Raw genomic sequence first — 288,358 nt, forward strand, 5'->3', positions numbered from 1 at the left:
TATTTTGTAAACATTAATTGTCTTTAAGACCATATCTCTCAAATAAAAAGCTAATGCAATTTCAGATTTACATTTTCTCATATGTACATTACCTTTATTATGGATAAGCATTATTAAATTAACATTCTAAAATACTCGATTCTCAGTTTCACATTCGTATGGCATAGCTCTCTCACTGGGTACTTCAGTTCTATCTAGTAAACAGAACATTATACTCATTCCATCATCAGTTTGGTATTTTCTGTCCAAGGTAGGTGAATGTTTGTACTTGATCAGTCTTGGTGTTGTTGATCATATGTGACAATTGCAATACAGCCATGTTTTTCGTTTACTTAGGATGGATCATCATACCATATTTCTTAGACATCAGTGATTGTTGCAAAGGACCTTGTTTGAGTAAGGTCAGTGCTTTCTGATCATCATACAAATCCCAGATTAATTTTATCAGCTGTTCTTCACTGCCTATCCTGCCAAAGACCAGAAATTTTATACCATAATACCCATTTGAGTGTCTCCTTACATCTGTGAAACAGACAGATATTTCATCCTCCTGACAATCACACGTTCAGGGATTTTGAATTAGCTGATAGTAATCTTGGGTGCCTACACCCTGGAGGAATCCAAACTGTGTTTCCATGAAGTATTCCTCCACTTTTTTTTGTTAGTCTCCTCTTTATAATGTATAATAAAATCTTGGATGCATGCACCATCAACCTGATTTTTCTGTAAGTTTGCATTTGTTGTGTTGGTCTTCTTCAGAACCAGTTTTATGACTGAATTACAGAATTCTTTTGACTGCATTATCTTGTAGAGGTTATCAAGGTATGTATCACAGGCATATCATAGGAGTTCTACTGATTGATTGTCAATGCCTAGAGCTTTCTCATTGGGTAATGTTATCATTGGCTCATTAAATTATTTTCTTGTTATTGGTAGAAGGTCATTTGTGACTTTGGTAGGCTAGTCGTATGAATTATTAAATTCTTCTTTATATAAGCTATTGATGTACATTTCCCAGTGCTCCTTGACATCTTCTTCATTAATGAGAGAATTGTTGAAAAAAGGGTATCATGTAGCACTGGGAAAGGTACATCACAAACTTATAATAATTATTAATAATAATAACCATTCCTGTGGGACAATTTACTATGTACACTTGCAGGAGATTTTCTTGCACTAGAACATCAGTGAGTTTTCCCAGCATCAGTGTGTTTCTGTTGACTCCACTAAGTGCTTCAGCGTAATCTACAGAGACAATCCTATCCTGTTTAAATATCTTCCACACCAAAATTAAGATGAATGTAAAAAATTAATAACATTTTATTGGAACGATTTACAGAATACTTCTACAAGATAAAATACTTGCATATTTGGAAAGTATTTTGATACTTTGACAGATTTTCAGTATTTCAAAAAAGCACCAATATTTACCAATAGTATCTTTCTAAGTAATGTAGGTACCTTATGGAGGTTAAGGTTCATAAAATATATATAAAGTCTAAAATATCACAGTTAATCTGAGCAAAACTCAGAAATAATCAAAGTATAAGTATATTAATAATTATATGTACTTAGTATTCTCTTCATTGTTGGTAGTCTTTAAAAACAGCATTTTACAACTGTTAGGTTTCTCAGTCTATCCAAAAACTAATTTATGAATTACTAAAATATAGAAATTACCTGAAAAAGAAAACATATAACAACAGATTGTACCTGGAAAATAAACAACTTATTTAAAACAGAATAAGTTATAACATTTCAACTATTTAGGAAGAATAGACACAGGTTTTAACGCAAATATTTTTACACTTCTCAACAATATTACTGTACCGTAACTTAAGTTTTATATATACAGTTGAGACTGATCTTTATGTATCTCAGTTCTGTATAATTTTTTCACACATAAATTTCAGTAGGTCCTGGCAAAATATAATTTAAAAACGTGTTAATTAAACCTCATTTGTCTGTAACCCATTTATACTTAATTTGGTGTTATACGTATTCATTTTTGTAAAATGCAATTCACTTATACGTAACAAAGTTAAAATAATATCGCCGACGTATGCATTTCCTCTGATCAAAACACAGGTGAGTTAGAAATGTGACACATTAGACTCGGCTTTGTTGGTGGCGGAACTTTAGCTGCTGATGCGGTGCGATAGTGTAATGTAGGTTGTTGGAAGTGACCATGCAACAATTAACTAAAAGAGAAAGATAACGAGCCAGAAACCTGTTTGTGGAATACAGTTGATTTGCACATAACAGAGTTCAAATGATCCCGTATACATATGAATTTCCTCATGTTACTGAAATGCAGCTGAGTAAGAAAACCATTGCAACCATTAAAATCAGCATTGTTGAAAGCGGTACTTCAGCTGCAGTTATCAGAGGGGTGCTGTGCAGTGATATAGTAAAGGTCATGGGAACTGAGTGCGCGGTACAAAGCTTAAAGTAGAAAGATTACAAGACACAAGTCTGGGACATACGACATGCTTCCATTTCAACTCTAAGCAGGTTATTTAAATGAGACATAATAAATTGATGCCAACAGCTGACATATGCCGTATTGAGTAATATAAACTGTGGTTTTATTAGCGGAAATTGTAGTTGCTGTCAGTCAGCCATGGGGAATAGTAAAAGGAAAAGTTACACTCTAAGCAAGAAAGTAAAATTTATGCAGAAAATAGCTGGAGATTTAGAAATTACCTATATCACACTTTGCACAGTTATTAGTAGAGAACAGATGTTATTGACCTAAAAAAAAACAACTGAAAATGATCAATAAAATGCCCTTAAATTAATGGAAAAATGCTATAAAGGAAGTCAAAAATGACTTTAAAATATTTGACTGAACTGAATTCTGGGGGCTGCCTTACAATGGTCTTACAAGTAATATAACCCTTTTGTATTCATTGCACAGCTCTTGTTTTTACAGAAATAGTTATCTCCTAATTTACTTGGAAGTGTATATAGGTAATATGGATATAGTGATTTGGTGGATGTAGACCACTTTGTCCCTGAAAAACCTGAGAAAACTTGTTGCTGGCACTCATTATAGATTTCAGATGTTTTTCTCATTTAATGTGCTGATTTACAATAAACTTCCTTTCTGCACTCCCTTTAACTCTGCATAATTTACCAAATAAAGCATGCCCATCAGTCACAAACATGTCTTTTCTAAATTCATTTAGAAATACATTTTGTGGTAGTTTCACTTCTGACATTTTTTTGCACAGAACTTAAAAATTTTAAACTTCTGAGGATAACTCTATACAGTTCTTGGCCTTGAGGTACGGTATGCAGGGATGAATGACTGGCTGAAGGGGCGAGTGTGAAGGTTGGTGCATGAGACACGTTAGGAAATACTTTCTCCTAATTGTTATAGTTCTGTATTGTATTTCTGCACAGATTTTGGATACACAAAATTCACATTTATAAATACCAGTACTTTTCTTATCCTTTCTTAGTCACCAACAACTGCTGGTCAGTTTGCTTAGCCATGAAAGATATTTGGTAAATTTAACTATATGTACGAACAATTTATATATATTTTTTTGCTAGTTGCTTTATGTCGCACCGACACGGATAGGTCTTATGGTGACGATGGGACAGGAAATGGCTAGGAGTGGGACGTAAGCGGCCGTGGCCTTAATTAAGGTACAGCCCCAGCATTTACCTGGTGTGAAAATGGAAAACCATGAAAAACCATTTTCAGGGCTGCCAACAGTGGGGTTCGAACCTACTATCTCCCGAATACTGGATACTGGCCGCACTTAAGCGACTGCAGCTATTGAGCTTGGTGGTGAACAATTTGTAATGTTTTTACATTGTCTCTTGTGGGACTCGTATCAGTATAAGAAAGAATGCATGCTTAAATAACGAATAAAATGATATAAAAATTCTTCAAAATATTATATATTTGACTTAAAACCTTTTTGAGAGATGAAATAATGACCAATCATCCCAAATCCTCAAAAGTTGCAAAAGAATGCAAAATAGAAACGCGTTATAATCCTTCATTATATCCCTGAATGAATTTCTACACTACTGAGCAATGTTCTAATGCAAAGGATAAAAATATGACACTTCAACAAAGTCCACCCCCTAATCATTAGTAAATGGAAAGCTATTTTAGGCATTTTACAAATTGGGTGCAAAATCAATAGTTGATTAATAATGTTGCAAACTTCAAGTATTAAAAGAATCATCCATACAAATTACATTGTTTACAAACATATCTCTAAAATAACCTGTCTTTCATCTTATTCCAAAATATATTATTTCAGTAATAATTATATGCCATAATATCTAAACGTGATTCGTAAGCAATTCTTAGTTGGAACATAAAATCTGCTCTTCTCCTACACCCTGGAGCCAAAACCGTTTATAGCTATATCACTTTTAACAATGTACTGGATATAACAGCAAAATGTAACGATCCTATCTAAACCCTACATAAACACTGTATTTAAAAATTCGCTTAGTGTGACATCACTTATTACGACGTATTTCAATCACATTTTCAGATAAATGTATCGGCTATAACGTCCAGTGATGATGATTGTTACATATTTGGGGATTGTTGACAATAATGTAATGCTTATTATTGATTTCAAATCAGTCTGTCTGTTAAATAGTCGAGGCAAGCAATGCTGTGAAGATGACTCAAAAGAAAAGGATAGTGTTTAATACTGAAGAAAAGTCACATATAGTATGGCAATTAGAAAATGGGGAAACTAATGTCAGCATCGGGAAGGAATTGGATGTATCACACAGAATGATTTCTACAATTTGGAAGGACAGAGAGAAAATAATTCTCTTTTTGAAGAAGAATCTTAAAAAATCAAGTGAGCGAGATCATCTGAGCATAAATAGATTAATAATAATAAATTATTAATCATCATAATTAATAAAGGTACAGCACACAAATTGTGTATGGTATAAAGAAAGTCTGTCATATGTACTGTCACCTCTCACTATTACAGAAGTTCACAATGGATAATCCCCGGTTTTTTGCATGTGATTACATGATATCGACTGCAATGCTCACTGCACAGCTTGCAAACACAGGTTTCATTAGGGTCATGGAAGTACTCAGTGTTGCACAGTTTATGGTGACACCCATGGACCGCCATCGAGTTAACGAAATGTCGCATGTCTTGATTAGTCTTTGTCCATGTTCTATTCATCATCACCTCCGTTGAGTAAAAATCGAGCCAGATTTCTTCCCTCTTCTTCACTCTGTCCTGCAGTAATTTTTCCCAAGCGTCTGTGGATGGAAGCCCTCGCTTCATTCGGAGGTCCTCGATGAAGAAGGTCTCCTTTGCAAGCTCATATGCAAGCCTTGATTTTGTGTATTTTGATATTCCCAGTGCAGCTTTCAGGAAGCGCAACTTGACTGCTTCAATTGTCTTCAGCTCAGCCAGACCCAGTTTATCCCATATAATATCCAGTCCATATGTAGCAATTGGCGCAATTTTCGTATCGAATAGTTTCATAGCAGTTTCTAGTGAAAGCTTGGTAATTGTTTTAATATCATATATTGCTTTGGTGGCTGCCGTTACTCTAGACTTTGTGTGAATTCTATAGGTTGTTGCTGTTGTTTGCATGGTCAGTCCTAGATACTTAAATGTATTGACAGTCTTAAGGACTGTAGATCTTAGGTATATCCTGTCACTTGCAGCCTCTCAGCCACCTTTCCAAAATGTCATTTTCACTGCTTTCTCTGTGTTAATTTTCATCTTGTTATCTTTTGCCCACCTTCTAGATTGTCTACAGCTTTTTGCACATCATGTAGCGAACTTGATCCAATGACCATGTCGTCTGCATATAAATATATTTTCAAATCCTCTATACCTTGCTGAGTAACCTTTACCACATCATAGGTCACAATGATAACAACAAGGGGCTTAGTGGGTCTCCTTGGAGTACGTTATTGGTCTGCATGATCAGTTTTGAAGTCGTGACTTGATCATCAATTTGTATGTAATTTGTTCTCAGTATGTTGTTTATCAGTCGTGAGCTTGTCTTTTCCCATTATGGCTTCCAGCTTCATGATTATTAGTGGTCTGCTTAACGTGTCGAAAGCGTTTGCATAATCAACAAATACTGCATGGAATTTGCCTCTTGGCTTCTTCAATGTCATTGATGAGGTTGTTAATGGCATTGAGGGTGCTCCTTCCTTTACGGAATCCAAACTGTTCCTGTGGGTGTTTGTGTTCTACTGCGTCTGTGACTCTTTTTGTGAGAAGCTTTGTCATTATTTTCAGCATGCATTTTTCTATAGCTATTCCTCTATATGAGTTAGGGTCTGACTGGTCGCCTTTTCCCTTGTACAACATTTTCATAGTTGAGGTTCTCGAAGATGTGGGGATGTTGCATACTTGTAGACAGAGGTTCATTAGGTTTGAAATTACCTGTAATAGTGTCTCTGATGAGTCTTTTATGTGTTCGATGTATGTGCCATCGGGTCCTATGGCCTTCTTATTTCTTATTGACATAATAGTTTCGTACACCTCTTCCTTTGTGAACGGGTCAGTAACGTCGTGGTATGATCCTGTTATCGCAGCCTCAGTATTGACGTCCTCATTAGCACAAATATATTGAAGAATGCTTACTTAGATTGTTTAAGCAGTAAAGAATAAATAATGTGCCAGTCAATGAACCTACAGTATTCTTCAAGCAAAAGACAATGAAATTCCTTGTAGTCCTACTCCACAAATATTGTACTGTACTATAAATCTATAGTACTTATTTCAGTTATGTTTTTGAAGTTTTAACTTAAATATTTTAATTAACTATGTAAGTGTGGAAATTGAAACTTACAGATATTACATTTTTAGCGCACACACACAAAAAAGGATTTGTGGCAACTATCGGCTGTACTGACCTTGATTGGCAGTCCCTTCGGGGTCATTATAACCAATTTCAACTGTATATATAAAAGAAAGTGTGTGATTTGTCAGAATCTGATTATGTTTTCAAGAACAAAACATATCATTCTGTTAATTAAGTTGTTTCTTTTTCAGGTGTATTTTCTAAATATTATTTATTCATAAATAAGTTTTGACAGACTGAAGAACCTAATAATTATAAATTAACTGAGTCAAAACTGAAAAGAAATGGCTTCCATAGTAACAAATTTGACAACAGCATACATGCTGACCGATTATGCCTTATTCAGTGCAAAATCTTATGACCGTTATTCTGGCCATGCCTGAAATGTCACTGTCATTTATTTTGTCCACATTTCACTTATTCACAGAGTGGTCTTCAGAATCTCCTGACTTTAGGTGACGTGAAACCAGAGCCTCCACGCCCCAGAGCAGCACACAGAAAAGAGACATAGCTGACGTGGTGTACAGTGCAACTATGTGTGAGCTACTTGCATCCCTTACAAAACCTGGAAATGTACAAATTTTATCAATTCAACATTTTGAGTACTGCTATTTCTTAATGAGAAGAAAGTTAGACTGATCAACTGATTGATCGATTGATTGACTGATTGATTGATTCTATGAAGCCAAATATGTTTCTTTAATTTTATGTATAAAACAAAATTGTTTCAAAGAAGAATTCTGATTAGAATTAGCTACAAATAATTGTCACTGCCTTCTAGCGTCCTTCTTTGTTAATGAAAGAGCTCAGTGAAGAATTAATGAAAGTTCTTTTAACACATTGAGATCAAAGGCCATATGCTGTATGGGCTGTATCATTTATTGCAGAGAACGAAGCCACACAATACACATTCTCTCGTTTTCATCGTTGTTACTACGAAACAAATGTACTATATGCATTGATCGGCACTGCAATATAAGATTTGGTTCATGTAGTTCTCGAAAAAATAAAAATACAGATGGCAGCAAAATACAGCTCTATACATTATATTATTTTTCCTTTCAAATCATGTCAGAGCTATGTCGACTCGACAGCAGTGTGCATATTAGACTGAACAACAGTGATTTACTGGAAGTGTTACATGGCAATTCAGGATTTGATATTGATGACAGTATTATTGATTTTATGTACCAATTATTATGCAGATGTACCTCTTGTACAAGTGGCCTAAAACAAAATAAACTCAATATCAGCCATATTTTATTAGTTAAAACTTTAAAAAATGAAAAACTACTGATGTTAAACCACTATTTCCATGGGAAGGGATCTATTAATTGTATTACAGTTTCTTCAGATAAGAAATAGGAACTATGAACTCAAAGATAGTGAAATTAAAAAATTAGGTAAGTTCAAAACTGGTATTAAATTTAAAAATCCAAAAATTGTAAAAAAAAATGGCCAGTTGAGAGGATTAATATGTATGAAAGTCAGCTAGACCTCAAAGTGTTAAATTTTTTTAACCATAATCACAACTTTAACCTCCAGATAATGTAGTTCATATCCTACCGATGAATGGTCCCAGGGATATTGACAGAATGCCATTGATGACCATCAGTAACCCACTGGCTGCAGGAAGCTTCTCCAGTGGAACATAGTTAGGTATAATAAGAGCTTGAAAGACAGCTTTAATTCCCTTGGCAATTCCTAAGAGTACAGCAAGGGCCAGTAGTAATGACAGGCTGCTATGGAAATGTGCCAAAACTGTGAACAACATCAAAGACATGCATCATTTAAAAAATTCATTAGAAATTCTTTCATACATAATGTTCCATTACAAATTTCCCTCCCTCTTTTCATGCTTATCAGCCATGAAGGAGAACATTTTACTCATAATACCGTACTAGAAATTATATCCCTATTAAAGGAAAACAATATTCTGTAACAATGAAAAATGATCAAAAACTTATTACAAAGTTGACACATCCTTAAGGGTACTCATTATAAAAATGATCTAACCCAATGAAATTTATATTAGGGAGTTTTAAACAGCCCACGTTCATTCCATAGCACAGTAAGTCTGAGTAATTCAATCATTTATGGATTTGAAAAGAAAAAAAAAAAGAAACCAGAACATTATTATGATCCTGTAATGATTAAGGGCGGGGCCTCGCAAGGCAGTATTATGTTTCCTGACATATATATAAATGATCTGAGTAAAGCACTGGAATCACAGATATGGCATTTTGCAGATGAAAATGGCATATGGCTTTTAGTGCTGGGAGTGTCCAAGGACATGTTGGCTTGCCAGGTGCAGGTCTTTTGATTTGACTCCCGTAGGTGACCTCCGCATTGTGATGCCCCTGTGCCAGTGAATTTAACCAATGGCAGTTAAAATTCCCGACCCTGCCAGGAATCAAACCCAGGACCCCTGGGACTAAAGGCCAGCACGCAAACCATTTAGCTATGGAGCTGGACATTTTGCAGATGATGTTATACTTTATAGAGGAGTAAGTAAATTACAGGACTTTGAGTGACTGCAAAAACAAATCAGCAACGTTGTGAGGTGGACAGAAGTCAATGGTTTGATGGCAAATGGGATGAAAAGTCAGGTTGTCAGTTTTTTTTTTTTTTTTTTTTGCTAGTGGCTTTACGTCGCACCAACACAGATAGGTCTTATGGCAATGATTGGATAGGGAAGGCCTAGGAGTTGGAAGGAAGTGGCCGTGGCCTTAATTAAGGTACAATCCCAGCATTTGCCTGGTGTGAAAATGGGAAACCACGGAAAACCATCTTCAGGGCTGCCGACAGTGGGATTCAAACCCACTATCTCCCGAATGCAAGCTCACAGCCGCGCGCCCCTAACCACATTGCCAACTCGCCCGGTCTTCTAAGTTTTAATTACTGTGTTGATGGGGGAAGATTACCTCATTAGGATCACTGTAAATGCTAGGTGGTAATATAAGGAATAATCTTCATTGGGTAATCACATTAACAAGGTTGTAAATAAAGGTTACAGATCTCTTCACAAGGTTATGAGGGTATATAGGGGCTGTAATGAGGATGTAAATGAGAGTATAAGACCCTAGTTAGAGTATGGTCTCATTGTATGGGTCCCACACGAGGCTTACTTGATTAGAGAACTGGAAAAGATCCAAAGGAAAGCAGCATGATTTGCTCTGGATGATTTCCAACACAAGAGTAGTGTTGCAAAAACATTTAAAACTTTGGGCTGGGAAGACTTGGGACAAGCTGTTTGACTAAGCAGTATGCACTGAATTGTCAATGGAGAGATGGCAAAGAATGACATTAATAGATGAATAAGCTTAAGTGGAGCTTTTAAAGCCAGGAAAGATAATAAAAGTTAAAATTCAAGACCACAAAATGGGGCATTTATAGGATGAGGAATTGGGGATTGGACTTATTTAACAAGGGAAATGTTCGATGTATTTCCAAGTCCTTTGAAATCATTTGCCACCTGGGCCACAGCCGTGAATGGAGATCACTTAATTTGATTTGAACCCCATGGCACTACAGCCCTAATGGGCCTTGGCCTATGAAGCAACAGCTACTCATCCTGAACTCCTGCAGATTGCAACGTGATGCCCGGTCAGGGGGACAGATCCCTTCGACCACTTTTCTTGGCTTTAAAGACCAAGGCTGTTATCTCACCATCAGATAGCTTCACAATAAAACTGTTCTCATGTAGGCTGAGTGGACCTTGAACCAGCCCTTAGATCCAGGCAAAAATCTCCGACCTGCCTGAGAATTGAACCTAGGGCCTCCAGGTAAGAAACAGAAAATCAGGCCAGCTTTCACAGATAAATGGATACCCAATTAATGGAGGAGCTTATTATTAGCATTTACAAACCAGAATTTCTAGTTTTTAAAGAAATACAATTTTAAATAAGAAAGGACTTTTAAAAAAAAATTGTGATCATAGCTACAAGAGCTCCAATTTTACATGTCCATCTCAATTATCCCACAAATACTGGATAGGATTCAAACCAAGGTCACTAAAAAGAAGTCAGTGACTTGACTATAAAATCCCAAAACAAAATTATTCTGTACCTGGTTTAATTTACTAGCCCTGCAGTGCCAGGCTAGCATGCCTGCTTCTTTCCCAGATGCCCCAGGTCTGTTACCAGCCAGTTCAGGGATTTAATCTCAACAGACAGCAGTCATCTTAGCAGACCAAGGCTCCTAATGGTTATATGTGCTGCAGGTTTGTTTCAAACACAGCTTATGGACTTGTCATTTTATGCAAGAGATGAAATAAAGTTTTAATAAAGTGTATTTACAAAATCACTGAAGCACTCTAGTTTGAAACAAGAAGGTAGCTTAAATATTTCCTTGATTTTTACTCCTGTTAAAAAAAAACTTAAGTTGTTACACATTCAGCACTGTGGTAGATTGTTACATCATTTTCTTTCCAAGTAAGTAAGAAATCAGGTCATATATAACAAGGTACGAACATGTAAAGGAACACATAATAGGATAAACATGATAGGTCAAAAGAGAAAGAGAAAGCAACAGAAAAATGGGACAAAGATATGTCAGGAAATAGGACAGGGATAGTCTCAACATCTCCAAGCACTGCCATCTTGAATTAGATGGATTCTCTCCTCAGCAATCCCAGTTATTCTATGTCTAAGAAGGCTATTTTCTTAACTAAGGACTGGTTGTCCATATCTTTTAAAATCTTGCACGTTAAGTCTTTTGTGCATGCACACTGACTCGTGGCATCCCCTGCACATAAATACATACTTGTTGCTATGTTGGTACTGTGTTGTTGCTTTGTAGTATGCAATGGAACTCATTAAGATGATTGAGTGGCCTGCCATGTCTCAGATACAGTTAGTTATCTGGTTCTTGACTGCAAGAAATGTGCCATCAGCAGAGATTCATCATCAGATCTGTGAAGTAAAAAGTCCATAAATGGGTAAGGTTATTTAGGGAAGGTCAGGAGAATGTCCATAATAACCCACACTCTGGATGGTCGTCTCTGGTCAGTGACGATACTGTACATGACAATGACACCATCCTTTGTGCAAATATACTGTTCATTTTCCCCCAATGTCACTTCATTTTCCATACATTTCAAGGTCATCCCTGTACAAAATTGTATCTGAAAAGTTGGACTAGCAGAAAGTTATGGTTTCTGAAAATGCTGTCCAGGGAACACAGAATGAGGAGATGTACCAGTGCTTTGACATTTTTGACCCGTTACTGTGAGGAAGGTAAAGCATTATTGTCACGACAGAGGACAAGACATGGGTGTCCCATATGACCACTGAATGCAAGCAGCAATCAACGGAGTGGCAACGTACATCATCTCCGATGAAAGTAAATGTCAAGTAGCCTTACATAACTTGCAAGATTATGGCAACTGTGTTTTGGAACGGATGCAGTGTTCTGCTAGTGAACTTCATTTTACCAGGGACAACAATCAATACATCTGTGTATTTTGTGACTTTGATGAAACTTTGCCACATAATCCAGAATAAATGCTGCAGCCTTCTGTTTGTCAGAACGCTGTTGTTTCTTGACAATGCAAGACCTTTTGCTGCAGCTCAAATACAAGCTCACATTCAATTGTATGGCTGGTAGCAATTATATATGTATATATATATATATCTCTCACACACACACACACACACACACACACATACACCCTATAGCCCTGACCTTGCACCTAGTGACTAAATACCAGCTCTCCCTTCATTTGAAAAGGTTCCTTGCGGGCAAGCATTTCCACACTGACAAGGAAGTGGAAACAGTGGTTCAGACACGGCTTTCACAGTAGGGCAAGCATTTCCACACTGACAAGGAAGTGGAAACAGTGGTTCAGACATGGCTTTCACAGCAGGTGACAGACTTCTATGACTAGGGTTACATACATACATACATTATCATTATAGACTGTTATGCCTTTCAGCGTTCAGTCTGCAAGCCTCTGAGAATTTACTAAATGTCGCCACAATCCTCGATTTGCAACTAGTGTTGTGGCCTCACTTAGTTCTATACCTCTTATCTTTCAATCGTTAGAAACCGAGTCTAACCATCGTCGTCTTGGTCTCCCTCTACTTCTCTTACCCTCCATAACAGAGTCCATTATTCTCCTAGGTAACCTATCCTCCTCCATTTGCCTCACATGACCCCACCACCGAAGCCTGTTTATGCGTACAGCTTCATCCATCGAGTTCATTCCTAAATGAGCCTTTATCTCCTCATTCCGAGTACCCTCCTGCCATTGTTCCCACCTGTTTGTACCAGCAATCATTCTCGCTACTTTCATGTCTGTTACTTCTAACTTATGAACAAGATATCCTGAGTCCACCCAGCTTTCGCTCCCATAAAGCAAAGTTGGTCTGAAAACAGACAGATGTAAAGATAGTTTCGTCTGGGAGCTGACTTCCTTCTTACAGAATACTGCTGATCGCAACTGTGAGCTCACTGCATTAGCTTTATTACACCTTGATTCAATCTCACTTACTATATTACCATCCTGGGAGAAAACACAACCTAAATACTTGAAATTATCGACCTGTTCTAGCTTTGTATCACCAATCTGACATTCGATTCTGTTGAATTTCTTACCTACTGACATCAATTTAGTCTTCGAGAGGCTAATTTTCATACCATACTCATTGCACTTATTTTCAAGTTCCAAGATATTAGACTGCAGGCTTTCGGCACAGTCTGCCATTAAGACCAAGTCATCAGCATAGGGCAAACTGCTTACTACATTTCCACCTAACTGAATCCCTCCCTGCCATTTTATACCTTTCAGCAGATGATCCATGTAAACTACGAACAGCAAAGGTGAAAGATTACAGCCTTGTCTAACTCCTGTAAGTACCCTGAACCAAGAACTCATTCTACCATCAATTCTCACTGAAGCCCAATTGTCAACATAAATGCCTTTGATTGATTTTAATAATCTACCTTTAATTCCATAGTCCCCCAGTATGGTGAACATCTTTTCCCTCGGTACCCTGTCATATGCTTTCTCTAGATCTACGAAACATAAACACAACTGCCTATTCCTCTCGTAGCATTTTTCAATTACCTGGCGCATACTGAAAATCTGATCCTGACAGCCTCTCTGTGGTCTGAAACCACACTGGTTTTCATCCAACTTCCTCTCAACGACTGATCGCACCCTCCCTTCCAGGATGCCAGTGAATACTTTGCCTGGTATACTAATCAATGAGATACCTCCATAGTTGTTGCAATCCTTCCTGTTCCCTTACTTATAGATAGGTGCAATTACTGCTTCTGTCCAATCTGAAGGTACCTTACCAACACTCCATGCTAATTTTACTACTCTATGAAGCCATTTGATCCCTGCCTTCCCACTATACTTCACTATTTCAGGTCTAATTTCATCTATTCCTGCTGCCTTATGACAATGGAGTTTATTTACTATCCTTTCCACTTCCTCAAGCATAATTTCACCAACATCCTTTTCCTCCTCCCCATGAGCTCGGCTGTTTGCAACACCACCATGATGATTTCCTTTTACATTGAGGAGATGTTCAAAATATTCCCTCCACCTCTCCAGTGATTCCCTGGGATCTATTATGAGTTCACCTGAATTACTCAAAACACTGTTCATTTCCTTTTTCCCTCCCTTCCTAAGATTCTTTATTACTGTCCAGAAAGGTTTCCCTGCCGCTTGACCTAGCCTTTCCAGGTTATTACCAAAATCTTCCCATGACTAGGGTTTACAACAAATATTTGAACAAAAGTGGAGACTATGTGGAAAAATAACTGAATATGTTCAGAATCAGAAGAATCATAAATTGTCCAAAGTTATTCAGAAGATTTTATTTTATTGTAAAATGGTGCTTACTTGAGAAAATGGTCCCAGTATTTCTTCTCAGGCCTTAACAAGCTTGTTTCTGCTTCCCATTTTCAACTGCATGGTGGATCTCAACACTCAATTAGGGACTATTTTGGCAGATCTTTATTCTTGATGTGAGAAGTTTAAGATAAGATGAAAGTTGGATAAAGACAGGAAAAAGAAGGAGACGAAATGATACGGATGAATGCAGTGATAAAAGATAAGGAATACAATATGACAAACACAAAGGGAGAAAAGGATTCCAACTGGTCGGTATAAGTAACTTAATGGAGAGGAAAAAATTAGCGATAAATCAAGTTCTTTTTTTAAAAATAACTGTGAGGTTCATCTGTCTGTCAAAACTGATTCATTATAACATAAATTTAGAAAATACCTGAAAAAGAAAACTGTTACACTATTAACAGATTATACCTGAAAGAGATTTGGTTAATTAAAAACAGAACTTTATCAGATTCTATCAAATTACATTTAATTTCTTTTAAATATGCATACCCTTCTAATATTTGAGAACTTATCTGAATAAAGTGTTCCAGTAGTGCTTTATTATTATTATTATTATTATTATTATTATTATTATTATTATTATCATTATCATTATTATTATTGTACCGGAAGGTACACCTCAACGCTGCAAATTCAAAATAAGCACCTTAATGAACTCCTCTATCGGTCAAAAGTTGAAATTGATACCACATGAAGTTGGAACTTTAATCAGAAGATGTCACTACTAAAATATTGAGGAATTGTGTTGTTGTGAAGTTTTCTAAACTGATTGAATTTCTCCTAGTTTTGTTTGCTATATATCAAGAAGTTTGGACATTTTTCCAAAGGTTTTCCATAACTGAATCCATGTTCATTTATTTTTGGCTTGGCAACACTTCCTTTTCTTTCTGCCAGTCTTGAATCTAGCCTGTAAATAATTTTCAACCTATCACAGGCTTTTTGTTCGATTTTGAGTGTAACTTTTAAACTTAACCAATAAAATTGAGAGGGTGTGTATGGATCAGCCCAGAATTCTCTCGAACCTTCCCTGAGAGTATATAAACTGCGGCCTTTCATATTTCCTTGTCAATTGATCACTGTATTTATAAGTGGGTGATGTAACTTTTCTATCGGCTAATGTAAAAACTTCATAAAATCTTTAATTGTAAATCGGGGATAGAGAGTGAGTTACCCTCTCGAGCTCCCCTTCATCTTGGTTTGCGGCGACTACATTTTCGTAACTGTGTTCTCGTGTAATGTGTTAAAGTAATTTCCATGCGAGCCACCTCAGTAGTTTGGGAATAGCCCCTGTTTCATTGGCCGAGAGCCCTGTAGGATTTTAACTTGTTCATTATCTCGGAGCGCAGTGTACGCCTCCATTCAGTTTGTGTTCGGACCGTTTATTTAACCTGTTCTTTTTCGCAAAGGCCCTGTAGGTTGGGTACTAGATATCCCTGTATAAAATTATTTTCAATTTGTAAGTTGTGCCTTAAGAGGCCAGAGATTGTAAGTTTTTGATGTTGCCTTGAGTAGGCTAGAAGAAACTGAGAGCCGGTTAGCTCTTTTTCAAAGTTTTTGTTAATAGTAAAGAGTGCCTCTGGAAGGCTAGATATTGTATTTAGGGAGCAAGTGCTCTTGAACTAGGGGATTTCTGCCCTTAACTAAATAATACCACTTCAATTGTAAATTTGTAACCAAGGGGCTTATACCCCATAATTGTCAAGGTCTGAAGCTTGAATTTTCCCATTTTTGAAATTTTCATTGTACCTGATGTTTCATTGTTATGTTCATTCAGTGAAAAATTGTTAAGTTTGAAATTCTAAAGAAATATAACCTTGTTAAAGTTTTAATTCAATCCTTGGTGTTGTAGTTAGAACCATTCACCCTGGCACCTTCTTTCACCTCTTTCTGCTCCACAGGTATCCCCGTAACAATTATTATTATTATTATATTTTTTTCTTTTACAAGTTGCTTTACGTTGCACCAGGTCACATAGGTCTTTATCAAAGGGTAGAGAAGGGTCCACCTATTCAATGGTACAGATAGGTCTTACGGCGATGATGTGACAGGAAACGGCTATGAGTGGGGAAGGAAGCGGTTGTGGTCTTAATTAAGGTACAGCCCCAGCAATTGCCTGGTGTGAAAACAGGAAACCATGGCAAACCATCTTAAGGGCTGCAGATAGTGGGGTTCGAACCCACTATGTCCCGAATACTGGATACTGGCCGCACTTAAGTGACTACACCTATCGAGCTCATTATCAACATCATCATCATCATCATCATCATCATCATCATCATCATCACCATCATCATATTTTAGTTTGTTTTTGAAAATTATTTAGGTTGTTTAATGAGCATTTAGCATTTAATTTAGCATCTAATACTCATTAAATAACCCCTAAATAATTTTCAAAAACAATTTAATATGTGGAAAATTCTAAATTCCCATGGAGGAAATTAGATATTTTCACCAATAAAGCATGTCAAAAATGTCAAAAACATATCAGATGTAAGGCTTTTCAGGCATTTGCTCTATTAACCAGTGTTTCGTCTTAGGTCTGACACTAGACTCATCAGAGTGGGATGTGTCAGACCCTACCCACTGACGCTGGGGTGTATGCAGGTGAACTTATAAGAAGCCCTTATAAGAGGCACAGTCTGATAACTGCATACAGAAGATAAATCTATTGGTGAAAAATATCTAATTCCCTCCATGGGAATTTAGAATTTTCCATTCGGAATTGCTAGGCGGGCAATAATTCCATTGTGGAGATTTATCTCCTGTATGCAGTTATCAGACTGTGCCTCTTATAAGGACTTCTGATAAGTTCACCTGTATAATGTTGTTCCTTACTTCGTTTCTTCCCCTGTTGAATTCTGTTTAGTTAAGAGTCTTTAATGGTGTTAACTACGTTTCTACTACATGTACTGATTTATTACTCATATTAGTTGTATTCTCTTCATTTCTATGTTCTTTTGTGGCTGTAAATGTTTACGCTGGGCGCTATGCCAGTTTACATTCTTTCTTGCAGGTATGCACAACGCATACTCCTGCACTTTAATATTTTACAAATTTTTCTCTCTATTTCTATGGCCCAAGAGCTGCCCGTTCGGCTGATGGCCCGCCTAACCCTCTTGGGTTAGGAGTTGAAATAACCTTTGAAATGAAAATGAAATTCACCTGCATACACCCCAGCATCAGTAGGTAGGGTCTGAGACATCCCACTCTGATGAGTCTAGTGTCAGACCTAAGATGAAACACTGGTTAATAGAGCAAGTACCTGAAAAGCCTTATATCTGATATGGTTTTGACATTTTTAACATGCTCTATTGGTGAAAAATATCTGATTACCTCCATGGGAATTTAGAATTTTCCATTCAGAATTGCTAGGCGGGCAATAACTCCACTTTGGAGATTTATCTCCTGTATGCAGTTATCAGACTGTGCCTCTTATAAGGGCTTCTGATAAGTTCACCTGCACCCCTCCTCCGTATGTCGCATGTCCACGATTTTTTCGGCTGGGTGGCCCTCATCTCAACAGCAACTCACTTGGCCCAAGAACAATCAAACGGCAGACGCCTATTTGGCTGTCGCCCCCCTCTCCAAGATGGTTTATTACTGCCTCATCAAGGATGTGGACATTACGCTTCAGGAATCCTACCTTCTCATGGAACTCCACAATTCCGGCTCTCCAGTCACCGACGTTATCCGACTCCGGGATTACTCCACCTCTGGGCCTGCACCGCAGATCCTCATCACCTTCCGGGATGCCACCACCCAAGTAGCCTGTCAAACCAGAGGCGTAACCATCAACGGCCGGCTCTATGAAGTGGTCTGCCCTCCTGAGTCCATCTTAGGTCAACTATTCCTTTGTCCTTCTCGTGTTCCCTCTGTTTCCACTCCTCCATCTCGTACATTCCCATCCACACTTATCACTTCTACCACTACCACCCCATCAACTTTTACTCTTACTCCTACGACTAGCCACTCCTCCCCTATCATGTCCATACCTGTAACCTCCCACTCTTCCACTTTACCCAGTCCCCAGCAGCCCCTGCCAACCTCATGGATGCCACCATCACAGCTCAGCCAATTTTCTCAGAACAAGAAGATGCTTCTACTGTCGCTCAACAGCCATCTCCATCCCGGAGTTGTGTCATCCGTGGCATTGACCCTGCCATCAGCGAACAGGACATACTGCAAGAACTACAAAGGGCAGGCATCCCAGCCAGTCTGGTGTACCGTATCTTCAATTCCAATGGCCCAACATTCATGGTTCGCCTACAACTCTCATCAGCTGCCGACGTAGACCATCCCATCACTACCGGCGTCCATTTCTGCAGGAGAACCTACCGCGTGGAGCACTCTCACTCCCCACCCCGTACTGACCACCCCCTCCTCTTGCCTCTTCTCATAGCCCACCACCCGCCCCGCCACTCTCCCTGCCACCGCAAGCCATCTACCAACCTGCCCCACAGCCACCCATTTTTCTACCGCCCCTCCCCATAATGGACCCACTTCGCCTTCTCGCCACCTCAATAACCAACATTACCACGACCCTCTATAACCTCATGTCGCAATACTATCCTACTCCTTACTCCACCTTAACGCCGAACCTCCCATTGTACCAGCTCAATATATGTGAACTGATTTGTAACTCTATGTAACAATGTGTCTTTCCCGATTTGCGCGCCCGAGATACGTCGATATGTAAATAAATTTCTCGTCCCTCTTCACCTGGTGTTTGTGGGGGTTTGCCTGCATGGGGTGCTTTGCGGGTCCTCCCTGGGTCCCGGCTTGTTGTCACGGTGTCCTTATGCCAATTCAATACTTGTCTTCCCCTTCTGGTATGTACAACACATAGCCCCCCTCCCCCCCCCACGATTTAATTATCTGTGATTCTCTCCTTTCACATGCGGCCGAAGAGCTCCTCGTTGAGCTGATGGCCCGCCCCTCCTCGTGTGAGGAGAGGGAATGAAATAACTAATAACTTACTTTAGCTTTTTTTTTCACCTGCATCACACATTCCAGCTACTTGTGTACTGTATGGCAACAGCTACGAATGGCAACAACTGTATATCAGCAGCAGATCAACAGAGGACACCAGCCGTTGACAATTTATCACCTGTGGGTAAAGCAACATTCATGGTGTCCGGAAGTACTACATCACCACGAGGACAACAAACCGTGATGGACGAGGAAACAATAAAACAAGCAAGGAGTCTTGAATCCAACGATTCTCCAAGTTCCACTCATCGTAAGAAGATCACCATTGCTCCTGAGGATGACAGGTCCCGTGCATCGACTGGCAGTCCCTATACAACACTGTCAGCCAATCCCGAAGCATCTCCAAGCGGCATATCACTTCTAAACATCAAAGAGAGTGATATTATAGCACCGTTTCATTTACCACCTGGGAACCAGTCTCCGGAATTTATGCCATCAAATATTAGAAGCTATGCAGAGGCAGCAAAAAATCCTGCACTGCCCTACCAAGTACGACAGCGCAGTGGCACAGCAAAAAACACCGGTCTACCTGCCCCATTCTACATAGTGAAGTTGAGACATCTGAACCCGGACATCAACCATCCGAAAGGAATCTACCATATTATCACCAAGTTTCTGCCCAACACCATACATGAATACAATCTAGAAATTCAATGGAGCAAAGACGGCTACAATATCAAAACTTCTAGACCATTCTACACAGTCCTAGTCAACTCCATAGGAATGGCGCACTTTGGAAAGCACACTGCAGCACAGAACCTGGCTCAACAACCACGGTGAAACCAACCACCTTTGCGTCCAGCTCCCAGATTGTCAGTGGTAGCATACGGGGTCGATCGCAGTTACACTGAGGACGAGTTCGCTGCCCAACTCCAGCAGCAGGGACATCAAATCTTCTGGGTCATTCATATCCTGAATGCCAACGGACCGACCTCGCTGATGCGTATCCTGTCCCGGGATACTGCAACATTGGACCAGCTACAGTCAGATGGTGTGCTGATCTATGCGAAGCGACATCGTGTGGAGGCCTCCCGCTCATCTCCACCACAGCGCAGGCACTGCGATCACTGTCAATCCTACGATCACCCTACTACTGCACCGTGCTTTCTCAATCAGGTATGTGCCATTTGTAGTGGTCAACATGCCTCACATGCTTGCATGAATAAGGGATCACCCAAATGCAGCAACTGCGGCGAAGCTCATCCAACATTTTCAGTCAAATGCAAGAGTAAACCTCAACCTTCCCCCACTCAACCAGAAACTGTGCTACCTATCACTCCCACTGACCTTCCTACCCCGCCTTCCTCTTCCAATCTTACCCCTCCCTCCACTGAGAGCATTCGGTGATTCATCACTATGGTGCTCCAGAATGTTCTCCCCTTTCAACGTCCTAATATTCTGTATCAGGTCCAGTTAGTGGTGCGATTGATCTTCCAGACTCACTTGGATGCAACGTTCTCTGGGACAAGAATGCACTGTGCATTCTTTCCCCTTGATCCTAGTCCACTATTGTAGTAAATGAAAATTTAATATGATAATGTATGTTCTTTGAGGACCAAGCGCCCGCTGCAGGATCTGCAGATAGATCAACACAAACCGGATATCATAATGAAACATTTTTAACAAGGAAACAAAGTCCAAAATTTAAAAACCATACTTTCTACCACTCCGATTGCCTCACCATATTTTAACATTACATCATATACGCAGCAACAACAAACCATCTACGACCAACTATTACATGATATCCGGGGTATTGACTTACCCTTCCCCTCCCCCACCCGCCCTATATCACAAACGACCCCTGACATTCTAATCCTCACCCCTAACCTAGCAACGATCTGTGACATCACTATGCTTCCTTCAATAGGCAGTGACAATGTTTCTAACCTATTAACCGTCACAAATGTCCTAACTAATCCATACCAATATACCCAACGTCCTCCACCAGTCAAACAGTATAACTGAACCGATTAGGTAGCATACAGGCAAACAACAACAGACATAATACACAATACTGACCCATCTACATCACTGCATGAATTACATGATGTAATTAAGACATTAGAATCCACACTAATTACTGCCGACAGACTCCATATTCCTCGCCACACCTCCCATCCCTCCAAACCTCCCCTCCCACCTAAAGCACTCCAGCTATTAAAATATTCCCATGTTTACAAGGCATACCTCCACACCCGTGACCCAAATACCCTCCGCAAACATAGAACTACCCTTAGACATGCTCCTTCATTCATCAAGGCTATGAAAAGAAAAGCCTGGGCAAATACTTGTACTGAATTATCCAACATAACTGATATAATACCAATATAAATGGTCTGTTATTGGACATTATAAATTTTCCAGCTAGCTCATTCTTGGTTGCCAGCGTTTCGCCCTCGTGTGCTAGGGTGGGCTCATCAGTTGGCACCTAGCACACCCACCAATACGCTGGCTAGTGCATACCGTGGAGGCCACCGCGTAGGCTAACTGGAGCCACCGGCAGTGCCATGGCCAAGCAGGCATCAATTTTTTGTGATGAAACAAGGTCTCTTAGTGCATTGGCACTGCCGGTGGCTCCAGTTAGCCTACGCGGTGGTCTCCACGGTATGCACTAGCCAGCGTATTGGTGGGTGTGCTAGGTGCCAACTGATGAGCCCACCCTAGCACACGAGGGCGAAACGCTGGCAACCAAGAATGAGCTAGCTGGAAAATTTATAATGTCCAATAACGGACCATTTATATTGGTATTATAAATTTGCTCATTCAGGACAAATATTTCAGATTCCCTGTGGGAATCAACATCTATAACACAACTGATACTCGCAAATATTGGACCAAATTAAAACAACTGACACACATAAAGAAATCCTACCCCTATTATCCAATAATTCATAACAAATCTGCACCCAGTCATCCTAAAGTAAAGGCTGACATTTTCGCAGATCATTATAGAGTAATTTTCTTGCTGTCTTCCGACCCCCATTTCTACCATCCTGACCATGCTGTAATAACCAAATATGCGGATATCACTCAACCTCCTCTTTGACCTAGCTTTGAACCTCCTTCCGCCCCTGATTCCCAACATCCCCTAAATGCTTCTATTACAGTACAAGACATAAAAGACGTACTCAGGACCAAAAAGAACACTGCCCCTGGTCTAGATCAGATTACTTACTAACATATCAAAGAAGCTCCACATCCCTTCCTACAACTCTTAAGTGCAGTATATATCATTCTCCATACTGGATTCTTTCCTGCCCATTGGGCACATGCTACTATTTTGTTATTTTTAAAACCTAAAAATCTACCATCCCTCCTAAATTCATATCATCCTATCAGCCTTCTAACAGTGTATTGTAAAATCTTAGAAACCATCCTTGCACGCCGTATATATTCCTATCTCAACTCCCTCCATCTCATACCTCAATCGCAAGCCGGTTTCCGTCCTCAGCACTCCACACATGACCACCTCTTTCATATCTCTGCATCCCCCACAAAATATTTACCTCCCAAAAACTGTGCACCCCTTATCAGTCTAGACGTTGAGAAAGTCACTACTTCGTCACCTCCCGCTACTTATGACGATCATCCGTTTCCTCGCCAACTTTCTTAAATCTCACACAGCCCAAATCAATATCCATAATACATTATCCTACACCTTTCCTATTAAAGCAGGAGTCCTACAAGGTAGTCCATTGTCACCGCTTTTGTATATCTTGTTTTGTATCGATATTCCCCAACCTCTTCCCCCACTCAGATTATATCAGTTTGCTGATGACATAGCAATACTGGCTCTAGAAACTAATAACTGATCCCTGCAATCCCGATTACAAACCTACTTAAATGAGCTCGAACAATGGCTGAATCTTTGGCACATCAAAGTCAATGTAAGCAAAACACAATTTATAATTTTCCGCAAACGTAAACGTAGATGCCGTCCTACTAACCAAGTTTACCTACCCTTACATGATCAACCCCTTACCGAAACCACCACTCTTACCTACCTAGGCATCACTTTCCAAAATAATTTAAAATGGAATACACATTTGGACCAGATTTACAAAAAGGCATCCCGCAGGTTTCACCTCCTCAGCTGGTTGTTAGGTCAAACCTGGGGATTAAAAGCAACACAGATTATTAATACGTACAAAGAGTGATGGTAATAGTAGTGACGGAGGTGGCAAGGAGGCGGAGAAGTTCCAATATCGAGAAAGGCGGTATGGAAGTTGGTTGTGGGAGAGCGACTTAATGAAGAGGCCTAATTTCTGCTATGCTGTGATAGATATTTTTGATGCCACAACATACTGTTGTATCACCCTGAAATACAAATAGGTAAAACTGAGGTAAGTCTTGAAGCTCCATTGGAAATTAATTTTAAACTTTCTGTTTATGAGTGCATGAGTAGCCTGCCATACATTTTTCATGATGTGAACCATTTTCAATTAATGCATGATCGAGGCTGCTAATTTCTCTCACCGAGCTCGATAGCTACAGTCGCTTAAGTGCGGTCAGAATCGAGTATTCAGGAGATAGTAGGTTCGAATTCCATTGTCAGCAGCCCTGAAGATGGTTTTCCGTGGTTTCCCATTTTCACACCAGGCAAATGCTGGGGCTGTACCTTAATTAAGGCCACGGCCGCTTCCTTCCCACTCCTGGCCCTTTCCTGTCCCATCGTCACCATAAGACCTATCTGTATCAGTGTGACGTAAAAGCAACTAGCAAAAAAAAAAAAAAAAAAAAACTAGCTAATTTCTATGATGTTGATGCTCACTAGTGTTCAATATATTATGTGTTACCTTATACAAAAGTAATATCAATTATCAAGTCTTTCACTTTTATAAAATGACATCTGTACTGCTCATAAAAATGCTGCGAAGCGAGCGACAATATACTCCCAGAAGGAGTGTGGTAACACTGTTTAAAACGTCACCCATCACCACTGACAAATTTATTCTGGCCCATACCAGAAGACATAATGCACTGTAAGCACTACATCTTGCCAGCAAAGGCAATTTTCAGGTATAATCTGTTAATAAATGTTTTATTTTATAGGTATTTTCAAATTTTATATTATACTGAATTAGTTTTGAAAGACTGAAGAACCTCACATTTGTAAATTAACTAAGTTAAAACTGAAGAAAATGCCTCCATTATAACAAAGCAGGTCATATACTGAAAGATAGGAACATGAAAAAGGTCACTTTAATATGATATGGTATATGTAGAGGATTGAAAACTTTAAAAAAAGATTAATACTCTCTACATAGCCATATCTGCAGCTTTTCATTAACATGGCATTAAACATAATACTGAACTCTAATTGTTACTGCACCTATGCATCATTATTCTCACAATTTTCACAGCCACCAAATTATTTTTATTGACATTAAAACTATAACTAAGAATCAAGAGTATACATACATTTAGTTTATCTTACTGACCTGAACGTCCTAGTATCGAGCCCAGTAAGGATAGAATGTAAAGAGTTCTAGCACTCCAGTGCCAAGTATCTGCTCCCAATGGCACTAATAACCTGGCAGAAATGTCTGCCACAGCCTGAACAGACATTATAGTTGCTACACTGGCTCTCGGCATCTTGGCCAGTTCAGCCAATATGAATGGTATTAGCAAGTTGAAGTTCAGTTCTGCTACAAAGGAAATACCCATGCCAGCCACTATACTGAGATAGATGGGATCTTTCAACAATGCTAGGTCCAAGGCTTGAGCCACATTATTACAGAGTCTCTTGAGAGCTAGCAGACATGGCTTCCCTGAAACAAATGTATATAATGACATTAAAGTATTCTGGGGTATTAGGTCATGTTACAACTATTGTAGGCTACCAAGATCATCTTCAGAGCAATAAGAATTCAGAATGAAACCAATCAATGGCAACTGTCACTCCATAGCAACTAGACTCAAGATAGAAAAACCCTATTAGAAAGTTTATTCTAGGACTGTGATGTGCCAGGTCACTTGCTCATTTCACTCTCCATAAACAATATCTCTTGGTCACCAGCCTTCAAACTTATGGCTTGAAGACAATAGTTGATAATTAATAGTAATAATTTATGAGATACTCCCAGAGGTGGGGTGACAGAACACTAACCATTAAGTACACTCAAGCTAGGAAAATAAGGATCATTAATAAGAATTTATGACAGTCCGACTCACTGGCTGAATGGTCAGCATTGAGACCTTCGGTTCAGAGGGTCGCGGGTTCGATTCCCGGCCGAGTCGGGGATTTTAATCACGTGTGATTACTCCTTCAGGCTCAGGGACTGGTTGTTTGTATCTGTCCCAACACTTTCATCGTCATATTCAGACAATACACTACACTACACTACCAACCACCACAGTAACACACAATAGTGATTACATCCCTCCATATAGGGTTGTGTCAGGAAGGGCAACCGGTTGTGAAACAGGACCAAATCCACATGTGCAACACGGTTTGAACCCGCAACCCCACAGATGTGGGAAAAGTGGTAGAAGAAGAAAGAATAAGTATTTATGACAGTACCAATTAAAATAATGATTTATTATGATGATAAATGTGGCAGCATATTTACGAAAACTGAACTTACGGAAACAAAAGAAAAACTGAATGAAATAAAATTCAATAAAATGAACTGTTACATGGAGACTTGCAGTATTTTATGCCATTAGTTTACCATTTGCAGATTCTGATATTTGGACTCATTTGATGTAAGAGCTGTTGTTTCCTGGTTCTCTCATACTACCTTTGTCATCTCTCATAGTAAGTACCAGTCCTATTTCCGATTCATGCATTGCCCACTAATTGGACAAAAACTTTCCTGACCTTAATACCTTCTATAACACTCATTACATAATGTAGTAATGAGCCCTAATTTCAATATCGAAACCAGCTTGGGTTGTGTTCGTGGAGAGAATACACTTGTATTCTTTTGTATTACAGAAATGTTGCAAAACTAAAGAGCTACTTGCTTTATGTCGCACCGACACAGAGAGGTCTTATGATGATGACAGGACAGTAAAGGCTAGGAATGGGAAGGAAATGGCCGTGGCCTTAATTAAGATACAGCCCCAGCATTTGCCTGGTGTGAAAATGGGAAACCACAGAAAACCATCTTCAGGGCTGCCGACAGTGGGGTTCGAATCTACTATCTCCTGCATACGAGCTTACGAGCCAAACTGCACGGCCAACTCGCCCGGTAAATAACTAAAGATATACAAAAATAACTAATGTATAAGCCAAGTCAAAATCGGTCTCTTGCTAACTTAATCTCTCCTCACTGAGATAGCCAGTTCTCAATGAGGGTACCGGTATCTTTGAGTAGTGCTCTACTCAGATGTGAAGTGAACTTGTAAACTAAATGGAGAACATCTTCTTGTTATCTGCCCTATCTTCTCTCGTATAATAAGAACGATGAGAAAGACCTTTTTTCTCTATTATCATGACCAGCAGATGCTAAGATTCTCTTGAGCTCTTGTTGTTGAAGTATATAGACTCTAAAATCTCCCTCCATCTTCCATATCACATGGTCCAGTAAGATCTGATGTTCTACCCCTTCTTCCTTCCATCACTGCATATCCATCATCTTGTTCCATAACGATCAATCACATAGGTTGAAAGTTTGCGGGCTTCGTAAGTGTCAGGTAACAAGTTTCAAAAAGTGGGAGTTGACAAATTCTAACTGCTTCACCCAAAATTGGTGGGTAGAGGGAAAATCTGTAATCTCAATGACGTCTTTTTAGTGGTAAAGGGCTAAAATTAGCATGGCGTGTCTAGTCGACTGACCTCGGGCTACTGGAAATTACTGTAAGCTATGCAAGATATTGTAATACATCACTCAAGACTTAACTCCTTCAGATTTTGTCGTTGCCGTTATACAAAGAAACGAGATGATAATGTGAAATAGATTACTAAAAACCCTATATACAGTGGTGGTCAAAATAATAGAGCCACCTGGCAATGGTTTGGAATTAAGTGCAAATTTATTACTAGACATGTCTGTACTATGATGGAAACAAAATTTTACATTGTACAGGAACCATTACAACAGAGTCACATTGAACCACAGTCAGTTATATAGATAACACAACTCAAACTAATCAATAATATTCAAAAGAATACCAGACCACAGGGTCAAAAAAAATAGAGCCAATTGACACAAATATTCTGTACTTGATCTCAGTCTTATGAAATTTACAGGAAGAGTCGTTTCCGCATAGGAGTGCATTAGTACTTCGTGGAGTAACCCTTATTTTTGAGGATTGCCCTGCACGTCTTACCCATAGAGTCGACTAAACACCTGCATTCGTCGCTGCTGATCGCATACCAGGCTCTCTGGATTTCTTCCCAAAGTTTATCTAAAGATGTAGCTTTTGAGCGGTCAATTCTCTTGTCTATGATCTCCCATAAGTTCTCAATGGGTGATGCGTCAGGGGATTGAGGTGGCCACTCTAATACTTCGATATGGTGATCTTGAAAAAACTGCCTTATGATCCTTGCAGTATGCTTTGGATCGTTATCGTGCTGAAATTTCCATTTCAGCGGCATTTCCTCTTCAGCATAAGGCAGCATCACATTTGCCAAGATGTCTTTGTACATTTCTGCGTTCATTATGCCGTTGATACGGTGTATTGGACGAATGCCGTACCATGAAAAACATCCCCATACCGTAACACTTCCGCCACCGTATTTCACAGTTTTTAAAGTGTACTTGGGATTAAATTCTTGGTTTGGTGGGCGGCGCACATAGACTTTTCCGTCTGAGGCAAACCTATTATACTTGGATTCATCCGACCAAAGGATGTTCCTCCACCAAATATTAGGTTTTTGTTCATTTCTCCGGGCGAAGTCCAACCTTTTCCGAACATTAGCTTTTGAAACATGTGGCTTCTGTCTCGCAATGGGCCCATTCAATTTTGCGGATCTCAGTCGTCTTTGAATCGTTGAGGTTGATGGTTGAACATCATTTTTGTCGCTAAACAAAATGGCTTTCAGTCGTGGTGTTGACAAAAATGGGTCTTTCTTTACTTCCCTAGTGATGAGTCTGTCTACGCGAGGAGTAGTTACACGACGTCGCCCCCTGTTCTCCACCTGTGGCTTTGTTTGTTTTGCCAGTCTAATGTGTTCTGAACTCGTTTTCGTGAAACGTGTAAATCTTTGGCTATTTGATTCATGGACATCCCACTTTTAAACATCCGGAACATTACTATACGCTCATCATCACTCGTATGCTTTGCTCTGCCCAACTAGAAGAATGTAAACAAAACCAAACGTCAATTTACATACAAAATAATATTGAGTGGAGGTTTTGTTGACAAATAGTATCGCTAGCCCCCAAAACAACTGCACAAAAATCGATTGGAACGGGAATTCTGTAAAACGGCTCTATTATTTTGACCCATAAGATTCTTACCTTTATGCCTCTTTTCGCATGTCTAGCTCAAACGCTTCCTTCCGCACGACTACAGATAGCAGCGACGTCTTCCCTGATGTTATCTAAAAGGGACTGACAACAGGGCACTCGTGGAGATTTTGCGAACTAATAGATATCCTAGTTCTTAATCCCGTCAATAGAGGTGGCTCTATTATTTTGACTGCCACTGTATATGCATAATGACCTTAAATGACCTACCACAAATTAAATATAAACATTTTACAAATTCATTGTACAGTTTGATAGTTTTATATACATTCTGTGATGTTTGAAACATCACAGGACCTCCAGAGTCAAGGAGAAATATACTCAAGTCTTAAATATAGAGGGCAGCCATAATCTACTCAGAAAATGTATATAACACTTAAAAGAGAGTCAAGGAGAAAAAACATACATTTAAAAAATTTTCTCTGCTACATGGAAAAGATGAAAGTTTTGGATATATTTTTCTGCATAGAAGATGAGAGAGCAAGTTCATATTAACAATTCTATGCCTTTCCATGTAGTGCATGTGTCTGGATTAGATTACAGGAATATAGATTTTCAATTAAGTATTTTTAGCAAAAAAAAAAAAAATGAGCTCAACGCAGAAACACCTGCTGGAAACAAGACCATACGGAGCCGAGGGAACATCCTCTCATTCAGTTCAACACTTGATATAAAATAGCTACAGTCCATTTTGGCAATTCCCTAAATTTGATAACAACTCTCAATTTCACCATCAGAGATCAACGAACTCAAAGCTGTTCCCACCGGGCGAGTGGGCCGTGCGCGTAGAGGCGCACGGCTGTGAGCTTGCATCCGGGAGATAGTAGGTTCGAATTCCACTATCGGCAGCCCTGAAGATGGTTTTCCGTGGTTTCCCATTTTCACACCAGGCAGATGCTAGGGCTGTACCTTAATTAAGGCCACGGCCGCTTCCTTCCAACTCCTAGGCCTTTCCTATCCCATCATCGCCATAAGACCTATCTGTGTCGGTGCGACATAAAGCCCCTAGCAAAAAAAAAAAAAAGCTGTTCCCTTGAACAGAACAGTGCAATGAACTACAATGGCAAATTCGAAGTTTCACAGCACTGCACAAAATATGTGCTAATATAACATTTTAATATTCATCGAGTGCAACAGTAAGTCCAAGCCCAATTCACCTATCATTAGAACACTTTATGGTCAGTGACAGAATTGTGATGTTTTCTATTTTCATTCTTCTATGACTATTTTAATTAGTGCTATTTTACAGTTTCTGAGTTTTATACATGTGTTTAGCTGAGGATGACCCAGATGATGGTCATAACTAGTACCAGTTATTTTTATGTATAAAATGTAAGATTCTAATTTTACAATTGTAAATCTTTGTGTATTGATCAGGTGGAACTATGTTAATTAAGAAATGAGCTTGCGTTCTTGTAGCAATGTACATAATATTATGTTACTGACCTAATACACATACACTATGTGTTCAAAAGTATCCGGACACCCCCAAAAACATATGTTTTTCATCTTAGGTGCATTGTGCTGCCACCTACTGCCAGGTACTCCATAGCAGCAAACTCGGTAGTCATAAGACATCATGAGAGAGTAGAAAGGGGCGCTCCGCAGAACTCACGGACTTCGAATGTGGTCAGGTGCTTGGGTGTCACTTGTCAGAAGTCTGAACGCCAGATTTCCAGACTCCTAAACAACCCTAGGTCCACTGTTTCTGATGTGATAATGAAGTGGAAACATGAAGGGACACGTACAGCATGAAAGCATACAGGCTGACCTCGTCTGTTGACTGACAGAGACCGCCGACAGTTGAAGAGTGTCGTAAAGTGTAATAGGCAGGTATCTATCCAGACCATCACACAGGAATTAGAATCTGCATCGAGATACACTCCAAGTCCTATGACAGTTCGGCGGTGAGAAAACTTGGATTTCATGGTCGAGCGGCTGCCCATAAGCCACACATCATGCAGGTCAATGCCAAAAGACGCCTCGCTTGGTGTAAGGAGCGTAAACATTCGATGATTGAACAGTGGAAAAACGTTGTGTGGAGTGACCAATCACGGTACACACTGTGGCAATCCGATGGCAGGGTGTGGGTATGGCGAATACCCGGTGAATGTCATCTGCCAGCATGTGTAGTGCCAACAGTAAAATTCAGAGGCGGTGGTGTTATGGTGTGGTCGTGCTTTTCATGGAGGGGGCTGCACCCCTTGTTGTTTTGCATGGCACTATCACAACACAGGCCTACGTTGATGTTTTAAGCACCTTCTTGCTTCCCACTGTTGAAGAGCACTTTGGGGATAGCGATTGCATCTTTTTACACGATCAAACACCTATTCATAATCCACGGCCTGTGGCGGAGTGGTTACATGACAATAACACCCCTGTAATGGACTGGCCTGCACAGAGTCCCAACCTGAATCCTATAGAACACCTTTGGGATGTTTTGGAACGCCGACTTTGTGCCAGTCCTCACCGACCGACATCGCTACCTATCCTCAGGGCAGCGTTCCATGAAGAATGGGCCGCCATTCTCCAAGCAACCTTCCAGCACCTAATTGAACGTATACCTGTGAGAATGGAAGCTGTCATCAAGGCTAAGGGTGGGCCAACACCATATTGAATTCCAGCATTACTGATGGAGGGTGCCACGAACTTGTATGTCATGTTCACCCAGGTGTCCGGATACTTTTGATCACATAGTGTAGATCACAAAGACTGATTGTCTTCAGTGACATTACTGTGTGCAAGGGGCTTTGTTGTGACCTAGAAAAAATGCCAGTCAAAGACAATGGGAACTTGTTTAAAACATCGTACTATTTACACCTACTGTACAGGGTCTCTCATATAAACTCGGATCAAACGCACGGATTTGTACTCTGCACTATGGCAGTTGCCTCAGCCAAACTTATGTCGCACGCGGCCGCCCTGCTTTAAGCATGTATACAATCTTATATGAAATCTTGCCATACAAAAGGTGCTGGAAGTGTCGTCCTTGCTGGGTTACACAGGCTTGTAGCTGGTAAAACCACATTCTGGTTGACGTGAGTGAGATCTGCCACTGTAATATTTCTGATTTCATTCATAATATCTCCTTTCAGTTCCTCCAATGTATGAGGATTTGTTCAATACACTTTTTGTTTCAGTTTACCCCACAAGTAAAAATTACACACTATTAGATCTGGAGAACAAGGGGAAAATAGACCGGCACTGATCACTCTGTCTGCAAACACTTCTGAGACTGTAAGAAGGGAATCTTCTGCTGTATGAGTAGGGACCGAATCTTGTTGAAACCATCCAGGCAATTGTACTTCTTCCGCTAACTGAAGGAAGAACAACATCAAAATGTCATCTTGGTACCTGTCTGCATTTACTGTTGTCTCGAAAATAAATAGATCCCATTATTCATCTTGCACTAACAGTACAACAAGCACAAATGCTACCATCATAATAAGGGACTTTATAAATACAATTAGGATTTTCTGCACACCAATAGTGAGAGTTACGACTGTTCACATGGCCATTAAGATGACGCCAAAACTTTTACATACGAAAATATGATGTTGCAATGATAACTGTCTCACCATGTTAACAGCTGAGATTCAGACTGGCAACTCATGCATGCCAGGTCGAACACGTGCAGGCTGCTTACAAGGTTAATAACTACGCACATGCCTCCCATACTGCAGCTGTCATAGCCCGAAGTACAAACACCAAGTGTTTAGTCAGGATTTATATGAGAGATCCCGTATATAGAAGGTATTGTTCTGGCACATGATAATAACATGAAGTTGATTATGTTTGGTTGTCATGGTTACTACGGTTTCAGGTTTCTGTCCACACTAATTCCAGATAAACCCCCAACTCAAAAATGTATCCATGTTAAAAAGAATTCTGGGAAGAACAATCATATTCCTCAATGTTATGATTCATTATCATCCTCACCATAATTTTTCCTTAAGCAGACACTTTATTCTGTACACCACTCCTTATCTATCATTATGTTCCAGTCTAGATTGCCTGATACTGTCACCACTTTTAATTGAAAATCCATGTCCGGCTCCATGGTTAAATGGTTAGCGTGCTGGCCTTTAGTCACAGGGTCCCGGGTTCGATTCCCGGCAGGGTCGGGAATTTTAAACATCATTGGTTAATTTTGCTGGCGTGAAGGCTGGGTGTGTGTGTCGTCTTCATTATCATTTCATCCTCATCATGATGTGCAGGTTGCCTACGGGTGTTGAATCAAAATACTTGCACCTGGCGAGCCGAACATGTCTTCAGACACTCCCAGCACTGAAAAAGCCATACACTTTTTTATTTTCATTGCAAATCCATAATTCGTTGTTGTTGAAATTTTCTTATAGCGGATAATGGATTTATTCCATACATCTTCTGGCATTGCGATACATCTTCGTCGAGTTGTTCTGCACTTGTCAGATGTGGTCTAATTTTGAATATTCTAGGAGGTGATCCTTGTCTACTGTAAAATTCTGCCCTTTGCATATTGTGTCCAAACTACTACATTAGAATTTGGTTCATTGGAACATGAAATGTGCAGAAAAAAATATATATCAAAATCAAAACAATTCCCTCATTTTCATTGGTTTCTTGAGTTGCAATGGCAATACAATCTTGTGAAACAATAACAGACCATAAAACTGTATATGGCATTTTATCATTTTAAAATTCCATGTGCAATCACTGATGAATAGTTTACCAAGTGTCTGCATACTCAACCTTTCAAGCCTTCAGTAGCCAGTAGAATGTCTCATTTAATCTGCTGAGAGCTGCCAATTAACTCTCAGTTTACAGTTCACGGGAAATGAGCAGAGATTCTTGATTACAAAAGCTGAAAATTTGGTACCTAGAAGACTATTCAAGGTACATACCCTCAGAAGGCCAAGAGCTTGAACCTTTTCTTAGCTTTGCAACAACTACAGTTCTATTTCTACCATGTTTTTCTTCCACCCAAACAGTGTTCCATCATCCATTAACATCGTCTTTGAACATGAGGGTTGTAATATGGTATTCTTACTTTGAATTAAACAACATAACATTCAAATTAAACATGAGTTTCTAACATTGTGTTGTATAGGAATGTTAAGACACCATGAGAAAAGTTTGATTTATTCAAAAATTCAAATTTAAAATGTTTGAATTAACCATGTTCTACTGTAGACATGATACTGTATAGGCTTTTGGGCTTATGCCGTGTCCACGAGAAAGGCTTCTTCTCATGGACAGTCGAGATTACTTCTGATGACGCAGAGCACAGTTCTCTGCGAGACGTAAAGAATTTCACCTTATTTTCTTGACATGTAATATTACAGTATTGAAAGGTGGACCATTACGATATTAATTTTAATAATTATATTGATGAAGATGTGCCCTGAGATGGTCATGACCAATATTAAGATAAAAATTTGCTACCAATTCATTCCTTGATTTACTTTTGTTGATTTCCCACACAGGCTTTAAATTTTTGTCATTGTTTATAGTCATGTAGTCATAGACATATTTTCGGGTGGCAAGAGATGACAGCCCCCACCCCCCACTCTCCATATTTTTCAAAAGAAAACAAATGTTCATAATATTACAAACTTAGAAATACAAATTTTACAAGCATGTTTCTTGCTGCTCTGCTTAACTTTGCTCAATGAAACAAAAAGTAAACCTTGTAAAATTGTACACATAATGTTGTTAGAAACTGTTCAATTTTATTTTCACTCACCTCAATTCTAATGAAAATGTCACTAAACATTTCTGAAAAAATGTGGACAGATGGGCACCAAAAATCACAGACTGGACGTTGTGTTCCTACTAGTGATGACTGTCTCAATGATCAGATGTTCAGAGTTACGTGAATTTACCGAGCGGTGTTGTGTTTGTCCTGTACATCTCTTGCAGTTATATTTAATGGCTGTTCTGTTTTGATGCATTTATCAATATTTTTAATAGCTGATTGGTAAGCAAACCCTTTGCTGTATTTATTTTCTTAGGTTTAATATGTACCAGTATGCATAATGTTTATTACAACACTTTAAGTCAAAATTTTATCTTTGTGCAGAAACATTTTTTATACTTGATTAACACTATTAATTTTATTACTTGTGAATAAATAGGTACACAATATTTCTTTAAGTGATTAATAAAATCTACGGTACAGCATTTTAGGACAAAAAGGCACATTAGTGACTAGATATGTAAACTAGGCTCTGCAGCGCTTTTGTATTGTTTTCTAATATAATGCAGGGTCCAGCTCATTGGCTGAATGGTCAGCATACTGGCCTTTGGTTCAGAAGGTCCCGGGTTCGATTCCCAGCCGAGTCGGGGATTTTAACCTCTATTGGTTAATTCCAATGGCTTGGGGGCTGGGTGTTTGTGGTGTCCCCAACATCCCTGCAATTCACACACCACACATAACACTATCCTCCGTCACAATAACACGCAGCTACCTACACATGGCAGATGCCGCCCACCATCATCGGAGGGTCTGCCTTACAAGGGCTGCACTTGGCTAGAAATAGCCACACAAAATTATTATATAATGCAGGAATATCACTGTGTTCTCTTGTGAGTCGGATGGGTTCTCTATTATATTGTTTGGTCACTTGCATGTGCATCCCTCGGGCAGAGCAGTGAGTCACCAGTTTACTGACCTCCCCTCCCTCCCTAATCTTGCTTGATAACATTGAGTTTATTTTGCTATTTTTATTTTATTTTTTATTTTTTCAGGCTCTGAGAATCAAAGAAGAGCAGAGTTTTTTGCTATCTTACTTCTGTGCAGGCCCACCAAGAAAAAAGCAATGGATTTTGGAAAATGAACCACCAGAAGGAGGCATTTTGGAAGATGATCCATCAGAAGGGCAGTTTATCTGACCCATCATCAATCAAAAAAATTAATAAACATGATCCTGGTCATGGTCTAACTCTGGCTATAGCCACATGTTAAAGAAGATTCATTTCAACCAAAATAGTATTCCATATTCTCAGATTCCCAGGTAATGCCTGCCCCCACCCTTCCCCCACCAATCAAAATGCTCAAATTATGTCCATGTCTATGGTTGAATAAGGCAATGGTGTTCTGGTTGAATTCCTCTCATGTTTTGAGCTTGACTAATTTGGCAACATTTGTACAGTCCAAAGTGTGCCCCTTTGCTTTGCCAGGAGGCCATGAAAGAGTACAGAGTGGAATATTATTGCTTTGTCTTATTTATTGAAAAGGTTTATCAACTCTCTTGCTCCTTTACTGTCTAGGTTCCAACTCATTGGCTGTATGGTCAGCGTACTGGCCTTCGGTTCAGAGGGTCCTGCGTTCAATTCCCGGCCAGATCGGGGATTTTAACCTTAATTGGTTACTTCCAATGGCTCAGGGGCTGGGTATGTGTGGTGTATTCAACATAAGAAATCATTCTAGGTAGGGCCCTCATCTTCATAGACATGTAGGTCACCTAATAGACCGTCTACTAGGAAAAGACCTGCACCAGACCTCTCCAGAGGCCATACGCCATTATTATTATTATACTGTCTAAGTTAATGACTGTTATGATTTCTCTTGTATATCACTCAACTATTCAACCTTCAATCTTTTCCATAGGTTTTATACTCTTCTTGTCTTCTGTAACAGACTTCTCAGAAACTTAATTTCCTGCTGCCTGTATTTGATTTTCACCCCTCTATGTCATTGTTCAAATCTCTCTCTGCATAAATTATTTCTTTATCCTTCATTGGTATATCTTTGTTCAACAGTGTATCTGTACTCTGTAACATTACAATTTAAGATTTTTGAATTATTTGTCAGTAAAATTCTCCAGAATCAGAAATATTCTCTGACATTACACATAGTCTAATGAAAACTTGAAGGGATAGAAACAATCTCAGTAATTTGAGTTACATGAACACAAGGCTACCTCAGATTATCAAAAGCTTTGAATAAATGAAAAGGAGGAAAATTTTCAAAAATTCATATAGTACCGGTACTCTATTTTCAAATTAAATTACACCTACATAGATTTATTTCCTAAATTAAATGAAAATTACAATCAAATCATAAGACTAAAACAATTTTTTTAAATCAAGCAGTGGTCTTACAAACAATCTGAGGTTGACTGAAATACTGTGGAGTTTTTAGGACAAATAAAGAGTGCTTTACCATTGCTTTTTAGTTTTCTGCCTCTAGCTCATTATGAATTATAAAAGATTCATGGCTTATGAACTGTTAGTTTATTGGTGTAAGAACATAACTGAATTCAAAGGTGTGCCAAGAATGGAATGTTGTCTGTTAGCAGTTCGTCACCTCTGTTATTATTATTCTCACAAAAGAGCCAAAAAAAGGCTCACATTGCATAGACATCAGATTATCAAGACTGAAATTATTGAGATACAATACTTTCCTTTATTTAACAGACAAATCAACAGAGAGAAATATAAGTTATATTAGATGGTACCTGTTGTTTGGTGGTTTACTGTTGGTGTTTTGGAGGCAGAAGAACTATTGATAAATGGCTGAACTTCTGGTTGAGTTTCATCAGCATTCTCTGGCTTAGGACAGTCAACAGGATTCACCTCCCCAACCTCTGGTTAACAGACATCAAAGTGTGGTAGAAGAGACAACAAGTTCAGCTACTAATCTTTAATTCAAAGTGTAAATTAAATATATTTATTAAAGGACAAATCCTATGTGGTGAAGATTAACTATGTTCTTCCTCATACACAGCACATATAATTTGAATGCCAACATACTATACCGTATCAATTTTTACTGTTATATATATATATATTCATTTAATAACTACATTTTATTCATTTAATACTGTACATCTGACATAATGCAAGGACAACCAATGCTAAAATATCATAATGTTGGGAATGAAAGGTTAAATGCTATTTGTTTTAAGTCACACTGACACAGGCATATCCTATAGCAATTTAATTTCGTGTGGCTATTTCTAGCCGAGTGCAGCCCTTGTAAGGCAGACCCTCCGATGAGGGTGGGCGGCATCTGCCATTGGTAGGTAACTGCGTGTTATTGTGGTGGAGGATTGTGTTATGTGTGGTGTGTGAGTTGTAGGGATGTTGGGGACAGCACAAACAACCAGCGCCCGGGCCATTGGAATTAACCAATGAAGGTTAAAATCCCCAACCCGGCCGGGAATCGAACCCGGGACCCTCTGAACCGAAGGCCAGTACGCTGATCATTCAACCAACGAGTCGGACTCCTATAGCAATGATGGTATAGGAAAGGGTTAGGATTGGGGAGGAATTGCCCATGGCCTTAATTAAGGTACTACCCCAGTACTTGCCTGGTGTGAAAATGGGAAACACAGAAAACCATTTTCAGGGCTGCTGACAATGCAATTCGAACCCACTATGTTCTGAATGCAAGCTGATCATTAAGTGACCCAAACTGTGTAACCAATTTGCTCAAGATTAAAATCTCTTCTCTTTCTTCAGCTTGTCTCAATTATTTCTTGGGTTGCTGGAGACACTCAGGCTCATTTTGCTTTTGGCCAGGGGCTTAAGGCCAGATGCCCTTCCTGATGACGTATGATTTTTGAGATGAAAATCTCCACCCAGGGGATTGACAGGGATTTGAATTTCAGCCCTCTGGGTGGAAAGCCAGCAGCTAAGCCACTGAGCAAATCATACCCTCCCGTGGTGAAAATTTCAGTACCGATTTTACCAAAGTATGGAAACTTCAGATTTTTGTAAGGATATTCATGAGGTATATTTTTGGGCTTCATCATCATCATCATCATTTCCCTTTATCCAGCTGTAGCCGGGTAGGGGCAAATATGGTTCCTCCCCACTTTCTTCGGTCTTTCCACCACTCCTCCTCCAACACTGTGTCCCAGTCCAGGTTTCTTTCTATAATGCTGCGTTGGATGGTATCCTTCCATCTCAATCGTGGCCGTCCATGGCCTCTCCTTCCTTGGATTTGCATTTCCATCACCTTTTTTGGCATTCTTTCGTCGCTCATTCGCTTTATGTGTCCAAACCATCTTAGTCGGCTCTTCTCTATTCTATCATTCATTTTTTCCACTCCAATTTCTTCCCGGATTTTCTCATTCCTTATTTTGTCTCTTCTACTCTTCTGTATCATATTCCTCAAGAATTTCATTTCGGCTGCCTGTATTCGACTCTCATCCTTCTTTGTCATTGTCCAAGTTTCTGCTCCGTAAGTTGTTATGGGTACGTAATACATCTTGTACATAGTATCCTTTGCTTCCATTGGCACATCTTTGTCCCATAACATATTTCTTACACTATGATAGAAACAACTTCCAGCTTGAATCCTTTTACTAATCTCAGCATCCAGTCGAGCATTCTCCATTAATTCACTCCCCAGGTATTTAAACGTTTCCACTACTTCCAGGGGCTTGTCTGCAAGTCTAATCTGACCTTTCCCTTCTTTCTCCCCTCTACTCATAACAAGAGTTTTACTCTTTTCTACACTTATTTTCAATCCACATTCTTCAATCTTCCCATTCACCACATTCAACTGTTCTTGAACCTTCCTGTCATCTTCTTCCCAAATCACAATATCATCTGCAAATAACATCATGTTCATTTCTCTTCCTCCATATGCTGCTTTTCCTGTTCTCATGATGTCATCCATTACTATTGTAAACAGGATTGGTGATAGAACACTTCCCTGTCTCAGCCCACTAGTTATTTTGAACCAAGTTGTCCTGCCAACTTGTGTTTGCATGCAACTACAACATTCCTTATACAATGCCATGATCATTTTTATTAATCCCTGTCCAATTCCTTTTTGCACCAGACTGTCCCAAACTTTCGTCTTAGGGACACTGTCATATGCCTTTTCAATATCAATGAATGTCATCACCATATCATTCCCGTACTCCCAATGCTTTTCCATTAGTTGTCTCATAATGAAAATGGGCTTCCACTTCTGAAACCAAACTGATTTTCCTGTATCTGCTTCTCAACCCTCAACCTTATTCTACTTTCCAGTATCCTTTCCATTATCTTAGCAACATGGGATATTAGAGTAATTCCCCTGTAGTTCTTCAAAACTTTCTTATCACCTTTCTTGAAAATTGGGATGATTATTCCTTTTTGCCAATCCTCGGGGACCTCCTTATTCTCCCAGACATTCCTGAGAACCCGATATGTCCACTGCAGGCCTACAGCTCCAGCTGCCTTTATCATCTCCACTGAAATTTCATCTATTCCAGCAGTTTTTCCATTCTTCATCTTTCTTACTTCCATTTAAATTTCATTCATTGTAATTTCTTTATCCATTTTAGCCATTTTAGCCCCAGATAGAGACAACGAATGGCAACAGCAAAGCTTTGCATCCCGTTTACATCTTAGGGCACCATTTCAAGTTCCTTGTTGCTTTCTCCTAGCAACATGTTATGCGTAGTTTCATTTTCTCTGTCTCCTGATTGAAGAAAGGCAAGGTTCCTTTCAAAACGCGTTGAGTGTGTTTTTATAATTAATTACACGGCATAAACCCAAAAATATACCTCATGAATAGTTACACGGGCCGTGAAAGTCTAAAGGATAATTTAAATTTGCTACAGAACTTTCACCCTCTGAGATTTTTACTGACAATGGTTGCTTTTACATTGAAGCACTTATTAACAAATCTTAGGAATAGTTGTATCAGGCATTATTAAACATAAAATCATCCATTTCTTGCAGGCTTATATAAATCTGACTAGTAGTTAATACCAAATTTATTTTATGAGAATTAACTCTTAATTTAATATTGACTTATGTGCCTGAGACCTGGACAGTGACAAGCAGGGAGGAGAGTAGAATTCAAGCCAGCAAAATGAAATACCTAAGAAGTATGACAGGAAAGACAAGGAAAGAACCAAAGTTGTTAGAAAGGAAGCTGGAATAGAAAACCTAAATGAGAGAATTGATAGGAATATACTACAATGGTCTGGACATGTAAAGAGGATGTAGAAGAAAAGAATACCAAAGCAGATGATGGAGATAAAGTTAATTCTTTTTTTTTTTTTTTACAGTTTGTTTTACTTGCACCAATACAGATGGGTCTTATGGCAATGATGGGATAGTAAAGGTCTAGAAGTGGGAAAGAAGTGGTCATAGTCTTAATTAACGTACAGCCTCAGCATTTTTTGGGTGTGAAAATGGGAAACAATGAAAAACCATCTTCAGGGCTGCCAACAGCAGGGTTCGAACCCACTATCTCCTGGATCCAAGCTCACAGATAAAGTTTGAGGGAAAGAGAGTGATAGGGAGGCCTAGAACAAGGTGGGTCAATCCAGTAAAGAGTAGTGCAATAAGAAGAAACCTGGACAGGGACAAAATGAAGGGAGAGGAATGGTAGAAGGAGAGAGGAAATTGGAGAAATGTCATAAATGCACTGACCCAACAGGAGCTGAATAATGATAAAGGATGGTGATGATGATGACACTTGATATGCTTAGTGGAGGTTTGCTTAGCTGAGTGGTATAGGCATGATTTGATCGTTTTGAAGGATATGGGTCTGATTCACTGCCTAGGAAACATTTAAGAAAAAAGGGCTTTCACTTCTGGACAGGATATGGTCCTTTGTATTCCAACTTACTGCCAAGGTTATACAGAGTGGAGCATTTATCATCATATACTGTAAAAAATATATTCATACACTAGCAGTTATCCGTGGCTTCCCTCGCGTGGATTTCGTAATTTGATAAAAGTAATCATTCCTCGGTACTCTACTGACATTATTTGAAAATCCCTAAAGTATAAAAACTTACCAAAAATTTGAGTTTCATTTACCCTAGAAACTCTCTGTAAACCACATTTGCGGTATTGCTATTGGGGCTAAGATGACCATGCGGACATAGAACTGTACGTATGTCTTCTCTCAAGTCGAAAAAGAAAAGTGTCTTTATTTTTAAAGGAGATTCCAAATACCTATATCAACATCTGTATCATCCTCAGTTTTTGAGATATAAGTATCCCCATAAAAATAATTCAATCCCTTCATCAGTCATTCCCCCACCCACACCCCTACCTAAGAGGATTTTTCAAAAACAAATATGTTTACTTTTAAAGGAGATTCCAAATACCAATTTTCACGTCTATAACATCTTCAATAATTTTTCAATTCATTCATCCCCCCTAGTGGATTTTGTGGGAGGAAAAAAGAACAAGAGTTTCTTTACATTGAAAGACGATACCAAATACACATTGACATGTCTGTAACACCTTCAGTTTCTGAGATATAAGTATCCTCATAGTAAGAATTAGACTACTTTTTCACCCCACCCTGTTAAGTGGATACCCAACCAAAAAATGCATGTTTCTTTATTTTTAAAGGAGATTCCAAATACCAATTTTGACTGTAACCTTCAGTTTTTGAGATATAAGTGTCTCCATGAAAAGAACTCAATTTTGTCACTTCCTTTCACCCTCCCCCCTTAAGTCAATTTTTCAAGAACAAAAAAAAGATATGTTTTTCCTTATTTATAAATGAGCTTCCAAATACCAATTATCATGACTGTAATGTCTTCAGTTTTGGAGATATATGTGTCCTCATAAAAAGAATTCAACTCCTCTTCACCCCCCACCCCCAAGTTGATTACCCCCTAAAATGTATTTTTCATTATTTTTAAAGGATACTCCAAATACCAATTTTCACGTCTGTAACAACTTTAGATATAAGTATCCACACAAATAATTCAATTAATTTTTCAATTCTTTCAGCCCCACTTAATTTGATTATTTGAAATCAAATGAATACTTAATTCCTTACTTTTAAAGGAGATTCCAAACAACAATTTTAACATCTGTAACATCTTCAGGAAATTGCGAGTGTGGCGCTGTAAGACAGACTGTTAGACACTTAGTTCAAGAATGCCCACAAACATCTTACAGTGGTGAATTAAGAGACTTCTTCCTAGGGACACCACATGCACTTCAATACATTTGTAATCTTGTTGTAGAATTATAAATAATTTTCATGTATGCCATACGATAAATAAATATCATCCCATGAGCTGCAAGTCATTATTCATGAGTCAAGTCACAATCAGTCCCAATTTTTACGTCTGTAAACTTTTAAGTCTTTGAAACATATTCATTTAAACAATTCACACACACACACACACACCCCTTTCACCCTCTTAGCGATGGATTATCCAAAAATCCTCCCTTAGTGAGCACCTACACTCTAATATGTCCAGTAGTTTTGGCTTGGCAATGATGAATCAGTCAGTCAGTCAGTCAGTCAGTCAGTCAGTCAGTCAGTCAGTCAGTCAGTCAGTCAGTCAGGACATGTTATTTTATATATACAGTATATAGATAGATTACACAGTGATGATAAAAATTCACGGAACTAAGCTCAGTTTCACTACTGGTATTTTAATAATGGTAAATAAATTAAAGAGTGCAACCCAGAATTCAGCTAAGTGCCATATTTTTGGATTTCCATTTATTGCCCTAAAATTCTGCAATGTGATCATGCCAAACCACCCTAAATGTGGCTATTTGCCAATCCCTTTTCCATAGCTGCAAAAGGTGCCATAAGGTAGCACTGCTAAGTACAAAGCTCTGTAACCCAGAATACATCTAAGTGCCTTGGATTATTGTTGTAAATATGTAGGAAATCAGCAGTGATCCACAAAGTGATGAAAAAATAGAGAAATGAGAAAGATAGAACAAGGTTATTATGTTGATGTCAAAAGGAAAAGATTGTATTAATAAGAAAGGTGTTGTTTGAGTCATCAGTCCACAGACTGGTTTGATGCAGCCCTCTATCCCACCCTATTCTGTGCTAACCTTTTCATTTCTACATAACTGCTGCATCCTGCATCTGCTCTAATCTGTTTGTCATATTCATAGTCTACCCCTACCATTCTTATCACCTACACTTCCATCAAAAACCAACTGCACAAGTCCTGGGTGTCTTAGGAAGGATATACATACCTACAAAAATTTTAAGAAACCAGCAAAACCATCAACACAGGTAAATGACACAATTTCAGTCAACATAGCATTGTTAAATTTACTATTTCCTATTTGTAAAATTAAGTCAGGTTATGCTCACAGATTATAATAATAGAAGAATAAGCTATTCACCAAATTTTATGCATGTGACTATGCAACACAAAATACATACTTGATGGGTTTATTGAATGTTATTTCTGTGCAACGATGAAGATATGGTACAAATTAAAAGCACCAAGAGAGCCAGTGGCATTCCTCCATTACCCACAAAATATTCACAATATGCAGGTTTATTGTAACACTTTTATGGATAGTTTTGCTGTCTCAAGACATACACTTCAAATGTTAGTTAGAAAGGAGGAGAGGAATACTTCAAAGAGAAACAAGGAAAGAACCCAAAATGAAGGAAATTACAGATCAGGATAAAAAACAAATAAAGCAGCACATTAATATCATCCCATAGATTTGTATGAGCTGTAATTGCCATAGCCATAAAACACATTCCAAGAGGTTTCAGGAGGGCATATGTTCTCGGTGGACTGACACAAGTGAAAAACTCTACAAAGAGTTCTTGGCCAGTGATGAACAAGAAATTGCAGAAGAATTACTTAGTAGACTTGATAATGCTCAGAAGGAAAAGTGGGGTGAAACTGTGGAATCTATTAACTTCATTAAATCCAGCAGAAAAGCTTGGTGACTCCTCAGACAACTCTGAGGAGGTACCCTAATCGCTCGTCAATTTTCCAAGAACAAAAAAAATATGTTTTTCTTATTTATAAAGGAGCATCCAAGTACCAATTATCACATCTGTAACCTTCAGTTTTTGAGATATAAGTGTCCCCATAAAAAGAACTCAATTTTTTCACTTTCTTTCACCCTCCCTTCCTTAAGTCAATTTTCCAAGGACAAAAAAAAAAGTTTTTCCTTACTTATAAAGGAGCTTCCAAATACCAATTATCATGACTGTAACATCTTCATTTTTTGAGATATATGTGTCCTCATAAAAAGAATTCAACTGCTCTTCACCCCCCCACCACCAAGTTGACTTACCCCTAAAATGCATGTTTCATTATTTTTAAAGGATACTCCAAATACCAATTTTCACGTCTGTAACAATTTTAGTTTTTATTAGATATAAGTATCCTCACAAATAATTCAATTAATTTTTCAATTCTTTCACCCCCCGCTTAATTTGATTTTCCGAAATCAAAGGAATACTTAATTCCTTATTTTTTCACATCTGTAACATCTTCAGTTTTTTTGAGATATCAGTATCCTAATGAAAAGAATTCAACACCCTTTTCTTTCTTTTTTAGCCTCCCCCTCTCCAGTGGATTTTCCAAAAACAAATTACCTATGTTTCTTTACTTTCAAAGGAGATTCCCAATACCAATTTTTACATCTGTAACATGTTAAATTTCTGAGATATACCATAGATATAGTCTTTCTAAAAATTCACCCCCTTTGTCACTCATGTTCACCCCTATTAATTGGATTTTCCAAAAATTAAAAAAATATGTTTTTCTTAAAAAAATATATTTTTCTTGTGCCTTTGCTGGCGGGACCTAGTGTATACAGTACACTACATCTTCTGGTATGGCGAGAGCAATTTTGTTACTTTCATTGATCTGGCCCAGCTTTATCCTTGGCTTTGACAAAATGAAAGTGACTGAGGTTTGAGTGATGCTAGTAATGCTATTACCGAGCTCGATAGCTGCAGTCGCTTAAGTGCGGCCAGTATCCAGTATTCGAGAGATAGTAGGTTCGAACCCCACTGTCGGCAGCCTTGAAAATGGTTTTCCGTGGTTTCCCATTTCCACACCAGGAAAATGCTGGGGCTGTACCTTAATTAAGGCCACGGCCGCTTCCTTCCCACTCCCAGCCCTTCCCTGTCCCATCGTCGCCATAAGACCTATCTGTGTCGGTGCGACGTAAAGCAACTAGCAAAAAAGTAATGCTATTTCTTCTGCAGCCAGTCCCTGCTATGAAAGGTGGGAAAATTTTGCTTATAGGGTCAGTTGGTGCATGCATTTCAGTGGGCTTGGCAGACTGATATGTAATAGCAAACAGGAAAGCAACAGGAAACTACCTCACTCCTCATTTCCCTAGTACGCCTCTTCAGTGATGCCTAGGCCATCTATGACAGCTGATGGTGGAGCTGAGGATCCAACCGGTCTTTGGGCTGAGGACTAAACATACACACATGTTTTTCTTTATTTTTAAATAATTAATAATGTTATTTGTTTTATGTCCCACTAACTACTCTTTTACGGTTTACAGAGACGCAGAGGTGCCGGAATTTAGTCCCGCAGGAGTTCTTTTACATGCCAGCAAATCTACCGACACGAGGCTGACGTATTTGAGCACCTTCAAATATCACCGGACTGAGCCAGGATCGAACCTGCCAAGTTGGGGTCAGAAGGCCAGCGCCTTAACCGTCTGAGCCACTCAGCCTGGCCTTTATTTTTAAAGGAGATTCCAAATACCAATTTTCATGTCTGTAACATCCTCAGCTTTTGAGATATAAGTATGCTCATAAAGGTATTCAACCCTTTTTTCACCTATTTTCTGCTCCCTTAGTGGGATTTTCAGAAAACAAAAAATTTTTAAAGGAAATTGCGAGTGTGGCACTGTAAGACAGGCTGTTAGACACTTAGTTCAAGAATGCCCACAAACATCTTACAGTGGGAAGGAGATTCTTCCTAGGGACACCACATGCACTTCAATACATTTGTAATCTTGATGTAGAATTATAAATAATTTTCATGTATGCCATACGATAAATAAATATCATCCCATGAGCTGCAAGTCATTATTCATGAGTCAAGTCACAATCAGTCCCAATTTTTACGTCTGTAAACTTTTAAGTCTTTGAAACATATTCATTTAAACAATTCACACACACACACACACCTTTCACCCTCTTAGCGATGGATTATCCAAAAATCCTCCCTTAGTGAGCACCTACACTCTAATATGTCCAGTAGTTTTGGCTCGGCAATGATGAATCAGTCAGTCAGTCAGTCAGGATATGTTATTTTATATATACAAACCAAACCCCACGGCACTTAACGCCCTTGAAAGGGCCTTGGACTGCCCAGAGACCGCTGCTCAGCCCAAAGGCCTGCAGATTACGAGGGGTCGTGTGGTCAGCATGACGCATCCTCTCGGCCATTATTCTGAGCTTTTGAGACCGGGGCCGCCATCTCACCGTCAGATAGCTCCTCAATTCTAATCACGTAGGCTGAGTGGACCATGAACCAGCCCTCAGATCGAGAGAAAAACCCTGACCTGGCCGGGAATCGAACCCGGGGCCTCCGGGCGAGAGGCAGGCATGCTACCCCTACACCACGGAGCCGGCGTTATTTTATATATACGGTATATAGATAGATTACACAGTGATGATAACAGTACACAGAACTAAGCTAATTTTCACTACTAGTACTTTAATAATGGTAAATAAATTAAAGAGTGGAACCCAGAATTCAGCTAAGTGCCATATTTTTTTGGATTCCCATTTATTGCCCTAAAATTCTGCAATGTGATCATGCCAAACCACCCTAAACGTGGCTATTTGCCAATCCCTTTTCCATAGCTGCAAAAGGTCCCATATATTACGAGCTCGATAGCTACAGTCGCTTAAGTGCGGCCAGTATCCAGTATTCGGAAGATAGTAGGTTCGAACCCCACTCTCGGCAGCCCTGAAAATGGTTTTCCGTGGTTTCCCATTTTCACACCAGGCAAATGCTGGGGCTGTACCTTAATTAAGGCCACGGCCGCTTCCTTCCCACTCCTAGCCCTTTCCTGTCCCATCGTCGCCATAAGACCTATCTGTGTCGGTGCGACGTAAAGCAAGTAGCAAAAAAAAGGTCCCATAAGGTAGCACTGCTAAGTACAAAGCTCTGTAACCCAGAATACATCTAAGTGCCTTGGATTATTGTTGTAAATATGTAGGAAATCAGCAGTGATCCACAAAGTGATGAAAAAATAGAAATGAGAAAGATAGAACAAGGTTATTATGTTGATGTCAAAAGGAAAAGATTGTATTAATAAGAAAGGTGTTGTTTGAGTCATCAGTCCACAGACTGGTTTGATGCAGCCCTCTATCCCACCCTATTCTGTGCTAACCTTTTCATTTCTACATAACTGCTGCATCCTGCATCTGCTCTAATCTGTTTGTCATATTCATAGTCTACCCCTACCATTCTTATCACCTACACTTCCATCAAAAACCAACTGCACAAGTCCTGGGTGTCTTAGGAAGGATATACATACCTACAAAAATTTTAAGAAACCAGCAAAACCATCAACACATGTAAATGGCACAATTTCAGTCAACATAGCAATGTAAAATTTACTATTTCCTGTTTTTTTTTTTTTTTTTTTTTTTTTTTTGCTAGTTGCTTTACGTCGCACCGACACAGATAGTTCTTATGGCGACGATGGGATAGGGAAGGGCTAGGAGTGGGAAGGAAGCATCCGTGGCCTTAATTAAGGTACAGCCCCATCGTTTGCCTGGTGTGAAAATGGGAAACCACGGAAAACCATTTTCAGGGCTTCCGACAGTGGGGTTCGAACCTACTGTCTCCCGAATACTGGATACTGGCCGCACTTAAGCGACTGCAGCTATCGAGCTCGGTGTTTCCTATTTGTAAAATTAAGTCAGATTATGCTCACAGATTATAATAATGGGAGAATAAGCTATTCACCAAATTTTATGCATTGACTACGCAACACAAAATACATACTTGATGGGTTTATTGAATGTTATTTCTGTGCAACGATGAAGATATGGTACAAATTAAAAGCACCAAGAGAACCAGTGGCATTCCTCCATTACTCACAAAATATTCACAATATGCAGGTTTATTGTAACACTTTTATGGATAGTTTTGCTGTTACAAGTGATTATTTTCATATTGACCATATTGAAGTCCGCCTCTGTGGTGTAGTGGTTAGCGTGATTAGCTGCCACCCCCGGAGGCCCGGGTTCGATTCCCGGCTCTGCCACGAAATTTGAAAAGTGGTACGAGGGCTGGAACGGGGTCCACTCAGCCTCGGGAGGTCAACTGAGTAGAGGTGGGTTCGATTCCCACCACAGCCATCCTGGAAGTGGTTTTCCGTCGTTTCCCACTTCACCTCCAGGCGAATGCCGGGATGGTACCTAACTTAAGGCCACGGACGCTTCCTTCCCTCTTCCTTGCCTATCCCTTCCAATCTTCCCATTCCTCTACAAGGCCCCTGTTCAGCATAGCAGGCGAGGCCGCCTGGGCGAGGTACTGGTCATACTCCCCAGTTGTATCCCCGACCAAGAGTCTGAAGCTCCAGGACACTGCCCTTGAGGCGGTAGAGGTGGGATCCCTCACTAAGTCCGAGGGAAAAACCGAACCTGGAGGGTAAACAGATGATGATGATGATGATGATGATGATGATGATGACCATATTGAAGTTCAATTATTAAATGTTAAATATTAATGTATTGAAACCACCTATTCAATACTGGTTGAACAGAGTCATTCACTGTACGGATGCAAGCAGACATGCAACAATATTGTTAGACATAGACAGCGATGGGGAAAATACAAGGAAAATGTAACTGGGCAGAATTACAGTTACCTGGGAAATACTTAACAAAATTACAATATTAGAAATTACCTTTTCAACAAGTAAACATTATAATTACAATTACTTTACAGAATCCACTCTTACAGAAATGGACTGTTTTTCCTTTCTCATGGAGCTGGAATGATACCAAAGTTTGCAAAAGAAAGGATTTTACTGTATCTCATTTTGTGTTTTTAGCATACCGGTACGCAATAAGTGGCTATTATCAATAATAATTTTTATTTTAATTAGTGACTTCTATTATTTCAAATAATTTGCCATTTACTTTATAATATAATTCTTCAAATTTGCTTCGCTAAGCCTCAACCCCTTGCGGGAAAGTACATGTTGAAATATGTTGAAAAGACGCTCCACAGGGCCATTTGAAAGAATGTCTGTCTGTGTTTAATTTTGGGAACATCCTCATCGGTGATGAATACTGTGGGATTAGTTTGATTTCATTTAAAGTATTGGAGAGGTAAGAAAGTGCCTCCTCCAGCACTGGTTCTGCTGTAGTAGAAATGAAACAGTTATCTTCATCATCACTTAATTTGATCCTGTTTCTGCTTCCAAGTGATGAATATCAATGACTGCAGTGTAATGATTACTAGAATGTAACACCTACAGTTTTATTGCAAGAAATAAATTATGGTAAAAATTACATATGCTCTGTATTGTTCTGATCTTTTACTAAATTAGATTGCTTACTATACTTTTCCCTAATTAGTACTGGTTTGCAGTGGCAGATTTGCCATACATGTGATTGATGTGTTACAACCCTTTTATTTTCAATGAAAAATAAATATTAATTGGTCATATTTTAACCAAAGTTATTTACATAAAATTCAAACTCACAGTTATCGATACTCAAAGATGGATGAAACCAGCGTCGCTGGCTAGTGACTGCTACTAATTGCCAAACTACTCCAGAGATGGCAGCACAAGCATTGGACCCTTGTTGGTTGTTGATCTCTTTCGTGGGGTTGGAATGTGGAACATCAGCCACATCTGTCAAGTGGGCGGTGCAATGTGGAATCCTGTAAGTTATCGCGTGTGGCTGGGATTTATTTGCTATTTTGTGAAATACTGGAGTTCTTGCTTGTGAGTGGTTCTTTTCTTGTGCTATAAATGATGATATATGTGTGTTGTAATATGAATGATTCAGTTTCATGTGCTTGTAGTGTAAATAAAAAACAAAGAAAGTGCAGGAATGATATGATTTTGAAATGACATCACACCGATCAGAAAATAGTTCATCAGGCATGGATTAGGAGTGCCAGGGTCACGTGTTTCTACCGCACAATCCTAATTTAAATCTAACCATTGTGTAATTGAATGATTATTAAGAGAACCATTTAGTATACTTTCTTTTACGGAGAAAAGCGGAATTGTATAATGAAGGAGAACCATGTCCAACTCTGTAACTACACAACTTCGTGCATTCGTCATTTCAACAGAAATATGTATGAAACGGACCATTGGATTTTGCCGTTTACTTAAATAAACTTTTCTGTTGGCCTTGTTTGTTGTTTTCTCTTGAAAAATCTGTTTGGAATGACGGTCTGTTTGCGGTGATGTTTGCAATTTATTTATTTCTTTCAATTACATCCCCTAAACCAGAAGTCACGAGTCGCCACTGCTGGTTTGTGGAATTTCTTATCTATTGTTTCCTGTTTTCCTTTTAGGATAATGAACAACGCAAACTCTCTCAAACTTTCCTAATTATTGAAAATACCAAATACACCTTTGTGGCATGCTGTGTCCTTACCCACCTTAACTCTGAATGATCTCACTGATATTGATACCTTCCTTCATTGTTTATGTGGCTCATTTTAAAACACTAGTACCCATGGTGGATGTTTGGTGGATCCAGTCAAAACTGAAATGGAATCAGTCAAGCAACTACAGTACCTACAGTGATACTGTCTGCCTACTTTCACTGTTTTTACACCATTCATTTTGCATGCACTTTTTGATTTTGAATCTGAGTGTGTATTGCTATAGCTTTCTTAAAAAACACATCATATACTTCCTTCAACCTGAAAATCAATAAAACAACTTTCACTCACCTCCGTGGGAAGTAAATTATTGTGATGAGGTGGCTGTGGTACAGGACGTAGTAATGCAGCTCCTATCAAGGAATGCAGAGCTCCTCCTCCAAACAGAAGCACAGTTCCAGAAGTTCCATATTTATCCAAAAGGAAGGTTGCTATCTGTGGAGTGACTATGGGCCCTAACCCTGTAGCTGCAATGGTTAAGCCCATTGCCATGCTGCGGCGTTGTTTGAAGTGTGAGTTAAGAGCTAGAGATGTTGCTGGATATAGGATCCCCTGGCCCAGTCCTGAAAAATAATTTTTATTTTTATTTCTTATTTGCACTGTGCAGCTTTTCAGATAATATCCAATAGGTGAGCTGAGAATCTCATTGTTTTTCCTTATAAGAAAAATCACTAATGTCATCAAATTGGTGCATATCATTTCTACAGATAACACTGCGTCTGACTAACCAAAGGGCTCATAAAACAGGCTAAGATGAAGTTAGATATTAAAGATAAATTATGTTACTCTTCCTATGTGTATGAGCAATATTAGAAACCATTTTAACCCCCTTTGTCCTTTGAATATTCTAACACCAATTAGCCCAGCATCGAACGTAACGCAATTGTAAAAATTATAATCCCAAATTTCAAGAAGGTATGCCCCATTGTTTTCACTGATACTCGAACATACATACATACATACATATATACAATATGGGCCATTGTGTTAACCCCATTGTTTCATAATAATTTACAACAATCTTAAAAATGCAAATAAGAGTTTCATGCATCATTTTGAATTAGAACACCTGTCTGTGATGGTCTTCAACAGAAGTTTGTATTCTGTTGAACAGCATTTGATTGCCACAGTATGGGTGCATGGGAGACCCAATACTGGTATGATGATGGCAGCTGTTATGAATCGCTTCTATGAAAGGTTTGGAGTTTGCCTCCCCCCCCCCCCCCAAATGAAATTATTACGATGCGAAAAGTGTACATTTGAAAAAGGGAATGGGAATGATCAAGCGCGAAGTGGAAGGTACGTGACAAGAAGGGAAATATGCAGCAATGTGCAGACATCTGTGAAGCCACTGCTGTTAAATAAACACTTCATTCTCAGTTGAACATGACATACCCTGGACAATAATGTAATGTCGTGTGTCAGAATACTCAGATCAATAATCGTTCTGACCACTGTCTATTAATGAACTAAGTGATGCTGATATCGATGCTCAGTGTGATACTTGTATTACCCTTATCCAAAGATTCCATTTGGAACATGATCACAATAACGTCATGTTTACAGATGAGTTTGCAATTTACCAAAGTTCAAAAAATTTAAACATTATATTTTGGGCTAAAGACAATTCCCATTTCTCACAGGGATTGAAGAAGAATCCTCCCACATTTTTTGATCTGGGCTGAAATGATTGCAAACCGCATCTTTGGACCATATATTTTAGTGATCCTGTTAATAGGCAGTCATATGAAAAGATACTCTGACAATAGCTCTGTCTGCACAGCACGGAAGTTGGAGTAGCAGATAACATAATCCTGAACAAGATGAAGCTCCTGTGCATTTGGCTATCAGTTTTAGAGAATGACTTAATGAACTGCTTTCAGACAGGTGGACTGCATGCAGATTGGAGGCAGCATGGACCCCACTGATCTGGCCACTTGTCCACTCCAGACAATGTTTTGTGGAGTTTCATTAAGGAAAAACATCAGGCAACGGCATTACCAAACTCTGGACGAACTGCAGGCTGTTATGAGAGAAGTGTTTTGATCTATCATGGAAGATATTCTCTACAAAACTTCTCATTAAACATGGTGTTGTATTCAGTTGTGTTATGATAATGGTGGTGCTCACACTGATATTTTGGACACATGGTGTTGAATACACCTCATGGCATAAATATTAAACGTTAAATAAAATAAAGAGGTATAGCTTAACATGACTTAGGGTCCACACTATAGGTATTACATATAATCCATACATAATATATATTTACATACCACCACCACCACCATCATCATCATCATCATCATCATCTTCTTCTTCTTCTTCTTCTTCTTCTTCTTCTTCTTCTTCTTCTTCTTCTTCTTCTTCTTCTTCTTCTTCTTCTAAAGACTAAGCCTTGTAACTGCAGCCATAGATGTCTATCTTGAACCAGTCTTTTCAACTCAACGTAGGTCTTGCAGTTCCATCCTTAGAAACAGGATCTTGAAGTAGGACCCTCTGGGTTATCCTTTTCATCTTTTCCTGACAATTCTTACTTCACTGATGTTACAAAGGAACTCCTCATGCTGCATAATGTGAGCTATAAATTGTATTTTCCTTTTTTTTTTTGAATTTCAGTGATCAGACTCCATTTCTCTCCTAACTTTCTAAGAACTTTTGCATTGCACTTCATTTCAGTCCAATTTAACATCTGTATTATCCTCCAGATCTACATTTCAACTGCTTCTAACCTTAAGCTCTAACAGTGATAAATAAATAAATAAATAAATAAATAAATAAATAAATAAATAAATAAATAAATAAATAAATAAATAAATAAGGGCAGAAGGCATCAAGGATGAGCTGCAGAATCCAGAAACTGAGGTTTTAGGACTAATAAAACCAGGGCCAAAACTGAAGACGTCCTTTCAAGTTGTGATCCTGTGTTAGAGAAGGACAATTATGTGGTAATTGTGAGTGGTACAAATGACATTGCTGCAAATGAAGGTGAGGAACTAATTACGACTCTCAGAGGTAAGATTTCCAAACTACCTGACTCAAAAGTAATTGTAGTTAATGTGCCACCTAGGTATGACCTTTTAGAGAACTCATGTGTGAACAAAGCTGTACATGATGTAAATATAAAAATCAAGATATTATGTAAGAGTTTTAGAAATGTCTATGTAGTAGATACTTTAGGTCTTGGCAGGCAAATGTTCACTAGGCATGGGTTACATCTGAATGGTAATGGAAAAGCAAATCTCTGTAGACAAATTGCTACAATTATCAACAGAGATTTGCAAACTAATCTGTACTTAAGAAAACCCATACCACTAAACTGGCACATACCAGGAAACTTGCCAGAAAACCCAGACCCTTAAATCAAGATCTATGTACAAGGATCTGGGTTCCAGGGACGTTCTCAACTCATGAGTCAAACGTTACCCAATTGCAACAGTCAAGTTTTAGGGAGGAAGGAGGTCTGAGATTGCTCTTGGTAAACTGTCAGAGTGTAGTAAATAAACAATTAAAATTTGGTACATTGATGGAATCTTATGAGACTGATGTGGTGATAGGAGTAGAATCATGGTTGAGAGAAGGGGTGGGTAATAGAGAAGTATTTCCAGAAGGGTACACAGTCTATCGTAGAGACCGAGGAGATAAAAAGGGAAGGAAACTTATTGTTCACATGAATGGTTTACTGATGAAAGGGATGAAATATTAGGGATAAAATTAGTTTGTCATAATATGAAGGAGGTGGGAATTATAGGAACATACAGGCCTGGAAGAGAGGAAAGAGACATGGAAATATTTGAGAAAATAATAGATTATACTCATAAAAACAATAATAATGATATGGTAATAATTGGGGGAGATCTAAACTTGCCTGAAGTTGAATGGAATGAAGCTGCAAGTGAAGCCCATGAACAGAAACTGGCAAATAAGTTAATTTGGGAGAGAGGATTTACACAAGTAGTAAAAGAACCGACTCATCTCAATAACTTACTAGATGTATTCTCGGTTAAACCGTGGGAAATTGTTGATAAAACTGAGGTAATTAAAGGAATAGGTGACCACAAGGCTGTAATAATGGATGTAGGACTGGTACCAAAAAGGCTTAATAAGAGGGTCACACAAGACAAGAAATTATACAGAAAAACTAAAGTTGATGAATTTGGGACTTACCTTAAATCACAATTCAGTTGTTGGATAAGTGAAGGGAGTAATGTGGATACACTTTGGGCTAAATGTAAAGGAATAATTTGGGAAGGAGAGAAGAGATTTGTACCTGTTAAGAAGGGTAAAATGACCTCAGACCCTGTTTATTATGCAAGGGAAATAAGAAAATTAAAAAGAAAATGTAGAATAGTAAACAGGAAAATCAAAGAGGGTAGGGAGAATAGAGAAACTAGAAAACAGCTAATAAGGGAACTGAATAGAGTGAAAAAGGAAGCAAAAGAGAATTATATGAATGGCATTCTTCAAGAGGGTAATGACCACAAAGGGAAATGGAAAAAGCTGTATTCATATATTAGGAATCAAAAAGGAAAAGGAATCCAAATTCGTACAATGGTGGGAGAAGGGGGTGAACAGTATTTAACAGATACTGAAAAAGCAAACGTATTTAGTAGTGAATTCAGAGATTCAGTAGATGATTCTCAGGATTTGGAAACCGAAACAGAAGATAGAGAGGGAGAGACACAGAGGGAAACAAGAAGCTTCTCATTCACAAATGAAGATATTTTCAGAGAAATCCAACTGCTTCAGCAAGGAAAAGCAGCAGGAAGTGATCAAATTACTGGGGAGGTATTAAAGACAATGGGGTGGTATATAGTGCCTTATTTAAAATTTCTCTTTGACTATGTCATAAATAATAGTGTAATACCAAAGGAATGGAAGGAATCTATAATAATACCAATTTATAAAGGAAAGGGTGATAAAAGAAAACCAGAGAACTACAGACCAATCAGCCTGACCAGTATAGTTTGTAAAATACTGGAGAGTTTAACAGCAAAGTACATCAGAGGGATATGTGATGATAAAAATTGGTTCATGAGGAGCCAGTATGGATTTAGAAAGAAATTTTCTTGCGAGGCACAACTGGTGGGATTTCAGCAGGACATATCACATCAGTTGGATTCAGGAGGCCAGTTAGATTGCATAGCCATAGATCTTTCCAAAGCCTTTGATAGAGTGGAACATGGAATATTATTAAAGAAATTGGAGGGAATAGGATTGGACGTAAGGGTTATACGTTGGATAAGAACATTTCTAAATTCAAGGGTTCAGAAAGTCAAAGTAGGAAATAATATATCACAGGAACAGAAAGTTTGGAAGGGAATTGCACAGGGTAGTATAATCAGTCCATTACTTTTCTTAATATACGCAAATGATTTAGGGAACAATATAACATCGAAAATAAGATTGTATGCAGATGACATAATTGTTTATAGGGAAATAAATAACATTGAGGATTGCTCAGAATTACAAAGGGACCTTGAGAGTATCCAAGAATGGGTTGAAGAAAATAATATGAAGATTAATGGAGGCAAATCAACTGTTACAACATTTACAAACAGGAGCTTTAAAACTGAATTTGAATATACTTTGGATGAGGTAGTTATCCCTAAAGATGGCAAGTGCAAATACTTAGGTGTGAGATTTAAAAGTAATTTGCACTGGAAGGGTCATGTTGATGACATTGTTGGGAAAGCATACAGATCGTTACATGTCATAATGAGGCTACTTAAAGGATGCAACAAAGAATTAAAAGAAAAAAGTTACTTAAGTATGGTTCGTCCATTATTGGAATATGCAAACAGTGTTTGGGATCCTCACCAAGAATACCTAATAAAAGAACTAGATGGTGTGCAGAGGAAACAAGCAAGATTTGTAACAGGGGATTTCAGGAGAAAGAGTAGTGTATCAGAAATGTTAGAGGAACTTGGTTGGAAAACTTTAAGTAAGAGAAGGGATAAAACTAGACTTATAGGATTACATAGAGCCTCTACAGGAGAAGAAGCATGGAGAGATATCCGTGAGAGGCTTCAGTTGGAAAATAATTATATTGGTAGAACTGACCACAAGTACAAAATTAGAAGGAATTTTAGCAGAAGCGATTGGGGTAAATTTTCATTCATTGGGAAGGGCGTGAAGGAGTGGAACAGTTTACCAGGGGTAGTGTTTGATCCTTTTCCAAAATCTGTACAGATATTCAAGAAGAGAATAAACAACAACAGAGAAAATGAATGAAATGTTAGAGGGCATTCGACCAGTGCAGGATATTGTAAATAAAAAATGTGTGTGATTAAATTAATTACATCCCCTGGTCTATGGAGTTTGGACAGCCCAAGTAGGGGACTGCCTGTAGGGGTGAAGTACAGTGGGGACTTCGAGGGCCCTGGGACCGCTACGGTAGCTGTGAAGGCCCTTCAGGAACTCTGAAAAGTGGTGGCAAAAGGGGCTCTGGTTAAGACGCAGCAGGTCGTTATGCTACTTAGGTTCCAAAATGGGTAAAATATAAATATGTAAATAAATTCAATGTTAATTTTAATCTTATACCAGTTGTATATTATTATAAGTAATTTCACATACTGTATATGAGTTGACTATGTTTGTAAGATATTATAAGTAGAATTTTGTAAACAATATAACTTTATTAAAGATGATGTGTGTGTTTAATAGAACAAATTATTAGCGTAAATTGTATAATACTGTATTCTAGGAAAATTTTCTTCGTCTCTTGTTAATTTAAAATTTAGTGCTTGACAATAATGTATTTTAGTGTACCATTTGCCACCGAGGTAGACACCTCATTTGCAAATAAAGAGATTTTGATTTGATTTGATTTGATTTGATTTGATTTGATTTGATTTGATTTGATTTGATTTGATTTGATTTGATTTGATTTGATTTGATTTGATTTGATTTGATTTGATTTGATTTGATTTGATTTTAAATAAATAAATAAATAAATAAATAAATAAATAAATAAATAAATAAATAAATAAATAAATCAATCAATCAATCAATCAATCAATCAATACCAAACTGCATTTAGGGCAGTCACCCAGGTGGCAGATTCCATATCTGTTGTTTTCCTAGCCTTTTCTTAAATGATTGAAAAAGAAATTGGAAATTTATTGACAATCTCCTTTGGTAAGTTATTCCAATCAGTAGCGCCGATTATGGGGGGTGAGGGGGGCAGTCGCCCCCCTACTTTCTGGAGAGAGGCGATGACCTTAGATGTTAGGCCCCTTTAAAAAATCATCATCAACTTCTTGGAGAAAATATTATTTTTTATTACATTTTAGCCGGCTGAAACTAAGAGTTATTAACAAAAGCCATTAGTACAAGCGCTGTTGTCTTATCAGCATTTTCTTTATTTTCTTTAATCATTACCAAAATTATTAGCAGAAATACACACAAAATGTCCTTCGTCCCGGCTAACCGATTTCTGTAGCGCCACAGCAGATAGTGAGGACATTGCCTGTGCTATAAGGAAGGGTATCAGGGCAATATTTTTTTTCTAAGGTCATAGACACTGAGGTACGATTCAGAACCTTGCTGCGTACATTCATCATTCTCGTGGTCTCTTTAGTGTCTGTCACGTTGTTAGTGTATAGTCAAATACTAAATGGTTTTAATTGTATAATCATGCCGTATTTCTTTTTAATCTAATAAATGTGTAATATTATTCCTGTGGCAAAAGTTATATTGTATAGTATTGAATCAAAATCTCAAAAGCTATTATTCCCGCATTTAAGTTGGTAAACTGTCAATCTTTACCTCTCTGTCAAAATTCGCTGACAGAGCATAATAAACTTACCATTTTGTGGCCTTTTTTTCATGTTTTGATGAATATACACCCCTCCCCCCATCCTCCGCTATACCCCGCAAACCTGGATACTGTTTGTTGTCTGTAAATCCTTTGCCCCCACAATTTTTATTCCCAATCGCCGCTACTGATTCCAATCCCTAACTCCCCTTCCTATAAATTAATATTTCCGCCAATTTGTCCTCTTGAATTCCAGCTTTATCCACATGTTGTTATCTCTCCTTTTAAAGACACCACTCAAACTAATTCATCTACTGATGTCATTCCATGCCGTCTCTCCAATGACAGCTCGGAACATATCATTTAGTTCACCAGCTTGTCTCCTTCCTCCCAAGTCTTCCCAGCCCAAACTTCGCAACATTTTTATAATGCTACTCTTTTGTCGGAAATCACCCAGAAAAAATTTGAGCCGCTTTTCTTTGGACTTTTTCAAGTTCTTGAATCAAGTAATCCTGGTGAGGGTCCCATACACAGGAACCATACTCTAGTTGGGGTCTTACCAGAGACATATGCCCTCTCCTTTACATCCTTACTACAACCCCTAAACACCCTCATAACCACGTGCAGAGATCTGTACCCTTTATTTACAATCCCATTTATGTGATTACCCCAATGAAAATCTTTCCTTATATTAACACCAAGGTACTTACAATGATTCCCATAAGGAATTTTCATTCCATCAACACAGTAAATAAAACTGAGAGAGCTTTTCCTATTTGTGAAAGTCACAACCTGACTTTTAACCCCGTTTATCATTGTACCATTGCATACTGTCCATCTCACCACATTGTCGAGGTCATTTTGCAGTTGCCCACAATCTTCTAGAAATAGATCTCTAAGGTCTTTACATGACCTGCAAAGGTAATTTCTTAGTCAAACAATATCATTTTCATAATATACAGGCCAAACATAAATTTTATTTGTAGAGTTTATGACTAAAATTAGTTGTAGCATTAAAGTACTGAATACTGAATGAATACTGATCTGCATTTAGGGCAGTCGCCCAGGTGGCAGATTCCCTATCTGTTGCTTTCCTAGCCTTTTCCTAAATGATTTCAAAGAAATTGGAAATTTATTGAACATCTCCTTTGGTAAGTTATTCCAATCCCTAACTCCCCTTCCTATAAATGAATATTTGCCCCAGTTTGTCCTCTTGAATTCCAACTTTATCTTCATATTGTGATCTTTCCTACTTTTATAAACGCCACTCAAACTTATTCGTCTACTAATGTAATTCCACGCCATCTCTCCGCTGACAGCTCGGAACATACCACTCAGTCGAGCAGCTCTTCTTCTTTCTTTCAATTCTTCCCAACCCAAACCTTGCAACATTTTTGTAACGCTACTCTTTTGTCGGAAATCACCCAGAACAAATTGAGCTGCTTTTCTTTGGATTTTTTCCAGTTCTTGAATCAGGTAATCCTGGTGAGGGTCCCATACACTGGAACCATACTCTAGTTGGGGTCTTACCAGAGACTTATATGCCCTCTCCTTTACATCCTTACTACAACCCCTAAACACCCTCATATCCATGTGCAGAGATCTGTACCCTTTATTTACAATCCCACTTATGTGATTACCCCAATTAAGATCTTTCCTTATATTAACACCTAAATACTTACAATGATCCCCAAAAGGAACTTTCACCCCATCAACGCAGTAATTAAAACTGAGAGGACTTTCCCTATTTGTGAAACTCACAACCTGACTTTTAACCCCGTTTATCAACATACCATTGCCTGCTGTCCATCTCACAACATTTTTGAGGTCACGTTGCAGTTGCTCACAATCTTGTAACTTATTTATCACTCTATAGAGAATAACATCATCCGCAAAAAGCCTTACCTCCGATTCCACTCCTTTACATATATCATTTATATATATAAGAAAACATAAAGGTCCGATAATACTGGGGTAGCAGCCTTTCGGTAGTTGCAAGGGCGGCAGTCTAGATGATTGACTGATACGGCCTTGTAATAATACTCAACATGGCTTAGCTGTGTTGATACTGCTACGCGGCTGAAAGCAACGGGAAACTACAGCCGTACCTAACTCCCGAGGACATGCAGCTCTCTCTGTATGAATGATGTACTGATGATGGCTTCCTCCCGGGTAAAATATTCCGGAGGTAAACTAGTCCCCCATTCGGATCTCCGGGTGGGGACTACACGAGAGGGGGCGATCATCAGGAAGATGGATACTGACATTCTGCGAGTCGGAGCGTGGAATGTTAGAAGTTTGAATCGTTGTGGTAGGTTAGAAAATCTGAAAAGGGAAATGGATAGGCTAAAGTTAGATGTAGTTGGTATAAGTGAAGTACGTTGGCAGGAAGAAAAAGATTTTTGGTCAGGCGACTACCGAATTATCAACACAAAATCAAACAGGGGAAATGCAGGAGTTGGTTTAATCATGAATAAGAAAATAGGGCAGCGGGTAAGCTACTATGACCAGCATAGTGAAAGAATTATTGTCGTCAAGATAGACACCAAACCAATGCCCACCACAATAGTGCAGGTCTATATGCCTACTAGTTCAGCGGATGATGAAGAAATCGAAAGAATATATGAGGAGATAGAAGATTTAATACAATATGTAAAAGGTGATGAGAATCTAATTGTGATGGGAGACTGGAATGCAGTGGTAGGCCAAGGAAGAGAAGGTAGTACAGTAGGAGAATTTGGATTGGGACAAAGGAACGAAAGAGGAAGTCGGGTGGTTGAATTCTGCACTGATCATAATTTAGTCCTTGCCAATACTTGGTTCAAACACCACAAACGACGGCTGTATACGTGGACGAGACCTGGAGACACTGGAAGGTATCAAATAGACTTCATTATGATTAGGCAGAGATTCAGAAACCAGGTGTTGGATTGCAAAACTTTCCCAGGAGCAGACGTGGACTCTGACCACAACTTGTTGGTCATGAAATGCCATCTGAAGTTGAAGAAATTGAAGAAAGGAAAGAATGCAAAAAGATGGGATCTAGACAAGTTGAAAGAAAAGTGTGTGAGGGATTGTTTCAAGGAACATGTTGCACAAGGACTAAATGAAAAGGCTGAAGGAAACACTATAGAAGATGAGTGGAGAGTCATGAAAAATGAAGTCAGTAGGGCTGCTGAAGAAATGTTAGGAAGGAAAAAAAGATCAACTAAGAATCAGTGGATAACTCAGGAGATACTAAACCTGATTGATGAACGACGAAAATACAAGAATGCTAGAAATGAAGAGGGCAGAAAAGAATACAGGCGATTAAAGAATCAAGTGGATAGAAAGTGCAAGGTAGCTAAGGAAGAATGGCTGAAGGAGAAGTGCAAGGATGTCGAAGGCTGTATGGTCCTGGGAAAGGTAGATGCTGCATACAGGAAAATCAAGGAAACCTTTGGAGAAAGGAAATCTAGGTGTATGAATATTAAGAGCTCAGATGGAAAGCCTCTTCTAGAGAAAGAAGACAAAGCAGAAAGATGGCAGGAGCATATCCAACAGTTGTATCAAGGTAAAGATGTAGATAATTTGGTTCTGGAACATGAGGATGCTGTTGATGCTGATGAAATGGGAGACCCAATTTTGAGGTCAGAGTTTGACAGAGTTGTGAGCGACCTCAATAGGAACAAGGCACCTGGAATTGATGGCATTCCCTCTGAATTACTGACTGTCTTAGGAGAAACCAGCATGGCAAGGTTATTTCATTTAGTGTGCAAGATGTATGAGACAGGAGAAGTCCCATCCGATTTTCGGCAGAATGTTGTTATACCTATTCCCAAGAAAGTCGGTGCTGACAGGTGTGAAAACTACCGCACTATTAGTTTAGTATGTCATGCCTGCAAAATTTTAACACGTATTATTTACAGAAGAATGGAAAAACAAGTTGAAGCTGAGTTGGGAGAAGATCAATTTGGTTTCAGAAGAAATGTAGGAACACGTGAAGCAATCCTGACTTTACGTTTGATCTTAGAGGATCGAATCAAGAAGGACAAGCCCACGTACATGGCATTCGTAGATCTAGAAAAGGCATTCGATAATGTTGATTGGACCAAGCTATTTATGATTCTGAAGATGATAGGGATCAGATACTGAGAACGAAGAATTATCTACAATCTGTATAAAAATCAGTCTGCAGTGATAAGAATCGAGGGCTTTGAAAAAAAGGCAGCAATCCAGAAGGGAGTGAGGCAAGGCTGCAGTTTGTCCCCCCTCCTTTTCAACGTTTACATAGAACAGGCAGTAAAGGAAATCAAAGAGAAATTTGGAAATGGAATCACAGTCCAAGGAGAGGAAATCAAAACCTTGAGATTTGCCGATGATATTGTTATTTTATCTGAGACTGCAGAAGATCTCGAGAAGTTGCTGAATGGTATGGATGAAGTCTTGGGTAAGGAGTACAAGATGAAAATAAATAAGTCCAAAACAAAAGTAATGGAGTGCAGTCGAACGAAGGCAGGTGATGCAGGAAATATTAGATTAGGAAATGAAGTCTTAAAGGAAGTAGATGAATATTGTTACTTAGGTAGTAAAATAACTAACGATGGCAGAAGTAAGGAGGACATAAAATGCAGACTAGCACAAGCAAGGAAGAGCTTTCTTAAGAAAAGAAATTTGCTCACTTCAAACATTGATATCGGAATTAGAAAGATGTTTTTGAAGACTTTCGTGTGGAGCGTGGCATTGTATGGAAGTGAAACATGGACGATAACTAGCTCAGAAAGAAAGAGAATAGAAGCTTTTGAAATGTGGTGTTACAGAAGAATGCTGAAGGTGAGATGGATAGATCGAATCACGAATGAAGAGATACTGAATCGAATTGGTGAGAGGAGATCGATTTGGCTAAATTTGACGAGAAGAAGAGATAGAATGATAGGACACATCTTAAGACACCCAGGACTTGTTCAGTTTGTTCTTGAAGGAAGTGTAGGTGGTAAGAACGGTAGGGGTAGACCAAGGTATGAATATGACAAGCAGATTAGAGCAGATGTAGGATGCAATAGTTACGTAGAAATGAAAAGGTTAGCTCAGGATAGGGTGGCATGGAGAGTTGCATCAAACCAGTCTATGGACTGATGACTCAAACAACAACAATACTGCCTTGAGGAATTTCCCTCTTAATTATTACAGGGTCAGATAAAGCTTCACCTACTCTAATTCTCTCAGATCTATTTTCTAAGAATATAGCAACCCATTTGGTCACTCTTTTGTCTAGTCCAATTGCACTCATTTTTGCCAGTAGTCTCCCATGATCCACCCTATCAAATGCTTTAGACAGGTCAATCGCGATACAGTCCATTTGACCTCCAGAATTCAAGATATCTGCTATGTCTTGCTGGAATCCTACAAGTTGAGCTTCAGTGGAATAACCTTTCCTAAAACCGAACTGCCTTTTATTGAACCAGTTATTAATTTCACAAACATGTCTAATATAATCAGAAAGAATGCCTTCCCAAAGCTTACATACAATGCATGTCAAACTTACTGGCCTGTAATTTTCAGCTTTGTGTCTATCACCCTTTCCTTTATACACAGGGGCTACAATAGCAACTTTCCATTCATCTGGTATAGCTCCTCCGACCAAACAATAATCAAATAAGTACTTCAGATACGGTACTATATCCCAACCCATTGTCTTTAGTATATCCCCAGAAATCTGATCAATTCCAGCCACTTTTCTAGTTTTCAACTTTTGTATCTTACTGTAAATGTCATTGTTATCATATGTAAATTTTATTACTTCTTTGGCCTTAGTTTCCTCCTCTATCTCGACATTATCCTTGTAACCAACAATCTTTACATACTGCTGACTGAATACTTCTGCCTTTTGAAGATCCTCACATACACACTCCCCCTGTTCATTAATTATTCCTGGAATGTCCTTCTTGGAACCTGTTTCTGCCTTAAAGTACGTATACATACCCTTCCATTTTTCACTAAAATTTGTATGACTGCCAATTATGCTTGCCATCATGTTATCATGTTATACAAGTGTCATAAGTTATTATACCATGTGAAACAGCTGCCTGTATCTATATTGTTTTATGCAGACCACAGTTATATAATCCATCCTGAAAACCTCTGTCCCTCCAGTACTCACAGTAAACATGGTAAAACGGGTATCTTCATACAGTTGAACCTCATTAATCTGGATCCCATTAATCCAGACATCCATTTAATAATGATACATAAATATAATTTCAATTTGAGATCTATGATTTTCAATATCTCATCTGTTGTCAATGATATAACAATCATAAGCTTTGATTAATTCATGGAAGAAACTTTTAATAACTGAAGGGGTTGAATCACATATAGCTGGACTGGAAACAGGATTTTTACAACACCCTCCACCAAGGTGGTGAAAATTCAGCAGCACTGGAAGACAATGAGTTATGGCTAGAAGCAGATGAAGAAGATCCAGGTTATCACATTTTAACAGAGGAGGAGATTGTTGAAAGTGTGAACGCTGCAGAAAGCTCTGACACGGATGAACATGACCAGGATGAAACAGGTGATATTTTCAACCCTAAGCCAAAACTTAGTGAAATTGAGACCATCTAAACATTGTTGTTAAATACATTGAAGATACCAACATTGAAAACATATCTGCATATTACGAACATTTGAGGCATCTGCGTGAGTTAATTATTAAAGATATTAATGTCAAAGGAAGACAACAAAGATTAGCAATTTCTTCAAATCAGTAAGCGTGTCAGGTGTGGTCAATGAAGGTGTGCCTCGATTGCCATGTTCTAATTCTGTACTGCACTAGTTATTCTATATTTTGTAGGACCTAATACTGTATTGCATTATATCTTGTATACTAAATAACCTTTGTTTTTTCTTAGATTTAAAATACTGTACTGTACACATTCTTTTCACTCAACAAAGTGTTTAAATATGTACCTTGCCTCATTTCATAAGTATTTTGTTTAATTCAGACTTTCATTAATTTGGACAACCTAGAACCTCAATTAGTCCAGATTAATGGTGTTCTACTGTATTTATGACTATGTAAAAATAGGAAGCCGTTATACTATAATATTAATAAATAGTTGAAACTATGAATAATTAATGCAGTATGGAATTAGAACATGGCAATCAAGGCACACCTTCACTGATCACACTGATATGCTTACTGGTTTGAAGAAATTGCTATCTTTTGTTGTCTTCCTTTGACATTAATATCTTTAATAATTAACTCACGCTGATGCCTCAAATGTTCGTAATATGCAGATATGTTTATGTATGTATTTATGTATCACTATTAAATGGATGTCTGGATTAAGCAAAGTATGGATTAATGGGATCCAGATTAATGAGGTTCAGCTGTATTAAGATACCCGTTTTACCATGTTTACTGTGAGTACTGGAGGGACAGAGGTTTTTCAGGATGGATTATATAACTGTGGTCTGCATAAAACAATATTGATACAGGCAGCTATTTCACATGGTATAATAACTTATGAGACCTGCATAAGTACTTGAATGCTACAACTAATTTTAGTCGTAGTAAGGTAAGGTAAGGGTTATTCTGCCCGAAGGCAGGTCCGATCCTCTGCAGAATTTTAGTTGTAAACTCCACAAATAAAATTTATGTTTTGCCTGTACATTACGAAAATGATAGTGTTGTTATTGTCGCTAAATGATCTGATATATATATTAAATGTCTGTGAAGTACAAATTCGACATTGCGACTGCGTTAAAAGTATCACATAAGCTGTAATTTACATGCATTGTGCTGCAGTGCAGTATAGTGTAGATGGTACGAACAAACCAAATGCTATGATGCACGAGTCTTGTATGTAATAGGTTCAAGTCTGGGACAGGGATACCCAACTATGTTTTATTTATTTAGCTTCTATCGTCTCTTAATATTCATGAAATATCCCCTTTTATGCAAATTTTCAGCGAATGAAAGTGTGTGCCCCTAAGAGGGCCCAATATGTCATCAGGGTCAGAAGAAGACAGGATAGGCAGTGGAAGGGAGGGCAGAGGAGGAGGAGGTAACTAAAATGCACTAACAACGGTCAGTTATCTTAGAAAGTACTGGAAGTAATGACCTGCATGGTTTATGTACTTCTGGGCATGCCACTGAATGGATATTATAGTGTGTTATAGAATAGCCGGTGTTACAGATCAGCAGGTTTCGGCAATGAGTTGACAAATATGCTGAAGATTTTCTAGCTCACTGGTGTAAACGTTTTGTTTGAAATGACCCCATAGGAAGAAGTCTAATGGCAATAAATCCAGTGACCTGGCAGGCCGAGAAGGTCTTCCTCTTTTCATCCATTTTCCTGGATGTGTCTTATTCAGATGGTTATGGATGGTTAACGTCTAATGTGGTGGAGCTCCATCCTGTTGAAATTACAATGTTCTTTAAGTGGCACATCCTCCAGCACAAATTGGAGTTCAAGTACAGAAAATGCAGGTAGTGTGAACCTGTTAAATGGCCCTCAAAGTAATATGGTCCAATAAGGTGATCTCCCAAGATTCCTTACCATACATTCTCTCCTCATTGTACTTGATAGGCTGCCTCTCATACCCAGTTGCAATTGCCAACACTCCAACAGAGCATGTTGCGGTGCTTGACGGTACCACTATTGTGGAATTGCAATTTATCTAACAACATGAATTTCAACAGGAATGCTGTATCATTTTCCAGATTTTCTAACAGCCACTGACAGAAAATGTATTTGAGTTTCAAAATCCTGCCGATGGAGCTACTGGTTTAGCTGTAGACAGTAAGGGTGATTTTTATGAGCATGCAGTATTTGTAGTACAGAGGCCTGGTTCACTTGTTATGCAAATGACCGTGTACCCATGTGTGGGTCTAGGACAGTCTCCTCATTCTCACCAGATGTTACAGTCTTCTGTCGGATACGTGCTAGTTTCTGAAGTATCCTTGTTGTTTATAAACATCTTTCAACATTGCAGAAAGTCTTTTTAGTCAGATGTTGCCTGTCTGGATACCTTTTCTGATACAGATATAGTGCCTGCAGTGAATTCTCTGTTCACACATGTTGCATTTAGAATAGTTTTTGCCCTGTTACAAAGGCAGCAAGAAATTAACATTTCCTCAACATAGCACATATGTTGACATATTTGCCCATGGCAAACATGGCAAATAACTGAATCGACTTCATTCCAACCATATGGCAGTACAGTGTGCGTAGCACATTAAAAATTAAAATAGCAGCATTGCACTGTTTGTAAGTGGCATGCACTGGCCTGTCTTTAAGCACTGGAGCTTCATATTGATGTTACAATGTTTGTACGATATAAGATTCAAACTATCAATACTACATTCTGTAAATTGGTAGGCTAGCTTTAGACCACAATATGCTCACAGCTATGAGTGAGAATAGTATTAAGAATGTCTTACAGTACTGTACATTACTCTTCCAATTCACTGTTTTCTCTACTCCCCACATCACCATATCGTAGTTTTAAGCATTATTTTGGCATTTTCTATATCAGGTCATTTGGCATGACATCATACTGTACTTACATGGAAAAGTGATGTACGATAAATGATGGAAAGGAAGTCATTTTCTCTAATGTTCTGTAGTCACATGATGGGAATGATAATAGTCATCAAAGTATGAAGGCTTTCACGGATGGTGTCAATATAATAAAAATCTTCCGGGCTATTATGCCGTGGTCCACTCCTCTCATTTAATGATAATAGTGTTCAGAATTGTTTGCATGATGTGCTTATAGTTCATTAATACCATACAGTATGCACACAGAAAAATATGAACCTCACAATGATTTCACACGTTTATTGGACTGCAGAACATAATATTGGTAGGGGCAACTGATTCACTTGGTACGCTATAAATGTCTTGGTAATATAGCATATTTGTAATATTCTGTGTTCTTAAAAAAAAAAAAAAGAACAATCTAAAGTCCTTGCTACTAGAGTATATCTGAGAACCATTCTCTGAAAATATGTTAAATATGCCACTGAAAATAGATAGTTTGACCATGATGTTAAAACTCAAGGAAAGAATAAAAGCTTGAAAATATTAGAATTAAAACTTAATGTGTTACACATAAATAACTTTCTAGAACCTTACTAACTATGCATACTCTGCATTTGGGATAATTTTTGCTCTGTTATAAAAGAAGCAAGAAATTAACATCTCCTCAACATAGCACATTGATAAATTCCTTGTAGGGCTAGAGACAGACTACAATATTTCACTGTAGAATGATAAATTATTTACTGGGACTTTTTTAACACTGCTAACAGTAAAACAAATCCTTCCTGAAGCTTATTGAGGTTATTCCTGGGGTCACTGGAGCCACCATGCCTCATTTTCAGTTTCATTATTAACAATCAGCTGTCTCAAGAAACACTTCTTCTCTATTCATGATTGGACATGTTGCAAAGACAAATCCAAACATATTAACCCTAGATTGCTTAGGGAGTCAAATAGATACTTACATTTTTATATTCACTTCATGATAAAGAGACAGAGAGTGAATAAATATGATGTGTGTTTCACATCTCAATTACTGTATATGTTCTTAAAAAAGAAGTACAGTAGTATTATATTCTACAAGCAAATCTCATAAATACACAAACTTATGATAAATTATTTTTACTTACCTAATAATGCACAGTATGTGAGAATAAAGCCTACCATAGAGTTGGCAAAACTGGTAAGACAGACTCCTGCACAGGCTATTCCACAAGCTAGCAGAGCAATTATTCTGTAACTGAACCTTCGTAGCAGAGGAGCACTTAGCAAACCTACAAAAGATGATTATTCTTTTTTAGTTTTCATCAACTAAATTATGGATTTGTACAAGATAAGAAAACATATGAAGGTTTAAGGAGTAAAAGAAAGTAAAGGCTTCCATTATTCTTAATATCAGCACTGCATGGGATAGAATAGTTGTACCAACCAACCAACCAACCAACCAACCACCCACCCACCCACCCATCAAAGATCTACATTTAGGCCTATCGTCCATATGGCAGATTCCCCATCAAATAATTACCTAGTCTTAAATGATTTCAAAGTTGGAAATTTATCAAACGTTTCCCTTGATAAATGATTTCAATTTCTAATTCCTGTTCCTATAAATGAATATTTGTCCCTATTTGCCCTCTTGAATTCCAATTTTATCTTCATATTATGCTCTTGCCCACCTTTAAAATTTACTCTAAAGCTTATTCATCAACTAATGTCATTTACATGCCATCTTTCCACCAACACCTTGGAACAAACCGCTTAATCAAGCAGCTCATCTCCTTACTCCCAAGTCTCCCCAGCTCAAGGTTTTCAACATTTCTGTAATACTGTTTTTTAGTCAGAAATCACCCAGAACAAATCATGCTGCTTTCCTTTGGATCTCTTCCAGTTCTCATATTCAGTAATCCTGGCATGGGTCCAATACAACCATACTCTAATTAGGGTCTTACCAGAGACTTATATGCTCTCTTTTTTACATCCTTACTACATAATCATATCAAGAAATCTGTAACCTTTATTTATAACCTCATTAATGTGATTACCTCAATAAGATCGTTCTTTATATTGACACCTAAATATTTACATTGATCCCCATGAGGTACTTTTGCCCCATCTACACAGTGATTAAATCTCAGAGGACTTTTCCTCTTAGTGAAACAAACAACCTGACTTTTCATCCCATTCAGCAGCATACCACTGTCTCCTGTCCATCTCACAACACTGTCAAGGTCTCTTTGCAGTCACTCACAATCCTGTAACTTATTTATCTATACAGTAAAACATCATCAACAAAAATCTTTATCTCTGATTCCTCTTCCTTAATCATATTATTTATTACATAAAACCACAGAATGTCAAGGTTATGTACAGTATACAGACCACTGAGACACATTCCTTGGTTATACATATCACAGAGTTCAGTGTCTATGCATTTTCAACAGACGGAGCAGTTCCAGGTGAAGTGCTGTTATGTCTAGAAATCTAGGATTCCAGAAAATAAGATTTCTGAAAGGTTATCTCTCTGAAACCTTTCAAAGAAGTTGGAAATTTATCAAACATCTCCCTTGACAAATTATTCCTATAAAAGAATATTTGCTCCAATTTGTCCTCTTGAATTCCAACATTATCTTCATTTTATGTTCTTTCCTACCTTTAAAAACTCCACTCAAGCTTATTTGTCTACTAATTTTATTTCAAACCATTTCTACATTGACAGCTTGAAATATTCTGTTTACTCGAGCAGCTCGTTCCCTTACTTCTAAGTCTTTCCAGTCCAAAATTTGTGACATTTCTTTAAAATGTAACATGAAACTTTCCAGTCTGTCAAACACACAAAATTTCAAATAAATTATAACACTATAAACATACCTGTAAAAAACACACACACATTCATTCTACAAGAACATCGTCAGATTCTATCAAACCACTTAAATCATGCATATATATGTACAGTATTATTTACGATGCATAAACTTGTCAATGATAGAGAGTTAGGTGATAATATGAACAAGTATTAACAAATAAATATTCAACATGGTAGGCTACTTACCTAGACTGCCGAAGTTAATCAGTTTTCTCCAAACACTATTTCAGGCCTTTCACTTACTTGTGTTAGGCTCCTCACTTTTATCTATCCTAACGGACTTCCCTTAGTCAACTCTTGTTGCTTTCCGACCCCGACAGTATTAGAGCATTCAAGACCTAGGGAGTCTTTCATTTTCATGCACTTCATGGTTTTTGTCTTTCTTTGGCCGATATCTTAATTTTTTGAAGTTTTGGATCCCTTCCATTTTTTCTCTCCGATTAGTGGTATGTAGATTATGGTTGCCTAGTTGTACCACCACTTTGTATTTCAGGAGTATATAGACTAAAATGTTCACAATGTAATTATTCATATGTTGGACAGACTGGAAGGAGCTTTATGACAAGATACATGGAACATGTTAACACGGAAAAGCATAGGAAGTACTCAGCGATGAGCTTGTATATAAGGGAGACTTGTCACTGATTTGAATCTTTAGAAAAGGATCTAGCAATAATTAGGAATATAGAAAAAAGGAAGAATGTTAAACGAGCTAGAAAGCCTATATATCTATTTAGATCAGACATCTAACAAAGATCAGAATCTTAAAGATATCACAGACATTAAAAGTATATTACATGAATTAACACCTAGATTATTAAATACAGTTAGTTCATATAAAGTTAGGATCCCTAATATATATATAATTCTTTACGCTCTAAAGCTCCTTCTGTCTCTCCAAATAGTAGGCCCGCTTACATCAAACTTGATAACTCTGCCCCTTCGTCAGCCTCGACGCAGATAGCTCCACCCATCCCTTCCTCCCTTCCATACTCCTCAACCCCTTCCCCCCTGAGTTCACTACTGCCTCTGCAGCACAGATACAATATGAGAAACAGAGCCAACAGAAGAGTGCTTACTGATATAACGGAAGGTAGTGGGTAACTGTTCATACAAACACGTAAGTCCCCATTCTAATACAGCCAAATAGAAGGACTCTCTCTCTTTTTGTTTACAACTTTTTAAAGACTTTCTTTTCTTCTCCTTACAGAGAACAATAATTATTCCAGTAGACTATTGTAAGTTCTTGGCATAGGTGCTCTACAAAATTATGTCTACATGACGTTCCACATTTCTCACGATCGTATACTGAGGCTTCAATTTCCATATTATTTACAACTACCCTTCGAGTGTTTTACTATCTTCACATTAATGACAAATGCACTGACCTTGACCATGTCTTTTGCAAGACATTTTTTACGATGTTGGTGATATTGCTTTTATTTTGTTAGAGAAAAAATGTATGTCCTATCGCATTAGGAGAAATAACAAAGTCAACTGAACCATTCTAATAGAACTTCAAAATTTATATAAGAAGAAGTTTTAGTCTCAGACCTAATGATTTTAGAATGACCATAGAGAGTGCTCCATTGATATTTTACCATGATTTTATCAAATGCTTTCCATCTTCACATTATGTGTACCAATATTTTAAGTAATAAGGTTACAAGACTAATTTTCTAGCTTCTTTTTTAAATATTATGTGTAATATTTTTAATGTTGTACTACAGCTGAAGATGCCCTAAAAAGGGTGAAACATGTCCCAAAAGTTTTAAGGGTTAGTATGTATTTGTAACCACATATAAGTGGACAAAAAGTATTGAATAGGTGGATTAATAAATACCTTCATTGGTTTTTAAGACATACCTCTTAGTCGAACATCTCTTCTCCTTACTCCCAAGTCTTCCCAGCCCAAAGTTTGCAACATTTTCATGACACTACTCCTTTATCAGAAATAACCTAGAACAAGTAGTGCTGCATTCCTTTGGATCTTTTCCATTCCTTGTATCAAGTAATCCTTGTATGAGTCCCATACACTGGAACCATACTCTAGCTGGTATCTTACCAGAAACTTATACATCCACTCCTTTACATCCTTACTACAACCCCAAATACAAATTTATTTAGGGGTTGTTGTAAGGAAGTAAAGGAGAAGTCACATTAACAGAAAGATCCCAATTAATTAGAGTATCGTTCCCTAATTGGGACCCTCATCAGGATTATTCATTTGACAACTGGAAAAGAACCTAATGAAAGCAGCATGATTTGTTCTGGGTGATTTCTGACAAGAGCATTTAAAATATGTTCCAAACTTTGGGCTGGAAAGACCCAGGAGTGAGAAAATGAACTGCTTGATTAAGCAGTATGTTCCAAGGAGTCAGTTGACAGATGGTGTGGAATGACATTAGTAGACGAATAAGCTAGAGTGGAGTTTTGAAAGGTAGGAAAGATCATACAAGCCTCCGTGGCTCAGACGAATAAGCTAGAATGGAGTTTTGAAAGGTAGGAAAGATCACTGAAGCCTCCATGGCTCAGGCGTCAGCGCATCGGCCTCTCTCCACTGGATACCGTGGTTCAAATCCCGGTCATTCCATGTGAGATTTGTGCTGGACAAAGCAGAGGTGGGACAGGTTTTCCTCCAGGTACTCCAGTTTTCCCTGTCATCTTTCATTCCAGCAACACTCTCAATTAACATTTCATCTGTCAGTCATTTATCATTGTCCCAGAGGCGTGCGACAGGCTTCCGCAGCTGGCCCATTTCCTATTCTCGCTGCTAGATGGGAGCTCCATTCATTCCATTCCTGACCCGGTCAAATGACTGGAAACAGGCTGTGGATTTTTCAGGAAAGATCATAATATGTAGATAAAGCTGGAATTCAAGAGGACAAAATGGAGGCAAATATCAGTATTTGTTTATATGAAGAGGAATTAGGGAGTAGAATAATTTATCAAGGGAACTGTTCAATAAATTTCCAACCTTCTTTTAAACCATTTAAGGAAAGCCTAGGTAAACAATTGATATGAAATCTGCTACCTGGATGACTGCCCTTTTCATTGATTTTGAACACAATGTTGCTGGTTTCATTTCACAAAAAGTCTTGTTTTCATGTACAATATTAGGTGCTAATGGGAAACCTTGTCCCCAAGAGAAATGGTGAAATGTTTACCTTCAGGTGGTGTGAAAATCATGTGATTTCTAATTATGAATGCATTAGAGGAAAAAAATTGCATTTTGCAAGGTGGTCATTATGAGAGTTTACATTTTCATCAAGGCAGACTTTCAACTTGCATCATGACCAGTGAATTTAAAATGACTCACTGCATTAATCATAAAAGTAGTAGTAAACCCTTCAGGATGACCATATTTATATAGTATGGAGCTTCAATCTGTCTTCTTCAAGAGTGGTTAAACAATGGATTGCACTGAATATTTTACAGCACTGAAGAAATTCAGTCAATCTTCATTCTCTGCTCATGGTACAAGTTAAAAGTCATCTTTGATCATTTCATGTACCCTGACAATAATTACTTCATGAAATGTAAATTATATTCCCAACAGATCACCTTCTTATTCAGATGCAGATGCTTCTAGCATCACTCAAACAACTTTCCATCATTCTACTGTGTACAATGTTTTCCTTTAGCAACTAACCCCATAACCCCATGGCACTACAACTCTGATTGGCTTTGGCCTATAAAGAGACTGCTACTCAACCCAAAGGTCTGCAGGTTACGAGGTGATGCGTGACCAGCATGAAGAATTCTTTCAGTCGTTATTCTAGGTATTCTAGACCAGAGCTGCTATCTCACCATCAGAATAATTAGTGGTTAACATGAAAATCTAAATAACAAAATTATAGTTAGTTCTTCAAAATTTTGATCATCGGATATGTAAGTGAATTATCTAGGACTCACAATAATCATGTAAAATATATTTTTCTAAGTAAAATGGTGTATTTAATGTCAAACGTTTCTCTCTCTAAGAGTGAACAATGTTTTTAAATCTGTAATATTAATAATGTATTTTTTTAAGTCCCACTGACTACTTTAATGGTTTTCTGAGACACTGAGGTGCTAGAATTTTGTTCCGCAGCAGTTCTTTTATATACCAGTAAATCTACCAACATGAGGCTAATATATTTGAGCATCTTTAAATACTACTGAGCCAGGATCGAACCTGCCAAGTTGGGGTCAGAAGGCCAGTGCCTACTGTCAGAGCTACTCAACCCAGCTTTCAAATCTGTGTGCAATGCCTCAGTAAATGGCCTGGGATTTTCAGAAAAACACTTGGCACTTGGAGAGTTACAGGTGTCCAGTTACCCTTGTGATAATTTATTTTTTCCTCTCATATACAAGCAAAATGCTATCATATGATCTAAAAGCTGAACAAATGTGTTTTACCAAAGATGTTGACTCAGCAACAATTCAAAAAATACAGTATATGACTTGGTTTGAACTAGATTTCTTTTCTCCTTTTGTGTTTGTCCTGTGCTCCTAGCCTTTTGTCTTTCCCCTTTTCAAATGCTTATCTTTCTGCTCATCCTACACTTCCCCCACCAAGATTGAAGATCTGTCAATATGGCCTCCCAATGTGTATGCAAACTTGCTATCTTGATGAAGCTGGGAAGCAGAAACATATTCATCAGGGACTGAGAATAAATAGATGTAGAAGAATTGGGATTGATGAGGAGAGAGCCAATCTCTTTGAAGATGGCAGTGTATGAAGATATGGAGATTGTTCTTATCCTTTTGTGCCTCTCCCAACCCCCCCCCACACACACACTGACTGTCATTGTGTTTATCCTTTTATGGGTTCCTCTTGATATTCATATCTTTATGTACATTTGTTCACACTGATATGATGAAAGGGCACACAAAGAAAAGTCAGCTAGTTACATATAGTACTCAAATATAAAAGAGAATTTTTAAATGTACAAGTAAATTATACAGTATTAATTTTAATGTCTTCCAAGATGCAAGTTACTTTATCTGCAGTTGACATTAGCTATGTATGCTGAAAAGTTACCTAGAGCACATGTGAATGAGCTGTTGAGATGAAGTAGGAAACTGGTCTCTGTAGTTGTAATGCCAAGCACTTGAAACTTGTCTTCAAACAGGAGCCCAAAACATTGCACCAAAGGTAACAGAGACAACTGAAAAGTTGATAAAAGAATCTATTAGTTGTTGCATATAAAATAGTCTCAGCAACTAAATTTAGTTTATATAAGGCTAGCAAGGGAAAGTATTAATGTGGGCATGTCAAGACCTCTCCTGGACCTTCACCCAATATAAAATATTAGAAGACCATATACAAAATATGAGCTACTCATACAAACAGCAAGGGTCTCATATCAGTGGAGCCCACAAAGGTTATACTCTGAGTGAATAGTTATGTAGGTGTCGTGACGATGGCCTCTCAATGTAAAGTGATCATACTGGCATTATCAACTGCAAAAGCACCGCATCAGGAACTACGCAAGTATTCATTCATAGTATTCACTTTACAGGTCCTATTGCAACATTTTACAGTACCTTTTGAGACCCTTGAAGTGTGCATGAGCAAGTCATATTTTATAAATGGCTTCCTAAGATTTTTATCTCACCATGGTTGAAATTTCAGGAGAGGTTTCAACATACCTAGGTTAATACTTTCCTTGTAAGTTAGGAATAAACTCGATGGATGAAGATGAATTTCTAAACCAGTTTTGGTGGTAGGATCGTATGAAATGAATGAAGGAGGATAAGTTGCTTAAGGGGACACGGAACGCCCTATGCTTACAATGTTAAATCATGCTTCACAAAGGTACATTTTTCTAAAAACATATTACAGCTATCAATTAGAAAATTACACAGCATGTACCTACATATCTTGGCTTGGTACTGAAATAACTGGTTTTGAGTAATATGAAATACTTTCTGATTTTTTAATTATTATTTCGAAGTTACAAATTTTGGCAATTTTTTGCCATGTTTTACTCTAACAGAATACTTAATATCAGACTTACAACAATAATAATTCTTTCAGCATGTGCACAACAACATTAGAAAGTAACTCTGAAAGTTTGAATTCTCTGTATCTCACACAACCTGAGAAAATGTTCCTTATGTATTAAAAAACAATGACTTTCAGGAAATGGACTTTAAAGTCACAGCTTTAGTGCATGCCTGCTCCATAGATTGAATTATCTTTATCCTCTTCCATTTCATCTTCTAGGCTTCTCTTACTAGCTCTTCTGACTTGTCTGGCCTTCTGGTGCAAGTTTTTAACAGCCATTTCAGCATATCTCAGTCTTTCCAAGTCGAGTTGCAGCATGGCGTCACGGGTATGAAAGCCAATGCCTAGCCCCAGTCTTTGCAGCACTTCACATTTTGTGATTATTTCCACGGTTAATGATGCCACATCATCATATACACCAAAATGAAGTATCTTTATTGACACAAACACAGCTTTTTGCAAACGGCTCCATATAATGCTATTTACACATTCATTAGTATAATGTGTGTGACCATGGAAGCATTTTTTCAAAAGGTTGATGTATGGCACATCCCTGAAAATAGATTGTATTTCCTCCATAATATCATATGGCAGACTGTGAGGATGACTGTAAGTTTCTCCTGTCTCTATTCCTCTGTTGAACTTACATCAGTTGTCTTCTCCCCGTGCACACAGTCCATGCTGGAGCTTGTCATCACTTGATGACATATCACAGAACATTACTAGTAGAAGGACTGGTTATTAAACGGTCAGCACAAAGTTCTCTCCAACTCTGGCCTTCTTCTTCGAATGAACATGCTTTTTGAACACTCTAGTATTAACACGAGGCATACTGGATCATCAAAACACAGTAAGAACACCGAAGTAAACAGAAACACATGTCATGTAATCATGTATGTATGTTTAGTCCTCAGCCCGAAGGCTGGTTGGATCCTCAACAGCTCCGCCATCAGCTGTCATAGATGGCCTAGGCATCACTGAAGAGGCGTACTAGGGAAATGAGGAGTGAGGTAGTTTCCCGTTGCTTTCCTCACTGAGCCAGAAGTTGCTATTACATATCAGTCTGCCAAGCCCACCGAAATGCATGCACCAACCGACCCTATGAGCAATATTTTCACACCATTCATAGCAGGGACTGGCTGCAGAAGAAATGGCATTACTAGCATCACTCATACCTCAGTCACTTTCATTTTGTCAAAGCCAAGGATAAAGCTGAGACAGATCAATGAAAGTAACAAGATTGCTCTAGCCCATACCAGAAGACATAGTGCACTGTAAACACTAGGTCCTGCCAGCATCAACCATAAACAAAGCAAACGAATGACAGTCAACAACCAAATCCATGACAATGCTGCCAACAGTGAAATTCCACAGCAATATATTTCCCTCATCTACTTAAATCTACCACTCTATTGGCATATATATAAAAAATACTGCTTCCATCAGTCTAAATGTTAAATTACCTGCTTTGCGGGAGCCTGAAACCTATGCATCATATTATAAAAGAATTAATTAAAAATACTTCCAGCAGGAGGATTATCAAAATTGATACACTATTGGAAAGGGAAATGGTCAGAGATACAAAATTCAAAATAATAAAATAAAAAGTTATTTTTCATTTTTTCGTTCCATGTCCCCTTAAGAGAATAACAGACGCAGTCATGGAGGGTATGAGAACTAGACAGACAATGATCACAATGAAGAAGATGATGATGGTTAAACTAGGTTTTTAAAGATTTAATGATAAGAGGTGTGGAACTAAACAAAGCCAGAGAGCTTGTTGCAAATAGAGGATTGTGTAGATGGTTAGTTAATCCACAGAGGCTTGCAGACTGAATGCAGAAAGGTATAACAGTCTATAAGGAAGATGTATGTCAGTATTTAAAAGGAGACCCATGCAAATTCTTTCAAAACAAGTAAGTAAATTAATTTCAACCTACAATAAAAGAATTCTTAACCCGACCATGCACAGTAACATTGAAAAGTAAGTCTAAAATCTCTTCTCAGAGAGTTAATGAAATCTTAAGCAGCTAAGACCGGTCACACCACTTGAAGGGCAGCTGTGAGAAATAAAAGCAGACTCCCAAATAGAATGCCGCATACTGCAACATTTTCCACAGCAATTTACAAGATCCCTATTATTTAATGTAACCTTCATTTCAGTCATGAAGAGGCCCTTCTTCCATACAATTTAAATTAATCACTACCAGAATTATCACTTTAAATTGTCTGAAAGATTATTGTGACTAATGGATGCAAAACTAGACCAATTTCACAAGAATGATTCTACCTCACACATTCTTTCAAAAAGGTGTATTTTTAAATAGGTATAGCAAGAACAAGTGTATGTGTGTTTTTCTGTTTTTTAAAGACTTCTAAACACTCTTTTATGCACTGTTTTTTCTGATCTTAATGGACATAAGAGCATGTTTGTTATTTATAGGAATCATGAGTGTATGACAACTCTTTACTGCCTTATACATGTCTATTTTTAATCTACTGTATGCTGAAAATAAGTGGCTGGTGATGTTCCAAAGAGATGAAACATGTCCTGCAAATATTTTTGACATTAATGTAATTTAATTTGTTTCTTCTTCTTCAATTGCCATGTCTTCTTAGAAGGTTGGCTACCATTATAGAGATATTGCTTTAGATCATGCAGCACGAAACAGCTCGCTAGTGGAACAGTTGAACTAAGTTTTCAGATTATCAATCCAAGAAAGGCGTCTTCTTCCTGGTCTTCTTTTCCCTTGTATGTTCCCTTGAATAACCAGCTGCAGTAGATGATATTTCTCTCCTAGCATCACATGACCAAGATATTGGAGCTTTCTGATTTTGACAGGATTTAATATTTCCTTTCTTTTTAAGATTCACCTCATTACCTCAACATTTGTGACCTTATCTGTCCAGCTCAACCGCAGTATCCTTCCATACATCCATAACTCAAATGCCCCTAATTTGTCCATTTCTCTTTTCTTTATAATACAGGTCTCAACTCCATACAACAAGGTGGAGAAGACTTAACATCTCAGATGTCTAATTTTAAGATGTAAACCAAGGTCTCTGCTACATAACACACTCCTCATTTTATTGAATGCATTTTTGGCTTGTCTGATCCTGGACTTTACTTCCTCAGTACAGTCAATGTTGTAGTTCACATTTGTTCCTAAATACTTGTATTTTGTCACTTGCTGTACTGTCTCTCAATTGATCATCAAGCTCTCTTGGTGTTGTATTCGGGATACTACCATAAAACGTGTCTTACTTACATTAAGTGTTAAGCCCCATTGGTCACTCAGTTGGTCAGATTCTCTAAGTCTTGTAGACTTTCTGCCAACAACAATGTGTCATCTGCAAATCTTAATTTGTTAATTGTTTTTCCATTAACTTTAATTTCTGCTGTTTCTTCCACTAAAGCTGCTTCTGTTATTTCTTCTGAGTATTGGTTAAACAGCATAGGAGACAGGACACAACCCTGTCTAACGCCACATTTTATTACCACCTTTTCAGAGAACTCCCTACCTTCTTTTATGAATGCAGTCTGATTGTAATAAATATTGCTGATGATTCGAATGTCCTCACATCCAAGTTCTTCTTCCTGAGCATTTGGATCAGGCAATCATGATAAACTTTGCTGAAAGCTTTATTAAAATCCAAAAAGCAGACATATGTTGGTTGATTGACTTCTAAACATCTCTGTGCCAGCATATTGAAGGTAAACAAGGCTTATCTTGTTCATAACGCATCTCTGAAACCAAATTGCGTTTCGCTGATATCCTGTTCTAATTTTCTGAAGATGCTTTGGTGGATAATTTTTAAGAATATTTTAAGAGTATGGCTCATGACGCTGATTGTTCAACGATTGCTGCATTGATGAGCATTTGCTTTTTTCATTTAATTGCTAATGTTATGTACGGTATTGAAAAGGTGGAAACCTCAAGTCTTTTTATTTTGAAGTATCTTACTGTCAAAACTGACCAACAATGATGGTTTCAACACTACATACCACTTACTCAAGCATCTCATCTCCTTACTCCAAAGTCTTTCCAGCCCAAAGTTTGCAAAATTTTTGTAACACTACTCTTTTGTCAGAAATCACCAGGAATAAATTGTGCTGCTATCCTTTGGAGCTTTTCCAGTTCTTATGTCAAGAAGTCTTTTTATGCATCCCACACACGGGAACCACACACTAATTGGAGTCTTACCAGAGACTTATATGCCCTCTCCCTTATATCCTTCCTACAACCCCTAAACACAATCTCATTAATGTGATTATCCCAATGAAGATCATTCCATATATTAACACCTAGATACTTACAGTGATCCCCATGAGGTATTATCACACCATCAACACAGTAATTAAAACTGAGAGTACAATTCCTCTTTGTAAAACTTACAACTTGACTTTTCATCCTATTTTATCATCATACCATTGTCTGCTGTCCATCTCACAACATTGTCTAGGTATTTTTGTAACCAGTCACAATCCTGTAACTTACTATATTTACTACTCTATATAGAGTATAACATCATCCACAAATAGCCTTATTTGTGACTCCAGTTCTTTACTCATAGCATTTACATAAGAAAAACTAAAGATCTAATAATACTGCCCTGTGGCTATTAATACTGCACTGTGGCTATTAACACTGCCCTGTGGGACCTTCCCCTTATTCATTACAGGATCAGGTAGTTCTTCACATACTCAATTCTCTTGAGTTCTGTTTTCTAGAAATTTAGACACTCATTCAACCACTCTTTTGTCTAGTCTGACAGACCTCATTTTCGTCAATAATCTCCCATGATCTACCCTATCAAAAGACTTGGATAGGTCAATTGTAATACAGTCCATTTGACCTTCTGAGTCTAAAATATCTGCTATATCTTGCTGGAATCCTACAAGTTGAACCTGACTGGAATAACCTTTCCAAAACCTGAAATTAAACCAGTTTGTAATTTTGCAAAAATATCTGATATAATCAGAAAGAATGCTTTCCCAGAGCTTACAAACTGACTGGCCTATAATTATCTGCTTTATGTTTATCATTATTTCCCTTGTACACTGGGGCTATTATTGCAACTTTCCATTCATTTGGCATTGCTCCTCCATTCAAACAGTAATCAAATAAGTATTTCAGATATGGCAACAAATCCCAACCCATTGCCTTTAATATATCCCCAGAAATCTTACCAATCTCAGCTGATTTTCTAGCTTTCAACTTTTGTATCCTTTTGTAAATGTCATTATCATAGGTAAATTTGCCAGTATTAGTCACCTCCTCTGTCTTGACATTATCCTTTTATCCAACTACCTTGACATACTGCTCACTGAATACCTCATTAAATTACCTGAAGCTGACTTTCAAAACTTCTACTGTATAACTACAATTAAAAATATTGCAGACTTACAGTATCTTTTCCAAACAGACATTCTTCTTACTCTATAAAACTGTGAATTTCCCATTAAATGTATGACATATAATCCTATCTATAACTCCCATACCATACCCTCCAGAGATATTACAGCATAATTTCACTCAGAGATCGCCTTTATTGCATACTGAATGATCAAGATGCAAATAATCCTAATTCATTTTTTCTGTAGACATGATGTAGGCTTTTGGGCTTATGCTGTGTCAAGAAGACAAGGTTTCTCTGAGTCATCCTATTCTGCAATGTACGAAGGATGTACTTTATTGTTTTACACGTTATTTTTTTATATGTCCAGGTATGGTTCACATTTCACTTTTGAAGGTGGTGACATGTTACTAGTATCTTGTTCCACCATTTGGTAGCAGCACATGCACAGAGGACAACGAATGCACTTGTCATAGCCATTTCATAACAACACTGTCACCACAGGAGCAGACAACATGGAAAGCAACCATCAGGGACAGCGCTATACGACTTGGTTCATATGGAAAGAAGGTGTGCAGAAATTCATCAGCGCTTGGTGGCAGTCTGTGGAGAACATGCGCCATCACAGAAAACAGTTTACAACTGGGTGGAAGGTTGGAAAACAGGGAGCACATTGGTGGACAAGAGAACCAGTTCTGGAAGGAATGTGACAATGTCAACGCTAGCCAACATTGCCCGGATCAAACAGGCCATCCAAGGAAACAAATGCATCACATTTACGGAGATTAAGGCAGCTACAGGAATTAGCCGAAACACCCTGCAGCAGATCGTGCATGGCCACTTACAGTTGGGGAAGGTGTCATCCACGTGGATGCCTACACTCTTGTCTGCAGACGAAAAGCAGAGGCATGTGGACATGTGCAGAGAACTTTTGAGATGCCATGATCAAGATCCAGCTGACTTCATGGCTAGGCTTGTGACTGGAGACATGGCTCCATTACCATGAGCCACAAACGAAACAACAATCGATGCAATGGAAGCATAGAGGCAGTCCACCACCAAAGAAATATTGAACATGAAGAAACCTCTGCGTGGTCGCCATTTTATGGATGTTGCAGAACTGGACACAACTGTCAAGGCATGGGTATGCAGCACTCCGAAATAATGATTTCAGGAAGGTCTGGAGAGACTGACACATCGATGGCAAATGTGCAAACAGTTACAAGGAGATTATGTTGAGAAGGTGGAAGTAACAACTGTTGTATAGTGTACTTCATTTGGGTAGAAAAAAATAAATTGTAAAACAATATTGTACACCCTTTATATGTACCCTTCATCATTCTCAATTCAGACCTATGACTGACACTAGTTTACTTAATACTTGTTTCAGCTATAGTACTATTTCATCAACAACAGCAGATTTCTTTTTTCTGTTATACAGTTTGCCTCACATAGCAACTGATGTAGGAATATAGGCCTATATAACATTAGCAAAAAAATTTATATCCTAGGGGGCACAACTGGTGCAGTGGATCAGCTACTGACTTTTGATCTAGGTGGCTGAGGTTCAAAAACTGGTGGATACGTGGTTGAAATTTCACCAAAAATCTCACATAATGTCAGGAAGGATGTCCAATTTTTCGTCCTACTTTCGATCCATGTGATCCCGTGAAGCTAGTTCACAAGTACAGTTCATCAAACAAGTTCTTTCCTAACTTAGCCTTTATCTCCTCACTCCATGCCCTTCTGCCACTGTCTGCACCTGTTTGTACCAGCAAATTGTTTTTGAAGATTTTGTTCATTTGAAATTTGATTTCCAATGTAGCTTTAGTTACTGTATTAAAACTACATTGCTGGGATGCTGTGAGTGGATGTGTTAAATCTTGTGGTGACTCAGCCCTAAGGGTACAAAAACTGACAACACACATCATGAAAACATACAGAGAAATACCACGGCAAGTCATCTGAACACTTGTTAAACAGCATGCAGTTCTAATGGTGGCCAAACTCCATTTGTAACATATACTAAAGAGTGTCAAATAAGTTCTGACTCATTTTGTCATGTTTTTCATCATTGTTGCTTGCAGTGGATTGTGTGCTTATAGTACACTGACCACTTCACCAATGAGGAAGTGTAACATGCTTAACTTACATGTCATTGTTGTTCACTGTTGACCCTAACTGGCTGGCCATGTTCCATACCTCATGTAGCCATGTTCTGGTCCCTCCATGAATCAAGAGCCAGATGGACCAAAGACCGACCATGGAACACCAGGCAGTGACCGTTCAATGACGACCTCAAACTTGTTGGTCTGTCATTGTACGAAACGGAAAGCTTTGTGATAAACCAACAGCAGTGGAGAGATCTTGTTGCCTGATGTGCGTGGCAGCGCGGAAGGATATGAAACTGAGATTGTTTCTTCTCAGATGATAAAAACTGGGTGAGTTGGCCATGTGGTTAGGGGCGCGCAGCTGTGAGCTTGCATCTGGGAGATAGTGGGTTTGAACTCCACTGTCAGCAGGCCTGAAGATGGTTTTCCATGGTTTCCCATTATCACACCAAGCAAATGCTGGGGCTGTACATTAATTAAGGTCATTGCCACATTCTCCCCACTCCTAGGCCTTTCCTATCCCATCGCTGCCATATGACCTACCTGTGTTGGTGCGATGTAAAGCAAATTGTTAAAAGTATGATACATATTTCATGAAATTCCCCTTCTGCAATACATCTAGCAATATCCATTACTGACAGTAATTTATTCTTTTAAGATGGAACTTTCATTGACTTACTTTTCTGTCTCAATGTGATATTCTCTGAACAAACCTTAAAATTTTAGATAAGATTAATTTGGGATAAACACCACTTTCATGATTTAATGTTGTTTCTAAAGGCGGAATAGTGATTGGAATAATAAAACTTTCACTTACATTAATTATAATGTTTCCGACAACTATGAGCCAACTCCAGCCACCATCTGGTTGTGGAGCTGCAGGTCTTGTGGGCATCATGCCAGAGATCTTCCAGAATAAGTAAAGAATAGGAACATCACTCTGAAATCACAAAATGCTGTGTTATTGTACAACGTCAGGATTAAGGATTTAGAAACAAGAGCATATATTTTCACTTAGATCAGGCCATTTCAGATCAGCATTTGAATGCTAGGGAACCATGACACTGGCTGAGTCTGTCCGGGGCTATCACCGCAGCTGTGGTGTTATCAGAATGCATGCGCTGGGTTGCTGACCTTGCCTTTTTAGCTCACATCACAAACCATTTTAGTGATTTTACTATTTCTTTGCAAGGCAAAATGTGTTGATTGGTGCTATGTGGGACAGAATTTGTTCTTTTAAGATGGAACTTTCATTGTTCAAGAAACAATTACAGGAGTAAGATTTTGAAGTATTTCCTTCTTTAAGTCCACGTGACTTGTTCAATTGTAACACAGTTACTGTGAAGCCCATATGCTGGGACAAATGCATTTGAAAAGCAGGAAACTATGTGGAAAAATAAATTGTAATTGCCTCGTGTTTTTGAATAAATGAATTTAAATAAAAAATCAAATCCTGTTTATATTTGATTCCCTCTCATACCAATGAGTGGGTATGAAAAACAGGGTGAAAGGTCAGGCTGTAAGTTTCACCAAGTGAATCTGAGTTTTAATTACAGCATGATGGGGATTGCTGTGTGTACCTAGACGGTAATATATGGAAAGATCTTCATTGGGGTAGTCACGTATTGGAATTTTAAATAAAAATCAGAAATCCCTTCATATGGTTATGAGCATGCTTTATAGTAAAGATGAAGGAGAGTGTATAAGTCACTAGTAAGACCTCAATTGCAGTTCCTGATATGAGAACTGGAAAAGCTCCAAAGGAAAGCAGCAAAATTCTTTCTGGGTGATTTCCAACATAAGAATAGTGTTACAAAAATATTGCAAACTTTGGGCTGAAAAGACTTGGGAGTAAGGAGGCAGACGAACTGTTCAACTAAGTGGTATATTCTGAGCAGTCATTGAAGAGATAGCATGGAATGACATTAGGAAATTAATAAGCTTAAATAGAGTCTTTAGGAAAGATCATAAAATAAAGGAAAAATTGGAATTCAGGTGGAAAAACTGGTGTAAATATTTGTTTATAGAAAAAAGGAATTAGAGATTGGAATAATTTACTAAGTCATTAATAGTTTTCTTTTGGTAGGATTGAAACTAAGGTCGTTACAATTGATATGTCTTTGCTATTTTATCTGCTCTTTACTCTAGAGAAGTAAATTATGGTAACAACCAACACACCACCAACCAAACTAATTGCAATCCAAATATAGTTATACCTCAATCCTAATGACACTATCATCGAATATACACACAACAACCCATGTCCCCCTAGCTTAAATAATACTCCTGCCAAAATCATTGATCCTGAAACAAGAGCTTCAACATGAGCCTTAGGTAATCATAAATGAACTAAAAACAATGGGATTTTTACTAAGAAGGCCAAAATTAAAACCAAATAAAACAAAACATTCAATTAACATTAGATAAATTTCCAATGTCTTTGAAATCATTTAAGAAAAGACTAGGTAAACAACTGATAGTGAATCTACTACCTAGGCAACAGCACTGAATGCAGATCAGTGGTGATTTGATTGATTGATTGATTGATTGATTGATTGATTGATTGATTGATTGATTGATTGATTGATTGATTGATTGATTGATTGATTGATTGATTGATTGATTGATTGATTCCATGTGGTCAGCATGGTGACCTCATCAGCTGTACTGCTTGGCTTCCTTGACTGAGTCCACTGCCTCTCGTATCAGGCAGCTTTTCAGTTTGTCCCACAAAGCTGAGTGAACCCCGTTCCAGCCCTCAGTTCTGAATAATAATCTTTGGACATGCCCTATGTCACAGCAATAGTTGAAGTTATCTTTACAAATTAATGTAAGCCATGCCTGGTACCTTGGCTGAGTGGTCAGAATACTGCTTTAGATTTTCCTAGATTAGATTCCCAGTTGAGTCAGAGATTTTAGCACAACATCCCTGTCACTCATACACCACACAAAACACTATTCCCCCCACAATAATACGCAGTTTCTCATACACAGCGGATGCCACCCAACCTTGTTCGAGAATTTACAAGAACTGCATGGGGTTCCTATTAAATATAGGGCTACCATATTTCTAAAAGAAAAATCAACAATTTTGATATTTTAGTAAAACATAAACTTACTTTTGAAATGTGACTATTAGGCGCTAGGTAAAGATGGTCCAGGTATAGAGTCCTTTCATTTATCAAGAGTATTTTTCTGAGATGCAGCTTTTTGGGTATCTTCATCAGATATCTTAATTAGATGAAATTACAAAGTGAAGATTACAAAGGGAAAAGTTATTCAAGCAATATCTAAGATTGCAGTCGACACGGCCGCCCCGTCCCCATCATGTAATCATGAGTGCAACCAAGGACGACATAGTAGCAGATGTACTTTCACACGTAGCATCAAGAACACTGCAGACAGGACATGTTCCACCCTGTCTTCAGATAGCCAGAACAGTACAAATACACAAAAATGGGGATCGCGCATGATGTTGTAAGGACTGTCTAGCACATTGCAACATCTCAGTCATAACAGATTTGTATGCCTTGGTAATGAGCTGTCTAAGGTGACCAGGATTGGCCTGCTCCTGTGCATACACCAGTTGTTTTATATGGCTTCACAGAAAAAAAATCCAGGGTCGTAAGATCAGGTGACCTCATGGGCCAGGGGACAGGTCTCTTCCTAATCATTTATTGGATACATTGCAGGGAGTTGGTTCCGGACGACCACCACCACATGCAGTGGAGCTTCATCACGTTGAAACCACATCCTACAGTGATTAAGGAATGGCACATGTTTCAAGAGGATAGCATTCAAGACAATCTCTTCACTGTAAGCAATGTGACAGGATGATCTCGAACAGGCCGTGTCCTTCCCAGGGACGCAGTAGCCTGCAGATGTCTTTTCACACTCCGAAATGTCATGCTTGTTGGTTGTCTTCTATCCAGATAGCATTCTTGATACAAGTGTTGTGCATGGTATGCATTCTGTCTAGCTTTTCCATAGATGAGTAATACATCCACATACTCATCGCTGCAAAACATCAGAAGGCAGCGAATAAGCTTTGTGTTGTGCTGTGACTTGCCTCGAAGGAGGGGAGTTCGCGCACCTACATACCTACCCGCCATCGCATGTTGTTATCGTTCCAATGGAGCAAACTTTGCCCTGCCTGCAGTCTAAGAAGCTTGTAGCATGTATGACATAGCTTACTGGTTTGCCTGTGTCCTAGCCACAGACCATCACCTCTTCATCCTCGTCCAACCCATCACCATACCCTATACCATTATACATACAGCCAATTGCAGGACCAAATAAACAAATCAGACTGTGCAAGCTATCAAGTATTCAACCTTACCACATCCCAGGCAATTGGTTGTAAAAAAAAATTCTTGCATGAGATTCAAACCTTTAAGCACTGTCCACTATCACATCTTCCACCACGCCCTTACCATATGTGCTACTGCGATGCTTGACATACAGCGCGCAGTTCCCAGCCTATAGAATACCTGCTCCTGGTCAGTGTGTGCACCTCCTGTTGTAAGGTACATGTTCTTTGTACACATTTAACGGGTTCACTCGAGGTACCAATAATGAATTAATAGTGGCACTCACAATTCCTGCTCTCTTCTAGCCCGTAACCACACATCTTATTATAGGCTACAGCATTACCCTGGTTTAGGGAGAGCAGTATTTCCCTGGTTTAGGGAGAGGGACTGATGTATTTCAGAACTGTAGTAAAAGCAACGCGATGTATTAAAACTAGATCATCAGGGACTGGTGGACCACCCGGTATATCAAAATATTATTTGTATGCTTCTCTCTTCTATATTATGTTCCAAATGTAAATGAATCTATTATAATTGGGCCTATGACCTAGATGTTAGGCCCCTCTAAACAACAAGCATCATCTATAATAATTATTCCCTTTCTAATGGTTTCACTCTTCACCCTTTTGTTTATATCCATTGTAGATTTTATTCTACTTGACTTATTGTTTTTGTGTACATACTGTTAGTTTTGTATTGGATTTGGTAAGCTTTGTCGAAAGGCAGCCTTAAATTCAAGGGAGTGATTAAAATTAAACTATTTCATAGAAGTCACTGCAGCCATAGTCATAATTTAATTTAAAATTAGGCAAAGATTTTACAATTTCCATCAAGATGGTGCCTCTTTCTCTTCTCCAAATGTTCTTCATAAGTGAGAAGACTCTTTATACATATGCTGATGTTCCAAACACAATATATTTTCTACAGTTTTGAGGATATTTGGAGAATTAATATCACATTCTTTGAGAAAACTGAAACTGAGCAAGTTGGCCATGTGGTTAGGGTTACGCAGCTGTGAGCTTGCATTTGAGAGATAGTGGATTTGAACCTCACTATCAGCAGACCTGAAGATGGTTTTCCGTGGTTTCCCATTTTAGGCCACAGCCGCTTTTTTCACACTCCTAGCCCTTTTCCATTCCATCATCGACATAAGACCTATCTGTGTTGGTGCAACATAAAGCAAATCTTAAATTGAGAAAACTGAAAATTCATATCCATTTCTGTTTGACAATTCCAAAGATTTCAATTCATCCAGTTTGTCAGAATTTTATATTAAGATTCTTATTTACCTATTGAACACACTTCATGAAATAATTAATTTATTTATATTTATTTATTTATTTCACTTTTCAAATATGAATTCACTTTTGAATCAATGTTATTGGCCAGATAACTAATTTATATCACTTTTTAAATTAGAATTCACTTTTGAATCAATGTTATTGGCCAGATTTTCAACCTTTGACCACAACAGAATGTTGTTTGAGGTGGTGGTGATGATGGTGGTCATTATTTTTTTAAGAGAAAATACAACAAGCAATCATCTACTAACATTAATCAGAGGGAAGCAATGGAAGTGATTCAAACTTCAAAAAATGAAGGCATTGGTCAAAAAAATACAAGGGCCACAAAGAGGGTTAAAATGAAAGATTCCCTGGGCCTCAAATCTCAAATGCTCTGATACCATCGGGGTTGGGAAAGAACAAGAGTTGACCAAGGGAAGTTGGATAGGATAGATAAAAATGAGAAGCCTGGCACAAGTAAGTGAAAGCAATGCCAGGACTAAAGTAAGGGCCCTGTGGTCGTCAACCCATGGTCCCAAATTAAGAGCACCTGGGGCCCCTTTTAGTCACCTCTTATTACAGCCAGGGGGTTAATGGGTGTTATTCTACTGACCCCACCCACAGGGGGAAGAACATTGTTTGACAATGTTATCCCACCGAATTGGATAGAGTGAGAAAAAACATTTCTAGCCAAAATTCTATGTATGAAATTGTAGTACAGTAGAAGAAAGTCCAAACACTTCACTTAGAAATACCCTCACTTTACAAATTGCAACAAAGGTGTTAATTACAGTTCCACAAGGGAAATCAAGGACACATGACAAGTATCTGCACCTGTGCCCTGACCCCTGGACACGGTGTAAAATTGCGGTAAAATCGTGTAATGATCCAGGATAAACGCGGACGTATGGTAGCACTAGTGAAATTTTCTAAATGCACTAGGCAAGATTCAAACCGTTGTTACCTTAGTGCGAAGCTGGAATGATGTCAGTGAGCTCTATTTGCCTAAAATATGACACGATTTTAATCTATTTACCAAAAATAGCAAACAATAAGCAGCCTGTATATTGCTTTGGTGCGGTCGTACCGACAGGTCTTATGGTGATGATGGGATAGGAAAGGACTAGAAGTGGGAAGGAAGCGGCCGTGGCCTTAATTAAGGTACAGCCTCAGCATTGGCTGCTGTGAAAATAGGCAACCACGGAAAACCATTTCAGGGCTGCCGACAGTGGGGTTTGAATCCACTATCTCCCAAATGCAAGCTTAGCTCTGCACGCCCCTAACCGCACGGCCAACTCACTCGGTCGGTTACAATAGACATCTTCAGGGGCTGGTGGACCACCCGGTATATTAAGAAATCATTTGTATACTTCTAACTTATCTCTTCTACATTATATTCCAAATGTAAGTGTATATTTTATAATTGGGCCTATGACCTAGATGTTAGGCCCCTCTAAACAACAAGCATCACCTATCATAATTACAGATTCCAAGTTAAGTTTGATTATGGATAATACTGACAGTACCGAAGCTTTAGATAACCTAAAAATTTAAAAATCAGTGCCCTCATAGTTCTCAAAGTATGTAGCGCGTTCTTTTTATCCACCGAGGAGGTTTTATTGCATAATCTTGGTCATATTCATTGTCGCTGTGATTTTCTCTCTCAGTTAAATATGTCAGACGTCTACGAGGTGCCATCTTGAAAGGTTTATTATCTTAGATATCCTGTTTTACCCGCCAACCTTTCTACGGTAAAATTTTCAACCGAGATATTACCCATTATCCGAGATAATGTTGTTGGTGAATAATGTTTTCTTAGCTTTAAACCAAGAAAAATGTTTTTACTCGCGTTGGTGAATACGGGCCTAGAGGAGTGGTTCCCCTGTGGGTGGGGGTGGTATCCCTTACCTGTTGTAATAGGCAACTAAAAGGGGCTCCAGAGGATCTAAAGTTGGGAGCGTGTGTTGGCGACCACAGGGCCCTTAGCTGAGTCCTGGCATTGCCTCCACTTACTTGTGCCAGGCTCCTCACATTCATCTATCCTCTCCGACTTCCCTTGGTCAACTCTTGTTCCTCTTGATTGTGTAAACACGCTAATACACATATTAAAAACTAGCTGGTGTACCAGTACCCATGCTTCGCTATGGAATTCCACATTGTATACAGAAATCTAGATGAAGTCATGTGCACGTTGTGAATAAGATTTTATTAAATTACATAATAACATAGGCATTTAAAAATTAAATGTTAAGCACCATCCCTCAAACTACCATTCAGTCCAGCATGAATAAAATTAAAGCCTAGATTGCAGTGCCTTATTTCATGACTTTATGTACCGATTTTCATTAAATTCTGTTCACCTATTTTCTCGTGTTTGCTTTGCTTTACGTCGCACCAACACAGATATGTCTTATAGCGACGATGGGACAGGAAAGGCCTAGGAATGGGAAGGAAGCGGCCGTGGCCTTAATTAAGGTACAGCCCCAGCATTTGACTGGTGTGAAAATGGGAAAACCATCTTCAGGGCTGCCGACAGTGGGGTTCGAACACACTATCTCCTGCATGTGAGCTTACAGCTGCGCGGCCCCATACTGCACGGCCAACTCGCCCGGTAAATAACTTTTTTTTTGCTAGGGGCTTTACATCGTACACAGATAGGTCTTATGGCGACGATGGGATATTAAAGGCCTAGGAGTTGGAAGGAAGCGGCCGTGGCCTTAATTAAGGTACAGCCCCAGAATTTGCCCGGTGTGAAAATGGGAAAACACGGAAAACCATCTTCAGGGCTGCCGACAATGGGGTTCGAATCCACTATCTCCCGATTACTGGATACTGGCCGCACTTAAGCGAGTGCGTGTTGATATGGACTTAGCAAAAAAAAATTTTAAAAATAAAAAAATTCATAAACATTTCTGTTATACCCGATACAGTAAAAATGTACCGGACTGAGCTCGATAGCTGCAGACACTTAAGTGCGGTCAGTATCCAGTAATTGTGAAATACGTAGTGGATTCGAGCCCCACTGTCGACAGCCCTGTAGATGGTTTTCTGTGGCTTCCCATTTTCACACCAGGCAAATGCCGGGGCTGTACTTTAATTAAGGCCACAGCCGTTTCCTTCCAATTCCTAGGCTTTTCCTATCCCATCATCACCATAAGACCTATCTGTGTTGGTGCAACGTAAAGCAAATAGCAAAAAAAAAAAAAAAAAAACACTACCGGTATAAGACATAAATGAGAATAAATTGAATTGTATATAACTTTAGTTACCGGTATGATTTTTTATATGCTCTATTGGTGGAAAAATATCTAATTCAATCCATGGGAATTTAGAATTTCCATTTGGAATTGCTAGGCGGGCATTAATTACATTGTAGAGTTTTATCTCCCATATGCAGTTATCAGACTGTGCCTCATAAATAGGCTTCTGATAAATTTCACCTGCATACACCCCAGCATCAGTGGGTAGGGTCTGACACATCCCACTCTGACAAGTCTAGTGTCAGACCTGAGACGAAATGCTGGTTAATAGAGCAAACGCCTGAAAAGCTATACATCTAATTCGATCTGATTTTTTATATGCTCTATTGGTGGAAAAATATCTAATACCCTCCATGGGAATTTAGAATTTCCATGTAGTACTTATCGATAGGAAGATATTTGAGAATTTAATTTTAGGCCTATGGTTCAGGTTTGTGGGTTACTGTAGTCACGTCCTAGTTCGTGAACCATGGGCAACGGCTGAGTGGCCTAGTAAGTGGTCCTGAGAGTCGGGATACCAGTTGCTATGGAATGGGAGTGGGCATCTCGGTCATATTCTGAGTCATGCCCCTCCTTGTGCTCAGGCGGCTAGGACTATACAATTCACCAGTGGTCTATAACCCGTTAGAGGAGAGATCCTCACTTGGACTATGTGCAAGTAGGGTAGCATCCTGCTTCATGAATTTACCGAGCTCAGAACATTTTAAGCAAGCCTCGGACCTGTGGGAGTAATGGAGTTTCACTCCCATTTGATAGGCAAGGGACTCCTTGGAAACAACTTGGCAAACGAAATGGAATTTCATGGGGAGCTATCAATATTAATGGGGCTTATGGAAGAAAGAAAGTAGAACTGGCTGAGTCAGCAAAGAGGATGCATCTGGATGTGCTAGGAGTAAGTGATATTCGGGTAAGGGGAGATAATGAGGAAGAGATAGGAGATTATAAAGTGTACTTGACGGGTGTTAGAAAGGGAAGGGCAGAGTCTGGGGTAGGGCTCTTTATCAGGAATACCATTGCACGCAACATAGTTTCTGTTAGGCACGTAAATGAGCGAATGTTGTGGGTAGATTTGTCAGTTGGAGGAATTAGGACAAGAATTGTGTCTGTGTATTCACCATGTGAGGGTGCAGATGAGGATGAAGTTGACAAGTTTTATGAAGAATTAAGTAACATCGTGGTCAGGGTCAACAGCAAGGATAGAATAGTACTAATGAGCGATTTCAATGCAAGATTTGGGAATAGAACTGAAGGATACAAAAGGGTGATTCGTAAATGTGGGGAAGATATGGAAGCTAATGGGAATGGGAAGCATTTGCTGGACTTCCGTGCTAGTATGGATTTACCTGTTACGAATACATTCTTCAAGCATAAGGCTATTCACCGCTACACATGGGAGGCTAGGGGTATCAGATCCATAATAGACTATATCTTAACCGACTTTGAATTCAGGAAATCTGTTAGGAATGTACGAATTTTTCATGGATTTTTCGATGATACAGACCACTATCTGATCTGTAGTGAACTAAGTATCTCTAGGCCTCGGGTAGAGAAAGTGAAATCTGTCTGCAAATGAATAAGGGTAGAAAATCTCCAGGACGAGGAAATTAGAGAGAAATACATAGATATAATTAGTGAGAAGTTTTGATCAGTAGACAGTAAGCGGGTTCAGGATATAGAAAGTGAATGGGTCACAAATAGGGATGCTGTAGTAGAAACAGCAAGGGAATGCCTAGGAACAACTGTGTGTAAAGATGGGAAAAGGCGAACATCTGGGTGGAATGATGAAGTGAGAGCAGCCTGTAAACGTAAAAAGAAGGCTTATCAGAAATGGCTCCAAACAAGGGCCGAGGCAGACAGGGATTTGTACATAGATGAAAGAAACAGAGCGAAACAAATAGTTGTTGAATCCAAAAAGAAGTCATGGGAAGTTTTTGGTAATAACCTTGAAAGGCTAGGTCAAGCAGCAGGAAAACCTTTCTGGACAGCCTAATAGAGAATCTTAGGAAGGGAGGGAAAAAAGAAATGAACAGTGTTTTGAGTAATTCAGGTGAACTCATAATAGATCCCAGGGAATCACTGGAGAGGTGGAGGGAATATTTTGAACATCTTCTCAATGTAAAAGGAAATCATCCTGGTCGTGTTGCAAACAGCCAAGCTCATGGGGAGGAGGAAAATGATGTTGATGAAATTATGCTTGAAGAAGTGGAAAGGATGGTAAAAAAAAAAAACTCCATTGTCATAAGGCAGCAGGAATAGATTAAATTAGACCTGAAATGGTGAAGTATAGTGGGAAGGCAGGAATGAAATTGCTTCATAGAGTAGTAAAATTAGCGTGGAGTGTTGGTAAGGTACCTTCAGATTGGACAAAAGCAGTAATTACACCTATCTATAAGCAAGGGAACAGGAAGGATTGCAACAACTATCAAGGTATCTCATTGATTAGTATACCAGGCAAAGTATTCTCTTTCATCTTGAAAGGGAGGGTGCGATCAGTCGTTGAGAGGAAGTTGGATGAAAACCAGTGTGATTTCAGACCACAGAGAGGCTATCAGGATCAGATTTTCAGTATGTGCCAGGTAATTGCAAAATGCTATGAGAGGAATAGGCAGTTATGGTGACAATTGAGCTTCAGTGAGAATTGATGGTAGAATGAGTTCTTGGTTCAGGGTACTTACAGGGGTTAGACAAGGCTGTAATCTTTCACTTTTGCTGTTCGTAGTTTACATGGATCATCTGCTGAAAGGTATAAAATGGCAGGGAGGGATTCAGTTAGGTGGAAATGTAGTAAGGAGTTTGGCCTATGCTGACGACTTGGTCTTAATGGCATACTGTGCCGAAAGCCTGCAGTCTAATATCTTGAAACTTGAAAATAGGTGCAATGAGTATGGTATGAAATTTAGCCTCTCGAAGACTAAATTGATGTCAGTAGGTAAGAAATTCAACAGAATTGAATGTCAGATTGGTGATACAAAGCTACAACAGGTCGACAATTTCAAGTATTTAGGTTGTGTGTTCTCCCAGGATGGTAATGTATTAAGTGAGATTGAATCAAGGTGCAGCAAAGCTAATGCAGTGAGCTCGCAGTTGCGATCAGCAGTATTCTGTAAGAAGGAAGTCAGCTCCCAGACAAAACTATCTTTACATCGGTCTGTTTTCAGACCAACTTTGCTTTACGGGAGCAAAAGCTGGGTGGACTCAGGATATCTTATTCATAAGTTAGAAGTAACAGACATGAAAGTAGCAAGAATGATTGCTGGTACAAACAGGTGGGAACAATGGCAGGAGGGTACTCAGAATGAGGAGATAAAGGCTAATTTAGGAATGAACTCGATGGATGAAACTGTACGCACAAACCGGCTTTGGTGGTGGGGACATGTGAGGCGAATGAAGGAGGATAGGTTACCTAGGAGAATAATGGACTCTGCTATGGAGGGTAAGAGAAGTAGAGGGACACCAAGACGATAATGTTTAGACTCGGTTACTAGCAATTTAAAGATAAGAGGTATAGAACTAAATGAGGCCACAACACTAGCTGCAAATCGAGGATTGTGGCGTCGTTTAGTAAATTCTCAGAGGCTTGCAGACTGAACGCTGAAAGGCATAACAGTCTATAATGATAATGTATGTATGTATGTATGTATGTATGTATGTATGTATTTTTAGGCCTTCCCCTAAACTACCATTTTACTCAGCATGATATGGGCTAGGTTGTAGTGCCTCATTCCGGACATTACATACGGTACCGATTTTCATTAAATTCTCTTCATACATTTTCTCGAGACGAGTGTACGTACAGACAGACAGACAGACAGACAGACAGACAGACAGACAGACAGACAGAGATGACGGAAAATTAAAAAATGAATTTCCTTTTTAATGTGAACACGACCGATACAGAAATACCGTTCTTTTTAAATTCTGAGCAATGAACAGACAGAACTTTTATTTTATGTAGATAGGTTTAGATGAACATTATATATATAGGTCTTATGGCGACGATGGGACAGGAAAGGGCTAGGAATGGTAAGGAAGCGGCCTTGGCCTTAAGTAGGGTACAACCTGGTGTGAAAATGGGAAACCACTGAAAACCATCTTCAGGGTTGCCGACAAGGGGGTTCGAACCCATTGTCTTCCGAATACTGGATACTGGCCACACTTAAGCGACTGCAGCTATCGAGCTCGGTATGAAACATTCTGTGGGGCGCGGGAATTATTGAGATGTATTGAACACTTCCACTCTGAAATTAGAACATTCTTTGGATTGTGAATTGTGTAATTTATTTTATTTCATACAGTGATATAACTGCCTTCTTTCCGTACCGGTACTCAAAATGAGTACGGCACGGTACTGTTTCATTAGCAATCGTCCCTGGTTGAACTCTGGTTAACAGTGATGTAAACGCGGATAGTCAGAGAGATTGTGAATCAGAGAACGCCTAATTAAACCTTGTTGAATTTAGTGGCTGACCCAGTCGAAGAACCACCGTACCCATCCTAGCTTACAGTCGATTTTTAGTTCTATGCAATACTAGCAATACAACCGTGCTGAAATTTATAATTGAATGCTTAACGTTTTATATATAACCCGCCCAAATTCGCGATCTGACACGTTTTCTGAGAGAATCCGCCAAACTTTGCGATCTGACTCGTTTTCTGAGAGATTACGGCAAAGTTCCTCCCATTTTTCAACCTTTCTTTCCAGCAATCGATTTCGTACTTTCCGGGCTAGATCCAGGTATTCCGCCCGGTCACTTGGGTCTCTAAATCTTTGCCATATTTTCCTATAAACATTTTTCTTATGGATCAAATCCTTCAGGAGATCCGGCGTGGTGTCGTCTTGGGTGCCTTGGCGGTACTGAACCCGCGGCCGGACTGCATTCGTAGTCTTTAGCCAGCCAGGACCCGTTTCCAGCGCGGTCCGCACATTTGGACGACGGTCCAGAACATTATTATTATTATTATTATTATTATTATTATTATTATTATTATTATTATTATTGATCCCGCACCAAGATGCAAGACCGCTACTCGGCGGTAAATTACATCTGCTGCCATAGTCATTGCGCGGGACTTCTGACGACACGAATGAAATACTTCCATGCATTATTGACCTTATTATAGAGGTGAACAATTGCACGGCCAATATCATTCCTATCGTTTATTTCAAATGTGTTAAAAATTTTATTTATATGCCAGGAGAATCGACTGTAATCTAACTTTAAGTTCTCCAAAGGAAAAGATGGCTCTTGCTAACGAACCCAGGAAAGATTAAAAATGATCAGTTTATGATCAGAATCAAGTATATTGTGAACAGTAAAATCAATTGGTCTCAACTCCTTTTTCACCCCACCACCGTTAAGTTGTTTCTTTATGTTTAAAGGAGATTCCAAATAACAAATTTCACATCTGTTACCTTCAGTTTTGAGATATAAGTATCTTCATAAAAGAAATTCACTTTTTTCATCCCCCCCCCCCTCGTTAAGTGAATTTTTCAAAAATAACTTGTTTATTAGTAAAGGATCTTCCAAATACCAATTATCATGACTGTAACATCTTCAGTTTTTGAGATATGTGTCATAAAATGAATTCAACTCCTTTTCAGCCCCGCCCCCCAAGTTGATTTTCCCCCCAAAATGAGATTTTCTTTGTTTTAAAAGGAGATACAAATACCAATTTCCACGTCTGTAATAAATTCAGTTTTTATCAGATGTAAGTATCCTCATACAATTAATTCAATTAATTTTTCAATTCATTCACCCCTACCCCCTTCATTAGATTTTCAGAAATCAAAGGAATACGCGTTTCTTTACCTTTAAAGCAGATTCCAAATACCATTTTCACGTCTGCAACATCTTTCGTTTTTGAGATACGGTAATAGTATCTTCATACAAATAATTCATACAAATTTTCAATTTCCCCCCTTTAAGTGGATTTCCGAAAACAAAAAATACGTATTTCTTTATTTTTAAAAGCTCGGTCTAGAAAGCCAAGAATAACGGCCGAGAGGATTCGTCGTGCTGACCACACGACACATCGTAATCTGCAGGCCTTCGGGCTGAGCAGTGGTCGCTTGGTAGGCCAACGCCCTTCAAGGGCTGTAGTGCCATGGGGGATTGGTTTGGTTTTATTTTAAAAAGAGATTCCAAGTACCAATTTTTACGTCTGTAACATCTTCAGTTTTTGAGATATCAGTATCCTAAGAATTCAACCCCATTTTCAGTCATTTTTCCGAAAACAAAAAATACATATTTCTTTACTTTTAATAGAGATTAAAAATATTATTTTTCACTTCTGTAACATGTTAAGTTTTGAAGATATACTGTAGACATGCTCATTTTAAAATTTCACCCCCTTTTTAGTTCTCCTTAAGTGGAGTTTACTTTTACAGGAGATTCCAAATACCAATTTTTAAGTCTGTAACATTTTACATTTCTGAGATATACTCTGGAGACAGTATTTCTAAAAATTCACCCCAATTTGTCACTCCTGTTCAACCCCCATTAATTGGATTTTCCAAAAAATTATTTTTAATGGAGATTCCAAATACCAATTTTCAGGTCTGTAATGTCGTCAGTTTCTGAGATATAAGTATCCTCATTAAAGGCGTTCAACCCCTTTTTCACTTTTTTAACCCATCCTAGGGGGATTTTCCGAAAACAAAAAAAATATGTTTTTCTTCATTTTTAAAGGAGATTCTAAATACCAATTTTTACATCTGTGAACTTTTAAAGTTTTGAGATATAGATACACTCATTTTAAAAATTCACCCCCCTTTTTACCCCCTTAGCGAAGGAATATTCATAAATCCTCCCTTAGCGAGCACCTACATCGTAATATAAATGCATCCTAGTTTTGGCTCGGCGATGATGAATCAGTCAGCCAGGACATGTTCTTTTGTTTATATAGATAAGATTCCTAGCACCATTTACTACCAAACGTCAATAGCATATATAGTTGTATTTTTACACATTACATGGTGGCAGCTGGTTTCTTTGACGGAGAATACAAATATTGTTGTGCTCAAATGGAAGAACTCCCCATACCCATTCCAGTCACATGACTGTCTATTGTCAGCTTGCTAAAGTGACGCAGCGCAAGGCCGACTTTGGTCTCAGAGAAACTTGAAAGGAAAACAAAAGTTGCTTACAGTGGCGAGGACTGAACCCCATCTACTCCAGCGCTGCTGGGGTAAAGAACTTTGTATTACCATTTTCTAATTATTCCTTACAACGCTTTTTATAATGTTTACAAAATTGCGAATATCTAAGCCAAGCCAAGTACAGCTATCTCAACAATCCGCTCGCATTACCGCTGTTCAGCTTCTCCAGCGAGCTGGGTTTCCTTGCCGGCGCGATAGAGAGCTACCCCCAGCGAAATTTAAGATCGCTTGGGTGACGCATGCACTTGAAGCTTCCTCGAGGCGGAGCTGTGCAGCTCCCCCGACAGCAATTTACGGCGACAGGCCAGCTAGCTGAGGTAAGGGGTGTTAGTTTTAATATTTGACACTCGAAGTCTTCAGCGCCACACACTAGAGACTGCAAGAAAAAAATACTAACATCTTAACATTATAGCCACTTGCACATCGTCTTGCTAATGAAAATAGAGCCAGCACCGTATATGAAATCAATTGTAATATAGAAGAATATATCTTAGTCTTGGGTTTAGGCATGTATACAGTTTTCTGAGCAATTCATTGATGGCATGTGTAGAGTACCGTATGTGTTCCGATAGCCGCAGAAAAAAAATTAGGTTGGCTAGCATGAACACAGAGTTAAGCGCGAATGGTTGTCTGTGATGGTGGTATATGGTGAATTTTTGTAGTGTTCCTTTTGGATTATAGGCCTAGGTGAAGTTTTCGCGAGTTCTGTGGCATTCTTCATTAATATAACGTGTGCTATACGTCGTGACAGCTATTTTCCCTCGTTTGTCGTTGATGCACGTACACTCAGTATGCGAGTGAAACTATAAAACTTCAACGACGGTAAAATACCAGTTAAATTTTGCTGACTAGTTTAGATTAGGCTTTTTAAGTAAAAAAAAAAAAACAAACAAACAGCTAGTCCCAGCGTCACCGGATGAAACCGTAAGTACATTGTTTAAAATCTGCTATAGATCAAGTTATGATGGTGTCGTCACTGCCGTGAATATCAATTTGGAAGTATGTGCAAGCTTGTGGTTGAAAATATTCTTAAAAGATCTTTCTCAGATAGACCTTTCCACGAGAAACGCAGCCTTATAAAATGGTAATGTTGACTTTAGAAAGTGTAGTGGGGCTACGATTGCTTATATTTTTTTAATCATTTGCAGCTGGGATAATGAATACGTTCACACTCCTGGGTTTACACTCCTGGACAGTAGGTTGATTTGGTGTGGAAGAGTCGTGTGAAGAAACCTTTCAACGTTATTGTCATGGAAACTGAAAATTTGAAGATCTCTCGAACTTAAATACGATGTTCATCTCGCTAAATATAACTGTAGAAAAGCGCAAAGTTGGTATAGATAAGGCATCTCAATTTTGATTCACGAAGGGCAATCTATAAGGTGCCTATGAAATACGCTTTCAGTGGCATAGCTGCAGAGTACGTGATAAACCTGCAGAGAGGGAAGAGGAAGGACCTGTCCTAGGTGATATAACGTTGCGTACAAAGTATTCTAATTGTAAGATGATAAAGAAGGCAAAATATTATGACTTTATAACTCTCGATGGAAACGTCAATTGGAAACGTATTTGCGAGTAAATCTGTTAGGACCGGGTCGCGGTTTCAAAGTTCATTCTCCATAGGATCGGAAGTGTTAAGAGGGGATAGTTGCATAGTTGTACTTCCCTTTAAAATAATAATAATAATAATAATAATCACCTTCACCACAATGCAGCGAAACATATAGCTCATCATCTTTATTGTTATTGGGTGTTATTTTTTATTGTATTCGTGTATGGTAGTAAAAGGAAGCAAGTTGGAGTTTTGACTGTCTATATATGAACCGTAAACCAGGGACATACAGTTTTATATGGGATCTGAACTAACAGGACATAACTTGTTTCGAAAATCTCATTTACACTGACCGGGATTTAAAACAGGGTCACAAAGTGGCAAAGCTATTCAGCTCATCACTTCCACAGTTCCTCTTGTTAACAGACTTGTAGAGTTCTGATAGGATGCGTAATGCATGTGCTGGGACATGCAGACGTATTGACTCCTCGTGTATAAATTAGAATTTTCCCTCGGCTAGAAGCAAGATAGATATAGCCTTCTGCGGACTCCCGACACTCAATACGACATAAACTGTCAAGCCTGGTCTTCGACTTCTCCTAAAAACAAGAGACGTTAACTAGTAGAACATTAACAGATTGACCAAGAGATACAGCACGTCAGCAGGACTGATATCTGGAGATAAATACAAGAAAGAATGAGGTTATGTCCACGGGCTCAAGATTTCCGAGTCACTCGGAGACTCACTTGTCAGAGCAGCCTTTCTCTATGCTAGGCATGGAACATCAGGCATCCTGCTCATCCCTCCAAACCGAATGACCCTGAGGATTCAAGATCATCGTCACTGGACCATGAATCAGTGGAACAGTGCGCAGTTTACAGACTACTTTCTGTCGCGTGACCGTCTGTAGAGAACAATCGGTTTCAGTCTAACGAACACTCCGGAAATGGACCAGTTTGATAGCAGTGCATCAGTATAATACAGCATCATGTACATTGGGTGGAGCTGCAAATGCATTTATAAAATGAACTGAAAACGTCCTCTGAGATATTTCAGTTATACACACTCTAAAGTTCATATTCATGGACGATAATGTACGTTCACAGGACTTCATCAAAGCCCTCCGACATCCGAAGGGGGAATACTGCGCATTGTCCATTGATCACAAAAAGGCTTTCAATATATTCGACAAAGAAATCCTAATAATGAAGATAAAGAGACTTGATCTGAAAAACACATCTACTAGTCAGGCCATTTTTAGCAGTCAATTTTGTGCAAATTGATGATAGCGTGGACACATTGGATACATACGAACATATTGTTCGACAATAAGTGACGTGCCGCGTCACCTTAATTTTAATATACATAAATACTCGCTCATTTACTTCTCTATGAATAATATCCCATGGGCGCCAACTTTCAAACTTATGGCTTGAAGACGATAGTTAATAATAATAATAATAATAATAATAATAATAATAATAATAATAATAATAATAATAATAATAATAATGGTTCATGTTTGTGGATTACTGTAGTCACGTCCTAGTTCCTGAACCATGGGCAACGGCTGAGTGGCCTAGTAAGTGGTCCTGAGAGTCGCGATACAAGTTGCTATGGAATGGGAGAGGGCATCTCGGACTTATTCTGAGTCGTGGCCCACCTTGTGCTCAGGCGGCTAGGACTATACAATTCACCGGTGGTCCATAACCCGTTAGAGGAGAGATCCTCACTTGGACTATGTGCAAGTAGGGTAGCATCCTGCTTCATGAATTTACCGAGCTCAGAACACTTTAAACAAGCCTCGGACCTATGGGAGTATCGGAGTCCCACTCCCATTTGACAGGCGAGGGACTCCTTGGAAACAACTTGGCGAACGAAATGGAATTCGATGGGGAGCTATCAATATTAATGGGGCTTGTGGAAGAAAGAAAGTAGAACTGGCTGAGTCAGCAAAGAGGACGCATTTGGATGTGCTAGGAGTAAGTGATATTCGTGTAAGGGGAGATAACGAGGAAGAGATAGGAGATTATAAAGTGTACTTGACGGGTGTTAGAAAGGGAAGGGCAGAGTCTGGGGTAGGGCTGGTTATCAGGAATACCATTGCACGCAACATACTTTCTGTTAGGCACGTAAATGAGCGAATGATGTGGGTAGATTTGTCAGTTGCAGGAATTAGGACCAGAATTGTGTCAGTGTATTCACCATGTGAGGGTGCAGATGAGGATGAAGTTGACAAGTTTTATGAAGCATTGAGTGACATCGTGGTCAGGGTCAACAGCAAGGATAGAATAGTGCTAATGGGCGATTTCAATGCAAGAGTTGGGAATAGAACTGAAGGATACGAAAGGGTGATTGGTAAATGTGGGGAAGATATGGAAGCTAATGGGAATGGGAAGCGTTTGCTGGACTTCTGTGCTAGTATTGGTTTAGCTGTTACAAATACATGCTTCAAGCATAAGGCTATTCACCGCTACACATGGGAGGCTAGGGGTACCAGATCCATAATAGACTATATCTTAACAGACTTCGAATTCAGGAAATCTGTTAGGAATGTACGAGTTTTCCGCGGATTTTTCGATGATACAGACCACTATCTGATCTGTAGTGAACTAAATATCTCTAGGCCTAGGGTAGAGAAAGTGAAATCTGTCTGCAAACGAATAAGGGTAGAAAATCTCCAGGATGAGGAAATTAGACAGAAGTACATGGATATGATTAGTGAGAAGTTTCGAACAGTAGACAGTAAGCAGGTTCAGGATATAGAAAGTGAATGGGTGGCATACAGGGATGCTATAGTAGAAACAGCAAGGGAATGCCTAGGAACAACTGTGTGTAAGGATGGGAAAAGGCGAACATCTTGGTGGAATGATGAAGTGAGAGCAGCTTGTAAACGTAAAAAGAAGGCTTATCAGAAATGGCTCCAAACAAGGGCCGAGGCAGACAGGGATTTGTTTGTAGATGAAAGAAACAGAGCGAAACAAATAGTTGTTGAATCCAAAAAGAAGTTATGGGAAGATTTTGGTAATAACCTGGAAAGGCTAGGTCAAGCAGCAGGGAAACCTTTCTGGACAGTAATAAAGAATCTTAGGAAGGGAGGGAAAAAGGAAATGAACAGTGTTTTGAGTAATTTAGGTGAGCTCATAATAGATCTCAGGGAATCACTGGAGAAGTGGAGGGAATATTTTGAACATCTTCTCAATGTAAAAGGAAATCTTCTTTGTGGTGTTGCAAACAGCCAAACTCATGAGGAGGAGGAAAATGATGTTGGTGAAATTATGCTAGAGGAAGTGGAAAGGATGGTAAATAAACTCCATTGTCATAAAGCAGCAGGAATAGATGAAATTAGACCTGAAATGGTGAAGTATAGTGGAAAGGCAGGGATGAAATGGCTTCATAGAGTAGTAAAATTAGCATGGATTGTTGGTAAGGTACCTTCAGATTGGACAAAAGCAGTAATTGCACCTATCTATAAGCAAGGGAACAGGAAGGATTGCAACAACTATCGAGGTATCTCATTGATTAGTATACCAGGCAAAGTATTCACTGGCATCTTGGAAGGGAGGGTGCGATCAGTCGTTGAGAGGAAGTTGGATGAAACCCAGTGTGGTTTCAGACCACAGAGAGGCTGTCAGTATCATATTTTCAGTATGCGCCAGGTAATTGAAAAATGCTACGAGAGGAATAGGCAGTTGTGTTTATGTTTCGTAGATCTAGAGAAAGCATACGACAGGGTACCGAGGGAGAAGGTGTTCGCTATACTGGGGGACTATGGAATTAAATGTAGATTATTAAAATCAATCAAAAGTATTTATGTTGACAATTGGGCTTCAGTGCGAATTGATGGTAAAATGAGTTCTTGGTTCAGGGTACTTACAGGGGTTAGACAAGGCTGTAATCTTTCACCTTTGCTGTTTGTAGTTTACATGGATCATCTGCTGAAAAAGTATAAAATGGCAGGGAGGGATTCAGTTAGGTGGAAATGTAATAAGCAGTCTGGCCTATGCTGACGACTTGGTCTTAATGGCAGATTGGCCGAAAGCCTGCAGTCTAATATCTTGGAACTTGAAAATTGGTGCAATGAGTATGGTATGAAAATTAGCCTCTCGAAAACTAAATTGATGTCTGTAGGTAAGAAATTCAACAGAATTGAATGTCAGATTGGTGATACAGAGCTAGAACAGGTTGATAATTTCAAGTATTTAGGTTGTGTGTTCTCCCAGGATGGTAATATAGTAAGTGTGATTGAATCAAGGTATAATTAAGCTAATGCAGTGAGCTCACAGTTGCGATCAACAGTATTCTGTAAGAAGGAAGCCAGCTCCCAGACGAAACTATCGTTACATCGGTCTGTTTTCAGACCAACTTTGCTTTACGGGAGCGAAAGCTGGGTGGACTCAGGATATCTTATTCATAAGTTAGAAGTAACAGACATGAAAGTAGCAAGAATGATTGCTGGTACAAATAGGTGGGAACAATGGCAGGATGGTACTCGGAATGAGGAGATAAAGGCTAATTTAGGAATGAACTCGATGGATGAAGCTGTACGCATAAACCGGCTTCGGTGGTGGGGTCATGTGAGGCGAATAGAGGAGGATAGGTTACCTAGGAGAATAATGGACTCTGCTATGGAGGGTAAGAGAAGTAGAGGTAGACCAAGACGACGATGGTTAGACTCGGTTTCTAACGATTTAAGGAAGAGGTATAGAACTAAATGAGGCCACAACACTAGTTGAAAATCGAGGATTGTGGCGACGTCTAGTAAATTCACAGAGGCTTGCAGACTGAACGCTGAAAGACATAACAGTCTATAATGATAATGTATGTATGTATAATAATAATAATAATAATAATAATAATAATAATAATAATAATAATAATAACAATAACAATAATAATAATAATGAAAAGAGGTAATGAGACTCTAAATGCTCCCAGAGGTGTGATGACAGAACACTAACCATTAAGTACACACTAACTTGGAAATTAACGAACATTAATAAGAGTTTATGATAGTACCAATTAAAATTTCTATTTATCAGGGTGAAAACGTGACGGCGTATTTACTAAACCTGAACTTACGGAAACAAAAGACTTGCAGTAATTTATGCCATTAGCTCACCATTTGTAGATTCTGTTATCTGGACACGCTCGATGTAGCAGCTGATGTTTGATAGACCTCTCGTACAGGCTTCGTCATCTCTCGTTGTAGGTACCAGTCCTATTCCTGATTCGTTCATAGCCCACTAATTGGACAATGACTTTCCTGACGTTAACACTTCCTATAATACTCCTTACATAATGTTGTAATAAGCCCTAATTTCAATATCATAACCACCTTGGGTTACGTTCATGGAGAGAATAAACTTGTATTCTTCCGTATTGCAGAATTGTAGCGTAACTAAATACATGACAAAGATATCTCCTGTTCTAGACAAGTCAAAAACCGGTCTCTCGTTGACTTTATCTCTCGTCATTGAAATAACCAGGTCTCAATGAGAGTAATTTTGAGTAGTGCTCTACTCAGATGCGAAGTGAACTACGCAGTTAAGACCTCCGATGTCAAGACGTTCTCCGATGTAAAAGAAAGACATACAGTCCTTCTCCGATGTTAAGCAAAGACCCATAGCCCAGACGGCCGGCCCGATAAATAGAACAGACGCTCTCCAGCTCTTGTCGTTGATGTATATAGGCTCCAAAATCTCCCTCCATGTTCCATATAACATAGTCCCGTAAGATCTGATGTGCTATCCCTTCTCCTATCCATCGCAGTATATCCATCATTCTTTGTTTCATAACGTTCAATCATATAGGTTGACCTTTCGCGGGCAGTCAATGCGTCATGTAGCGAACTTCGAAAATTAGGCGTTAACAAGTTTTAACTGTCCCCTCAGAATATGGAGTGGGATAAGCAATAATACAAGCTTGATAACATCTTTTTCCTGGTAAAGGGCTAATATTATCATGTCGTGTCCGGTCACCTGACCTCGGCTACTGGAAATTTACTGCAAGCTATTAATACGGGTGATGTTGTAACACCTTACTCAAGAATTAGCTCGTTCAGAGTTCGTTATTGCGGTGATAAAAAGAAATGAGATAATAATGTGAAATGTATAAAAACGCTATATATATAAAAATAATTTAAAATGACCTACCACAAGTTAAATATATACATCTTTCCAATTAATTACACAGTTTGATACTTTTATATACATTCCGTGATGTTCAAAACATCACATTGGTACTAGGTTCACCAAATAGAGATGATCTGCAAGCAGCTTTACTAGCACTAGACAAATGGGTGGAAAAGAAAACCCGTCTCACAATCAATTTAGAGAGGACCCTTCAACTGTCCTTTAGCAAAGAAGAGAAAAAAATGGTGAGGGATAGTCTCCATCTGAATGGTGAGCTCTTAACAACCGTCAGCAATTTCACATATCTAGCGATCATCCTACAAACTACAACAAAGTCGTTTAGATGTCACATTCAAGAAAGAACAGCAGCAGCCACAAGAGCAATTTTCTCCATAAAGAATCTGCCAACCGTATCTCTAACACCAGTAATGATGCTCTTCGACTCATTTCCTCATATAGTATTTCGAGAAAATCGAAGGTGTCGAGGCTCGCTTTCTTAAATAAGGTCTGAGAGAGGGACGTAACGAATGCGATACGGGCCCGCCTGTCAAACGAATTCGGACCCCCTCAAATAAAACGTAAACACTTAGGAATTACAAATATAACTTTAATTACAGCAAGCAGAAGTAATGTGATATATTGTCAAGTTATATGAACAGAGGGATTATTCGTTATCGTAAGGATTATTGAAAATAATGTGTTAATTGTTTTAATTTACTACCTCCGTGGTTTAAGTTGTTGAGCTGCGAACCACGAACCACTTATAAGTTCCTACTTAACTTTAATTGGTTTCATTTTTCAGTAACTACCTGTAATCGATAGCGAAGTATCGGTTGTAATAATTTATTCGATTACAAAAAAAAAAAAAAAAAAAAAAAAGAACAAAATTAAATCAGAAACTGTTCAAATAAAGTTTGAAAAACATCAAACCACACAACTGATAAGCCTAGTCTATTATTAACTTCGCGCAGAAAGAGCTCGGTCGAAACCGAGTTATCTGATTGCTACTACAACATATTATCGGAATTATTCATTGTTGTCGAATAAATGTGAATCGAAAGTTAAATGTGCATAATACGATCTCAGGTGCTGTGTTGCAGTCAGCACAATAAACTGCTGCTAGGTGCAACCTAGTAGCAATTCCTATACGCAAAAAAAAAAAAAAAATCGACTGATTCTACAAAACAACCCTGATCATTTCCGTGCAGAGTGACGTTTGGCGTGGAGTCTGTGGGGCCTAAAGTTACGTCCCTGCTCTGAGAGTTGGGAAAACAGCGCCGTCAAGGATGATCTACAAACTCGCTAAGGAGACCTCAGAATGTCCCTGCTCATCTACAGAGCAGAGAGAGAAGAGGGGCTAAGAGGAGAGAAGTAGAACTGGACTTCTACGCTACGAGTGCCCGGACTGAAATAAACTGGACGAAGGAAAATCAAGAATTCAGACACGTAGTGACACGATTCGCCATTCATGGGTTCTATCCCAAGATATGTATGGACAAATTGTACCACAGTCCCAGCGATAGTTTTGTGTGTGAGCTGTGTAACTAAAGATGTGACCGGTACCACCTAGCAGCGTGCCACGAAAACGCAATGATATACCCTATCAGGGTACGGAATTATAACAGTTTAGTATCAGTAGTAGTACGTTCTCACAGAACATATTGAATGGAGGACTTTCTTTAAGAGAAAGATATTCAATTATCGGAATGTGCAGCGAGGTTTTCGGATGTGAATACATAGAACATACGTGAGATGCTCGAAGGAGGTGGATTCCATTCCATCATCCTCCACCGAAAAATCTTTCAAAACCCCTGTGGGTGGGGGACGCAGATGAAGAATACACCCACGGTATCCGCTACCTGTCGTAAGAGGCGACTAAAAAGGGGCGACCAAGGGATGCTTGAATTAGAACCATGAAACTACTTGTGATTAGTATCATCACGCGGAGAAAACCATGGGTCGCCTTTACTTCCGAGTAGTAGGCCCTACCACTATGCTAGGTACACAATAGGTTTGTGATTAGTAGCAATAGTGGATGGGTCACTATGGGTTTACAGTACCCGTGATTAGTACCACTATATGCGGAACACCACGGCCTTACCGGTACTTTGTCTGTGATTAGTATCATTGTGAGAAACACCACGGGCCTGGGCGTTGCCTATGATTAATGGCACTATATGAGCGACACTGTGGGTCTGCGTTGCCTGTGATTAGAACCCACTGTGTGAGAAACACCACGAGACAGTATGAGTCCCTGTGATTAGTACACCTATATGAGGAACACCATAGGTTTGCGTTGCTTACGAGTGGCGCCATTATGTGAGAAACACCATAGGTCTGGGTTACCTGTGCGACGTACAATACTTGTGAGTAGCACCTTAACGTTTGGAATACCGTGAGTCTACGCTACTTTTGATTAGTACCGGTACCGGTACGGCAACTTGAGAAATACAATGGCTCTACTTTACTAGCGGTAAGTACCATTATGAAGAGCCGTTGACCTGGATTTTGGACCCCTTTGCACAACAAAACTCGTCGATTCAGAATTTTGGTTTGTAAGCAGTCCCTCGGTCAGTAATACTAATTTTCAATATAGTTTCTGGGAAGGTGAGGCATTGCGGGTCGGATGCACTGATTGTTTTACGTTCATAATCATTGTTCATCGTCAACTTTTTTAATTCTAGTCAGTGGATCGATTTTGGAATTATTTTTAACTTTCAGTATTGTGAGTTGGCTCCCCTCATTATCTTCAATTCATATTTAACCCTTCATTCATCATCATCATATTTTGAATTCTGGTCAGTGGATGAATTTTGGACTTTTAAATTATCGTTGCATTTCATCTCATTTCGTACCATTAGGGCCCGAATGACCTAGATGATAGGCCCCTTTAAACAATAAGCATCATCATCATCATCATAATCATCATCATCATCATCATCATCATCGAAATCTTTCAAACCTCTGTTGAATTTTCAGGTACCGGCAGTAGAATACCAGAACTGTTTTCTAGCTAGCATGCAAGGCTTGTGTGGCTGTCGGATGTACTCATACGCCATATAAATCAACCCTTCAGTTATTTCAGTTCAGCTCCAGGGCTCTGAAATTGAGAGCGTGGGTTGGTGATCACGGAGTCCTTAGCTGAGTCCTGACAATGCTTCCATTTACTTGTGCCAGGCTCTTCACTTTCATTTATCCTATCCGCCCTCACTTGATCAACTCTTTTTCTTTTCCTACCCCGACGGTATTAGAACATCTGAGGCCTAGGGAGGCTTAAATTTTCACGCCTTTCGTGGCCCTTGTCTTTCTTTGGCCGATACCTTCTAATTTCGAAGTGACGGATTCCTTCCATTTTTTCCTCTCTGATTAGTGCTGTATAGAGGATGGTTGCCTAGTTGTACTTTTTCTTAAAACAGTAATCAGCACCACCGACTGTCTCAATTAATTCCAATTTTGTTCATTTTTTGAGTTTTATTTTTAACCAAAATGTATGATTTGTGCTCGAATGTTTTGTGTGGATTGCTGCAGATTTGTGCTTATCAAATGTTATACTACTTTCACGTCTACTTAATAACAATTATTATTGTCAACTTTTGAACACCAGAATGCTACTGATATTACTGGTATCAACCAATAGGTTTATTGTACTCAGTTTGAAACAAGGTGTATGGCTCTATTATGTGTATTCAAATGAAAGCCGTAACGCAAAGAGCGCCCGCTGTCTTGGCTAATCGTAGAATGGTTTCGTCTAATGAAGGCTCGGGAGCTTGAACCAAAATTGACAATAATAGATGAAAGTAAGACTCAAACTACTACATCTGCTCTACTTGTTTGTGAAATATGAGGAACAATTCAGGGTTTTGCTTGACCTTGTTAACGGTTTCGCAGCTTCTGTAAGCTAGCCCATAACGTTACAATATATAGGCCTATATATATTTACGTCCCACCAACGTTCAACGGGCTCAATCGAGGTCCCAATAATGAATTAATAGTGGCACTCACAATTCCTGCTATCTTCTAGCCTCTAACCACACTTCTCGTTATATAGCATTACCCTGGTTTAGGGTAATCAGAATTGTAGTAAAAGCGACGGGATGCATAAAACTAGATCGTTCTTTTCTGACCCCGGCGGTATTAGGTATCGAGGCCTAGGGAGGCTTTCATTTTCACGCCCTTCGAAGCCCTTGCCTTTCTTTGACCGATAACTTCATTTTTCGAAGTGTCGGATCCCTTCAATTTTTCTCTCTGATTAGTGTTATATAGAGGATGGTTGCCTAGTTGTGTTTCCTTTAAAAACAATAATCACTACCATCACATAGTGGAGTGGAACTAAACGAAGCCATAGAGCTAGTTTCACACAGAGGACTTTGGAGACCATTTGTTAATTGAAAGAGGCTTGGAAAATGAACGCTGAAAAGCATAACAGTTCATAATGAAGATATACAGTATTATACTGTACGTATGTGTGTTTGTTTCATTTTCATGCTCGCGAGGAGTCTTCCAGGCCTCGTGAAAGCTAGAACCTTACTTGGCATCAATAAGCCAGCTACTACACCGAGCTTCCCTCTCCTTCGTAAACAGCAGCTGAACAAGTCAAGGTCACACGTGGTCACTAAAAATATTCGTACTCATTTAGAAGGGAGGGGGGGGACCTAAGACGCGGAGCGAGTAATTAGGTCAAGAGCGTAACGTTAGGGCCTGCAGGGACTGCAATGCAGGCGGGCCCGGGCCTTTAAGAGGCCGCGCAGACTCCTCACAAATAACAAGAGCGTAACGTTAGGGGCTGCAGGGACTGCAATGCAGGCGGGCCCAGGCCTTTAAGGGGCCACGGAGACTCCTCACAAATAACAAGAACGTAACGTAGGGCTGCAGGGACTGCAATGCAGGCGGGCCCAGGCCTTTGAAGAACCACGCAGACTCTTCACAAATAACAAGAACGTAACGTAGGGCCTGCACGGACTGCAATGCAGGCGGGCCTAGGCCTTTAAGGGGCCCCGCAGACTCCTCACAAATAACAAGAACGTTACGTTAGGGCCTGCAGGGACTGCAATGCAGGCGGGCCTAGGCCTTTAAGAGGCCCCGCAGACTCCTCACAAATAACAAGAACATAACGTAGGGCTTGCAAGGACTGCAATGCAGGCGGGCCCAGGCCTTTAAGGGACCCCGCAGACTCCTCACAAATAACAAGAACGTTACATTAGGGCCTGCAGGGACTGCAATGCAGGCGGGCTCAGGCCTTTAAGAGGCCCCGCAGACTCCTCACAAATAACAAGAACGTAACGTAGGGCTTGCAAGGACTGCAATGCAGGCGGGCCCAGGCCTTTAAGGGGCCCCGCAGACTCCTCACAAATAACAAGAGCGTAACGTTAGGGGCTGCAGGGACTGCAATGTAGGCGGGCCCAGGCCTTTAAGGGGCCACGGAGACTCCTCACAAATAACAAGAACGTAACGTACGGCTGCAGGGACTGCAATGCAGGCGGACCCAGGCCTTTGAGGAACCACGCAGACTCCTCACAAAAAACAAGAACGTAACGTAGGGCCTGCAGGGACTGCAATGCAGGCGGGCCTAGGCCTTTAAGGGGCCCCGCAGACTCCTCACAAATAACAAGAACGTTACATTAGGGCCTGCAGGGACTGCAATGCAGGCGGGCCCAGGCCTTTAAGAGGCCCCGCAGACTCCTCACAAATAACAAGAACGTAACGTAGGGCCTGCAAGGACTGCAATGCAGGCGGGCCCAGGCCTTTAAGGGGTCCCGCAGACTCCTCACAAATAACAAGAACGTAACGTAGGGCCTGCAAGGACTGCAATGCAGGCGGGCCCAGGCCTTTAAGGGGTCCCGCAGACTCCTCACAAATAACAAGAACGTAACGTAGGGCCTGCAAGGACTGCAATGCAGGCGGGCCCAGGCCTTTAAGGGGCCCCGCTGACTCCTCACAAATAACAAGAACGTTACGTTAGGGCCTGCAGGGATTGCAATGCAGGCGGGCCCAGGCCTTTAAGGGGCCCCGCAGACTCCTCACAAATAACAAGAACGTTACGTTAGGGCCTGCAGGGACTGCAATGCAGGCGGGCCCAGGCCTTTAAGGGGCCACGCAGACTCCTCACAAATAAATTTTATGTCACTCTGCATAGAAGCAGTTTTTGTAGAGCAGTTGAATTTTTTAAAATTTGTACGTTGAGGAATTCCCACTTTGTTGCATCTAACAGCAGTCTGTTGTAACACAGCACATCTGTAAATAGTGCTTGCCCTTACCAACTCTAACCCTTACCAAGAGACACGCCCCTCACTGAAGACCTGCACTGTAGTATTGAAAACTAATTACAGCAATGAAAACTGATACCAAAATATCATATTTCAGTTATCGTATTATGTATCATGCACAAATTTTGCTTAAAATACAACTTCTGTCACACATTCGTAGGACAGCAACATATACAGTAATACCAATAAGAAGTTGGTGTAAGAGTAATGCCAAGGTCAACTCCGTTTCGAACGAGCTCTCTCTGCACTTATTGAAATATTATGCTATAATAGTGCGGTTTGCCTGCTGCCATTTCTTGATGGATACAGTACTTTTGTGTCCATCTCTTGGCACAGGCCAGAGTAAAGTGTAGTTTCCACCGAAGTCCCAGTCTGGGTATGGGTGGTGCTGAGTAATTACATTCAGAGCACGACTAGTGCATCTGAGTGTTATGGGGTCAGTCATGCTGCAATAGCACTTTCTGACCCAGTGAGGAAAGCAATGGCAAACTATCTCACTCCTCGTCTTGCCTAGTACGCCTCATTTTGGTGCTGCCATTGGTTTTTGCGGTTTCCTTATAACCGCATAACCTTTGGTGGTGCTATTTGAGGATCCAACCAGCCTCTGGGCTGATGACCTAACAGACAGACAATAGTGCGGTTTGATATTTTTCAAAATTTATTTAAACAGTTTTGAATTTAATTTTGTTCTTTTTGTTTCCTTGTAGTCGAATAAATTATTATAACCGAGACTTCAGTAGCAGTTACAGAGTATAGTTTTGTAGTTACTGAAAAATGAAACCAATTTAAAGTTAAGTTCGAACATCTAAGTATTGCATGGTTGACAGTTCAGCAGGTCAGCCGTTAAACCACGGAGACACCAGACAGTCAAATAAAACCTATTAAACTATATTTTTAATAATCTTAAGATAACGAATAATCCCTTCGTTCATATAACATGACGATACTGTATATTGGATCACTTCTACTTGCATCTAGCAGCAGTTTACTGTACCGAATGTAAGAGAGCACAACTGTAAACAATGATTATTCATTGATTTTTACATTTTATTAGAGGAGGGGAGCGAATTGTATTTTGGCAGGCGGGCCCGTGTCGGATTCGTTACGACCCTGGCAAGTCCAGATACCTTGTAAACATAACAGTCATTGGTGCTTAGAACTCACCTAACTGACGAATCTACACCAGCGACGTTGAGCCTCACGGCTCCTGGACGAATAACACGCACGGTAGACAGGAACGGATCACTCTTGAGAACACACTGCGATCATGGCTGTAAACAAAGAAAGGTTATGTGATTATGAAGAGATCACAAAACAATAGTGTGATTACCAGGTTTATTTTTCATATATTTATACACCATTCCGATAACACACAACGATAAGCGAGAATAAAATGTCGCGCTAGCACTCTGCAACAAGATTATTATCCGAGTAGATTGTGAAACGAGAGCCAACAACTTTTCAGGAGAAGTGAACTTATCCCACACTGGTCAGATACACGGTCAATGCCCGTTCCATGTAGCGGCGTTAGTGAGTAATTACCACGGCAATTAACGCTGAAATGTATACTTTTAATGTATGCAATTTATGTATTTTGTCAACTAGCAACCTCTGATGAGAGGAAGTTGAATAAATTTCCATCCACCGAGCTCGATAGCTGCAGTCGCTTAAGTGCGGCCAGTATCCAGTATTCGGGAGATAGTAGGTTCGAATACCACTGTCGGCAGCCCTGAAAATGGTTTTCCGTGGTTTCCCATTTTCACACCAGGCAAATGCTGGGGCTGTAGGCCTACCACCACGGCCGCTTCCTTCCCACTCCTAGCCCTTTCCTGTCCCATCGTTGCCATAAGACCTATCTGTGTCGGTGCGACGTAAAACAACTAGCAAAAAAAAAATTCCATCCCCCGTGCGTAACAACTGACAGAGCTATCACCCGATCGGTCTAAGAACGGTACCCGGTTGAAATATAGTTGCCCGGAGACTGAAAGTCAAGGACACGTTCTGGGGCCCTCTTTAGTCACTTCTTACGACACGCATGGGATACCGTGGGTTTTATACCGCCCTAATCCACAGGCGGTTCCGAATGGAGTTGATATCAATTGCATCAAAATATACGACCATTACCAATTCTTGTATCCCCCCCCCCAATCACCCCATGGCACTACAGCCCTTGAAGGGCCTTGGCCTACCAAGCGACCGCTGCTCAGCCCGAAGGCCTTCAGATTGCGAGGTGTCGTGTGGTCAGCACGACGAATCCTCTCGGCCGTTTATCTTGGCTTTCGAGACCGGGGCCGGTATCTCACCGTCAGATAGCTCCTCAATTCTTATCACGTAGGCTGAGTGGACCTTGAGCCAGCCCTTAGGTCCAGATAATAATCCCTGACCTGGCCAGGAATCGAACCCGGGGCCTCCGGGTAAGAGGCAGGCACGCTACCCCTACACCACCGGGCCGGCAACAAACAACATATTAGCTTGCGACACATGATGTGAAATTTCAAGAGTTATATGGGTTTCTTTAAAAAATATATCGTCGTTGCACCTCGAAATACCGTTATGTAACCGTCCACAATGTGACCCTTGATCGTTACACCGAAATTCGTGTCATCATTCGGTTAGATCTCAGTCCAGCCCTTTGGCTGAACGGTCAGCGTAGTAGCCTTCGGCTCAATCGCGTTCGATTCCAGGTCGGGTGGAGGACTTTAACTTCATCTTGTTGATTCTCCTAGCTAGTGGACTGTGTGTTTGTTTTCGTCTTAACCATTTATACCATAGTGGCTCATACTGCAACCACCTACCGTAAGTGTCTAACTACCTACATGCTTAAGTTAACGCGAGATGCAGATGACCCTTACAGAAGCTTAGGCAACCATTCTGTATTAATACAAATCAGAAGTATGGAAGGGATCCGACACTTCAAAAAATGAAAGTATCGGCCAAAGAAAGATAAGGGCTACAACGGGCCTAAAAATGAAAGACTCCCTAGGCCTCGCAACCTAATGCCGTCGGGGTCGGTAAAGAACAAGAGTTGACCAAGGAAGGATAGATGAAACAGAGGAGCCTGGCACAAGCAAGTGGAAACAATGCCAGCACTTAGCTAAGTGCCCGTGGTCGGCAACCCACGCTCCCAAGTTTAGAGCCCCTGGGGCCCCCTTTAGTCGCTTCTTACGACAGACAGGGCATACCATGGGTTTTATTCCGCCCCCACCCATGGGCGGTTCCGAATGAAGTTAATATCAAATACATTAAATTATACGACCATTACCAATTCTTGTATTACAAACTATTAGCTTGCGATACATGATGTGAAGTTTCAAGAGTTATATGGGTTTCTTTATAACGCCATTGCGCCTCGAAACACCGTTATGTAACAATGTTGAAGAGGGAAATACTGACCCCCCGCAGCACATGTATCACTTAGAACGAAAATCTATATATATAAAATAGCTTGTCCTGACTGACTGACTGACTGACTGACTGACTGACTGACTGACTGACTGACTGACTGACTGACTGACTGACTGACTGACTGACTGACTGATTCATCATCGCAGAGCCAAAACTACTGGACATAAAGAAATGAAATTTTGAGGATATATTCATATTAAGATGTAGGTGCTCGCTAAGAGAGGGTTTCTGGATATTCCGTCGCTAAGGGGGTGAAAAGGGGGGGGGGTGACATTTTAAAATGAGTGAATCTATATCTCAAAACTTTAAAAGTTTACAGATGTAAAAATTGGTATTTAGAATCTTCATTGAAAATAAAGAAACACGTATTTTTTTGTATTCAGAAAATCCCAATAGGAGGGGTGAAAAAGGGTGAAAAATTGGTTGAATGCCTTTAATCAGGATTCCGGTTCTTATATCTCAGAAACTGAAGATATTACAGACCTGAAAATTGGTCCTTATGATCTCTTTAAAAAATAAAGAAACATGTATTTTTTGTTTTTGGAAAAACCAATTAATAGGAGGGTGAAAAGGGGGTGAAATTTTTAAAATGAGTGCATCTATATCTCAAAACTTTTAAAGTTTACAGATGTAGAAATTGGTATTTAGAATCTTCATTAAAAATTAAGAAACACGTATTTTTTTGTTTTCGGAAAATCCCAATAGGAGGGGTGAAAAATGGGTTGAATGCCTTTAATGAGGATACTTATATCTCAGAAACTGAAAATATTACAGACCTGAAAATTGGTGTTTGGGATCTCCTTTAAAAATAAAGAAACACGTATTTTTTTGTTTTTGGAAAATCCAATTAATGGGGGGTGAAAAGGGGGTGAATTTTTAAAATGAGTGTATCTATATCTCAAAACTTTTAAAGTTTATAGATGTAAAAATTGGTATTTAGAATCTCCTTTAAAAATAAAGAAATACGTATTTTTTGTTTTCGGAAAATCCCAATAGGAAGGGTGGAAAAGGGTGAAAGAAGGGTTGAATGCCTTTAATGAGGCTACTTATATTTCAGAACCTGAAGATGGCCTGAAAATTGGTGTTTGGGATCTCCTCTAAGAATAAAGAAACACGTACTTTTCGTTTTTGGAAAATCCAATTAATGGGGGGAGGGGATGAAAAGGGGGTGAATTTTTAAAATGAGTGTACCTATATCTCAACACTTTTAAAGATTATAGATGTAAAAATTAGTATTTAGAACCTCCTTTAAAAATAAATAAACACGTATTTTTTTGGTTTCAGGAAATCCCAATAGGAAGGGTTGAAAAGGGTGAAAATAGGTTGAATGCTTTTAATGAGACTACTTATATTTCAGAACCTGAAGATATTACAGACCTGAAAATTGGTATTTGGGATCTACTTTAAAAATAAAGAAACAGGTATTTTTTTCGTTTTCGGAAAATGCAAATAATGCGGGGTGAAAAGGGGGTGAATTTTTAAAATGAGTGTATCTATATCTCAAAACTTAAAAAGTTTACAGATGTAAAAAATTGGTATTTAGAATCTCCTTTAAAAATAAAGGAACACGTATTTTTTGTTTTTGGAAAATCCAATTAATGGCGGTTAAACAGGAGTGACAAATTGGGGTGAATTTTTTGAAAGACTATATCTACAGAATATCTGAGAAACGTAAAATGTTACAGACGTAAAAAGTGTGTATTTGGAATCTCCTGTAAATGTAAAGAAACATAGGTGATTTGTTTTGGAAACTCCATTTAAGGGGAACTAAAAAGTGGTGAAATTTTAAAATGAGAATTTCGACAGTATCTCAAAAAACTCAACACGTTACAGAAGTAAAGAATGGTATTTTTAAATCTCTATTAAAAATAAGGAAACGTGTGTTTTTAGTTTTCGGAAATACCACTTGGGTGGAAGGGGGGGGGTAAAAGTGACTGAAAATGGTGTTGAATTCTTTTAAGTAGGCTACTGATATCTCAAAAATGAAGATGTTACAGACGTGAAATTTGATATTTGGAATCTGCTTTAAAAGTAAAGAAACACGTATTCTCGGAAAATCCAATGAAGGGGCTGGGGGGGGGGGTGAAAGAATTGAAAAATTGACTTAATTGTATGAGAATACATACATCTAAAAAACTAAAGTTGTTACAGACGTGACCATTGGTATTTGGATCTCCTTTAAAAACAAAGAAAAACGCGTTTTGATGGGAACACATCTTAGGGGGCGGGAGTGAAAAAAAGTTGAATTCCTTTCATGAGGACACACAAATCAAAAACTGAAGAAGTTAGAGTCGTGATAATTGGTATTTAGAATATCCTTTACTATTAAGGAAACCGTATTTTTTGCCGGATAATTCACTTGGGGGGGGGGGGAGAAGTGTGGAAGGAAGTGAAAGAAAGTGAATTATCTTTATGGGGATACTTATATCCCAAAACTGAAGGTAAGAGACGTGAATTGGAATCTCCTTTAAACATAAAGAAACATGCCTCCGTTTATTTTTTTTTGGGGGGGGGGGGTGTTAATAACGGCGGTGGGGTGTAAAAGGAGGGGAGACCAATTGATTTTACTGTTCATAATGTACTTATGAGGAGCCTCCGTTGCTCAGACGGCAGCGCGCCGGCCCCTCACAGCTGGGTTCCGTGGTTCAAACCCCGGTCACTCCATGTGACATTCGTGCTGGACAAAGCGGAGGCGGGACAGGTTTTTCTCCATATACTCCGATTTTTCCTGTCATCATTCATTCCAGCAACACTGTCCAATATTTCATTTCATTTGTCATTCATCGATCATTGCCCCAGAGGAGTACTTCGGCAGCCGGTACAATTCCTATTGTCACCACTAGAGGGGGCTTTATTCATTCCATTCCTGACCCTGTCGAATGACTGGAAACAGGCTGTAGATTTTCGATGTACTTATTCTGATCATAAATCGATCATTTTTAATCTTTCCTGGGTTCGTTTTCAACAGCCATCTTTTCCTTCGCAGAACGTTCTTAGATTACAGTAGATTCTTCTGGCATATAAATAAAAATTTAAACACATTTGAAATAAACGACAGGAATGCGATTGACCGTCAAATTGTTCACCTCTATAATAAGGTCAATAATGCACGGAAGTCAGTCATTCGTATCGTCAGAAAACCCGCACACTTGCCTATCCGCGACAATGGTGCTGGTCGTATTGTCAACAATAACAATGGCAGCAGATGTAATTTACCGCCAAGTAGCGGTCTTGCATCTTGCTGTGGGGACCAGAACATCTATAATAATAATAATAATAATAATAATAATAATAATAATAATAATAATAATAATAATAATAATAATAATAATCATAATACCGGGCGAGTTGGCCGTGCGCGTAGAGGCGCACGGCTGTGAGCTTGCATCCGGGAGATAGTAGGTTCGAATCCCACTATCGGCAGCTCTGAAAATGGTTTTCCGTGGTTTCCCATTTTCATACCAGGCAAATGCTGGGGCTGTACCTTAATTAAGGCTACGGCCGCTTCCTTCCAACTCCTAGGCCTTTCCTATCCCATCGTCGCCATAAGACCTGTCTGTGTCGGTGCGACGTAAAGCCCCTGGCAAATAATAATAATAATAATAATAATAATAATAATAATAATAATAATAATAATACTGTTCTGGCCCGTCGTCAAATGTGCGGACCGCGCTGGAAACGGGTCCTGGACGGGTAATGACTAAGAATGCAGTCCGGCGGCGGGTTCAGTACCGCCAAGGCACCCAAGACGACACCACGCCGGATCTCCTGAAGGATTTGATCCATATTAAAAATGCCTATAGGAAAAGATGGCAAAAATTTAGGGACCCAGCTGACCGGGTGGAATACCTGGACCTACCCCGGGAAGTACGAAATCGATTGCTGGAAAGAAAGATTGAAAAATGGGAGGAGACTTGCCGTAATATATTAGAAAGCGAGTCAGATCGCGAATTTTGGCGGATTCTCGCAGAAAACGAGTCGGATCGCGAATTTCGGCGGATTATATATCTAAAACAATAAGCATTCAATTATAAATTTCAGTGTAATACCGTAGCGAAGCACGGGTATCTTGCTAGTTATTTCATATAGTTCATGCAATACTGAACCTTAGATGAAAGAACCTTTCTGGTCAGAGTTCTAAGCTGAAATATTATCACATACCGGTTGGCTTTCGAATTATGTGCAGTTTATCTTGATACCTTTGTTTTCCCAGTATGGGACATTGACATTTTTGTAGGAAATTAGAATCAATGACTCAGAATGAGTTCATCGAATTCTTTGATTCAATTATAGAGATGAATAGGGAACGGATTCAGAATGACTATGACCAGTTCAACGTCACCCCAAACGGATGGTGGTCCTGATGCTGACCACCTATTTTCTACATTTATTTTTTAAACTTGACTTTGCATTTCATGTCAGTGCTTCTTTACTCCAAGTTAGACCCATTTGCAGATATTAAAACAAAAAAGGGGGTTTTGAAAAGAAAAAAATGTCCTACGAATCTCCATTTACAACACATCACACAATAAACCACCACAGACACAAGCAATAGTGAATATCTCCGCATAGGGTTGGCGTAAGGAAAGACATTCAGCCGTAAAACTCACTATTTCCATACAAAGTGCCGACCCCAAGTATAGGGAAAAGCAGGGGTGTAACGTTAGAGCCTGCAGGGCCTGCAATGCAGGCGGGCCCGGGCCTTTAAAGGACCCCCCAGACTCCTCACAAGAAAAGAAAAATAATGTACAGTATATGTAGCCTTATGTCTCTCTGCACGGAAAAGGTCCGGGCAGTTTTGTAGAATCAGTCTAAACAGTTTGTTTTACAATTTGTACGTAAAGGAATTGCCATTTAGCAGCAGTTATTACACCACAGCTGTAAACAATGCTTGCCCTTGCCTACTCTCGCGACACTCGCTTCACAAAAGACCTACATCAAATTCTTTAAAAATTATTACAGCAATGAAGTGACATCAAAATATCAAATATTAGCTAGAAAATTATACTTTCTTGATGTTCAATGCATCTGAGATCGCATTAAGCACAAATGTAGCTGAATATTAAACTTTAATCACAACAATGTATAATGCTAATAAGAAGTAGGTGTGGTAACATTCAGTCAGTTCAATTTGGTATGAGCTCTCTTTGCGCGAAGGCTTATCAGTTGTGCTGTTTGATATTTTTCAAACTTTATTTGAACAGTTCTTGATTTAATTTTGTTTGTATGTTTTTCTGTGTTGTAATCGAATAAATTATTATAGCTGAGACTTTGGTTACAGAGTGTAGTTCCGTTTTTACTGTAAAATGAAACTAATTTAAAGTACGAACAGCTAAGTGGTGAATGGTTCGGCACCATGGAGGCAGTCAAATAAAAAATAAATAATCTTAAAAACCAAACCAAACCCCATGGCACTGCAGCCCTTGAAGGGTCTTGGCCTACCAAGCTACCTCTGTTCAGCCCGAAGGCCTGGAGATTACGAGGTGTGGTGTGGTCAGCACGACGAATCCTCTCGGGCGTTATTCTTGGCTTTCTAGACCGGGGCCGCCATTTCATCGTCAGATAGCTCCTCAGTTCTAATCAAGGAGGCTCAGTGGACCTCGAACAAGCCTTCAGGTCCAGGTTAAAATCCCTGAACTGGCCGGGAATCGAACCCGGGGCCTCCGGGTAAGAGGCAGGCATGCTACCCCTACACCACGGGGCCGGCTTTTAATAATCTTACAATAGTGAATAATCTTTTTGTTTATATAATTTGACAATATATTGCATATTATCTAGTCTACATGCTGTAATTAAATTTATATTAGTTATTCATAGATTTTACATTTTATTTGAGAGGGCCCTAGTATTTATTTTGGCAGGTGGGCCCGTCCGTATCACATTCGTTACGCCCCTGGGGAAATGGCCAGGAAGAAGATGATTGTTAGATCTCAGTGTGATAAACAGATATAACTTGAAAACAATATTCTCTCACCCATGGGTAACTAATGCAAATATCGAGCTCGAATTATTATTATTATTATTATTATTATTATTATTATTATTATTATTATTATTATTATTATTATTATTATTATTATTATTATTATTATTATTATTATTATTATTATTATACGATTATGGTTATTATTATTATTATTACTTCTAATGCATAATTATGAATTGTTTACAGTACATCCATTTAGTATTTTTACTATTATTACATCATATGTACATACGATATGATCGCGCTGTTTGTGAGGTTATATCCTGAAACATGTGCTGTACATAAATATTCATATGAGTTCAGTTAATGTAAATACCTGTGAATTCATGTTATAATTTGTTCTTACCTGTATATATAATTTGTAATCCATAACTGTGGAACACACTGTAACGTCCAGAATGGTAATAGGCACGAGAACGATGGAGAATATTCTGTACATTATCATCTATGTATTAGGCACTCTAGAATTTTCACGAAGGTATTTCTTGTAACGTATCTTTCTGGAAGCCTGGCCAGGAGATATATAAGGAGACGATCTTGACGGTGACAGGGAGTTATTGGTAAGGGAGTTGTTGTTTAGTAGAGTCATGGTTTAGCGAGGTTATACTTGTGAACACGTGTAACTGACATATCGAAGTAGGCAGTCGGTAGGCAACTCTTTCGTGTTTCAAGGTTCTAATCTCCATGTGCAGCGGTATGCATTTGTTTTTAAAACGGCAGCTTTGTGATCTGTGTTGTTTGTGACAGCTGTGATTAAGGCTATGTGTGTGTTTAATTTGTAAATAGATGTGAATAAAATAATTGTACCAACTGACAGCATCTCGTGTGCGTCTTTGTGGATACGTTAAGTCTTGAAAGAGGTCGCCGGCCTTAGTGCGAACGGCTCTACGCATCGTACGGACAAAATCACCTGCTCCAAAACTTCCATATTTGGTCTAATAAATCGAGCTTACAGTACTACTTGAATACGGCAATGGACAACTGGTGGCTGCCAGTGATAGGACGCAATAATCCCATACTTCAACGTTGTGCTTCACGGAGTACAAACAGATTCAGCTTCTTCCCACTCGACGGGCTGTCGGTGATCATCATGATCGTCTTTCCTCCGTTAATTTATAGGCTAGGCCACATTACTTGCTATTCAACAAGCACACAAGAAATCTAGCGGCACGAACATATTCAAATTCTACCAAACTGATCCGGAATCGAACTCACCAATTTGAACTATACCATCAGAGCAACTCAACCTGACGGCCAAATCATTATTGATGGAATCCCTATTTGGATAACATTGTCAGTTATTTATTTATTTATTTATTTATTTATTTATTTATTTATTTATTTATTTATTTATTTATTTAGCGTATGGCAATTTAGTGCCGGGAGTATCCGAGAACATGTTCAGCTTACCTGGTGCAGGTCTTTCTTGTTGAAGCCCGTGGGCAGCCTACACGTATCTAGGTTTGCTCTGGTGTTAATAATGAGGTAGGGAGAGGTTTAAACTCGGTATCGGCACATAGCCTACTCCTGTCGAGTAACACTAAAGGGTCGTTTTATGCCTTCACTCCATATGAGCATTGCGTAGAGGCTTTTGGCACGCAATCTAGTGATTAGAAATTGTGGATGGGACTCGAACCAGCTAACCATGGCAGACCATGAAGCCTCAACGGTCATGGACACCAGGCGGGCTTTGCATTGTCCGAGTGTCTTTTATATTGTGGTGGTGGTGGTGGTGGTGGTGGTGGTGGTGGTGGTGGTGTTTTAAGTGGAAGCACAACTAGACAGCCATACCTTTTTAACACTAATCAGAACTAGAAATGGTACAGTTCCGATTCTTCGATGAATGAAGACATCGGTAAAGAAAGAGAAGGGCCATGAAGGGCCTCGCAAATCAAATACCGTCGGGGTCGGAAGAGAACAAGAGTTGACCAAAGGAGGTCGGTTATGAAAGATTAAAGTAAGGAGACTGGCATAAATGAGTGGGAGACTCACCCCGACACCCCGAGTTCGCCAACCCGCGCTTCCAAATCGACAGCCCCTGTGCGTCCTTGATACTTTCTCTCTCATGAAGAAATCGTTCCTTCGCCTAGTCTTATTTTAGAACATCTCTCTAATGAATTGGGCTGCTAATTTAGGCCGATGCGTGTGCTAAATGCTTCTTTCGATTGATCCCGACCCTTCCAGTACATTCCACAGACGAATGACTACATTAGGTCGGCTGACAATCTGATCAGTAGTATCTCGAATGCTTCTATATAAGACTGTCGTATATCCAAATCTGAATAATTATGTTAATTGGTGTGATACCCGAGTGACTTGGTCTTTAAATTCTCACAAAAGTGTCCGTAGTTCGAATTCAGATCAATGCAATTTTCTGTGAATTTAAGCTCGTGAGTTTTGAGGCTCGTGAATTTTCTGAAGTAACCCATCACTGACATTGGAGAATGAGACGAGTGAACGGTGTGCGGTGAGGAGCAACAGGATAGTACGGCCATAACACCACAGGAAGAACCCTTCACGCTGGGTGATATTACCTTGTTCTCTGCAACCAGGAAGGACGATTGTGAGGGTTCAGCCGAAAGTACAACTGCAATCCCATCTATAGACTACTTACAATCCCGTAATACAGGGATGATCAGGTTGGATTCACTGAAACTACTAGTAGGCTCCGACGCTGAAGGAGACTATGTGCAGTGTTCAATAACAGTTGGCAACTAACATTCCATTATTATCAGCAGTGTTCAGTGAAAAAACTGTCAATTATGAAATGTTAACGCCAATGCACGACATAAACCTTTACATCCCACTAACTACGTTTTTCGGTTTTCGGGCCGTAAATGTCACAACTGTAACGAAAATTTATGTTAATGCATGTTGATAAGAATGTGTTAGATTAGAACACATGAAATGTCTCAATAAAAAGTGGAATAATAGTATTGCTTACTGGCCGAGATACAAATATCCCTTATTAACATATTATTTTTATTAGCGCGATATTAACCGTACTATAGCTCTGTTTTTGAGAACTGGAGTATGTCGTTGATGCTGGTGTTGTGAAAAATGGCGTGGTGTTGTCGTAGTAATGTAGGCAACGTTGTCATGTTTATGGCGCTAATCTGCGTGTTTATTTCTCATTGTCACTAGGTGTCCTTTCCCTGCAAATTCTGTTTTGTACCCGTTTTGTGTTATATATTTTATCATTGTGTGTGCGTACAATATTTGTACTGGCAGAGCGTTTATGTTTCATTATATCTGTGTACTTATACTTTTTACTATTGGTTTGTTCATAGTTATTAGTTGAAAGTTATTTTTACGTTAGTTTAGTTGCAGTTGGTAGTGTTTGTCACTGAGTTACGAACGGGTTATTTTGGTTGTTGGTTTTTTTAATTATGCACCGGGCGAGTTGGCCGTGCGGTTTAGGTCGTGCAACTGTAAGCTCGCATCCGGGAAATAGTCGGTTCGAACTCCACTGTCGGCAGCACTGAAGATGGTCTCTTCTTCGGTTTCCCATTTACATACCAGGCACGCGCTGGGGTTGTACCTTAAATCAGGCCACGGTCGCTTCCTTCCCACTCCTAGGCCTTTCCTGTCCCATCGTCGCCGTAAGACCCACCTGTGTCGATGCGACGTAAAGCAAATTGTAAAAAAAAAAGTAAATAATAATTATGCTTTGTAGTTCCCAGCATTTAATTATTCTGTTCCGCGTCAAATATCCCCGTCGTGATTTTGAGTTTTATATCTACGTAACCTGTTGAGTAGGTAGTTTTTGAGGAAAGGCAATACGAAATATTTGAACTCATAACAGAGTGTTTTCTCGCTGTAAGCTTACAAGCATTTTCTTCATGTTATCGTGTGCTCTCGAGTACTCTCATGTTCATAAAAATCAGAACACCTTGAAATACTAAAGATAGGAAGTTCATATTCACAGGACACGCGCAATAATATGTTCTGAAGAAATGATTAGCATTTGAAACATGTCGGCCCTCAGGTTCAAGGTCTACATCGATATCTCAGCGCACCACCACCGACTGGTGAAATGTGCCTGCGGCTCTCGTTGTCGCTGTAAACCGAAGGTAATGGCTCAGTGTGACTTGAGCAGAAGCGCAGGATGCCTCGCAGACGTGTGAGAGAACCGTACCGTCAAATGAATGAGTTTGAAAGAGGGCGCATTATTGGCATGAGAGAACGTGATGCATCCATCCGAGAAATTGCTGCTCGTGTGGGACGAAGTTTGTCGTCAGAGCAACGGGTGTGTACAGAATGGCTCACAGAAGACCATAGAACACGATGAGATGGGTCTGGTCGCACCCACCACCCAGATCACCCCGGGAGAAGATCGACACCTCATCCGAATGGCATTGCAGGACAGTTCTGCGTCCTCGACTCTGGCACAACATTGGAATTGTGTAACACATCGTACACTATCAGGAGTGACATTCGTTGCCGTTTATTACAGTCTGGGATACCGGCGCGTCGTGCACTTCTCCGCCTACCTTTTACTAATGTGCATAAACATGCTAGACTGCAATGGTGTACGGAACGACGTCAATGGGGGAAGGAATGGCAGCAGATAGTGTTTTCGGACGAATCCAGGTTCTGTTTATTTGAAAATAATGTCCACATTTTGGTTGGCCGCAGACAAGAGGAGAGGCGTCACATTGACTGAATTCGCACAAGACATACAGCACTAACTCAAGGCCTTATGGTGTGGGGTGCTATTGGGTACAACCACAAATCACAGTTGGTGCGTGTCCAGGGCACTGTAGCCAGTTTGACGTAAATCGACATCCTGCGACCCGTAGCCATGCCCTTTCTGCATGACACCACAGACACCATATGTCAGCAGGACAATGCGCGACCACATGTTGCTGCACGAGCAACCGGACTTGTCGCCAATCGATAATGTGTGGGATATGGTGAAACGACGGGTGCTGCGCTGTGACCCAGTGCCAACCACCAAATATGAACTGTGGAACCAGGTGAATGCAGCATGGATGGCTATACCCCAGGACGCCATTCGCGCCTTATACACGCCGATGCCATCACACATGGAACAAGTTATCAGTGTCCATGGAGGACCCAGTCCCTAGTAGGCAAGAGGACACATGCTAAACCTAGGTGACTGAAATGTTAATGGTTTATGCAGAACACACAAGTGAACATGTCCTGTGAATATGAACTTTCTCTAGTCTTTCAAGGTGTTCTGTTTTTTATGAACATGAGTGTATTATGAAAATATAATAGAATGAATCATAACTTTCAAAACAACGAACGTTCGTGAAAGGGGCGTGGCACTGCCTATTCTTGGCAAAACTGTTTGGTGGTGTTTGTTTACTTTCTGCTCAGACTCCAACTCGGAAAATAAAGAGTATAGATTTACTGAATATTGAGCTGCAGAATTCAAAACCACTATTGTCAATCTTAACTGGAATAAACAAGGGATGAATCAACACATTCTTGCGCCACTGGTGGAAATAGAAATGTGAGACTCCCTACCATATTTCCAAAAATACAGCAATAATAATAATAATAATAATAATAATAATAATAATAATAATAATAATAATAATAATAATAATAATAATATGAATAAAAACTGATCTGTTTCCTCGATCTAATTTAATTCAAGATAACCCAATTCGTATACACAAACACTCACTTGTATGCAACCATGAATGACCACACTCCGCTAATTGCTGTCTATTTGCAAAGTCTACGACCTCCTCACAACAGGCAGTCCGGGTTGTACGGTATTACCTGGAAGGTGGTAATCCTGATGAACAACCAACCTTTCACTTTCGCTCCTGCACGCTCAGTCACTTCACATTCAACAGCTGCACGCGGACAGGCTAGAACACAGGGCTACTGGCCACCACAACACATGGCGACTGTTCCTTGTCTCGACTCCAGAGAAAGTCCGCCACTCACACAGTACTCCACTCAGTACACGACGACAGGTACTCAGACTCTGGTGGGATATTGACGACAGCCAGCATTACTGCCATTCCAGTCCAACTAGCCTACTCACTCGACACCGACACAACAACAACTTCGGTGGGACACTGACGACAGCCAACACTACTGCCTCCCAGTCCAACTACTTCCGTTACTGACCGACTGTTCGCGGCTAGCCTCCTTTTTATAATTATGATACACTAGAACCTTCGCGGTGTAGTTAGAGAGGGAACTTTCTCGTTTCCTGTTCCAGAGGGCCTACGAGGAAATTCGACAAAAGCACAATACAGAGAGAGGCCGGTCATGCCCTCCATGCCGGCTGGGAAATTGCCACTCTGATTCACTAATCCCGTCCAGGAAGTACCGAAGGGGCCTACGACAAGGCAATACCCTCCCTGATGTTGAAGTCTCAAGTTGGTGGATATGAACGTGATATTCAAAACAAACATATCACAAATATCACAGCAGCATCACTTCCTCCCATCAACACCCCTCCCCATAGGAAAACTAATATTATGTATGGAATTTTCTCTGCCAAAATAATTAGGCTACTACATTACTGGTTTGTGCTTGACAGCCATCTTCAGGGCAAACGAAGAAATTTATGTATTGTTACGGCGTTCCATATATTGTTCAAGATATTAAAAATTTTCCGTTCATTTATGTATGATTTCTTCATTGCACGAAATGGACATTTAGAAGTGCCGATATACTTGCGTAGGTTCGATTTGCATTGGTGTACAAAACTCTTTAAATATTATCGTTAAAGGGCGACTGATAATTACATGACGGTAAATTCTGGTCTCCTTGATAATATCGAGGCAGGTGAACTTGTTATGTGTGATAAATGTTTCCTTAAAATAAGGACTTGTATTAAAGGTAAAAATACCATAATGGTCATATCCCCTTTTTGATTTAAACCCCAGTTTTCTGCTGAGGAAATCCAAAAACTTATGATATAGCAACAGTCCGCATTCACGTAGAATGAAAGTGTACAAAACACTAAGTAAGAATATTACGGCTGATGTATTACCTCATATTGATAAGACTGTTCATATTGTTGGTATTTTAGCAAATTTTAGTCTTCCTATTTTTAAATACCAGGAATAGGACCGCAGTATTTTAATAATGAAAGAATACATTTGTTCTAAAAAGTAAGTCCTTATAATATAATATTTAACGTGTATATTTTATGTGGTTATTAACCAAAAGGGTGTATTTGCAACGTTTTGTGAAACTGAAATATATACGCAATTAGTTTCACAACAATGCTCTACAGTGCTGAGTCTAAACATTAGTTACAATGTTATACCATAGTATTCCAATCATGACTTCTTTGGCATTCATGTCTATAGTCATAAAATCAAATATTTCATAATTCAGTGCTGCTTATTGAAACTGGTCATAAAGTAATGTTCACAATAAAAATGTTCTAATTTAGGAATGATATCTGAAAGAAATTATTTATGTCTGTGTCTCTACCTTTACACTTTTCTTGGGCAATAAACGAAAAATTACAAACTGCAAAATTTAACACATTAAAAATGTAAAATATTGGGTCTCTAATATAAACTCAGACCGAACGCATGGTGTTTGTACTCTGAGTCACGGCAGCTGCCTCAGCCGAAATTATGTCGCGTGCGACTGCCCTGCTTTAAGCGTGTATACAATCTTATACGAAATCTTACCTTACTTACTAGAGCTGGGGACGGAGCGGAGCGGAGCAGTTGTTGTGACGTCATCACCCGGTAGTACCGAGTGAACTACCGAGTAAATGTCCTGACGCGGGACGTTTAAACACGTTATAGGTATGCATTGCGAAGGTATTGCATCCCTCTATTAATACCCTTCTCTCACAACGTAACATTCGTAAATAACTGCATATATATTCACTATAATTGTTATATACGTAACTGCTAGGGAGTAGGAGGTAGTATGTGGAATAAATGTTAGTTACTCGTATAGTTAACTCATTCGAATAGTGAAACAAAGTATGGCGCATACCTACCGAAACGGTTTGTATACAAGGGGATTGGAAGTTAACAGAAAAGTAATGTATTAACAATTATTTCGTAAGTTCATGTGATACGGTACACTGTTAATGAGAAGAATAACCTGAATATAAAGAATCTTATCAGAATATAATGAAAAACACTGACATAATTTCATCTACAGGATGACAAAAGTAATTACGTAAATGAACGTTGACTGGAATGTCCTTCTATGCAAATGTGATTACAAAACATATCTGACAACATACTACTACACGTTCCAATGCCAAACAGCTATCAGTAGAATGCTTCTATAAATACAGTTATTATATTATATTATATTATATTATATTATATTATATTATATTATATTATATTATATTATATTATATTATATTATATTATATTATATTATATTTGATGTGCCACCACCCGTCGCGTATGTGCGGCCACAAAATTTGCATTTTGCGTGTTTCCTATTGTCAGTGATGTCAAAAAACTGCCAGGCATCCGACGGTTTTCGTGGCCATTGTGGAACAACTTTCTGTAAAAATTTCTTTAAATTCCTTTAAATGTTCTAAAAATATAACTACTATCTACGAATATGTTTAAATATCACACTAACACCACAAATATAATCTAACAGACTTTACATTATCTACAAAACATAACAAGCGTAGGAAATATATACGTACATTCGAAACAACACAGATTGAATACAGGTACTTTCGTACGTGTGTTGTGCGCTCACTGTGCTCAGGTCCTCCGCGAGTACTCGCAGTTGTAAGCGGAGGGGATCGGTGGTGCGCTCTACCGCTACAACCGGATTACTCATCGGTATTACTCGCTCCGTCCCCACCTCTATTACTTACATTATAAAGGATGATGGAAGTATAATATTGTATTCTAGGAAAATTTTCTTCTTTTCTTGTTAATTTAAAATTTAGTGCTTGACAATAATGGATTTTAGTGTACCATTTGCCACCGAGGTAGACACCTCATTTGCAAATAAAGAGATTTTGATTTTGATTTTGAAGTGTCGTCCTTCCTGGGTTATACAGGCATTGTATCTGGTAACCACATTCTGGCTGACGCGAGTTGAGTTCTGCCACTGAAATGTTTCTGATTTCATTCGTAATATTTTCTTTTAGTTCCTCCAGTGTGTGAGGATTTGTTCGATACACTGTAAAAATCACACACTATTAGATCTGAAGAAGGAGGGGAAAATAGACCAGCACTGTTCACTCTGTCTGCAAACACTTCCGAGATTATAAGAAGGGAATCTTCTGCTGTACGAGCAGTTGCTGAATCTTGTTGAAACCAACCACGCGATTTTTCTTCTTCCGTTAACTGATGAAAGAACGGCGTCAAAATATTATCTTGGTATCTCTCTGCATTTACCGTTGTCTCGAGGGAAAATAAGCCAAATTATTCGTCTTGCACTAACAACACACCAAAGACCAATCTTCCTATCATAATGAGGGACTTCACAAGCACCTTTAGGATTTTCTGCACACCAATAACGAGAGTTATGACTGGTCAAACGACCATTAAGATGAAACCTGAACTTTTATATAAGAAAATACGGCGATGCAATGATAACTGTCTCACCATGTTAACAAATGAGATTCAGACTGGGGACTCATGCTTGCTAGGTCGAACACGTATAGGCTGCTTACAAGGTCAAGAGTTATGCGCGCGCCTCCCATGCTGCAGCTGCCGTAGCGGAGAGTACAAACACCGTGCGTTCGGTCTGCGTTTATATGAGAGACCCTGTATGTGACCTTTCATAAGGTTCAGTCAAACAATTCGGTCTTTTTTTTACGTCACAGCGATACAGATAGGTCTTGTATGGTGACGATGGGATGGGAAAGGCGTAGGAGTGGGAAGGAAGCGGCCGTGGCTTTAATTAAAGTACAGCCCCAGCATTTCCCTGGCGTGAAAATGGGAAACCATCTTCAGGGCTGCCGATAGTGGGGTTCGAACTTACTATCTGCCGGATGCGAGCTCACAGCTGCGCGCCCCTAACCGCACGGCCAACTCGCCCGGTGTTCAGTCAAACAGAAAGCGAACTGTCCGCGCGGTCAGATTGCACTGCGTGCCGCGGGCACTGTCTCCTGCAATATTGAATCATTCTAGTCAAACAGAACGCGGGGTGACGTAGTGGTGCGATCGAGACCGTGGCGGGCGGTCTTCCGCTTGTAATTGTCTACAGAGTTCGCGCGGGCAACAGTGAACATTGCCTCCAAAAGACACAGAGAAATTAACTGATCTGGTGCGTGGATCATGAACACTTATACGACACAAGCCACGCCGATTACAAAGATATGTCGAAGAAGGCGGAAATGTGGATGGTATGCATGTATTTATTTACGCATTTCAATTGAATGATTTAGTAACTTAAATAAATAAATAGTCCGCCTCTGTGGTGTAGTGGTTAGCGTGATTAGCTGCCACCCCCGGAGGTCCGGGTTCGATTCCCGGTTCTGCCACGAAATTTGAAAAGTGGTACGAGGGCTGGAACGGGGTCCACTCAGCCTCGGGAGGTCAACTGAGTAGAGGTGGGTTCGATTCCCACCTCAGCCATCCTCGAAGTGGTTTTCCGTGGTTTCCCACTTCACATCCATGCGAATGCCGGGATGGTTCCTAACTTAAGGCCACGGCCGCTTCCTCCCCTCTTCCTTGCCTATCCCTTCCAATCTTCCCATCCCTCCACAAGGCCCCTGTTCAGCATAGCAGGTGCGGCCGCCTGGGCGAGGTACTGGTCATACTCCCCAGTTGTATCCCCCGACCAAGAGTCTGAAGCTCCAGGACACTGCCCTTGAGGCGGTAGAGGTGGGATCCCTCGCTACGTCCGAGGGAAAAACCGAACCTGGAGGGTAAACAGATGATGATGATGATGATGAAATAAATAAATAAATAAATAAATAAATAAATAAATAAGTGACGCTGTAAAGTAAAATATGTGAAAATTCGGTCTTCTAATTAAATCAATTCACGGCACTTCTCTCGTTTTGCTTTGCTAAAGCGAACAGGAGTAATTCGTCGGAAAAACTGCTGGACATTTGATTTAAAAAAAAACAAAAAAACACGAGTTCAAGAAAGAAGATGTTAAATGAAGTTGGTACGCACTTGGTTGCGACTGCTTTCATACTGGTTCGCCTTGACGTATCCGCATTCTGTTGGACTACCCCAGTCCGTCATTTCGTTCGCTTTCTGTTTGGCTGAACCTTTGATGCCCCCGTCTCATGATATGTAGGCCTACTGTATATTTATACAAGTTGCTTTACGTCGCACCGTCACAGATAGGTCTTATGGCGATGATGGGACAGGAAAGGGCTAGTAGTGGGAAGAAATCAGCCATGGACTTAATTAAGGTATAACTCCAACATAGCGTGAAAATGGGAAACCACGGAAAACCACCTTCAGGGCTGCCGACAGTGGAGTTCGAACCTACTATATCATGATGTGTAAAGATAGGACAAGTTTGTCGTAAATAATCGGCTTTCTCTGGCATGAAAGAAGTCATTTTAATTCTATTAATTTAAAACCAGAGAGGCATGCAACTATCCCATCTCGACCGCAACACAGCCAGGGTGGTTGTTCTTTAATGCACATTCCAACCTGGATACACTACGACTATACATGTTGCAATATCCCTCTATAATGCCATCAGTTCCGTGCTCTTTCCGTATCTTATCGCAGGAGTATTCATGACCTTACAAGCAAGAAATGACTTCGCCAGCAATTCATAATCATCACTTCGCAATGATTTAATTCTGTGGGCTTCTTGGCTGACAGATATACATATTCTATGTTGAAACACATTTTAACACTGCGACTGTAATTTTGTCTCAACTGCTATTTTATGTTTCTGTGTTGTTGTGAATTTAATATCAGAATCATAGAACTACCGGAAACTACCTGTTAAACAAGTGTCGCAATTCGTGGGCCGTAATGTGTACTTCCCAGGGGCGTAACGTTAGGACCTGCAGGCCTGTAATGCAGGCGGGTCCGGGAAGGGGTCCTACAGATTCCTTGCAAAAAATTAAAAATGATGTCTAGCCTACTGAGACTCTGCAAGGAAAGGATCTGGACGGTTTTGTAGGGTCAGTCGAAATTTTCAATTTGTACGTAGAGGTTGCATCCATAGAGTTAGTAAATAATACACTAGAGGTAGCATCGGCGCCACCGTCTACGAGAGAATCACTGTAGCCAAGGGAGCATGTTGAAATCTCGGCTGTTTGACAAAAGGCTCGATCCGCTGTACTCATCAATGTAAATAGGGGACTTTTAAAGCTGTGTGGATATTGATATGGTTTAAAATTCTTACATGTAAACATTCACAGAGACTACAGTATACTTGCGACGTTTCTCTCCAGTAGAAAGAAAGCCCAAAAAGAAGAAATACAGGACAAATGCTTGATAAGAGATTGTTGTACTGGTGGCCCGCTCCCCTCACGGGGAGAATGAAATAAGTATTTGAATAAATAAAAATAATGATAAGAGAAGACGGTTGCAGTTAAGTAAACAAAATCAATGGTATAACTCCACATAAGGCTCGCCAGTATAAATAACATAGTAATCATGACTGACGGTGAGCGAATTGATTCTGCCATTAGTTGAAGATTACGCCAGTTTTTAGGCCTGAAAGCGTTGACGAGATTTTGGAGCAAAGTAGACAAAATAGTGCCATCGCTGGTTAAGGCGCAGGTTTTCTGAGCCAAAGTTGGCAGGTTCGATCCTAGTTCAGTCCAGTAATATTTGGTGCTAAAATACGTCAGCCTCATACTGGATATTTGCTGGTACGTAAAGGAACTCCCGTGGTACAAATTGTTGGCACCTCAGCGTCTCCGAAAACCGTAAAAGTAACTAGTGGGACGTAAAGCCAATAACATTATTATTATTATTATTATTATTATCACTGTTTCCTAACCGTGTTTACAAATGGAAATATGACACTCGGTTGAGGTTTCAGTCTATTATGGAGCATTTTTATTTACTGTAGCTTTTCGTGAAATGTTTGATTTGCTTTAGGATTTTAAATTGTAAAATGACTTCTTTTAATGGAAAGTGAGTGTGTTAAATGATATGATTGAAGAGAAATGAAAATATCTTTACAATAATATGTTGTTTGTTTACAATTTGCTATACGTCGCACCGACACAGATATATTTTATGGAGACGATGTGATAGGAAAGGGCTAGGAGTAGGAAGGAAGCGGCCGTCTCTTTAATTAAGGTACAGCCCCAACATTTGCCTAGTGTAAAAATGCGAAACCACGGAAAAGCATCCTCAGGGCTACCGACAGTGGAGTTCGAATCCACTATCTCTCGAATGCAAGTTCACACACAGCTACGCGACCCAAAACTCGCAACTATTCGCTTGGTATCATGCACATCAGTGGCATTACAAGAAAAGAAAAGAAATACATCAGGTTAACCTCTAAACACTGAGTAATCATGATCATGAGGAGCCAATTATACTCGTCAATATAATCAGGGCTGTAAGAAATATGTTGAGACATCAACATCACTTTCTTACTATAATGAAGAGTAACAGTGTATCAACCTATTGGTTACGAAACAAAATTGTCTTTGTTAACCTACTTCTAACATTGGAATCATGCATGTATGGTCTACCAACACAATGTATACATAGGCCTGTATTCGTATAGGCCTACTCTTTCACTGGATTTTCTGGATATTCGCTTTCAAAGACATGGCCATTCAGTGAAAGAAAAATGTCTTCCTTTTATATTTTCTAAAACATTAATTTCAATCTTCATGGTAAAGTCCAAAGAACCTCTTTCACGCCGACAAGGAAAGAAACCGCGAAGTCAGCGCAAGTAGGCCAAACCACATGACGATAAGTGTCACACAAATTATTATTATTTTGTTTGCACGAAAATCAATTTCAAATAAACATGCCTGTGAAATGATACGCCATTGCCCTTCATGAACCTCCCTGTGCAGCCATAAGCTACCCAGGAGACTGACATTTTCCTTAAGAGAAGTATAAGGCTTCAATTTATCGAGAAACTCCAGTAGTGACAGTGCCAAACAATCCAGCTTTTGCCAAACAGCGCGCTCGTTAAACTTCGCACGCGACTGCAGCGCGAGTGCCACCTCTAGTGTATTATTTACTAAACTCTATGGTTGCATCTACCAGAAGTTATTGTGTTGAGTGTAACACAGCATAGCTGTAAACAATGCTTGTCCTTGCCGTCTCTGACAACATCGCGACACACTTTTTAGAAAAGACCCAAAGTAAATTGTTTAAAATTAATTACAGCAATGAAAAAATAATGAAATGTCGTATGGCTTTTAGTGCCGGGATATCCCAGGACGGGTTCGGCTCACCAGGTGCAGGTCTTTCTAATTGACACCTGTAGGCGACCTGCGCGTCGTGATGAGGATGAAATGATGATGAAGACAACACATACACCCAGTCCCCGTGCCATTGGAATTAACCAATGAAGGTTAAAATCCCCGACCCGGCCGGGAATCGAACCCGGGACCCTCTGAACCGAAGGCCAGTACGCTGACCGTTCAGCCAACGAGTCGGACAGCAACAAAAATTAATACCAGAATATCATATTTTAGTTAGGAAAGGACACACTCTTGATTTGTAGTGCATCTGATATCGTATTTCGCACAAATTGTGCAGGACATTCAACTTTTGTCACACATTTATTCGACAACAATGTATAACGCCAATGAGAAGTTTGTGTAGTAAGAATCAGTCAACTCAGTTTCGAACGAGCTCTCTCTCTGCGCGAAGTTAATAATAGGCATATTTATTTATGTATTTCTTTATTTATGCCTTTATTTACATGACGTGACCCAGGATATGGAGCCTGTTATTCTTCCAGACCATGTCTTATAATGTACATACAGTACAAGAATATATTACACATATTACACACTATAACACTAAACTGTACACATAATTATAAAAACACATTAAAGTAAAGAGAGCTTATAAGTTGTATGGTCTGATATTTTTCAAACTTTATTTGAACAGTTTTTGATTTAATTTTGTTCGTATAATTTTGTGTTGTAATCGAATAAATTATGATAACCAAGATTTCGGTACCGTTTGCAGAGTGTAGTTACTGAAACCAGGTAAAGCTCAATACAAACATCTAAGTAGTTAATGGTTGGCAGTTCAGCAGTCACGGAGGCAGTCAAATAAATCCAATTAAACATTATTTAATAACAATCTTCCAATAACGAACAATCCCTTTGTTCTTAAAACTTGACAATATATTGCATTACTTCTACCTGCTGTAATTAAAAGTTATTCCTAGGTTTTTTGTTACTTTCATTGTCCTGTCTCTGTCTTATCCTTGGCTTTGACAATATGAAGGTGACCGAGGTATGAGCGATGCTAGTAATACCATTCCTTATACAGCCAGTCCCTGTTATGAATGGTGTGAAAATATCACGCATAGGGTCGGTTGGTGCATGCATTTCAGTGAATTTGGCACACTGATATGTAATAGCAACTTCTGACTCTGTGAGGAAAGCAACGGGATACCTTATTCCTTATTTTCCTAGTATGCCTCTTCAGTGACGCCTAGGCTACTTATGGCAGCTGTTGGCGGAACTGTGGAGGAACAAACCAGCCTTCGGGATGAATACCCAACATACATAGGTTTTGTATTTTAAATGACGGGGTCCGATTTTTTATTTTGGCAGGCGGGCCCGTATCACATTCGTTACGCTCCTGGTACTTCCTTTCGGTCATTTGCTGTTTGAAAAGAACTGAGCAGCATTTATGCACTGTATGTCTCCTGATCATGCAAATCCACGAGACGTTTAAACAGTGTATCATTTTCACTGCGCTCGACTGCATCGCTGGTTATTTTCTCAACGATTAAGTTACAAACGGTGAGAGATTTCTTTTTACACTCGGCCTGTAATATTTTTGAGAAGGCGAAATCTATAATGTTTTACGCTATCGTACAGATCAGCTTGGAAAAGTGAGTTTTGACTTTCAACGTCGGTTGACAAATAACGTGGTCGTTTATATTTTTTGTAGTGATTTCCCTTTTCGAGTGCATGGTCACACGAGCATTCTTCGAGTTTTCCCTCTGCTGAAGGCATGTCTTAGATGAATCACGATCACAGTAGGCAAATATGCATATTGCTGCAATATGCTTACACCTCATTCGCATGTGACTTAGCAAATTTCTGTCTGCATCGATCTATAAATTATTAAGAAATAAATGATCAACCATAGCAGGGGAGAAAGCTACTATAGGTTACCAGAACGCAAAAACATAAACATCAGCTTACGTTGAGTTTGACTACGTAAGGCGGCTGGTTTAATGTTAGTTTCTCTCAGGCAGTTCCCTGGTACTTCATTTCATATTCCCTAACCTGCATAACATGGGTGTGCACCTTTCCTTAACGTACAGTAGAATCTCTGAAGTAATTTATACATACATTATCATTATAGACTGTTATGCCTTTCAGCGTTCAGTCTGCAAGCCTCTGAGAATTTACTAAACGTCGCCACAATCCTCGATTTGCAACTAGTGTTGTGGCCTCATTTAGTTCTATACCTCTTATCTTTAAATCGTTAGAAACAGAGTCTAACCATCGTCGTCTTGGTCTCCTACTACTTCTCTTACCCTCCATAACAGAGTCCATTATTCTCCTAGGTAACCTATCCTCCTCCATTCGCCTCACATGACCCCACCACCGAAGCCGGTTTATGCGTACAGCTTCATCCATCGAGTTCATTCTTAAATTAGCCTTTATCTCCTCATTCCTAGTTCCCTCCTGCCATTGTTCCCACCTGTTTGTACCAGCAATCGTTCTTGCTACTTTCATGTCTGTTACTTCTAACTTATGAATAAGATATCCTGAGTCCACCCAGCTTTCGCTCCCGTAAAGCAAAGTTGGTCTGAAAACAGACCGATGTAAAGATAGTTTCGTCTGGCAGCTGACTTCCTTCTTACAGAATACTGCTGATCGCAACTGCGAGCTCACTGCATTAGCTTTACTACACCTTGATTCAATCTCACGTACTATATTACCATCCTGGGAAAACACACAACCTAAGTACTTGAAATTATCGACCTGTTCTAGCTTTGTATCACCAATCTGACATTCAATTCTATTGAATTTCTTACCTACTGACATCAATTTAGTCTTCGAGAGGCTAATTTTCATACCATACTCATTGCACCTATTTTCAAGTTCCAAGATGATAGACTGCAGGCTTTCGGCACAATCTGCCATTAAGACCAAGTCGTCAGCATAGGCCAAACTGCTTACTACATTTCCACCTAACTGAATCCCTCCCTGCCATTTTATACCTTTCAGCATATGATCCATGTAAACTACAAACAGCAAAGGTGAAAGATTACAGCTTTTTCTAACTCCTGTAAGTACCCTGAACCAAGAACTCATTCTACCATCAATTCTCACTGAAGCCCAATTGTCAACATAAATGCCTTTGATTGATTTTAATAGTCTACTTTTAATTCCATAGTCCCCCAGTGTAGCGAACATCTTTTCCCTCGGTACCCTGTCATATGCTTTCACTAGATCTACGAAACATAAACACAACTGCCTATTCCTCTCATAGCATTTTTCAATTACCTGGCGCATACTGAAAATCTGATCCTGACAGCCTCTCTGTGGTCTGAAACCACACTGGTTTTCATCCAACTTCCTCTCAACGACTGATCGCACCCTCCCTTCCAAGATGCCAGTGAATACTTTGCCTGGTATACTAATCAATGAGATACCTCGATAGTTATTGCAATCCTTCCTGTTCCCTTGCTTATAGATAGGTGCAATTACTGCTTTTGACCAATCTGAAGGTACCTTACCAACACTCCACGCTAATTTTACTACTCTATGAAGCCATTTCATCCCTGCCTTCCCACTGTACTTCACCATTTCAGGTCTAATTTCATCTATTCCTGCTGCCTTATGACAATGGAGTTTATTTACTATCCTTTCCACTTCCTCAAGCATAATTTCACCAACATCATTTTCCTCCTCCCCATGAGCTTGGCTGTTTGCAACACCACCATGATGATTTCCTTTTACATTGAGAAGATGTTCAAAATATTCCCTCCACCTCTCCAGTGATTCCCTGGGATCTATTATGAGTTCACCTGAGTTATTCAAAACACAGTTCATTTCCTTTTTCCCTCCCTTCCTAAGATTCTTTATTACTGTCCAGAAAGGTTTCCCTGCTGCTTGACCTAGCCTTTCCAGGTTATTACCAAAATCTTCCCATGACTTATTTTTGGATTCAACAACTATTTGTTTCGCTCTGTTTCTTTCATCTACATACCAATCCCTGTCTGCCTCGGCCCTTGTTTGGAGCCATTTCTGATAAGCCTTCTTTTTACGTTTACAGGCTGCTCTCACTTCATCATTCCACCAAGATGTTCGCCTTTTCCCACCTTTACACACAGTTGTTCCTAGGCATTCCCTTGCTGTTTCTACTACAGCATCCCTGTATGCCACCCATTCACTTTCTATATCCTGGACCTGCTTACTGTCTACTGTTCGAAACTTCTCACTAATCATATCCATGTACTTCTGCCTAATTTCCTCGTCCTGGAGATTTTCTACCCTTATTCGTTTGCAGACAGATTTCACTTTCTCTACCCTAGGCCTAGAGATACTTAGTTCACTACAGATCAGATAGTGGTCTGTATCATCGAAAAATCCCCGAAAAACTCGTACATTTCTAAAAGATTTCCTGAATTCAAAGTCTGTTAAGATATAGTCTATTATGGATCTGGTACCCCTAGCCTCCCATGTGTAGCGGTGAATAGCCTTATGCTTGAAGAATGTATTCGTAACAGCTAAACCAATACTAGCACAGAAGTCCAGCAAACGCTTCCCATTCCCATTAGCTTCCATATCTTCCCCACATTTACCAATCACCCTTTCGTATCCTTCAGTTCTATTCCCAACTCTCGCATTGAAATCGCCCATTAGCACTATTCTATCCTTGCTGTTGACCCTGACCACGATGTCACTCAATGCTTCATAAAACTTGTCAACTTCATCCTCATCTGCACCCTCACATGGTGAATACACAGACACAATTCTTGTCCTAATTCCTCCCACTGACAAATCTACCCACATCATTCGCTCATTTACGTGCCTAACCGAAACTATGTTGCGTGCAATAGTATTCCTGATAAAGAGCCCTACCCCAGACTCTGCCCTTCCCTTTCTAACACCCGTCAAGTACACTTTATAATCTCCTATCTCTTCCTCCTTATCTCCCCTTACCCGAATATCACTTACTCCTAGCACATCTAGATGCATCCTCTTTGCTGACTCAGCCAGTTCTACTTTCTTTCTTCCATAAGCCCCATTAATATTGATAGCTCCCCATCGAATTCCATTTCGTTCGCCAAGTTGTTTCCAAGGAGTCCCTCGCTTGTCAAATGGGAGTGGAACTCCATTACTCCCATTGGTCCGAGGCTTGCTTAAAGTGTTCTGAGCTCGGTAAATTCATGAAGCAGGATGCTGCCCTACTTGCACATAGTCCAAGTGAGGATCTCTCCTCTAACGGGTTATGGACCACCGGTGAATTTAAAGTCCTAGCCGCCTGAGCACAAGGAGGGCCACGACTCAGAATATGTCCGAGATGCCCACTCCCATTCCATAGCAACTGGTATCCCGACTCTCAGGACCACTTACTAGGCCACTCAGCCGTTGTCCATGGTTCACGAACTAGGACGTGACTACAGTAACCCACAAACATGAACCATAAGTAATTTATATCCCATTTTATTTCATGGAATCCAACCCAAATGAATGTCGAATACATTTTACATATACGAAGTGATTAGCGAGAAAACACAGCTGCCATTCAAAAAGTTTACTATTCTAGCCACTAGAGGCGCCATACGTACGAAAGAGCTTCATTCGCACGAGGTCTATTAATTATCAGGCACGAATGGGATAAATCTCGTGAAATAATTGAGAATTCCTTTGAGAGTAGTGTAGCCAAGACCGATCGATGGTGGAAGGGGGTTGTAGTTATAAAATGATGATAGGACATAATGAAGGTGGTTTTGTGGTAGAATCTTTTAGTGCCGGGAGTGTCCGAGGAAAAGTTCGGTTCGCCAGACGCAGGTCTTTTGATTTGACACCCGTAGGCGAACTGCGCGTTATGATGAGGATGAGATGAAGACAACACATACACCCAGCCCCCGTGCCAGTGAAATTAGCCAATTATGGTTAAAATTCCTGACCCTGCCGGGAATCGAACTCGGGCCCCCTGTGGCCAAAGGCCAGTACGCTAACCATTTATCCATGGAGCGGGACACTGATACAAGTGAATTATAGTAATATTCAGATTGCAGTACACTACAAAATCATACATTAAAATACAGAACAAGAACAATATGTTCAAGGGCAGCAGTTTTACAGCGAGTGTTATGTTCAGATTACAATCTAAAATCCAACTTTCGGGGCTTCTTGGAAAATAAATTCAAGAGATCTAATATATTGATTTTACAATTATGTCTCTGTGAATGTTGAAAAGAGCCAACTCATTAAGTCGACCTTTTCTTGTTTATTGTCAGTTTCTGTTTATTTTCTTTTGTAAAAATGTCTTGGGGGGAGGGGTTCTAACCCCCTTGGATACGCCCCTGCCTTTAAGACTGGCGTTGTCAGTTTAATTGTCCACCCACAATTTATTGCCAAAATAATTTGAATAAATGCATAGTCGAGTATTTTAGTATACTGGCTTTTATGATTTACGCCGTCATTATCATATAGGCCTACATTTCTTTACCTGATACTGACTTTGATTGCATGCCATTGCACAAGACACCCTTGCACGTATCAGGCCCCCTATATTTAATCTTCCTTCTACCCCTAATCCTGGTTGACCCTGAGAGGGACTGAGAAGAACCCAAGAAGAGAGTGCTGGAGAAGAAGAATTCCGCTGAGTAGCCGAGGTATTATTATCTGTCCAAGCCTCACACGCTGTGTGCCGCCACATAGCTTTGGGCCACACACTAAATGGGACACATTAATAACAAATCAAAACACATTACGCATTCATTTTAAAGGAAACTATTATGTTTTCTGTAAAGCAAAGCCATCTACTTACAGGCCATGAAGGCCTTTGGAGGAGTTGCCGTTACCTCGGCACCAAGTGGGGTAGAGTGGTATCTACTTCCTGACGGAATCGAATCCACGTACTTTCAAATGAACCGACGACACTTTTCCTGCCTCGGCTACGCAGTATCTTCTGTGTTCTGTATCTAGCATTAAAATAATTGTTCATCCTGCAAATTCAGGAGTGTAGTTTTTAAAATCCGGTAAGTACTTTCCAACAATGGAATACGTCAAGGTAGGTAGGCCTACTCTTATTTATTTATTTATTTATTTATTTATTTATTTATTTATTTATTTATTTATTTATTTATTTATTTATTTATTTATTTATTTGTTTGTTTTATGCCTTTGTATGTGGGGAAGTTAGGGCTCAGGACCCCCTCTTCTTTTTTGGGTATAATTATGTTTTCTTTTTCAGGTAATTTCGAAATGTATTTATTCATAAGTTAGTTTAAGCAGAGTGAAGAACGTCGTAAATAACCAAGTCAAAACTGAAAAGAAATGGCTTCAAATACCACGAAGTGTTGTAGGTAACTTAATATATCGGCCTAATATAGGTGTACAGATCGAATGGCATTGCTACACGAGAATGAAGAAGAAGAGAAGATGGCGCTAACAAACCAAGCTGAGACTGTGGCGAAGGTTTGTCTGACGATAGCGTACAAGAAGACCAGGATACTGAATGCAAAGGCCAACTAGAAAGTTGGAGATCAAGTAGTAAAGAGAGACGACAGCTTCCGGTACCTAGGTGAGAATATAACAGACAAACTACAGAATAATAAGAGTGCGAGAGACAAAGCACACAACTCCTGTAGAAACTACGATATACGGTCAGGACGACAAATTGGGAGAAGAATCCATCGAGGAACGCCAAATTGCGACTCTATATGATGGCCATCCGGAACGCTGCATCTTACGCTACTCAGACCACGACCCTGGGCAAAAGACATGTATTCGTTTGGAAGAGCGGGAAAGAAATACGTATCCTGAGAGATATATGGCGTACCAAAATGCAGGGTGAAATATTGGTGCACAGATCAAGGCAGGAGCTATACTAGAAAGTAGAACCAATTTCAAGTGTATTACGGAAAAGTAGGTTGAGTTTCGTGGGACAATTAATGAGGATGGATGACAACAAAATGACAAAGAAGATATGGAATGCAATATGCTTAACGGGAAATAACTGGATTAAGGAAGTTAGGGAGGATTGGACGGTTATTAGCATAATGGATAAATATCCACTAACGGCTGTGCGGTGTAGAGCTGTTTACAAAAAGCTCGTCGGAAGTCACAAATGGACCGATGCTAAGATCAAGATCAAGCGGAGAGAAATAGGAGGAGTGAAAGAATGAAGAGGTATTGGGATGAACGAAGACGTGCCAAACAAGTTACTCGAAATCCTAAGAGTCGAAACGAATTTATAAAAAACTAATATTTATAGAAGTAATGTAAATTTTTTGAATTTGCTTTACGCACCAACGCAGATAGGTCTTTTGGCGACGATGGGATAGGAAAGGCCTCGGAGTGGGAAGGAAGCGGTCGTGACCTTAATTAAGGTACAGCCCCAGCATTTGCCTGGTGTAAAAATGGGAAACCATGGAAAACCACATTCAGGGCTGCCGACAGTGAGGTTCGAACCCACTATCTCCCGGATACAAGCTCACAGCTGCGCGCTCCTAACCGCACGGCCAATTCGCCCGGTAGAAGTAAAATGTATACTGTAATAAGAGTTGAATCATAGCTAAGAAGTGATATTATGGCTGCGGATTTTCTTTTTGTGGAACTAGACTGTTTATCGCAGACATAGGATAGATTCCATAAAAGGAGGAGTATTGATACTGGTAAAAGAAGGACTCGTAAGCTATGGAAAAGTCAAGGATGAAAGCACGAAATTCTAGGTATAAGGCTCATTCCTAAAGATAATAGGCAAGTTGCAGGCCTGGTTTAGGTCTTTCGAGTTGACGCCGTATAGGCGACCTGCGTGTCTATGAGAATGGGGCTCTTACCTGTGATACATTCTAAATGGTGTAGACGGCACTCAGACCCAGCCTCCGAATCATCGGAGTTAACCAATGAAGGTTAAAATTCCCGGCCCCGCTGGGAATCGAACCCGGGATCCCCTGGATGAAAGGCCACCAGCACGCTAACCATTTAGCAATGGAGCTGGACTTAGGAAAGGTTATTCGAATGGGGCTCAACTTGAAAGATTCCAGGAAATTATAGCAGATATTTTAGATTTACGTCAAATGGACTGCATTACCATTGACCTGTCCAAAGCCTTTGATAGGGTAGGTCATGGGAGACTACTAACGAAAATGAGGACTACTGGTCTAGACAAAACTGAGCCCAGAGATAGTAGGTGAAGCACTGCTTAATCCGAAAGGCAGTATTATTGGCATTTATATTTTCTAATATACGCACACCTCAGTAAAGTTTGAGATATTGTAGGGTTAGGAACACCGGTAGGGCAAGTGAAAAAAGAGTTATAAGATGCCTCTTGTCCACACAACGAACGTGCAGTTACATGTTTGAGTGCTGCAGTGTTAGCCCTTGCCAAGTTATTACGAGAAAAAAAAGTCCTGTTATATAAATTTCCTCTAAATTGTGTTCTAGTAGGACGAAAGGGACCAGTTTAAGCCATTTATCTTATCAAGCGTTTGCTCTCTTTAAAGAGAATTAAGTCCATTATCCCATTGAGCATCAGACGAGCTGCCGGAACTCCTCTTCCTCAACAGTTAACAGCGAGCCTCTCGCTATTCTTCATCGCGAGTAGATACAAACGAGCAAGCATTTTCGACCGATTAACTTTCTTAGATCCTATTTAATAATATGAGTGAGACGGCAGACAGTTGGCATTACTTCAAATTACTTGTGTGAGGATCTCCTCTTCCATTTCATAATCCGACCTCTCGAGGTCAGCTCCTGTTTCTTCCGATCCCAGAAGTAAGTAAACTTGTGTCCTCCTCCCGAGGTGGTGTGACTCTTCTCGGGCACACCACCAATGTAGGTGAGCCGCATGTACCTTTCTAACTACACACCAGCCCTCCCACCCGTCTTAAATTTCTGGCAGTGCCGGAATCGAAGCCGGGTCTCCGCGGACGGTAGCTAATAGTGCTAACCGTTACACTATGGAGGTGGACTTCCGAGAGGTCTAGAAAGCTTTTCTCACGCCCTTCTTGGCTCGGGGTGATATAAACTGCCTTCTAGAGGGCTTTTTGCCCATTTTGTAAGGGCAAAAATTGCGCAACTCCAACAGAAATCTCGCAAATAATGCGAATATCGGATAACTCCCTCCTTTCAATCTGGCCCTATTCATCCAGGACCAATACATACAGGGTTATTAAGCTATGTAAGTTGTCCACCTCAAAAAACTCGTACCGGGCGAGTTGGCCGTGCGGTGAGGGGCACGTGGCTGTGAGCTTGCATCCGGGAGATAGTGGGTTCGAATCCTACTGTCGGCAGTCCTGAAGATGGTTTTCCGTGGTTTCCCATCATCACACCAGGCAAATGCTGGGGCTGTACCTTAATTAAGGCCACGACCGCTTCCTTCCACCTCCTAGGCCTTTCCTATTTCATCGTCGCCATAAGACCTATCTGTGTCGGTGCGACGTAAAGCAACTAGCAAAAAAAGAACCTCGTGAACGGTTACAGATATTAATATTCTGTGTTCACTTTCAGTAATGGTACTAAGAGACTCATAATCGGCTTCCGAGATAATGGTTTTAACTTTGTTTTCTTAAATGGAAACTGTACGGTTTTTACACATAGCCTTAAACCTACAAACCGTTACAAATTCAGCACCGTGATTACTTTGAAAATCGGTCTAGAACTTCTCTGGAAAAGCAGAGGAAAGTTGGCCTCGGCTCTACGCCTCTGCATTCGGGAGACGGGCCTGGAGAACAGTGCCGGACTTCACGCCTGGTCCCACCCGTCGGCTGTCCTGAGAATGGTTTTCCGTGGTTTCCCATTCTCCTGCACTAAGACGAATGCCGAGACAGTTCGTAGTATAGGCCACGGCCGCCCACCCCCTCACCTTCTCCGCACATCTCCTTCACCGTAACAAATCTCCCGGCCTGAGAGACGGCGTCACCGTCTAAGAGGCCCGCCTCCCCCTTCAGGGGAGGAATGAAAACGTTTAGTCGTAGGAGTCTCGGGAAAATGTGATGCATTAAAGTATGCATCATTTGCCAGCTGGGGACTGGGCTGTTCGATTCGCGCTACGTATGAAACACAAGCTAACTGTTGACATACAGAGTTGCTTCTCCTACTTCTGACAGGTATTCTCTCTACTGTACCACTACCACCAACACCAACCGAGAATCGAGCCTGGGACCTTCTGAACCGCAGCCAGAATGCAGATCATTCAGCTAAGGAGCTGGACAAAGCTCACTATCATCGCTATCAGGAATAAATTATGGAATTCTTTCCAGTTCCTCGCGGTGCTTACGAGGTAGGCCTATCTCGCTTACTCGCCCATTCTATGGCAAGGTGGCCAGCTTTAGAAGCAATATATTCATGCGAGTAATGACCTTCGGATAACATTATCCCTTGCAAACTTACTAGTGCTACCTTTAAAGTAGGAGTCGAAATAAAGAGTCTCAGAAACATATTTCCGACTTGGAATCAAGATGATAGTTTTACCAGTAGGCCTACTTACTTTCTGTATCTAGGTCAAATGGAATTTCCAAAATTTAGCGATCGGGATGGTCTTGTCGTTTACTTCCGATATGTCCTGAGCCGTGTAGTGTTCGCAAATCTCCCACAGATCAGATCTATGGTTCTAAGGCAGAACTTGATAGTAAAAAAATCCGATTTCGGTTTTAATGCTGGTATGGTAGATTTTACGACGAAGAGTATGATGGCAAAGGCCGGTGTGATTCTGATGGCCGTAGAATAGGCTGTTCCTAAAATAAAGATTCCGATATGTTCAGTACATAGCTTGAGGTAACCGAGTGATTTGTTGCCTGAACTTGCTGAATAGACAAGGATAACTAACACTTATTCCTTCTTTTTATTACATTCACAAATGTATGTCACTTCAATGTAAAGGTTATTGAAATACAAATCAATTTCAGAGAGATCACCATCTTTTAAACGCTCCTCCTGAAAAATCAAGTTCTTTGACATCGGCTTCTGCCTACTACTAGTACTACCAAATGTTTTCATTCCTCCCATGAAAGGAGAGGCGGGCCTCCTTGACGGTGACGCCGTCTCTCAGGCCAGGAGATTTGTATCGGAGGAGATATTGTGTGGAGAAGGTGAGGGGGTTGTCGGCCGTGGCCTGTATTAGGAACTATCCCGGCATTCGCCTTAGTGCAGGAGAATGGAAAACTTCGGAAAACCATTCTCAGGACAGCCGACAGTGGGGACCAGCACCTCTCCGTCTCCCGAATACAGAGGCGTAGAGCCGTGGTCACCTATCCTCTGCTCGGTTGACCGGTCGGAGTGCAGATCTCTCGGACCACGGACAAGCCATGGCAACTTGTGGACCGAGACCCACTCTGCATCCGCCAACCCTTTTGCCTTAGTACCCACCGACCAATATGTCTTTTCACGAGAGTTTAATCCTGATGTAAAAACGGTACGTCCACGCCTCCGCCAAGGAAAGAGTTGTGATTCGCTGAGCGTGTAGTACCGACCTCCACCCCGTCAACGTACTGTGTGCGGACGTGTAGAGCTGCGCATCGCATACGACAACAGTGCGAAGATCTGAACTTCTGAATAAACGACTAAACCTGGATTCTGTTCACTTAGTTTATTGAACAAATTTACAATGCACTTCTGAGCGGTTTTCCTGTTTCGTGCTTCACTACACGCGATGGTCCTACCTCTTGCTACCGAGCTCGATAGCTGTAGTCGCGTATGTGTGGCCAGTAACCAGTATTCGGGAGATACCGGGTTCGAACCCCACTGTCGGCAGCCCTGAAGATAGTTTCCCGTGGTTTCCTATTTTCACACTAGGCAAATACTGGGGCTGTAACACGGCCGCTTCCTTCCCACTGCTAGGCCTTTCCCATCCCATCGTCATCATAAGACCTATCTGTGTCGGTGCGACATAAAACAAATTGTAAAAAAAAAAAAAAAAAAAAAAAAAAATTGTAAACTACCTCTTGCTCCATTTCTCTCACTATGAATACTGACTCAGTGACTGCTGCTGCAAGATGCAACACCTTATCTCCACGCTGTATGCTTGGGACTTTACCCCACTACGAGAACACTTCCTGTAAAACACCACGCCTTGTGCCTTCATTTCCCGTTATTTAATCACGAATTTTTAAAAGCATATGTATATATATCGGTATGTATGATAACATTTTAATTTGATTACGTACTCTTCCAAACTCTCTAAATGTAATCAACTAAAATAAAATAAAATTACCGGGCGAGTTGGCCGTGCGCGTTGAGGCGCGCGGCAGTGAGCTTGCATCCGGGAGATAGTGGGTTCGAATCGCACTGTCGGCAGCCCTGAAGATGGTTTTCCGTGGTTTCCCATCATCACACCAGGCAAATGCTGGGGCTGTACCTTAATTAAGGCCACTTCCGCTTCCTTCCAACTCCTAGGCCTATCCTATCCCATCGTCGCCATAAGACCTATCTGTGTCGGTGCGACGTAAAGCCCCTAGCAAAAAAAAAAAAATGAATGCGACGCACTACTTTTCTTCGAGCTCGCATACAGTCGAGTGAGTGCGACGGGTGCTTCTCCAATCAACTACGTCTATGTTCACGTGCAAAGGCAAGGTGCTCCGCTTATATGTTTTCATCAGGATTAAACTCTCGTGAAAAGCGGTATATCATAGTCTTGAATGGCTCCCCACTCCCACTATGCGCTGCTTCCTAACGGGAACAGTCCCAGCTTATGAAGGTTTGCCTTCAATCTTGAAAAATCGGTTCAGAGAGCTCTAGATGGTGTAAAAGAGGTCTCCTCCAAAGTCTAGTTATTTCCTGACCTGCATTACTGAATCTGGATCATTTAGCTTCTCTTTCCATAACTTAATCCGAATGGTTTCTCGAGATCCTTGAAGAGCCTGGATCTCACGAAGAAGCTCTTCTTAGACTTCATGCAGCATTTACGTTGGTGGTACAGAGGGTAGAGTAGATCTTTCACTTGCTATACGCACTCTGTTTCCGTTAGTATCTTCCTTCACACATCAAGGGGTGTGATTCCGATGAGTGGATAGAGTTTGTGAACAGATGGCATCCTGTGATGATACGAGCAGTTTCTTTGAGTGCGACGTTAACATGGTTTATGTGAGCCGACGGTTCCTACATAGGAGCTGCATACTTTGTCACCGATATGCACAGCCCCAGATGTTGACAGTGTTGCTGGCTGTGAGCCTCAAGTAGAACAGGTAAGTTTGTGCAAGATATTGTTTCTAGTGCACACATTTTCAAGCAATGCTGCCTGCATGGTAAGCTTCGGTCTACCGTTACTGTGAGGTATTTGGGGTTGGTCAGAGCTGCAATCGATCTCCTCTCTAACAGACGTCAAGCTCTCTTCTCGCTTCTCTGTTGCATGGATGGAATGCTCACATTTGCATTTTACTTGGGTTGGGCTTTAGGTTTCTGGCTTCATATACCAGTCGTTGTAGGTGAAAATGGGCTAAAAGGGAGAGCCAAAGGAAAACAGGACGATTTATCCTGGGTTATTTCCAACAAATGAGTAGTGTTACGACAATGTTGCGAACATCGGGCTGAGAAGTTTTGGGAGTAAGAAGACAAGCAGCTCGACTAACAATAAGATTTAAGTTCCGAACTGTTAGCGGAGAGATGGCGTGGAATGACAATAGTAGACATTTTTTTTTTTTTTGCTAGGGGCTTTACGTCGCACCGACACAGATAGGTCTTATGACGACGATGGGATAGGAAAGGCCTAGGAGTTGGAAGGAAGCGGCCGTGGTCTTAATTAAGGTACAGACCCAGCATTTGCCTGGTGTGAAAATGGGAAACCACGGAAAACCATTTTCAGGGCTGCCGATAGTGGGATTCGAACCTACTAACTCCCGGATGCAAGCTCACAGCAATAGTAGACAAATAAGCTACAGAGAAGATTTTGAAAGTAGGAAAGATCACAATATGAAGATAAAGTTGGTATTCAAGAGGACAAATTGGGATAAAAATTCGCTTGTAAGAATAAGAATTAGGCATTGAAATAATTTAACAAGGGATACATTTCCAACTTCTTTGAAATCATTTAAGAGAGGACTGGGTGAGCAACCGATAGAAAATCTACCATCTGAGGGACAGCCCTAAATGCAGATCAGTGGTGAATGATTTGATAGTTGGCCTGGCAAAGTGAAGTGAGGGTGTACTAGTTGTTGTAAGCTTGCAGTTTTACAAGATTACTTCAATTTCACTCATTCCATATATATTTCCTGGATTCGATCGCGGCCACCTTGGAGAAGGCAGTGAGTATCCCACTAGGCTATACTGCCCTTTCTTGATGTTGAAACCATAATATGAAACGAAACTGTAACGTCTTAATGTGTAAGATCAAGCTGAGTATACCGCACCTATACATGCGTTCGATAAAATGGTGGTCACAGTAACATTTTTCTTATATCAAAGGCCTTATTTAGGCTATATGTCTTAATTCACGATAAAATCGTTCTCACTGTGTTTTCAGTTCAGTTGTCATTCCAGAGTAATTAGGTTTGTGCCCTGCTTTAATTAGCAATAATAATAGCATTCTATTATTTTTCATCTGCAGTTTATCCCATTCTACGTAGGTTCAGTGTTGCTATTAGTCTCTTCCCACAAAGCAAGTTGGCCACGGTCAGAGGCATGCAGCTGTGAGTTTGCATTCGGGACATAGTGGGTTCAAACCCCATTGTCGGCAGCCCCGAAGATGGGTTTCCGTGGTTTCCCATTATCACATCAGATAAATGCTGGGGCTGAACCTCAATCAAGACCATGGTCACTTCCTTCTCACTCCAAGCCCTTTCCTATCCCACAGTAGCCATAAGACCTATCTGTGTCAGTACGACGTAAAGCAAATATTGAAAAAAGTCTCTTTCACTCTTGTCCTTTTTTTCCCCACTACTAGTTCATCGACGACGCACTAACACAGACAAGTTTTTGACGTCTCTGTAAAAAGGAAGAGCTAGGACTGGGAAGGTAGCATCCGTAGACTTAATTAAGTAGCCACCCTGGAGTTTGCCTTGTGTTAAAATGGGAAACCATGAAACACTATCTTCAGAGGTACCGACGTTGAGGTTCGAACCCATCATCTTCAGAACCAACCACCTCTGTTGGTCCAGTGTTTTCTGCCTTGAGCTGCTTCTGTATCCAAGGTTTTCCTAAATTTAGTCCTCCTTTTTTAGGCCTACAGGTCGTTTTACGTCGCACCAACATATAGCTCTTATGGCGACAATGCGACAGGAAAGGTCTACGAGTGGGAAGGAAACGGCCGTGGCCTTAAGTTCTAGTCCTCCTCATTACATCCAAACTTCACGTCTTCTTCGGTTACTCACTCTTCCTTTCAACGTCTCCAACGGAATTTTAGGACAGCATTTTATTCGCTCTAAAATAGTAGTTGATTTACCCAGTTCAAACATACTAATAGACGGCGATAATAAGATAGGTTTGCCAGTACGGGCGATTGGGAATTAGAAGTGGGGGCGGGGCAAACATATACAGACAGCAAAAAAGTACCCGGGTTTGTGGGATACAGCGGGAAGGGGAGTGGGGGGATTATATACTGTACATCAAAACTAAAATTTTAAAAGCTACAAAAATGGCAAGTTTGGACAGCAAATTTGGAGAGAGGGGTAAAGGTTGACAGTTTACCAACTGAACTATGAGATTTTGATTCGATACTATACAATAAAACTTTCACCACAGGAACAATATCATGTATTACAATTAAATAGAAGTACGGCGTGATTGTTGTTGTTTGAGTCATCAGTCCATAGACTGGTTTGATACAGGCCTCCATGCCACCCTATCCTGTGCTAACCTTTTCATTTCTACGTAACTATTGCATCCTACAACTGCTCTAATCTGCTTGTCATATTCATACCTTGGTCTACCCCTACCATTCTTACCCCAACACTTCCTTCAAAAACCATCTGAACAAGTCCTGTGTCTTATCATTCTATTCTTCTCGTCAAATATAGCCAAATTGATCTCCTCTCGCCAATTCGATTCAATATTTCTTCATTCGTGATCCGATCTATCCATCTCACCTTCAGCATCCTTCTGTAACACCACATTTCAAAAGCTTCTATTCTCTTTTTTTTCTGAGCTAGTTATCGTCCATGTTTCACTTCCATACAATGCCACGCTCCACACGAAAGTCTTCAAAAACATCTTTCTAATTCCTATATCAATGTTTGAAGTGAGCAAATTTGTTTTCTTAAGAAAGCTCTTCCTTGCTTGTGCTTCTTTATTCGGATCAGAAGTACAATAGAATAATACTACATTTAAAACAAACAAACTATATACACACATATATACAAGTAAAAGGTCTACAACAATATATGTCATACAGATGTCACACCGATTCGGCCCAAAATTTGGTCACTTCAAGGGCATCTGGATTGTCCAGCACCAAGTCTTCCCTTGTGCAGTTTGATGGACACAAGGGACAACATAGCAGGTGTTCAGTTGTCTGAAGTTCACCACAGTCACAAAAGGCCGTATCGATGGGAAAGTTCCATTTCTGTAGATTCGCTCTGGTTCTACCCACTCCAGATCTAAGTCTGTTTAAGGACCTCCTTGTCAACCAGCCCTCGGTGTGACCGGGAGGCAACACTTCCAGTGGTTCCATCCATTTCAAAAGGCCAGGGGTCTTTTGTTTCCATTTGGTAATCCTGACTTTGTCCGATGATCCTTCCAGGTGTTCTGAAGATGTTAAAAATGCTTTCCTAAACTTCAGTCTTCGTTGGGCAGGTTGGTATTCAAAGAGTGGATGTGAAGGCATTAAATTTGTTTTAAGCCTTTCGTCATTAGCGGCAACCTCCCTTCTGACGTCACAAGGAGCAATACCGGCAAGGTAATTGATTTTCTCGAGAGGAGTTGGCTTCAAGACACCAGTAATTATTCTACAGCTTTCATTGAGTGCCACATCAATCTGTTTTGTGTGGGCAGATTTGTACCACGCTGGACAGGCATATTCACCGGCGGAGTAACATAAGGCTGGTGCAGTAGTTCTGACAGTTTGTGGGTGTGTGCCCCAAGTAGATCCAATAAGTTTTCTAAGTAGTGTGCTCCTGGAAGAGACCTTTTGTTTTACATTCATACAGTGCACCTTCAACGTGAGACTGCGATCAAGAGTGACGCCCAAGTATTTGGGATGGAAGCAGTGGTCTAGCGTAGCTCCATTCCATGTCACAACGAGTTTCCTGTTGGCTTGTCGATGTCGTAAATGGAATGCACAAACTTGCGTTTTGCTCGGGTTTGGCAAAAGTTGGTTTTGATCATAGTAGTTGCCGAGTTCTTCTAGGGCAGCTTTCAGGGTGCATTCTATCTCTTCAAAACTATCTGACTGGACAGCGAGAGCAAGGTCATCAGCATAGATAAAACTCTTGGTGTCTTCAGGCTGTGGCTAATCATTTGTGTATATATTAAATAACAAAGGCGCCAGTACACTTCCTTGAGGCAAGCCGTTCTTTTGAGTTCGCCAACGACTTCGCCGACCCTGAAATTCAACAAAGAATCGGCGTTTATGAAGAAGTGTAGCTGCCAGTCGTGTTAACTCAAGATCTTTAGTAAGATTGTGAAATTTTTTAACAGGAGTCTGTGGTTTACCGTGGCATACGCCGCTGTGAGATCAACAAATGCTACGCCTGTGACTTTTTTTTTAACTCAAAGCCATCTTCAATGTGCTGAGTTAGATGCAAAATCTGGGAGGTGCAATTTCTTCCAGGTCTAAATCCTGACTGCTGTGGATTAAGAAGTGGGTTAATAACTTCAGCAAGGCGATTCAAAATCATTCGTTCCATGATTTTATACAAGTGGCATAGAAGAGATATTGGTCTATAACTGTGTTGATCTTCAGGGTTTTTGCCTGGTTTTAGGATTGCAATCAGCCGTGCCTTCCGCCAAATCTTTGGGATGTTGGATGATGCTAAGCATTTGTTGAATAATTCCACGAGCCACAACTTTGTTCCAGAACCGAAGTGCTTTATTTGCTCAGTGCAGATATCGTCCAAACCTGCAGCTTTACCACTTTTGCCCATTGTAATACCAGTTTCTAATTCATTGAAATTAAATGGTCTGGCAAAAGTACTTATAGCCTCAGATTCCCCGGTCACAATTTTGACTCTGATTTCCTAATAGCTGATCGTGATTTTCCATTATTAAGCAACTGTGAAGCAATATGATCTGTGACATTAGCATGGACTGAACATTTGGTTGGGTTACTGCTCAGTTTTTTCAGAAGTTCCAAGCCTTTTGGCTATTAACTGAGAAATCTGTTTCCTCCATCAGTTTCAACCAAGTTTTCCTTTTGTTTTCTGAGATTGAAGAGAGTAAGTCATGCCCGGCTTAAATTGTCTCTTTGCTGAAAGGGTTCACTTCGAAGAGGGCAAGGTACTTCTGTAGGTAGACTTTTGCATCAGCAGTTAACCTTGGTAGTAGTGTGTTCTGCAACCTCTGGGTAATGATAAACGTGAGGCTCTCGATACTGCATCAACAAAAGTGTCGTATGATTCTGTTTCTGGAGGAATCTCCCTTATGAAGCTGTCAAGTGTATTGCTAAATTTTTCCCAATCAGCCTTTTTGAAGTTAAACCTTCTCCGAAAAGGTAGTGTAAGCGGTCGTGTTACAGTGGTTATTTGGCACATAATAGGGCGATGTTGAGAGTTGGGTAGGGGAGAACAGACTGATTTCGCACACTGCTGAGATACATGTTCACTGGACAAAATAAGGTCTGGATTGTAACCATGTTTCCATTGACCACTGTTGAAACTTGGTGGAAGCTTACTGTCGTGTATAAGGTTAAGATGGAAATTATCAGCCCACAGCAATACAGCATCCCCATTTCCATAATCATGTGCATAACCCCAAACTGTACTATGACTGCTGAAATCGCCGAATACAAATTTCGTAGTTTGCTTGCAAAAGTTATCAGGGGGCACAACGGAAAAATCAATACCTGGTGGCTTATACACTGATGAGATAGATGGGACTTCTCCTGTCCTATACATCTTACATACTAAATGGAATAACCTTGCCATGCTGGTTTCTCCTAGGGCAGTCAGTAATTCAGAGGGAATGTCATCAATTCCCGGTGCCTTGTTCCTATTTAGGTCGCTCACAGCTCTGTCAAACTTTGACCCCAAAATTGGGTCTCCCATTTCAACAGCATCAACAGCCTCTTCTTGTTCCAGAACCAAATTATCTACATCTTTACCTTGATACAACTGTTGGATATGTTCCTGCCATATTTCTGCATTGTCTTCTTTCCCTAGAAGTGGTTTTCCATCCGAGCTCTTAATATTCATACACCTAGATTTCCTTTCTCCAAAGGTTTCCTTGATTTTCCTGTATGCAGCATCTACCTTTCCTGGAACCATACAACCTTCGACATCCTTACACTTTTCCTTCAGCCATTCTTCCTTAGCTACCTTGCACTTTCTATCCACTTGATTCTTTAATCGCCTGCATTCTTTTCCACCCTCTTCATTTCTAGCATTCTTGTATTTTCGTCGTTCATCAATCAGGTCTAGTATCTCCTGAGGTATCCACTGATCCTTAGTTGATCTTTTCTTCCTTCCTAACATTTCTTCAGCAGCCCTACTGACTTCATTTTTCATACTATCCACTCTTCCTTTATTGTGATTCCTTCAGCCTTTTCATTTAGTCCTTGTGCAACATGTTCCTTGAAACAATCCCTCACACTCCTTTCTTTCAAATTGTCTAGATCCAATCTTTTTGCATTCTTTCCTTTCTTCAATTTCTTCAGCTTCAGATGGCATTTCATGACCAACACGTTGTGGTCAGAGTCCACGTCTGCTCCTGGGAAAGTTTTGCAATCCAACACCTTGTTTCTGAATCTCTGTCTAATCATTATGAAGTCTATTTGATACCTTCCAGTGTCTCCAGGTCTCGTCCACATATACAGCCGTCGTTTGTGGTGTTTGAACCAAGTATTGGCAAGGACTAAATTATGATCAGTGCAGAATTCAACCAGCCGACTTCCTCTTTCGTTCCTTTGTCCCAGTCCGAATCTCCTGCTGTATTACCTTCTCTTCCTTGGCCTACCACTGCATTCCAGTCTCCCATCACAATTAGATTCCCGTCACCTTTTACATATTGTATTAAATCTTCTCTCGCTTCATATATTCTTTCGATTTCCTCATCATCCGCTGAAATAGTAGGCATATAGATCTGCACTATTGTGGTGGGCATTGGTTTGGTGTCTATCTTGACGACAATAATTCTTTCACTATGCAGGTCGTAGTAGCTTACCCGCTGCCCTATTTTCTTATTCATTATTAAACCAACTCCTCCATTTCCCCTGTTTGATTTTGAGTTGATAATTCGGTAGTCGCCTGACCAAAAATCCTCTTCTACCTGCCAACGTACTTCACTTATACCAACTACATCTAACTTTAGCCTATCCATCTCCCTTTTCAGATTCTCTAATCTACCACAAGGATTCATACTTCTAACATTCCACGCTCCGACTCGCAGAATGTCAGTATCCATCTTCCTGATGATCGCCTCTCGTGTAGTCCCCAACCGGAGATCCGAATGGGGGACTACTTTACCTCCGCAATATTTTACCCGGCAGGAAGCCATCATCAGTACATCATTCATACAGAGAGAGCTGCATGTCCTCGGGAGTTAGTTACGGCTGTAGTTTCCCATTGCTTTCAGCCGTGTAGCAGTATCAACACAGCTAAGCCATGTTGAGTATTATAACAAGGCCACATCAATCAATCATCTAGACTGCCGCCCTTGCAACTTCCGAAAGGCTGCTACCCCCTTTTCGATAACCATTCCTTAGTCTGGTCTCTCAACAGTTACCCATCCGATATGGTTGCACCTGCGGCTCGACTATCTGCTTCATTGGGACACGCAAGCCTCCCCACCGCGGCAAGGTCACATGGTTCGCAGGGGAGGGCGGCGTGATTGTACAATTAAAAATATTTAGTATTTGACTACATACTAAGAAACTAACAACACTAAAGAGACTGCCAGACTGACGAATGCGCGAGGAAAGCGGGTGAATCATACCTCAGTGTCCATGAACTTGGTACAAAAATATACCCCTGCTACCTTTGTTCACAGCACATGCTACACGTTGCTGCGAGTGTCTCCACTACTTGCTGTGGTGCTATACAAATCGGTTAGCCGCGACGAACGATATTTTGTGGCATTTCCACTAAAAAGGTTCTTATTAATTAAAGAAAATCAAGAAAGTTGTAGGACAACAGCGCTTGTACAAATTGCTTTATTTAATAATTCCTACACCGGGCGAGTTGGCCGTGCGGTTAGGCGCGCGCAGCTGTGAGCTCGCATCCAGGAAATAGTGGGTTCGAACCCCACTGTCGGCAGCCCTGAAGATAGTTTTCAGCGGTTTCCCATTTTCACATCAGGCAAATGCTGGGGATCTACCTTAATTAAGGCCACGGCCACTTCCTTCCCATTCCTAGGCCTTTCCTGTCCCATCGTCGCCATAAGACCAATCTGTGTCGGTGCGACGTAAAAGCAAATAGCAAAAAAGAATCCTATAATTCCTAGTTTCAGTCGGCTGAAATGGAATAGAAATGTAGGTAATGTTTTCCCCAGAAAGTAGGGGGGGGGGGGGGCAACCCCACACCACTCGCCACCTCTGCCCCCTAATGGCTGCTACCGAGGCTTGCAAACAGTTTGCAAACACCCAAGTACCTAGGCCTACACAAGTGTTTTGACAAGGATACCACTTTCCTCTGAAATCGAACAACAAGAACCTAATGTTTACTATAATAATTTTTCGGCCTCATGAAGCCCAAGGAAGATGACACATGCTAGGTTCGTGTTTCTTTATACCGCAACACGCAAAGCGAACAGTTGCGAGTCAGCTGTTGCATAACCATACACGTGTGTACGGTGTATGGTGTCCCGACATAAACAACCAACACCGCCCCACTCCAATACTGAAAAGGAGGGGAAGGGAGTGAACAGGTAGTGCTGAATACACAGTGTGTGTATTCCGGCTTTAAACTGTAACTTTGTAATAAGATGGCTCCTATCCTATCACAGGTCAATCGAGGCCGTATTATTGGCATGTGGGAGGCTCACATGGTCCCCCAAGCAATAGCACAAGCAATACCATGCAGTCTTAAGACAGTTTGGAGATGGATGGAAATATGGCAAGAACGAGATGAAGAAGGATTGGTAGACCCGATATAACGCAGCTACAAAATATTCCTAACTAGTATAAAATACTTTTCGGTTAAAAACCTCCTTTACCTCTTAATACTGTAATTAACAGAGTAGGTTACTTTTTAATTTTTTTTTTTATGTTAAAATGCTATTTGTTCGGGGCGTCGAACTATAGAGTTCTTTTGCCCCTGCTTGCACAATATATGAACCTGCATGTACTTGGAATTGCGGAAGTGTTGAGTGTTGAATGTGAGAAACGTTAAGGACAACACAAACACGCAGTCCCCAGGCCAGGGATATAATCATTTACAATTAAAACCCCCTGACCCGGCCGGGAATCGAACCCGGGGCGGCCGGACGCGTTGCCCCGTACACCGTGGGGCCGGACGAGTAGGTAACCTAATGCTGTACTTCAATACATCTGCCATTGTGCCCATTTCGATCACAACGAAGTCTTGTAGCGGGCTGTCTGCATGCAGTCCATGCAGCAATGCGTTAAACGATAAGGTGAGTCATTGTGCCTTCGACACTACTCCTTCACTTCCTTCCCCATGTTTTGTACTGGATTGGCCTTCAACACTACCCCTTCACTCTCTCCTCTTCTTTTCAGTACTGGAGTGGGACAGTGTTGATTGTTTATGTCGGGACACCATTAATGTGCACGTCTGTACAAGTCTGTTCTTTCAACCAAGAGCGTGAGCTCTTTATATAATCAACGTGTTATATAATTTGCTTAGAGAAAGTGGGTGGAATAATTTAACCCTGCTTTACTTTTATACATTTCACATGTATTTCCCTGATTCGATAATGATCATCTTGGAGAAGCGAATGATTATTCCATTCGGCTATACTGCCCAATGTTGGTGTAACGTGACTTGGGACGTAACTTTTCATGGTCGCTAAATGCAGAGTGGGTCTCGACCCATAAGTGGCCACAGCTGGTCCGTGGTCCGACAGCTCTGCACTCTGACCGGCCAACCGAGCAGAGGAGGGGTGGCCCAAGCGGTGCACAAAATTAATATACACTAAATTAGTCATCGGGAAATACAACCTATACAACTCTTTACGGAGAACAATTCGAACGATTGCATGAAAGGCTTTCAAATAATAATGAATGAGTACATTTCTTACGAAAGTTTAAATAAAGCTTACATTACTTCACACACACACACACACACGCACGCACGCACGCAATATCTGAACCCAATTCAAGAACTCGTTGAAATATGTCAGAGTAATGTATAATTTGGAATGCCATAAACCGAGGTATTCCTTCCCCAAAGAAAACACAGATGGGTCATAAATAGGCATAACGCAAGAGATATTTCAAGGACAAAATCCTAAAAATTTGGGGGAAATGTACAACCAGGTAATCTTCTGCTGAATACTAGAATGACACAAGTTCGGTATATTTTAACAAGGATCTTCTTCAGTTGCTTTTCAAGAACTTTCCTGTGAAGTACCAGTACTGTGACGTACCCATTCGGCCCACAGATGTGTGACAAAATTATAACGTGGCGGGTCACTTTAATATTAATATAAATAAATGATATCTCATTGTTTCTCCATAAACAATATCCCATGGGCGCCAGCCTTCAAGCTCATGGCTCGAAAACGAAAGTTGATAATTAATAATAATAATAATAATAATAATAATAATAATAATAATAATAATAATAATAATACGTAATGAGACTCAAAAAACTCCCAGAACACAAATCATTAATTACACTAACTTGGAATTTAAGGATCATTAATAATAATTTCAGAAAATACAAATTAACACAGCTATTTATTAGGATGAAAAACGTGACGTAGCGGCGTATTAACGAAATCTGAACTTACGGAAGCAAAAGAAAAATTAAATTAAATGAACTCTAAGAACATGAATTGTAACGCGGAGACTTGCAGTAATTTAAGCCATTAGCTCACCATTTGAAATCAATCAATCAATCAATCAATCAATCAATCTTGATCTGCATTTAGGGCAGTCGCCCAGGTGGCAGATTCCCTATCTGTTGCTTTCCTAGCCTTTTCCTAAATGATTTCAACGAAATTGGAAATTTATTGAACGTCTCCCTTGGTAAGTTATTCCAATCCCTAACTCCCCTTCCTATAAATGCATATTTGCCCCAGTTTGTCCTCTTGAATTCCAACTTTATCTTCATATTGTGATCTTTCCTACTTTTATAAACGCCATTCAAACTTATTGTCTACTAATGTCATTCGACGCCATCTCTCCGCTGACAGCTCGGAACATACCACTTAGTCGAGCAGCTCTTCTTCTTTCTTCTTTCTCTCAATTCTCAATTCTTTGTAGAGTCTGTTATCTTGAAGCTGATGATGGATGGATCTCTCGTACCGGCTGCGTCATCTGTTGTTGGATTCCAGTCCTACTTCTGCTTCGTGCATAATACACTAGCCGTAATATGACTTTCCTGCCTTAACACTTCCTACTGTACTCCTTACATGAAGTCGCAATGAGTCCTAATTTTAAATGCAAAACCTCCATGGGTTATGTGCATGGAAATAATACACTTGTATTCTTCCGTATTACGGAACAGTAGCGTAACTAAATTCATAATAAAAGCTCTCCTTCTCTGTACTAGCCAAAACCGGTCTCCCGTTGACTATACTTCTCGTCATTGAGTTAACAAGTCCCAATGAGAGAAACTTTTGAGTAGTATCCTACGGTACTACTCAGATGCGAAGTGATCTAAGTTAAAATCTTCTCCGATGTGCAGACGTAGAATCGTAGTAAGAGTGTCTTCCAAGAGTGTCTCTGTGTCTAAGAGTGAGAATGTCCTCTCCAGCTCTTGTCTTCGAAGTATATAGGTTCAAAAGTCTCCCTCCATCAGCCATATCACATGGTCTAGTAAGATTCGAGGTCTCATCCCTTCTCCTATGTATTGCTGTGAATCCATCACGTTGCTTCATTACGTCCATTCACAAAGGCTAAACTTTCCCGCGAAATCAAAGCGTCAGGTAGCGAACTTCGAAAAGTCGGCGTTCATAATGTTTCAACTGTCTCTTCAGAAGGTGGAGAGGGTAAGGTCTCTCGTAACCTTGATGACGTACATTTCCTGGAAATGGGCTGAAATTAGCCTGCTGACTCTGGTCACCTCTCAACGGCTATTGGAAAATTTACTGCAAGCTATTAATATGAATGATGTTGAAATACTTTACCCAATATGTGGTTCGTTCAGAATACGTTATAGCCGCGATACAAAGAAATGAAATGATGTGAAATAGATGATTAAAGCCCTATATATACATATTAATTTAAAAATGACCTATCAGTGATTAAATATATACATCTTATCAATTAATTATATAGTTCAATAATTGAATACATGCAGTGATGTCCCAAACATCACAGTACGGAGTGCAATGTCATTTCAACAGCAGCTACTGCTCCTACTTCACTTAACACTTCTGGGGGAAACTCGTTGTCTTACAACACGAAATACGGTGATGCGTTTACGTCTTTTCCTAAAATATGTCCATATATGGAGCTGCATTTCCATGTCTGGGGGAAGGTACCAAGCAGGTTAGGTCAGTATGTTGCAGCACGACTAGTTACAACTACTTCAGTAGGCTGCTGGGTTCGAATACCCCGTTGGCCATCCTCGAAAATGGTTTCTCGTGGTTTCCCATTTTCATCTTCAGGAAAATGCCTTGATGGCACCTTCCTCCAATTTCTAGCCCGTGCAATTACACTCACAGGCAACACCATCACACAACATACATCCTCGGACACTCCTGGCACTAAAAGCCAGATGCTAAAAAATAAAATGTTAATCAATCAATGATTTGTTGTGTCTTCTAGTGAGGAGTGTTGTAGCAGGTAGAGGCCCTACAGAGAATAGCTGACATTAGAAACGTCATGCCCATGCGTGAAGCTGGTGAGTCTAAGCCTTCTCTTCGTACAGAGGACCACATATTAGAATTTACTGCAGAGGACCCCCAGCAGGAATACTCGCCAAATCGCGGCAGTGGGAGGAGTGGACCGTTCTACGAACATAACGGGAAGACCGGCAACATCAGTATCATTTGCAGTGTGTTCAGCACTATTGGAAGGAAATTATGCACCGCAGATAGCCTTTTGTGAATAGGTCCATCTTCAACCCAAAGACTTCTTGAATCATATTTTGTTCACAAATGAGTTCTCTTTTACGAGGAATGGCAGCTTCAGTTTTGGCACACGCATGTGCAGTCGGAGAACAAGCCCCATGCTATGAGACGTTCCCACCACAAGGTTCGGTTTTCCCATTAATGTTTGGACAGGGGTTTTGAGGAGCATTATCAGAGGATCTGTGATATTACCGCATAGAATGGCTAGCGTATCTTATCTACAGCTTCTAGAAGGCGAAGGCATCTGTGGATGCAACATGATGGAACACATTACCAACGCGGTGCACCGTCACCTGGACGCCGCCTATCCGTAACGATGGATTGGCCGACAAGGAGTCCCGATCAACACCCCTTAGATTACTTTATGAAGGGGTTTATGAAATCTAAGGTTTATAGCAGAGAAGTGGAAACTCTGCAAGAGTTCCGGGAATGTGTCTTGGAAGCTGCTCAGGACATCAGTCAAAACAACGAGGTACTGAGGCGGGTTCAAGAGAATTTTCTCCGAAGGTGCCGAGCATATATTACCGTCAATGGTGTTTTCGAACACTTTTGTAACAATGAAAACTATTTCCCACGGCCAAGAGTGGTATTCTCTAAAAGTACATAAACGCCTTGTCGTTGTTGTAGTGTTTTTCTATTATAATGTAAATCCGTTTAGAGTTTTACGTGACTTTTATTTTTATTTTTATTTTTTTTTTTTTTACTAGGGGCTTTACGTCGCTCCGACACAGATAGGTCTTATGGCGACGATACTTTTATTTTTGTGATCATAAGCCGATGGACCTCCATTTTTATGTGGAATCTGGCTCATAGGACGTGGCATTTCATTTCGTAAATCCCACATGTATTGGCCGGGAATCAAAAACCCGGACTGCCTTGGTGGGAAGCGAGCAGTGATGCCAATGGGCTCGTTTCTATTACTCCCCACTTTATCCGGTTTTTACTACGAGTCAGGGTTTGTAGCAGATTTGGCAGACTTTTAGAGCTGGATGCTTTTCTTGACGCTAACCATTAGAGGAGAAATGCTATGCGTTAATGTGGTGGTGGTGGTGGTGATTATCAGAGAGAAAAAATGGAAGGCATCCGACACTGCGAAAAATTAAGATATCAGCGAAAGAAAGACAAGGGCCACGAAGGGCGTGTAAGTGAAAGACTCCCTAGGCCTAGAAAGTTGTAATACCGTCGGGGTCGGAAAAGAACAATAGTTGACCAAGGGGGTGGGATAGGATAGATGAAATTGAGGAGCCTGGTACAAGTAAGTGGGAGCAGTGCCAAGACTCAACTCAGTGCCCCGTGGTCGCTAACCCACGCTCCCAAGTTGAGAGCCTCTTACGACAGGCAGGGAATACGCTGGATGTTGTTCTACTGTCCCACCCACAGAGGGATGTGTAGTTAGGTAACTTTCTTCCTTAGCATGACATTCCTCTGGTTCATCGATTGGCCGATGACCTCGATGTTAAGCCCCTTTAAACAACAAGCAACAACAGGTTCATCGATTGTCTGATACTACTGGTACGTAACGCACTGGTTTATCGTAGTATTCCGCGCATTTGATCCCTACTCTGAGGCGCTGACTGCAATAAGCAGTGTGCACACTACAAGGAATAATGGCAGAGAAGTGTTCACGGCCGTCTGCGGCCTGGTCATTCAAGGTCGGGAACTTTGGATTGTTAGATCGGCAGCATAGCACTGTTCGTTAAAAATGAGAAAATGTGCGGTTTTCTATTTGATTGAGTATTTCATATGATAATATTGCTTGTAATCGCGACATTCCTACTGAATTCATTGTAATGACCTATGATGATTTCAGTTGGGAAAACCACAAAGACAGCCTTTCTGAGGATGTAAAAAGGCAGGTGGAGAGTGAGTGCCATTATCATCAAACTGTCCAACTCGACTGACTGGCAGTAGGAAGTGGGCCTGCCATCATATTGAAAACTCCCCAAGTTCATTGTGACTGATAGCAAACAAGAGGACCGAGCTCGATAGCTGCAGTCGCTTAAGTGCGGCCAGTATCCAGTATTCGGGAGATAGTAGGTTCGAACCCCACTGTCGGCAGCCCTGAAAATGGTTTTCCGTGGTTTCCCATTTTCACACCAGGCAAATGCTGGGGCTGCACCTCAATTAAGGCCACGGCCGCTTCCTTCCCACTCCTAGGCTTTTCCTGTCCCATCGTCGCCATAAGACCTATCTGTGTTGGTGCGACGTAAAACAACTAGCAAAAAAAAAAAAAAAAAAAAAAAAAGCGAACAAGAGGACCTGCTTTTATATTTCCCTAACCCAGTCTTCACATGAGAAAAGACGCATGGTGACTTTCCCGTCGCTTTTCTGGGTAACTTTAAGAACTATGCAATTTAATATAATCTTACTCACAACGTACAGAGTAGGTACTTAACCTAGAATTCTGAATACAATGTAGGTTGAAACCCTTTCAGAAAACAATCGATAATGTTTGATAACAAAACACACGAGTAGCGTTACGAAAATGTTGCAAATCTTGGGCTGGAAAGACTTAGAAGTAAGAAGACGAACTGCTCGACTAAGCGGGATGTTCCGGGCTGCCGGTGTAGAGATGGCGTAGAATGGCATTAGTAGACGAATAAGTATGAGTGGTGTTTTTAAAAGTAGGAAAGATTACAGTATGAAGATAAAGTTAGAATTCAAGATGACAAATTGGGGGAAATATTCGTTTATAGGACGAGGAGTTAGAAATTGGAATAATTTACCAAGGGAGATAATCAATAAATTTCCTAATTCTCTGAAATTATGTATGACTTACGCCTACTTACTTATCGTGTTCTATTAGTGCCGGGAGTGTCCGAGGACGTGTTCGGCTCGCCTAATGCAGGTCTTTCTACCTGACACCCATGAGCGGCCTGCGCTTCTGCATGTGAGATTATGATAATGAGGCAGGGAAAAGGTGAAACCCGGTGTCGGCACGTAGCCTACTCCTCTCGCATAACACCAAGGGGTCTGTTCAAAGCTTTACGTCGTCATCCGACGGACGAATCACCATCACTAGCATCATATTCCCTCACTCCATTTGAACAATGTGAAGACGTATGGATTTGTATCCAGGCTTTTGGCACGCAATCTAGTGATTACAAATTGTATACTACCGACTTTCCTACCCTGCCGGCCCACATTCTGATGATGAATTTTTTTTTTTTTATCCAGGCAAGTGGTTCAGAGGGTTGAGGTGCTGGTCTTCCGACTCCAACTTGACAGGTTCGATCCTGGCTGAGTTCGGTTGATGTTTGAAGGTGCTCAAATACGTCATCTACGTGTCGGTGGATTCACCGGCACGTAAAATAACTCCTGCGGGACTAAACTCCGGCACCCCGGCGTCTCCTTAAACTAGAAACATAGTTACTGGGACGTAAAGCTAGCAACATTATCATAATTATTTTTTCGTCCAACGGCACTCGAACCGGCTCACGACCGCATTCTACTCGAAATAAACTTGCGACGTATTGGGTCGAGTTCAGTAGGCCTGCATACATTGTAGTAGTGTACATACCGAAGAAATGTTAAGTTTGTCACACAACGGGCGACTTGCACTCACTCATTTTTTTATTTGTTTATTTTTTATTTTATTTTTTTGCTTCCGGGACCTAGCCCACTCAGCCAGTGAATTATGGAATTATGGATGTAAGGCATTTATTTATTTTATCTGTTGTTGGGATGCACGAGAGATGGGATCATCTTCCCGTCAGAAGGCCGTTTATGACTTTCAGTGGTACACATGAGTAGGCCATGAACAGAAGGAAGTAGGAAATAATAATGTTATTTGATTTACGTCCCACTAACTATTTTTACGGTCTTCGGAGACGCCGAGGTGCCGGAATTTAGTCCCGCAGGAGTTCTTTTATGTGCCAGTAAATCTGCCGACACGAGGCTGTCATATTTGAGCACCTTCAAATACCACCGGACTGAGCCAGGATCGAACCTGCCAAGTTGGGGTTAGAAGGCCAGCGCCTTGACCGTCTGAGCCACTCAGCCCGGCAAGGAGGTAGGAGTGGAATAGTTGTAGTAGAGTAAGATCGATGCGAGCTGAAGACTTTGTATAGAGCATTCGACGCGAAATCGGAAGATTGTGGGCTCGCCATTTTTGTTCTGTACTTGACATCTCTTTGGTAGGTACTATACTAAATACGATCTAATACGATTGATATTTCGATTAAGGAGTTTAGTTCGAATAGCTTTGTCCCTCCTGTCCGTCGGGGCTATAGAATAACAACCACTGTATCCCCAGCCTATCGTAAGAGACGACTAAAAGGGGCCCCAGGGGCTCTTAACTTGGGAGCGTGGTCTGGCGACCATGGGGCCCTCAGCTGAGTCCTGGCATTGCTTCCACTTACTTGTGCCAGGCTCCTCACCTCCGACCTCCCGTGGTCAACACTTGTTGCTATTAGACCTATTAGGTTCCGAGGGCTAGGGAGTCCTTCATTTTCACGCACTTCGTGGCCCTTGTCTTTCTTTGGCAGATATCTTCATTTTTGTAAGTGTCGAATCCCTTCCTTTTTTCTTCCTCTCAGATTATTGTTATATAGAGGATGGTTGCCTAATCGTAATTCCCCTTAAAATAATCACCTTCTTCTTCTTCTTCTTCTTCTTCTTCTTCTTCTTCTTCCGCTTTTCCCACACCGATGGGTTCACGGCTTCGAACTGTTTCGCACATGTGGATTTGGCCCTTCCTAACGCTAAACCTATATGGAGGGATGTAATCACTATTGCGTATTTTTGTGGTGGTTGGTAGTGTAGGGTGTTATCTGAATATGAAGAGGAAAATGTTGGGACAAACATAAACACCCAGTCTCCGTGCCAGAAGAATTAATCAGACGCGATTAAAATCCCTGATCCGGCCGGGAATCGAACGCGGGACCCTCTGAACCGAAGACCTCGACGCTGACCATTCAGCCAGAGTCGGACAAAACAATAATCACCACCACCACCATCATGAATGGCTTTGCATTCTACACAGCGAACAGAAGGTAGGAAGGCAAGACAACTGCTATTGTTAGCAAGAAACCAACAATGGACCTGGGCATGTTATCGAAGGTCCGCGAGGAAAGTCAACGAACTCACCGTTCGCTTCTCTCAGGATGAGAGGCGATATTCTCGAGGTTAAAATGCCATTTTTGAACACCTACTTAACGGACTGAGATAAAAGCAAGAGCAGGGAATTATGGTTCCAGTGTATGGGACCCTCACCAGGATTACTTGATTCAAGAACTGGAAAAAATCTAAAGAAAAGCAGCTCGATTTGTTCTGTGTGATTTCCGACAAAAGAGTAGCATTACAAAAATGTTGCAAAGTTTGGGCTGGAAAGATTTGGGAGAAAGGAGACGAGCTGCTCGAATAAATGGTATGTTCCGAGCTGTCACAGGAGAGATGGCGTGGGAGGACATCAGTAGACGAATAAGTTTGAGTGGTGTCTTTAAGAGTAGGAAAGATCACAATATGAAGAGGACAAATTGGGGCAAATATTCGTTTATAGGAAGGAGAGTTAGGGATTGGAATAACTTACCAAGGGAAATGTTCAATAATTTTCCAATTTCTTTGCGATTATTTAAGAAAAGGCTAGGAAAACAACAGATAGGGAATCTGCCACCTGGACGACTGCCCTAAATGCAGATCAGTAGTGATTGATTGATTGATTGATTGATTGATTGATTGATTGATTGATTGATTGATTGATTGATTGATTGATTGATTGATTGATTGATTGATCGATTGATTGATTGATTGATTGATTGATTGATTGATTGATTGATTGATTGATTGATTGATTGACTGACTGTGGAAGTCTCTAATACTGGCGAGTTCCACGGGAATCGGATTAGCAGTTTTAAGTTTATTCAGCGTAATCAGAATGACGAACAGACAAAATGTTCAACAATGATGGATATCGTCTCCGCATGATGTACAGTATACTAGCCTACCGACAGTCTCAAAGCGTAACAAAAAATGTACGAAGGGACACTAATTAGTAAGATTTCCAGATCTTGAAAATAAGGTCTAGCAGTATTCTAATATTAAATGGATTAAATTCAGAAAAGTTTGATGGCAAACCATGCTAAGAGTAGCTGCCATCAGCGTCAGTTAATAAACAAATAAAATCATATTCTAACATACAATACCTGAAGAGTACAGCTTTCAAGTATTTTCGTTGGCTGCACTCTTGCACACTCAGCTGTGAAGATTGGTTGGTGGTTCAAAGATCTCATTCACTTGCCTTCTGGCAAGTTGCCGGCACATCCATTGTGAATGCCGCCTCACTCTCGTTATAATACTGTAGCTCAAGGCGACATATCCTTCAAGGTGAGGGCGCGCCTGATTGTACCAGTTTCTACACGTGACCAAAGCGTAGGATCGATAGCCGTAGATGTTGTAGTCCTTTAGATAGAAGCAGGGCTTTCCTTCGGTCGGGACGCTCCGGAACCCGTCCCGATAAACTTTCAGGAGTACATCATTTCAGATTCAGCTGTTTGAAGACAGGAAAGTCAACGCGCGCCTAATTTCAATGTGAAACTATACAAGCAGATGATAACCTGAACTTTTAATGAGTGGCTTTGGAGACGGGAATTACTAGTCGAAAAACAAACGTGAATCGTTCTCTTGACTTCTTGATTGATTGATCGATTGATTGATTGACAAAATTGTATGACTGCTAGAAACAACGACTGGAAAATTGTTATGCACTTTCAAAAATGCAAATTCCAGAGTAGACAAAAGTGTTGTGTTCAGAATGTTAGCCAGACCGTGTTGAACGGAGACGAAAGTGGAGAGTTTGTGTAAGAGGTCAAGAATTCCTGAATGACAGGTTGTTTGAGGGTTTTGTACATATATTTTAACTATTTTTAATTTTATAAATCCGGCATACAACGGAATGTTTACAAATTAATATAGGAACTTATAGTGGGCGCTAATAACATTCTTTCTTTCTTAATCTGTTTATCCTCCACGGCCGGTGTTTGCCTCGGACTCAGAGAGGGATGCCACTTCCCCCGCCTCAAGGGCAGTATCCTGGAGGGTGAGACTCTGTGTCGGGGGATTCAACTGTGAAGGTGGACCAGTACCTCACCCAGGCGGCTTCACTTGCTATGCTAAACATGGGCCTTGTGGAGAGATGGAAAGATTGGAAGGGACAGGCAATTAAGAGGGAAGGAAGTGACCGTGACCTGCCTGGTGGAGAAGTGGAAAACACGGAAAACCACTTCGAAGATGGATGGGGTGGGAATCAAACCCACCTCTACTCAGCTGACCTCCCGAGGCTGAGTAGACCCCGTTCCAGCCCTCATACCACTTTTCAAATTTCATGGCAGAGCCGGGAATCGAACCTGGACCTCCGGGGGTGGCAGCTAATCACGCTAACCACTACACCACAGATGAAGACGACAGTAACATTAATGAGAGAAATATTATTTATACAGATAATGTTACGCAATAATAATCCTAATAATCTTCTACTTCTACCGCTTTTCCCACACTTCTGAGGTCGCAGAATAATAATAATAGTAATAATAATAATAATAATAATAATAATAATAATAATAATAATAATAATAATAATAATAATAATAATAATAATAATAATAAAAGTAAATAGATACCTTCTTTATACACATCCTTTTCCCCTCCTCCTTAATCCGACCGAGTCTTTTGGCCTCTGAGTGGCCCGCCTCCCTTATACTACACATTTTGCGGTCTTGTAGGGGGGACCGAGTAGGTAACATTTTGATTAGGAATCCATGTCCGGAAACGTAGCGCTTCATCGCTACCAACAAAACAAAACCACGCGATTAAATGTCCCATTTCTGCTGCGCCGGCTCCATGGCTAAATGGTTAGCGTGCTGGCCTTTGGTCACAGGGGTTCCGGGTTCGATTCCCGGTAGGGTTAATTTCCCTGGCACGGGGGCTGGGTGTGTGTGTTGTCTTCATCCTCATTTCATCCTCATCACGATGCGCAGGTCCCCCACCGGAGTCAAATAAAAGACCTGCACCTGGCGAAAGAACCCTTCCTGGGATATCCCGGCACTAAAAGCCATACGACATTTCGTTTTTCATCTACCATCTAATCATTATGGGTTCGACCATATCTGTTTTTTCATGGCCAAAATGATTTAGAATGTCTCAATGATAACGCCACGTATGATTCCGAACAACACTCGAAAATACACTTAGTTTAGTAGTTGAAATTTTCAGCACTTCTTGCAAAGTGACGTATCACTATTGGTTCAGTACATCAATATGACTGCAGCAACTTGACGTGGCATGTGCCAGGTAGGGCTATATTAATTCCAGTACAACTTTGGCGGCAACGCATTGGCCTCTCACCGCTGAGTTCTGTGGTTCAAATCTCGGTCACTCCATGTGAGATTTGTGCTGGGTAAAATGGAGGCGGGACAGGTTTTTCTCCGGGTACTCCGTGTACTCTGGTTTTCCGTCATCTTTCATTCCAGCAACACTCTCCAATATCATTTCATTTCATCTGTTAGTCATCAGTCATTGTCCCAGAGGAGTGCGACAGGTTTCGGCAGCCGGCATAATTCCTATCCTCGCCGCTAGATGGGGCTTCATTCGTTCCATTCCTGACCCGGTCGAATAACTGGAAACAGGGTGTGGATTTTAATTTCATTCACAGCTTTGGAATGTTTGTAACTTGTAATCGATCGACTACAGGGTGTACATTTATAGGGACGATTTATGTTGTTTTGGGGTCTACTTACCCCGTCCCGATTACTTGCAATTAGAGCTGTGCAAAACGGCGTGCAGGCTCGCTCAAATGTTTGCAAGAAATGGGTGCCGCTCGGTCTAGACTCGTTCAAAGGATCAAACTCGAAAAAGCGCTGAACTTCCCTGAGGGGAATCATGAATAAGGCTATTTGCGGAGGGTTTTATATTGTATAGAGTAGTAAATGAATTGTAGGATTGTGAGGGACAACGAAAAGACCTAGACAGTGTTGTCAGATGGACAGCGTACAATAAAATGTCGTATGGCTTTTAGTGCCGGGATATCCCAGGACGGGTTCGGCTCGCCAGGTGCAGGTCTTTCTATCTGACTCCCGTAGGCGACCTGCGCGTCGTGATGAGGATGAAATGATGATGAAGACAACACATACACCCAGCCCTCGTGCCGTAGGAATTAACCAATTAAGGTTAAAATCCCCGACCCGGCCGGGAATCGAACCCAGGACCCTCTGAACCGAAGGCCAGTACGCTGACCGTTCAGCCAACGAGTCGGACAGCGTACAATGATATGATGGTAAACAGGATGAAGTCAGATTGCAAGTTTCACCCTCCAGGTGAGGGATCCTACTTCCCCCCACTCAGGGGCAATTTCCCGGCGCGTGAGACTTTGTGTCGGAGGGATACAACTGGGAAGGTGGATCAGTACCTCGCCCAGACGGCCTCACCTGCTATGCTGAATAGGAGCCTTGTGGAGGGATGAAAAGATTGGAAGGGACAGGCAAGGAAGAGGGAAGGAAGCGGCCGTGACCTTAAGTAAATTGTGTGTTTTAGTTTATTTTTTGCTATTGGATTTACGTCGCACCGACACAGATAGGTCTTATGGCGACGATGGGACAGGAAAGGGCTAGGAATTGGAAGGAAGCGGCCGTGGCCTTAATTAAGGTACAGCCTTGCCTGGTGTGGAAATGGGAAACCATGGAAAACCAACTGCAGGGCTGCCGACAAAGGGGTTCGAACCCACGATCTCCCGAATACTGGATACTGGCCGCATGTGAGCGACAGCAGCTATAGAGCTCGGTAGTTTTAGTTTAAATTTCTATGTTAATTGGGGGGGGGGGGGGAGGGAGGAATAATAGGCCTACCTCATGAGGAACACTGTATAAGTACTGACGAGGTTGTTAGGAAAGGTTATAGATCTCTTCACATTGTTATGAGGGTATTATAATAACGTTATTGGCTTTACGTCCCACTAATTACCTTTACGGTTTTCGGAGACACCGAGGTACCAGAATTTTAGTCCCGTAGGAGTTCTTCTACGTGCCGGTAAATCTACCGACACGAGGCTGACGTATTTGAGCACCTTCAAGTACCACCGGAGTAAGCCAGGTTCGAACCTGCCAAGTTGGAGTCAGAAGGCCAGCGCCTCAGCCCGGCCGTTTAGGGTATTAAGGGTTGTAGGGATGTAAAGGAGAGGGCGTACACTGTACGTCCCTGGTTAAAATCCCAATTAGAGTATGGTTCCAGTGTATGGAACCTACACCAGGACTAGTTGATACGAAAACTGGAAAAGATCCAAAGGAAAGCAGCACGATTTGTTCAGGGTCATTTCCGACAAAAGAGTACGAAAACGTTGGAAACAAATAATTTGGGTGCAAAGACTTGGAAGTAAGTAGACGGGATGATCGACTATGTGGTATGTTTCAGGCTGTCAGTGTAGAGATAATAATAATAATAATAATAATAATAATAATAATAATAATAATAATAATAATAATAATAATAATAATAATAATTTCGTGTGGCTATTTCTAGCCGAGTGCAGCCCTTGTAAGGCAGACCCTCCGATGAGGGTGATCGGCATCTGCCATATGTAAGTAACTGCGTATTATTGTGGTGGAGGATAGTGTTATGTGTGGTGTGTGAGTTGCAGAGATGTTGGGGACAGCACAAACATCCAACCCCCAGGCCAATGGAATTAACCAATGAAGGTTAAAATCCCCGACACGGCCGGGAATCGATCCCGTGACTCTCTGAACCGAAGGCCAGTTTGCTGACCATTCAGCCAACGAGTCGGACAGTGTAGAGATGACGTGGAATGACTTTAGTAGACGAACAAGCTAAAGTAGAGCTTTTAAAAGTAGAAAAGATCGTAATATAAAAATAAAGCTGGAATCAAGAGGACAAATTGGGGTGAATATTAATTTATAGAACGAGGCGTAAGGGACTGGAATAATTTATCAAGGGAAATGTTCGATAAATTTTCAAGTTCTTCGAAAACGTGTAAGAGAAGGCTAGATACACACCGATATGGAATCTGCCACCTGGGCGACAGTAAATGCAGATGATTGATTGATTGATTGATTGATTGATTGATTGATTGATTGATTGATTGATTGATTGATTGATTGATTGATTGATTGATTGATTGATTGATTGAACAAATAAGTCGACCTAACTGTCCGTTAATATCTGATCACAATGAGCAGAAACGAGTCTGGACAGATCGAGAAGCTCCGAAACACGGAATTTCAAGTGACTCACTCACTGGTGCATTGTTGCCATTGTTCCCCGAACATTTTTCTTGTACAGCCATTGCATATAGCACTCGTAACACACAAGCGTGGAGCAGAAACACGGCAACAACGCACAGTTTGATCACCCACCGAGTGACTGAACAATTGATGGTCTGTTATACCGAGTCTGTTAGACTATCGAGATTCGAGTTTAGATTGCTTCACAATGCTCGCTGTTCAAATATCGCCCATTTCGACAGAGCGGCAATGAGTCTGTCTCCGTACTTCTAGTAGAAGGCTTGTTCTCTGACCAAACGAGCTGGGTAGTCCGAGTGGAGACGGAATGAGCTCCGACTCGCCCATCGCATGGCCCTACTTCAACACCTGCACCAGGGAGAACTACACTCGTGAAATCTTAGAACGATCGTAAAATTCACATAGTCACGGCGAATTTCTTTGAAAAATATATGTATTTTGCAGAGTTGTTCGAATTTAATTCCACCCTGTTTAATGGGAAATGGTTGGTTCGAAACCTACCAACAGCAGCCCTGAAGATAAATGTTCTGTCGTTTCCCATTTCCACACTAAGCAAATCCCGTCATATGCTGGCCACTAACATCCCAGTCCTAGCCGTAAACCCAAAAATGTAACACACAACTACAGTATAGCACTGACAGAGTTGGAAAGAAATTGAGTAAAATTAATAATCGAATTACTTGTAACAAATACCTAGGTTCTGTTTAGTAACTTTTACTTGTAATCGTTATTTTAAGCAAAATGTATTTTTTACTCGTAATTTAGTCCACCAAGAGAAAATTTCCAAGGTCCCAGTGGACATGTATGCTATTTCTCTGATGGGAATACTGTACATATAATTTTAATATATATATATGCATTAAACTTATTTTGTGCAGAATGGGCATGTGTGGTTTATCAAATAACAAATTCAATTGTGATTGAATGTATTTCTCAGTAACTGTAATTTAGCCCAATTACTTTTATTTTATGTATTTCTCCATCATTGAGCACTGGCTAGTATCAGATGATGCAACGTGTGCCTCGGGAAGTTAACTGAGTAGAGGTGGATTCAATTCCCACCTCAGCCATTTTCGAAGTGGTTTTCCGTGGTTTCCCACTTCTCCTCCAGGCAAATGCCGGTATGGTACCTAACTTAAGTCAACGGCCGCTTCCTTCTCGTTCCCTTGTCTATCCCTTCCAATCTTCCCATCCCCCCACCAGGCTCCTGTTCAGCATAGCAGATGAAGCCGCCTGTGCGAGGTAATGGTCATCCTCCCCAGTTGTATCCCCGATCAAGAGTCTGAAGCTCCAGGACATTGCCCTTGAGGCGGTGGGATACCTCGCTGAGTCCGAGGGAGAAAACAACTCTGGGATAAACAGATTAAGAAAGAAAGAAAGAAAGAAAGTAAATGTGAAGGGATGTATAAAACTGCATCGCACGGGGCTGGTGGACCACCCGGTATAAAACAAACATTTGCAAAATAAACAATTGAATTTAACTATAAAATCTCTTACAAGATATTAGAATCATTCCGTATTGACGGTTTTCACTTTACAATGGCGAAAAATGAGAGTATCCTCCTATTCAATACATCATATATTCCGTCATTAGACGGAGCAAACAAATTCAGATATGTTTCGGCTCCCTTGAGCCATCTTCAGTGAAAAAATTAGGGGGGTTGGAATAATTTTCATAATATAAGTTGAAAAAATGCTAAAAAAACATAATGAAAGAGCAAATGAAAAAACAAACAAAAGAGAGCCTAGACGGAAACAAAATTAGGTTAACGAAGTTTTTAGTATCAATTATTATTTTAAATTAACACCTGTTTCACTCAATTTTGTCGCAATAAGTTGTTTTTTGCTCTGCATATTGACGTAAATATTGTATATTTGTGCTAATTTTGTTTCCGTCTAGGCTCTCTTTTGTTTGTTTTTTTCATTTGCTCTTTCATTATGTTTTTTAGCATTTTTTCAACTTATATTATGAAAATTATTCCAACCCCCCCTAATTTTTTTCACTGAAGATGGCTCAAGCGAGCCGAAACATGTCTGAATTTGTTTGCTTTGTCTAATGACGGAATATATGATGTATTGAATAGGAGGATACTCTCATTTTTCGCCATCTTTAAATATTTGTCTATGAATACCGGTATAGTTATATTTTTTTCTGAAAACGTAAATGGAAATTTTAATTTTGGTGAAATATACGGATTGCTTGTTTTTATGTTCTTAATAATTATATTTTGCACCATAAGAATCCATTTAAATAAACATGAAAATATTTCCATGTTATCGAGCCGCTAGAATACGTTTTAAAAATGAATCAAACCTGTAACCCAGGATATGGCCCAGCGTTTCGACCTTTTCACACTCTGAAAAGGGATCACCCTACAGTTGTGTTGCTGGTTGTCTTGATCGCAGTTGTCCAATCGGAAGAAGATATAGGCCTACCCTCTCCATTACTAATCCAAGAATTACGCGAAGGACCATCCCCGTATATCTTTGCCTTTATTGAGAAGGCGACTACTAGTAGTAAGTACTTATACCGCTCAATCGACTGTAAATCATAGTGTTCAGGTACTGGAAATATTTTAAGTTATCTGCAAATTAGTGTGTGATAGCATTGCATTACACTACTTGTAATGGAATTTATTTTATTTCATACTTTGACGAAATTGCCCTCTTCCCGTACAGTAATTTCTTTACGCACTTTACGTCTGTTGAACTCCGCATCACAGTAACGTAAACGCGGATATTCAGAAAGATCAGGAATCAAGGAACACAGGACTTAAACCTTGTTGAATTGTTTGTCCTCTTGATTGCAGGCGTCTCTGCATTCCCAGCTCAAGTAATCTGCTGCTATCGGAGTACTCACTAATGTATTGGTCAATCATTTTCCAACAGATGAATATAACCTGTATGTATGTTTAGTCCTCAGTCCGAAGGCTGGTTGGATCCTCAACAGCTCCGCCATCAGCTGTCATAGATGGCCTAGGCATCACTGAAGAGGCGTACTAGGGAAATGAGGAGTGAGGTAGTTTCCCGTTGCTTTCCTCACCGAGCCCAAAGTTGCTATTACATATCAGTCTGCCAAGCCCACTGAAATGCATGCACCAACCGACCCTATGAGCAATATTTTCACACCATTCATAGCAGGGACTGGCTGCAGAAGGAATGGCATTACTAGCATCACTCATACCTCAGTCACTTTCATTTTGTCAAAGCCAAGGATAGAGTTGAGACAGATCAATGAAAGTAACAATATTGCTCTAGCCGATACCAGAAGACATAGTGCACTGTAAACACTAGGTCCCGCCAGCAAAGGCACAAATATAACCTATGAAATGAAATGGCGTATGGCTTTTAGAGTCGGGAGTGTCCGAGGACATGTTCGGCTCGCCAAGTAGGCGACCTGCGCGTCGTGAAATAATGATGATGAAGAAAACACACACACCCAGCCCCCGTGTCAGCGAAATTAACCACTGATGGTTAAAATTCCCGACTCTGCCGGGAATCGAACCTGGGACCCCTGTGACCAAAGGCCAGCATGCTCGCTAACCATTTAGCCATGGAGCCGGACAATATCACATATATCAAACGATTTCATAAAGTTCGTATTACCTTCATTAATCTAGGACCAGATGACCATGTTTACGACAATGGAAGCTTAGTGGACTGTTCGCTACTTCAAATAACACTAATTTTCATGCTTTATTACAACATAACCCCATGTACACACGTCTTATATCTTTCATAGCAAGACACGAACAAGAAAACAAGAAATCGCCAATGCATGGGTCAAACATGGACGATTATTTGCAATTAAATTCATTTAATTTAAAATAAGTAAATTCACCACAGTATTGTACGCAACAGCCACTAAAGTGAAAAGTTTACGTTAATCACTTCGAAATTTCGGCGGCTTGGGCGTAACGTATATCACATTCCGTGGCTCTTACGTAAATAACTATTCTGTAACAAATTTCGAAACTCATTTATTCGATATTGGCTGTGTAGATTGATTGTTAGATGCGTACAGCTTCTATGGTCAAGGTTGCAGAACTGAATTTTAAGGGCAGAGGATGGTATTTCACTTTCATTTCCTTTGAACTATCGTTCATGACCTGGGTCACTTCAACAATGCTTCAGGCAGCGTTCCAGAGTCTCTCTCTCTCTCTCCCTCTCCCACTCCCTGCCCTTTCTCTCTCAACACACACACACAAAACACACACACACGCAGTCTTTCCTATAACTGGGAAGGGGCATTAGGCGGCTGCACACATTTGATAGGACAGAGCGAATTGGATGCGTGGTAGGCCTACTCGCCGCGTAGCTGTCAGTTTGCATTGGACCGGGCAGTTGGCCGTGTGGTTAGGGGCGCGCAGCTGTGGGCTCGCATCCGGGAGATAGTGGGTTCGAATCCCATTGTCGGCAGTCCTGATGATGATTTTCCGTGTTTTCCCATTTTCACACCAGGCAAATGTTGGAGCTGTACCTTAATTAAGGCCACGGCCGCTTCCTTCCCATTCCTAGGCCTTTGCTGTCCTATCGTCGCCATGAGACCTATCTGTGTCGGTGCGACGTGAAGCAAAAAAAAAAAAAAAAAAATTGCATTGGGAAGATGGTGAATTCCAATCCCACCATCGGCAGCCCTGAAGACGGTTTTCCGTGGTTTTCTATTTTCACGCCAGGTTCCTCAGTTAAGGTCACGGCCACTTTCCTCTCAGTTCTAGCCGTTTCCTCTCAGAAATCTTTGAGTTAGTGCGACGGTAAACCGTTAGAAAAAAAACAAATGATAGAAGGGGCCTTCTTCTAAGGTCGGTGATTGATGGAGGTGTAATACAACAAGACGAGGGGAAGTACAACTAGACAACCATCCCATTCAAGAGTAGGGATTTTAAAAAAAAGCCAGCAGTATCCTTAATTTAAGTAACATTCCAACATTTTTTCTTAAGTTGAAGATGGAAACCATGGAAAGCCACTTAGAAAATGGCTAAGGATGCAGATTTCAACCCACCTCTGCTAAATTGCTCTCACAAGGCTGACTGTAACCTGTGAGAGTGCTTGAATATATAGACTAATAAATGAATTCGTCCCACTAACTTCTTTTACGGCTTTCGGAGACTCTGAAGTGCCGGAATTTTGTTCCGCAGGAAGTGTCGATAAATCTTCCGACTCGAAATTGGCGTATTTGAACCGGCCCCTTCTATCATTTGTTTTTTTCTAACGGTTTACCGTCGCACTAACTCAAAGATTTCTGAGAGGAAACGGCTAGAACTGAGAGGAAAGTGGCCGTGACCTTAATTGAGGAACCTGGCGTAAAAATAGAAAACCACGGAAAACCGTCTTCAGGGCTGCCGATGGTGGGATTGGAAACACCATCTTCCCAATGCATTTTTTTTTTTTTTTTTGCTTCACGTCGCACCGACACAGATAGGTCTCATGGCGACGATAGGACAGCAAAGGCCTAGGAATGGGAAGGAAGCGGCCGTGGCCTTAATTAAGGTACAGCTCCAACATTTGCCTGGTGTGAAAATGGGAAAACACGGAAAATCATCATCAGGACTGCCGACAATGGGATTCGAACCCACTATCTCCCGGATGCGAGCCCACAGCTGCGCGCCCCTAACCACACGGCCAACTGCCCGGTCCAATGCAAACTGACAGCTACGCGGCGAGTAGGCCTACCACGCATCCAATTCGCTCTGTCCTATCAAATGTGTGCAGCCGCCTAATGCCCCTTCCCAGTTATAGGAAAGACTGCGTGTGTGTGTGTGTTTTGTGTGTGTGTGTTGAGAGAGAAAGGGCAGGGAGTGGGAGAGGGAGAGAGAGAGAGAGAGAGAGAGAGAGAGACTCTGGAACGCTGCCTGAAGCATTGTTGAAGTGACCCAGGTCATGAACGATAGTTCAAAGGAAATGAAAGTGAAATACCATCCTCTGCCCTTAAAATTCAGTTCTGCAACCTTGACCATAGAAGCTGTACGCATCTAACAATCAATCTACACAGCCAATATCGAATAAATGAGTTTCGAAATTTGTTACAGAATAGTTATTTACGTAAGAGCCACGGAATGTGATATACGTTACGCCCAAGCCGCCGAAATTTCGAAGTGAGTAACGTAAACTTTTCACTTTAGTGGCTGTTGCGTACAATAATGTGGTGAATTTACTTATTTTAAATTAAATGAATTTAATTGCAAATAATCGTCCATGTTTGACCCATGCATTGGCGATATCTTGTTTTCTTGTTCGTGTCTTGCTATGAAAGATATAAGACGTGTGTACATGGGGTTATGTTGTAATAAAGCATGAAAATTAGTGTTATTTGAAGTAGCGAACAGTCCACTAAGCTTCCATTGTCGTAAACATGGTCATCTGGTCCTAGATTAATGAAGGTAATACGAACTTTATGAAATCGTTTGATATATGTGATATTGTCCGGCTCCATGGCTAAATGGTTAGCGAGCGTGCTGGTCTTTGGTCACAGGGGTCCCAGGTTCGATTCCCGGCAGAGTCGGGAATTTTAACCATCAGTGGTTAATTTCGCTGACACGGGGGCTGGGTGTGTGTGTTTTCTTCATCATCATTATTTCACGACGCGCAGGTCGCCTACCTGGCGAGCCGAACATGTCCTCGGACACTCCCGACTCTAAAAGCCATACGCCATTTCATTTCATAGGTTATATTTGTGCCTTTGCTGGCGGGACCTAGTGTTTACAGTGCACTATGTCTTCTGGTATCGGCTAGAGCAATATTGTTACTTTCATTGATCTGTCTCAACTCTATCCTTGGCTTTGACAAAATGAAAGTGACTGAGGTATGAGTGATGCTAGTAATGCCATTCCTTCTGCAGCCAGTCCCTGCTATGAATGGTGTGAAAATATTGCTCATAGGGTCGGTTGGTGCATGCATTTCAGTGGGCTTGGCAGACTGATATGTAATAGCAACTTTGGGCTCGGTGAGGAAAGCAACGGGAAACTACCTCACTCCTCATTTCCCTAGTACGCCACTTCAGTGATGCCTAGGCCATCTATGACAGCTGATGGCGGAGCTGTTGAGGATCCAACCAGCCTTCGGACTGAGGACTAAACATACATACAGGTTATATTCATCTGTTGGAAAATGATTGACCAATACATTAGTGAGTACTCCGATAGCGGCAGATTACTTGAGCTGGGAATGCAGAGACGCCTGCAATCAAGAGGACAAACAATTCAACAAGGTTTAAGTCCTGTGTTCCTTGATTCCTGATCTTTCTGAATATCCGCGTTTACGTTACTGTGATGCGGAGTTCAACAGACGTAAAGTGCGTAAAGAAATTACTGTACGGGAAGAGGGCAATTTCGTCAAAGTATGAAATAAAATAAATTCCATTACAAGTAGTGTAATGCAATGCTATCACACACTAATTTGCAGATAACTTAAAATATTTCCAGTACCTGAACACTATGATTTACAGTCGATTGAGCGGTATAAGTACTTACTACTAGTAGTCGCCTTCTCAATAAAGGCAAAGATATACGGGGATGGTCCTTCGCGTAATTCTTGGATTAGTAATGGAGAGGGTAGGCCTATATCTTCTTCCGATTGGACAACTGCGATCAAGACAACCAGCAACACAACTGTAGGGTGATCCCTTTTCAGAGTGTGAAAAGGTCGAAACGCTGGGCCATATCCTGGGTTACTGTTCTATAAAGGCGAACAAATGAGGAACAGTCGGGATCACATGGTTCACTCTCGTTTAAAAAAAGGCGAAATTGAAATTTTATGAAGAAGTTCATTGCTTGTCGGAGGTTGGAAGCAATAAACGAGGTCGTTATTGCAGCATTTAATAGGCCTTTAAAAAAAAGGTATGACTCCCGACCCAACCATTCGGTTTGAAAAGAATGTTCAGCAGGCTATGGAGGTTGATAATGAGAAGCGGGCCAGTTATCACCCACATAAATGATCTATATTACGTAATTGATTATACATGGGAGGTAAGGGGTTTCCTCTTCGGTGCTCGTGGGACATCCTTTCTGTGGACTAGGGAACATCTACGTCGAACGGGTTTACGTGACAAGCAATAAAAGACATTCTAGGAGGAATCTTGAAGGATTCTGTTCATATTTTGAACAATCATTTGTATAATAATAAGTAATATGTTTTACGTGTTTTCTATTTATATCAAATTGTCTCATAAAGTACCTTATAATTCGTTTTGCCATCCTAGACCTCCATGTTCCCCTTGTATATACGGCAGGTCCATTCTTTTTCGAATAAGTAAAACAAGTACCTGCAAGTGATTTCAAAACCTGTCAATAAGTACAGTAGTCTATACAATTAGCTTTGTACACAATAATGACCACCGGGTGTGACTGTGTTAAGTAAGGTCACGGGTCGTCGAGAGAACCGAAACTGATGTACAGTGTTGCCAACTTATATTTTCAAGATCCGCTAAATACTAATAAAAATCCGCTGAAATTCCGCCAAGAAATGTGATCTCAATTAATGGGCAATAAAAATGAGCAATAATAATAATAATAATAATAATAATAATAATAATAATAATAATAATAATAATAATAATAATAATAATAATAATAATAATAATAATAATGTCCGCCTCTGTGGTGTAGTGGTTAGTGTGATTAGCTGCCACCCCCGGAGGCCCGGGTTCGATTCCCGGCTCTGCCACGAAATTTGAAAAGTGGTATGAGGGCTGGAACGGGGTCCACTCAGCCTCGGGAGGTCAACTGAGTAGAGGTGGGTTCGATTCCCACCTCAGCCATCCTCGAAGTGGTTTTCCGTGGTTTCCCACTTCTCCTCCAGGCGAATGCCGGGATGGTACCTAACATAAGGCCACGGCCGCTTCCTTCCCTCTTCCTTGCCTATCCCTTCCATTCTTCCCATCCCTCTGCAAGGCCCCTGTTCAGCATAGCAGGTGAGGCCGCCTGGGCGAGGTACTGGTCATTCTCCCCAGTTGTATCCCCGACCAAGAGTCTGAAGCTCCAGGACACTGCCCTTGAGGCGGTAGAGGTGGGATCCCTCGCTGTGTCCGAGGGAAAAGCCGACCCTGGAGGGTAAACAGATGATGATGATGATGATAATAATAATAATAATAATAATAATAATAATAATAATAATAATAATAATAATAATAATGTCTGCACTCACGTGATCTGTGAGTTTCACAGGGATTAACCCCCTGCCTGCGAGCCGGCGAGCTAAAACTTGTAGGCGTTTTAGTGCGGGTGGAAACTAGGTGAATCCCCTACCTCAAGGGCCAATGACAAAACAGGCCAGTTCATTAAACAGTCTTCCTTCATAACATAAATATAAATGCTACTCTCTCACAGTTTCATTATATGTTGTCATTCGTCAACTAAGAGAAAAGTACGCTTTCCTCACGCATTTATAATACCATGATATAACATCAAATCCAAATAACATATTTTCCTCATGTGACTGCTAGCTCCTGATAAGAAATACGAAACAGCTTGGACACAGACTGGAATACAATATTTTTTTTAAACGTAAAATGGATAAAACACTAAATTCCGCTATAAAAAATCTAGAATTCCGCCAGAAATCTGCTGTCCGCTAAATGAAATATTTCTCCGCCGACAGTCTTCTAATTCCGCCAACTTTAGCGGAAAATACGCTAAGTTGGCAACACTGCTGATGTACTGTACCCAAAGAACATCATGTATCCATCCGCGGTCTCCACGTTGATTGGAGAATGAAAAAATGAAATGTCGTTTGGTTTTTAGTGCCGGGATATCCCAGGACGGGTTCGGCTCGCCAGGTGCAAGTCTTTCTATTTGACACCCGTAGGCGACCTGCGCGTTGTGATGAGGATGAAGTGATAATGAAGACAACACATACCCCCAGCCCCCGTGCCATTGGAATTAACAAATTACGGTTAAAATCCCCGACCCGGCAGGGAATCGAACCCGGACCCTCTGAACCGAAGGCCAGTACGCTGACCGTTCAGCCAACGAGTCGGACGTTGGAGAATGACCGGGCTACTTCCGAGCACATGACAAGAGCCACGTGGGGTTGTCTAGGAACTGTCATTACCTCGCCTGATTGCCGCGATTGCGGCAGACTTGCCAGAAGCCACTGATGTCAACACAGAGACAGAATGCCGTGGTGATATAGATTATGAAACAAGTTATATTCACTGTCCGCGAGGAATAAATAACAAGTATAGGATTTGACCCCGGGATACCAGGATCCCGGCCGCTTTTCAATCCCGTTGTTTTCGGGATTAATTTTTCCGGATCCCGGGATTTTCGGGATTGACGTCATTTAAAAAAATTTGCAAAATAGACTGCGTGAAGCGAAACTCTCAGTGCGTTTGAAATATCCAGTGCAGTTGGAGGAGTCTGATTTCGAGTTCTTCGATGAAATCATTAAAATCTTGGCTCCAGTCAAATTAACTGTAGAAGCACTCTGTCGCACTGATGCGAATTTATGCACAGTTGATGCTGCCCTTAAGTTTCTTTTTCATCATCATCATCATCATCTGTTTACCCTCCAGGTTCGTTTTTTCCCTCGGACTCAGCGAGGGATCCCACCTCTACCGCCTCAAGGGCAGTGTCCTGGAGCTTCAGACTCTTGGTCGTGGGATACAACTGGGGAGTATGACCAGTACCTCGCCCAGGCGGCCTCACCTGCTATGGTGAACAGGGGCCTTGTAGGGGGATGGGAAGATTGGAAGGGACAGGCAAGGATGAGGGAAGGAAGCGGCCGTGGCCTTAAGTTAGGGACCATCCCGGCATTCGCCTGGAGGTGAAGTGGGAAACCACGGAAAACCACTTCGAGGATGGCTGAGGTGGGAATCGAACCCACCTCTACTCAGTTGACCTCCCGAGGCTGAGTGGACCCCGTTCCAGCCCTCGTACCACTTTTCAAATTTCGTGGCAGAGCCGGGAATCGAACCCGGACCTCCGGGGGTGGCAGCTAATCACGCTAACCACTACATCACAGAGGCGGCCTAAGTTTCTTTTTAAGCAATTAAATTACAATAACTCCGAGTTGGCTTCTAAATTAAAGATACATTTAAAAAAGCGCATGATAGGTCGCCGAAGAAAGGAGTTCAGTGGCGTATTATTCTACCTACAAAATCCTCAGAGTGACAATGTGGCGTTAGTGTTCGATGATGAAATAAAGCTTACATTTTCAAGTCCGAGCGAAGTCCTGATAAAAAAACCAGATTGTTTCTTTAATTGAGAGATTAAATGGTAAAAGGAATGAAGAAGAGGAAGCAAGTCGAGCCTACAAATACAGAAAAGTGTGATTTGACGCTCAAAGAAAAGCTTCAGCTGGAAATAGAAAACAGCATGAAAATTATGTCTCCTGAAGCATTAAATGAAAATGAATTTTCCAGAATTGTTAAGAAGGAAATGAACCTATACGGGTCTTCAAATTCTACTCGGAGCTATAACCTAGAGCAGGCTTATAAGTATATACTAACGATTCCTCCAACTTCCACCGAACCAAAACGCGCTTCTCAGTAGCTGCATATATGTACAACAAATTGAGAAGCAGGCTTGATGATGAGACACTGGACGCGTTGTTATTTCTCAGATCATATTTTCGCAATTAAAATTAGAATGTTCCTATTAAATTAGATTTCTTTATATATTTACGATAAATGTGAAATGTGACTGATTAATGTTGTTTTTAAATACTTTTTGCTAAGAAAATGTCTACCTACTTATTATATCGTTACATGAAAGTCGTCTATTTAGTCTATGTTGAGAGAGACTGTTGTTAATTTTCAAAGTTTATTTGCATAGTTTGTTACATAAGGTTTTTTAATTTATGTAAATTTAAAGAGATCTCACTGATTCTTGGAAAATAATAATTTTAACATAGGGACTGAGTGATTTTAAGTCTGGTTAGTCTGACCCTAAGTCTGATTAGTTAGAGTGATTACATTAGCTAGGTGTATAACGTAAAATATGCTGATTTTGTCTAAATCTCGATTCGCTAATTAAACAGCTGATTTCTGTAAGATGTTCTTATTTTTTTATTTGTAACCTTCAATCCCGGGATAATCCCGGGATCCCGGGACGGACTAGGCGTAATCCCGAAATCCCGGGATTAGAAATAAGGGCCGGGATCGAATTCCCTAATAACAAGCGAATGACAAATCGCAACCGGATATGTAACACCTCAGAAAATAAATAAATTACGGAAGGTTGAAGTACGGTATTTTATGTTATGGCCAAAACGTAAATACGTAATAAATCTTTATCAACAGCACATATAAGGAAACATTCACACTTGTATTATTTTAATAAAATTAAATTCTAGAAGGAAAATATAGTTTTGAAATGGCAATATTTAAGAAAAATGCAAGAAGTACTTTATCTAATTAGAATTTGATAAAGGACGAACTCCTTCCAACTCGAATTCCTCCCTCTCTCTCTTTCTCACTCCTGCTCCTATCATTCGGATTAAAGACAAGACGGTCGACAGTTCAATTCCCAGAATCTCAGCTCTTCCGCCATCATATGATGAATAAAGGCACGCCACATTTCAGCTGTTATACACACCAGAGCTTCATTAATGTCTTTAACGCCTGACTTTTATGAGTTTAAAAGTTTTATTATATTACACACAACATATACAGTAGTGTACCACGCTCCACACCAACTCAATGGGGTAACGCTTCCGTTGAGCCTTCGCGAACGGACGATGTCATAGCACCGAGCTCGTTGTGTCATAGCGATTAGAGATATAACATGGCGGGTCAAGTGTGAGGGCATGCTTTCCCGACGCATCAATTTGAATTGCTTGTCTATGTCAATGGCAATGAATACAAGTCGATTTTTTCATATTTGTCGGAGTTAGATTATTTGATAAGTTATATTTTGGACACTTTGCATGTAGGAACGCATTCAGAGGCGTAACGTTAGAGCCCGAGCCTGGGGCTTAAGGGGCCCGCAGACTTTCCCATAAATAAATAAATAAATAAATAAATAAATAAATAAATAAATCATTTTACCTGAATACCACTCAGCGCGAGAATGCGCCGAAAAGTGTCGCTTTTTAACAATTCGTACGTAGAGTAATTGCCAGGTGGTTGCATCTGGCTAGTGAGGTAGTGAGTGTTATTGTGTTGAATCTAGCACAGCCGTCCCTTGTAACACGAGCGCCACGTACACAAAAAACTCTAAATTTTAAAATGGAGAGCAGAATCTTAATAAAAAGAGGACTTTTCATAAAAGTGGAGGACAAATGGAACTTCATTTTTTAAATTTAATACAAACTTTAGTATTGCATACCTTATAACTGTTTTGTTGATCAATCAATCAATCAATCAATCAATCAATCAATCAATCAATCAATCAATCAATCAATCAATCAATCAATCAATCCTGATCTGCATTTAGGGCAGTCGCCCAGGTGGCAGATTGACTATCTGTTGTTTTCCTAGCCTTTTCTTAAATGATTGCAAAGAAATTGAAAATTTATTGAACATCTCCCTTGGTAAGTTATTCCAATCGCTAACTCCCCTTCCTATAAACGAATATTTGCCCCAATTTGTCCTTTTGAATTCAAACTTCATCTTCATATTAAAGACACCAATCAAACTTATTCGTCTACTAATGTCATTCAACGCCATCTCTCCACTAACAACTCGGAACATACCACTTAGTAGAGCAGCTCGTCTCCTTTCTCCCAAGTCTTCCCAGCCCAAACTTTGCAACATTTTTGTAACGCTACTCTTTTGTCGGAAATCACCCAGAACAAATCGAGCTGCTTTTCTTTGGATTTTTTCCAGTTCTTGAATCAGGTAATCCTGATGAGGTCCCATACACTGGAACCACACTCTAGTTGGGGTCTTACCAGAGACTTACATGTCCTCTCCTCTACATCCTTACTAAAACCCCTGAATACCCTCATAACGATGTGCAGAGATCTGTACCCTTTATGTACAATACCATTTACATGATTACCCCAATGAAGATCTTTCCTTATATTAACACCTAGGTACTTACGATGATCCCCAAAAGGAACTTTCACCCTTCAAAGCAGGAATTAAAACTGAGAGGACTTTTCGAATTTGTGAAACGCACAACCTGACTCTTAATCCCGTTTATCATCATACCATTCCCGACTGTCCATTTCACAACATTACTGAGATCATTTTGCAGTTGCTCAGAATCTTGTAACTTATTTATTACTCTAAACAGAATAACTTCATCCGTGAAAAGATTTATCTTTGATTCCATTTTTTCACTCATATCATTCATATAATATAAGAAAACATAAAGGTCCAATAATACTGCCTTGAGGAATTCCTATCTCAATTATTACAGGGTCAAATAAAACTTCACCTACTCTAATTCTCTGAGTTCTATTTTCCAGAAATATAGTCACCCATTCAGTCACTCTTTTGTCTAGTCCAATTGCACTCATTTTTGCCAGTAGTCTCCCATGAACCGAGCGCGATAGCTGCAGTAGCTTAAATGCGGGCAGTATCCAGTATTCGGGAAATAGTGGGTTCGAATCCCATTGTCGGCAGCCCGAAAATGTTTTTCCGTGGTTTCCAATTTTCACACCAGGTGAATGCTGGGACTGAACCTTAATTAAGGCCACGGCGCTTCCTTCCCAATCCTAGCCCTTTCCTGTCCCATCGTCGCCATAAGACTTATCTGTGTCGGTGCGACGTAAAGCCAATAGCAAAAAAAGAAGTCTCCCTATCAAATGCTTTAGGTCAATCGCGATACAGTCCATTTGACCTCATTATAAATATGCTGAAGTTGTAGCTATTTTATGCTGATACTCATCGACTGCACCCACTTTCGACAGCAAAGATGAATTGTTTTCTTGAAATAAATAATTGTAAAATCCTCCACATGGCATGTTTTTAAAGTTGTACTTCACTATTCCTAACCCGACTTGGTCAGCAAACGGTTTCTTTCTTCTGACCACTGTGTTTTAATCATAATGAAGTCCTCTCTTGTCTCCACCGAAGCAAAGAATGTTAAGTTCCAGATTTCAAGTTCATGAGTATTTAAACAGAAATAAACATAAATGTGTATATATTTGATTTGATAGATTCTGTTGATGTTCTTTCAAGAACGATGATATAATTATATTTTAATTACGTTGTTTCTTTTTCAAGTGTAATACTGTTCAAGTTTAATACTTTTTCCAGTAGTTACATTTACTACTCAAATTCAGTGTCGGCAGACTGATGAATTTAACTTAACTGAGTTGAAACTGAAACGACATGGCTTCAGATATTACAAAAAAGTAATCAAGTCGATTTTTACATATTTGTCTGACTTAAATTATTTGATAAGTCGAACCTACCCTCACGGACACCCTTATTCAGCGGACACCTTCCTATGCGGACAATTTTCCTCGGAACCGACTTTATTTTACATAAGACAAGTGTTAAACTGGCCTCATTTAAGCGGACACTTCGAACTCCGGACAGCGGACATCGCCATTTGTCCCGTCCGCTTGACTTAAGCGGACACTTTACACGTTGCAGGATAATTTATTACGCCTGACCACATGTCATCCTTTCTTTTAAAACCATTCTTCAGACATTCTTGTACTATTTCGAGTGCAAGGGGAGAGAAGTTATATCGGAATGCGGTTCTACCTAGTGGTGTATAGGCCTGTTCCGAGAATTCTAATTGCCCAGAAATGCTGCCAGAGACTGTTGACTCACAAGTTACCTGTGGATTTTCTTCCCTTCTTGCATCATTCTATTCATAACTCGGATTGTCGCTGATAAGGTCGAGCTCAGGTCGTCAACTTGAGAAGGAAAAGACAGTGCAGGCGCTACATAGTGAGACAGAAATGCCGTAGCATTTCAGTTGTCTGTTAAACATGCGTAACAAGTGATTACTTCACGAAGCTGTACTGTTTGTGGATGATGTAAAATCACTGATAATAACTCTCTATGAAATACTAACACAGAATAATAAAAATAAACTCACGCATGCTTATATTTAAGGTGGATGTTCTTTGCCGTTAAAATGTTCGATTACCGGGCGAGTTGGCCGTGCGCGTAGAGGCGCGCGGCTGTGAGCTTGCATCCGGGAGATAGTAGGTTCGAATCCCACTATCGGCAGCCCTGAAGATGGTTTCCGTGGTTTCCCATTTTCACACCAGGCAAATGCTGGGGCTGTACCTTAATTAAGGCCACGGCCGCTTCCTTCCAACTCCTAGGCCTTTCCTATCCCACCGTCGCCATAAGACCTATCTGTGTCGGTGCGACGTAAAGCCCCTAGCAAAAATAAAATAAAATAAATGTTCGATTGTTTTTACATTTTAGCGGACACCTCTCGTAACGGACATTTTTCCGCGGAACCGACGGTGTCCGCAGAAGAGAGGTTCGACTGTAATACATCATGCAAGAAGCCTATAATAGCAATAATTAAGAAACGCATATGTATATAAAACGAGCGAAGCGAGTTTTATAATTTAAATACTAGTGTCTTAATTACCATTATAGGCGAGTTGCATACGACTGTTTATGCTCGACGATATTTATAACTCTTATTTTTTAACATACATACATTATCATTATAGACTGTAGTGCATTTCAGCGTGCAGTCTGCAAGCCTCTGTGAATTTACTAAACGTCGCCACAATCCTCGATTTGCAACTAGTGCTGTGGCCTCATTTAGTTCTATACCACTTATCTTTAAATCGTTAGAAACCGAGTCTAACCATCGTCGTCTTGGTCTACCTCTACTTCTCTTACCCTCCATAGCAGAGTCAATTATCTTCCTAGGTAACCTATCCTCCTCCATTCGCCTCACATGACCCCACCACCGAAGCCGGTTTATGCGTACAGCTTCATCCATCGAGTTCATTCCTAAATTAGCCTTTATCTCCTCATTCCGAGTACCCTCCTGCCATTGTTCCCAACTGTTTGTACCAGCAATCATTCTTGCTACATTCATGTCTGTTACTTCTAACTTATGAATAAGATATCCTGAGTCCACCCGGCTTTCGCTCCCGTAAAGCAAAGTTGGTCTGAAAACAGACCGATGTAAAGATAGTTTCGTCTGGGAGCTCACTTCCTTCTTACAGAATACTATTGATCGCAACTGCGAGCTCACTGCATTAGCTTTACGACACCTTGATTCAATCTCACTTAATATATATTACCATCCTGGGAAAACACACAACCTAAATACTTGAAATTATCGACCTGTTCTAGCTTTATATCACCAATCTGACATTCAATTCTGTTGAATTGCTTACGTATTGTCATCAATTTAGTCTTCGAAAGGCTAATTTTCATACCATACTCATTGCACCTATTTTCAAGTTCCAAGATATTAGACTGCAGGCTTTCGGCACAATCTGCCATTAAGACCAAGTCGTCAGCATAGGCCAGACTGCTTATTACATTTTCACCTAACTGAATCCCTCCCTGCCATTTTATACCTTTCAGCAGATGATCCATGTAAACTACGAACAGCAAAGGTGAAAGATTACAGCCTTGTCTAACCCCTGTAAGTACCCTGAACCAAGAACTCATTCTACCATCAATTCTCGCTGAAGCCCAATTGTCAACATAAATACCTTTAATTGATTTTAATAATCTACCTTTAATTCCATAGTCCCCTAGTATGGCGAACATCCTTTCTCTCGGTACCCTGTCATATGCTTCCTCTAGATCTACGAAACATAAACACAACTGCCTATTCCTCTCATAGCATTTTTCAATTACCTGGCGCATACTGAAAATCTGATCCTGACAGCCTCTCTGTGGTCTGAAACCACACTGGGATTCATCCAATTTCCTCTCAACGACTGATCGCACCCTCCCTTCCAAGATGCCAGTGAATACTTTGCCTGGTATACTACCGTAATCAATGAGATACCTCGATAGTTGTTGCAATCCTTCCTGTTCCCTTGCTTATAGATTGGTGCAATTACTGCTTTTGTCCAATCTGAAGGTACCTTACCAACACTCCATGCTAATTTTACTACTCTATGAAGCCATTTCATCCCTGCCTTCCCACTATACTTCACCATTTCAGGTCTAATTTCATCTATTCCCGCTGCTTTATGACAATGGAGTTTATTTACCATCCTTTCCACTTCCTCAAGCATAATTTCACCAACATCATTTTCCTCCTCCCCATGAGCTTGGCTGTTCGCAACACCACCAGGATGATTTCCTTTTACACTGGGAAGATGTTCAAAATATTCCCTCCACCTCTCCAGTGATTCCCTGGGATCTATTATGAGTTCAACTGAATTACTCAAAACACTGTTCATTTCCTTTTTCCCTCCCTTCCTAAGATTCTTTATTACTGTCCAGAAAGGTTTCCCTGCTGCTTGACCAAGCCTTTCCAGGTTGTTACCAAAATCTTCCCACGACTTCTTTCTGGATTCAACAACTATTTGTTTCGCTCTGTTTCTTTCATCTATGTACAAATCCCTGTCTGCCTCGGCCCTTGTTTCGAGCCATTTCTGATAAGCCTTCTTTTTACGTTTACAGGCTGCTCACACTTCATCATTCCACCAAGATGTTCGCCTTTTCCCATCTTTACACACAGTAGTTCCTAGGCATTCCTTTGCTGTTCCTACTGCAACATCCCTGTATGCCACCCACTCACTTTCTATATCCTGAACCTCCTTACTGTCTACTGTTTGAAACTTCTCACTAATCATATCCATGTACTTCTTTCTAATTTCCTCGTCCTGGAGATTTTCTACCCTTATTCGTTTGCAGACAGATTTCACTTTCTCTACCCTAGGCCTAGAGATACTTAGTTCACTACAGATCAGATAGTGGTCTGTATCATCAAAAAATCCCCGGAAAACTCGTACATTCCTAATAGATTTCCTGAATTCGAAATCTGTTAAGATATAGTCTATTATGGATCTGGTACCCCTAGCCTCCCATGTGTAGCGGTGAATAGCCTTATGCTTGAAGAATGTATTCGTAACAGCTAAACCCATACTAGCACAGAAGTCCAGCAAACGCTTCCCATTCCCATTAGCTTCCATATCTTCCCCACATTTACCAATCACCCTTTCGTGTCCTTCAGTTCTATTCCCAACTCTTGCATTGAAATCGCCCATTAGCACTATTCTATCCTTGCTGTTGACCCTGACCACGATGTCACTCAATGCTTCATAAAACTTGTCAAATTCATCCTCATCTGCACCCTCACATGGTGAATACACGGACACAATTCTAGTCCTAATTCCTCCAACTGACAAATCTGCCCACAGCATTCGCTCATTTACGTGCCTAACAGAAACTATGTTGCGTGCAATGGTATTCCTGATAAAGAGCCCTACCCCAGACTCTGCCCTTCCCTTTCTAACACCCTTCAAGTACACCATATAATCTCCTATCTCTTCCTCGTTATCTCCCCTTACCCGAATATCACTTACTCCTAGCACATCCAAATGCATCCTCTTTGCTGAGTCAGCCAGTTCTACTTTCTTTCTTCCATAAGCCCCATTAATATTGATAGCTCCCCATCGAATTACATTTTGTTCGCCAAGTTGTTTCCAAGGAGTCCCTCGCCTGTCAAATGGGAGTGGGACTCCATTACTCCCATAGGTCCGAGGCTTGCTTAAAATGTTCTGAGCTCGGTAAATGCATGAAGCAGGATTCTACCCTACTTGCACATAGTCCAAGTGAGGATCTCTCCTCTAACGGGTTATGGACCACCGGTGAATTGTATAGTCCCAGCCGCCTGAGCACAAGGAGAGCCATGACTCAGAATATGTCCGAGATGCCCACTCCCATTCCATAGCAACTGGTATCCCGACTCTCAGGACCACTTACTAGGCCACTCAGCCGTTGCCCATGGTTCACGAACTAGGACGTGACTACAGTAACCCACAAACATGAACCATCTTATATATTCATAAATTTCTGTCGAGATGTCGCTTGACAGCTGAGTTTACTGAACAGGCGCAGAGCGCATGCGCTGGGTTATTGATTCTTCGTGACTGGATCAGAGACCTTGACAATGTCTTAATGTTTTCAAAGCTTTGATATACGGTTATCATACCTAGCTTTATTTCAAACTAGCTGATGTACTCGTGCTTCGCGACGGAATTCTACATTGTATACAGAATTCTAAGTTAGGGAGTGTACACCTTGTGAGCAAGATACCAATATAAATGGTCCGTTATTGGACATTATAAATTTTCCAGCTAACTCATTCCTGGTTGCCCGCGTTTCGCCCTCGTGTGCTATTCCCTATAGGAATCAACATCTATGTCGTTGTGAGCAAGATTGTATTATATTGTATAGCTCTTAACGTTACCCTAGAAACACGACGGGGAATTCACCAAACGTCTCTTCTCATATGAAGACTGGGTTAGGGAACTTTCATTGCAATGGTAGGCCTGCTTGCCTACCATCAGTCACAATCAGGTTGGGGAGTTTTCATTATAATGGCAGACACTCACTGCCCCCTGCTCTTTTACATCCTCAGAAAACTGTCTTAGTTTCCCAAGTGATATGAACATAGGTCATTACAACGACGTCAGTAGGAATGGTGCGATTAAAAGCAATATGAAATACTCGATCAAATGAAAAACCACGCATTTTCTCACTTTTAACGAACAGTACTACGCTGCCGATCTAACAGTCAAATTTCCAAAGCTGAAATGACCAAGCCGTGATCCGTGAACACTCTTGGTCGTTTTTCGGCGGGGGGTGTCGAATAGTGGAGAGTCCCAGGGCAAATCTATGCCCTTTTACTAATCTGTTTCCTAGGAGTACCCGATGAGTTGGAAAATCTAATTTCACTACACTGGCGGCGGAAAAATCTATCTGACTGGAGGCAAATTTTTCCTCCAAGCCAGAGAAGAAAACTCCTCTTCACTGCTAATTTAGAATAAAATGAATGTAGAATTGATAAAATTGAGGAGGAAGACACTTTTCTTAAGAAAATGCTCTTTTCAGGGTTGAATTTTGAATTATTTAGTGAATTGTGGTGCTATAATTTGGAATAGGCCTAAACTGTAATTCTAGAACAGGTCATACTACTATTACTAAGTGAGCCTTTGCCAAATGTGCACACTGCTCATTCAAAACAGCCCGTCAGAGTAGGGATCGAATAGCTGGAATACTATGATGAACCAGTGTGTTACGTACCATCAGTATCAGACAATGTATGAACCAGAGGAATGGCATGCTAAAGAAAAAGTTTTCTAACTCCCCAGCCTTTTCCCGCCAATTTTCAGTCAGGCTGTTATTCTCGGTACGCAACAGTAATCTCATCTATCGGAGTTGAGAGCACCATAAGAATCAAAGAACATCACAACAAACAATGGTCAATGTAATGTTATTGTTGATCAATGTTACGGTTACGCGCTTTCAATCAATACTGATCTGCATTTAGGGCAGTCCCCCGGGTGGCAGATTCCCTACCTGTTGTTTTCCTAGCCTTTCCTTAAATGATTTCAATGACATTGGAAATTTATTGAACATCTCCCTTGGTAAGTTCGATATTGTAGGCCTTCACATTTAGTTTTCTTCCGACTCGGAAATACTACACTTATCATAGTCGGTACCGGTACGCTAAAACTTAATAAAACATAAATGATCGGAAATTGTATGCTCTATAACTTTCGTTATGTAGTACTTTTCATAGGACCAATAACATAGGTGTTTAAAGATTAAATTTTAGGCGCCTACCCCTATACTACCATTTCATCCAGGGTCAGTAAAATTGTTTATAGCTTAGACTATAGTTACTTCTTCCTCGACTCTATATACCGATTTTCGTTAAATTCCGTTCATCCATTTTCTCGTGGCTCGGCGTTGATGTGGACTTAGCAACAAAAATCGAAATTCATGAATATCTGCGTTATCATAGCCGGTACGGTAAAAATGTATAAGACATAAATGATCGGTAATTTTATTCTATGTAACTTTAGTTATGTAGTATTTATCGATAGGACCACTAATAATATAAATATCTGAGAATTGAATTCTAGGCCTTCCCCTAAACTACCATTTCACTCAGCGTGAATAAAATGATTTATAGCCTAGCTTGTAGTGGCTCATCCCCCCGACTTTACATACCGATATTCATGAAATTCTCGTCAGCCGTTTTCTCGTGATGCTTGTACATATATACATGCAGACAGACAGAAATTACGGAAAAGTAAAAAGTGCATTTCCTTGTTGCTGTGGACATGACCGATATAGAAATACCATTCTTTTCAAATTCCGAGCAATGTACAGATATATATATATTATGTATATAGATACAAATTGTTTATTGTACAGTTGGTGAAGTGAATTTGCGGGAATGTGCCGTGTGGTTGTGGAATATTGGAAATAGAAGGTGCATTGATGTTAATATGTGTGCCCGACATGTTTGATTTTACTATCCTTACCTTGGTCAAACATAATGAAAATCTGAACTCTGAATGGTGGAAAACCCGTATCATAATGAAAATCTCAACTCTGATTGGTGGAGAAGCTATATCATAATGAAACTAGAATTATAAAAAGCCTCATTAAGATTCAGTTTTCTGGCATATAATACTTATATTTCAGCATCGTGGAGCATAAATTATATTTTGGACATTTTGCAAGTAGGACCGCATTCAGTGGCGTAACGTTAGAGTCTGCACGGCCTGCAATTCAGGCGAGCCTGGGGCTTAAAGGGCCCGCAGACTGTCTCATAAATAAATAAATAAATAAATAAATAAATAAATAAATAAATAAATAAATAAATAAATAAATAAATAAATAAATAAATAAATAAATTTACCTGAATGCCACTCTGCACGAGAAAGGTACATCCTGATGTAGAATGGGCCGGAAAAGATTGTTTTTCTAAACATTTCGTACGTAGAGTAATTGCCAGGTGGATGTATCTGGCTGCATTTATTGTTATTGGTCTTTTAACAAATTATTTGCCACTTTCTGTAATTCCACTTCGGTGATAGACTGTTTTACACGTGTTTTTTCGGCATTCGGTAGGGGGATTATTTCGGTAAATTTTGCTCTTTAGGGTTCTCTAAAGATAATAATCATACTATTAAGTTAGGGTCGGCTGATCTAAGGGTCATAAATCTGTCATCCGGTCATCAAAAACCAAACGTAAAGTGTTTATATAATTAAGAACGGTATAGGCTTTGGCACCGTCCTGTTGAAAATATATATTTTTCCTGTGTCTGTTCTTAAAGTAATGGATGCAGAATTGTTCTCACATACACATATAAATTCGAGCGGTCATCCAAAAATTCAAACCAAATTATCCTCTGCGCACTTACCGCACACCATACCTCTAATTTAATGAAATGCAGTGGCATTTTCTGTACAATGTGCGGTTTCTCAGTACTCACAAGTGCACACCTTGATAATCTACATGCCTAGAAATATGGAATGATGCCTTGTTAGACACTAACATTATCACTGGATCCAAATTTCCATAGTAAACATTTTCACGAAACCAATTACAGAACCTTATTCCTGCGGCGAAATATGTCTGGTGAAGTTCCTGCTCAAACCTTATTTTATATGGCCCAAATTTCAGCAGTCTGGTCGCTTTGTGGGACTTGCTTCTAACCGCTTCCAAGTATCCCAGACAAAATGTGCCTTTTTTCGCTTCCTCTCTATATCACAAACTGAACCTGTTGCACGCCACTTTTTCATCAACTTCGAAACGCAAGATTTTGTAGGAATTCTATTCAAGATATGTACGAGCACATCTCCGAACGCATTTCTATAGTTACTTATTTGACGTGAAAACGTCTTTCTTTTCTATCTGAAACTGGGCGTGTACTAGCATTGAAACTCCCATCACAAAACTTGGCACTATTTTGCAACGCTGATATCTCCGTATTTATTAATGTTATCGCCATTGTATTTATTTATTTATTTATTTATTTAATTAATCCGTTTACCCCCGGACTCAGCGAAGGATCCCACATCTACCGCCTCAAAGGCAGTGTCCTGAAGCCTGAGACTTTGGTTCTCGGATACAACTGGGAAGGAGGGCAAGTACCTCGCCCAGGCGACCTCACCTGCTATGCTGAAGTGGGGTTAGTGGGGGGATGGGAAAATTGGAAGGAATAGACAAAGGAACGGGAAGGAAGCGGCCGTGGCCTTAAGTTAGGTACAATACCGGCATTTGCCTGGAGGAGAAGTGGGAAATCATGGAAAACCACTTTGAGGATGGCTGAGGTGGGAATCGAAACCCCCTCTACTCAGTTGACCTCTCAAGGCTGAGTGGACCCCGTTCCAGTCCTCGTACCACTATTCAAATGTCGTGGCAAGGCCGGGAATCGAACCCGGACCTCCGGGGGTGGCAGCTAATCACACTAACCACTACACCGCCATTATAATTATATCGTTGCAAAGAAGAAATGTTAACTACAATTTGACACAAAAAATCTGTTACATAACCCGTCAAAACAAGGTGGCCGCCAAATAAGATTCCATTTTGGCGGTACTGCGCCCGACGCCATCCTTATAACATTGGAGACGTCAGTCCGAGTTCGAAACAAAAAGTTTAGTTTGGAAGCCTATAAAATACCCTTCAAAATGGCTTAAAATAATTATTTAAAGCTGATAGCGGTTGATGTCTTTTTGAAAAAAGTATTTTGTGAAATTTTCGACCAGTTTTCAAAATGTTCAACTTTAAACCATAACAAAGCAAGCGAAAGTGTCCGATTATTCCGCCATTGGTAAGATGACTAAATCCGGCTCAGTCAGGTAGTATCTGAAGGTGCTCAAATACGTCAGTCAGCCTCGCGTGGCTAGATTTACCGACGTGAAAAATAACTCCTGCGGTACAAAATTCTAGCACTTCGGCGTCTCTGAAAACCGTAAAAGTAGCTAAAGGAGCCTAACACCAATAACAGTAGCAGTACTGAACAAGTAACATTACATTACAGATTCATGAGTATATTATATAAAATTCATAATAACCCCATTTTCACTCATACACTTCCACATTCCATAAACGTCAAAAGTGATACCAAAGTTCAATGTACTTTTTGATAAGGAAAAAGAAGCTTTGTTTGCAGATATTATCTCAACGCCATAGCTTATCTCTTGCGCTATGAACTTTGTGCACTCATATCACTGATACTGTACACTGTAAACAATGCTTTATTCACTTGGTTACCTACAAGAGTTTCATCCTTGGCGACAGGAAGAAGGTAGAACGAGACTGCATATAAATCTATATAAATGCAGTTGTAGGGGGTCGGCTGTTTGTAATTTCGTTTATTTTGCCAATTTTTCAGATATGTATCCGTTTTGGGTCAACTAAAAACCGTATCAGTGGTTTTCAGCTTTCGTGTCGGTCTGTTTTTCTGTTCCACCATTACGGCGAAACGCCTGGATAGATCTCGACCAAACTTCATATTTAGAGTATATGCATCCACGATGAGGTTTTGAAATGCATGTGATTTAAAAATCACACAAGTGACACAAGTGACACAAGGGAGTTCAAACGACTTATTTGATATTTTCTCATACACTATCGATTTTCTGTAAAATCTGTAGATTATATGTGAAACGTCCCATTTTAAATTTTGTTGTTGTTTGTCTGTTAGGTCATCAGCCCAGAGGCTGGTTGGATCCTCAAATAGCACCACCAAAGGCTATACAGTTATAGGGAAACCGCAAAATCCAATGGCAGAGCCCAAATGAGGCGTAAGTTACTGGGCAAGATGAGGAGTGAGGTAGTTTGCCATTGCTTTCCTTTTTTAATGTATATAATTTCACTTACGCTTCAAATGACGGAAAGAATTACTATTTTCTGCGGGTTTCGTGCTCTGCGTTGGATGACGGACACTTTCGCAGACCGACAACGAACCTACCGGTTATCATGGCAACGTCTGTGGCTACTTGCCAGCAGAAAGTGACGTAATGCCATGTTCGTGGTTGTTCGTTGGGTAGAAGGTAACAGAGACATCAAGCTGCCGTTCTACGGGATATTTGAGGAATACTGTTGGACGTTACGATCGTCTTCGAATAGTACTAAGGGTGGCTGTTAAAATTTCAACAGTACCGTGGAGTGTAGTCCATTATTTCACACCGTGAGGTGTTTTCTGGCATTTGCTATAATTTTTACTGTATTTCTCTTCTACCTCCGTTTTCTGCTTTAATGTATTGCCTTTGCCGTGCCTCTTTAGGCTTAAGTAATAACACCATAAGTCATCTTCTTATCTGATTACCCAAGAATCTTTGCTGTTAAATTTCTCCTGTTACCGCTCTCTTAAATCCGTAACTCATATCTTCGGAATTTAGTGAGGGACATTTTATTTTCCAATACATCCACTTGGTATTTACATATTTGTCCTATCCGGCTGTCCTCAGTTATTATCCTCTCATCAATTAATGTCAACTTTCTTAACTGCATTACTTTCTTCCTTAATTTCTCCGTATGTATGCGAGTACTAATCCCGAAACCTGGACACTTTCCTTTGATGAAACATTCCAAGATATTCAAAGGGCTAATTTTTGGCACGCCGGGCTGAGTGGCTCAGACGGTTAAGGCGCTGGCCTTCTAACCCCAACTTGGCAGGTTCGATCCTGGCTCAGTCCGGTGGTATTTGAAGGTGCTCAAATACGACAGCCCCGTGTCGGTAGATTTAATGGCACGTAAAAGAACTCCTGCGGGACTAAATTCCGGCACCTCGGCGTCTCCGAAGACCTTAAAAAGTAGTTAGTGGGACGTAAAGCAAATAACATTATTATTATTAATTTTTGTCCCAGAAAAATATCAAAATATGGAGGCAATTTTAATGACGGTGCAGACCTTCGTTTCGGAGTAATTGCTGGCTAAACGGTAAGTCGTATCACAAAACAGATAACACAATCGCTGCTCAATTTGGAGAGATCTACAACTTTGGTCCTATGACTTGTTGTCATATCTCAATCCCTTAGAGGATGGTTGCCCAGTTGTACTTCCTCTTAAAACAATATTCACCACCACCACCACCACCTCTCAATCCCTTATACGTTAGATAGAATTGCATTTCTCCATTTTAGATTAATTTTGTACTTTTTACAAGTATAACAAGTACAGTTTGACACACTTATAGGAAATATAGAATCATCAAATTCGCCACACACATTGACATGACCAGTGGCCGTATCCTAGCCAAATATTATGGTTCCAGTTGCCAAATAAGTATCCGAAAATTAAACCAATGTATGAAAACTGTACCCAAATTTCCCCCTATTCAAAAAGTCCAACTCAATCTAACCCATAAATAGTGGAGATACGAGAAAATGTCATAGGACCAACCATGTAGATCGCTAAATGAAGCGTATATGGTGCAATACGTTTGTCGATATGACGCACCGTTTAGCAGCAGCTAATAGGTAAATGAAGGTCTGCAATTGTTTTGTTTCTTTGCTAGGGGCTTTACGTCGCACCGGCACAGATAGGTCTTATGGCGACGATGGGATTGGATAGGTCTAGGAGTTGGAAGGAAGCGGCCGTGGCCTTAATTAAGGTACAGCCCCAGCATTTGCCTGGTATGAAAATGGGAAACCACGGAAAACCATCTTCAGGGCTGCCGACAGTGGGATTCGAACCCACTATCTCCCGGATGCAAGCTCACAGCCGCGCGCCTCTACGTGCACGGCCAACTCGCCCGGTGTCTGCAATTGTAAACGTGCATATACCTTCGTATATCGATCCATATACTGTATATTCAATGAAGTCGATTTGTATCGATCTAGTGCCATTACAATTAATACTTTACAAATCGATAGTGACTGTCAGTAGGAGAGACGCCTGCAATTGTAATGAAAACTTTCCACATCGACTTTGACTGGCAGTGGGAATGGGGGCCTTCTCCAACACCTGTGTAACTGGCATCAGTAAGGGGGGCATACCATTGTAATGACATTGTAATAACTCTTGTAACCATTGTAATAACCCTTCACGATTTGACTGGCAGAAGGTAAGAGAGCATGCAGTTTTGTTCAAAACTTGCTTACCCGATTGTGCCTGGCAGTAGGCAATGGTGCCCGCCATTATAACAAATTTGCCCAACTAGAATGTGACTGGCATTAGGCAAAGTGGTTTGCTATAATAATCGTAACTCCCCAACTCAGTGTGACTGGCAGTAAGGTGAATGCCATTACGAAACGGGGGCCTATCACTATTATGATAACAGAACAACTCGATTTCGACTGGCAGAAGGGAAGGTGCCTGCCATTATAATGAAGGAAATCTCCTCATCTGGAATGTGTCTGGAAGTAGGAAAGGAGGTCTGCCATTGTAACGCGAACTCCCCAAATCGATTGTGACCTGCAGTAGGCAAGTGGACCTGCCATTATAGTGAAAACTTCCCAACTCGATTGTGAATGTCAGTAGGCAAGTGAGCCTGTCGTTATAGCAGAAACTCCCGAACTTAATTGTGAATGGCAGTGGAAAAGGGGGTACTGCGATTATTATCACAACTTCGCAATACGCACTTATATTAGAAACAACGTATGGGGACCTCCTCTTACTGTTTCTCGGATAACGCTAAGAGACATGCAATACAAACAAAATCTTATTCACTGCGTGTATAGTAATTTACTTCGAAATCCGTATACAAGGTAACACGGGTACATTTTATAGTAGATAACATTTTAGGAATAAATTCGGCTCCTCTTAATCCAAAGTATTTTGATCTAAGTAAAATTGACTTTTGTATGCCCAGGTCACGACTTGTGATAGTGGATGTACGACATCCCGCAATGCATTTATTATAGCGCATTATATTTTTTATTATTATATTTATTATTATATTTATTTTTGTGTTAATTTATTTATATGGAAATTGTGGAAGTAGGAAGGTCTCCATACTGGATCCTCTACGTAAATTATTTTGTACAGTTTTGGATAATACTGAGCACTTTACAGAGCTGTTAATAACATGGGAAGCTTTATGAATCACGTATGCTTCAACAACTCAGCCAGAAAGACGACGTCAATATAGTAGGATTTTCTTTCCAAGTTGCTTTACGTTGCACCGACATAGACAGGTCTTCTGGCGACAATGGGAGAGGAAAGGGCTAGGAGCGGGAAGGAAGCGACCGTGCCCTTAATTAAGGTACAGGCCAAGCATTTGCCTGGGGTGACGATAGGAATACATCTTCAGAGCTGCCGACAGTGGGGTTCCAACCCACTATCTCCCGAATGCAAGCTAATAGGTACGTGACCCAAACCACACAGCCACGCGGTAGTATGGTAGCTACGGGCCCAGAAGTTCTATTTCAAGCTCTTTGAAATCATTTAATAAAAGACTAGGTAAACAACAGATAAGGAATCTGCCACCTGAGCGATACCCCTAAATGCAGCTCAAGGATTGTTCAAAACTCGCTTACGCTCAGCCGATTGTGCCTGGTAGTAGGGCAGGGCCTCTCAGGGTGCATGCGCGTGGTGCATGCACTGTGCACGGTGCAAAAGACGACATGGCTTGGTTGACCAGAGTGCAGATTTGGAGCAATAGCGCTAACTCTCTCTTTCCTTACGCCTCTCTCGCTCGCTCCGCCTGTCTCCCTCTCCCCCACTTGCGCCGTAGCGCTCCAAATCCGGGCTGAGTTGAGCCGAGTATAGCCGAGTAGAGCCGAGCATAGCCGAATAGCCCAGAGACGGAGCGTTGATCCGAGCCATACCGAGCGGTACCGAGCGGCACCGATGCACAGTGCACGGAGCTCTTGCGCCTCGCTCTGCACGCGTGAGATTTTGGGCGTTTGAGAGGCCCTGTAGTAGGCAATGGTGCCCGCCACTATATAACAAATTTACCCAACTCAGTGTGACTGGCAGTAAGGTGAATGCCATTAGGAAACGGGGGCCTATCATTATTATGATCGATAGAATTTTGTGGGACAGCGGTATCCTATCTCACATGCTCATGCCAAAAGCAGCAGATGAGGTTATATGGAAAATGTTGGAGGATGGAGAATGCAGGATGAAATTATTGAACCTTTCGTGGTTTTAGCCAAAATGGATGCGAGTGTCCATGAGTGCTTGAATGCAAAGACAGATGAACAATTAACAACGACCTGATCCAAAGTTTCGATGGTAGGAAATGGTCAACGAAAGTAGATTTAAGTTCAAGTTTCTGGCAAGTTTCCTTATGGAAGGAAGATAGACAGTCGCTGTGTTTCTCAATATGAATAAGTTATTCCAGATCACAAGAGTATTCCCCTGTGGGGAGGGTGGTACAATAACACTCATGGTATCCCCTGCCTGTCGTAAAAGGCGGCTGAAAGGTTCTAAAGGGGATCTTAACTTGAGAGAGTGGGTTGGTAACCACGGGACCCTTAGCTGAGCCCAGGCACTGCTTGTACTTATTTGTGTCAGGCTCCTCACTTTCCTCTATCCTATCCGACCTCCCTTGGCCAAACCTTGTTCTTTTCTTACCCCGACGGTAGTCTTTCATTTTCACGTCCTTCGCCACTCTTGTCCTTCTTTGGTCGACACCTTCATTTTTCCAAAATATCGGACCCCTTCCGTTTTTCTCTTTAATTAATGTTAAGACAATTATAACCACCTCGATCACCACTCCCACGGGTTTCTTTTGTGACAAACACATCATCTGCTACACTCACAAGGGCGTTAGAAACGGAGGATTTCAACCCCGATTACGTTAATGGCCTTGTTATTGCGTTACATAGGCCTACATTCGCAGAACACATGAAACCGATATCGTTTTTCGTAAGTTGGGGGGTGGCAGTTTAACCTTGAAATGAAATAAATGTACATGTTGTGCCCTACATATTATACTTGTATTTCATACTATCACACAACAGGGTTGTAACTCCCGAACAAAAGGCGTCAGAATACACCAGAACACCACCTAACGTTCAACATCAGTCTTTTGTGGGGTTTGTAACTATTTTAGAAGGTTTGTGACAAGGTATTATTATTTTTTTTAGAGCCTTAATAATACTGCTAGGTGGAATTGGGGTCCGAAGCATTATACAGGCTTCACACAGGTTGAGTTAGGTTTTCGAGAAGCTGCCATGCAGAAGCATTCAAGATCAGACTGTGCACACATAGTAATTACTGATACTAGCGATAAGGGGATTGCTGGTGTTTTATTTCAGGAGGATGATGAGGGCAACCTTGGAATTGTGTCTTTAGCTAGTAGGGGACTTACTGTTGCTGAGAAGAGATATACCGCTACGGAATTAAGAGTTGGTTGGCTCTGTGTAGGCCTCTTAGCTGGGTAAATTCACAACGTATGTCCTAGGAACTACTGTAGATTTCAAATTATGACCGAGCACAATGTTCAGATCTAAAAACAATCTGATCGGATATCTCGATGGACTTCTTTCTTTTCACAGTTTGCTTTATGCCGCATCGACACAGATGGGTCTTATGGCGACGATGGGACAGGAAAGGGCTAGGAATAGGAAAGGTTCAATTACATAACAGGAAACCTATCAACTAACTCGCTAGGATACCAAGTTTAGCTACAGGAGAGGCGGTACCAAGGGATATCTGCATGCAGCTGGCTAGGGACAAATTAATCAAGGTAGGTGATAGGAAAATTCGCCAGCAAAAGTGGGAGGTACATTGTCGAGTTTGAGGTGGAGCGAACAAGTGGCTTTGTGGTTTGGATCACATAACTATCAGTTTACATTCGGGAGTTAGTGGGTTCGAACCCCACTGTTGGTAGCCGTGAAGATGGTTTTCTATGGCTTCCCATGTTGACGCCAGGCAAATGCTGGGGCTGTACTTTAATTAAGACCACGGCCGCTTCCTTCCCACTTTTAGCCCTATTCCATGCCATCGTCCAATCTCTGTCGGTGCGACGTTAAGCACATTGTAAGAAAAAATGTTCGCGGAAGGTGGTGAGGTGCTTCTCATAGTTGAGTACTGATCATAAGATGATGCATTAATTCTTTCATTTATATCAGGGTCTGTATACTGTGAACAGTAGAACTGGCAAGTGTGCTTATCGGCTTCTAACCTCCGACGATGAGGTGGTTGGTTGGGACTTGCGATATCAGTAGCCTTCGCAGATACGAGCGATAGGATCTACACCTCGGATGTAAACATGATCAACTTATGAGCTATTATTTGTATTTATATGTGAAAAGGGATTATATTCAGGTATATATGAAACAATCCTATAACTTATCTGAAAATACCTGGGATAAGAATAACAAGTCTGGCCACGTGCGCGTTGCAGTACCAGTCGCATAAAAGCATCAGGCAAGAAATCGCGAGATCGATAACTAGTTCAAATAATCTGTAACTAACATGTTATAAGAAGAATAAAATATTTATACAATCACCAGAACGAATCAAGATTATATTCAATACAATTCTGAAGGTTAATGTACCTACCATGTCGTCTGCGGGAGAAAGATAGGTTACTCAATCCCTCCATATCGTCATCGTCATCATCACTGTCAGAGTCGTTCACATTTAACACTATCCATTCAATGGCATAGTCTTCTAACTGGTCTATATCCCACATTCATTTTTCTTCCGTCTTGACGACGTGTTTACACATATTTCTCAACGTTGAGGGGTCACTAGTTCAATCCCTTCCAGCAGCAGTTTTCTGTCCGACTCGTTGGCTGAATGGTCAGCGTACTGGCCTTGTACTGACCTTCGGTTCAGAGGGTCCCGGGTTCGATTCCCGGCCGGGTCGGGGATTTTAACCTTCATTGGTTAATTCCAATGGCCCGGGGGCTGGGTGTTTGTGCTGTCCCCAACATCCCTGCAACTCACACACCACACATAACACTATCCTCCACCACAATAACACGCAGTTACCTACACATGGCAGATGCCGCCCGCCCTCATCGGAGGGTCTGCCTTACAAGGGCTGCACTCGGCTAGAAATAGCCACACGAAATTAATAAAAACAGTTTTCTTTCTTCTGCAATGGTGAGAGTTTTGTTGCTCCTAGCCACACGAGCCGCAACTTGGTTCCACACACTTTCAATTGAATTTAAAGAACAATGGAGGTAAACTTAAAACTTGCCATCCCGATTGTAATGCGATATCATCTACTCTGTCCGGCTCCATGGCTGAATGGTTAGCGTGCTGGTCTTTGGTCACAGGGGTCCCGGGTTCGATTCCCGGCAGGGTCGGGAATTTTAACCATCATTGGTTAATTTCGCTGGCACGGGGGCTGGGTGTATGTGTCGTCTTCATCATAATTTCATCCTCAGGTCGTCTACGGGCGTCAAATCAAAAGACTTGCACCTGGCGAGTCGAACATGTCCCCGCACACTCCCGGCACTAAAAGCCATACGCCATTTCATTTCATCTACTCTACAGGCCTACGCACCACACGAGTCCTTGGTATGCTGTGTGATGACATTAAGAAGTTCCAACTTGACACTGTTCGGTTCGTAAGGATTCCCTTCCCGTCCGAAAACTTAATTATATCTTCCTTTCTCCACGACTGATTGGGCAGTTTCTCAATTCTAACCGAATGGTAAGATGCATTAACCCTAACAATTACCGCATTGGCTTCAAGACGGGTAAGGACATTCTTAAACCATTCTTCAAATACATCTCCATTCATTGCCTCGTGATAGTCTTTCGTGGAGTTAGATTCGAAACACAGTAATCCTCCTTCCACGAAACCTTTCTCGTTGCCGATATGCGTTTCCCCTTCCCCGAAGGATTCTTTAAGCCGCTTGATAATCCCTTCAAGAATGCGTTCTTACTGGATTTGATAGTTTTATCACTCCATACTTTCGCACAGGTAAGGTATGTCCTGAATGCGCCCACGTCTCATCCAAGTAATAAATTGGTCTTACCTCCTCCCGAAACTTTCTTATCTGACGCAAATAACATTTTCGCCACAAATCTATTTCCTCTCTGTCCGACTTGTTGGATGAACGGTTAGCGTACTGGCCTTCGGTTCAGAGGGTCCCGGGTTCGATTCCCGGCCGGGTCGGGGGTTTTAACCTTAATTGGTTAATTCCAATGGCAGGGGGCTGGGTGTGTGTGTTGTCTTCATCATCATTTCATCCTCATCACGACGCGCAGGTCGCCTACGGGAGTCAAATAGAAAGACCTGCACATGGCGAGCCGAACCCGACTTGGGATATCCCGGCACTAAAAGCCATACGACATTTCATTTTCTTTTCCTCTCTTTTAATAAGAAGTGGTTGGTGAATACCGACATAAACTTGAAATTTAAAGATATTAAAGCCTATGAAGCGTTGCACACGCAAAAACGAAGGCAAGGTTTCATCAGTCTTCACAGACTAAGATCTTATCTATTGTTGCTATTTTACTTCTAAAGAAAAACTTTTCGCCGAATTGCGTCCTTAGTGAAACAATCATACTTGTCCACTTTCATTCTGACTTTTACCCGGTGAAACGACTCTCCCTACATTTCAAGTTCCTTTCTAGCACGATAAATACTAGTTCTCGAAGTGTTAGTAGCCTAGTAGCGGCTACTAACCTCGTCACACATTTTCGAGGATTTGTGCTCCTCAACTTCTTAAAAACTTTGAAAACTCACTATTTCTCTCCACTTCTCAATGTTTTCACTTCTTATGTAAACATAAATTAAAACAGTTAACTAAAACCTAAACCCCAAGACAAAGACTGACTACCACCTTAATTAATAATGATATATTACTAAATATTATCACGAAAGAAAATCGTATTTAGGCACCAATAAATCGCGGAACACAGCAGTAAACAGAAAGCACAAGGGTTGTATGTTAGCTAAATCAATTATAAATTGAAACTAAACTGCTTTTTAAAAGTAAAAAGTGAAGATAACGGATTTAGATGACGTACATAACTTTTACGCGGAAATAACATTACTTAACACCTGTAAAGTATTTTTAGCGCTTTACCAAAAGATAGCCAATACCACCGCATTTACCACGTGTTTTGGTTATTTACGTTATCCCCCAGGTTACTTGAGATAGGGTATAGTAGTTGTTAAATATTAATATTATTCAACGTTTTTCTTCTTGTTATTGTTTAACCACGCGGAGTGGACACGCATGTTAACGCCTTACGGCTATGGAAGGGGGGGGGGGGGCGGCACGAGCGGCTGTACAGATTTTTCTGTAGTTTCCCATTTTCATTTTCAGTTTCTATTCATAGATCACGGCTGATTCCTTCCACCTCTTAAACCAATTTTATTCACCTTTATTCGCTTCATCTTCATTAGCTCCTCAACTGTGGCTGGCGTCAGGAAGGGCATCCGACCGTAAAAAGCATGCCGTGCACTTAAATCTCGCCTCATCTTCAAGCCCGTATCAGAAAACGGGTCTAACGGAGTAGTCAGACATACATTATTATTATTATTATTATTATTATTATTATTATTATTATTATTATTATTTTTTGCTATGGGCTTTACGTCGCACCGACACAGATAGGTCTTATGGCGACGATGGGATAGGAAAGGCCTAGGAGTTGGAAGGAAGCGGCCGTGGCCTTAATTAAGGTACAGCCCCAGCATTTGCCTGGTGTGAAAATGGGAAACCACGGAAAACCATTTTCAGGGCTGCCGATAGTGGGATTCGAACCTACTATCTCCCGGATGCAAGCTCACAGCCGCGCGCCTCTACGCGCACGGCCAACTCGCCCGGAATTATTATTATTATTATTATTATTATTATTATTATTATTATTATTATTATTATTATTAGAGATGAGAATTATAGGCACGAATAGGTCAGAATGCAAATTTATTTGAACAAGGCGCAAGTGAAATCTAGCCGCTCTACAGATATGTCGGGGAGTTGCATAAATTTTAGGGGTTCTGATAGTTCAGATCGATAATATTTATACAAATCTCAGCGCAGAACCGTCATGCAGGTAACATACACTTGAGCCTTGTTCAAATACATTTGCATTCTAACCTAGCCGTGCCTATAATTCCCATCTCTAATTATTATTGTTGGGACGAACTTTATTTCACCTGTGTGAAGCACATGGACTATTTTCAGTAAGCTAGATGGGAAAGAGTGATGTCATGCCTTGCACATTATAAATTCCAGGTCTAAGCTGTCAAGTGAGAAATGAAAACCTACAACCTGTTTTCCAGTCATTGACCGGGTCAGGGATGTAATGAATGAATCATATATAGGCTATTATTACGATGGGGTCGCCACTCCCAAAGTGATATATTAATGAATGATAGATGCTACGAAATGAGAATGGAGAGTGTTGCTGGAATGAAAGATGACAGGAAAAACCGGAGTACCCGGAGAAAAACCTGTCCCGCCTCCGCTTTGTCCAGCACAAATCTCACATGGAATGACCGGGATTTGAACCACGGTATCCAGCGGTGAGAGGCCGACGAGCTGCCGTCTGAGCCACGGAGGCTCAAGCTGTCAAGTATCGAACATAAAATAAAAACAAATTCCTATCCTTCAACAATACATATTTGAATTTACTTTACTTTTTTTTTTTTTTTTTTTACATATGTTCCTCCTTTCTTTAACATTTATCATAGCGTTCTACTAATTTGTTTATGCCCACGTCATGGAACTCAGTCACCTGTGAAGATAACCGATCTTCAACTTACTGTTGTTTTCACTTCTTCATCGGTGTCAAACTGCTGACCAGCGAGAAACCCTTTCAGGTAGCAGAACAGATAGTAATCGCTCGGTGCAAGGACCGGGCTGTATGGTGGGTAGTCCATTTGCTCCCATCTAAAGAATCTGATTAACTCTAAGAGTCTGAGCAGCACGATGAGGTCGTGCATTGTCATGCAGCAACAAAACTCCAGAAGACAGTAGACCACGTCGCTTATTCTGTATGGCGTGCCGAAGGTTTCTCAAGGTCGCGCAGTATGCAGCTGCATTATTTTACTGTTGTCCTTTGTCGCACATTCTACAAACAAAATAACACACCTATCCCACAACTCAGTTGCCATAATCTTGCGTGCTGAAATAGTTTGTTTGGCTTTTACTATGATTGGAGAGTTCGTGTCCCACCATTCTATTGACTGCCGCTTTGTTTCTGGAGTCATGTGAGACACCCATGTCTTGTCCCCCGTGACACTGTTGTCTAAATGTTTCATCTCCTTCCTCTTTGCATCGGGTAAGGAATTTCTAAGCACTGGCCATTCTCTTTCTTGCGTTCTTCAGAAAGCAGCCTGGAAACCCATCGCAAGCAATGTTGTATAGCATTGACCTCGAAATTTGTGGAGATTCCAATGACAAAGTGGAAATCGTGAACTGCCGGTCTCCATGAATTTTTGCGTCAACTGCGAGTGTCACATCGACTGTGGTTACAGAAGGTCGGCCCGATCGCGATTCATCACGAAAATTGGTTGTCCCGCCAGTCCTTGAATGACCTTCGGACTTTGCTCTCACCCATTGCGTTGGGACTATACCGGTACACCTCGCATATCTGGCGGTGAATGCCCGCCGCTGACACGTTCCTTGCTGTCAAAAACCGAATCACAGACCGTATTTCACAGTCGGCGGGCCGTTTAATTGTCTTAAACATTTTTACCTTGCAGAATAAACAGCACAACGTTACGGCACGACTGCAAATAGAGTCTGCTTGTGCGCAAGACATGCCTGGAATCGGCGCGCATGCACGTTTCTATAGACGCGCGAAATTTACATAGCTACAGACCATAGTACCGTACTTAAATAACCCTTAAAATATCCAGTGGATGCGACATAATTATCCCTGACAGGGATATACCGTATCATTCAGTTCAGGGATTAGGATAGTCCAAGGCACGTGAAAACAGCAGGGCATAGGCTACTTGTAAGTAACTCGGCATACCTTTTATTTCATACTATGACGTAATTGCCCTCTTCCCGTACTCAAAAGAGTACGGAAATTGACACTTTACGGTACTGTAATTACTTCCCGCACTGTTCAATTATAAACTGTCTCTGATTAGTTGAACTCCGTTTCACAATAACGTAAACATGGATAGTCAGAGAGATCATGAGTCAACGTATAACGTTGTTATTGTTGTTGTTGTTGTTTTACCGCCTGACTGCAGCTCTGTGGATCCATATCTATCTAGACGAAAATGGCATCTCTGCATTCCCAGCTCAAGTATTCTATAACTATCACAATATTGACTAATATATAGGTTAATCCATTTCCAACAGATCAATATCGCATACGGAAAGACATTCACCAGACCTCCCCGAAGGCCATACGCCATTATAATAATAATAATAATAATAACTGCTCATTTTATAAGGGAAGATAATGAAGATGATTATCGAATTGAAATATCTGTTTATTTAGCGTACCGGTATGGCTTTCAGTGCTGGGAGTGTCCAAGGATATATTCGGCTCGCCTGTTGTAGGTCTTCCTATTTAACGCGTCTGGATGTGGGATGATAATAATGAGTAAAACCCGGCGCAGCACATAGCGTATTAATACCGAATAACATCAAGATGTCTGCCATTGATGCTTTCACGGCCCGTACTTATAGACATGATACTGTATAGGCTTTTGGACTTATGCCATGTCAAGATGAAAATCTTTCTTTATGTCATATGTTACGTACACATGTTATGTGGCCCTCTTAGACTGATTTCTGATGGTTCGGCCAACTTCCGCTTCGAACGCTAGCGCTGTGGCACGTCCGGGGAGCCATCTGGTGATGAATGAACGTACCATTTCTACTTCTATTTTAACATCTAAATTTCAAAAAGTCATTGTTTAAGAAGCCTTTCTCGTGGGCAGTCGAGATTTTCTTCTCATGACACAGAGCACAGTTCTCTTCAAAACGTAAAGAATTTCACCTTATTTTTTTGACATAGCATAAGCCCAAAAGTCTATACACTATCATGTCTATCAAGGTGTCTGTTCAAGGCTTAACGTCACCATCCGCCGGAAGAATCTTTTTTTTTTTTGCTATTTGCTTAACGTCGCATCGACACAGATATGTCTTATGGCGACGATGGGATAGGAAAGGCCTAGGAAGTGGAAGGAAGCGGCCGTGGCCTTAATTAAGGTACAGCCCCGGCATTTGCCTGGTGTGAAAATGGGAAACCACGGAAAACTATCTTCAGGGCTGCCGACAGTGGGGCTCGAACCCACTATCTCCCGATTACTGGATACTGGCCGCACTTAAGCGACTGCAGCTATCGAGCTCGGTGCCGGAAGAATCACTGTCAACAGCTTCATATGTCCTCACTCCATATGAACACTGCAAAAAGGTTTGGAATCGAATCTAGGCTTTTGACAAGCAATCTATCGATTATAAATTTTATACCACCACATCTCCTACCCTGCAGGTCTCATGGTGATTTTTTTCCACCAACGGGAATCGAATCAGCTAACCACGGTGTCAGACCATATGGACTTACCGCTCATGGCCACAAGGCAGGCTTATCGAAACGAAAGAAATGCGAGAAAGAACGAACACTCGAAGAATCATAAGGAGGGGGAGAGGGAATCCCTAACCCTCGGTTGTTCTAATATCACCGAGCCGGGAGAAAATACATTCTGATAGGCCATAATACCATAACCATTACATTGTTCTTTGTTAGTATCTTCTGTTTCTTCAACACCTACTACTAATTTTCGTAGATGGCATTAATGTTGCAATTGTACAAAAACTAACCCACCAAAGAAGGGTACAACAGTTAGTGTTGAGTAAAAGACAGGGAGAGTCCGTCATTCACACCTCCTCTCTCTCTCTCTCTCTCTCTCTCTCTATCTCTCTCTCACACACTTGTATCTGTACTAACACGTGATAAGTTCACGTTCACGTAGACGAGTTATTTACAGTATAAACCAAACAGTGAACAGTGCGTATCTAATGCACTAAATAACGTATCAGTCAGGAGATACATGTGATTCCCCATGATGGGAAATCCAAAGTTCTAGTTATTATACGCTACTAACGAACATACTGTACTGCGTACTTCATAGTCATTCCCAAAGGGTTACACATCAATATCCTATGCACTGTTAACGAAAGTAGGATTTCTGAAATGAAAAATCACGCACCTGTGGTTCATATTCCACGAAGTCCGGCTTTATGGCTAAATAGTTAGCGTGCTAGCCTTTGGCTCGATTCCCGGTCGGTAATTAATTCCTATGGCTCGGGAGCACCATATTTACAGATCCATTCTCACAGACGCTCAGGTCGCCTATACGGCGTCATCTTGAAAGACCTGCAGCAGGCCACTTCGGCGGGCACACATGATTAATATTATTATTATTATTATTATTATTGTTACCGTGTTTTTGTGGTAGTTATGCGTGAAAGAAGGCGCGGGGTGGTGAACGGGTCTCAAGCTACTAAAGTAAAATTAATTTAAAATTTAATCAGGTTATATTTTCTTTTCAAAAACAAAGAAATAACAAGCATGGCAGGTACAAAGTAGCAAGTCCAAGGGTAGTTACAATATTTACAGGATTTGGGCTTCGAGCCCTGAAAACACAATGCTTGGGTAATCAGCTCAGTTTTACCTCCAAACACAAGTTTCAACAGAGGGGCAGAAAACCCCATTCATGCCTAGGAGCCCTAGCTCCAAATTACACTGAAAAGCCTCCACGAGGCATACAACACTCAATTTTCAAAAGAGCCACACGCTCTCAAATTTAAGCCTCTCCCAGGCCACACCAAACTCCACCTTCAAGTTGTCCTCAACGGACATAAACACAGGGGTAAAATACCCAATCTACTGAGGTCTATTAAATGCAAGGGAGGTTAATTAAATGACCTCTAAAATAACAATTTGAGAGGAGGCGAACTTGCACTCCTAATACACTTTGATTAAGACCTACTTGGCACTAGGCCGTTAATACAAGGGCTAATCCCATACTAAAGAGGTGACTTAAGAAGAGAACAATTTGTTTTACGTTAACGAAGAATAGGTTGAGAAAACTAAGTTCACCTCAAAACAATATGAGTGGGAGCTCGAGAGGGTTAGCACTCTCTATCCCAGTATGTAGCTTTAAAAGAGAATATATGAAAAGAGTAGTTACATTTAGGAAAAGGTTACATGGTGGAACGCTTCGAACCCGCCCCGAGAGTTAAACTGCTGAGCTAGCAAAGAAAGAAGTTATTAATCGGCCATTACCTTCTTGTTGACCGCTGCCGAGGAAAGAGGCGCTTCCCGCCTCCTGCTATGTACTTTATACACTGAAAGATGGAACAGAAGTGGCCCGGAGACCCTAAAATCAGCAGTTTATATACTCTCGCGGAAGTTTCTAGGCGTTAGGGGAATGAGAACACCCTCCCACGAGGATTTTATTGGTTCATCCATAAACCCCCTACACAATACTAAGAAGAAACACATAATTGGTGGAAAATTAATTTAAGAAATTCGGGATAGGCTAGATATAAAACAAGGGGAAAGAAGGGGTTAATATTGCCAACTTAACCAATGACTGAAAGAAATTTAGCAAAGAACGAACATTTGAAATAAAAATTTCTCCAACAAAATAGTTCTTTGACTCCGCACTAGGGTGCACTATTGTTGATCTTCAGTAGTGTCCTCTAGAAGAGAAAGTTCACACTTCTTACTTCAAGCAAAACAAAAACACATCAAAAATGACACAGTTCAAAAACTCAAAATTTTCCACGTGGTGACATCTTCTGAGAAAGTAGAGAATTAATAGCGTAAATAAAGTTCAGACTTCCCCCAGCAGAGGAGTTTCAACTGGCGCAAATTTTAAATTAGCGGCGTGGAGGTGTACCGCCCGGTACAATTATTATTATTATTATTATTATTATTATTATTATTATTATTATTATTAGGGGCAAAAGATCTTTCTAGGTTGACGCCCCGAACGAATAGCATTTAAATTATTATTATTATATTCCACGAAAAACTGGAGAGCATGATATCAACAGTCACACAAAGCTCCAGGCTTCCTTTTCACTAGAGGAGGAAAGTGTAATTGGAACTATCATGAAATGTCAGTACTGGTGGTTTTTAACCGCTGATATTTTCTACTGCCCCATTTGACGAAAATGATAACTGTAGGAATGGCGTAACACTTCCTATGATAATTATGCTCATTTTACATCCGGGTGAGTTCGCTTGGCCGACTCCGACATTTTGTATGCATCACTGTAATTTCACAGCCAAGTTACACCCACGAATCCTTTAACGTTAGTTTCGTGGTGTTCGGGAAGATAGAAGTCTAGCAACATGCTGGATGTCTGAGTGGAAGAATACTTTTTTGTTGACGAAGTTTCTTTCCTATTTTTTTTTTTTTTTTTGCTACTTGCTTTACGTCGCACCGACACAGATACGCCTTATGGCGACAAGGAAGGGCTAGGAGTGGGAAGGAAGCGGCCGTGGCCTTAATTAAGGTACAGCCCCAGCATTTGCCTGGTGTGAACATGGGAAACCACGGAAAACCATTTTCAGAGCTGCCGACAGTGGGGTTCGAACCTACACCACGGGGCCGGCAGACAATACTCATACATATGTATATTGTTTTTACATACAGTATTCCATTCCTCACAATGTTCAGTGTACCAGTTTTGATCAAGAAACTATCCAAAAACCAAACCCCATGGCACAACAGCCCTGGGAGGGCCTTGGCCTACCAAGCGACCGCTGCCCAGCCCGAAGTCCTGCAGATTGCGAGGTGTCATATGGCCAGCACGACGAATCCTCTCGGCCGTTATTCTTGGCTCTCGAGACCGGGGCCGCTATCTCACCATCGACAGCTCCTCGATTGTAATCACGTAGGTTGAGCGGACCTCGAACCAGCCCTCAGATCCAGGATAAAATCCCTGGCCTGGTCGGGAATCGAACCCGGGGCCTCCGGGTAAGGGACAGGCACGCTACCCCTACACCACGGGACCGGCTAACTGAAATCCGCTCTGGTTAATTTACTTGATACAAACCATTACATTACAATTACAAAGTAAACACCAGAAACAACAATGTTTAAATAATAAAAATGCAATACCGTCTTAGACAAAATGAAATTTCATCCTGTGCATTCAGACACACATCCCTCCGCTGCTCCAAGCGTCGGATATCGTCTGACACAGGACAGCTTGAATCAAGCAATTATTAGGAAGAACTGTTCCAGTATGTCGACGTCTGATGTCATTATTCTTCACGACAACGCGCGTCCACGTGTGTGGATCATGGAAAAGGTGTTAATGAAACAACGGTAGAAGATTAATGACTATCCATCCTACATCCCTGACCTAACATCTAGTAACTTCCATTTATTCGGACCTCTCAAGGAATTTCAGAATGGCAACGATGTTGAACTCAAGGCTGCGTTGCTGAAATAATTCACGCAGCTACGACGGACGGTGTGCCTTTGCTGGCAAGATGTAGTGTTTACAGTGCATTATGTCTTCTGGTATGGGCTAGAATAAATTTGTTACTTTCATTGACCTGTCTCAGTCTTATCCTTGGCTTTGATAATATGAAAGTGGCTGAGGTATGAGTGAAGCTAGTAATGACATTCCTTGTGCAGCCAGTCCCTGCTATGAATGGTGTGAAAATGTCACTCATAGGGTCGGTTGGTGCATTGCATTTCAGTGGGCTTGGCAGACTGATATGCAATAGCAACTTCTGGTCCAGTGAGGAAAGCAACGGGAAACTACCTCACTCCTCATTTCCCTAGTAGCCTCTTCAGTGACACCTAGGCAATCTATGACAGCTAATGGTGGACCTGATGAGGATCCAACCAGCCTTCGGGCTGAATACCCAACATACATACACCATGGACGGTATCCGACGACTGGTGAAGCAGAGGTATTTTTGGAAAGGCCTACTATCGCGGTATTCGCCTGCGATTACTGAAGTGAGGAAACCATAGAAAACTGGAATTTTAACTCACTTCTCCACCCAGTAATGTCACCTTCACTCAGATTTTGTTCCATTTCGCAATACAATACTATAACTGAGGATACTGATAATAAAGCAAAGGAGAAACTCTTGCGTAGTCTACAAGTCTGCAACAATGCATGCAGTGGGTGCTTTGAACCCAGTTATCTTGTGGTTAAGTATACCTGCATATTATTAACATTGCAGAATTCCTCCACCCTTGTACTTCCTTCGATCGACTCTCTCAAGCTGGAAGTTATAGATAAACAGTTTCACATTTTGTTAGGAAAATTATTTTCCAGATTTAAACCACATACCAGCCATCCTGTAAAGGCTCGCATGATTAGAAATTACTACCGGTATCCTAAACATCCGTAATGAAACTGAATTAGGAAAGAGGAAATACCCTAATAAAATGCATAAGATACACAAAATTAATACGGCGAGTCTTTTCGTCTCTGCAATATTAGTTCGATGTCCTTTCAATTGCTATAGGGTTTTAGCAAACGCCTTTGCATCTCTTCCTTATATGGTTTGTTGTCTGAATTCTGTCCCATTGTTGGACTGCTGTACTAAACAATAATGCATAATAATGTTATTGTTTTTGCGTCCCACTAATTACTTTTGACGGTTTTCGGAGACGCCAAGATGCCGGCACTTTGTCCCACTGGAGTTCTTTTACGTCTTCGATACGAGGCTGACGTAGCCTATTTGAAAACATTCAAATACCACCGGACTGAGCCAAGGACCAAGGGGAATGTTTTCATTCCCCTCCCCGAAGGGGAGGGGCGGGCCACCTAGAAGGTAACGCCTTCTCTCTGGCCAGGAGATTTGGCGGGTTTGGAGGATTGATTGGGTTTGTGGGCGGGGGGATGGGTTTTGATTCAGTGAAGGAGTTGGGAGGGGGTTTCGACCTCTTGGCTAAGTATTTATTGATTTGTCAGTATATACAGAGTATTTACAATTTACAATTTTTCTGTTTTACAATTTGTTTTTAACATTGTTAGTCTTGGTTTTTTTTCCACTTTGATCTTAGCCAAGAGGCCGAGAAGCGATAGCGTCGCGACCAAGGACCAAAGGGAATCTGAGCCAAGATCGAACCTGCCAAGTTGGGGTCAGAAGCACAGCGCTTCAATCGTCTGAGCCACTCAATCCGGTACTAAACAATACATTTTCTTCTAGATGACACGGCCTCTACAGAAAACACGCCAACACGCATGTATTAACCTCGCATCAGAAGTTACGAGTCTGTGGTTGGAGAACCCACGTGCTCTTATAGTGTACATGGCGCTAATAAGGTCTACATGCAGCTTGCTAATTCTCGGTTCTTATTCTGATACAGTAAAATTTATTTGTTAGTGGATAGAGATTTAGTGATTTATTATACGATTTGGTAGATAGCATCTTTGAATTTAAGGGTTTAGCATACAGATCTAGGTAATCAAATAAAAACTATATAGCCTACGCCTAGGGCACTTGCGATATCACTGAAAAGACCGAAAGGAAAAACAGTTCACAGTGAAGCGAGAACTTTGTCAGCCAATATTATAAGCATGTGTGTTGAAGAAGCCGAGGAAAAGTGTATGAACAAACAGTACGAATAATAAACTTGGCACCGGGCGAGTTGGCCGTGCGGTTAGGGACGCTCAGCTGTGAGCTCGCATCCAAGAGATAGTGGGTTCGAATCCCACTGTCGGCAGCCCTGAGGATGTTTTTCTGTGGTTTCCCATTTTCATACCAGGCAGATGCTGGGGCTGTTCCTTAATTAATACCACGGCCACTTCCTTCCCATTCCTAGGCCTTCCCTGTCTCCATAAGACCTACCTGTGTCGGTGCGACGTAAAACAAATAGAAAAAAAACTTGGCGATGAAAGCTGAGAGGTATTACAATGTATCTACAAGAACAATACAGCGCATCAGAAATGAGAATGTTAATTATGAAGAAGTAAATCTATTCAATGAATATTTCATTTTCACGACCCCATTGTACTCGAAATAAACTTTCAACGGATAAACAACATTCCGGATAATAAAAGCGTATCCATTTTTAGAGTTTAACCGTAGGAACTGACTCATAAGTTACAGTTACATGAAAGTATTACGTGCATTTAAAAAGCATTGTTGATATAATGCATACAGTAGTTACATAACAGTATTATCAAATCAAAATATTAATTACTCGATATTTCTTTAAGAAAAAGTCCTAAATTCACTTTTGGGACTTTTCCCACATCCTTTACTGGCAGCAATGCCATGTCATCGTTTTATAAGAACATCTGCTAGTTAAGCACAATTTTATTAGGTCTTTCAGATAGCTGCAGTCGCTTAAGTGCGGCCAGTATCCAGTATTCGGGAGATAGTAGGTTCGAACCCCACTGTCGGCAGCCCTGAAAATGGTTTTCCGTGGTTTCCCATTTTCACACCAGGCAAATGCTGGGGCTAGGCCACGGCTGCTTCCTTCCCACTCCTAGCCCTTCCCTGTCCCACCGTCGCCATAAGACCTATCTGAGTAGGTGCGACGTAAAGCAACTAGCAAAGAAAAGAGATCTTTCAGACATTATTCTTGCCTTTGCTGAATTATTGGTCCTGATATTACGGCTTCCTTTTCTTGTTGTTGTGTGAACCATAGAAACATCGCTTCATTCACTTTATCATTGTAAGCTGGTTTCACGGTGTTTTTATTGGGTATCTTGGAAGTACGCTCTTCTAATCAATCGGCAATGTATGATCTTTCTTTTCACTTGTGCGTGGGCACCCTTATCGTACACCGGCTGGAAAACCCTCTTCCCCAAAAGGCACATAGACCTACAAGTGTTCCAAGATTACATATTAATAAATTGGCGTCTAGCACAGCCAGTTAACGCTGACGGTTCTAATACGCTATCTGCAACCGCCGTGAAATGTGCTTCTTACTGCCCTAGCACTCAAGAAACTCACCGGTTGCAACTCCGACCTGATACTTGATTTTCTCAATCTCTCAGTTGTAGCTATCTTCGAAGCCCTGTGGAATCCTTCCCATCATCAGAATTCATCATCATCCTCTCAGAATCACTGGATGTATTTACCACTTCATCAACTCCAATTTTGCATCAGAAACCCAATGTTCATAATAACATCATCATCATCATCATCTGTTTACCCTCCAGGTTCGGTTTTTCCCTCGGACTTAGCAAGGGATCCCACCTCTACCGCCACAAGGGCAGTGTCCTGGAGCTTCAGACTCTTGGTCGGGGGATACAACTGGGGAGAATGACCAGTACCTCGCCCAGGCGGCCTCACCTGCTATGCTGAACAGGGGCCTTGTGGAGGGATGGGAAGATTGGAAGGGATAGACAAGGAAGAGGGAAGGAAGCGGCCGTGGCCTTAAGTTAGGTACCATCCCGGCATTCGCCTGGAGGAGAAGTGGGAAACCACGGAAAACCACTTCCAGGATGGCTGAGGTGGGAATCGAACCCACCTCTACTCAGATGACCTCCCGAGGCTGAGTGGACCCCGTTCCAGCCCTCGTACCACTTTTCAAATTTCGTGGCAGAGCCGGGAATCGAACCCGGGCCTCCGGGGGTGGCAGCTAATCACGCTAACCACTACACCACAGAGGCGGACTCATAATAACATACTAAAGAAAATATATCGACTGAACCGACACAGTAATTGTGTCGTTCTTGTATGGAGACCACCTCATAACGGAACTACCCACACCAAATGCAGTATGTGGACAATCTCGCCCTACAAGCAGCAGAATCAGCCCGTCCCCATCTATCTCCCCAATTCCCGGACCTTATTCCTAGCCCTTTCAGACCGAGTACGCACAATTGTGCGGGTTCGTATTTTAGTTATCCCTGACCGTATTTGATGTTTTTTCGGCGCTACACCGGACTGCAGTGATTGTGCAGGACACGTGGCGTGTATTTCAATTGATTTTAGTATGCGCTTGACCGCCAGGGCGAAGAAAGAAGAGTTTAAAAAGCACAGTTGATCGGCGAGATGGCAGGAAGCAGTAGTGCCGAAAGTAAGTATTTATTTACTGCGTTTGTATTAATCTAGAAGCTTTACTGAATACCGGAATATATTCAATGAAGTGTGTACATTGGTTAGTGAACGTAAATTTTGAAGCTACACCATCGTACGTGATACAACGAGGTTTTGAATTTTGATACGCACAATTGTGTGGGTCCTGTATTTCGGATGTTAGTTTTTATTTTGTAAAATAAACTATTAATATGTGTATTGAGGAGCATTTTAGTCAGTTCTTGACGTACAAACAAAAATTCACACCTCCAGTTTTCTTTCCGGTCTGAAAGGGCTAGGGTAAAATAACGAGCACACGGCACGTAGAAAAGAGTAGAGTACAGTCAAACAGCACTGTGGACACTATATTTCCAGATACAGCCTCATTCACCGCTAAAATCCTGGTTCTCCAAATGGAATTCGAACAAGGGATACATTATAACGATCACCAGGATCAGACTCAACCACAGTAGCTTCCGCGGTCATCTATTCCGCAATCAATCAATCAATCAATCAATCAATCAATCAATCAATCAATCAATCAATCAATCAATCAATCATTACTGATCTGCATTTAGGGCAGTCTCCCAAGTGGCAGATTCCCTATCTGTGTTCTTCCTAGCCTTTTCTTAAATGATTGCAAATAAATTGGAAATTTATTGAACATCTCCCTTGGTAACTTATTCCAATCCCTAACTCCCCTTTCTATAAACGAATACTTGCCACAATTTGTCCTCTTGGATTCCAACTTTATCTTCTTTCCTACTTTTAAAGACACCACTCAATTCATGTTGCCGATATTCCGTACTGTACGTGTGACAGAGTGTTCTTAGAGAACCCTGATCATACATATTTTCAGCGCAATTGATGTAGGCCTACTTCTCAGCAACAAACATTCCTTAAGACAATAGTAGACTTACATGAACCACTACCGACCAGAATGTCAACTTTGCTCCCTACAAAACGTGACGCACTGTACTCCGCCATCCAGAAATTCCTGAAGAACACAGGCCTCTGCATAAATACACATTTCTAACATTCCTCATCTTACTTAGCCTGTGCCCTCGAGCATGCCGTTAACAATAAGTGATCATACCGGGCGAGTTGGCCGTGCGCGTAGAGGCGCGCGGCTGAGAGCTTGCATCCGGGAGATAGGTTCGAATCCCACTATCGGCAGCCCTGAAAATGGTTTTCCGTGGTTTCCCATTTTCACGCCAGGCAAATTTTGGGGCTGTACCTTAATTAAGGCCACAGCCGCTTCCTTCCAACTCCTAGGCCTTTCCTATCCCATCGTCGTCATAAGACCTATCTGTGTCGGTGCGACGTAAAGCCCTTAGCAAAAAAAAAAAACAATAAGTGATCTTTGTGTATATTTTATATGATATGTATCTGTTCTGTTTATTTTCTGTGAAGTAAGGATTTATTTGCAAGGATTAAAGTGGTTAAATTGATGATGGTGTTTGTTGTTTAAAGGGGCCTAACATCTAAGGTCATCATCCCAGTGGTTAAATTAAGGTCGCTTGGAAGTATATGTGTGTCATACAACACGCTCTAGTAGGCAATATGTACGACCTTCTCATCGGGTACATACAAATATAGGTTTTGAAAAGGCGGGAAAATAAGATCCCCTTTAGGCCTCAAATGCGAAATCTATCCCTTATAAATTATGATGATGAATAATTAAACGACTTGAAGGAGGAAGTAAGAAGGTCCAAGCATTCGACAAATGGAGGTATCGGCAAAGACAAGGGAAGAGCTGTGAAAGGCGGGAAAATGAAAGCCCCGTTAGGCCTCGAATGCTCTAATACCATCGGAGTCGGATAAGAACAAGATTGGGGAAGGGAGATCGCACAGGAGGGATTACAGAAGGAGCATGGCACCAATGCCGGACTCAGATCGGGACCCGTGAACGTCTTACAATAGAATAGTAGAAAAACTGACTATGAACAAAAAAAAAGGAGACTGAAAAGAATATAACAATAAAAATAACTGAATAAGAAATCTGAATTCTACGAGTACGCAAAATGAAATGTGTAGGCCTACCTACTCAATATGAATACTAAATCTACACAATATTAAGCCTCGAGGGGTTGCGTCACCGTCTTTTAGACCGGACGCATACATTTTTCATTCTTTCGAAATATTTTTTACGGTATAAAGCCTCATCCTTTCCTGTACCTTTCAACGTAGGTACTCGTCCACTACACGTACTTACGTTCACTGTTCCCCGCTTTCATCACCAGTCAGTCAGTGGAAAGCTTTTTCTGTAAGCCTGTTCGTTTCCACCGTGCGCGACTCCTGAAGCTGCCTTATTACACGGTCCTTAACACCGTGCGCTACTCCTGACATTCACCATCCGCGGTCTTTGTTGTTGGTATAGAAGTGTTTTGTGAGTTTCATGGATATATTTATCTTCGATAAACGATAACACAACGTGTTTTGCTACAAAAACCGGTATTTAGTTACATGGATATATTTTTCTTTAATAATACAATGTGTTTTGCAATAAAAATTAGTATTTTGTTTCATAGATATGCTTTTCTTTATTAATATAACGTGTTTTGCCGTGTTTCATGGATATATTTTTACTTAATAATGCAATGCGTTTTGCAAGAAAATTGGTATTTAGTTCCAGGAATATATTTTTCTTTACTAATACAATGTGTTTTGCTATAAAAACTGGTATATTGATTCATGGATATGTTTTTCTTTAATAATACAGCTTGTTTTGTTATAAAAGCCAGTATTTTGTTTCATAGATATAATTTTCGTACACAATACAAAGTGATTTGCAAGAAAAACTGGTATTTCGTTTCATGGATACGTTTTTCCTTAAATATACAATGCATTTTGCAACTAAAAGTGGTATTTTAAAATCGCCAGTCAAATCGACCGTGCGCGACCCATCATGTAACTCTTTTGACGCGACACGACGGATTATAGTACGATGAATGACGCAAAATGAAATAGGAATTCTTAACATACTAAATACGGACCCTAAGTCTACAGAATGTTAAAAAGATAGAAACACAGAATATAAATATAATACGATGGTGATGATAATGAAAATGGCTGAATAAATAAACCAAAGCCCACAGCAGTTCTTGGCATCCTTCAACAATACGACTGTAGCCTTCAAACGCTTTCCGAATACTTGCGCGCTCATTCTTCGGCCAGCCTGTTAATAAACTTTACACGAATGGTCAGTAGCGGCGATTAGGGGGGGTGGGGCTCGCCCAACTTGTGGAAAAACATTACTTGTTAATTCAATTTTAGCCGGCTGAAACTAGGAATTATAGGAATTACTAAAACAAGCAATTTGTACAAGCCCTGCTGTCTTATCAGCTAATTATTCCCTTTATTTTCTTTAATTATTACTAAAATTATTACCGGAAATACGCAGAAAATATCGTTCGTCGCGGCTAACCACAGCAAGTAGTGGACACTTTGCATGTGTTGTGAGGAAGGGTAGCAGGGGTGTATCTTCTTGCCAACGTCATGGACACTGACCCGCTTGCCATGCGCCTTCGTCAATGTGGCAGTCTCTTTAGTGTCTGTTAGTTTCTCAGAGTGCAGTCAATTTCTAAATGATTTTTCATTGTATAATCACGCCGGACTTCTATTTAATTGTAATACATGTGTACTATGGTCGTCTGACGAGCATGCGGGGTTAGGGGTGCGGAGGGTAAGCATAACTGCTGCGCATGCGCCAATCTCAAGTCTCAAGGCCTTACTATAAACATCGGTTCCGTCTACGGTTATTCTTGTGAATGGATATGACCTAGGCCACCATTGCTCAATAGTAGAGCATCCTATAATAAGTCCGAAGGTTGTGGGTTTGGATCCATCTGGTGTTCGGGTGTACAACGGAAACGTTGAGCTAACCGTAACACTGATATAGACGATTCTGATCCCTAATAAACAGATACAATTGACGATTTATATATGAGACAGAAGGAAGTTCCCTCATGTTCAAAACTTCTATTATCTTTGAAGACAAAATGTATTTTGAATGGAAATACACATTTCCAAGAGTCATATTAGAGAGACAGGTTCGAGTAGAAACAATGCGTTACATGAAGAACATTACTGATTGAAAAGGAAAACACTCTAAACTGACTCCGAAAAGCGTAAAAGTAGTTAGTGGGATGTAAAATCAATAACATTAATATAACTGTAAACCGGGGCCTCTCAAACGACCAAAATCTCACGCGTGCAAACTCAAGTGCCGAGTTCCTGCGCACACTGCAGCGCAAAGAGAATCGCAAAGTGCATCGGTCCCACTCGGCTCGGACCAACGCTTCGTCTCTGGGCTACTCGGCTAAGCTCGGCTCAACTCGGCTCGGATTTGGAGCGCTACGGAGCAAGTGAGGAAGAGGGAGACAGGCGGAGCAAGCGAGACAGGCGTGGGGAAAGAGAGAGACAGCTCTATTGCTCCAAATCGAGGAGTGGGGGTCTGCACTCTGGTCGACCAAGCGAAGTCGTCTTTCGCACCGTGCACAGTGCATGCCTGAGAGGCCCTGCTGTAAACTGATGGGATTCTTATCTTCAGAAAATAATAACATTTTAGAGAATATTTAATCTGGATGTGAACTGGCCAGATGGTAATCTGACTTTCAAGAAATGATGGCAACATAATGTCACAGATACCTTATCAAAAGTGAATGCTTCCAACATAATTATAATTGTGCATTTTGGGAGTGAGTCTGTAGGGTTCGTTGAAGGCTGCCAACTGATTTATTTATAAGGCGGGGTCAGCAACGGGGGACATCTATGGGCAGATGAATGCAAGCGATTGCGAAAAATGGGTCTAAGAGAAGACCATCCCAAGCCTAGCGGAAATACAGCATTGAGTGGTTGTAATGGACAATACTCCCTACCACGGGGAGCACAAGTAGACGAGTCTCCAACATAAGGTTCACCAAAGAACGACTGAGAAGACACGGTGTGCTTTGTGATGAAAAAATATAACAAATGTGCACTATTTTCTCTCCTTGAAAATATTCACCTTAAGGAGAAAGCGTATTATATCGACTCCCCCCTAGCAGCCCAAGGTCTTACTGTTGTCAGATTAGCACCCTACACGTGTGACTTGAACCCCCACTAAAATGGCCTGGTGTAAGGTAAAAGGTCACGTAACACAACTGATGACATGTCTCGAATTCGACTTACGAAACTTGGGAAGAAGGAATTCAAAGTGTAACTAAAGAAAATTGGGTTCGTTTCTGTCGTATAGTTGGAGAGAGAGAGAGAGAGAGAGAACAATATTAGTGGGGAAAAGAAGGTGTTACGTAATACTAAAACCCCAGGGGCATTGCTTCCACTTACTAGTGCCAAAATCCATGAAAATGGGAAGTAATATCCTTAGTTTTCGAACACTGATCAGGGAATGGAAAACAAATAGGACCAAAAGGAACAAACAGAAGAGACATAAATACAGCTGACAGTCCACTTCAAACTCAAGAGAAAACGGACCGAGGTTAGAAATCCCTTGGAATTTTCAATTTCTAAACCAATAATCGTGAGCCATGGAATTTGTAGACTAAGTTTTACCGTGACATGGATTACGTACACTTTATACATATCCTGAATACCATGGGTGGATTTTTAACTCTCGCCCACAAAAAAGATATAATGGAGTTAAAGCTTGGTAAAGGAATGCGGAAGTAATCATCCAAATATTTTAAAATGTAATTCCACTTCTCTGCTTAGAGAAATATTGTACGGCTCGAAATGTACAGGATTATATCAAATATTTGTAACAATTGAGGTGAAGATTGCGTCATAAATGTGAGAACAGGTAACGACATATTGTGTTTCCTTCTTGGCAGCGTACACTAATGACTTCTAACGCTCTACAAATCGCTTACCTGCTGAAGATTTTATACCCCATAGAGTAACGCAATAGAGGAACAAGGAAGCGACTGTGTGTATGGTATTGCCACGGCCGCACCCACCTCGCCTTCTCCATAAATCACATTACCAACAGAAATCTCCCTGGCCTTCGCCCGCCGTACCCTCTCTGGATAGGTACGCAATGGAAACATTTACCCACCCACCGCCATTTATTGCTACAGGACGGAAACCACAATCGATTAACTTATTTGCTCCAGTATCTGAAATGCACTTAATATCAGCTCTGCGCTTCACAGCCATCCACAGCCCTAACATCTACAGGATCGTTCGTATAGCGTAGTCAGTTAGGTGCTCAACTTTTACGCTCAAGGCATCGAGATCGTATTCCAGCGAAGTTGATTGACATTTAAGAGGACATAAATGTGGGAATGTGGGACAATCGTGTTAACAGAAAATGAAATGGCGTATGGCTTTTAGTGCCGGGAGTGTCCGAGGACAAGTTCGTCTCGCTAGATGCAGGTCTTTTGATTCGACTCCCGTAGGCGACCTGCGCGTCACGATGAGGATGAAATGTTGATGAAGACGACACACACACCCAGCCACCGGCAGCGAAATTAACCAATTATGGCTAAAATTCCCGACCCTGCCGGGAATCGAACCCGGGACCCCTGTGATCAAAGGCCAGCACGCTAACCATTTAGCTATGGAGCTGGACGTGTTAACGGAATTACTGTCATATAAAATATCTTCTTTCAGGAAAAATTCCGCAATACTGGCGTCCCATAAAATCGATAGCAATGGAAAATACATTAAAGGAGAATGAATAATAAAAATACTGTCCACGTCTGTGGTGTAGTGATTAGTGTAATTAGTTGCCACCCTCGGAGGGCCAAGTTCAATTCCTGGGTCTGCCACAAAATTAGCGAGATACTGGTCCATTCAGCCTTAGGAGGTCAACTAAGCAGAGGGGGTTCGATTCCCACCTTAGCCATCCTCGAAGTGGTTTTCAACTTCTCCTCCAGGCAAATGCCGGATGGTACCTAACTTAGACCACGGCCGCTTCCTTCCCTCTTCCTTGTCTGTCGCTTGCAATCTTCCCATCCTCCCCCCCCCCCCACAAGGCTCCTGTTCATCATAGCAGGTGAGGCCGCCTGGGCGAGGTAGTGGTCCTCCTCCCCAGTTGTATCCGACACTGCCCCTTGAGACGGCAGAGGTGGGATCTCTCGCTGAATTAGAGGGAAAAACCAACCCTGGATGGTAAACGGATTAGGAAAGAAACAAATGATAATAATGACGAAGTTGCTGCGCGATTCGGATCGCGTAGCTATAAGCTTGCATTCGGGAGATGATGGATTCGAATCCCGCCGCCGACAGCCCAGAAGATGTTTTTTCCGTGGTTTCCTATTTTCACACTACTAAATGCTACGGCTCTATCTTAATTCATTATGTCCACGGCCACTGCCGTCCTCATTCAAGCCCTTTTCCATCCTTATGTCACTGAAATCTTCTGTGCTAGTGCGATGTTAAAATACTAACATTATTATTATTATTATTATTATTATTATTATTATTATTATTATTATTATTATTATTATTTACAATTGCATATACTATACAAATAATTAAGTCGCAAGCCACGGACTTTGCCCTTAACATGGCACAAACAATTCAACAAATTCCAGTAAAATGCTATCGCTTCATTTAGTACGAATATATTGGTCATCGGCATCAAGAACTTGTTTGACCATATGAAACCTAATGTGATGTACCGTCCATACCACGGGCGATCACACGGGGGTATTAGAAGTTAAATTACTCTCAAAGAATTATTAAATTTGAGCCAAACATTCAAACAAAATCGTGAAAATGATTCTTAAATAACATTTAATAGATTTTTTACACTTATTTGCAATTTATTTTTATTGATAAGACGAATATCAATAAAAATGGTTTTATAACACTTATTTGCAATGGAGTAAGTTTGGTGTTTCTTTTATATGCATATATCAAGGAGTGTGGCAGCTCACCCAACCGAGCGTGTCAATTCTTAACGTCCACTTTTCTTCCTCCAGGCTAACCTGGTGTATTATCTAGAATTAACGTAGGCCTATTGCTAACAGTCGCTCGAGACCAACCAAGGGACTGTGCATCTGTAGCCTCAGTAGCCTACTACTATCTCTGTTGAGGGTGAAGCAGAATATAAAGAAATCCATTATTGTTGGCTGGGACTGAACCCCTTATCGTCAGCTTCAAGTCCCTCGAACAGTGCAGGCTTTATCACTCTCACTTTCTTTAAAACCTTGCTATCTCATAAGCTGTAGGCTAGTAACAGTTATTGTTCCCGAGAAATGTCAATGAGTTCGTGAAAATATTAACATTGTAAGAACAAAGAAAGCGACAAGCTATACATTCATTTGCATTTACCGCTAGACCATAATTCAGTTTCACCTGTAATTCAGGTACCGCTATAGCACAAGGTAAGCAATAACAACCACCTCTTTAATTCTCTACGGTAAAATTAGGCACAATTAAATTTAATAGAGGTGATTATTTTTAGTATCATATTAGTATACCGGTACTGAAATATAAAGTTTTACAGGTACGACTTGAAATTCGTCAAAAACTTAAATCCATTGTTGTTACTAGATCATCTTCTCGTAGTTCTTTTTATAGACACGCATAAATGAAATATAAACATACCTGTCAAAACAAAGCGTTGTTGTTGAAGGGATAGGATGTTTAACTCTTCCTGTGAAGTATGGTTACATACATGTATGTGCTAAAACATTGCACTTACAGTACGGGGAAGCACTTATTGTCTAGTGTTTATCACATGAGAATAAAAACACAGCTCGTTTCCGCACACCACTGTCAAGACTAAAGCTGGCTATAGGCTGTTCGGAGACCTCGCTCTTACTGGCAGCATCCCAGCTACGCCGTATATTTATACCACTGAAGTCAGTCACTCTTCAAATACACGGACAGCATGCGACAATCAATCTGATTTAACTTGCTAGGAAATATTTCGTTCTCAGGAGAGCATACTGCTTTGATCAGAACAGGAATGAACATACTGTAAGTAGTGTTATGTTTAAGTTAGGGTTCAAGGACGTCACTGTGTAAACGCTGCTAGAAAGAATGCGTCTCCAGAATATCATATTCCTTCGATTAGAAAACTGGTACAATTACTGTTAATCTCCTTGATAATACTGTAACTGGTTTTACGTCCCAACAACTACTTTCACGGATTTTGGAGATGCCGAGGTGCCAGCTTGTAGTCTCGATTCCCAGTTTGTAATGTTTTTCGCCGACAATAAAAACACGAAAACTGTAACATTCGTTAGTGTGATATATTTTCTGGAACTGGACAAATTAATTGTAAATATTAGTAGGTTTGTCTATGTTATTATTACTATTATTATGTCCGACTCGGTGGCTGAATGGTCAGCGTACTAGCCTTCGGTTCAGAGGGTCCCGGGTTCGATTCAAGGCCGGGTTGGGGATTTTAACCTTCATTGGTTAATTCCAGTGGCTCGGGAGCTGGGTATTTGTGCTGTCCTCAACATCCCTGCAACTCACACACCACACATAACACTATCTTCCACCACAATAACACGCAGTTACCTACACATGGCAGATGCCGCCCACCCTCATTGGAGGGTCTGCCTTACAAGGGCTAAACCTGGCTAGAAATAGCCACACGAAATTATTATTATTATTATTATTATTATTATTATTATTATTATTATTATTATTATTATTATTATTATTATTATTGCAATTCGTTGTATGTTAATTTTTTCGCAGGTATCATATTATTATACTTAGGAAATGAAATGTTAATTTAGATTGTGTTTTACAATATATATTTTATGTACAGTAGGATAGCACAGTGTCCGCCTCTGTGGTGTAGTGGTTAATGTAATTAGCTGCCACTCCCGGAGGCCCGGGTTCGATTCCCTGCTCTGCCACGAAATTTGAAAAGTGGTACGAGGGCTGGAACGGGGTCCACTCAGCCTCGGGAAGCCAAAGGTCAAATGAGTAGAGGTGGGTTCGATTCCCACCTCAGCCACCCTGGAAGTGGTTTTCCGTGGTTTCCCACTTCTCCTCAGGCAAATGCCGGGATGGTACCTAACTTAAGGCCACGGCCGATTCCTTCCCTCTTCCTTGTCTATCCCTTCCAATCTTCCCATCCCCCGCAAGGCCCCTGTTCAGCATAGCAGGTGAGGCCGCCTGGGCGAGGTACTGGTCATCCTCCCCAGTTGTATCCCCCGACCCAGAGTCTGAAGCTCCAGAACACTGCCCTTGAGGTGGTAGAGGTGGGATCCCTCACTGAGTCCGAGGAAAAAACCGACCCTGGAGGGTAAACAGATTAAGAAAGAAAGAAAGAAAGAAAGAAAGAAAGAAAGAGAAAAGGATAGCACAGTAGCATAATAATTTGTTTGTCTCTTTTTTGTTAAATTAATTATGCAAATATTCTTATTTTATATTATTTATGTATTTCACTGGTTAAGTGTAAGACAGAGACACGTGTCCCTAACTTTGCCAGTTAAAATAAACCATATCTATCTATCTCATGTGCCGATACATCTACCGACACGCGGGTGACATATTTGAGCAGCTTCAGATACCAGCGGTCTGAGTCAAGATCGAACTTGCCAACTTGCCCTCTAAACGTCTGACAAGGGGGCATTCCCTACTCGTCATCACCGATTTCGGTCAAATTTATAGAACATGCAGGGCTTGGCTGGAAATGAAAGTGCCCGAAGTGGGAACTCCAGATGGCGAAGCGTATAGAAAATAAAAATAAAAATGTTGACGCGGCTCTCGCACCGTATAAGCCACTTACGTTAGCGCGCACGCCGAGCAGTTGTTGGCGTAGCGGTAAGAGCTCGGACTGGTAATTCGATGGTCGTGGGTTCGACTCCCCGTATGGAGACTGTTTTCTCTGTCAACTTTTATGTTATTCATTTTCCAATTACGCAAAGAGGTGAATAATTAATGTTATTTACTTATTTATACGCAAAAGGCATAGAAAAAGTAAAAAAAAAATAATAATTGGGATTTCATTGTCATTGTCTACCTGCGCCAAGAATCTATTGTGTGTGTACAGCCGTCAGGAGCAACCTTCACTTGTCAGGTGTAAACGAATCTTACAGCGAAACGACTATTCACATTTATGGCACATTCCCCAGGGGGGGGGGGGGGGGAGATAGCCAATAAAAGAGACAAAAGAAGAATTTCTGTTTGAACACGTCGGGAAAGTTCGCAACTCCAATTTTTCTACAATTGTGCGCTCATTAAAAAAATGACGTCCTATATGCCTTTTGCATATAAATAAGTAAAATAAATTAAAATAAATGAATAATACAAAAATTGAGACAAACATTCGCCACACGATGACTCGAACACACGACCATCGAATTACTAGTCCAAGCTCTTACCGCTACGCCAACAACTGCTCGACGTACGCGCTAACGTAAGTGGCTTATACGGTGCGAGAGCCGCGTCAACATTTTTATTTTTTATACGCTTGGCCATCTGGAGTTCCCACTTTGGGTACTTTCATTTCTAACCAAGCCCTGCATGTTCTACAAATTTGAGCAGAATCGGTGGTGACGAGTAGGGAATGTCTCCCTTGTGAGCCACTCAACATGGCCGTTAATCTACGTGATTTAGAGTATAAGTTCTTCTCGATTATTATCCCTGTTCAGTAAATATGCGAGACAATAATACCCGACAGTAGCGACGATTGGGAATTAGAAGTGGGGGGAGGGGGGAAGGGGGCCAAACAATGTAGGTACAGACAACAAGGAGTACCCGAGTTTGTGGGATATAGCCGCGGGGAGGGTAAATGCATAGAAAATGAAAAAAAAAAAAAAGCTACAAAGTGATGTTTTTATGCTCCCTGAGCGAATTTTAACTTAAGTCTACCTACTTAAGTGTGGTAATAATAGTTTTTCGAGATTTTGATTCAATACTAAACGATTACACTTTCACCAAAGGAATAATATTACACATGTACTGCAATTAAATAGAAGTACGGTGTGATTATACAATTAAAAATCATTTACTATTTGATTACGCCAACGGCCGTAGCCGTGTTGAAACACCGGATCCCGTGAGATCTCCGAAGTTAAGCAACATTGGGCGTGGTCAAGATTTGGATAGGTTGCCACGCGCTGTTGGTAGGGGGTAAGGGAATGGAGGAGCGGAAAGGAACTGGCCACCCTACCGCACGTAAACTCCGGCTCAGGCACACCTCTGCGGAGGTTCGGACCTGCCTTCGGGCAGAATACACCCTTACTTACTATTTCATTACGCACTAAGAAACAAACAGACACTAAAGATATTGACGAATGCGCGCAGCATACCTCAATATTCACGACCTTGACAAAAAAAATATACCCCTGCTATCCTTCCTCACAACACATGCAAAGTCTTTACTATTTGCTGTGGCGCTACACAAATCGGTTAGCCGCGACGAACGGCATCTTTGGCGCATCTCCGCTAATAATTTATTAATAATTAAAGAAAATGAAGGAAGGAATTAGCTGATAAGACAACAGGGCTTGCACAAATTGCTTTTTGTTTTAATAATTAGTAATTTTCAGTCGGCTAAAATGGAATAAAAATGTAATGTTTTCCCTATAAAGTGGAGCCGCTATTCGAAATCCAGCACTTAAATGCCAGAGACTCGCTTAAGTAAGTTCATCGACATATAACTGATGATCTACTCTATGTATATCTCTATATAAAAATTAAATGGCGTCTATTTGTCTGCCAGTCAAAATGTAGGCCTGAAAATATAATATTTGCAAAATTCCCATAATACCCTTCTCCCAGATCAGGTACCACGGTTACGTGAACATAACAATGACGTAATTTTATGGATATGAAGGCGTTAGCCGAACGTGATGAAAGTGCGTAGGCCTGTGTAAAGGTTTCCTACACTAAAAATATTTCTTACTAAAATTATCGTTCCTAATTGACCTTATATTTCTAACAGGACAGCTTCAAGAGCATCGAAAGCTCCAAAGCTACTCAAACGTCTGGGGGATTTGAAATTAAAATGTACGACTTCCGTTACATTTTTAGTTTATCATTTTAAAACGCAATAGGAATTGAATTTGGAGCCATAGTACAATAAACTTGGGTAAATTTGGGATTTAACGATACCAAGCATATAACTGTAGAATTTATAATCCCGATTTAAAGCGTTACATAAAAACGTAAGAAAAATAATATACTGAGCCTTGGACGGGTAAAGAAGTAGAGGAATACACTCAGTTTTTAATGTTTTAATTAACAGAGGTGTGGAACTAAACAACTGGTACATTCTGCTATATTTTATTTCAAGCTATTGACTTAGAAATTGATTTTTTTGCGAAAACGTTTTTTAAAAAATCACGCCTAAACTACTGAACCAGTTGAGCTGAAATTTGGATTGGATATATCTCAAATAAAATCCTTAGTCTGTTTCTAGTCATTCGAGCGGGTCAGGAATGGAATTAATGAAGCCCCATCTAGCGGCGAGGATAGGAATTGTGCCGGCTGCCGAAGCCTGTCGCATTCCCCTGAGGCAATGATTAATGACTGACAGAGGAAATAAAATGATATTGGAGAGTATTGCTGGAATGAAAGATGACTGGAGAAACCAGAGTAAATCTCTCCCACCTCCTCTTTATCCTCAAATATTCAGTTCAAATGCCATTGCTGGCGAGATGTAGTGTTTACAGTGCACTATGCCTTCTGGTATGGTCTAGAATAAATTTGTTGCTTTCTTTGATCTGTCTCAGTCTCATCCTTAGCTTTGACAATATGAAGGTGACCGAGGTATGAGCAATACTAGTAATAATATTCCTTATGCAGCCAGTCCCTGTTATGAATGGTGTGAAAATATCACTCATAGGGTTAGTTGGTGTAGTGGGCTTGGCAGACTGATATGTAATAGCAGCTTCTGACTCAGTGAGGAAAGCAACGGGATATCACCTCACTCCTCATTTCCCTACTATGGCTCTTCAGTGACGCTTAGGCTACCTATGACAGCTCTTGGTGGAACTGTGGAGGATCAAACCAGCCTTCGGGCTGAATACCCAACATAAATTCAGTTCAAATGCAAGTCTATTCTAAATTTTCAATAAACTTTTATAAATGGCGGCCATTAATATGTAGGTATTTACTGAACTTACAGATGTTTTATCTGCTAAAATAAGAGGCGAATGGTTAGTCCTGTCAACAAGTAGATCCCAACGTGCGTATGTAAAATTCACTTTTCAAGCAAGAAAAAAAAAAAGGCCATGCGTATTTTCTTAGTAATTCTAATCGTCATCATCATCATCATCTGTTTACCCTCCAGGTTCGGTTTTTCCCTCGGACTTAGCGAGGGATCCCACCTCTACCGCCTCAAGGGCAGTGTCGTGGAGCTTCAGACTCTTGGTCGGGGGATACAACTGGGGAGTATGACCAGTACCTCGCCCAGGCGGCCTCACCTGCTATGCTGAACAGGGGCCTTGTGGAGGGATGGGAAGATTGGAAGGGATAGGCAAGGAAGAGGGAAGGAAGCGGCCGTGGCCTTAAGTTAGGTACCATCCCGGCATTCGCCTGGAGGAGAAGTGGGAAACCACGGAAAACCACTTCCAGGATGGCTGAGGTGGGAATCGAACCCACCTCTACTCAGTTGACCTCCCGAGGCTGAGTGGACCCCGTTCCAGCCCTCGTACCACTTTTCAAATTTCGTGGCAGAGCCGGGAATCGAACCCGGACCTCCGGGGGTGGCAGCTAATCACGCTAACCACTACACCACAGAGGCGGCCAATTCTAATCGTTCTCCAGAAAATTTTGTTTCTTTTGTGTGTTAGAGCACGAGTTCCAGAGCACTCACCGGCCGAGCGCTGTTCTTTGTAAGTCCTGCTAATTCGGACTGGACTCCAGAGTGAGCGAAGGTTGCTGCTTATAAATTACACGTCAACGAAGGGTGCAAACAGTGACATCGTTAACTATCAAGGATATGTTCTGCTAGTAATAAATACAGTAATGTTATGGGTTTTACTACTTTTATGGTTTATCCTGCAGGGAGCTGTTGAAGAAGTCTTTATCATCTTCATCATCACTGCGGGGGACCATCTCCAATTGCCCATATGTGGTTTGTAAGATGATCAAAGTAGATTTTCTCGTTAAACCTTTATCCATTCCAATACCGTGCTCATCCCGTGTGCTTCATTTCGCCCAGCCAGCTCCTTGGTTTGGTACCATACGCAACATCTCTCTCCATTATTATTCCTGCAATTTTGGCGGTGGTGATTTTTGTCTGAAAGAGAAATATAAGCAGATAGGCCTAATCTTCCCTCTTAACACTATTCGGAGGATGATTAGGCCTGTATTTCACATAATAAAAGGTATTGCCACCGCCTCCTCCCCCCCCCCCCCCCGTGAAAGCCAGGAGAATGAAATATTCTCTAGGCCTCATACTCATAGACTTAACACCATCGGATCAGAAACGAACAAGTGTTGACCAGGTGATGTGGGATAGGAAAGACTGTGCATCCACCAAATTCACGTCCCGCCTCGCAATTTTTTCGGCTGGGAGGCTCTCTTCTCTGCTGCAACTCAGTCGGCCCAAGAATAATCAAACGGCAGACGCCTAGTTGGTTGTCACCTCCCCTATCATCATCATGTACACCTGTGTCATCCAGGACGTGGACACCGCTCTCTCAGAGGGCTTCATCCGCCTCGAACTTAGCCGGTCTGGCGACCCCATCCACGATGTTCTCCGACTCCGGGACGGACCCAATGACGATGCTCCAAGATCGCTGCAAGTCCTCGCCTACTTTCAACGTTCAAAAGCAACGGCAGCTTTCAGAACCAGAGGCGCGACAATCAATGGCCGCCTGCATAAAGTGGTCCATACTCCCTTCGCACTGTTAACGTCCATCCACCTCGCACACCCCAGCAATCCCCACCACCCCCCATCACCATTACGTCCACAATCACCACTACCACTATCACCACCTGAACCACTTCTACCCAGACTTCCACGTATACTTCTACCCTTACTCCCACGATCAGCCACCCTTCTCCTATCATGTATACCTTCACCATCTCCCTACCTGTCTCTCTATCCAGTCCCCAGCAATACCCTGTCAACCCCACGGATGCCACTTCTGCAGCTCAGCCAGCCTACCAAGGACAAGTAACCGCCGAAACAGCACAACAACTACAACCATCTCCGAGCTGTGTCCTCCGTGGCATTGACCCTGCAATTACAGAACAGGATATACTGAAGGAACTCCAACTGGCAGGTGTCCCAGCCCGTCGAGCGTTCCGTATATTCAACACTCACGGCCCAACGGTCATGATCCGCCTCCAACTCTCATCTGACGCCGACGTAGACCAGCTGATCACCACTGGCGTCCGTCTCCGCAGAAGAACTTACCGAGTGGAGCATTCTTACTCCCCACCCCGCATCGTTCGTTCTCCTTCCTACCGCCCCTCTCGATATTGGACCTTCTTGGCCTAGTTGCCGCTTCCATCACCAATATTACCACAACCCTCTACTACCTTCTAACACAACACTACCCTACTCCTTACTCCAACTTCATACCTAACCCACCCATTGTACCAGCTCAATATATGTAATACACTCATGTAACTCTATGTACCAATTTATCTTTTTCCGAAATGCGCGCCCGAGATACGTAGATACAAAATAAATTCCTCGTCCCCTCTCCCTCCGGTGTTTGTAGGGGTTTGCTTGTGCGGGGTGCTTTGCGGGTCCTCCCTGGGTTCCGACTTGTTGTCACGGTGTCCTTGCGCCAGTTCAATATCTTGCTTCCTCCTCTGGTAAGTACAACACATACCCCCCACTTTTTAATTCTCTTCTACGGCCTTTTCCTTTATATACGGACGAAGAGCTCCTCATTGAGCTGATGGCCCGCCCCCTTCTCGTATGAGGAGAGGGAATGAAATAACCTTATGATGATGATGATGATGATGATGATGATGATGATGATGATGATGATGATGAAAGACTGCACTAGTACGGTAAGTGAAGCAATGCTGGGTTCAGCTAGGATCCTTATAGTCGCTACCTCACACACTCAAACTGAGAGCCCCCTGAGGTTCTTGTTATTCTGTCAGGATGAATTTTGCAACATGTTCAAACCAGTGGCGGGTTTTACATTTCTGTGCGCTTAGGCACAATTATATCATGCGCTCCCGACAAAATTGAACAACAGTCGGCTTCGATGTGAAGAACCGACAAGGTATTCAATCTCTCTTCTGACACTACAGAGCAAAAGTAAAATTTCAGCCATTTAAAATTCGAAAACTATAGGATAGCTCTGTTGAACAGTTTGTTAGTCAGACAAGATTGTTAGACAAACCAGTCCTATGATTATGATTAACAAGGCTGAGGAATACCGTTAGCCAGTAGGGATATCTCAAGAAATTACTCTGTCGTAATGAAGGGATCTTAGATGTCAAGCTTCCACGGCCTGTTGAATTATTTAACTTCCGGGTTGAACCGTGCTGTAGTTTTATGTACCGGTACCTTACGTACAGTTTGCCGACGTTTTGAATTCCAGTACTCGCAGTATTCTTTGCCAAGGCGACAGAAATATCTGTACTCAATAGTGTCATGCAAATCACGCTCTATGCTCGGTTCATATTTGTCGAGTATGGCTACGACCGAACTTCGCTTCTCTGAGGAGGGGCGAGCTATGTTCGCTCGACCTTGCCCCCTGATACTCGCTCCTTCACGCGCTATCTCGGTCACAGGTAGATGTGCTTGCCTCCCTCCGTCCTTGTTCAGCCGTACTCACGTTTGTCTCGCTTACCTTTATCTCTCGAAACATTACGCTTTTGTCACAATGGTGGAGTCATGACTGGACATGAAAATACCAATAGGTACTCATATTTTTAGACTGTGCTTCTGCCTCATATGTAAGCAAAATTGGAAATAACGTTGTAAATATCACTCCTGTCGGAAAAATGGTCAGTGAAGTTCACGTGCTGCCACGTGGCTAGCGTACTTCACTGCTCTATATACGGAAACTAAATACACATTATTAATGCAAGTCATATATTTCACTGTCCGCCTCTGTGGTGTAGTGGTTAGTGTGATTAGCTGCCACCCCCAGAGGTCCGGGTTCGATTCCCGGCTCTGCCACGAAATTTGAAAAGTGGTAAGAGGACTGGAACGGGGTCCACTCAGCCTGGGGAGGTCAACTGAGTAGAGGTGGGTTCGATTCCCATCTCAGCCATCCTGGAAGTGGTTTTCCGTGGTTTCCCACTTCTCCTCCAGGCAAATGCTGGGATGGAACCTAACTGAAGGCCACGGCCGCTTCCTTCCCTCTTCCTTGTCTGTCCCATCCAATCTTCCCATCCCTCCACTAGGCCCCTGTTCAGCATTGCAGGTGAGGCCACCTGGGCGAGTTACTGGTCATTCTCCCCAGTTGTATCCCCGACCCAAAGTCTGAATCTCCAGGACACTGCCCTTGAGGCGGTAGAGGTGGGATCCCTCGCTGAGTCCGAGGGAAAAACCGACCCTGGAGGGTAAACAGATTACGAAGGAATATATTTCACTACTAGCCATATCAAAGGCATTTTATACAAACTGTCCAAATGTATTAGTCATTATATCACATAAAGTTAAATATAAACCTCAAAGTTATTTTTAAAATCCTGTTTGCTCAAAGTTTCTATCCAAGGAGATATGGGTAGTGCAAAATTCTAGCTCCAATTTGGGAATAAATTGCAAAACTAATTATTTATTGTTATGAATTAATAACAAGTCACTGAGTTGGTCTGAGTCTAGCTAACTCCTACGACTCGTTAAAAGCATTCCCGCTTTACTCAAGTTTCTTTCGCTGCTTGATGGAATGCACACGGAAAACCATTCTCAGGACATCCGACGGTGTGGACCGGCCCCTCTCCGTCTCCCGAATACAGTTCATAAAGCGGTAGAGCGGAACCCGATGAGAGGCCGGCGCTCTGCCGCCTGAGCCACGGAGGCCCTATACCGGCACTCCTGTCACTCTTAAATTTCTGTCAGTACCTGGAATCGAACCCGGGCTACCAGTTTTCAGATAGACTGTCCATTTCAATATTCAAAAAATTAAAAATTGCCGTGGCCACCCTTCCTCTGGCTCGGTTGGCCGGTCTCAGTGCAGAGCTGTCGGACCACGGACCAGCCATGACCACATGTGGGCCGAGATCCACTCTGCATCCGTCGACCCTTTCTTACCACCGAATTCCTGGCCTTTGCTCTTTTGTAAACAAGGGTTTACTCATATCTTGATAATAATTGGAGTCTGGCCTCCGAAGAGGCCTGGTGCAGGTCTTTAGAGTAGACGATGGATAGGCGACCTACACATCTGTGAGGTGGGGCCCTAACTATGACGAATTCTACTGATGACGATGGCACACACATTCAGCCTCTGAGCCTTCAGAATTAACCAATGAATGTTAAGATTTCCGACCCAGCCGCCAGTCGAGCCCGGGACCCACTGGACCAAAGGTTAGCCATGGAGCCGGACTGGATGAGCCACATTGATAGCAACGTCAGTAAAGCAAGCAATGCCATCCTTCCTAGTCAGCAAAATTCGCTTCGAACATGCCTTGTTGAACGAATTGGAGGGAACTCGGGCATATAAGTTTACACGCTCAACCCATGCGTGATAGTGGTTGCATATACAACGAGGCACATGTTGCTCTGTCGTGGTTACCCGTCTCAAGTTTGAACAATGCACGCCACTGTAACACTCATTCCGAAGTAATCAGTGTCTCCAGAAGTTGTGAATGACATATATTAAATGTACCGGCATGTTTCTTAGCTGTTAGAAAAATAAGACCACACAGGTGTTCTGTTTTTCTAAGAATGAATAGCGCAAAATTAGGGCCATAATTTCTCACTGTAATTATTCGTAGAGAAACAGCGAACTTGCTTCTTACTCCCAGGCCCTGGATTCGATTCCCAGCTAGGACAAGGATTTTTACCTGGATCTGAGGGCTGGTTCCAGTCAGCCCACATACGTGAAAATAATTGAGGTGTTATGATACGGTGACATAGCATCCCCGGTCTGGAAAGTCAAGAATAACGGCCGAGATAAAACGGCCGCGACAAATGAACTAATTCGAGCTGCAATAAGCGCGAGGAAAAGATTCAATAAAACAAGATATTGTTGCTTTATCAATGGTCCCTTAACTTTGGCATCTTCATGAATATATTTTTATTTATCTATTGAGAAGGTTCCTGGCAGCAGAAAGCCACATTGTGGGGAACAGTATTTGACATTTATGACGATGACAGATTTGAGAAACACAAAAGCTCACTTATACATTTTTTTACTTCTACAGATTTTGTATTTATATCCTAAAGATACTGACTCTTTTTCATATGGGTCGGTGAAAGTTCCATTTGGGGATCATTATAAGTATCTAGGTGTTAATATAAGGAAAGATCTTCACTGGGGTAATCACATAAATGGGATTGTAAATAAAGGGTACAGATCTCTGCACATGGTTATGAGGGTGTTCAGGGGTTGTAGTAAGGATGTAAAGGAGAGTGCATATAAGTCTCTGGTAAGACCCCAACTAGAGTATGGTTCCAGTGTATGGGACCCTCACCAGGATTACCTGATTCAAGAACTGGAAAAAATCCAAAGAAAAGCAGCTCGATTTGTTCTGAGTGATTTCCGACAAAAGAGTAGCGTTACAAAAATGTTGCAATGTTTGGGTTGGGAAGAATTGAGAGAAAGAAGAAGAGCTGCTCGACTAAGTGGTATGTTCCGAGCTGTCAGCGGAGAGATGGCGTGGAATGACATTAGTAGACGAATAGGTTTGAATGGCGTCTATAAAAGTAGGAAAGATCACAATATGAAGATAAAGTTGGAATTCAAGAGGACAAACTGGGGCAAATATTCATTTATAGGAAGGGGAGTTAGGGATTGGAATAACTTACCAAGGGAGACGTTCAATAAATTTCCAATTTCTTTGAAATCATTTAGGAAAAGGCTAGGGTGCAACAGATAGGGAATCTGCCACCTGGGCGACTGCCCTAAATGCAGATCAGTATGATTGATTGATTGATTGATAAAAAGATTATATGTTCTAGTTTACTAAATAAACATATTCCAAGTTTTTACAAGTTGACTACAATTACATCATCAGTCAGTGCCGTTGGCTAGAAACTTTAGAGTACTGGCATATAAAGTTTATTATGTTTTATTCCTAAAGGCTGCAGGTTAGAGATCTCTTCATATGGATATTACAGTATTTAGGTGTTGTAGTAAGGATGCAAAGAAGAGGGTGTATAAGTCACTGGTAAGACATCAATTAGAGTATGGACCGAGCAAGTGGTTGAGCGGTTTGGGTCACGTAGCTATCAGCTTGCATTCGGGAGAAAGCGGGTTTGAACTCCACTGTCGAAGATAGTTTTCTTCGGTTTCCCATTTTCACACCAGGCAAATGCTGGGGCTGTACCTTGATTAAGGCCACGGTCGCTTCTTTCCCACTCCTAGCACTTTTCTGTTCCATCGTCGCCATGAGACCTATCTGTGCCGGTCCAACATAAAGCAAATTGTAAAAGAAAAGAAAAAACAACAACATTAGAGTATGGTTCCAGTGTATGGACCCCTACCAGGATTTCTTTGATTTGAGAAATCAGTATGATTTTTTTCTGGGTGATTACCAACAACAGAGTAGTGTTACAAAGATGTTGCAAACTTTCGGCTCGGAAGACTTGGATGTAAGCAGATGAACAGCCTAGCAAAGCAGAATGTTTTGGGCTGTCGGTGGAGAGAGAGCGTGGAATGAAATTCATACATCAATAAGCTTGAATGCCGTTTTTAAAGGAGAAAAGATCACAGTATGAAGATAAAGTTGGAATTCAAGGGGACAAATTGGGCCAGATATATCTTTGTAGCAAGAGGAATTAGGGACTGGAATAAAATTAACCAAGGGAGATGTTCAATAAGTTTCTCTGAAATCATTTAAGATAACACTAGGTGAACAATTGATAGGGGATATGCCACCCGGGTAACGGCCCTAAATACAGATTAGAGGTGACTGATCGACTGACTGATTGAAGATGTTATAAACCCACTACAATATCTGTATTTCTTTCGACACTTTGGTCAGTCTACATTCCATAGAAAATGAAATGGCGTATGGCTTTTAGTGCCGGGAGTGTCCGAGGACATGTTCGGCTCGCCAGGTGAAGATCTATTGATTTGATGCCCGTAGGAGACCTGCGTGTCGTGATGAGGATGAAATGATTATGAAGACGACACATACGCTCAGTCCCCATGCCAGTGAAATTAACCTGCCGGGAATCGAACCCGGGAACCCTGTGATCAAAGGCCAGCACGCTAACCATGAAGTCATGGAGCCGGACATTCCATAGGAAAAAAAAGAACAAATCATTGAACCCACGGCAAATGTCATGACTGCTCATTTATAACATCCACACTGTTTGTGCTGTAGCTACAATAAGTCCATGCTATTATTATTATTATTAATGTATTTATTCAGCTAAACACAGATTTGAATGTATAAATTGCTAACAAAGAAGTACTTATTTATATCCATAATTATACAGTTAGGTCCCAAATCTTTCGCATAGACCCCCCCCCCCCACCTCACTAATGGTGCCACTGATTAAATCATGAGATAATCCAATGTGAAAACTGTAGCTCTAGCAGCTTGTGTACTGATTAACTAAAAACTACCAGCAAGAAAGGTAGTATCTTGATAAAAACTGCAGCTGTTGTACATACAGTCAGGAGATGAGCAGCTCGAGATAGCAGAATGTATCAAGCTGTCACTGGAGAGATGGTGTGGAATGAAATTAGCTGACCAATAAGCTTGTTGAATGTTGAATAAATACAATATGAACTTGTTACCATTGATGCTTTCACGAACCATAATTATAGACATGAATTCTCTGGAAAACGTTAACTGACATGGCATAAACCCAAAAAGCCGTATCATGTCTACAATAGGAACTTATTAAATGTTCCAAAAATACATTTAGCCAAATTTGAAGAGGTGGAATATGTTCAACATAGAATGTGTAATATTCTGCAAAATTATGTGATGACCATATCAAAAGTGACATATCTTTAGATACTGACCAAAGGAAACCACAGTAAGACGACGTTCTGTGTAACTCAGTGGCGTATCCTGGAATCTCCACTGAGACATGCAACTAGTAACCATGCAGTTAACACAATGTATTAAGTAAATTTCAATTCTACTCACCCTAATTACATGTAGGTGAACTCGAGCCAAACAGTTTTACTGTAAGTTTCTGGATTGAACGTGCGTACACAATTCTTGTTTTCTGTTTTTAAATTTACGAGGGTCCGCCTCTGTGGTGTAGTGGTTAGTGTGATTAGCTGCCACCCCCGGAGGCCCGGGTTCGATTCCCGGCTCTGCTGGAACGGGGTCCACTCAGCTTCGGGAGGTCAACTGAGTAGAGGTGGGTTCAATTCCCACCTCAGCCATCCTCGAAGTGGTTTTCCGTGGTTTCCCACTTCTCCTCCAGGCAAATGCCGGGAAGGTACATAACTTCAGGCCACGGCCGCTTCCTTCCCTCTTCCTTGTCTATCCCTTCCAATCTTCCCATCCCCCGCAAGGCCCCTGTTCAGCATAGCAGGTGAGGCAGCCTGGGCGAGGTACTGGTCATCCTCCCCAGTTGTATCCCCCGACCCAGAGTCTGAAGCTCCAGTACACTGCCCTTGAGGCGGTAGAGGTGGGATCCCTCGCTGAGTCCGAGGGAAAAGCCAACCCTGGAGGTTAAACAGATTAAGAAGAAGAAGAAGAAAAAATTACGAGGGAAGGTAGAGGTCTCCCGGCTTTAACTATTTGAATCTTTCATCAAACGAACGGCCAGTAAATGGCTTTTCAAACTGATTTACAATTATATCCATTTTAGACTCATCCATCTTTAATACCACATGTGCGCAAAATATAACAAAACACCGAAAACACAATGAATTAACTCACTAGTTAGCCACAACTCAAGCACTGGAGGTAAGTCACCCCAGTGGCATTGGTCAGTTTCGTCACATTGGGTTCTCGCCGGGGGGTAAAGATGCCGACTTTCTCCAAGTTGCTAACAGATGGCAGACGGTAGCACGGGTATGGGGTGACAAATTCTGACCAAGTTTCAATTGCAGCGACATCGTTCGGAGGGTTTCAGAACTACGTCTGCCACTGAATGCAATTTTAAGATTGAATGCCTTTCATCCTTAACTCCTGCATTCGCTGTCTCTTCCTTCCTAGAGTGGAGTAGACGGCGAGACTACACCAGCGCCACACGTAGTCAAGCAACGGAACCAATACAATAGCGCGGACCTTTTGAACTTCTGAGAGATGAAATCGTTAATATTTGACTTGAAACAACCTAAAATTGTACATCAGACAGTTCTTTGTGTTATCATAACGCATGCAATGGATGCCTTGCATTCAAGGAGAATACGCCCCTGGTGTAACTATTAAAGGGATGAACATCAAAAACAGTGAGTCTTCCAAAGAGGAATCCAGTAATTCATAGCAGTCAGGCTCTCTGTATGTTCCACCTCCCTCAAAAGGGCACATCTCTTGAAGATTAAAGTAAAAAGTTACTGGCTCCTCCTAGGAACACCTAAACATTACAAGCAAACATTTGATCATAGATCCTGGAAATCTATGAAACAGAAATGTGTGGTTTACAGGGGAAGGGTATTTGTACAATACAAAGGAGTTTGTTGATCGTTCTTCTCAGAATAACATTCTAGCACTCTGACATATCTTAAGACCAACAGTAGATTAAGGAATGTTGATAACATACCATTAGCATTATTGCCATCATAATATTTTCCATGTCAAGATATAACTGGTCTCACTCCGCCACCCTTCATCCATCACTGTGTTGCAGTCCACATCCCTTTGCATTATTCTGTTCTATACTGTAAGTCTTATCTATTATAAATTAGATCTTCCTGGGTCTCTTCTTTAATTTCTAATTCCTTAGTTTGTTTTGCCGTTCTTTCTTTCTTTAATATTTGTAGGTATATCCAAATCATCTCCGTCTAATTTTCCATGTCACTTCACCATAGGATCACAATTCTATACTGAAGCAACAGTGGGTAAGAATGCCAATTAATACAATTTTCAGAATAACAACATTTATTTGAAAAATTAATTTATAAATTTATATGTTTATGCTAGACGTTTGTCATACTTCCGTGTGATAATGAACTATAAAAGTGAAAAACATATCACAAAATCCCAATATAACTTCCTTCCAACAAACACTATTAGACAGGTCATTTACCCCCTTCTGCATGCACAATAATCTTCTCTGCTCAAAATGCACCTTCTCTTTTATCTTGCTTTCTGTCAGCAGTGAATTTATACTTCCTGAACACAAAATGATTATTCCAAATATGTCTTAACACTGATAATAATCAACTGCATAATGTTACCTTGGCCTTTCTGTTGTTTGGTGTGACTTTCTCACTATTTACATTCTTGCATATGCAAAACTTTCCTTTCCTTGCTGGATAGCTATATTTTGGTACCGGTACTTCATAGCATTTTCCTTACCATAGTTTAATTCTCATAAATGGCATTTAAATTCAAAGTTTAAGATAATTAAACTAACAAATGCATGATTATAAACACTCAAGGAAAGGAAGCTAAAAAGGATGATACAAACTTCTTTTTCTACTGTAGCTGTCTCCTCACAGAAAGTTGGTAACTATCACAAAGTCATTTCTACTATTTTGTGTTCCTGTATCAGATTGTCTGCACCCACAATAATCTTCTCTACCCAGGTCAATGTTTCCCTCCTATCTTGAATTCTGTGATCAGTTGTATAAGGCTGTATTTACCATTTCAGAAGATGTGACTGAAATACACCACTTTTCTGTGTTTTTCAAAGGTTAACACTTCACATGGTTTCCTGACATGACAAAATACCTCCTCATTGGTTCTGCAACACATCCACACATCAAAGGCCTGCAGTCAGTTCACTGATGAAGCCTTTAGTGTCCAGTCTTCGAAACCTTAAAGCAACACACATAAAATATAACATGTCATGCAATGCCGTCAAGTTCTGAATTGCATGTCATGCCTGTCCATGAGATGTTTTATTTTCAGAAACACTTGATGCAGTGGTGATAACGATTTTGATTTCTACATCTGGATCCCATTCTTGTGTTAACCAGCATTCTAGGTAGTTGAAATAATGCTGTATTTGTTTCAATTATCTTTTTTTCTAGCTTTTATGATTTTTTATTTGCTGATTACCATTAATTTTGTTTTCTGAGATGATAGGAACATACAACAGATAAACACAATGATGGGGCAAGTGTAAGCAAAAGGTACAAGAGAAAGAAAAGACAACAACAGACAAGTAGACTAAATATAAAAGGATACAAACTCCACATCCTCACACACTGAAATGTTCATAGATAAGGTTAACCCTCATCAAATCCAGATCTTCTCAACTCCTGACCCTGATGAGCCCAGTTTTTCTTTCCAGGTCCATAAGGAGAGTACCAGTACACAATTACTGAGGGGCCATTCTCGAGAATTCTCATTTCTTGATGAGGAGAAAATCAGATAAGTAGGCCTACATATTCCCCTCTCAAATTTAAAAATACTGTATACTCACAGTTCTTTAATTAAAGAATAATTAACATTAATGATTAATTCCAAAGAGTTGCAGGCTTACATACAAAAATTATACAGTACAGTAGGCTACTAATATTTTCAGAAACTCTAACAAAGTATGATGCATGAATCTATTGTAGGCCTGATTCATTGTATTTACAACTATCTATGCTAAATACCGGTATCAATTTTCCATTAATCACTAAGACATTTGTTTAAAAAATGGATCGGTATTCCCAAAGTTCCATAATAATTACAGTTATACATATAGCCTACACAACTGACTGTATATAAGGTAATATAGGTTATGATTAATACTGATAATCCTTTGATATCATTTGATGTTTACCATGAAGATGTATTTAATTTTCTTAGTATTTTTCCTTTTTGGTCTTTATCTTATCAAAATTCAGTATCTCTTCCTAGGAAGGATAATATCAATCCTTTACTTGATGATAGTGCCTAATACACAATTAGAAAACATTCATAGAATATTTTTTTTTTTTTTTTTTTGCTAGGGGCTTTACGTCGCACCGACACAGATAGGTCTTATGGCGACGATGGGATAGGAAAGGCCTAGGAGTTGGAAGGAAGCGGCCGTGGCCTTAATTAAGGTACAGCCCCAGCATTTGCCTGGTGTGAAAATGGGAAACCACGGAAAACCATCTTCAGGGCTGCCGATAGTGGGGTTCGAACCTACTATCTCCCGGATGCAAGCTCACAGCCGCGCGCCTCTACGCGCACGGCCAACTCGCCCGGTACATAGAATATAAAAGTATGGTAAGTTTATAGTGAATGTAAAAACAAATTAATCTGAGCTAAATGTGATAAGATAAAATTATAATTGTTCGTTATTTATAGGTATTTTATAGTATTCTAACTGTCATATTTATGTTTGACGGACTGGAAAGCTTATAAGTTGTATCAGCTTTGTCGAGACTGGAAGAGAATGGCTTCATTCTTGACAAAAAATAAATAAAAAATGAAGCACTTATCTGACCAGAAAACCATTGGAGGATGTAGAGAATGATTGCACTTGTTCCTGATTCCAGGGGTTGAAGCTGCATCTCAACTGGGATTTATCTGTAGGAGGAAACCACTAGTGGATAGCACCTCTTCTCATAATAAATAATGGCGTGTGGTCTCCGGAGAAGCCCGTGCGGATCTTTTGATTTGATGCCGTGTAGTTGACCTGCGCTTCTGTGAGGATGGGATCTTATCTAAGATGAAATCTAATGCTGGAAATATCACAAACACCAAGCCTCCGAACCACAAAAATTAAGTGATGAAAGTTAAAATTCCCACCCCAAACCAGGAATCAAACCCGGGACCCCTTAAATCAAAGGCCAGCATGCTAACAATTGAGCCATGGTGCCAGACACCTCTCCTCATCACACACCCAGATGTGCAGATCGCCCATAGGCAACAAAGAGAAAGACCTGCACCAGGCCTCTCTGGAGATCGATCAATCGATCGATCGATCAATCAATCAATCAATCAATCAATCAATCAATCAATCAATCAATCAATCAATCAATCAATCAATCAATCAATCAATCAATCAATCAATCAATCAATCAATCAATCCATCAATCAATCAATCAATCTTTGGATACATGACTGTCCCTATCCTTGGAACTTTTGGCAGTACTAATCACTGAATCACAGTGCTTCCCATTTTAAAGCTACAGCTTTAATTGTATTCATTACTGTTCACAAACAAAATATAGCTTAAATAGGAAAGACTGAGACCAATCCAGTAAAGTCATACAGACAAAAGTAGTATGATAGAAATATGGATAGGATAAACACAAAGGCAGATCATTATCAGAAGAGAGAGATTTTCCAGCTAACTCATTCCTGTTTGCCAGCGTTTCGCCCCCGTGTGCTAGGCTGGGCTCATCAGTTGGTACCTAGCAGCTGGAAAATTTATAATGTCCAATAACGGACCATTTATATTGGTATTATAAATTTACTCATTCGGAACAAATATTTCAGATTCCCTATGGGAATCAACATCTGTATCATCTGATGGCCAAGCAGGCATCAATTTATGATAAGGAGACAAAGTCTCTCATAGTGCATTGGCACTGCCGGTGGCTACAATTAGCCTACGCAGTGGCCTCCACGGTATGCACTAGCCAGCGTCTTGGTAGGTGTGCTAAGTACCAACTGATGAGCCCAGCCTAGCACACGGGGGCGAAACGCTGGCAAACAGGAATGAGTTAGCTGGAAAATTTATAATGTCCAATAACGGACCATTTATATTGGTATTATAAATTTACTCATTCGGAACAAAAATTTCAGATTCCCTATGGGAATCAACATCTATATCATCATATTACCTACTCGACAAGCCCATCACCGTAGTTACGCAACAGCGTGACCTAGGTGTAATATTCAATACAAAATTACAATTTAAGACCCACATAGAAACATATACAACCAAGGCTATGAAATTACTTGGCATTCTCTATCGCTTCACAGAAATTTCTGACTCCATTGCTCTTCGTCACTTCTTCCTCACGATCATTCAACCTCTCTTAAACTACTGCTCTCCTATTTGGAAAACAGCCTCCCCCTCCAATACTAAGCAGTTAGACAGAACAATGTCCTTCTTTGCTGCAATTGTAAGGAACAGAAACCCCAAGCTCAGAAATCTGTCTACGCAGCAGGTATTAATGGCAATTAACATGTCACCGCTGCACATCAGGCGACAGGTAGCTGACCTTAGTTTCCTTCACGGGATCTTAAATGGGCATTACCACTTGGAACATCTTGTCTCACTCTTCTCTCTCCGTGTTCCTTCCCGCTCCACCAGAACCAAAGACCTTCTCCACATTCCCCACACTCAGCACTCAATACTTCAACGATCTTTCCTAATACGCATCCCAACACTCTTTAACAATATTAATAGGAGACAAGAGCTTGATATAGCATCAAATAAAAGTGTATTCGAGAGGTGTGTAAATAGTCTCGTAAAGATAAATTGATGTGAAGGGATTATACCGCCATCTTGACCCACGACGACTTGGCTATGAACATGGACATTCTCATGGTTTTTGATTTGGACAGTTGTTATTAGTAGGCTGTGTATCTTTATATTTTGTTATGTTTGTTATATTTTATTATGAAAGTTTGCATTTGTTAAATAGTCTGTTGACAGTGCAAGTAAAATTTGCTCAGTGTAGTTGTATCTTGTGCTTCGTGAATAAATAAAATAAATAAATAAATAAATAAATAAATAAATAAATAAATAAATAAATAAATATGTGCATAATTGCATTACTTTTATTTTGGATCATGATAAGAATCCTATGACTCGAAATAAGGTACCATCCCATCATTTTTCTGAGGAAAAAGTCTAGGTTTCAAATTTAAACCATATTAAGACAGACAGGCTTTTCATATTTATAACAGATGTTTGGCATAATTAATAATGAAGAGAACAGTCACCAAGGACATAAGTGCTCACGTGCAGACATTGTCGCGATTGACAGGAAGAGAAACATCAGCATTGTTATTGATCCAACAATAAGGTTTGAGAGTAACAGTTCACAGGACAAAGAAGTTGATTCTGAAAATAAGTGACACTATGAACCCTGTTTTAAGTACTTTGAAGGAAAGTATCACATACCCACCAGTTACTGGGAAGTGATTGGGTTACTCTTCAGTGCGCGAGGATCTGTCACAAAATTTTCAATGAATTTCTTCCTTCGTTTTGTTATTCCTGTTTTGTATCTAAAAGATATTTGTTTAGATGTTTTACGATATTCATTGGCAATGGTAAATCATCATTTGTACAGTATGTGTAAAGAAAAATAAAGTTTTCCTGATCGGGGATAGCTGTAGGGCTACAACAGGGGAAATTCAAAATTTAAAAAATTTTAATAAGCTTATTTTATCCTAAGATAAATAGTGCAAAAATTATTATCTATTTGATGCTGTTACCGTACGGTACCCCTTGTTCTAGGGCAGTTATCCCTTGTGGATTCTCTCTCTCTCTTGGAGAAGATATACTCTGGCCAGTCTGTGGGGAGCAGAGTACAGCAGAGGGGGCTCCAAGAAAATTTTGAAAACCAAATTATATGTTTTTAAGGCATTTCTCACCTAAAATATGTCTTTTCTACTTCAATTACTTGTAAGTACTTTCTGTAATTTTTACTTATTTAATTATTCATTTTTAATACATGTCTAAGAAACAGATGGTGAGCAGTGACTTACCACGTAAGAGCACATGGATAGAGGACACAAGAAGAAAGACATAGGTCCAAAGTACTTCGCTGCATTCTTCATCAGTGCGGAGGACATGTTCTTACACGGAAAGTCGCTGCTCTCCATCTCTTTCCTAAATGCATATATGTATATTTCACTCCTGCTAGCTTCCTTACCCAAGCTTTTATTTAGTATTGTTAATCTGAAGTAAATACAAGCTTATAGAATGGCTTTATGAAGTAACAAGAGCTATTATTTTTTACATTATAGATAAGGATACCAAATGTTATGGCTGGAATTATGAAGAAACTCAAAATGAAGCCTTTGAGAGTATGCAGACTAATTCATTAAGAGATACTGTTCTAATCTGCTATAGGTGAGGCAATCAAGATCAGCCTGACTCTCCCAGTGACATGTACTAGTGAACACCCATTCAGTACATTTTATGGCACAAGACTTGAATTCGGTCTACGATGAGAGATGGGACACTAAATGTTTGGGAAAAGAGTGCAAGAGAACACTGAATTCACTCACAATGTGGCAAAAGAATCTGGACAGCAACCAAGGAGTTTCAAGATTATGTTCTAATGTTTATTTGTTTTTAAATGCATGTACAATAAATTTTATGCACTGAATTTCTGTTCTTGGGAATATTCTATAGTACACAACCTACTTTTTTTGCATATTTTCCCACTTCAACTTACTTTTCAGGAGGGTACAAGTGCACCCACTTGCAGCACCCCAAATGCATAGTCTCTCATACTTCATATCATAGCCTACACAGCTATGAAGGCATGTGTTAAACTTCTTTTAGTCCTGATATTAACTTTATATCAAACTTTATCACATTGTATAGCAGAGCTACTACCTTTATTTACACCAGGAAAATTATATTAACCTATTTTATCACAGAATGAAATTTAATGTAATTTACGAGGGTTGTAAATAAAGTACTGGCAATATTGCATTACATTCCTTCAATGTAGTCATCCACAAAGCCTATTAACTTTTACCAAATGTCAGTAAGCCATTGAGGACTATTGGCGAGGTGTTTTCTATTGATGACAGCGACGCAGCGTCCTACTACACAGAGTACAGATGCCTCGTCAGGAAAAAAGTGGCCTCGGAAGTGTTCCTTCAACTTTGGAAACATGTTGGTCACAAGGTTCATGTCTTGTGGGTATGGAGGGTGTTCAAAAACCTCATTCCGATCCGCACAAAATGCCTTCACCCATTGTGTAACTGTTCTATACGGTAAAGCATTCTCGCCACAGGCTTCATCTAATCCTCAATAATATTCTGACAAATTTTTGATAAAGGCAACCTTGATATTTATCCATGGATGATAATCACATTTTTTAAAACATGCTTTATAGCAGTGAAACGACATTCACTTCAATGTCATACAGCAACAACACTCCCAACTGGATGCCCATCAAATGCACACTACACATCAACAACAGAGCCACCTGACTACTCCCATATACTACAGTATTTGCACATGCCCGATCACCTGCGAGTGTTTGAAGTATGCTGCCACTACCTATTTTATTTACAGCCTTTGTATATCATAAATCCTATGAAAACATCTTGCTTGAGCATTTATTTAGCGTTGTAAATTTGTATTTGTAAACTTTGCAAATAAATTATAAAAAAACATTTTCAAATGAATATTATGTATAATTTTAGGTAATTATAGAACAATTTTCTTTGAAAGGGAAACTATATATACCTAACCTACCGTATACCTAATCATTCTTATTCTATCCTCCATTGATGAAGGGTGCACTGAAAGTTCTGAAAACATGTCTTTCCCCTATGTGCACTCTATCCAAGTGTGTTTACATGGTAAATCATTACTCTCCATCTGTTTTCTATACATACCGGTACTTATGTATTGCATGTACGCTATGAGCCTGGACTAGCAGTTAGGAGTAGTGAGGATCTACAGGGGTAGGACCGTTGGTGAGCCCAATGCTTGCAACAGAGATAGGAGACTGTCATAGATTTGGCAAGGTAACACAAATAACTAAAAACATGTAAAATGGCAACCCAATTTTATTAAACAAAGAAACTGAAAGGAAATAAATTTGGCAAGGAAATCAACTTAAACAGACATCATTGTTCCATCTCTTGATGTTCAAATAAAATTAAATCAGTTTCTCTTAATATCATGCACAAATGCATTTAAAATTTCACAAATAATGAGCTTGTTAACACTCATTTATAATGCTTTAACAATTTCTAATATCAATTTTAATGTTATTTAAATTAATCAATTACATTGGTTAATTAGATTAATTGAATGGGTTAATTAAGCTCTTTAAGTCTTTAGGCTTTTTCAATCAGGAAATTACCTGCATCATTGCAGAAAATTATCAAATTACAATCAATGATAATTCATACACAATCAACATAGCACTGAAAAAGAAATACTAGCTACGAATGTACAGAAATATCAAATGCAAAGCAGAAAATAGGGTACATGTTATTTATAAAATCATTTAATTCCATCCTAATCAATCATTATTATTATGTTTAGTTGGAGGGATTAAGCAGGACTATATGCTTGAATATACATATCTCATTTGAAGAAAAGCCATAACTCACGTTATTATCACAATGTAGTTTAATTAAATGTGACCAAAGCTGTAGATGAGTCACTTGAAAGATATAATTCAATTTGAAATCCTGGTAGATAAAATCCACATTAATAAAAATAAAAAAGATCAGAAGGAAAGTTATCATAAATGATACCATCACATTTCTCTAATCTTGACAGTCTGCTAAGAAATATGGGCAAATTTCATCGAAGATCTGGGCAGGCATAACCCTACTCCTATTTCAAATAATTGAGTGCGTAAAAATTAGCCTACCTCGGTGCTACACAAATTCACTACACCAATCTTGCTAAAATACATTTAAAATTGCTCCAAATAATAGCCAAAGCTTGATGATATGACTGGATTTTCCACCAACACAGAAAAAAGTTACACACTGAGCACAGCACAAGAATCTATGCATATGCAAATACTCATTTCTGCATTAATGGCATGATTATTATTACAATTACTGAATACAGTTATGCTTAATTAAATACGGTAACAAAAAAAGACAAATCTGCCATACCGTCTGAAACTACCATATGTGAGAAATCGCCTCATTCGATAGTACATATCTTTGTGGGTTAATAATTCAATTTCATCCTTGTGAATCAGAATATTTGCAGTATAAGACGTTACAGTTCTGTATTTTTAAGATTATATAATTCTCCTTCATATTTGAGGTTCTTGTATATAATTTATAGACCTCCTTCATCTCCCAGCCATTGGCCAGGTAGGGAACATAAGCCACTCCATTGTCTTCTGTCTGTGGGTATTCTGTTCTCTCTATCTCCATTTGAGTCCTCTGGCCTTTACACCCTCTTTAACTCCTTGCATCCATCTGTTTCTTGTTCTTCCTCTAGGTCTCCCTCCTTCCATTCCCATATCAAACATCCTTCTCAGTAAACTTTCCTCATTCATTCTCTGCATGTGTCCTATACCAGTGTAATCTTGATCTCTTTATTCTAGCTGTTATGAGTTCATCTTTCACCACCTCTCTAAATCTTTCTTTCCATCTGTCCAAATATTATCTCTCCAATCCTGCTCCTAAGAAACTTCATCTTGCTGCCCTGTATCCTACTTTTATCTCTTTCCTTCATTATTGCCTAATCGCCACACTTTTCTAAACAAAACAGCAATTCTCACGTAACCTCCACACAACTAGCACCAATGGGAACAGCAATGACATTGAGTGCCATGACTTTTGACCGCCCTTCAAAAACTGACTACCTTAGCTGGGATTGGACCCATGAACTAGGAATAATGAGTCGGAGATTGTACTATAGGCCCACTGACTAGGAATGGTCATGGCAGTTGTTTCGGAGTATAGAAGAAAATTATTTTCGTTTTGTTAATAATCAGAAACACAAACCCCTTCCAAAGATTTAGCTGCTATGATGCAAAGGTGTGGAAAGGAGAGGGAGGAATAGATTGGGTGGTGTAGGTTTCCCCTATCTGCCTGCAAGCAGTGCAGTGGTCACAGCTTACAAGACAGGTTTGTGTTGTCCACTAGAGTAGATCATAATATCTGTGTGGTGTGGAAGTGTGTTTACAGAGTTGAGTAAGTTTGTACAGTATGGTTGCCCTCAACAGTGAGACAGGCAGTAATTTTGAACTGTTGGTGGATTAGCTTGCTATTTTGGAAACTGCACCTACAGGTGAAGAGCATGTTATTTGTGAACAAATAAAGAAACAGTTGTCAGAAAAAGAAGGTGTAATAGCAGAGGTGAGTACACTTGTAACCGATGAGGCATCAGATGAAGAAAGTAATGGTGACTGATGAGGCACTGTCACCAGCGGTGGCTATCCAGGGAAGCATTGGTTCATCTTATCAACCATCACCTGTGAGGAAAACAGAAATGAAGTGTCCAGAAGGATACCTGGCTGATGCATACAAGGAAAAAGGATGGACATTTTGATCCTCCCCATCTATGTTATCCTAGATTAGCAACTGATTTGACACCTTGCCTAAAACTTACAACAATCTTGGCACAGAAAATAAAAATAAAAAGTATGACTGTTTTTCAAAACTTCGAAAAAAAAAGGTCAAATAACGGTGCTCACCAGACACCAACAACCTGCAGGATATGATAAACCATGAAGTATGTGACTATTTTACAGCAAACAGATAGGAAAATGCCATAATACATGCAACTCTGGGCATTAAAATTTAAGAAAGGAATTGACTCTCACAGTTCCCTATTGTGCAAAGCTTCCAACTCGTGTGTACATTTTTAAAAATGAAATAATTTGTTTGTCAAACTATACTGTACAACTCTTGGCAATTCCTGAAGGCATTAAATTCATCAAAGAGCTAATTCCAGCAAAGTGTACAGGCAAAGAACAGCCTGTCGAAGTTTTCATTTTCAGTCATTCACATTGTGAAATTTATCATAGATACAGTTATGGTACCTACTGTGATATTATCATATGGGATCTGTGGCAGATGATATAAGCAGAAGGATGCAGATCTTCCTCATCTCGTGAGACGTGTCTTGACAGGAAGATATTGAAAAGTTCTCGAGCTTCTCGAGACATGCTCTGATTTTCCATTCCTGTTACAGTGTGATATATACAGAGTGAAAGGGAATGTTGTATTGCAATCATACAGGATAGCAGAGAAATGATATTTGCATGGCATATGTGAAAACCTTATTTTGTGGATGTACTGTAGGTACTGTCATTATTATTATTATTATTATTATTATTATTATTATTATTATTATTATTATTATTATTATTGATTTAAGCCCAATAAGGAGCGCTGATGACTAGTTCTTCCTCAATGCTCTTCTTCGTTCCCAATATCTCTTAAGCCCTGCTGATAATTTCTCCTTTCTCTCCTGTGAAAGGGGCTTCCGACTTCTAGGGACTCTAGGTGGTGGGGTCCAAGACTGTACCATACCACAAAATTTGGAACGATCTATATCAATGTCTGAAATCCCAGAAGAATCCAAGTCCTTCTGTACTTCATTAAACCACAAGCTTCCAGTCTTGTAGCTTTTAACCAAAGAGAAGATCTTCTTGGTGAGGCTGTTGCTGTCCATTAGGTACCGTAATGGTATGTTGTAAAACATTATACTTTTATGGAAGGTAGTGCAATAGGTAAGAACACGTGCCACAGTACAGTGGCTTGTTTCTGGATGCTATGAGCCACTCCAGTCACAAGAGCAGGTGACTTGTTGTGACAAACACAATACACCTGGACAAAGGTAGGAGTAGGTAGTACAATGAATCACAAGCACACAAAATAGTTAAATAACTTAAACACTTGCTGCGTGTCATAGACACAGGCACCAGTATCATAATTGTTTGATTGTCATCCATGTGCAGGGAGTATGTATATGTTTACAAACACTCACCACACGTGCAACATAAAGCAAAATTGAGAACGCTGATTTTTATCCTTCTGGACAATAACAGGACATTGACAATTGGATGGTGTTATGCATCAAATGGCTAAGCATCAAATCTTGGTTCTGAGCAAAACAATGTTCAAAGGTTTTCACATTCAAAACTATCTTAGAAGATATATTTTAGTCAAAATAAATCCGTATTTGGTACAATTATATAATGTGTGCATGTAATGTGATTATTCAGAAGAAAACTCATTCAGTGCAATAGTTTCCTTGTTTTCCTCAAATTTAACTTAAACATATTTTCAGTTTGCAGACCAAAGATATGCATCAAGCAGATAAACACCAAACTGTGGCGGTTAACTTGTTGATGCTCAGGGGTACAGAACATGTAGTTATACAACGAGTAAAGCACCACTATGTGAGATTTTGTTGTTAATGACCAAGAACCAGCAACAAAATACTGTATTAGGTTTTCAATACCTATTACTATTTTATTATATAAGAATTTCACAGAAACATACAGGCAACTAAATGTCAATCTCACAAATCAATAGCAGAAAAAGAAGGAAGTGGGAGTATCATTCCTAAATTCTGACTACCTGATGAGGAGTCAAACCGATATCCTTCCAGGTACACCATTACCACCTGTGCTAGCACACCTACTTCACAGCCTTAGTAAAAAAGCAAAGTCACCTCCGTACAGGCCATGAAGGCCCTTGGAGGGGTGGAAGATAAAGGCTTCCACTATCTGTAACCTCGGCACTTGATGGGGTAGAGTGGTTATCTGTATGCACGGCCGCCTTTGCCTCTTAGGAATTAACCTGGTACTTATTTTTGGTGTAGGCTGAGTGAACCTCAGGGCCATGTGCACCTCCGGAAGTGGAAATATCGTTTCTTAAATTTTACGACTTCCTGACGGGTATTCGAACCCACGTCCTTTCGGGCGAACTGAGCACACCTTTACCGCCTCGGCCAGGCAGCCCCTTCATGGCCTTAGTGGATGACTTATAATTAATTATTAACTTAATGAAATGACCTTGCTGCATTTATTACTAAACTGCTTGGTGAAATTAATTAAATCCAAACAGGAAACTGTACACCTATAGTGTGATAAAAGTAAAAAAAACAAGCATGCACTAATGATAATGCACTGTAGACCCCACCCTATACCAGTAACTCGTACTATTTACCTGTGATATATAGGACATGTCCATTTCAGTTCTACTTTCTATTTCTCATGTTGAAGACAACACAAACACTCAGACACTGAACCAGAGGAAATAACCAATGAAGGCTAAAATCCCCAATTACATATGATAAGTTTCAACTTCGGTTCTGTACTGACTTAATCATCATCATCATCATCATCATCCTTTCACCTTATCCAGCTCCTGTTGGGTTGGGGCAATTATGACACTTCTCCACCTTTCTCTCTCCTTCTATCATTTTGTCCCAGTTCAGGTTTCTTCTTCTTGCACTCCTCTTTATCAAATCGATCCACCTTGTTCTAGATCTCCCTCTCAAACTTCATCTCCATTATCTGTTTTGGTATTCTTTCCTCCTCCATCCTCCTCTCTCATTCTCTCATTTAAGTTTTCCATTCCGACCACCTTTCTCAGTCTGTCTTTCCTATCATACTTCTTAGGTACTTTATTTCATGGGCTTGAATTCTACTCTCCTCCCTACTTGTCTATGTCCAGGTCTTAGTCGCATAGGTCAATATAGGTGCATGATACATTTTGTACATTATCTCTTTACACTTCCTTAATCTAGATAAGGTTTCTTACATCTGGTAGAATGCATTGCCCTGTTGCACCCTCTTGCTAATCTCTATGTCCAGCCTTGCATTAATTCACTCTCTAGGAATTTCAAGGCTTTGTCCACCGATTTTCACAATGCCTTTCCCTTGTCTTCTCCTCTTGACATCGCCATGGTCTTGCTTTTGTCTGTGCTGATTTTCATACCATACTTTACAATTTTCTTGTTCAGTACATCAAGTTGCTTGTACTTCTTAGCTGTTTGTTCTCCAGACCACAATATCATCTGTGAATAGCAATATCTTCATTTTCCTGTTCCCATATGCTTCCTTTGTCTCCTTTACAATTTCATCCATAAAAATAAGAAACAAAAGAGGCAACAGCACACTCCCGTCTTAGTCCAGTTCCATTTCTAAATCATTCTGTCTTTCCAAATGGAGTTTGTACACTGCTGACAAAGTTTTTGTGCATTGCTTGCACCATTTCTACAGTTTGTGTACCCAGTCTCTTTTTGACCATGGTATTCCACACCTTCTCTCCGTGAACACTATCATATGCCTTTGTTAGAACTACTGTATGAATGTCATGACCAGATCCTTTCCATGGTCCCAAACCTTTTCCATTAATTGACTCATGCTGAAGATTGGGTCCACTGTAGATCTTCTACTTCTAAAGCCATACTGTTCCTCTTGTAACTTTCTTTCTACCTTTCTTCTCATTCTCCACTATAATATTCTTTTCAGTATTTTTGCCACGTGTGATAAGAGTGTGATTTCTCTATAGTTATCATACACTTTTTTATCCCCCTTCTTAAAGACTGGTGTTATTATTCCCTTTCCCCATTCTTTTGGCACATGTTTCTGTATCTACATGCACTTGAACAATCTGTACAACTCTTCACCTTCTTCTTTCATCAGCTTCGTATAAACTCTTCCTTTCCTATTACCGTACTTCTTATAATTCAATACAGCATTCTTTTACTGGAAACTCCATATATTTCAATCTTTTGTGTAAATTCTCCCGAACTTCTCTTCTTTTACCAGTTTCTTAAACTTCCTTTTAAAATCAAGACACTTACTTTTGCTTTCTTCTTTTTATCTCTATTCCATTCTTGCCAAGCTTTCTTCTTTGCTTTCAATGCTTCTCTCACCTTCTCATTCAACCTCGGTGTCTCCTTTCGTTTCACTCTCATCGATGTCCTATCACAGGCACTCTCTGCTCCATTTACAAATGCCCTTCTGAAGTTGGACCACACTTCCACACTTCAGTAACTGGAATTTGTTGTTTCAGTCTCTCCAGAAATTCTTCCTGTACATTCTTATATTTTAATTTCCACACTTTTATTTTACAATCTCTTATCTCCCTTAATTTTTCTATTCTCCCCCATGACAACTCTATGATCTCCATCCATTTCTTCTCCTGGTAAAGCTGTTACACCCATCGACTGTCTGCAGTTTGTCCTTTCTTCCAGAAAGTAATCAATTACTGATTTTATTCTTCTGTCACCCCAGCCATATCTTGTCATTTTCCTGCTGTTTTTCTTCTGAAACCATGTAATGCCCACACTCATTCCATTCCTCTCGCAAGACTTAACTAGTTTCTCTCCTTCATTCCTTTGGTCATATCCATATGATCAGATTACTTCTTCCATTCCTTATCTTTCGTTTCCTACATGTGCATTTAAATCTCCCATTATAATCACTTCCACATCAGTTATCTCCTTTTCTAATTTCTCCAGGAATTCCTCAATATCCTCCTCTTTGTTCCCTATCTGTGGTGTATACACTTGTATAGTTCTTCACTTCATTCCTTATTCTCCAGTCTTATTTTCATTATTCTGACATGATGTTTTGAAATTATCAAGTTCATTCCATTTTTTGCCTCTTGGCTACCGCTCCAGTATAGGGTATATCCTTTTCTCATTCTCTTCTTTCCGTTCCCCTTCCATGTAACTTCACTCAACTCCATCATTTCTATACCCTCTTTCTCCTTAAAATCCACCACCACTTCTTCTACCTTTCCTGTCAGGGTCATAAGGTTGATTATGCCCACCTTCATGATGTTGGTTACTGGTTGCCCATTTTTCACAGTTCTCCCAGTGCCCAAGGAACTGCGCATCATTTGCAGAGTATGCCCTAACCTTCTCTGAGGCAAATTCAGAAGTACCATATCATGTATAGGCTATTATGATGGTAGGGTCACCACTCCCAGAGGCGTTTTATACCTACAGCCAGGTATAACTAAGATGCTCCTCAGGAGTACAGACGCCTTTTGCAATTACTTCACTGAAGTACAGACGTTGCTGACATGACAAAGTTTTTCAGTTTAATCTGCCAATGGGACTGGGGTCCTCTTCCACCATATGAGAGATTATAATCACTCATTCTCATCTATAGATAAAGTTTTAGAGATCCTGCATGTAGCCAATAAAGGAACTTTATTAAATAAATCTAGAAGATATTCACATAAATCTTGATAAAAATCTAATCCCATTGACTTAAATACAGTTAAAAATTCACAGTACGAATGTACATACTGTATAATTGTCCACCTATTCAATACAATAAAATGTACACCGCCAGGCTGAGTGGCTCAGACGGTTAAGGTGCTGGCCTTCTAACCCCAACTTGGCAGGTTTGATCCTGGCTCAGTCCGGTGGTATTTGAAGGTGTTCAAATATGACAGCCTCGTGTCGGTAGATTTACTGGCACGTAAAAGAACTCCTGCGGGACTAAATTCTGGCACCTCAGCATCTCTGAAGACCGTAAAAGTAGTTAGTGGGACATAAAGCAAATAAGATTATTTAATAAAATATACATCACTTAAATTAAATGGCTTGTACAAATATGATGTCTAAAGGACATGTTTTGCCTATGTCAAGGTCATCTTCAGCTTATGATACAGGAAAAAAGACACAGTACATATAAAAAACAGTATGTACATATGAATAAAACTAATGAGAAAGAAAAAAATTACCAGTATATAAAGCTCAATTTTACAAGATTTGAAATATTTAACATCTAGTTTTATGATCCTGCTGTGTTTAATATTGGTGATAATTTGACTAGAAATAACAGTCCAAAGTTGAATAAAAAGTGCCTGCTGGAGGAATCGTTGGTATCCATAGACTATTTACAATATCAATATCTGATGTGATCAAATGTAAACGTCAGAATAGAGTGTGAAATTTAAATCTTTTTCCTTCAATGAGGATTAAATATGTTGAGCGTATGACAGATTATAATGACTTATCTATAGAGGGTGTCCCAATGAAACACCGACAACGCTTAGTATGTTGTACGGGAAGGCAAAACGATCCATTTTCAAGAAGGGACCCATATCCAGAAACCTATGGCTTGGACGCTGTAGCACATCGAAGTGTGAGATGGGTGTGCGTTCCGCATGTCGCCAATAAACCTAAGATGAGTAGCACATCGGGCTCATTACAAACGGGGTTCAAACTGTGTAACTCCTACGTTGTTGCAGAGCTTACAATGGCGGTGCTGAACCTCAAGCAATATGACCCAACACGTGAGGTTGTCTTTGAAAAATTACTATCGCTCCGTGGACTCGAGCAATAAGGTCCTCCGCTGACATTACAGGAGTGTCATACACCATACTCTTTATACTGCCTACGTGGAACTGTCTGGCTTCTCTTAGTCATCTCTCGATGGCCGCGAACGTGGAATGATGTAGGGTACATCTGTTTGGAAAACTTCCACATACAATCTTGCAGCAGCTCTACCATTGCAATCCGCTTTGCCGTATGCAAGCACCATGTCGGTAATTTCCACAGCTGTGTACTGGTACATGTCACACTGCTGTTAACAACGTTACTGCACTGGCAGACTACAGTACACATGTAATGCAGTAGGATGTGCACCAAGGACGGTGTGGAGGAATGTAACGCATACGCAGGAACGTTATTAGGCTGAAGTCGTCCCTTCGCAGTACACTGTTGGCTAAAGAGTGGCATAACTTCCATATTAAGACACCAAATCGGAAAAACTTGTCACAACCGTTCTCAGACTTCAACGCTCTCCAGTGCCCAAACCGTCCATATCATGTTGGCAAATACATTGATTGTGAACATACAACAGTCGCATTTGCACAACATAGGATATCCATTTCTAGACAGGGGCTCCTTCTTGAAAACCGATGTCCGCATGCATCTGTAGAGGTCATAGAGAAGCCTACCCACATGTACTGTTACAGCAGTACTCACAGATTAACACATTTCAGTTACCCGCCAGTGACTTCACTCGGAGGTATGGAGGAAGAGTGAAAATTATGGCTCCTCTCATACCTATCCCAGCACTAGTTGCTCCTATGAGTATGACCGAAGTACCACTGTCGGTATTGTCCAGCATAAAGTTGATCACTACTTAATCAGAGGTTCATAAACAGTCAACTGATTAATGTGGTAGCCTGTATGTCACCCTATTCAGGTAGACACAGTAAAATCAGCTTCATGAAATAATTTCAGTGTTGATTTCATTACTTCCATTAATAATGCTACCCAGATATGTAAACTGTTCTACATTCTCTAACATCTCCATCTACGTTCACTTGGCTTCTCTTTTTCTGTTTTCCACAGAGCATGACTACAGTTTTCTTTTTTACTAATTACCATTCCAAACGCCTTCAGATTTTCATTCCAAATGTCCAGTCTCCTTTGCACTTCCTTTTCTCCCTTTCCCCAAATCACCACGTCATCTGCAAATACCAAAGCATTCACTTCATCACTACTGATACTCTGTTTTACATGTTTTATGATTTCATCCATCAATATAATAAACAATAATGGAAACAATAAACAATAATGGCCTTGCTTGAGACTTTTTTTTGTATAAACTGTTTCAGAGTCACCACTCCCTGCTTGTACACTGCTTTTACTCTCATATGATACAACGTTTTTATCTTGTCAATTAATAATTTTGGTACATTCCTTTTCACTAGGCATTCCCATACATGTTTTCTCTTAACTGTGTCATAAGCTTTCTCCAAATCCAAAAATACGAATATAATTTGCTTGTTCTTGTCCAGATGATTTTCCATTATCGTTCGGACTGTAAATATCAAGTCTATTGTTGATCTATTCAGTCTAAAGCCATATTGTTCTTCCTCTGTGTTTCTATTATATCCCTCAGTCATGTTTCTATGACTTTCTCCATTATTTTTAGCCCATGTGATAATAAGGTTATACCTCTATAATTTTCAAATTTCTTCCAATTTTCTCTTTTGAACAGTGGTACAATGCTTCCTTGTTGCCAATCTTCAGGTATACTTTCATCCTTCCATATGGCATTGAGGGCTCTGCATAGCCACTGTAGTCCAATGCTTCCTGCTGCTTTAATCATATCAGCATTGAATTCGTCTTTTCCACTTGCTTTACCTTTGGTCATTGCTTTCACTGCCCTTCAAGTTCCAATCATGTTATCAGGTTCTCTTCTTTTTCTTTATCTATTATTTCCATTTTCTTATTTCCTTCTTCCTCCGAGCAGTCACCCTCATTATAAAGTTTTCTGAAATACTTTGCTATCACCTTCTGAAGACCCTTTTCGTCACGTACTATGGATCTATGGAATAGAGATACAAAGAAGAAAGCAAAAGGAAGTGTCTTGATTTTAAAAGGTAAATGGTAAAATGGTAAAAGAAGAAAAGTTCGGGAGAATTTACACAAAACTTGTTTTAATTCCATAATTTATAATCTATGATCACCTTCCATACTTTCACTGAGGATTATCTTGGTATTCATGACGTATCTTCCCCATTATCGGTCTGTTATTATAAAATCGATGAGTGTTCCATACTGTCCATCCCAACTATATCAGCTGATCTTATGGCTATTCCTCTTCATAAACCATGTGTTCTTTATTATCAGGTTATTTCTGATACAAAAGTCCAACAGTTTCTTTCCATTTTAATTTCTATCGCCATACCCATGTGGGCCCAGAACATTCTCGTATCCCATTCTATCAGTTTCCACATGAGCATTCAGATCTCCCATTATCATGATCCCATCTCCAACAATATGTTTTTCCAGTTCATTGAGAAACTCTTCTTTTTCTTCCACGCTACATCCTGTCTGTGGAGCATACGCCTGTACTATCTTCAGTAGTTCCTTGTTTACATGTATGTACATTATTATAATTCTTTCGTTTTATATACTCGACTTCAGCTATTGGTTCAACATTCTGACTCACTACAAACCCCATTCCATTTCCTTTCTCTTTACTGTTACCCATCCAGTACAAGGTGTACACCTTCCTTAGTTTCTTCATTCCTTTCCCTTTCCATTTTACTTCACTTAATCCCAGGATTGATTAACTTAACCATGATAGGTTAGTATGGTTGTTTGATCCGTATTGACTAGTCTGAATGTATTACAGAACTATTTAAAATAGTTTTATTTGAATCCGCCTTGTCAATACACTTATTAATGAAAGAAAACTATTTATTTAACCATACATGTTTCGGGAAGTCAACCATTCCGTTCATCAGTGGTCAGTTCAAAGAATAAAACAATATAACACAATCTTTTGTTTTTACAATTCAAAGAAGTATTGTGTCCTAATACTCCATATCAATGAATAAAGAAAACTTATGGAATATTATAAAAATGATCAATACATAAAATTTTGTTGAACTGAATGAGAATACTTATATAAATTTAAGATCAAGTTTTCTTCTTTTTGTTCCTTAAATAATCATACATTAATCCCAGGATGTCAAGTTTTTGTTTCTCCATTAGGTCAATCTGTTCATTTTCCTTCCCATTCAATGTTAAAATATTTATTATTCCAAATCGGGTTTTGTTCTCTGATCTAACACTTGCACGAACATCAGCATTACCATCATACTGTGCAACTGTAGTCAGAAACTTGTCAATTCCATTTCCACTTTTAAACCTCCATCCAAGGCTTGTATTATAGTTGAAAGCATGTACAAATTTACTCATCTGCTGACCTGCTAAGCCTGATGCATCTGAGGATTTTCTTTCGGGGTTTACTCCCTTGGCCTTTGAAGATCCCTCTTCTCCTCTTCTAATTTTCTCCAGAGAGGATGGGTTGCCATCTTCGCCATTCTGAAGGTCTCCTCCTCTGTCTAAGATGCTGTTAAGGTCTTCACCCGTAACACTGGGCATGGGTTCAACGTTATACCCCGTGAGACTGGGTTGCTGCCTGAACTTAGCTCTCCTTCACACCGGCCTACTGATGTGGAGAATACCCACCCCTACAACGTGGATGCGCCAGACAAGAATTACTCAAGTGAACTGTATGGTCATCTAATATCAATATTATATTTAGCATAGGGTATCAAAATTAGGTTTTAATTCCTCCATGCCAAAATCTGAGACATTTAAGAGTTTAGTTGAACATTTCACAGCCTGAACTTTCATGTCTGCAAAGAATTTTCAACACAATACTCTCCAGATTACCTGTGTACAGGTTAAGGATTTGCGCAGGATATTTTAAAGCAATACTCATGAAGCAGACGAAGCCTTTCTTCAAAAGGTTGTTAGTGTACATTGTTGACAGTTGATGTATTTTCAGTGCTCTTGCATGATTGCTCTGATTATAATAACATATCAGTAGGATGAACGTGCAATAGCCAGGAAGAAATTATCCCAGAAACATCATTAAACCCACAACTTCGAAAAATTGTCAGGCATTCAAAGATTTCCTTGCCATGCCATGTAATATTTCAGTAAAACAAATGCAAGAAATGAACAAAATAAGGAAAATGTAAAACATAATAAATTGAATAACAATGAAAATAAAGCAATTCAGTTCTAATTACAAAATAAATTACACTGTCTCCATTGAAATAATCCCTATTTCATTAAGCTGATTTTACTGTGTTCACGTGAATAGGGTGACATACAAGCTACCACATTAATTAGTTGACTGCTTATGAACCTCTGATTAAGCAGTGATCAATTTTATGCTGGACAATACCGACAGTGGTACTCATAGGAGCAACTAGTGTTGGGATAGGTATGAGAGGAGCAGTAATTTTCACTCTTCCTCCATACCTCCAAGTGAAGTCACTGGCAGGCAACTGAAATGTGTTAATCTGTAAGCACTGCTGTAACAGTACATGTGGGTGGACGTACAATGTAGGCTTCTCTATAATAATAATTTTGTGTGGCTATTTCTAGCCGAATGCAGCCCTTGTAAGGCTCTGATGAGGGTGGGTGGCATCTGCCACGTGTAGGTAAGTGCGTGTTATTGTGGTGGAGGATAGGGCTTTTCTATGACCTGTACAGATGCATGTGACATCCTATGTAGTGCAAATGCTGCTGTTGTATGCTCACAAATTTGCTGACATGATATGGGCTTTTTGGGCTTGTGCCATGTCAAGAAAGTAAGGTGAAACTCTTCACGTTTCGCAGAACTTTGCTCTGCGTCTTCAGAGCAAAATGAAAACTGTTCACGAGGAAGTCTTCTGCAATAATGAGGGTTTGAATTTAAGAATGCATAACCATTGGAAAACTGTAGTGGTAAGCTCGTTTGTCACCATGATTAATGAATGACAGATGGAATGAAATGATAGTGGAGTGTGTTGCTGGAATGAAAGATGACAGGGAAAACCAGAGCACCCAGAGAAAAACCTGTCCCGCCTCTGCTTTGTCCAGCACAAATCTCACATGGAGTGAACCTGGATTTGAACCACGGAACCCAGTGGTGAGAGGCCGGTGCGCTGCCACCTGAGCCACGGAGGCTCCAATAATATAGATATACTTGTATATTATACCCTTGAATTTATTTACTACTAACTGATGTACCCGTGCTTCACAACGGAATTCTACATTGTATACAGAATTCTATGTTAGGTAGAGTACATGTTGTGAGTATGTTTAAATTAAATTGCATAACTCCTAACGTTACCCCAGAAACACGATGGGGAAGTCACCATACATCTTTTATCATGTGATGACTGGGTTAGGGAATATTAATTGTAATGGTAGGCCTTCTTCCCTACCATTAGTCGCAATCAAGTTGGAGATTTTTCATTATAATGGCAGACACTCACTCTCCACCTGCCTTTTACATCCTCAGAAAGAATGAAATCAACACAGGTAATTACAAGGACATTAGTAGGAATGTCGCGATTAAAAGCAATGCTATCATATGAAATACTCGATCAAATGAAGAACCACACATTTTCTCACTTTTAACAAACAGTACTATGCTGCTGACCTAACAGTCCAAAGTTCTAGAACTGGAATGACCAGGCTGCAGACAGCCGTGAACACTCCTCTGCCATTATTCCGGCAAGTGTGCACACTGCTCATTCCAATCAATGCCTCAGAGTAGGAAAATCAAATAGCTGGAATACTATGATGAATCAGTGTGTTATGTACCAGCAGTATTAGAAAATGTATGGGCCAGAGGAATGGCATGCTAAAGAAGAAAGTTATCTAACTCCCCAGCTATTTTCCACAATATTCAGGCAGGCTGTTATACTCGGTACAGGGATGAGTGGATAACTTTTATTATGTAGTACTTTTTGATAGGACCAATAACATGGATATTAGAAAATTAAATTTTAGGCACCTTCCCCTAAACTACCATTTCTTCTAGGGTGATTAAAATTATTTATAGCCTAGACTGTATTATCTTAATCCCCGACTTAACATACCAATTTTCATTAAAATCTGTTTATCCATTTTCTCATGGGTCTGTGTTGATTGGATTTGGCAACAAAAATTCAAATTCATGAATATCTCTGTTATCATATTGCAAATAATTAGTATCATTGTAATCTGTATTGAAATTCACTATAAATTATTAATTGTTTTTTAATTAACCAATCATTCAATACATAAAAGTCTTAAAATTAGGATTTTATCCTTTTTACATTGGTTGGAATGGGACATGTTTCGCCTTTTTGCAGGCATCTTCAGCCATTGTTTCACCTCAAGAATTTTTTTTTTTTTTTGCTAGGGGCTTTACGTCGCACCGACACAGATAGGTCTTATGGCGACGATGGGATAGGAAAGGCCTAGGAGTTGGAAGGAAGCGGCCGTGGCCTTAATTAAGGTACAGCCCCAGCATTTGCCTGGTGTGAAAATGGGAAACCACGGAAAACCATCTTCAGGGCTGCCGATAGTGGGATTCGAACCTACTATCTCCCGGATGCAAGCTCACAGCCGCGCGCCTCTACGCGCATGGCCAACTCGCCCGGTCCTCAAGAATTAAATCAGGATGCTGATTTATTGTTAAAATGTGTATTAGAATTAAATATTTACATACTTAAAATCTGTTAAGCAAGTCCTTATGAAATAGTTGAAACAAGGTTGTGATAATGTATTAAAGTATTAAAACAGCCTAAGCTGTTATCAATAATTAACTATATCTAGGATACATACTATAATAGCCTACAGTGACAATATTAGGTAATCATAAAACTATAGTAATTTCATTGTTTGAACTATAGGAAACACAATCCAACAGGAAATACCTGTTAATTAAAATGTTAAAAAATACGGTACTATACAATGTCAACATTAACATTATAAAGACATCTGATTGAAGTCCTGAGTTCGAAAGATTAACTTTAATTTATGACATTCTTCATAAAAATGTATAAATATATGTTGTAATTCACAAACATTGAAAAAAACGAGTTCAAATTATTAAAACAACAATGTATGAAGTTAAATTATCATGAACACATTATAGTTACAAGATATTAGAATAATTCCGTATTGACGGTTTTCACTTTACAAAGATGAAAAATGAGAGTATCCTCCCAATTCAATAAGTTACATCATATATTCCATCATTGTATCAATACATAAAAGTCTTAAAATTAGGATTTTATCCTTTTTACATTAGTTGGAAAAATTGTTTATTAAATTTACTCCATCGAATGATGGAATATTTGATGTATTGAATTAGGAGGATACTCTCATTTTTCACCTTTGTAAAGTAAACACATTATAGGTCAACTTCCATCGTAATGTTGGAAGAGAAGTTAAAGGAGCAAACAGCACAGTTTGAAGAGGCTGGAAACGTGTTGTTACAAGTGAGCTGATTGAAAGGGAACAATCAAACCTTGAGTTAGATGTTGTAAATGGGCAGAATTGCCGAGTGAGTGTTGAAAGTCCCTTAGACTGCTGTGATGTTATCTAGCTGTGTTGAGTGTTTAAGAATTACTGGCAGTAGCCAGATTAACTTTAATTTATGACATTCTTCATGAAAACGTATAAATATATGTTGTAATACACAAACATTGAAAAAGATTTCAAATTAGTAAAACTTCAAAACAACAGTATACGAAGTTAAATTATCGTGAACACATTGTAGGTCAACTTCCATCGTAATGTTGGAAGAGAAGTTAAAGGAGCAAACAGCACAGTTTGAAGAGGCTGGAAACGTGTTGTTACAAGTGAGCTGATTGAAAGGGAACAATCAAACCTTGAGTTAGATGTTGTAAATGGGCAGAATTGCCGAGTGAGTGTTGAAAGTCCCTTAGACTGCTGTGATGTTATCTAGCTGTGTTGAGTGTTTAAGAATTACTGGCAGTAGCCAGATTAACTTTAATTTATGACATTCTTCATGAAAACGTATAAATATATGTTGTAATACACAAACATTGAAAAAGATTTCAAATTAGTAAAACTTCAAAACAACAGTATACGAAGTTAAATTATCGTGAACACATTGTAGGTCAACTTCCATTGTAATGTTGGAAGAGAAGCTAAAGGAGCAAACGGTACAGTTTGAAGAGGCTGGAAACGTGTTGTTACAAGTGAGCTGGTCGAAAGGGAACAATCAAACCTTGATTTAGATGTTGTAAATGGGCAGAATTTCCGAGTGAGTGTTGAAAGTCCCTTAGACTGCTGTGATGTTATCTAGCTGTGTTGAGTGTTTAAGAATTACTGGCAGTAGCCGAGTTCCTACTTCTCATGTTGTAGCTGCTGTGTCGAGTGGCATTTTAAAATTAATTAATTAATTTATTTATTCAGGATCAGCAACAGCATAATGCCGAATTACACAGATCCAAGCTATGCACAATAGATATTCACCTAAAATTAATGAAATACTGTATATATTTACAAAGTACATGAATAAACATGATAAAAGCTGTACAATCCTATATAATACATATTTACACCAACAAAGGAAAATACATTTAAATAGAAGAACAGAAACAGGAAAGAACAAGTAGGAAAATTAAGTTATATGAGATATATCATGACATGAGGAAGGAAATGATACGAAGATATCTAGGTTCTGCGTATTCCAACTAACTTTTTTAATTGGGTTCGATTTTGACTTAAGCCATCTTCAAAGTGGTTTTCCTTGGTTTCCCACTTCTCCCCCAGGCAAATGCCAGGAAGATAATTTGAGGCCACGGCCTCTTCCCCTTCTATCCATTCCTATCTTCTCATTCCCTCACAAGGTCCCTGTTCAGCATAGCAGGTGAGGCCGCCCACTTGTATAACCCCAACCCAAAGTCTCACGCTCCAGGACACTGCCCTTGGGGCAGTAGAGGTGGGATCCCTCGCTGAGTGCGAGGGGGAAACGAACCCTGAAGGTTAAACAGATTAAGAAAGACAGATTTTTAAATATGGAAAAAAAATTTTAAAATAATTATGTAACAGACAACACGGTATACATACCATTGCTTTTTTATCATTCCTTGATTTAGGTGGCTAAAATGGAATAAAAATGTAATTTTTCTCCAGAAAGAGGGAGGGGGGGGGGCGACAGCCACTACTGTTATAGTGTAGTAGTATATTGATTAACTTCTTGTCGTGTGATCGTTGTGTACTATCCTAGACAATATTTCTTTCCTTCCTTTTTTTTGCACATAATAAGTTATGTATTTTCCCTTTTCATTTCATTTTTCCATTAAAAAATGGCTAAGGAGTGCAAGTGTAGGAACTGTGGGTGTAGCCAGGCATTAAGGAGTATGTGAGAGGAGTTGGAGAGTTTGAGGGAGATAATTAGGATTCTCTCAGAAGACAGGAAGGAAGGTAGGCCTCCCTCAAACAGTGTACAGGATACAGTAGAAGTAAAAGAGGGAAGGGAAGGAAAGGGAGAAACTGTAGAAGACAGGTGGTCTAATGTTCTAAGGGGAAGGAGATTGCAGGGTAAGGAATTCTATTCAGGATCAGAATTCAGGACAGGTGTCTGTGAGAAATCGGTACGAGTCACTGCAGGTAGAACAACAGAGGGAAGATGAGGAACAGGGAACTGTTGCTGGGAGGTGTGGAAGTAGGGAGGAAGGGAAAAGGTAGGAAAGGGAAATGTAGAGTAGAGGATAGGAAAAGACAGATGGAACAGGATCATGGGAGGGAAAAGTGGGAAGAGGAAGTAGCTTCTGAAGCTGTCGGGAAAGATTGAGCTGACCAGAAGGGGAGGGGATCAAATGGGGGTGGGTAGGGTAGAGGTGGTCTAGGGACCAGTGATAAGGTTATAGGGATCTGGAAGTCAAGAAAGGATGACATAAAAATGTTAATGGTGAAATGTAGAAGTATTGTAAAGGAAGGAATAGAATTAAGTGATTTAATAGAATCAATCAATCAATCAATCAATCAATACTGATCTGCATTTAGGGCAGTTGCCCACGTGGCAGATTCCCTATCTGTTGTTTTCCTAGCCTTTTCTTAAATGATTTCAAAGAAATTGGAAATTTATTGAACATCTCCCTTGGTAAGTTTGCAGTCACTTCATATTGCCTGAAAATGGAGCACAGTCGCCAAAATGCGTTGTGAAGTAATTTTTTTAATTCATTGTGACTGGCAACTGTGGTCCCACTTTTCATAAAGAAACATGTCACAGTCACAGACAAAGTCTACATTAAAACATGGTTATGTTTAATATATGACAATACTGTCTAGGAGACATTACAGGATCAGATAAAGCTACACCAACTCTAATTGAGTTTTGTTTTCTAGATATTTAGCCACTCATTTAATCACTCTTATGTCTAGTCCAATAGCCCTCATTTTTGTCAGAGCCAATTTTTACAATCTGTTTTATGGCGCACCGACAGATAGGCCTTATGATATAGATGTTGATTCCATAGGGAATCTGAAATATTTGTCCCAAATGAGTAAATTTATAATACCAATATAGTGGTCCGTTATTGGACATTATAAATTTTCCAGCTAACTCATTCCTGGTTGCCACCATTTCGCCCTCATGTGCTACCAACTGACGAGCCCAGCCTAGCATAAACAGCCTCAGAAATTTAGCCTGTTCTACTGTTCACAGGCAATCTTTGTACCAACTTGTACTGTAAAAACATAGTAATAAACAACCAACAAATAGGTTGTATTTATGACAAGAAAAGGGCATACCAGCATACAGGGCTTGACAGTCGAAAGCTGATTCAAGGATGTGGAAGCACTTTTCCTAGTTTCAAAGATTCCTTAGTTGAACACAGTCGCTCTGTCATAAACAATACCAAAACAGAAATATATCTCTGAATTTGTGTTTTTCAGTAACCTATCATTACCCAGTACTTCTTACGTAACTTTCGTCTGTAACGCTCAAAAACTTAATCATGTATTCAACTACAATCAACATATTCGCAGATCTGTAATGAACGGCGATTTGTTGGGAGTTATTTACTACACAAAATATCTCGGAACCATTAGCCTTAAATTTTCTTCTCTGGAAAAGATCAACTATGTTGCTAAGAGTCCAAGGGAGTTACTACCTGATAGTTTACTACTTCATCAATTATTCAGTTATCATAGGTACCAATATTGTGGTTATACGGTTACTCCGTATATAAAGCTTTTTACTTACGCAAATATGCTGATCAATAAATGAAAATCTTCTAAGAAATAACTTCTCTAAAAAATCTTGGCATCAAATGAACAAAATCCCACTTTATTTTGTACACGCACGAGAAATGAAAGATACGGCATGTATAAAAAAGTATACCTCTATGATTACGTTCACAATCATTGTCTGATACTAGGGAATGGATGAATGATTAGTACATTGCACTATTAATTCTGTCCATGGTTGTTTCCATCCCTTAATGATGGCACTACTGTGCAGCACAATTTTATTTTTCCCATGACAGATATGTTTATTACACACTTAAATCACATGAAGTCATCATCCCTCTGAAATACTATATTGTATAGGAGTAGAATCATGGCTGAGAAATGATATAATGGATACAGAAATTTTCTCATGGAATGGAGTGTGTATTGTAGAGATAGGATAGGAATGGTAGGATGGCGAGTATTCATTCTGGTGAAAGAAGAATTTGTAAGCTACGAAAAAATTAAGATGACAAACATTAAATTCTAGGTGTAAGGCTCATTTCTAAAGATAATAGGCAACTTGATATCCTTGGAGTGTACAAACAGGGAAGGTGGTGGTGGTGATTGTTGTTTTAAGAGGAAATACAACTAGGCAACCATCCTCTATATAACACTAGTAAACCCGTGTCCTCATCCCGAGGTGGTGCAGCCCTTTTTCAGGCCCACCCCCGATGGAGGTGGGCTGCATGTACATTTCAACCACATACCAGCCCTCCTGCCATGTTTAAATTTCTGACAGTACCAGAAATTGAACCCGGGCCTCTGAGGATGGCAGCTAATAGTGCTAACCGTTACGCTACAGAAGCGGACTATATAACACTAATCAGAGATAAGTGAAGGGTCCGACACTTTGAAAAATGAAGGTATTGGCCAAAGAAAAGAAAGGGTCACAACGAGTATGAAAATGAATGACTCCCTAGCCCTCTGAAACCTAATAGTGTCAGGATCAGAAAAGAACAAGAGTTGACCAAGGGAGGTTGGATAGGATAGATGAAAGTGAGGAGACTGGCATAAGTAAGTGGAAGCAATGCCAGAACTCAGCTATGGGAACCGACCACACCCACACTCCAAAGTTCCGAGCTACTGGGGTCTCTTTTAGTTGCCTCTTACGACAGGGAGTGGATACCGTGGACATTATTCTATCGCCCCCACCCACAGGGGGTAACAGACAGGGAAAGGGTAGTGTTGATGCGGATTCAGAATTATTGGATAAGATAATCAGGAATATGGGAAATGACATGGAAAGGAATGTGATTGTAGTGGGAGATCTCAATTTACCAAATGTCAACTGGGAAGGTAATGAGAACGACAGGAAGCATGACCAAAAAATGATCGATGGAAAACCTTAAATAAAAATGTAAACAGACTCTGGGATGGGTTTAAAGCAATTGTTGACGAATGTGAAAACAGGTTTGTACCTTTAAAGGTGGTAAGGAATGGTAAAGACCCACTTTATTATAATAGAGATATATAGAGACTAAGAAGGAGGTGCAGATTTGAAAGAAATAGAATTAGAAATGGCTGTGGAATTATAAGGAGAAATTGAAGGAACTTACTAAAATATTGAATCTAGCAAAGAAGTCTGCTAAGGATAACATAATGGTACGCATAATTCGCAGTCATACACATTTTAGTGAAAAATGGAAGGGTATGTATAGGTACTTTAAGGCAGGAACAGGTTCCAAGAAGGGCATTCCAGGAATCATTAATGAACAAGGGGAGTGTGTATATGAGGATCTACAAAAGGCAGAAGTATTCAGTCAGCAGTATGTAAAGATTGTTGGTTACAAGGATTATGTCCAGATAGAGAAGATCACTAATGCTAAAGAAATATAAAATTTACCCATGATAACAATGACATTTACAGTAAGAGGAATTGGTAAGATTTCTGGGGATAAAATAAAGATAATGTGTTGCGATACAGTACCATATCTTAAGTACTTAGGCTATTTGATTATTGGTTACATGAAAGAGCTATACCAAATGAATGGAAAGTTGCTATAATAGCCCCTGTGTATAAAGGAAAGGGTGATAGACATAAAGCTGAAAATTACAGGCCAGTCAGTTTGACATGCATAGCATGTAAGCTTTGGGAAAGCATTCTTTATGATTATATTAGACATGTTTGCGAAATTAATAACTGGTTCGATAGAAGGCAGCTCAGGTTTAGGAAAGGTTATTCCACTGAAGCTTAACTTGTAGGATTCCAGCAAGATATAGCAGATATCTTGGATTCAGGAGGTCAAATGAACTGTATCGCTATTGACCTGTCTATGGTATTTGATGGGTTGGATCATGGGAGACTACTGGAAAAAATGAGTGCAATTCAACTAGACAGCTATATTTCTAGAATATAGTTATCAGAGAATTAGAGTAGGCGAAGCTTTATCTGACCCTGTAGTAATTAAGAGGGGAATTCCTCAAGGCAGTATTATTGGACCTTTATGTTTTTTATACATATAAATGATATAAGTAATGCAGTGGAATCAGAGATAAGGACTTTTGCGGATGATGTTATTCTGTATAGAGCAATAAATAAGTTACAAGATTGTGAGCAACTGCAAAATGACCTCGGTAATATTGTGAGATGTACAGCAGGCAATAGTTTGATGATAAACAGGATTAAAAGTCAGGTTGTGTGATTCACAAATACGAGAAGTCCTCCCAAGTATTAATTACTGCATTGATGGGGTGAACGTTCCTTATGTGGATCACTGTAAGTACCGAGGTGTTAATATAAGACAAGTCTTCACTGGGGTAATCACATAAATGGGATTGTAAATAAAGGGTACAGATCTCTGCACACGGTAATGAGGATGTTTAGGGGTTGTAGTAAGGATGTAAAGGAGAGGGCATACAGGTCTCTGGTAAGACCCCAAATAGAGTGACCCTCACTAGGATTACCTGATTCAAGAACTGGAAAAAATCTGAAGTAAAGCTGCTCGATTTGTTCTCGGTGATTTCTGACAAAAGATTAGCATTATAAAAATGTTGCAAAGTTTGGGCTGGGAAGACTTGGGAGAAAGAAGACGAGCTGCTCGGCTAAGTGGTATGTTTTGAGCTGTCAGTGGAGATATGCTGTGGAATGACATTAGTAGACGAATAAGTTTGAGTGTCTTTGAAAGTAGGGAAGATCACAATATGAAGATAAAGCTGGAATTCAAGAGGACAAATTGGGAAAATATTTGTTTATAGGAAGGGGAGTTAGAGATTAGAATAACTTACCAACGGAGATTTTCAATGTTTCCAAATTCTTTGAAATAATTTAAGAAAAGGCTGGGAAAATAAAAGATATGGAATCTGCCACCTGGGTGACTGCCCTAATTGCAAATCGATAGAGATTGATTGATAATTCACAGTTTGCACTCTCCCAACTCACACTAACTCAGTCACACCTGTTTTGCAATTTATAACTTATAACCACTTATAAACTAGTACAATTACACAGTTTCCGGTTATCCACTACTGTACATAGCTTTTAATACTGCACGTTGTGCAATGGGACGAAGCACTCCCGAATTCACTGAAGACAGATTCCACTCTATGACAGAACTCAGTCCACGAACTCAAATCGTACGTATCCTGCTGTCTTAAGTTCAAGCCACTTGGGTATTTGATAAATCGTTGTCTTAAACCGTGGATCTAAGAAGGTTGCTCCTCGACAAACCGAATTACATTTTTTTCTCAATTTGCTTTACGTCGCACCGACACAGATTGGTCTTATGGCGACAATGGTATAGGAAAGGCCTAGGAGTGGGAAGGAATTGGCTGTGGCCTTAATTTAGTACAGCCCCAGCATTTGCCTGCTGTGAAAATGGGAAACCATAGTAAACCATCTTCAGAGCTGCCAACAGTGGGGTTCGAACCCATTATCTCCTGGACGCAAGCTCATAGCTGCGTGCCCCTAACCGCACGGCCAACTCACCCGGTGAATGACTTTCATACTAAAAAGTGTCATTGTAGTATGGCTTTCAAAACATTGCTCTTTAAGTCCATCTCTACCACTGTTTCCAAGTTTTCTGAAGAAACTTGGAGGAATAACCCATAAACGATAGGAACTGTTTTTTGATGAAGTGATATAACAGTGCCCCGACAATATTACACTTATCTTTTCAAAAGGGCGAAGGGCACTTCCATTCTTCCGCTGCATTAACAGAAAACAGCTTCACAACGCCACAAACATAATTTCTCGAGGTCCGATCTCGCCACTAGCATTGGCAGCTCGACTTCTAGCAACTGCCTGATTATTACCAATTTACTATTCCAGAGTATTGTGGTTTGCTGAACCAGTCTCTGTTTGCCTACACCTGGCGCACTGGGCCGTCTTGAATTTTCATTCCCTACATTACTTTATCTGTTGAGAAAACATACATGATGTCTATGAATATAAAAGTAATAATGGTGGAAATAATTACATACATACATCTTCATTATAGACCGTTGTCTTTCGGATTCTGTCTTCAATCATCCGTGAATTTACTAAATGCTGCCACAATCCTCTATTTGTAACTAGCTCTGTGGTCTTGTTTAGTTCTATACCTCTTATCTTTAAGCATTAGAAACTTGAGACTTACCATTTTCGTCTTTGTCTTCTGCTTCCCTTACTTTCCATGGCAGAGTCCATTATTCTCCTAGATAACCCATCCTCATTTCCCATAAATATTTGAGAGGAAAATCTGATGATATTACATATGCATTTAATAGTACTCATTTGAAAAATGTCACAGGGTCAAAACACAGGTGTAAGAAAGCAGCAAGGGCTAGGGTTGGGCAGACCAGAACATTCAGTTGTTCCGCAACATTAGGAGCTTCAGGCGGAGTGTTTCAGTACAGAGTGCCGGGACATGGGACACAGGACTGTAACTGCGTCATAGAGAGAACTTCGAGAGGCAACATGACATGCTCCGCGTCAGCTGGAACGTGCCTGTACTGAACGTGCTGTGTCAAGGCCGCACTAGATAGATTAGTTGGCCTTGGCTGTGTCTGACTGTCGATACCGGCTGTGTGCCGCCCTGTGCTGGAGTGTAAATAATTTTTCATCCAGTTATATCTTAAATTCCAAAGCGATGACCTATATTTTTCTTGGGCTTAAAAGTTTCCTTGAAGTACAAATTAATTTTTAACGTCAATCCCCGAGAAAGTGTTGAGGGAAATTTTCGAGGTATTAAAGAAAGTAAATGGAAGTTGAGAGGGAAGGAATTCAAAATGCAGAGAGCATAACAGCATGAAAGTACAACCATGTTTTCATCCAGTTATATTTTTAATTCCAAAGCGATGACCTATATCTTTCCTTGGCTTAAAGATTTCCTTAAAGTCCAAATTAATTTTTAACGTCAATCCCCGAGAAAGTGTTGAGGGAAATTTTCGAAATATTAAAGGTAAATGGAAGTTGAGAGGGAAGGAATTCGAAGTGCAAAGAGCATAACAGCATGAAAGTAATTAAACCGTACGAAAGATGTAAACTTTGTATAATGTTGCATCGGGGTCCTGTTCAGGACTTTTTTACTAGAAGAAAACCGGACAGAGTGAAATGCAATTTATGTTCTATTTTATTTGCAAAGGGACCTTCAACCGACACAATGACAAGACATTTCAAACTTAAACATCCCACAGTTTTTATTTTCGTGTTCCGCTTGTATATTGTGTACGTGTATAGAGCACTGACGAATGTTTCTTCAACTGTGCAAGTATACTTTTAATTGGTGAAAATAACATTGTGACATTTGTAAACAGCTGTACTGCCAGTGTAATCGTGACAGGTGTATTTCAGAATGAATGAATGAATGAAAGCATTCTTATCCTAAAAAGAAAATTTAGACATTATTTTTTGGGCGAGTATTTCATTCACAGTTCCGACTGCTTCTCACGTGCCGTGAAGTTTTATCCTGGCACTAATTACTCACAATACAGGCCAATGCATTCAACTGGTGAAAATATTTTTGAATTAGTTAAAACACCTGCACTGCCATTGTAACCGTGTTGTGTGTATTTCATATTGACCGGAAAAATCTTAACCTAAAAGCAACCTTTAAACGTGATTATTGGGCGCGAATTTCAGTGTTCCGACTGTTCGTTCACGTTCTGTGCAGCTTTATGCTGGACATGGCCATAACTACACACAGGCACACACCACACAGCACGTTCCGTACAGGCACATTTCTGCTGGCGCGGAGCATGTAATGTTGCCTCTCGAAGTTCTCTCTACACTGCGCAGTTACAGTCCCGTGTGCCCACTGCACAGTTCAGCTAGTAGGCGAAGGGCAGTGCATAGTGGCGCTTCTGACGGGACAGCGAGTCAGTGTCTCCATTGAGAATGTTTCAGAACAATTGACACTCGGTGTTCTGGAACAGCGGAACATAACTGTGCACTGGCACAGTGTGCCGAAACAGGGACATAGCGCCCAACCCTAGCAAGGGCCTCTGTCTTGTGAATGCCATCAACGATCGCCAAGATTAGTGCGTATCGTGCATGGTAAAAAACGAATGTTGAGACCTCTGATAGCAGCTATGATGTTTGTCGCATTATCCGTTGTTATAGCTGGCACTCTCCTAAGTCAACATCACTTTGGAAATATGCTCTGTTAGGGTGATTGCAGTATGTGCAGCTCTGAACATAGATGTCACAAGAGATGTGCATTTGAATTCCTTTTGCAAAATGGGCTATCATGGCTAGATAACCCGTCTTGCCTAGTACAGGTTCAACAATGTGACGTGCATCTTTGTCCACGTCACTAGCGTCTTTCACCTGTGTTTTTGTATAAAGATGTGTATGTAACTGGAACACACCATGACGAGCATGACATTGTTCCAACCTAAACATAATCAGGCCTATTCAATTGTTTGTCTGTAATGTAATGTATTACAGTACTTATACCTGAAGTGCAACATTATGGAAGTTTGTATCGTATTACTTATATCTGAAGTGCAATGTGATGGAAGTTCATACTGAAGGCTTAATTTATGTACAAATGTTTCTAACCCTTTGTCCTCCACAATTCACATAAGGTTTTACATAAGTTGCCATGAACAGAGCCAAAGAGGGGTCAAAGTCTGCCGCAGTATTACGACTATATACTGCAAGAGGGTTTTTTTGTTTTGTTAAGAAGGAAGCTATACTTCCCAAGTGTCGACTCAGTGAAATGTAACTTAAAAGCTCTTCATGACACTTAAGTGTATATTTTTATCCCTTGTTTAATAATGTTTTATTTTTTTACAGGTATGTTGTAGTATAATACTTATATTTAACCTGTGTGTTCGACAGACTGAAGAGCTTTTAAGTTACATTTACTGCAAGAGGGACACTGTTAAGACTGTTAAGATTTTTCTTGTGGGCCCTACCTTGGTCCAATAGATTAGATGTTCCACCACTTGTGGAATAAACTTTATCACGCAGATTACATCTTGCAGATTTCTTTCCATCACATACCAGTACTTCAAAAACTGCCAAGCATCATATGGCTTTCTTGGCATTTTACTGAGTGTTTTAGTAATCTATAATTAGGCAGTAATGATAAATGAGAACGCACGCATGTACAGTTCATTTATTCATCTTCTTGCATGTAAAGCTGTACTTACCATGTTGCTCGCATGCCTGCTCCATACAAGTGTAAGTGAGCATACATGCAGTACTGTTGCTCTGTCCTCCTAACACTTTCTGAAGCAATGAGATTTGATCCTAAGTAATAGTTACAACTGAAGAATACCAGAGGTGATGCTGCACTCCTACTGATAGTAATCATAGGAGCAACTGTTCCACTCCCAGCACTAATCCCAAGATAGCACTTGACAGATAAATACGGTGAAAACCTACTCATTATATACATACATCATTATAGACAGTTATTCCTTTCATTGTAAGACTGTTTCCAAATTTCAGATTCAATGGTATGAGAATGATATATACAATTTTAACAACAGTTTTAGTGTTAATTTAGCTATTACTGGTCTGAAAAGCACGCCGATAATAATAATAATTTTGTGTGGCTATATCTAGCCGAGTGCAGCCCTTGTAAGGCAGACCCTCTGATGAGGGTGGGCGGCATCTGCCATGTGTAGGTAACTGTGTGTTATTGTGGTGGAGAATAGTCTTATGTGTGGTGTGTGAGTTGCAGGGATGTTGGGGACAGCACAAACACCCAGCCACCGGGCCAATGGATTTAACCAATGGAGGTTAAAATCCCCGATCCGGCCGGGAATCAAACCTGGGACCCTCTGAACCAAAGGCCAGTACGCCGGCCATTCAGCCGACGAGTTGGACAGTACACCGATAAATCTATCAACATACGACTCTCACAATTAAAATATCATACTCAACAACATGTTTATGGCATCCTTGTCTTCGCAAGTTGTACTATAGCTTGGATGAATTCAATCTCTAAAATGGATATTTTCAAATAAGAGAAAATTGTCTACAATAAAAATAAATACAGCACAATACCGTAAGTTCTCAGGGGACCTGAAGTAAAATAAAGTTACAAAAAATACATAAAACCTTAAAACTTTATTTTACATAATTAAAAATACAGTTTTGTTAATATATAAAAAACTCTGCCAGGGAAACATCTTTTACATTATTTCTTTGGTCTCATATGACTTCTGTTAAGGATACTAAGAACAATGTGAAAGAAAATGTAAATATTCAAAATTATGTTGACTCATAATAAATTATGTCAGTTAATAATATATTAATATTTTAATTTATAAATAATGCTGAAAATATTATACTTAAAAGTTACAAAATAAATAAACTTATTAAGATAAGCTGATTAGATTCATTACACAGATTAGTTCCATGTTACATCACCACCAATAATGTCCGTCAGAAAAAGATACAGAAACATTAATCTAAAATTATTTGATTATGCATTATGCATTATCCATTTAAAACAGCTGTCCAATACTCTACTTGTTATAACTTACTGCAGACAATAAAACATTGCACCATCATATTTAGCAACTGAATTCAAATTTGGCAACATAAAAATAAGAACATAGAAAATTCCATTCCAACAGATTCCACTAGCAAATTCTCTTAAGTGTTTAGAAGAGAATGATGAAATTTAACTCTCCATAAAATAGGGAGTGGTCAGAGACAGAGCCGTGTGATTTTCCTGACAGAGAAGTGGAAATGTCAAATGTCTTTCTAAAGACAAGATCAGGTGCCCTAAATTATTCACAATACACAAAATTAGTACTTGTGAAAAACAAAACCAAAGGAAAAAGCACAAAACTTGGAATGGCAAACAGTTTGTTGATCTAACATAGATGTCATACAACATTAAAACACAATCAAATTATTCAGCTATTAAAGAAAGTAAAGTGAAAAAAGTTCAGTACAGAACATATCTGCAAGTTAAAAACATAAAAAAATGAAAATGATCTACAAAATACTGTTGGATTGTTCCTACTGAGGTCAAATTAGTAAAACAAATACTTTCATTTCAAAACCGTAAACATCAAAATATTATTCAACCTCTTCAAGACATTAAATATATAGCCTATGTAGGTTAAATACACTCAATCCTCATCATCTTCTTTTCAATCGTATATGAGTAACATCTTTAGGAAACACTTTTCTCAGGTATATGGATTTCTGAGAATGACTTCCTCCTGCAATGCAATGTGCTTCATTATAATGGTACAGACCAGAACTCTCCTTCTACTGTATCTGCATGTGTACTCTCAAAGGCAAGAAATTTTTGAAAGAAAAGAGAATGATTATTACTGCAGAGGTGTAATATATGGACGCAACCTGAAAACTTGAAATTGCTCTTTCTTATGAATTTGGAATGCCAAAGAAATATCTTCCAAGTCTAACTTGAAAGGTGAGAGTTGGAGTAAAAGTCTTCTTTTATGAGGCTGAAGATTTTCCTTCAAACAAATTATATCAGCTGAAGCTGATCATGCTATCTCCAGTATTTAAGTTGAGCTCATAGGCTGGATACATATTGGCCCAGTACGAGGTACCCTTGGGGATCACCAGCAATACCGACAGGCATACATTTTAAGATTGACTTCAGGATAAAGAAAATATGCTGGGAGCAAAAAAGTTAATCAGGTGCTTCAAAATTTAAAAAAGACATGGTCTTGCAAGAGAATAATATAGCAGAGATTCCAAATTAGTTAAAATTTGTAATAACTAGTGAAGAAATGGAACTGGTAACAACCTAAGAGGACCACATATGAATCAAGTTATCAGAGCTCAGTATTTTACCATTAAACAGGAATGTGACATACAATATGGCAGTAAAGATAAT

At 40.2% G+C, this 288,358-nt stretch overlaps 2 protein-coding genes across 3 annotated transcripts in view; both read right to left on the reverse strand.

Moving 5' to 3' along the window:
- Positions 1 to 3,191: 3,191 nt before the first annotated feature.
- On the reverse strand, positions 3,192 to 233,554 carry LOC136858592 (monocarboxylate transporter 9). 2 transcript variants are annotated; one of them, XM_067138264.2, is made up of 10 exons: positions 233,399 to 233,554; positions 116,174 to 116,280; positions 85,865 to 85,987; positions 76,610 to 76,736; positions 69,851 to 69,994; positions 51,723 to 51,994; positions 37,560 to 37,686; positions 25,141 to 25,470; positions 8,404 to 8,598; positions 3,192 to 7,402 (listed from the first exon to the last, which is right to left on the reverse strand). In XM_067138264.2, exons 3-10 carry the CDS (start codon positions 85,943 to 85,945, stop codon positions 7,251 to 7,253), a joined length of 1,428 nt encoding a protein of 475 aa, XP_066994365.2. In that variant the 5' UTR covers positions 85,946 to 85,987; positions 116,174 to 116,280; positions 233,399 to 233,554; the 3' UTR covers positions 3,192 to 7,250. The 2 variants fall into 2 exon arrangements, with proteins under 2 accessions (XP_066994365.2, XP_068081730.1); XM_068225629.1 differs by lacking the exon at positions 233,399 to 233,554 and having other exon boundaries at positions 116,174 to 116,306.
- A 53,038-nt stretch (positions 233,555 to 286,592) lies between these two features.
- LOC136881145 (uncharacterized) overlaps positions 286,593 to 288,358 on the reverse strand; it is a 19,946-nt gene continuing 18,180 nt past the window's right edge. Inside the window, exon 2 of the mRNA XM_067153812.2 lies at positions 286,593 to 288,358. This exon is cut by the window's right edge and continues 1,576 nt beyond it. The gene's annotated coding sequence lies outside the window, so the exon portion shown is untranslated.

The sequence above is a fragment of the Anabrus simplex genome, chromosome 1 (genome assembly GCF_040414725.1).
Source record: "Anabrus simplex isolate iqAnaSimp1 chromosome 1, ASM4041472v1, whole genome shotgun sequence".
Taxonomy (NCBI): Eukaryota; Metazoa; Arthropoda; class Insecta; order Orthoptera; family Tettigoniidae; genus Anabrus; species Anabrus simplex.

Coding starts and splice junctions, on each gene's coding strand:
- LOC136858592 (XM_067138264.2), bottom strand. CDS start 85,945: ATGATGCCCACAAGACCTGCAGCTCCACAACCAGATGGTGGCTGGAGT. Junction 76,737..85,864: donor TCGGAAACATTATAATTAAT/GTAAGTGAAAGT, acceptor TCAACTTTTCAG/TTGTCTCTGTTACCTTTGGT. Junction 8,599..25,140: donor CTCGATACTAGGACGTTCAG/GTCAGTAAGATA, acceptor TGTTGTTCACAG/TTTTGGCACATTTCCATAGC.